Raw genomic sequence first — 288,358 nt, 5'->3', positions numbered from 1 at the left:
TCAGCTGGGCAGACCTCTTACCGCTGGGCTGCAAACCAGTGCTGCCTCTGCCTCTACAAGACAGATAAATACGGCGTCAGACTCTTTTTTTTTTTTTTTTGAGAAGAGTCTCACCCAGTCGCCCAGGCTGGAGTGCAGTGGCGTGATCTCGGCTGACTGCGACCTCCGCCTCCCGGGTTCAAGCGATTCTCCTGCTTCAGCCTCCCGAGAAGCTGGGATTACAGGCGCCCGGCACCACGCCCACCTAATTTTTTGTATTTTTAGTAGAGACGGGGTTTCACCATCTTGGTCAGGCTGGTCTCGAACTCCTGACCTCGTGATCCACCCACCTCGGCCTCCCAAAGCGCTGGGATTACAGGCGTGAGTCACCGCGTCTGGTCCAGACTCTTTTGATTAGGAATGTCAACTTAACCTTTTCTGGATGGCAGTTGTTTTTAAGCTAGGATAAGGAAAAGAAAGGCAAGAGAGCTGATAGCTAGGGCTCCTGGGTAAGCACAAGCCCTTTGGAGGTCTCAGGAGGTGGGTGTGAATTAAGGCCCACCACTTAAGGCCCACCACTTAAGGCCCTGTGACCTTAGGCGGGCCTTGAAACTTGTGTTTCCTTCTCTCTAAAATGAAGCTAATAATTTCGACTTTGAAGGATTGTTATGAAGGTTAAATAAAACTATATAGGAAAATTCCTAACAATGTGCTCCATACTTATTAATAGTTGAGCTAAAAAAGTTCTTGCCTTCCATTTTCCACTGAAATAGCATTCCCAGCTAAAACTTACTGTGAAACTAAAGGCAAAGCCAACAGCCGCTATAAAACAGAATTTTAGTGTGTGTGTGGGAAGCACAGGGCCTAGTACAGAAGCAAGGTTGGATGAGGATGAATGCAATGACAGCCTGCAGCTGCCTGATTTGGAAGGAGTAAGGTTAGCTGCTCCAGTCAGCCACACATTTCATGGTCTGGCTTTCATAGTTCTCCAGGAGGGGAAGAGGAGGCCTTGTCTCTAAAAGTAATAGCTAATATTTATTGAGCAGTTATTATATACCAGGCATTCTGCCAAGTGCTTTACACACAGCATCTCATTTAATCCACACAATAATCTTACCAGGTGAGTCTTACTGATATCTTTTTAAAAACTTTTATTGTAGAAAATATCTGCTGGGCACAGTGGCTCAAGCTTATAATCCCAGCACTTTGGGAAGCCAAGGCAGGGCAGATCCCTTGAGCCCAGGAGTTTGAGACCAGCCTAGGCAACATGGTAAAACCCTGTCTCTATAAAAAAATACAAAAATTAGCTGAGCATGGTTGTGTGTGCCTATGGTCCCAGCTACTGGGGAGGCTGACATGGGAGAATAGATTGAGCCTGGGAGGTCGAAGCTGCAGTGAGCCTTGATTGCGCCGCTGCACTCCAGACTGGGAGACAGAGCAAGATCCTGTCTGAAAATTGGAAAAAAAAAATCAAGTATTTATTTAGAAATAGACAGAATATTTTAATAAACCCCTCTATCTCCATCACCCAGTATCAACAGTTGTCAGCTCATGGCCAAACTTGTTTCATCTCTATCCCATCCATTTCCCTCTTCCTTATTTTGAGGCAAATCTCAGATATTATATTACTTTATTTGTAAATATTACGGTATGTATCAAAATGTCAAAAAATAACACCAAAAATCCTCCAATACCATGTTACTCTATAATTATATCTAAACATATTTAAAATGATTCCTTAATATTATTAGATATCTAATCAATGTTCAAGTCTCCCCAGTTGTGTCAAAAATGATTTTTTTAGTTTTTTTTTCAAATCAGATCTAAACATGCACACATTGCATTTAGTTAATATACCTCCCAAGTGTCTTTTAATCTATAGGTTCCTCTCTCTCTTTTCCTTTCCTTGCAATTTATTTGTTGAAGTCAGTCAGTCATTTGTTATGATATCCCCCTCCCCCCAACCCCCCACCCTGTTTTTTTAACAGACAGGGTCCCACTACGTTTTCCAGGCCAGACTCCAGTTGCTATTCACAGGTGGGATCATAACGCACTATAGGCTCAAACTCCTGGTCCCAAGGGACCCTCCTACCTCAGCCTCTCCAGTAGCTGGGACTACAGATGCACACCACAGCCCTCAGCTGATATTCTTTTATATTTAAAGTTTTAATTAATTAATTAATTAATTTAGAGACAAGGTCTCACTCTGTCACCCAGGCTGGAGAACAGTGGTGCAATCATGGCTCACTGCACCCTGACCTTCCAGGCTCAATGGATCCTCCTATCTCAGCCTCCCAGGTGGCTGGTACTACAGGAACATGCCACCATGCCCAGCAATTTATTTATTTGTTTACTTTTAGTAGAGACAGGGTTTCACCATGTTGCTCAGGCTGGTCTCAAACTCCTGGGCTCAAGTGATCCACCCGCCTCGGCATCCCAAAGTGTTGAGATTACAGGAGTAAGCCACTTTGCCTGGACTTATTCTTTTTAAAAATAAAGAAACTCAGAGAGGTTAAAGGAATTTAGTAAGGGATAGAAAAGGAATTTAGTCCAAGATATGACTGATTCCAGAATCCAAGCAATTAATGGCTTTATTATATTCACTTTAAATCAAGTGATGAAAAGCAAGGCACAGAAAAAACACAATCACTCATAAAAGATTTCAGAACATGCATGACTCCCCTAAGTAACCATTTCCTTTACCAAATACCCAATGGAAAACTGTTCACTTAAAACCCAGGCAAGGCTTGAAATGCGGGAAGAGAAATTGAAAACAGAATAACCCAGTATCCTCCTTATGTTTTGAATCTGACTAAATAAATCCTGCATGCAAATGTATCCATAATGTAAAAGAATTTTTACTTCCAACAAATATTTAGCAAGGCAAAAACATTTCTTAACAGATCTATCAGTTTTTTTCTCCCTTTTTCTTCTTTTCTTCCTGATCTCCCTTTCCCTCTTTTCTGTATAGCTAAGATAAGGAGAAAACATCTCTTTCAAGCAATTATTTTAAAATACCAGTCAAATTAATAATTTGGTAGTTTGATATGTGATATCTGGCTTTTGTTATGGTAGTTTTGAAACCACAGTTACCCTAGCAACTGAATACATTTTTTCTTTAAAAAAATTTTAGCTGTCTGAAGGAGAAAAAAAAAAAAAAAGAAAACTTCTTGCCAGAATTTTCCCATAATAGCTTCCATTAACTGCAGTGACTTCTATTGGAGAGGCCAGCACTGCTGTCTCCTGCTGTCACCAGTCATTCACTGATCTAGCAGATGTTTTGTTTGATAAGGCCAATTTGACCTTTATAAAACATTTATTTTTTTCACCTCCAAGGAGCAAATACCAGTAAGGATGGATTCAACGTCTATCACTGGATACCATACAAGGTCCTCAACCTGCCAGTGGAGCTTGTAGGTGAGAAGAAAAACTAAAACAAATCTAAAGGCTTCATTTATTTTAAAAAGGGGAAAAAAGAAAAAAAGAGGAGGGATGGTTAAAGGGTATTAGAACAGTCCCTAAAAACTTAGCAAAAGGCCGGGTGCGTGGCTCACGCCTGTAATCCGAGCACTTTGGGAGGCCAAGGCTGGCGGATCACCTGAGGTCAGGAGTTCGAGACCAACCTGGCCAACGTGGTGAAACCTCATCTCTACTAAAAATACAGAAATTAGCCAGGTGTGGTGGCGCACGCCTGTAATTCCAGCTACTCGGGAGGCTGAGGTGGGCGAATTGCTTGAACCTGGGAGACAGAGGCTGCAGTGAGCCGAGATCATGCCACTGCACTCCAGCCTGGGCAACAGACCGAGACTCCAACTCAAAAAAAAAAAAAAAAAACTTAGCAGGAGGAAAAAGTGAGCAGAAGAGCCAATAGTCTATTATAGAATCTTTCTGGCAATACCTAGTAACTGTGCAGTTGCCAAAGAGGGCAATGATGCTAGTTAATGAGAAAAAGGAAGAAGAAAGGGGGTGATGCACATCGCATTGAGTTTTGTAGATTTGATAAACCATGGGTTGGCTTTTTTTTTTTTTTTTTTTTTTGAGACAAAGTCTTTCTCTTTGGCCCAGGCTGGAGCACTGGAGTACAATGGTGCGATCTTGGCTCATTGCAACCTCTGCCTCCCGGGTTCAAGCGATTCTCCTGCCTCAGCCTCCTGAGTAGCTGGGATTACAGGCACGTGCCACCACGCCCAGCTAATTTTTGTATTTTTAGTAGAGACGGGGTTTCACCATGTTGGTCAGGCTGGTCTCGAACTCCTGACTTCGTGATCTGCCTGCCTTGGTCTCCCAAAGTGCTGGGATTACAGGCATGAGCCAATGCACCCAGCTCATGGGTTGGCATTTTAAGGAGGTGAAGTAGGTAAGACTCAGCAAGGAAAAAAAGATATACATTAGGACTTCTGGGAGCAACTAGACTCTGAATGTTGGCGAAAATATTTACTTCCCTCTGAACAAAATCCCCTTCACAGTCAGGCTTGTAATGCAGATAGCTCTAGGTTTCTTTTCTTAAAAACACACACACAAACTGATTTTATAAAAATATCCATATCCTTTCTCTTGAATAGAAGGTTTTAAGACCTGGAGCTATAGTGTGGGTAAGTCAATAGATGGCAAAAGAAGTATGGGGTGGTTCTGCCCCTGTTAGTAAGAGACTGCCTTTCATGGGCCTTCTGGGGCTCATTTACTTAGTCATTCTGCAGAGGACCAAAAGAAGCCAAAATCCAAAACAGGAGGTTATTCTTTCAATATAACAGTTCAACAAAGTTTGAAAGAATGAAGGTTCTCATCCTTGGGATTTTATTTTAGATTGCCCTACCTACGTAAGTATAATATTTTGACTTGAGGAATTATATTTTGACCAAGGCAAGAACTAAAAAAACAGAAAGAGAATCAACTCTTTTTGCAGAAAATGTAATTTTTCTATACTAAACTCACCCCGCACTAACTCTCTCTCCCTGTCTCTGTGTTTATGTGTGTGTGTATACACACACACACATATATATATACATGTACATATATATTATATAAAGTCCTAATAAGCACATTTTTTAAAGCAAAATGTAAAAGAGAGCAAAACCAGCAAGATCTGTTAGGACTTTTTCTTAACTACTTAAACTTTATTAAAGGAACTTGCTCCTCTTTTGTTGACCATCTGCAAGATGCTATACCTGGGTTACATTTTCATTCTTGAATCCCACCCTTATGTAAGATCTAAAACTGGAGAAGAATGGCTCTCCAGAGGAAAATCTTGACACTTTTAGCATAAGAAGGGGTGCTGGGTTTTGGGAAGAGAGAAATAGAAATATTAACTACAGATAGCAAAAAAGAAAGACAAATTAATATTGATTAATTAGAAGAGCTGAGGAAATCTGGAATGAAAGATTACTCTGAAGTATTTAACCACCAGTAACAACAGACATTACTACCAGAATTAGAGAGCTGTGTAGTAAATTCAGTTCTTGTTTCCAGTCCTTATCCCTTTTCTTTTCTGTTTTAACATGCTCCTTATTTTGAAATATAATTAGAAGCTTACAGAAAAGTTGCTAGAATCTTACAAAGAAACACTCCTGTTTATCTTTTAGGAGATTTGCCAGGTTTTAACATTTTGCATCATTTGCTTTGTTACTCTCTCAGAAGATTCAGATTTTCAAAGAAGACATGGGTTTGGTTTGAGACCAACTAAGTTTGAGAAAATGGTGGAATGTCTAAGCAGAAAAGCTCGGCCGGGTGTGGTGGCTCACGCCTGTAATCCCAGCACTTTGGGAGGCCAAGGCAGGTGGATCACCTGAGGTCAGGGGTTCAAAACCAGTCTGGCCAACATGGTGAAACCCTGTCTCTACTAAAAATACAAAAATTAGCCAGATATGGTGGTGCGCCCCTGTAATCCCAGCTCCTCAGGAGGCTGAGGTGGGAAAATTTCTTGAACCTGGGAGGCAGAGGCTTCAGTGAGCCAAGATCATGCCACTGCACTCCAGCCTGGGCAACAGAGCAACACTCCATCTCAAAAAAAAAAAAAAAAAGCTCAGCAGACTGAGAGTCAAGGATCTAGAACTCAAGAAAGAGACTACTTAGAAAGATAACAATTTGAAGAAAAAACTAAGTGGGACTAATTTGTTTGAGGACATGGATTTTGAGGAAAAGGCTAATTCTGAAAGGCAAAAGGTCTTAATTCTGGCCAATGAAAAGGCATGTGATTCTATTAATATATGAATTGTAACTTTTTCTTATCTTGGTTCCCTTTAGGGTCATTTGCTATTATTCTTCTTTCACATTTGAAAACTACTTTGAAAATACGTGAGGCTTATTGTATGGTTTTATCCAGGGGAAATTTATAAGAAATTGAGAGTATTGTCATTAATATGGCTTGTAGGTAACATATATGTCCCAGTTACCATTATTGTGTAACAAATTACCTGAAAACTTAGTGGCATAAAATGACCATTTTATTATGCTCACAGATTCTCTGGGTCAGGAATTCAGATTGGGTACAGTGGGTATGGATGATTGTCTTCACTCCACCATATCTGAAGCCTCAGTCATGAAGACTCAAAGGCTGTGGGTAATGCAACGATTGGGGGCTGGAATCACCTGGATATGACTTCACTCACTTATCTGGCAGATGATGCCGGCTTTTTTTTTTTTAGATGGAATTTCACTCTTATTGCCCAAGCTGGTGTACAATGGCACAATCTCGGCTCACTGCAACCTCCACCTCCCATGTTCAAGTGAGTCTCCTGCCTCAGCCTCCCGAATAGTTGGGGTTACAGGCTTGCACCATCATGCCCGGCTAATTTTGTATTTTTAGTAGAAACAAGGTTTCACCATGTTAGCCAGGCTGGTCTCAAACTCCTACCATCAGGTAATCTGCCCCGCCTTGGCCTCCCAAAGTGCTGGGATTACAGGCGTGAGCCGCTGCACCCAGCAGCATGCTGGGTTTTAACCAGGACACCTATCATGTGGTCTCTGCAGGGGTGAGTGCGGGCTTCCTTACAGCATACAGCTGAATTCCTGTATTGAGTGTCCTAAGACAGCAAGATGAAACATGGCATTTTTGTGATCTAGCCTCAAAATTTATGTAACATCACTCTCCAGTACTCTTTTATTGAGACAGTCGCAAGTGTTTGCCCAAGTTTAAGGGGAAAAGACATAAACTCCACTTATCCATAAGACAAATGTTAAGGTCACATTATAAAAAGAGCACTTGGAATAGCAGATACTGTTTCAGCCACTTTGGGAAAATACAGTCTGCAATAAAACATATATGAACACATAAAGGGAGCATCTAACAGAGTGCAAAGAATAGGCATCTGAGAGTTATTTTTCACTGTCTATGGTGGTTGAAATTTAAAGTATTTCCTCAAAGACTAAGATATAAAGAAGAATTTTACATATCCCCTATGCCTTCTTTATTAGGAATTATTTTCCATAAATGTCTTGAAAGTGTAAGATTTGCAGTTTTTTTGTTTTTTATTTTTATTTTATTATTATTATTATTTTTGAGACAGAGTCTCACTCCATCACCCAGGTTGGAGTGCAGTGGCTTGATCTTGGCTCACTGCAACCTCCACATCCCACGTTCAAGCAATTCTCATGCCTTAGCCTCCCGAGTAGCTGGGATTACAGGTGCACACCACCACACCAGGCTAATTTTTCTACTTTTAGTAGAGGCAGGGTTTCATCATGTTGGCCAGGCTGGTCTCGAACTCCTGACCTCAAGTGATCCACCTGCCTCGGCCTCCCAAAGTGCTGGGATTACAGGTGTAAGCCACCATATCTGGCCGCAGTGTTTTGGTTAACATTTTGGTCTTACATGTACAACTTAGTGCATTGCAATTCTTTAAACATCTCATCAGCAAATGAACAGCAGCTCACGAGGTGTCCAGAATTACAAAATCTACAGGAGTTTCTCATTTGGCCCAAAATTGAGGGTGCTGATCTAATAACTCGATCACTCACATCTCTTTAAAATAAAAGTTAATAGATTGCTTTAATAGAGAATTATTAATCATAGAAAAAATATTCAATCTGTCAGGTGTGCATTCTTTTTTATTAGCTCCCATTTCATTACGTAATTCAAAGGTTTGGAATATTGGAAATCAGCCTGCATCTTTGAAAGAAACCTTAAGACTTTTCTTTGTTACCACAAGTATTTTTCTCTTTTCCTTTTTTTAAATATGAAAAGAGACTGAGGAAATGTCCTAATGTTTGGTTAATAAATTAAAAACCTATGTTTAAATGCTTTAATATCCTGGTCCTATTTCACTGTGTCATCAGGGGTTGCTTTATCAGCTGTAAAATTACATAAGAAACCTTTTAAATGTAGACCTGTTAACAATATTTGAACTTCTGTGCATATACTGTGATCTTCTAATAATGACTACATCAATGGTGACAGCTCACTGTAGCTCACCAGCAACAGCTCTGCAATTGCTGATGTATTTTCAGAGATCAGAGAAGGTAACAAGGCTGGGCTTTTTCCGGCATTCAGTGATTGTTACTCATTCAGTATTTCAGATCTTTTCTAGCCTTCTCCAAATCCTTTTTTGCAAACCATATGAACAAAACATTACTCTTTTTTTTTTTTTGAGACAAGGTCTCATCCTGTCACTCAGACTGGAGTGCAGTGGCGTGATCACAGCCCACTGTAGCCTCAACCTCCCCAGGCTCAAGTGACCCTCCCACCTTAGCCTCCCAAGTAGCTGGGACTACAGGCACATACCACCATGCCCGGCTAATTTTTGTAATTTTTTTTAGAGTCGGGGTTTTGCCATGTTGCCCAGGCTGATCTCGAACTCCTGGGCTCAAGTGATCAGCCTCGGCCTTCTAAAGTGCTAGGATTACAGGCGTGAGCTACAGCACCTGGCCAGAACACTACTTTTAAAAACCAAGAAACTGCTATATTTGAGTAGCCAATCAATTAAGAAGGCAGAGGAGATGTTGATTATATAGCAAGGACAGACCTAAGGGAAAGGAGTTTTGAAAGTTGAACATTTTTCATTTTAAAACATTAAGTTTGGCTGGGTGCTATGGCTTATGTCTGTAATCCCAGCAAATCACAAGAGAATCATTTGAGGCCAGGAGTTCACGACCAGCTTGGGCTATGTAGTGAGATCCCATCTCCACCAAAAAAAAAAAGAATTTTTTTTAAATTAGGGTGATATGGTGGTGTGCGCCTGTAGTCCCAGCTACTCAGGAGGCTGAGGTGGGAGGATCACTTGAGCCTGGGAATTTCAGAGTACAGTGAGCTGTGATAGCCCCACTGCACTCCAGCCTGAGTGATAGAGCAAGACCTTGTCTCTAAAACAAAACCCAAAAACAAAAAAAATTAAGTTTAATGGAATACATCTCAGTTAACAGTTATGTTAGATGAGGAGGCCTTAGCTCAGAGCAAATCCAGTTTTCTCTGTGTCTAGTCCTACCGTAATTGAGCGATGGGGAAAGAAGTATAGAGCAATGTGTATAAGTTAGGGTTTGTTTGGCTACAGGTTTGAAAGCAATCAGAAACCAAAATACAGAACATTGGCTTGAAGTGCAGAAAAAAGTTTACTTCCAAACTGATATGGTGACTCCGTGGATCATCAGGGATCTGAGTGTTTTTCTCTCCCTCTTTTTTCTCATTTCTTGTGTCATCTATGATTTTTAAAAATCATTTTTTATTTCAATAGGTTTTGGGGGAACAGGTGGTGTTTGGTTACATAGATAAGTTCTTTAGTGGTGATTTCTGAGATTTTGGTGCACCCATCACCCAAGCGGTGTACACTGTACCCAACATGTAGTCTTTTATTTCTCACCCCCCTTCCACTCTTTCCCCTGAGTCTCCAAAGTGCATTGTATTATTTTTATGCCTTAGCATCCTCATTGAGTGCTTCTCTCTTAATGTCTTACCTATTCTTCTTAGTACACAGCCTCATAGGTCAAGATGCTTCAGGTCCAGCTACTGTTTCTCTATTCTAGTGAGCAGGAAGGAGAAAGGGCAAAGAAAACATGCCGTCTACCCTTACAAACACTTCCCAGAAACTCAACTCAACAATTCAGTTAACATCTCATGGACTAGAATTTCCTCAGAAGCCATATCCAGCAGCAAGGAAGGTTGGGAAATACAGTTTTTTTTTTCCTGTGGCTGTGTTTCTAGCTAAAAATTCTATAACCAAATACTATGGTTTGAATGTTTTTGTTCCCCTCAAATTTATGTGCTGGAACCTTAATCCTCATTGCAACAGTGTTGAGAGGTGGGGCTGAATGGGAGGCATTTCAGTCATGAGGGCTCTACCCTTGTGTGTGGATTAATGCTGCTTTAAAAAAAGAGCTTGCAGGAGTGGGCTCTCTCTCTTCTGCTCTTCTGCTACGTGAGGAACAGTGTTCCCCCTCCTCTGGAGGATGCAGAGTTCAAGGCACCATCTTGGAGGCAGAGACCGGACCCTCACTAGATGCCAAAACTGCTGGCACCTTGATCTCAGACTTCTCAGCCTCCAGAACTGTGAACAATAAATATCTGTTTGTTATAAGTTCCCCAGTCTCAGGTATTCTGTTATAGCAGCACAAATGGACTAAGGCACTAAGGAAAAAGGGGAGCTAACATATAATATTCCCTGACACATAATAAGTCTTTTAGGAAAGGAGGGATGATCTAGGAACCAATAAACTGTTGTGAAACAAATTTATATGATCCTTGGTTAGTCAGTGTGTGACCAAATAGCAAAATGATTTTAAACTTTATTCTACCCAAATGAACATCAAGAATTCAAGAATTAGATTTAAATGAGACAAAACATTATTTTTGATGTTATTAAGGGTGAAAGTGGCATTGTGGTGGTGTTAGAAAAATGCCCTTACTTTTTAAAGATTTATATTGAGGATAAAGGGGTGAAATGACATGATCTTTGGCATTTTCTTAAAATACATCTACAGGCCAAGTGCAATGGCTCATGCCTGTAATCCCAGCACTTTGGAAGGCTGAGGCAGGAGATTCTCTTGAGCCCTGGAGTTCGAGACCAGCCTGAGCAACATAGTGGGACACTGTCTCCACAAAAAATTTAAAAATTAACCAGGCGTGGTGGCACACCTGTAGTCAGTCCAAGCTACTGGGGAGGCTGAGGTGGAAGGATTGCTTGAGCCCTGGAGGTTGAGACTGCAGTGAGCTGTGTTCAAGCCACTATATTCCAGCCTGAGTGAAAGAGCAAGACCTTCTCTCAAACAAACAAACAACCCCAAACAAAACAGAAACAAAAAACTTCTACAAAGAAAAAAGGGAGAAGATGAAAAAAATATAGTCAAAATCTTGATAATTGCTAATTTGGGGTTGGGGGCAGTGGCTCACACCTGTAATCCCAGCACTTTCAGAGGTCGAGATGGGCAGATCCCTCGAGTCCAAGAGTTCGAGACCAACCTGGGCAACATGGCAAAAATCTCATCTCTATAAAAAATACAAAAATTAGCTGGGCATGGTGGTGCATGCCTGTGTTCCCAGCTACTTGGGAGGCTGGGGTGGGAGGATCAGCTAAGCCCGGGAGGTCGAGGCTGCAGTGAGCTGTGGGATCATGCCACTGCACCCCATCCTGGGTGACAGAATGAGATCTGGTCTCAAAAAAAAATTTTTTTTTTTAATTGGGGGTATGAGTACATGGGATTTACTGTACTATTATTTTTTGTATGTTTGAAATGTTTCTTTTTCTTTTTTTTCTTTTTGAGACGGAGTCTCGCTCTGTCGCCCAGGCTGGAGTGCAGTGGTACGATCTTGGCTCACTGCAAGCATCACCTCCCGGGTTCACGCCATTCTCCTGCTTCAGCCTCCCAAGTAGCTGGGACTACAGGCGCCTGCCACCACGCCCGGGTAATTTTTTTATAGTTTTAGTAGAGATGGGGTTTCACCATGTTAGCCAGGATGGTTTTGATCTCCTGACTTCATGCTCTGCCTGCCTCAGCCTCCTAAAGTGTTGGGAGTACAGGCGTGAGCCACTGCTCCCAGCCTGAAATGTTTCATTGAACAAACTTTTTTGAAAATAATCAGGATCAAAATGTCTACATCTTAGTTGGTGATATCAGTACCATGTAACCTTGGCCAATTTAATGTTTCTGTGTTTGAGTTTCTTCATATGTAAAATACAAATAATAATACCTGGCCTATCCAGTTAACAGTGCTGTACTGAAGGCCAAATATAAAAATGCCTGTAAAAGTGTTTCAGAACCTATAGTATAGTGTGATATCAGATATTATTGATAATGTTCTTGCTGTCATTTTTATTAATGTGAGGCCAGAGTCCATGTCCCATTATTCACTGCTATATCTCTAGTGACTGGTAAAATGCCTGACACGTAATAGATATAAAATAAATGTTTGATAAGTGAGAACAAAATTAAGAAACAAACTGTATATGAAATTGACATGAACTTGTAAAGATAGAAGAGACCCGGGAAGTCATCCAATAACCTCAAGTTATGTATGAGGAAACTGAGCTCAGAGCAATTAAAGGACTCACCTAACACAACACAGGTGGCAGATAGGAGATAAAGGCACAGTCATCCTCAAAATCACAAGGGAAACACCAGAGACTCCAGGAGAATGTTGCTCCCTTTTTAGCTACTTCAGGAAAATCATGCCATAATATCATGACATCACTTCTTGTTGCGGTCCCAAGGAACAGTGCATTCTCTAGCAGCACTCAGACTTCATTCCATTAACAACTGTTACCAAACAGGAGGCAGTAGGGACTCAAAAATCCTTTTGTCACCTTTTGGTTCCAATGTTCTACAGGGGTAGAGGGAGCTTCTGCTCCCTGGCCTGTGGGTCATATGGTCTTTGTTGCAACTCTCAGCTTTGTTTTTGCAGAACAAAAGCAGCCAGAGAAAATATGTAAATGAATGAGTTTGGCTGTGTGCCAACAAAACTTTATTTATAGAAATAGGTGACCAGCCAGATTTGTTGTAGAGGATTTAATAAGAAGCCAGGACTTACCTAAAATGTACTCTGTTCCAAAGGCCAGTCTGTTCTCCAACTCCTCTCAAACATTATAATAATGATATACATTATAATTCATATATGCTACTAATAAAATGTTATTTTTAAAATAAGGCAAAAGTGTGACCATCATACAAATATTTTAAAAAGTTAAAAATTTGGCCAGGCATGGTGGCTCATGCCTAGAATCCCAACACTTTGGGAGGCTGAAAGGGGTGGATCACTTGAGGTCAGGAGTTCGAGACCAGCCTGGCCAACCTGGTAAAACCTCGTCTCTACTAAAAATACAAAAATTAGCCGGGTGTGGTGGTGCAACTGTAGTCCCAGCTACTTGGGAGGCTGAGGCAGGAGAATCACTTGAACCTGGGAGGCGGAGGTTGCAGTGAGCTGAGATCCCACCGCTGCACTCCAGCCTGGATGACAGAGTGAGACTTTATCTCAAAAATAAAATAAAATAAAAATAACAAGTCAAAGATTTTATTTAACACACTAATTAGTAAGGAAAACACCAATACATTAAAACCAGTTCAAAGGGGATTAAAAGAACAAACACACATAGAGGCAATCAGGAATGCCGAAATGAATTTGTCAATAGATGAAAAACTGAGCAATATTTACAAGAAATAGAATAATGCTTGGAATCATCTTTTCCACAGAGTGGTCATCAATTTCATCTTCACCGGACACAATTTATGGCCATGTCTATGGACAAGACTCATTTGCATTACTATAAGATTTTTTTTTTTTTTTTAAAGACAGGGTCTTGCTCTGTCGTCCAGGCTGGAATGCAGTGGTGCCATATCGGCTCACTGCAACCTCCACCTCCTGGGTTCAAGTGATTCTCATGCCTCAGCCTCTCGAGTAGCTGGTGTTACAAGCATGTACCACTATGCCTGGCTAATTTTTGTATTTTTAGTAGAGACAGGGTTTTACCATGTTAGCCAGGCTGATCTTGAACTCCTGGCCTCAAGTGATCCGCCTGCCTTGACCTCCCAAAGGGCTGGGATTACAGATGTGAGCCACCTCCCCTGGTCTTGCATTACTATAAGTTTTCAACAACTTACAGAGTTGCATATAACCATCAGTCTGTGATGAAAACCACAACTCTCCATATAGTCAGATAATTCCAAAGGATCTCTTAGACAACTCCCACTGAAAAGATACCCAGTCATCACCCATTCAGAATTTTCCCTGATAATTTATTGTAATTTTTCTTTTCTTTTTGAGACAGAGTCTCGCTCTGTCACCCAGGCTGGAGTACAGTGGCACTATCTCGGCTCACCGTAACCTCCGCCTCCTGGGATCAAGCCATTCTCCTACCTCAGCCTCATGAGTAGCTGGGATTACAGGCACCCGCCATGTAATTTTTCTTAATGCTATTCTTTAATCCAAAGTTTTCCAAAAGTGATAGGCATAACACTGGTGATACTGGATTTTAGGTGGCATGGACAAATATTTTTATCTTAATAAACATATATTTATTTTATAATAGGTTATAAAATCAAAATTAGACTGTCAAACTCATAATATCACAGATACTATTTTTTAAAAACCTCTACCTAGATAGATCACTGAAATTTCAGAACATTATAAATAAGAGATGATTCTAAAATCCTGTAGAAAGAAAAAAAGTTACTTACAAAGGAGAAAGAATCATGGACGCCGCCGAAGAAGTATCGTTAAAGTTTCTCTTCTCCCTGGCGTCATGTCTAAGTCAGAGTCTCCTAAAGAGCCGGAACAGCAGAGGAAGCTCTTCATTGAAGGCTTGAGCTTTGAAACAACCAATGAGAGCCTGAGGGGCCATTTTGAGCAACACGGAATGCTCACGGGCTGTGTGGTAATGAGAGATCCAAACACCAAGCGCTCCAGGGGCTGTGGATTTGTCACATGTGCCACTGTGGAGGAGGTGGATGCAGCCATGAATGCAAGGCCACACAAGGTGGATGGAAGAGTTGTGGAGACAAAGAGAGCTGTCTCAAGAGGAGACTCTCAAAGACCAGGTGCCCACTTAATTATGAAGAAGATATTTGTTGGGGGCTTTAAAGAAGACACTGAAGAACATCACCCAGGAGATTATCCTGAACAGCGTGGAAAAAATGAAGTGATGGAAATCATGACTGACCGAGGCAGTGACAAGAAAAGGGGCTTTGCCTCTGTAACCTTTGACAACCATGACTCCGTGGAGAAGACTGTCATTCAGAAATACCATCCTGTGAATGGCCACAACTGAGAAGCTAGGAAAGCCCTGTCAAAGCAAGAGATGGTAAGTGATTCATCCAGCCACAGAGGTCGAAGTGGTTCTGGAAACTTTGGTGGCGGTCGCGGAGGTGGTTTCGGTGGGAATGACAACTTTGGTCTTGGAGGAAACTTTAGTCGTCGTGGTGGCTTTGGTGGCAGCCGTGGTGGTGGTGGATATGGTGGCAGTGGGGATGGCTATAGTGGATTTGATAATGATGGAAGCAATTTTGGAGGTGGTGGAAGCTACAACGATTTTGGCAATTACAACAATCAGTCTTCAAATTTTGGACCCATGAAGGGAGGAAACTTTGAAGACAGAAGCTCTGGCCCCTATGGTGGTAGAGGCCAATACTCTGCCAAACCACGAAACCAAGGTGGCTATGGCGGTTCCAGTAGCAGCAGTAACTATGGCAGTGGCAGAATATTTTAATTAGGACACAAAGCTTAGCAGGAGAGGAGAGCCAGAGAAGTGACAGGAAAGCCACAGGTTACAACAGATTTGTGAACTCAGCCAAGCACGGTGGTGGCAGGGGCTAGCTGCGACAAAGAATACATGTTTTAGACAAATACTCTTGTGTATGGGCAAAAAACTCGAGGACTGTATTTGTGACTAATGGTATAACAGGTTATTTTAGTTTCTGTTCTGTGGAAAGTGTAAAGCATTTCAACAAAGGGCTTTAATATAGATTTATTTTTGCACCCATGCTGTTGATTGCTAAATGTTGATTGCCTGATCATGATGCTGAATAAACAACCTTTTTTTCTTTAATATGCTGTTTAAAGTTAGTCTACTCTGAAGCCATCTTGGTAAATTTCCCCCAACAGTGTGAAGTTAGAATTCCTTCAGGGTGATGCCAGGTTATATTTGGAATTTATATACAACCTGCTTGGGTGGAGAAGCTATTGTCTTGAGAAACCTTGGTGTAGTTGAACTGATAGTTACTGTTGCGACCTGAAGTTCACCATTAAAAGGGATTACCCAAGCAAAATCATGGAATTATTGGTTATAAAAATAATTGTTGGCACATCCTATGCAATATATCTAAATTGATTAATGGTACCAGATAAAATTATAGATGGGAATGAAGCTTGTGTATCATCCATTATCATGTGTAATCAATAAACAATTTAATTCTCTTGGAAAAAAAGGAGCAAGAATCAAACAAACATCAGATTTCCTATCAACACTGGATGCTCAAAAACAGAAAATATACCTTCAAAGTTTAGAGTGAAAGTTATTTTAAGTGTAGAATTTTATTTCCATTCAAACTTTTCAATCAAGAGTGAGAGTAAAGCACACTTATTCTCAGAAATGTAATAACTCAAGAAGATTTAACAGCCATATAAATTCCAGGTAAATTAAAAACAAGTGCGGTACAGATTTGTTTCCAGCCTAGATGGAGTCACAGAGACCAGATTTACCTTTCTGCCTGAAATCACTGAAAAAATCAGACAAAATCTATGAAACAATGGTTTTTAAGGCACTGGACACGAGACAATGAAGTAGAGTGATCCCTGAGAGATGGGAAGCTAGTCAAGTGAGCCCAGTGATTGTCCAGGCTTAGTGCCTGAGGAGAGTTTCCAGGCTGCAGTGCACGGGGAGTTAAGGCGAAGCCAGGCAAGATGCAGTGACCTCCCGGACTTAAGGAGAATAGCTGAGAGTTGAAGAGCTGATGCTGGGGAAGATCAAAAAACCAAAGCTGTTGGAGTTTGCAGAATAAAATACCGGAGAGAAGAAAGGGTCTCAGAGAAAGAGAGAATCACCAAAACGTTGAGAGGTTCTCCCTCACGTACTCAGCTGACTGCTTATCAGCACATGCACGGGAGAAAACAACACATGAAAAGAACTACTCATAAGAAGCTCGTGTGGGGCCAGGAATAGTGCCATTTCCCCCATCCAGACTTGAAAATCTCGTAATTCATGGGGTATCAGGGGAGAGTACTCAGAAGGGTCTTGCCTCCATAGTGGAGGAAAGTTAGCCCTAGATTAAATGCTATTCTGATCTCACCTAATGAGGCTTAAAAGCAAGAACCAAAAGGATCAAACTTTTTCCAGGTTAACTTAGTTGCGTCTCAAAAGCTCAAGGATGTTTACAGGTATATAAAAATATCCAGCACCCAACAAAGTAAAATTTACAATGTCTGACATTTAATTAAAAAAAGACAACTGTAAGGCATGCAAAGAAGCAGAAAAATTATAATGAGAAAAAATCAATTAATCAAAACTGCTTAAAATGGACATAGATGATAACAGTAGACAAGGGCCGGACGCGGTGGCTCACGCCTATAACGCTAGTACTTTGGGAGGGTAAGGCGGGCAGATCCTTTGAGCCCAGGAGTTTGAGACCAGCCTGGGCAACATGGCGAAACCCCATCTCTACAAAAAATGCAAAAATTAGCCAAGTGTTATGGCACATGCCTGTAGTCCCTGAGGTGAGAGAATCACCTGAGCCTGGGGAGGTTGAGGCTGCAGTGAGCCAAGATCGCACCACTACACTCTATCATGGGTAAGACCCTGTCTAAAAAAAAAAAGTAGGCAAGGAGATTAAAACAGCAATTATAAATGTATTCCTTATATCTCAAAATCTAGAGTAATAGTTTTCAGTAGAGGCATGATTCCCCATCCCTGGTGACATTTGGCAATGTCTGGAGGCAGTTTGGTTGCCACAATTTGGGGGTAGTGGTGACACTGGCATGATGTAGGTAGAATCCAGAGATGTTGCTACACATGCACAGAACAGCCCCCCACGACAAAAAATTATCTAGCCCAAATTGTCACAAGTGCTGAGGTTGAGAAACTCAGATCTAGAGGAATGATTGAATATGTTAAGTAAAGACATAGGAAATATGAAAAAGATACAAATTGAACTTTTGGATATAAAAATGACAATGACTGAGATTAAAAATACACTGGATAGAATCAATGACAGGTTAGACATTGCAGAAAAACATGAGTGAACTTTAAAACATGTCAATATAAGCTATGCAAAATAAAACTCAAAATATAAGTCTGGGGTATAAGAAAAAAGAAACAAATCATCAGTAAGCTGTGGGACAACATCAAGTGGCCTAACATATATGTTGTTGGAGTCCTGAGGAAAAGGGGTGACAGAAAGAATATCTCAAAAGAAATAAAAGCCATGACATTTCCAAATTTGATAAAAGCTATAAACCAACAGATCCAAGAAGCTCAACAAACCAAAGCACAAGAAATGTGAAGAAAACTACACTAAAGCAAAATCATAATCAAGTCGCTTAAAATAAATTATAAATAAAAAATATTAAAAGCAGCCAGCGGGCCGGGCGCGGTGGCTCACACCTGTAATCCCAGCACTTTGGGAGGCTGAGGTGGGCAGATGACCTGAGGTAAGGAGTTCAAGACCAACCTGACCAACTGGGTGAAACCTTGTCTCTACTAAAAATATAAAAATTAGCCAGGTATGATGGTGGGCGCCTGTAATCCCAGCTCCTCGGGAAGCTGAGGCAGGAGAATTGCTTGAACCCGGGAGGTGGAGGTTGCAGTGAGCCGAGATCGCGCCACTGCACTCCAGCCTGGGTGACAGAGCGAGACTCCATCTCAAAAAAAAAAAAAAGCAGCCAGAGGAGAAAGAAGATATGATATGTACAGAAGCACAGAGATAATGATGACAGAACATTTCTTGTTAGAGACAAGGTAAACAAAAGAAAATAGTGGAACAACATCTTTAAAGTACTTAAAAAGAAAAAGCTGTCAACCTAAAATTGTATATTAAGATATCTTTTAAGCCAGGGATGGTGGTGCCTGCCTGTAGTCCCAGCTATTCAGCAGGCTGAGGTAGGAGGATCACTTGAGCCCAGGAGTTTGAGTTCAGCCTGGGCAACATATTTAGACCCCATCTCTAAATAAATAAATATATCTTAAAAATGAAGACAAAATAGAGACATTTTTAGACATTAAAAAGCTGAAAGGACTTATCACCTGAATATCCACATTACAGAAAATATTAAAGGAAATCTTTTAGGCAGAAAGAACAGTTGGAAATATAAGTCTACCTAAAGGAATAAAGAGCATTGGAAATGGTAACTATGTAGGTAAATAAATAAAATTTTTAACATTATTTCAATATTTTAAAAAAGATAAGCTGGGCACAGTGGCTCACGCCTGTAATCCCAGCACTTTGGGAGGCTGAGGCGGGCAGATCACGATGTCAGGAGTTCGAGACCATCCTGGCTAACACGGTGAAACCCTGTCTCTGCTAAAAATACAAAAAATTAGCCAGGCCTGTGGCATGCACCTGTAGTCCCAGCTACTCAGGAGGCTGAGGCAGGAGAATCACTTGAACCCGGAAGGTGGAGGTTGCAGTGAACCGAGATTGTGCCATTGCACTCCAGCCTGAGCAACAGAGCAAGACTCCATCTCAAAAAAAAAAAAAAAAAAAAAAAGATGATTGCCTAGCCAGAGAAAGAAATGAAGGGCATCCAAGTTGGGAAGGAGAAAGTCAAAGTCAAATTGCCCCTGTTTGCAAACAACATGATCTTATATATAGAAAACCCTAAAAGTGCCACCAAAAACTCTTAGAACTAATAAAAAAAAATTTAGTAACATTGCAGGATACAAAATCAACATACAAAAATCAGTAGCATTTTTATACATCAACAGTGAGCAAGCAGAAGAAGGAATCAAGAAAGAAATCCAACTTTCAATAGCTACCAAAAAAAATTCATGGGAATAAATTTAACAAAGAAGGTGAAAGCTAAAGATCTTTCTCTATAAACTACAGGAAAACTATAAAACACTGATGAAATAAATTGAAGAGGACACACTCAAAAATGGAAAGACATCCCATGTTCATGTTTCCAATATTCTTGGAAGAATATTGTGAAAATGACCATACTATTAAAAGTGATCTACAGATTAAATACCATCCCTATCAAAATATTAATGACTCTCTTCACAGAAATAGAAAAAAAACCTTAAAATTTCTATGGAACCACAAGAAGCCATGAATGGCCAAAGCAATCTTGAGCAAAAAGAACAAAATTGGAGGCATCACACTACTGGAATTCAAAATATACTACAAGAGCTATAGTAACAAAACAACATGGCACTGGCACAAAAGCAGGCACACAGATGAATGGGACAGAATAGAGAGCCCAAAAATAAATCCACATATTTGCAGTTAGCTTATTTTCAACAAAGATGCCAAGAACATTTACTGGGGAAGGGGCAGTCTTTTCAATAAATGGTGCTGGAAAACTGAATATTTGTATGTGAAAAAATAAAACTAGACCCCTGTCTCTCACCATATTAAAAAAAAAAAAGCCAGGCACGGTGGCTCATGCCTATAATTCCAGCACTTTGGGAGGCCGAGGTGGGTGGATCACCTGAGGTCGGGAGTTCAAGACCAGCTTGACCAACATGGAGAAACCCCATCTCTACTAAAAATACAAAATTAGCCAGGTGTGGTGGCACCTGCCTGTAATCCCAGCTACTCAGGAGGCTGAGGCAGGAGAATCACTTGAAGCCCGGAGGCAGAGGTTGCAGTGAGCCGAGATCACGCCATTGCACTCCAGCCTGGGCAAAAATAACGAAACTCCATCACAAAAAAATGCAAACAAACAAACCTCAAAATGGATTAAAGATTTAAATGTAGGCTGGGCACAGTGGCTCACACTTGTAATCCCAGAACTTCGGGAGGCCAAGGCAGGTGGATCACTTGAGGACAGGAGTTCAAGACCAGCCTGATCAACATGGTGAAACCATGTTTCTACTAAAAATACAAAAAAATTAGCCGGGCGTGGTGGTGGGCGCTACTCAGGAGGCTGAGGCAGGAGAATCGCTCAAACTCAGGAGGCAGAGGTTGCAGTGAGCCGAGATCATGCCATTGCAATCCAGCCTGGGCAACAAGAGTGAAACTCTTTGAAACTCCATCTCAAAAAAAAGAAAAAAAATCAAAAAACAAAAAAAGATTTAAATGTAAGACCAAAAACTATAAAGACAGGAGAAATGCTTCAGGACATTGGCCTGGTCAAAGATTTTTATGGAAAAGACCTCATAAGTATAGGCAATAAAGGCAAAAACAGACAAATGGAATTCTGTCAAATGAAAAAGCTTCTGCACAGCAAAGAAAACAATCAACAGAGTGAAGAGACGACTTACAGAATATTAGAAAATATTTGCAAGCTATTTATCCAGCCAGGGATTAATATCCAGAGTATACAAGGAACTCAAGGAATGCAAACAACTCAACAGAAAAAAATAAATAAATGAAAAATAGGCAAATGAGCTGAACTGATATCTCTCATTCAAGAAGATATACAAATGGCCCACAGGTATATGAAAAGATGTTCAACATTACTAATCATCAGAGAAATACAAATCAAAACCACAATAAATTCTCTTACCCCAGTTGGAAAGGCTATTATTAAAAACAAAAAACAAAAACAAAAAAATACCCAACAAATGCTTATAGGGAGGTGGAGAAAGGAGAACTCTTTTTTTTTTTGAGATGGAGTCTCTCTCTGTTGCCCAGGCTGGAGTGCAGTGGTCCGATCTCGGCTCACTGCAAGCTCCGCCTCCCAGGTCACGCCATCCTCCTGCCTCAGCCTCCTGAGTAGCTGGGACTATAGGCGCCCGCCACCGTGCCCGGCTAATTTTTTTGTATTTTTAGTAGGGACGGGTTTTCACCGTGTTAGCCAGGATGGTCTCGATCTCCTGACCTCGTGATCCACCCACCTTGGCCTCCCAAAGTGCTGCGATTATAGGTGTGAGCCACCGCGCCCGGGGAGAAAGGAGAACTCTTATGCCCTGTTAGTAGCCATATAAATTAGCAGTCATTATGGAAAACAGTGTGGACGTTCCTCGAGAAACTAAAAATAGGCCAGGCACAGTGGCTCATGCCTGTAATCCCAGCACTTTGGGAGGCCTAGGCAGGTGGGTCACTTGAGATCAGGAGTTCCAGACCAGCCTGGCCAAAATGGTGAAACCCCATCTCTACTAAAAATACAAAAAATTAGCCGGGTGTGGTGGCGGATGCCTGTGATTCCAGCTACTCAGGGGGCTGAGGCAGGAGAATAGCTTGAACCTAGGAGACAGAGGTTGCAGTGCACCAAGATCGCGCCACTGCACTCCAGCCTGGGCAACAGAGCGAGACTCCCTCTCAAAAAGCAAACAAACAAAACAAAACAAAACAAACCCAAAAACCCCTAAAAACAGAACTACCATATGATCCAGCAATCCCACATCTAGGTATATATCCAAAGGAAAGGACATCAATATGTCAGAGAGATATCTGCACTCTCATGTTTATTGTGGCACTGTTCACAATAGTTAAGACATGGAATCCACCTAGATATGCATCAACAAATGAATGGATAAAGAAAGCATGGTACAGGCTGGGCACAGTGGCTCACATCTGTAATCCCAGCACTTTGGGAGGCTGAGGCGGGCAGATCACCTGAGGTCAGGAATTCGAGACCAGCTAATACAAAATTAGCTGGGCATGGTGGCGGGCGCCTGTAATCCCAGCTACTCAGGAGGCTGAGACAGGAGAATCGCTTGAACCCAGGAGGTGGAGGTTGCGGTGAGCTGAGATTGTGCCATTGCACTCCAGCCTGGGCAACAAGAGTGAAACATCATCTCAAAAAAAAAAAAAAAAAAAAAAAAAAGCATAGCACAGCTACTCGGGAGGCTGAGGCAGGAGAATCACTTGAACCCGGGAGGCGGAGATTGCAGGGGGCCGAGATTGGGCCACTGCACTCCAGCCTGGTGACAGAGCGAAACTCCGTCTCAAATAAAAATAAAAATATATAAAGAAAGCATGGTATAGGGCCGGGTGCAGTGGCTCAAGTCTGTAATCCTAGCATTTTGGGAGGCCGAGGCAGGTGGATCACCTGAGGTCAGGAGTTCGAGACCAGCCTGGCCAACATGGTGAAAACCCATCTCTACTAAAAATACAAAAAATTAGCCTGGCGTGGTGGCGGATGCCTGTAATCCCAGCTACTCAGGAGTCTGAGGCAGGAGAATCACTTGAATCTGAGAGGCGAAGGTTTCAGTGAACCGAGATCAGACCACTGCACTCCAGCCTGGGCAAAAAGAGCAAAACTCCGTCTCAAAAAAAAAAGAAAGAAAGCATGGTGTATATGCACAACAGAATACTGCCATAAGAAATGAAAAAATTCTGTCATTCACAGCAACCTGAATGAACTTGGAGGACGTTAGGTTAAGTGAAATAATCCAGACAGAGAAAGATAAATACTGTGTGTTCTTCCTCATACGTGGAAGCTACAAAGTTGATCTCTTAGAGATAGAAAGTAGAATAGTGGTTACTAGAGGCAGAGATGGGTTGGTGGGGAGGGGAAGATAGGCAAAAGTTGGTTGACAGAAATAAAAGTACAACTAGGTAGGAGGAATAATTCCTGGTGTTCTGTAACACTACAGGGAGACTATAATTAACAACGATTTATTGTATATTTTCAAATAGCTAGAAAAGCAGATTTTGAATGCTCCCAAAACAAAGAAATGATAGATATTTGAGGTGATGGATATGCTAATTACCCGGATTTGGTCATTATACATTGTACACATGTATCTAAATATCACACTGTACCTCATAAATATGTACAATTACTATGTGTCCATTTAAAATAATAATAAAAGCAAAGAAAACCCAAAATAAAAAAAGATGGTTGTTTAAACAGAAGTAATAACAGAGTATGAGGTTTACAGCATATGTGGAAGTAAAATGTGAGACAACAATAGGACAAAGCATTGGTTTGTTTGGAGGGGAGGCTAAGGGGTTCAGCATTGCCCGGGATCTCTACCTGTGACGGAATAGTATGCTAAACTCAGTAGAAGTATTATAACACCTGTCTGGCCCAGAGGCCAAGCCAATTTTCCAATTTGGTAGTTATAAAACCAAGCCATTGTTTTTTTTTTTTTCTTAAGGAAAACAAAAACAGCCAGGCACAGTGGTCCACACCTATAATCCCAGTGCTTTGGGAGGCCAAGGTGGGAGGAGTGCTTGAGGGCAGGAGTTGGAGACTCACTTTGTGCCAATGTTGCATCGAACAGCTGAATTGCCTAACATTTTTCATTGATTTGATGAATTGTTTGGATATTGTACAGATACAGGATTTAAAATAAATTCTTTCTTTAAAAATTGAGTGGTCAGGTGCAGTGGCTCACACCCATAATCCCAGTGCTTTGTGAGGCCAAGGCAGGAGGATAACATGAGGCCAGGAGTTTGAGACTGCAGTGAACTGTGATCGCACCACTGTACTCCAGCCTAGGTGACAGAGCAAGATCCTGTCTCTAAAAAAGAAAGAAGAGAGGAGGGAACCGAGGCCCTCATTCTGGTGATGTTGGTATTGGCTGGGCTGAAGACAGTCCAGAACTCCAGGGCGCTAGCCTTTCAGCCACAAAAAATCCCGTCTCACCCAAGGACCAGAACCCGCCGAAAAGATCCGCATTCCCCACGGGTAATTTCGTGCTCCCAAAATGGGATACAAAGTGGTCATATTTGACATTTCTGTTGTCAGAGCCTTGTGGGAAACTTGTGTCAAGAAGCACAAGTTTGGCAGAAGAAGGAGGCAGAAAGTCTTGAGAAGAGTGCATCAGAAAAGACAAAGGAGGAGTGGCCCCTTGAGGTCAAGTGCGGGAGGAAAGGCATCTCCCGGGCTGAGTACTGGCTGGGATAGTGGCTTCATAGACATTCATAGCATGCAGCTTCTGGAAAAGATAGAAAGGAAAGCTCTCACAAGGCAGAGTTCACTTCCCAAGGACAGAGGCAAATGGAGCAGTGTGTTTGTGTTTGGACTTTCTGGGGAGCACTGGACGGAGCTGCCAGATTTGTTAAAGGAGCAGACGCACCTGAGAGAATGGCATGTATGTGACACCCTGATTCAAATTACTCCTACATATATTGAGCTGTTTCAAGCGATGAGAATTCAGGATCTGCCAAAGAAACAAATCTCACATTTTCCAGCTAAACTCAGTTGTTTGAAGAACCTGAAATAACTCAATGTGAGTTTCAACTATCTGAAGAGCATTCCTCCAGAGCTGGGAGATTGTGAAATCTAGAGGGACTGGATTGTTCTGGAAATCTGGAATTCACAGAGCTGCCTTTTGAATTAAGTAATTGGAAGCCAGTTGCATTCGTAGATATCTCAGCAAACAAGTTTTCCAGTGTCCCAGTCTGTGTCCTGAGGATGTCTATTTGCAGTGGTTGGATATCAGCAACAATAACCTGACTGCCTTGCGGCAAGATACAGGCTGGAAGAGCCGCATGGCTTTCTCTTGTATAGAAGCAAGTTGACCTACCTTCCTTACCCCATGCTTAACCTGAAGAAGTGCACCTTGTTAGTCGTCAATGGGGACCACTTGGTGGAGCTTTCAGCTGCTCTTTGTGACTCCTCCACACCTTTAAAATTTGTAAGCCTTATGAACAATCCCCTCCTTTTTTTTGACAGAGTCTTGCTCTGTCACCCAGGCTTGAGTGCAGTGGCACGATCTCAGCTCACTGCAACCTCCACCTCCTGAGTTCAAGCGATTCCTCCACCTCAGCCTCCTGAGTAGTTGGGACCAGAGCTGTGCACCACCACACCTGCCTAATTTTTGTATTTTTAGTAGAGATGGGGTTTTGCCATGTTGGCCAGGCTAGTCTCGAACTCCTGGGCTCAAGTTTTCTGCCCGCCTTGGCCTCCCAAAGTGTTAGAAATATAGGCATGAGCCTTGATAAAGAATTTATGAGGCTGGGTGCGGTGGCTCATGCCCGTAATCCCAGCACTTTGGGAAGCCAAGGTAGGTGGATCGGTTGAGGTCAGGAGTTTGAGACCAGCTTGGCCAACATGGTGAGACCCTGTCTCTACTAAAAATACAAAAATTAGTGGGGTGTGGTGGCACGTGCCTGTAATCCCAGCTACTCTGGAGGCTGAGGCAGGAGAATCACTTGAACCCAGAAGGCAAAGGTTGTAGGGAGCCAAGATTGTGCCACCACACTCCAGTCTGGGTGACAGAGTGAGGTTCTGTCTCAAAAAAACAAGAATGTATGAAAGCCTATATTGAAGATCTTAAGGAAAGAGAATCTGTCCCAAGCTACACCACCAAAGGGTCTTTTAGCCTTCAACTTTGATATCATCCATCAGAAGACAGCAAAGTCTCACTATTCTGTGGAGCTTTAAGTTTTTGTGTTATGGGTCATGTCATGTAGGAAGAATGGCTTGTGCTTAAGGACAAAGTCTAGAAACCACTATCATAGTTGTTAAGAAAAGTGATTTTCAAATGTCAAATATATGAATACCTCCCTCCAAAAAATTTTTTAAAAAGAGTAAAAATAAATGAGGCTACATTATTTGGCCTTAAAAGATATCAAGCCTAGAAATTGTAAAAACTTCTTAGGCTTTTATGATAAAATACTGAGAGAGGAACTAATTATGGTCTGGAGTTTCATTGGCTGTTAAAACCTATGGAATGTTGCCTGGCTCCTAGTGCTTTTGTGTTGTATTCTAATGTATGATTTTGCTTTTGAAACTGTTGGGAAGGTTGGAGGTCAATTGAATTGTTTATTCAAAGTTGTAAATGCAAATTGTTTTCTCACCGCTGGAATTAGGAATCTTTGAATGAAAGTGAGGATTTCCTTAAAAGTTAGCAGAAAAAGTTGGCTTTTAGTTTGGAGACATGTTAGGTTAATTACAGTCTTAATTTGATGGAGTACAATGGAGGTCTTTTTAATGAACATGCAGAAGCTGGAAATATTATACTCTATAACCTGTTATCGACCTACCAAATAGGTGAAGAAAAGTTCTAGGTAGAAAATTAAGATTAATATCAATTACATTTCTTTGTGAGGCATGTTTTTATCTTAGCTATTTGGACTCTAGCACTTCATTTGGAATATGTAATTGCATACTTGATAACTGCGGTCAGTGGATAGCTCCCGTGCTAATTTGTAAGATTATTGCATTAATGAGCTCTTGCTAGTTTATGTGGCAATAAGAAACACCCCCAAATCTCAGTGGTTTATGACAACAAAGGTTTATTTCTCCCTCTTGGTACATGTCAGCTGCAGCTTGGCTCAATGGGTATTCATTTCAGAATCCAGGTTGATGGAGTAACACAGATGAAAGACATTCGTTACTGTGACAGAGGGAAAAGAGTACAATGGCTAAGCCATGCAATGTCTCTTTAATTCCTGTTTAGATGGTACACATGGCTTATGCCTCACATTTCATTGGCTGAAGGAAATCACATGGGTTAACCTAACCTTAATAGAGTGGGGAAGTCTGCACCTGTAGGAAGGCACTGCAAGTCACATGGAAATATGTAGGATATAAAATTCTCTTACGGGAAGTGTGGGGAATAATCGAGAACAAAAATGCAGTCTTCCACAGTTATTAAAAGAAATATGACAAATGAAGAAATAATTCAACAGACTGTTCTGGTCTCAGCATTCAAATAAGACCAACCTGGTGGTCTATGTAATATCCTTTCAGGTTTTATCACCACACTTTCAATTTCAGAATCATGCATCTTATAGTGAAATACAAACCCTTGCTACTCAGTGCTATGGTGTTTTTTAGGTGGAAAGATAGGGGAGAAAAACCTTCTTAACAGGACCAATCACTAGTTCTGCCAAAGAAATGACCATTCTCTCTAACAGCAATGCCCAAAGCATTTCTTCCCGCATATGGCTCACATGTTCTTTTTAAATGTATAGCAGTCACCACCCTTCACAGTCCTTATTACTATTTGTAACTTTGTCCCTTAAAATGTATCCTCTACTCAAAATCTTTTCTCAGGAAGCACTGTCACTGATGTTTTTCCAGTATTCTATTGAGATGCCACATTGAAGCAGAATGTCAGTGTATATCCTTATAGCAATTATTCTGACGGTAATCATCCTGCACCCCCACCTTAGCTTATCAGAGCTAACTGTTACCCTGATGCCACACATATCCACATCTCATGTCTTGGGCAGGGAACTGTTTTTTGTTTGGTTGGTTGTCTTTTTTTTTTTTTTTGAGACAGAGTTTTGCTCTGTTGCCCAAGCTGCAGTGTTGTGGTGTGTTCTCGGCTCACTGCAGCCTCTGCATCCCGGGTTTGAGTGATTCTCTTGCCTCAGCCTCCCCAGTAGCTGGGACTACAGGTGTGCACCCCCACACCTAGCTAATTTTTTCTTTTTTGTATTTTTAGTAGAGATGGGGTTTCACCATGTTGGCCAGGCTGGTCTCGAACTCCTGACCTCAAGTGATCCACCCACCTCAGCCTCCCAAAGTGCTGGGATTACAGGCTTGAGCCACTGTGGCCGGCTGTTTGGTGGTTGTTGTTGTTGTTGTTTTGAGATGGAGTCTCGCTCTGTTGCCCAGGCTGGAGTGCAATGGTGCGATCTCAGTTCACTGCAACCTCTGCCTCCCAGTTCAAGTGATTCTCCTGCCTCACCCTCCTGAGGAGCTGGGATTACAGGTACACACCACCACGCCTGGCTAATTTTTGTGTTTTTAGTTAGAGATGGGGTTTCACCATGTTGGCCAGGCTGGTCTCGAACTCCTGACCTCAAGTGATCCACCTGCCTTGGCCTCCCAAAGTGTTGGGATTACAGGCGTGAGCTGCCACACTCAGCCTGTTTGGTTTTCTTTTGAGACAGGGTCTTGCTCTGTTGCTCAGGCTGGAGGGCAGTGGCACCATCGTGGCTCACTACAGCTGCAACCTCCCAGGCTCAGGCAATCCTCCCACCTCAACCTCCTGAGTGGCTGGGACTACAGGCGCACACCACCACACCTGGCTAATTTTCAATTTTTTTGTAGAGATGGAGTCTTCCTGTGTTTCCCAGGCTGGTCCCAAACGCCTAGGCTCAAGCAATCCTCCCACCACAGCCTCCCAAAGATTATAGGCATGAGCCATTGTGCCCAGCTGGAACTGTTTTTGATAAGCTCAGCTACCACACAGATTTTTTGTATGTTTGCTTTTTGAGACTGAGTCTCGCTCTGTTGCCCAGGCTGGTGTGCAGTGGCACTGTCTTGGCTCACTGCAACCTCTGCCTCCCAGGTTCAAGCAATTCTCCTGCCTGAGCCTCCCGAGTAACTGGGATTGCAGGTGCCCACCACCACGCCTGGCTAATTTTTGTATTTTTAGTAGAAACGGGATTTCACCATGTTGGCCAGGCTGGTCTCGAACTCCTGACCTCAAGTGATCCGCCCACCTCGGCCTCCCAAAGTGCTGGCATTACAGGTGTGAGCCATTGTGCCCGGCCACCACACAGATTGTCTAAGTCTTCATTTGTGCTTCAAGAATTTTGGTATGATATCAGATTTTATATGTTTTTGAAAGAGATTGAGCCCCACTGTAGTTTTAAATACCTTAATTTTCATCTGTTGCTTGATGCCACCCTGTTTTTCAGTTTCCATTGTGATATGATGAACTTTCTGATACTGTTGCTTAATTTTGCTTTTTAGTGCATATGGGAGAATCACTCCCTAAACTCTCACGTTATCTTTAGAGAGAAAAGTGTCAATCAGTATTATTGGGTGAGATGAGTCATCAAAGAGATTCTGGGTAATAGGTAGACCTGATACAGTAGGTAAAGGTGAGTTTGTTCTTTGGGCTTAAGAACTTGCCTGTGATCTTTCCCAGGCACATGAGTGAAGAGTTTGAGGTTTCTGAGAGATAAAAATGAGCAACTGAGTGGATGATCCAACAGAGAGGCATAAACTTTGAACTTGAAGGGTCATAAATTCTTCTGCTTGCCCTGGTGGGATGCTGACATAAGATGGAACACTCACTATGGAAACTTGGATGAATGACATTGCTGAGGAAGCAAATGTTCCTTAAAAGCCTTCACAATACACCAGCAAAAGGGCTTCAGAAACCCGAAAAGGGATGGAGAAAGACGGTCAAATGACAAAAGTACAGCCCATCTTCATCAATGTGAAAGGACTGACTAGCCAGTCAACACAGGATTCCTCCAAGGAATTTTTAAAAATCACTTTATGGAGGTATGATTGAGACACAAAAACTGTATGTATTAAATGTATATAATGATTAATTTGGAAATATGTATACGCTCCTGAAACCATCATCACAATCCAGGCCATAAACATACATATCTATCACCTCCAAAAGTTTTCTTCCTCTCCCTTTATTTATTTATTATTATTTTTTGTGCTAAGAACAGTTAACATAAGACCTACACTCCTAGCAAATATATAAGTGTACGTTACAGTACTGTTAACTATAGGCGCTATGCTGTGTAGTAGATCTTCAGAACTTATCCATGTTGTGTAACTGAAAATTTGTACCCTTTGACCAACAACTTCACATTTCCCCTTCTACCAGTTTCTGTAAACCACCATGCTGCTCTCTGCTCCTATGAGTGTTACTATCCAAGATTCCTCATATAAGTGGGATCAGGCAGTTACTCATTTTTCCATGTCTGGCTTACTTCACTTAGCATAATATCCCCCAGGTTCATCCATATTATTGCAAGTGGCAGAGTTTCTTTATTTTTTAAGGCTGAATAATATCCTATTTTATGCATATACCATACTTGCTTTATCCATTTATCCACTGATGGATATTTAGGTTACTTCCATATATATATTTTGGATATGTGGCAATATATACATATTTGCAGATTTTTTTGACATGCTGATTTCAGCTCCTCTACAAATATATACTCAGAAGTGGGATTGTTGGATCATATGGTAGTTCTCTTTTTAATTTTTTGAGGAGTTTCCATACTGTCTTCCATAGTGGCTGTACCAATTTACATTCCCACTAACAATGTATTGGGGTTTTCTTTTCTCTCTATTTCACCAACACTTTTGTTTTTTTGTTTTGTTTTGTTTATAATGGTCATTCTAATGTGTGTGAGTAATAGCTCCTTGTGGTTTTGATTTGCATTTCCCTGATGGTTACTTATGTTAAGCGCCTTTCATATACATGATGGCCATTTGTATGTCTTCTTTGGAGAAATAGCTATTCAGATCTTTTGCCTATTTTAAAGATGGATTGTTTTTAGTTTTTGTTTTTGCTGTTAAGTTGTAGGTGTTCCTTATATATTTTAAATATTAACCCCTTATCAGATATACGGTTTGCAAATACATTTTTTCTTTTTGTAGGTTGCCTTGTCATTTTGTTGATTGTTTCCTTTGTTGTGAAAAAGCTTTTTAGTTTGGTGTAATTCCACTTGTCTGTTTTGGCTTTTGTTGCCTGTGCTTTCGGTGTCATATCCAAGAAAACATTGCCAAGAACAATGTCAAAAAGCTTTTTTCCCTATGCTTTCTTCTAGAAGTGTTATTGTTTCAGATGCCCACTCTCACCATAGTGGGAGAGTACTGGAATAGTACTATTAATAGAAGAGTTAGGGTTAAGGTTACTAGTACTAAAAGGCTGAGTCACAGCAATTAGGCAAGAAAAAGAAAAAGAAATAAAAGGCATCCAAATTGGAAATGAAGAAGTAAAACAAGTTCTGTTTGCAGATGACATGATCTTATATATAGTAGACACTAAAGACCTAAAGACTGCAAAAAAATCTGTTAAAACTAATAAATGAATTTGGGAAAGTTACAAGATGCAAAATCAACATGCAAAAATCAGTTGCATTTCTATACACTAACAATGAACTATTCATAAAGGAAATTAAGAGAATAATCCCATTTACAATAGCATCAAAAGAATAAAATACTTGGAAATAAACTTAGCTAAGGAGATGAAATCTTGTACACCAAAACCTATAAAACATTGATGAAAGAAATTAAAGAAAACACAAATAAATGAAAAGATATCTTGTGTTTAGAGACTGGAAGAATTAATGTTATTAAAATGTCAATGCTAGTCAAAGCAATCTATAAATTAATTGAAATCCCTATCAAAATCCCAATGGCAGCTGGGCATGGTGGCTTACAACTGTAATCCCAGCACTTTGGCAGACCAAGGCGGGTGGATCACCTGAGGTCAGGAGTTCGGGACCAGCCTGGCCAACAGGGTGAAACCCCATCTCTACTAAAAATACAAAAATTAGCCAGGCATGGTGGCACATGCCTGTAATGATAGCTACTCGGGAGGCTGAGGCAGAAGAATCGTTTGAACCTGGGAGGTGAAGGTTGCAGTGAGCCAAGATCATCCCACGGCACTTCAGCTGGGCAACAGAGTGAAACTCCATCTCAGAAAAAAAAAAAAAGATCCCAATGGCTTTTTTTTTACAAAAATAGGAAAAACAATCCTAAAATTCATATGGAACCACAAAAGACTCTGAATAACCAAGCAGTCTTGGGTGAGAAAAACAAAGCCAGAGGCCTCACATTTTCTGATTTCAAAATATATTACAAAACTACAGTAATCAAAACAGTATGGTACTGGCCTAAAGCCAGACATAGACCAATGGAACAGAATAGAGTCAAGAAATAAACTCATACATAAAAAGTCAATCAACTTTATATGTATGAACTTATTTCATTCATATAAACTTTATAAATTTACATGTATTTCATAGATATAAATTTTTTCTGTTCAACTTTATATGTACGATTTTTGACAAGAGTGCCAAGGATACACAATGAGGAAAGGATAGTCTCTTCAATACATGGTATTGAGAAAACTGGATGTCCATGTGCAAAATTATGAAGTTGGATCCTTATCAAATGCCATACACAAAAATCAACTCAAACAAGAAATTTTTAAACCAGAGAAGGAATTCTCTCCCTTCCTTTTCTAGGGGTTAGCAAAAGGCAGCACTCAAGAGACAAGGTGCCTGGTGAAACTGGCTAGGGCCTTGGGCCTACACCCTGTGATAAGAACTAGCAGGTAATTTCTGGAAGAGACAGAAAATTCTGTCGGTTCTAGTATTGGTACCTGGCCAGATCTTGCTCTGGCTAGCTGTCTGAGCAGTTTCACCAAGTGTCTAACTAAGACTGGGCAGGAGCAAAGCATGGAAGAAGGGCTGTGTTAGTCAAAGCCAACCTGGGTTGAAAGCTAGTCTTTTTGATAAGGAATTTGTGTTTTGTAAACTTTTTTTTTTTTGAGACAGAATCTCACTTTGTGGCCCAGGCCAGGCTGGAATGCAGTGCTGGGATCTCAGCTCACTATAACCTCTGCCTCCTGGGCTCAAATGATTATCTTGTCTCAGCCTCCCAAGTAGCTGGGATTACAGGCACACACCACCACACCCGGCTTTGTGTGTGTGTATGTGTGTGTGTATGTGTGTTTAGTAGAGACAGGGTTTCTCCATGTTGGCCATGCTGGCCTCGAACCGCTGGCCTCAAGTGGTCGGGCTACCTCAGCTTCCCAAAGTGCTGGGATTACAGGTATGAGCCACCACTCCTGGCCTCTGTTCTCTTTTTTAAAATTATTATTATTATACTTTAAGTTCTAGGGTACATGTGCACAACATGCAGGTTTGTTACATATATATACATGTGCCATGTTGGTGTGCTACACCCATTAACTCATCATTTACATTAGGTATTTCTCCTAATGCTATCCCTCACCCCTCCCACAACCCCACGACAGGCACCAGTGTGTGATGTTCCCCTTCCTATGTCCAAGTGTTCTCATTGTTCAATTCCCACCTATGAGTGAGAACATGCGGTGTTTGGTTTTTTGTCCTTGCGATAGTTTGCTGAGAATGATGGCTTCCAGCTTCATTCATGTCCCTACAAAGGACATGAACTCATTCTTTTTCATGGCTACATAGTATTCCACGGTGTATATGTGCCACATTTTCTTAATCCAGTCTATCATTGATGGACATTTGGGTTGGTTCCAAGTCTTTGCTATTGTGAATAGTGCCACAATAACACACATGTGCATGTGTCTTTATAGTAGCATAATTTATAATCCTTTGGGTATATACCCAGTAATGGGATGGCTAGGTCAAATGGTACTTCTAGTTCTAGATCCTTGAGGAATTGCCACACTGTCTTCCACAATGGTTGAACTAGTTTACAGTCCCACCAACAGTGTAAAAGTGTTCCTATTTCTCCACATCCTCTCTAGCACCTGTCGTTTCCTGACTTTTTAATGATTACCATTCTAACTGGTATGAGATGGTATCTCATTGTGGTTTTGATTTGCATTTCTCTGATAGCCAGTGATGATGAGCATTTTTTCATATGTCTGTTGGCTGTATAAATGTCTTCTTCTGAGAAGTGTCTGTTCATATCCTTCACCCACTTTTTGATGGGGTTGTTTGTTTTTTCTTGTAAATTTGTTTGAGTTCTTTGTAGATTCTGGATATTAGCCCTTTGTCAGATGAATAGATTGCAAAAAATTTTTTCCCATTCTGTAGGTTGCCTGTTCACTCTGATGGTAGTTTCTTTTGCTGTGCAGAAGCTCTTTAGTTTAATTAGATCTCATTTGTCAATTTTGACTGTTGTTGTCATTGCTTTTGGTGTTTTAGACATGAAGTTCTTGCCCATGCCTATGTCTTAAATGGTATTGCTTAGGTTTTCTTCTAGGGTTTTTGTGGCTTTAGGTCTAACACTTAAGTCTTTAATCCATCTTGAATTAATTTTTGTATAAGGTATAAGGAAGGGATCCAGTTTCAGCTTTCTACATATGGCTAGCCCGTTTTCCCAGCACCATTTATTAAATAGGGAATCCTTTCCCCATTGCTTGTTTTTGTCAGGTTTGTCAAAGATCAGATGGTTATAGATGTGTGGTATTATTTCTGAGGGCTCTGTTCTGTTCCATTGGTCTATATCTCTGTTTTGGTACCAGTACCATGCTGTTTTGGTTACTGTAGCCTTGTAGTATAGTTTGAAGTCAGGTAGTGTGATGCCTCCAGCTTTGTTCTTTTGGCTTAGGATTGTCTTGGCAATGGGGGCTCTTTTTTTGTTTCATGTGAACTTTAAAGTAGTTTTTTCCACTTCTGTGAAGAAAGTCATTAGCAGCTTGATGGAGATGGCATTGAATCTATAAATTACCTTGGGCAGTATGGCCATTTTCATGATATTGATTCTTCCTATCCATGAGCATGGAATGTTCTTCCATTTGTTTGTGTCCTCTTTTATTTCCTTGAGCAGTGGTTTGTAGTTCTCCTTGAAGAGGTCCTTCACATCCCTTGTAAGTTGGATTCCTAGCTATTTTATTCTCTTTGAAGCAGTTTGTGAATGGGAGTTCACTCATGATTTGGCTCTCTGTCTGTTATTGGTGTATAAGCATGCTTGTGATTTTTGCACATTGATTTGTATCCTGAGACTTTGCTGAAGTTGCTTATCAGCTTAAGGAGATTTTGGGCTGAGACGATGGGGTTTTCTAAATATACAGTCATGTCATCTGCAAACAGGGACAATTTGACTTCCTCTTTTCCTCATTGAATACCCTTTATTTCTTTCTCCTGCCTAATTGCCCTGGCCAGAACTTCCAACACTATGTTGAATAGAAGTGGTGAGAGAGGGCATCCCTGTCTTGTGCCAGTTTTCAAAGGGAATGCTTCCAGTTTTTGCCCATTCAGGATGATATTGGCTGTGGGTTTGTCATAAATAGCTCTTATTATTTTGAGATATGTCCCATCAATACCTAATTTGTTGAGAGTTTTTAGCATGAAGGGCTGTTGAATTTTGGTGAAGGCCTTTTCTGCATCTATTGAGATAATCACTTGGTTTTTTCTTTGGTTCTGTTTATATGCTGGATTATGTTTATTGATTTGCGTATGTTGAACCAGCCTTGCATCCCAGGGATGAAGCCCACTTGATCACGGTGGATAAGCTTTTTGATGTGTTGCTGGATTTGGTTTGCCAGTATTTTATTGAGGATTTTTGCTTCAATGTTCATCAGGGATAGTGGTCTAAAATTCTCTTTTTTTGTTGTGTCTCTGCCAGGCTTTGGTATCAGGATGATGCTGGCCTTACAAAATGAGTCAGGGTAGATTCCCTCTTTTTCTATTGATTGGAATAGTTTCAGAAGGAATGGTACCAGTTCCTCCTTGTACCTCTGGTAGAATTCAGCTGTGAGTCCGTCTGGTCCTGGACTTTTTTTGGTTGGTAGGCTATTAATTATTGCCTCAATTTCAGAGCTTGTTATTGGCCTATTCAGTGATTCAACTTCTTCCTGGTTTAGTCTTGGGAGGGTGTGTGTGTCCAGGAATTTATCCATTTCTTCTAGATTTTCTAGTTTATTTGCATAGAGGTGTTTATAGTATTCTCTGATGGTAGTTTTGATTTCTGTGGGATTGGTGGTGATATCCCCTTTATCATTTTTTATTGCGTCTATTTGATTCTTCTCTCTTTTCTTCTTTATTAGTCTTGCTAGCAGTCTATCAATTTTGTTGATCTTTTCAGAAAACCAGCTCCTGGATTCATTGATTTTTTGAAGGGTTTTTTGTGTCTCTATCTCCTTTAGTTCTTCTCTGATCTTAGTTATTTCTTGCCTTCTGCTAGACTTTGAATGTGTTTGCTCTTGCTTCTCTAGTTCTTTTAATTGTGATGTTAGGGTGTCAATTTTAGATCTTTCCTGCTTTCTCTTGTGGGCATTTAGTGCTATAAATTTCCCTCTACACACTGCTTTAAATGTGTCCCAGAGATTCTGGTATATTGTGTCTTTTTTCTCTTTGGTTTCAAAGAACATCTTTATTTCTGCCTTCATTTCGTTATGTACCCAGTAGTCATTCAGGAGCAGGTTGTTCAGTTTCCATGTTGTTGAGCGGTTTTGAGTGAGTTCTTAATCCTGAGTTCTAGTTTGAGTGCACTGTGGTCTGAGAGACAGTTTGTTACAATTTCTGTTCTTTTACATTTGCTGAGGAGAGCTTTACTTCCAACTATGTGGTCAATTTTGGAATAAGTGTGATGTGGTGCTGAGAAGAATGTATACTCTGTTGATTTGGGGTGGAGAGTTCTGTACCTGTCTATTAGGTCCACTTGGTGCAGAGCTGAGTTCAATTCCTGGATATCCTTTTTAACTTTCTGTCTCATTGATCTGTCTAATGTTGACAGTGGGGTGTTAAAGTCTCCCATTATTATTGTGTGGGAGTCTAAGTCTCTTTGTAGGTCTCTAAGGACTTGCTTTATGAATCTGGGTGCTTCTGTATTGGGTTCATATATATTTAGGATGGTTAGCTCTTCTTGTTGAATTGATCCCCTTACCATTATGTAATGGCCTTCTTTGTCTCTTTTGATCTTTGTTGGTTTAAAGTCTGTTTTATCAGAGACTAGGATTGCAACCCCTGCCTTTTTTTGTTTTCCATTTGCTTGGTAGATCTTCCTCCATCCCTTTGTTTTGAGCCTATGTGCGTCTCTGCACATGAGATGGGTCTCCTGAATACAGCACACTGATGGGTCTTGACTCTTTATCCAATTTGCCAGTCTCTGTCTTTTAATTGGAGCTTGTAGCCTATTTACATTTAAGGTTAATATTGTTATGTGTGAATTTGATCATGTCATTATGTTGTAAGCTAGTTATTTTGCTCGTTAGTTGATGCAGTTTCTTCCTAGCATCAATAGTCTTTACAATTTGGCATAATCTGTTCTTAAAACTCTTAAAAGAGCCAGGGAAATCTCCTGCCCCTTTCTCCAGGGAGAAGGAGTTGATACTTTAGCCAGACTTGGAGAAACTTACTAGATCACAATATTTTGTGGGCAGGTGTCACTGTGATTAAATACATGAAATTTTTTATTTTCCTTGCTTTTGTACCATGATAGGACCTTCTGCTCCAAGTAGACGTTTTGCTTTTTTGGGGTACTTTCTCTTCACTTGTGCAGCAGAAGGCATAAATGAGCTCAGGTCTGCCTCCTTGGGGAAGGCTGGGTCATCTTTCTCTCTATCCTTTTTCATTAGATACTTTAGTTTCTGGATTAAGTACTCTTGCTTGGTCCAGGTAAAATTACTTATATGTTTAAGTAGTTTAAAAAGTCTTTCTTAGGTGGACGCAGTGGCTCATGCCTGTAATCCTAGCACTTTGGGAGGCTAAAGCAGATGAATCACCTGAGCTCAGGAATTCAAGACCAGCCTGGGAAACATGGCAAAACCCCATCTAAACCAAAAATACAAAACATTAACCAGGTGTGGTGATGTGCACCTGTGGTCCCAAATACTCAAGAGGCTGAGGTGGGAGGATTGCTTAAGCCTGGGAGATGGAGGTTGCAGTGAGCCGAGATCATGTCACTGCACTCCAGCCTGGGTGACAGAATGAGACCCCATTAAAAAAAAAATTCTTGTGCCCTGGAAATCTCTATGAACTAGGATACACCAACCTGAACCTGTTCCCAATCTGACTTCATTCTATTGTTTGGGGAGAATTAATTCACTCTCACATAGGCAACATCAAAGAATAAAAGGCAATATTTTCAGAGCTAACAAATCTTTCCAGTGGTGGCCAGATTCCAGGTCTACAGATGGTAGGCTTTCATATGCTATAAGTGTTTGCTCAGACTCATGATGGGATAAACAATATATCAGGTAGTGGATCTATAATAAACATATTAGATGATCCTTGCTCTGCAGGTGTTTTACATATAGAATTCTTTTATGTGTAAAACTGGGGAGAAAACAGCTGTTCCACAGTCCTTCCTATTCCAGCAGGCCTTTTCTTTTAAAGGATAATGAGTATATATTGCTCCCTGCACGTTCTTCTATTTCTGCTGTCACAAAGATAATATCCAGGAGGCATTTGATTCCAGAAGATCCATTTGAAGATTGGTGAATACTACAAATTAATTTGGATGAATTTCTGGAAGTTGCACCCAACTATCCTGTCTCCTTTGAAGTGCCACACAGGACTCCAATTTGTCTGCTGCTGGCCTTCTGCAGCCTATTTTGTGGTAGATGAAAGGATCAGCATCACGTAAATCACTTTACTGTTCAGACCCTCCCCATACATTGCTCCCTTAAGGAGCAAATCTGCATTGGTGGTAAGGTGACACTTAAGTCATAATGGTGAAAAAAAGGGTGGTAAAGTTAAGAGTATAATATGAGACCCACTTTCAGGCCTTTAGACTTGGCGGTGGACTATAGTAACGGAGGCTGCCATAGTGAGGAGCTGTTAGGATCATTGGAGGTATCTCCACCAGGAATCTGTCACCTTGTGCCAAGAGCCAGGAGCCCAGATGGTAGCCCTAGAATTCAGCTGCTCACCAGAAGTTGTTCTGCTAATTTGATGGCCTTGTCTGTTGGGAGCAGGAAGAAAGGAATGTAGCCCTGAATTGAGAGCATTCCTGGGAACTTCAAAGGAGGACTGTGAACTGAGAGTATTCACCACTTTCTGATTCCTTACATCTGATTTATCACATAATTAGGAATTCTCAAAAAAGTTATTAATATGCTTACTTCAAGTAAAAGTTCAAGGTACAAGCTTTTGTGTGAAGATATGTTTTAATTCTCTTAGGTATATACCTAAAAGTGAAATTGCTGGCTTCTATGGTAGTTCTGTTTAACTGTTTGAAATTGCCAGTGTTTTTCAAAGCAGTTGTATTATTTTACATTGCCACCATCAATGTATGAAAGATCCAATTTCTTCACATCCTTGTCAGCACTTGTTATTGTCCATCTTTTTTATTATAGCCATCCTTGTAGTTGTGAAGTGGTGTCTCCTTGTGATTTTGATTTGAGGTTCCCTAACGATTAATGTTAAACACCATTTATGTGCTTTTTGGCCTTTTGTATATTTTCTTTGGAGAAATGTTTATTGATTCCTCTGTCCATTTAAAAATTGGGCTGTCGGCCGGGTGTGGTGGCTCATGACTGTAATCCTAACACTTTGGGAGGCCAAGGTGGGCAGATCACCTGAGGTCGGGAGTTCAAGACCAGCCTGACCAACATGGAGATACCCCATCTCTACTAAAAATACAAAATTAGCCGGGCGTGGTGGTGCAAGCCTATAATTCTAGCTACTCGGGAGCCTGTGGCAGGAGAATCGCTTGAACCTGGGAGGTGGAGGTTGCAGTGAGCCAAGATCGCGCTGTTGCACTCCAGCCTGGGCAACAAGAGAGCGAAATTCCATCTCAAGAAAAAAAAAAAATTGGGTTGTCTTTTATTACTGAGCCATGAGAGTTCTTTATATATTCTAGATCCTAGACCTTTATCACGTATATGGTTTGTAAATACTTTCTTCTATTTTTTGGTTTGTCTTTTCACTTTCTTGATGATGTCCTTTGAAACACAATTGTTTTTAATTTTGTTAAGGTCCAATTTATCTACTTTTTCTTGTTTCTGGTACTTTATGTGTCACAGCTAAGAAGTCACTGCCTAACCCAAGATCATGAAGATGTACTTTTATGTTTTCTTCTAAGACTTTTATAGTGTCAGCTCCGAGAGTTAGGTCTTTGATTCATTTTGAATTAATTTTTTTGTATCTTGTAAGACAAGGATCCAACTTCATCATTTTGCATTTGAATATCTATTTGTTTTCAAGGCATTTTTGCTGCTTCTTTTTTTTTTTTTTTTAAGACAGTCTTGCACTGTCACCCAGGCTGGAGTGCAGTGGTGCGATCTCGGCTCACTGCAACCTTTGCCTCCTGGGTTCATGCAATTCTCCTGCCTCAGCCTCCCAAGTAGCTGGGACTACAGGTGTGCACCACCACGCCTGGCTAATTTTTTCTATTTTTGCTTCTATTTAAAACATGGAAAGTATTGATAAAAGAACTAATATAATTATAATGAAATACAGTATTAACAATAAAACTGAAGATTCAGAATTTTCTGGTTTCTAGGTTCGAGTCCAAGTTACATTGGTTTTCATCTAAGGGAAACCACTAAATATTTTTAACTTAATTTTGTAAACACTTGAGCATCGTAGATTTGTGTAACTCTCTGAATGACCTGCTGGCTATAGGTTTTTATAGTTTAAATAGGGCATTTTCAAAGAGCAAACTGCTTGAGCTGACTCTGAATTCTTCACTTGGTAATTGGTATTCTGAACATGAAGCAAGCATATATAACCAATGGTGAAAAGTGTATTTTACATGTCTTATTTTAGTATTACTTTCTCTTCTTATTTTTATAGCGATGATTGGACAGCCAATACTTGAGCTTTACCCTCTTATTTCATTGCATTTATTGACTTGGATTTAGTCAATAGTAGTTGTTAGATCTAAATCCTGTTCTTCTATCCCTTGCCTCTTTGTAACTGAAGGTATGGAGTTATTTTATTCAGAAGTGGTCAATGAAATTAATTGACCCAACAGACAAAATATCTCAAATTAGGAAAGTTTGACTTCATCTACCTCATTTTTTGAAATTAGTGCAATTGCCAGTTTAGCATTCTTGATCAAAGAAATATTGGCTACCTTTGAAAATGTTATAGAAAGAAAAGCAGAGATAGCGTTGTACCAATTTTCCTCAGAGACTTTCAGACCTAAGGCTAATCTCCAATCTGGCTGCCGTGGAACTGGCATTCTAACAAGCAGATGCTGTAAGCAAGAACGTGAATTATTAATGCACCATAGCATTGTCACCAACAGACCACAAAATCTATCTTAAAAATTCTTTTACATACATGGTAGATTCTAATGTGGCACTGTGTGCTCTCAAAGCTGCAGATATATTTTAGAAAACACTGATGCAGCCATTACTGCTCTGTCCGTTTGTTCATGTATATATCACTACTCAAGAAATTTAAGAACTATAATGATGGAAAATCACACAGAAAGAAAAGAAAAGGAACATGGACTCTGTCAGAAACAAGGGCTACATTTTTATTCAAGAGGTCCCTAATGATGGAAAATCACCGTGAAAGGCAGAGACGAAACCGGGATTCCATAAAGGACCTGACACACATCAGTAGTACAAGTAGGAGAACAGTCATAGCAGACGCATAAAAATAAAGAAAAACAAAATTTAACGAGAGACAAGCTGTACTGGGGCTGACGCACAAAACAGCAACAAATCACAGCAAATTCTGAAGATTAATTTAAAAGAATCTTCTGAAATAAGCAAGGAGACAGACAGCATCAATATTAATGAAGCTGAAATGGAACTCCAAAAGAGCCACCGCATAAAATGGCACATGAAATGTTTTGTTTTTAAATGGATTGTAGATTGGATCACAGGACCATCAGGAAAATGAAGGGACATTCACAAGAACATCATAACAGGGCCAGCTGTGTGATAAGCAATTACAACATCAGTGCTAAAATCTCCCATGTAAAAGAAAAACATCAGTGTTGAAATAAAAGAAAATGTCAACAGTCTGCAGATGAGGTAGAAGAAAGCGAATAATAGATTTTATTGAGACTCAATAGCCTGCACTGTCAATATCGAATGTCTTTGATAAAACGGACAATAGGCATTCGAAGAAAGATCAGAATTTGATTCCATCTTGTACTGCACTCAATTTCCCTTCAGATTGTCAGCTAAGGCAGCCCTGGAATCAGCCCAATGCTTTCACTACTTAAACTACTTGCTGCTTATAAACTAGATGCTTTAGGAAGCTGTATAACTTTGATAGGCTCCTAGAGCTCTGCCGATGTATCTCTCATGTATCCCTATAAATCAAATTTTAAAATAAATAGTTTAAATGTGCTAATTGTCTTGGCTACTTAAAGGGATGCCACAGTCCAAAGTTTTATAAAATGAAGGTGTTTTTATTAAAACGCGAATGCTCATATGTCCATTGGCTATGGGGCTATGGAGTGCTGGCCTCTGGTTGGACAGTTCCTGGAACCATGCAGCAATGTCTTGTGGTAATTCCACTTGGCATTTCCATCGCTATGTATACCACAGAGGGAGAAAATAATACCCACTTCAAGCTTTTTCTCTCTTCCTATAGCTCTACAACATTTATGATTGCAGGTTGTTGAGCTATTTTAACCACTAGCTGAGCCACAGCCTGCTTGGAGGGGAAGGAGGAGCATAGTGAGGATTACTTCCCATTCACAATTAGAAAAGCAAGTCATGTCTGGCACAAAACAGCCCCTGTAAGGCCGGTTTCTTCACCATGTTCCCCAAAAAAGATGGGTGGGAAGTTATGGGCATTTCTGAGGAACTTAAACTAGAAAGTCCTTTTTCTTCTTTTTTTTTTTTTTTTTTTTGAGACAGAGTTTCACTCTTTGTTGCCCAGGCTGGAGTGCAGTGGCACTATCTCAGCTCACTGCAACCTTTGCCTCCAGGGTTCAAGCAATTCTTCTGTCTCAGCCTCCTGAGTAGCTGGGATTACAGGTGCCTGCCACCACGCCCGGCTAATTTTTGTATTTTTAGTGGAGACAGGGCTTCACCATTTTGGCCAGGCTGGTCTCAAACTCCTGAACTCAGGTGATCCGCCCACCTCGGCCTCCCAAAGTGCTGGGATTACAGGCATGAGCCACCGCGCCCGGCCACTAGGAAGTCCTTTTACAAAGCTTTGCTCTCTGCATTACCATAAGGAAATAATATTAGCTCTGTGGTGATTTTAAAATATCTTCACAGATTCTTTGGAACTCTTCCCTTCAGGAGGTGGCATTTAATTCCCCTCTCCTTGATAGCTGGCTGGACTTAATGACAAATAGCATGTGATGAAAATGATGAGTCCTGCCTATAGAGACTGGGTCATAAAAGTCACTGTGTCTTCATCCTTGCTCTCCCTTGAAACACTGACTCTGGGGAAAGCAGTTGCCATCTCATGAGGACACTCAAGCAGTCCTATGGAGAGGCCCTCCTGGGTGAGGAACTGAAGCCTCCCACCAACAGCCCACAGGAGTAAGTGAGGCCTTCTGTCAAGAACCGTGTGAATGAGCTGTCCTCTAGTTCCAGGCAACCTTCATATGACTGTAGCTCTGACCAACATCTTGGCAAAGGTTTGGGATAGTGGTGGGGAGAAGAAAACAGAATAATTCTGTAGTCTAAACATAAACCTCTCACTAATAGACAGTGTAGAATATGATGCTATTTTTCTCCACTGGACTCTCCCTGCACAACTTTCCTGTTCTCCTGCCTTACCACCCCATTCCTCATTCTCAGAGAAAGGAGGTGCCATTAGTCTGGGTCTCTCAATGTCTTGGCAACACACCTACAGCCTACACTGCATCTATAACCCACATTCCTCCAACTTCACCCCCTTCCCGTGTAATGCCAACCCCTCCATCTGCACCCTGGATTCCATTCTCCTCTGTTTTCTCAGAGAACTTGAACTGTTACTGCTTTTTCCTTTTATTAACTTTAATCCCTCTCTACTGGCTCCTTTCCATCGACATTTAAGCATTTTCAAGTGTCTCTCATTTTAAAGGTTCTTTGAAATACCAAGTAGTGAGTACAACTAAATTGTGTGAAGTGATGAAACCCAGGCAGAGCTTTGATAAAAGAACGTGACTCCTCCAACTGCAGAAAGCATCTTCCCAGAGAGCCTTTGCACTTCATGTTTTAATGATGCATTCCTTCAAAACAAATATTTGTTAAGCACCTTCCAGGATTGGGATGGAAAGATGGAAATGTTTTTATTCGATGGAAATGTTTTTATTCAACAGAAAAATAGAAAATAGAAGTTGGCTCCAAAATTCCCACTGAAATTATATATATATATATATATATATATATATATATATATATATATATATTTCATGAGTTTCTTAGTTAGAAAAAGAAAGAAGGCCAGGTGCAGTGGTGGCACACACCTATAATCCTAGTACTTTGGGAGGCCAAGATGGGAGGATCATTTGAGTCCAGGAAGTCGAGACCAGCCTAAGCAACATAAGGAGACCTTTTTCTTCTTAGACAGGCATGGTGGTGTGCCTGTAGTCCCAGCTACTTTAGAGGATAAGGCAAGAGGGTAACTTGAGCTCACGAGTTATCAGCTGCTGTGAAATATGATCATGCCACTGTACTCCAGCCTGGGTGACAGAGCAAGGCTCTGTCTCAAAAAAAAAAAAAAAGAGAGAGAGAGAGACAGCAAAGAGAAGTAAGTTTTCTTTGTAGTGGGAAGGTATAACTGTAAATAAGGACTGAAATGTTTAACCATTTGGATGAAGCCTTTCCACCAAAACCATTTATTCTACTTGTTAGCCCTAACAAACAAAACTAGGCTGGGTATGGTGGCTCACGTCTCTAATCCCAGCACTTTGGGAGGCCAAGGCGGGCGGATTGCTGGAGCTCAGGAGTTCAAAACCAGTCTGGGCAACATGGTGAAACCCCATCTTCACACACACACACACACACACACACACACACACAAAATACACACACAAAAAAAATACACATACACACACACAAAACACACACACACACACACACACACACACGCAATTAGCCAGGCATGGTGGTGTGTGCCTATAGCCCCCAGCTACTCAGAAGGCTCAGAAGGGAGGAGGATCGCTTGAGCCTAGGAGGCAGAGGTTGCAGTGAGCCTTGATTGCACCACTGCACTCCAGCCTGGGCGGCAGAGCCAGACCCTGTCTTGAAAAAGAAAAAAAAAGAACCAGAAGTATGGAAACTTTTACAGATTCTTGACATTAAAACCCATAACACATCTACACCCAAAACATACAGCCATATTCTTTTCTTTTTTTTCTGTTTTTCGTGTGTGTGTGTGTGTGTGTGTGTGTGTGTGTGTGTGTGATGGAGTCTCACTCTGTCACCCAGGCTGGAGTGCAGTGGCACAATCTCAGCTCACTGCAACCTCTGCCTCCCGGGTTCAAGTGATTCTCCCACCTCAGCTTCCTGAGTAGCTGGGATTACAGGCATGCACCATGATGCCTGGCTAATTTTTGTAGTTTTAGTAGAGATGGGGTTTCACCATGTTGGCCAGGCTGGTCTCGAACTCTTGACCTCAAGTGATCCACCTGCCTTGGCCTCCCAAAGTACTGGGATTACAGGTGTGAGCCACCATGCCCGGCCACAGCCATATTCTTATATACTCAAATATTCTACAGTTAAAGATGAATTAATACAATTTAAAGATTTGACTTTTTAAGAAAAAGAAGCATTTATAATAGCATCAAAACTATGTTTTTGTCTAAAGACCCACAAAACAATTACACTAAAAATGATGTAATACTGCTGAAAGAAGTTAAAGAAGATCTAAATAAAGAAAAGTTATACTTTGTTCATGGAGTTGAAAATGCAACATTGCTAAGATGTCAGTTCTTCCCAAATTGATCTATAGATTCAATGCAATCAAAATAAAAAAACTCTGCAGGCTGTTTTGTAGAAATTGACAAACTGATACTAAATTTTGCATGAAAATGCAAAAGATCTAGAATAGCCAAAACAACCAAAAAAGAACAAAGTTGAAAGACTTATGCTATCTGATTTCAAGGCTTTATAAAGCTTCAGTAACCAAGACAATTACTTGAGTGTATTTTGAGGTATACGTTCAGGTATATTGGCACAAATATAGACAAATGAAATAGAAAAGAGTTAAGATATATAGGCCCATACTATATGGACAACAGATTTTTTGACAAAGGTATGAAGGAAATTCAAGATAATCTTTCCAACAAATGATGCTGGAACTCTTATATATCCACATGCAAAACAATGAATGTGTGTATACTTACCAAGTTGCACATTTTAAATATAGTTCATTGTATGTCATTTATACTTCAACATAAAGATCTGCTGGACACGGTGGCTCTTGCCTGTAATCCCAGCACTTTGGGAGGCCAAGGCGGATGGATCACCTAAGGTCAGGAGTTCGAGACCAGCCTGGCCAACATGGTGAAACCCCGTCTCTACCGAAATTACAAAAAATTAGCTGGGCGTGGTGGTGCATACTTGTAGTCCCAGCTACTCTGGAGGCTGAGGCAGGAGAATCACTTGAACCTGGGAAGTGGAGGTTACAGTGAGCTGAGATGGCGCCACTGCACTCCAGCCAGGGTGATAGAGTGAAACTTGATCTCAAAATAAATAAATAAATAAATAAATAAATATCCAATTTCTGAAGATCAAACACGTAATTGCCAGATGACATTGTCAGAAGTCTTCAAAATCATAATTGGAATGCATCAGGGTTAGGATTTCCTGTGGATGGATAAACACGAGAGGTCAGAATTTGGTCAAGATCACCCTCCCCCTTGGTAAGTTTCCATTAGGCTAAATTCCGATGTTACCATTAGATTATCTGTTTTTGAACATGAAACATTTTCTTATTGTATACAATTAGAATTGGTGATCAGAGGAGGTCAGGAGATCAAGACTATGCCGGCTAACATGGTGAAACCCCATCTCTACTAAAAATACAAAAAATTAGCCTGGCGTGGTGGCGGACACCTGTAGTCCCAGCTACTCGGGAGGCTGGGGCAGGAGAATGGTGGGAACCCGGGAGGTGGAGCTTGCAGTGAGCCGAGATCGCACCACCGCAGTCTAGCCTGGGTGACAGAGTGAGACTCTGTCTCAAAAAAAAAAAAAAAAAGAATTGGTGATTGGCACCAATTGCCAATATGCTAATAGATTTTAACTTTGAAATAAGAAAAGTAATTCTCCAAAATAAACTCTGATTTTAGAATGATACAGTTCTGCCAGGTATTCTTTTCCTACTGTCCTTGATAATCTGAGTTCACATTATAATATTAGACTAGAAATCCTATTTTATTCTTTCATTCATTTGTTAGAGATGAGGTCTTGCTCTGTCCCTCAGGTTGCAGTGGAGTGTTGCAATCATAGCTCACTGCAGCCTCAAACTCCTGGCTCAAGTGATCCTCCTGCCTCAGCCTCCTGAGTAGCTAGGACTATGGGTGCACACCACCACGCTTGGCCCCCATTAAATTTAATGTCCAACCATGCTAAGGAGATTAAATGATTCCCAGAATCACCCAGAGTAAAATTCTGAGGGCACCAGTTTAGCTTTAATCTGTCAGCATAATAGCAATTAGAATAACAATTAGGCTTGGTTTAGTGGCTAAGAGGTTTGTCATTCAAAAGACTTGGGCTAAATGTCCATCAAGGGATAACTAGATAAACAAAATATGGTATATACATTCAATGATATATTATTCAGCCTTAAAAAAGAATGAAATTCTGATGCTACAACACAGATGAACCTTGAAAACATGCTAAGTGAAATAAGCCAGACACAAAAGGGCATGTATTATGTGATGGTACTTACATGAGATACACAGAATAGTCAAATTCCTAGAGACAGAAAGTAGACAGAAAGTAGGACAGTTGTTACCGGGGGGTAGGGAAAAGGGAAAATGAGGAGTTATTGCTTAAAATGTATAGAGTTTCAATTTGGGATCACGGAAAAGTTCTGGAGATGGACAGTGGTGATGGTTGCATAATATGAACATGTGTAATGCCACTAAATTGTACACTTACAAATGGCTAAAATGGTAAATTTTATGTTATGCATATATTACCACAATTTTTAAAAAAGGACTAGTTGAGAACCATTTCTGCCATTTAAAAGTTAGGAGATCTTGGGTTATATAGGAGCCACAGGTTCCTCGTATGCAAATAGGAATAATACCCATCCACGGAGTTTTTGTGAGAATTAAATAAAATAAATTATGTAAAGTATTTATACAGTTTTTTGCACAAAGTAAAAGTGAAGAAATGGTAGCTATTATTATAAAACATATTTATTTACCTCTGTATCTCTAAAGTCAACAATATGTTGATGAATAAATGAATGTGTGAAGAAACAAATGAATTGTAGGGCACTGTTTCCAGTGTATCTGACATGTTAGACAATAAAAATGACTACTAATATTAGTTTTTTTTGAGAAAGGGTCTTGCTCTGTCATCCAGGCTGGAGCGCAGTGGAGCAATCACAGCTCACTGTAACCTCGAACTCCTGCCTCAGCTTCCCGTGTCTGGCTAATTCTTGTATTTTTTGTAGAGACAAGGTCTTACTATGTTACCAGGGCTGGGCTCCAGCTCCTGGGCTCAAGTGATCTACTCTCCTCCGCCTTCCAAAGCACTGGGATTACAGGTGTGAGCCACCGTACGTGGCCTAATATTTGTATAACAAGTGAGTTTATACAGAGCTTTCAATACATCACTTTGTTTGAAGGTCACAATAACAAAATGAGTTATTGCCTATGAGACCATGCAACACACAGCAGGGCAGCAATTGGGACAGTTAGGAGGATGAAGAGTGCAGGCCAACACATTTAAACTTTTTTTTTTTTTTTTTTTTTTTTGAGATGGAGTCTCACTCTGTTGCCCAGGCAGGAGTGCAGTGGCACAATCTCGGCTCACTGCAACCTCTGCCTCCCGGGTTTAAGCCATTCTCCTGCTTCAGCCTCCTGAGTAGCTGGGATTACAAGCAAGTGCCACCACACCTGGCACACCAACAGGGTTTCACCATGTTGGCCAGGCTGGTCTCGAACTCCTGACCTCAGGTGATCTGCCCACCTCGCTTCCCAAAGTGCTGGGATTACAGGTGTGAGCCACCGCGCCCAGCCTAAATTTAAACTTTAAATCCAGATTCTGAGTCCAGGGTGTTTTCCACAGATATAACATAAAGTTACCAACAGGATGGAAAAATGTACAGAACATATGATCACGTAAAGGGTTGGTAGGGAGTACTGCAGTTTGGTTACTTTGCCCCAGATATCCTTTTCTTCACACCTAAAAATTTTAACTTTATTTTTATTTATTTGTTTTTTCACTCTGCCACCCAGGCTGGAGTGCAGTGACACGATCTCGGCTCGTAAATGAGAGGAAAAGAGGACAAGAAAGAGAGAAATCTGACATTGATTACCACAAAGGAAGAAGAAGCATGGCCCCTAATCTCATTTCCATTGCTGTATTAAAGCCCTGGAGAACAAAGGGCAGCTGTCCCATTACGTCAACCATGACTTTTCCAATTGCTTAAGTCACTCTCCTCTTCCACACTAATAAGATACTGCAATTTATATAGGATGGAAGATGGATAATGCAAAGTCAGAAACAGACAAGGTAACAGAGTTAGCACAAAATCCAGATTGGATTTAGACTGATTTTTTGCTAGAAACAGTAGGACAGTGACTTACACAATAAGTGAGGAAGTTTTTGCTGGAAACTGAAGAGGACAGTGACTCAAGCAATAAGTGAGGAAGGTATAGGCCAAGAAATGGGACTGTCTTCCTTTACTGCTCCAGAGTATTTTGTAGCAATGAAAATGACGCTCTATAGTCTCCCATGTATTATTTTCTGTGGCAACTCTTCCTCCATAATTCCCTGAGCTGTCTTTTGTTTGTTTGTTTTTTAAAGACTAGATTTTTGTGGGGGGAGTGGGGAGGGATAGCATTAGGAGATATACCTAATGTTAAATGACAAGTTAATGGTTGCAGCACACCAACATGGCACATGTATACGTATGTAACAAACCTGCACGTCGTGCACATGTACCCTAAAACTTAAAGTATAATAAAAAAAAGACTAGATTTTTTGGAGGTGTTATCTTCTACTTGCAAAATGGAATTTCTGCCTTTAAATTCTACAGTTGAAGTGTGTACCGAATTTTTCATTTCCTTTAAAATGTAAGAATCGAGTCACAAGAAAGCTGGATAGCCATACAATCATCCTGAAAAGTGCTTGAAGCAAAGCTTTAGTGAGATGATTTCAACCTCAAACTGTATAGCAAGCACACGGTTCTCCCAATGCCTTCATCATGATAGAGATGATCTTCCTGTAGTCTCTTTTGTTGTATGTCTGCCTAGGATGCTCTTTCCGGCTCTAATGAGTGAGGCTACAGACACATGTCACCGCTCCTTTCTCTTTACTCCTCTGACCTCAGATAGCATGCAGCCAGATTCTGTCTCCATCGTTACTGCAGAAAGTGCTATCTTTAAAGGAAGATGCCTTTTGCAATCTTGTAAGAACTCCAGCTGGTCCAGCAAAGGTTGTAACTCTTTACTTTGGGGTGTCTTTATAAAAGCAACACTCTATAACCACCTGTTTTCTTATGTAAAATTCCCCCCAAGTCCTTAATCACTAGGCTCAACAATGCACTCAGGAGGTGTAAAGGCTACAAGTAAGATCTGAAAAGCTCAGTTTAAGAATTATAAACATGTTATTAATTATACATGGTAAATTATACATGGTAAATAACATACGTGTTATTAATTATACCTTAACCTTCAGTTAAGATCAACTGAAACTTCTTTAATGAACATTTGTATGACATAATATATTTTCAGACCACATCAAGTTGTGGGTCTAATGAAAGATACAGAGAAAATTTCTTTTTTTTTTAAATTAATTTATTTTTTATTATACTTTAAGTTTTAGGGTACATGTGCACATTGTGCAGGTTAGTTACGTATGTATACATGTGCCGTGCTGGTGCGCTGCACCCACTAACTCGTCATCTAGCTTTAGGTATATCTCCCAATGCTATCCCTCCCCCCTCCCCCCACCCCACCACAGTCCCCAGAGTGTGATATTCCCCTTCCTGTGTCCATGTGATCTCATTGTTCAATTCCCACCTATGAGTGAGAATATGCGGTGTTTCGTTTTTTGTTCTTGTGATAGTTTACTGAGAATGATGATTTCCAATTTCATCCATGTCCCTACAAAGGACGTGAACTCATCATTTTTTATGACTGCATAGTATTCCATGGTGTATATGTGCCACATTTTCTTAATCCAGTCTATCATTGTTGGACATTTGGGTTGGTTCCAAGTCTTTGCTATTGTGAATAATGCCGCAATAAACATACGTGTGCATGTGTCTTTATAGCAGCATGATTTATAGTCATTTGGGTATATACCCAGTAATGGGATGGCTGGGTCAAATGGTATTTCTAGTTCTAGATCCCTGAGGAATCGCCACACTGACTTCCACAATGGTTGAACTAGTTTACAGTCCCACCAACAGTGTAAAAGTGTTCCTGTTTCTCCACATCCTCTCCAGCACCTGTTGTTTCCTGACTTTTTAATGATTGCCATTCTAACTGGTGTGAGATGGTATCTCATAGTGGTTTTGATTTGCATTTCTCTGATGGCCAGTGATGATGAGCATTTTTTCATGTGTTTTTTGGCTGCATAAATGTCTTCTTTTGAGAAGTGTCTGTTCATGTCCTTCGCCCAATTTTTGATGGGGTTGTTTGTTTTTTTCTTGTAAATTTGTTTGAGTTCATTGTAGATTCTGGATATTAGCCCTTTGTCAGATGAGTAGGTTGTGAAAATTTTCTCCCATTTTGTAGGTTGCCTGTTCACTCTGATGGTAGTTTCTTTTGCTGTGCAGAAGCTCTTTAGTTTAATTAGATCCCATTTGTCAATTTTGTCTTTTGTTGCCATTGCTTTTGGTGTTTTGGACATGAAGTCCTTGCCCATGCCTATGTCCTGAATGGTAATGCCTAGGTTTTCTTCTAGGGTTTTTATGGTTTTAGGTCTAACGTTTAAATCTTTGATCCATCTTGAATTGATTTTTGTATAAGGTGTAAGGAAGGGATCCAGTTTCAGCTTTCTACATATGGCTAGCCAGTTTTCCCAACACCATTTATTAAATAGGGAATCCTTTCCCCATTGCTTGTTTTTCTCAGGTTTGTCAAAGATCAGATAGTTGTAGGTATGCGGCGTTATTTCTGAGGGCTCTGTTCTGTTCCATTGATCTATATCTCTGTTTTGGTACCAGTACCATGCTGTTTTGGTTACTGTAGCCTTGTAGTATAGTTTGAAGTCAGGTAGTGTGATGCCTCCAGCTTTGTTCTTTTGGCTTAGGATTGACTTGGCGATGCGGGCTCTTTTTTGGTTCCATATGAACTTTAAAGTAGTTTTTTCCAATTCTGTGAAGAAAGTCATTGGTAGCTTGATGGGGATGGCATTGAATCTGTAAATTACCTTGGGCAGTATGGCCATTTTCACGATATTGATTCTTCCTACCCATGAGCATGGAATGTTCTTCCATTTCTTTGTATCCTCTTTTATTTCTTTGAGCAGTGGTTTGTAGTTCTCCTTGAAGAGGTCCTTCACATCCCTTGTAAGTTGGATTCCTAGGTATTTTATTCTCTTTGAAGCAATTGTGAATGGGAGTTCACTCATGATTTGGCTCTCTCTTTGTCTGTTGTTGGTGTATAAGAATGCTTGTGATTTTTGCACATTGATTTTGTATCCTGAGACTTTGCTGAAGTTGCTTATCAGCTTAAGGAGATTTTGGGCTGAGACAATGGGGTTTTCCAGATATACAATCATGTCGTCTGCAAACAGGGACAATTTGACTTCCTCTTTTCCTAATTGAATACCCTTTATTTCCTTCTCCTGCCTAATTGCCCTGGCCAGAACTTCCAACACTATGTTGAATAGGAGTGGTGAGAGAGGGCATCCCTGTCTTGTGCCAGTTTTCAAAGGGAATGCTTCCAGTTTTTGCCCATTCAGTATGATATTGGCTGTGGGTTTGTCATAGATAGCTCTTATCATTTTGAAATACGTCCCATCAATACCTAATTTATTGAGAGTTTTTAGCATGAAGGGTTGTTGAATTTTGTCAAAGGCTTTTTCTGCATCTATTGAGATAATCATGTGGTTTTTGTCTTTGGCTCTGTTTATATGCTGGATTACATTTATTGATTTGCGTATATTGAACCAGCCTTGCATCCCAGGGATGAAGCCCACTTGATCATGGTGGATAAGCTTTTTGATGTGCTGCTGGATTCGGTTTGCCAGTATTTTATTGAGTATTTTTGCATCAATGTTCATCAAGGATATTGGTCTAAAATTCTCTTTTTTGGTTGTGTCTCTGCCCGGCTTTGGTATCAGAATGATACTGGCCTCATAAAATGAGTTAGGGAGGATTCCCTCTTTTTCTATTGATTGGAATAATTTCAGAAGGAATGGTACCAGTTCCTCCTTGTACCTCTGGTAGAATTCGGCTGTGAATCCATCTGGTCCTGGACTCTTTTTGGTTGGTAAACTATTGATTATTGCCACAATTTCAGCTCCTGTTATTGGTCTATTCAGAGATTCAACTTCTTCCTGGTTTAGTCTTGGGAGAGTGTATGTGTTGAGGAATTTATCCATTTCTTCTAGATTTTCTAGTTTATTTGCATAGAGGTGTTTGTAGTATTCTCTGATGGTAGTTTGTATTTCTGTGGGATCGGTGGTGATATCCCCTTTATCATTTTTTATTGCGTCTATTTGATTCTTCTCTCTTTTTTTCTTTATTAGTCTTGCTAGAGGTCTATCAATTTTGTTGATCCTTTCAAAAAACCAGCTCCTGGATTCATTTATTTTTGGAATGGTTTTTTGTGTCTCTATTTCCTTCAGTTCTGCTCTGATTTTAGTTATTTCTTGCCTTCTGCTAGCTTTTGAATGTGTTTGCTCTTGCTTTTCTAGTTCTTTTAATTGTGATGTTAGGGTGTCGATTTTGGATCTTTCCTGCTTTCTCTTGTGGGCATTTAGTGCTATAAATTTCCCTCTACACACTGCTTTGAATGCTTCCCAGAGATTCTGGTATGTCATGTCTTTGTTCTCATTGGTTTCAAAGAACATCTTTATTTCTGCCTTCATTTCGTTATGTACCCAGTAGTCATTCAGGAGCAGGTTGTTCAGTTTCCATGTCATTGAGCGGCTTTGAGTGAGATTCTTAATCCTGAGTTCTAGTTTGATTGCACTGTGGTCTGAGAGATAGTTTTTTATAATTTCTGTTCTTTTACATTTGCTGAGGAGAGCTTTACTTCCAACTATGTGGTCAATTTTGGAATAGGTGTGGTGTAGTGCTGAAAAAAATGTATATTCTGTTGATTTGGGGTGGAGAGTTCTGTAGATGTCTATTAGGTCCGCTTGGTGCAGAGCTGAGTTCAATTCCTGGGTATCCTTGTTGACTTTCTGTCTCGTTGATCTGTCTAATGTTGACAGTGGGGTGTTAAAGTCTCCCATTATTAATGTGTGGGAGTCTAAGTCTCTTTGTAGGTCACTCAGGACTTGCTTTATGAATCTGGGTGCTCCTGTATTGGGTGCATATATATTTAGGATAGTTAGCTCTTCTTGTTGAATTGATCCCTTTACCATTATGTAATGGCCTTCTTTGTCTCTTTTGATCTTTGTTGGTTTAAAGTCTGTTTTATCAGAGACTAGGATTGCAACCCCTGCCTTTTTTTGTTTTCCATTTGCTTGGTAGATCTTCCTCCATCCCTTTATTTTGAGCCTATGTGTGTCTCTGCACGTGAGATGGGTTTCCTGAATACAGCACACTGATGGGTCTTGACTCTTTATCCAATTTGCCAATCTGTGTCTTTTAATTGGAGCATTTAGTCCATTTACATTTAAAGTTAATATTGTTACGTGTGAATTTGATCCTGTCATTATGATGTTAGCTGGTGATTTTGGTCGTTAGTTGATGCAGTTTCTTCCTAGTCTCGATGGTCTTTACATTTTGGCATGATTTTGCAGCAGCTGGTACCGGTTGTTCCTTTCCATGTTTAGCACTTCCTTCAGGAGCTCTTGTAGGGCAGGCCTGGTGGTGACAAAATCTCTCAGCATTTGCTTGTCTATAAAGGATTTAATTTCTCCTTCACTTATGAAGCTTAGTTTGGCTGGATATGAAATTCTGGGTTGAAAATTCTTTTCTTTAAGAATGTTGAATATTGGCCCCCACTCTCTTCTGGCTTGTAGGGTTTCTGCCAAGAGATCCGCTGTTAGTCTGATGGGCTTCCCTTTGAGGGTAACCCGACCTTTCTCTCTGGCTGCCCTTAACATTTTTTCCTTCATTTCAACTTTGGTGAATCTGACAATTATGTGTCTTGGAGTTGCTCTTCTCAAGGAGTATCTTTGTGGCGTTCTCTGTATTTCCTGAATCTGAACGTTGGCCTGCCTTGCTAGATTGGGGAAGTTCTCCTGGATAATATCCTGCAGAGTGTTTTCCAACTTGGTTCCATTCTCCCCATCACTTTCAGGTACACCAATCAGACGTAGATTTGGTCTTTTCACAAAGTCCCATATTTCTTGGAGGCTTTGCTCATTTCTTTTTATTCTTTTTTCTCTAAACTTCCCTTCTCGCTTCATTTCATTCATTTCATTTTTCATTGCTGATACCCTTTCTTCCAGTTGATCGCATCGGCTCCTGAGGCTTCTGCATTCTTCACGTAGTTCTCGAGCCTTGGTTTTCAGCTCCATCAGCTCCTTTAAGCACTTCTCTGTATTGGTTATTCTAGTTATACATTCTTCTAAATTTTTTTCAAAGTTTTCAACTTCTTTGCCTTTGGTTTGAATGTCCTCCCGTAGCTCAGAGTAATTTGATCATCTGAAGCCTTCTTCTGAGAAAATTTCATATGGATGTGAATGAAATTTTGATAGTTTCTAAGGCTACTGGTGTCTCTATCAGAAAAAGAAATATATGGTCCTAGATAGTCAGTGTCCAGAGAAAAAGTCTGATTATAACAGTAATACATTTACTGCCTTTAGCTGCTTCTGGATTAAAAATCAACTGAGGCATACAGAACACTGATGACAGATTATGGTGATATGTAATGGTGCCTATTGGTCATGCAGGACCCCTGGAAAAATGCAGCTCCAGATAGGAGGGCCATGTGTTAGCAGGCCCTTCACAAAGTTTGAAGGAAGGAGTAGGTGGCCTATATAATAGGTATTTAAAAGAAGATTCTGGAGGAGTGCACAGGGAATATATTTGTTTGCTAGAGGTGCAATAACAAAGTGCCACAGACTGGGTGGCTTAAACAACAGAAATTTATTTCCTTACAGTTCTGGAAGTTACGAGTCTAAGACCCAGGTGACAACAGGTTTGGTTTCTTCTGAGGCCTGTGTCCTTGGCTTGTAGATGGCCAGCTTCTCCTTCTGTCTTCACATTGTCATCCTTTTTTGTTTGTGTCCTAACCTCCTCTTCTTATAAGGACACCTGTCATATTGGCTTGAACAACCTGTATAACCTCATTTTACCTTAATTATGTCTTAGCCCTGTCTCCAAATACAGCCACATTATAAGGTATGGGGGTTGGGAGGCTAGGATTTCAACATATGAATTTTGAACACAATTCAACTTAATTCAGCCCATAACAGAACATTGTAGGCAGGGGCATGAAGACATGAAAGCACGTCATGATCACTGAGTGTTTGCTATGGTAGAAACATAATGCGCCCCTGGAAGAGGGAGGAGAGATGGGGCTGGATAGGTAGATGGGGCTCATAGGATTAAGGGTCTTACCTGCCAAGCTAAGGAGTTTAGACTTTATCCTGAAGACTATGAGGAGCCATAGAAAAATTTAAATTATGGAAATAACACAACCAAATTTTGAATGCTCTGTCTGCATTGTAGGGACTGGATTGTAGAAAGGAAAAGTGTTTGAAGGCAGAGAAACTAAGAAGTTAAAGGTGAATCTGGAGAGGCCGGGTAAGCTAGAGGGAGAGGGTTTTTAGGATGGCATGCAGACACTGTAGGGGAGGAAATGGTGTGGAAGTACCTGAGACTATAAATGAGGAAGTTGACAGAATAAGGTCCTGAAGGAAAAGAAAGGGGCACAAAAGGCACAGAGAAAGAGATCAATGAAGAAAGGAGAAAAAAAAGTGGGGAAAAGGGTCAAATCCGTTTGTAAATGGGTGAAAATCTTAAAATGCCAGCCTGACGGCCTCTATTTTGTTGCTTTTGCTTCTACCACGAGAATGGTGGATAATCTGGGATTGAAGAGAGTAGCAAATGTTTGGATAGTCACTGTAAGTAGAAAGGGAAAATAAGCATTTCTGAGCCACACTGAAACCCCAGCAGAGGTAAGATTCTCTTAAGGGCGCTAAGAGGCCAGAGGACAGCAGTCCTGGACCCAATAAATTGAACTGGGTTGATTTCTGTTTGCACGGCTGACAGGATCGAGGGGGCCAAAACCCTGGGCTGAGGGAATTGAGGGGGCTGGGGAGAGGGTGGCTGATGATTCGGGATCCTGGCATGAGGGGAAGGAAAGGAAGCAGGAGGGGCTAGAAGTCTGAACATCTAAGATACTAGGGGTAGAGATGAGGCTGAAGAGCAGGTTTTATGACAGGATAGACATGGAATGAAGATGCCTAGGCGGTGGTGGTGAAAAAGTGAGGAGTCTGCTGAAAGATTTCAGAGGAAAAGCAGTTTCACACAGTCACAAGGTCTTAAAGTCAGTATTAAATGAGAGGAGCTGTGTGCAGAGATTACATAAGAGACATTTCTATTAGACCTAAAGGAAACATTCCATAAAAGTTCTATCAACATAGCTCTGTTGTTTGGTCCTTTTTAACTTTAGGCTTAAGGAAATATTGGAAACCTCTGTTCCCTAAGGAAGATGAAAGTGAGAAGATAAAGCTCTGAAAAGCAAGTACATCTGGGGACCGTTAATTACATGTAAAAACAAAACACTCTCAGAACAAGAAACAGGACGGGGAGGCAAGCACTCTGTCTGTTGCTATGTTAAATAACTAGTTGGAAAAGAATTCTTTGCCCAAATCTTCATAACAAGGCAATTTTATTTGGTTTATACTTCCTATAAATCTTGAAACAAGAGAACTTTTATTTAAGTTTTGTTGTATAAATCCCCCCCAACCTCTGAAAAACAGCTTGAATTCTCTTTTATGTTCTTGTCATCCTCCTGGGGTTATGAGTTTGATTAGTAGAGTGGACCTGTAATTTCTAACTTCACACTCTACACTTCATCTAAGCATTCATTATAGCCCCAATTTCTCCCTCCAGAAATCGGTTTTTCTTTAGACAGCTTTCTTTTTTAAAATATTGTCTACGATCTTAAAGTAAACCCCCCCCAAAAAAAAGAAAGAAAAAAGAAACTAAACTAAAAACAGAAACAAATATTAACCTTACTTAAAATATTCTGTAGGAATCCTTATTTTAAAGTAAATAAAACTATAAATTAGTGTTTATAGCATTATTCTTATAGCCAAAAAGTGAAAACAACCCAATTGTCTATCAACTGATGAGTGAATAAACAAAATGTGGTATATCCATATAATTGAAAATCACTTGGCAATAAAAAGAAGTAAAGTACTGATACATGCTAAAACATGGATGAGTCTTGAAAACACGCTCAGTGTGATGGTTAGTTTTATAGGTCAACTTGACCAGTACATAGGGTGCGCAGATTAAGCACTATTTCTGTATGTGTCTGTGAAGGTGTTGCTGGATGAGATTAGCATTTAAATTGGGAGACTGAGCAAAAAAGACTGCCCTCCCCATTGTGGGTGAGCATCAGCCAATCCAGTGGGGCCCTAAATAGAACAAAAAGGTGGAGGAAGGGGAGATTCCTTCTCTCTGCCTGAATGCTTGAGCTGGGACATATCTCCTCCTGCCCTCGACTGGATTTATACCATCTCCAGGGCTCCAGATTGCAGAGGGCAGATCGTGGGATGTCTCAGTCTCCATAATTGCATAAGCCAATGCCTTATGATAAATATCTTCCATCTATTGATCTTTTTTTTTTCATTTGACGCCTACGGTATGAATCATCTGCCTATCAATCAATCATCTCATTGATGAGCACTGCCTAACCCACATAATAGTGGTTTTCTAAGTCTATCATTCCTTTTACATTTATTAACTGGATTTCTCTTTTCATTTTTTTTTTTTTTTTTTTTTTTTTGAGATGGAGTCTCACTTTGTCACCCAGGCTGGTGTGCAATGGCGCAATCTCAGCTCACTGCAACATTTGCCTCCCGGGTTCAAGCCATTCTCGCCCCTCACCCTCCCGAGTAGCTGGGATTACAGACACATGCCACATGCCCGGCTAATTTTTGTATTTTTAGTAGAGACAGAGTTCGCCATGTGGGCCTGGCTGATCTCGAACTCTGGACCTCAGGTGATCCGCCCACCTTGGCCTCCCAAAGTGCTGGGATTACAGGCATAAGCCACCACACCTGGCCCTTCTCTTTTCAATTAGGGCTATTTAGTGATTTTAAAATACAGTTTGTACAGGAGAGGCAGGATAAATTCTTTCTTCTTCTCCTTTAATTTTAAATTTTCAAAGTATACACTTCGTGCCTGCCCTTACTACATTGTGTCCCCTGAAATTCATATGTTGAAGTCCTAACCTTCCATTCCTGTTTTTATAGACAGGTTTTTAAAGAGGTAACTAAGTTAAAATGAGGTCATCAGGGTGGGCTCTAATCCAATATAAATGCTATCCTTATAAGAAGAGGAAATTTGGGTACAGACGGTACAGAGGGAAGACCATATGAAGACACAAGAGAAGACGGCAATCTACAAGTCAAGGACAGAGGCCTCAGAAGAAACCAACCCTGTCAATGCCTTGATCTCAAATTTCTAGCTTCCAGAGTTGTGAGAAAATAAATTTCTGTTGTTTTAAGCCACCCAGTCAGTGGTCCTTCATTATAGTAGCCAGCTACTTCTAATGATGACCAGTGACTTTTTGTTTAACTGATTAATTAGCTTTCTTTTTCTTTTTCATATCACTGTGAATTCGTGGATTTTATACAATCAGTGTGTTTCAATTGGTCGCAGTTATTTTTTGTTTTGAATGTTTAAATATTTCCATATTTGGCCAGAGGAAGCCCCAGAGGAAGTTAACTTTCGGGTCGTTTTGATATAACCCCGGTAGTCTTTGATAACTCTCTTGCTTTCAGGTACATTTTCTGTCCTAGACCTGGAAGCAACTATCTTAAAAATGGTACAGTAGTCCCTCCTTATCCATGGGGGATACATTCCAAGACTTGCAGTGGATGCCGGAAACCAGAGATAGTACCAAATCCTATGTATAAGAAGTTTTTCCTACATATACCTGTGATAAAGTTTAATTTATAGGCTTGTCCAAGTGCAGTGGTGTTTACAACTAATTTGATCACAACCAGTTATATGTTCCTTTTGTTCCTTCTTCACTCCCACTTCTTTACTTGACTAGCCTAAAAAAAGTTTAATTCATAAATTAAAACAGGCAAATATTAGCAAAATTAACTAATAATAAAACAGAACAAATACAAAAATATAGTGTAATAAATGTTATGTGAGGCCGGGCGTGGTGGCTCACGCCTGTAAGCCCAGCAATTTGGGAGGCCAAGGCAGGCGGATCACAAGGTCAGGAGATCAAGATCATCCTGGCTAACACAGTGAAACCCTGTCTCTACTAAAAATAAAATATAAAAAAAAATTAGCCAGGCGTGGTGGTGGGTGCCTGTAGTCCCAGCTACTTGGGAGGCTGAGGCAGGAGAATGGCGTGAACCCGGGAGGTGGAGCTTGCAGTGAGCCGAGATCGCGCCACTGCACTCCAGCCTGGGTGACAGAGCGAGACTCCGTCTCAGACAAAAAAAAAAAAAAAAGTTATGTGAATATGGTCTCTCTCAAAATATCTTACTGTACTGTACAATACTTCTTGTGGTGATGTGAGATGATAAAATCCCTATGTGATTAAATGAAGTGAGTTGAATGACATAGGCATTGTAACTTAGTGTTAGACTACAATTAACCTGAAAATACATCAAAAGAAAGAGGATTTGCTTTGGGTGATCCTGGATCACCCAGCCCTGACAGTGGCAATGGTTGGCTGTCAGGAACAGATGATGTCGGTGACTAATGGGCAGGTAGCATACAGGGCATGGATACACTGGACAAAGGGATGATTCACATCCTGGGTACAGAGAGGGACGGCTCAAGATTTCATCATGCTACTCAGAACATTGCACAGTTTAAAGCTTATGAATTGTTTATTTCTGGAATTTTCCATTTAATATTTTTTGGAGCATGGGTAACTGAAACCTTGAAAATTGAAACCATGGTTAAGGGGGATCATTGTATAATCTGGGCATATGACTGTTCATTGCTACTAGGTTGCCACTGCATCTAAGCTTTTTTCAGGAAATAAAAGATTATAGGGCTTTTACTTCTTCGTTTTTCTATTTGTATCTTTCATCTCTCACATGGAAAGTTTTAGACCTAACACATTAACATAATCATTTTTACTATAATAGCTACAAAAGTTTCAAAATGATACATACACATATATATATTTGCTAACCATTAGACTATTAAATGAAGTTTTTAAAATTTTATTTATTTATTTAAGATGGGGTCTTGCTCTGTCACCCAGGCTGGAGTGCAGTGGTGTGATCTTGGCTCACTGCAACCTCTCTCTCCTGGGTTCAAGCCATTCTCCTGCCTGAGCCTCCCAAGTAGCTGGGATGTACAGGTGAATGCCACCTCGCCCGGCTAGTTTTTGTATTTTTAGTAGAAACAGGGCTTCACCACGTTGGCCAGGCTGGTCTGGAACTCCCGACCTCAAGTGATCCACCCACCTTGGCCTCCCTAAGTGCTGGGATTACAGGCGTGAGCCACTGCACCTGGCCTAAATGAAGTTTAAAATTAGCCTTTTTGAGTTTGAGACCAGCCTGGCTAACATGGTGAAACCCTATCTCTAATAAAAATACAAAAATTAGCCGGGTGTGGTGGTGCATGCCTATAATCCCAGTTACTCAGGAGGCTGAGGCAGGAGAATCACTTGAACTCAGGAGGCGGAGGTTGCAGTGAGCCAAGATCATGCCACTGCACTCCAGCCTGGGTGACAGAGTGAGACTTTGTCTCAAAAAAAAAAAAAAAATTCACCTTTTTGACCGTAGAATACGTATTTCTAAGAATACATAGTCAAAGTCTTATGTTCTAAAATAATTGTAAATAGTTCTTTCCTTTATGGTTATGTCAACTCGATACACAGTTAAATTCATTTGTTTTAGAACAGTTTTTTTTTTATTATGTCAACTTGATATACAGTTAAGTTTATTTATTTTAGAACAGTTTTTTTTTTTTGGTACTTTTTCAGGCAATGTTCTTTGTTCTATTTTATAAGCATCATTAGAAAATAGTTGTCTTCAAGCTGCAATGAGAACTGAGGTTAAAAGACAGAAGAAATGGGACAAAACCGTCTGGGACCTCATCTTCCTACTTATATGCATCATTTAATAGTTCACCATTGATTTCACGGCAATTCATCCAGGATTCCCTGAATAAACTACTCCCTGACAAAACATTTTAATCATTGCCTCAATTTAGATAATCCTGGTCACATCATGAACATTGAAGCCTTAATGTTTCCAGGCTCTTGTTTCTCTTTGAATACCGAAGTCTACTGATATATGGAATATGTCTTCCAACACTGTTAATAGTCATATTTACAGAACTGAAATAGTCATGATTAAAAACAGAAATCCTAGCCAGAAATTCCCTTTGCGGTCAATTCTTTTTTTTATATAAAATATTTGAATTAATATTTTGCTTCAGTAAAAAGAACACACACCCACACCCACACCCACACACGTTCCTTCTTTTTTTTTTTTTTTTTTTTTTTTGAGACAGGGTCTCAGTCAGTCACCTAGGCTAAAGTGCAGTGGCATGATCACAGCTCATTGCAGTGTCGACCTCCCTGGGCTCAGGTGATTCTCCCACCTCAGCCTGCAGGTAGCTGAGACTACATGTGCACATCACCATGCTCAACTAAATTTTTGTATTTTTTATAGAGACAGGGTTTCACTATATTGCCCAGGCTGGTCTCAAACTCCTGGGTTCAAGCAATCTGCGTTCCTTGGCCTCCCACAGTGTTGGGATAACAGGTGTGAGCCACCATGCCCAGCTGTCTTCTCTTTTAAAAAACAGACTGGCCAGGTGCGGTGGCTCACGCCTGTAATCCTAGCACTTTGGGAGGCGGAGGCGGGTGGATCACGAGGTCAGCAGCTTAAGACCAGCCTGGCCAAGATGGTGAAACCTTGTCTTTACTAAAAATACAAAAATTAGCTGGGCATGGTGCAGCTATAATCCCAGCTACTCGGGAGGCTGAGGCAGAGAATTGCTTGAACCTGGGAGGTGAGGGTTGCAGTGAGCCAAGATCACACCATTGTGCTCCAGCCTGGGCGACAGAGCAAGACTCTCTAAAACAAACAAACAGACTTTATTTTTTCACAGTGGTTTTAGGTTCACAGCAGAATTGAGAGGAAGGTATAGAGATTTCCCATATACTCCTGCCCCACTCATGCATAACCTCCCTATTATCAACGTCCTCACCAGAGTGGTGCATTTGTTACAACTGATGAACCTACACACTGACACATCAATATCACCCAAAGTCCGTAGTTTACATTAGGATTCACTCTTGGTGTTGTACATTCTGTGGGTTGGAACAGATGCATAATGACAAATATTCACCATTATAGTATCATACAGAGTAATTTCACTGCCATAAAAATCCTCCGTACTCTGCTTATTCATTCCTCCCTTCCCCCTAACCCTAGCAACCACTGATCCTTTCACTGACTCCATTGTTTTTGCCTTCCACAGAATGTCATATTGTTGGAATCATACAATATGTAGCCTTTTTAGATGTGTTTCTTTCACTTAGTAATATGCTTTTTGAGTTTTCTCCATGTCTTTTTATGGCTTGATGACTCATTTCTTTTCAGCACTGAATAATATTCCATAGTCTAGATGTAACACTATTTATCCAGAATTCTTACTGAAGGGCATATTGATTTCTTCCAGGTTTTGGCAATTATGAATACAGCTGCTATCCATGTGCAGGTTTTTGTGTTAATGTAAGTTTTCAACTACTTTGGGTCAATACCAAGAAGTGCAATTTGCTAGATTGTATGGCAAAAGTATGTTTAATTTTGTAAGAAACTGTCAAACCGTCTTCCAAAGGGGCTGTGCCATTTTGCACTCGCATCAGCAATAAGTGAGAGTTCCTGTTGCTCCATGTGATTGCCATCATTCAGTGTTTTCAGTGTTCTGGAGTTTGGCCATTCTAATAGGTGTGTAGTCACTTTTTTATCATCTATACTGTTAGTCAGATTGCATTGTTTACTATACTATGTAACATCATTTGGCTACTGTTGGAAAAACTGTTTAAATAGAAAGTACAAGAACTCTGAAGTCAGATGGAACTGGTTTTATGCAACATAACAGTTGTTAAAAGTTGACAAAAAACAGTGGCCGGGCACAGTGGCTCACGCCTGTAATCCCAGCACTTTGGGAGGCCAAGGCAGGCGGATCATCTGAGGTCAGGAGTTCAAGACCAGCCTGGCCTACATGGTGAAACCCCGTCTCTATTAAAAATACAAAAATTAGCTGGGCATGGTAGCACATGCCTGTAATCCTAGTTACTCTGGAGGCTGAGGCAGGAGAATTGCTTGAACCCGGGAGGCGGAGGTTGCAGTGATCCGAGATCGCGCCACTACACTCCAGGCGGGGGCGACAGAGCGAGACTCTGACCACTAAATAAATAAATAAATAAAACTAATACAATTTCCTAACTTTTTACAGACTTGGTGTCCTTAGCTGTAAATGGGTTGTAATAATACATACTCATAGAAAGTTATCTTGAGCAGTAAATTAGGTCCCAAATGAAAAGTGGCTAGCACAGTATTTCATAAAATAGGGATTTAATCATTATCTTTCTCTCAACCTAAAAACCTCTTAAGGCAAACATAAACAGAAAAAATGGCTTGATCCTGAGAATGATTGTTAGTACCGTCCTCCCTTGATTTTTAGGTCATTTGTGTAATCCAGCTGTAATTTAAAAGAAGTACCAAACTGAGCCCTTATTTATTACTTCAGCTGGGCAGGAAGCCAACGTATTAAGCAATCTTTTTAGTCTTGCTAGCTCATACAGGGCACAGAAATGTATTAAAAAGTGGCTATTCTAATCAGGGGTTCTTGTACTGGCTGTCAGACAGGACATCCTAAAGATAGTTTCTAGAGAGAGATCCCTAATTTGACAAGGTCATTTAAGAAAAGCTACAAATTTCATCCTACTCTTTGGAGATCTTTTACTCCACTTGAAAACACATTTTCTCATCCAGAATGGAATATAGTTCAAGACTCTTAATTCTCTTTTTTTTTTTTTTTTTGAGATGGAGTCTCGCTCTATTGGCAGGCTGGAGTGCAGTGGCGCTATCTTGGCTCACTGCAACCTCCACCTCCTGGATTCAAGCAATTCTCCTGCCTCAGGCTCCTGAGTAGATGGGACTACAGGTGCACGCCACCACGCCCAGCTAATTTTTGTATTTTTAGTAGAGACGAGGTTTCACCATGTTGGCCAGGATGGTCTCGATCTCTTGACCTCATGATCTGCCCGCCTTGGCCTCCCAAAGTGCTGGGATTACAGGCGTGAGCCACTGCGCCCGGCCAGACTCTTAATTCTAATTTTAAACTTTTTCTTGATAGACACCTTGTGGGAGCATTGTTTTCCTTAGGATTGAAACTCACTTTTCTTTTTCCTTGTTAAGTAATCATTTTGTTTGTTAGTTGTTAAAAGGCAAGGGAAGAGAGCACTCTTCAATATTTTTTTCTGCAACAAGAGTTCTCCTAAATCACTATAGTAGCAACCTTCAAAGAGTTGCTCTCCAGAGAGTATGTGTTCCAAGAGATTTTAGTGCTCATTATATCAAGAAGGCTATACACATTTGGTAATTCTGGGTTAAGGGGTGTTAACAGATCTTTTTTTCCTGCAGAATTTCTCAAAACTTTAAATATACTAATATATATTATCAGTCTCCCAAAGGGGCTTTACAGCACTTCCTAAAGTTATCTGATCCTGGATCTCTTATTTCACAGAGCAACATGGAGTGTCATTGTTCCACAGAATACACTGTGGGAAATAATGTCTTATAACCTAAAACTACAGGTAAGAGGGGCCAGGTGTGGTGGCTCACACCTGTAATCCCAATACTAATGTGGGAGGCTTGAGGTGGGAGGCTTGAGGCCAGGAGTTCAAATCCAGCCTGGGCAACATGGCAAGACTCTTTCTACAAAAAACAAACCAAAAGAAAAAACTACAGCTAAGAGGAACATTGGACCAATATGCCCCAAAACATATTAACAGTTTTCAGGAGAGTATACATTCTTGTTTGCTTTGGCCATTGCAACCATTGTCTGGCTATAAGAAACAGAAACCACTGCAAATGTATTTAAATTGAAAATGGAAATGCTTGGTAGAACACAGTGCTATCTCACAGAGTCCAAGGCCAGAAAATACACAAGGCTTTAGGAGAACTAGACTCTGGAACTGGAAACTCAGAACTTGTGATGACTCTCTCCTCTCTCAGTTTCCCCAGGACCATACAGATGGTTGATTAAGTACCCTTCTTCCTCCCTGCATATTTTATTTTTCTCTTTCTTTAGAGTATCCACCTGTCAAGAAATTGTCTGACATGACCTGATCCTATGTTCCCTTTTAAGCAGCAGATATTATTTGTTGCTATGTTCTAAGTCCAGCTTCTATAGAGAAAGAGAATCTCAATTTGCACAGCTTGTGTCAGGTTTTCATCTATCCCTAGTCCAATCTACTGTAACTGGAGGGTTCATGTGCTATAAGCAGAAAAGCTTGGTCTCAGTTTGATGAGGAAAATGAACTCTTCTTAGATTGAAGGGGTTATGGGATGATAGGCACCACCAATGTCATGACTTCTAAGAATCATCTTAGGGCCGGGCGCAGTGGCTCACGCCTGTAATCCCAGCACTTTGGGAGGCTGAGGTGGGTGGATCACCTGAGGTCATAAGTTTGAGACCAGTCTGGCCAACATGGTGAAATCCTGTCTCTACTAAAAATACAAAATTAGCTGGGTGTGGTGGCACATGCCTGTCATCCCAGGTACTTCGGAGGTTCAGGCAGGAGAATGGCTTGAACCTGGGAGGCGGAGGCTGTAGTGAGTCGAGACTGTGCTATTGGCTCTAGCCTGGGCAACAAGAGCAAAACTCCAACTCAAAAAAAAAAAAAACAAAAAAAAACAAGACTCATCTTAGAAGGCTAGCCTTGATTATAGTATTTCATATATAGGTTAAGCATCCTAATCTGAAAACCTAAAATATTTCCAAATCTGAAACTTTAAAAAATTGACATACAATAATTCTGCATATTTGGCTGGGCACGGTGACTCATGCCTGTAATCCCAGCACTTTGGGAGGCTGAAGTGGGCGGATCACCTGAGGTCAGGAGTTTGAGACCAGCCTGGCCAACACGGTGAAACTCCATCTCTACTAAAAATATAAAAATTAGTCGAGCGTGGTGGCACGTATCTGTAATCCCAGTTTACTTGGGAGGCTGAGGCAGGAGAATCACTTGAACCTCGGAGGTGGAGGTTTCAGTGAGCCAAAATTGTGCCATTGCACTCTAGCCTGGGTGACAGAGTGAGATTCCATCTCAAAAAAATAATAATAATTCTGCATATTTATGGGATACACACATTGATACATGTATACAATGTCTAAGGATCAAATTAGGGTAAGTGGGATGTCCATTACCCCAAATATTTATCATTTCTTTGTGTTGTGGACTTGCTTTTTTTCGAGATAGGATCTCGCTGTGTCGCCCAGGCTTGAGTGCAGTGATGCAATCACAATTCACTGCAGCCTCGAACTCCTGGGCTCAAGTGAGCCTCCTGCCTCAGCCTCCAGAGTAGCTGGTACTACAGGCATGCACCACCATGCCTGGCTAATTTTTAAATTTTCTTTCTTTCTTTTTTTTTTTTGAGACAGAATCTCACTCTGTCACCCAGGCTGGAGTGCAGTGGCGCGATCTTGGCTCACTGCAAGCTCTGCCTCCCAGGTTCATGCCATTCTCCTGCCTCAGCCTCCTGAGTAGCTGGGACTACAGGCACCCGCCACCATGCCTGGCTAATTTTTTTTTTTTATTTTTAGTAGAGACGGGGTTTCACCATGTTAGCCAGGATGGTCTTGATCTCCTGACCTCGTGATCCCCCCGTCTCAGCCTCCCAAAGTGCTGGGATTACAGGCGTGAGCCACCGCGCCCAGCCTAATTTTTAAATTTTTTTGTAGAGATGGGTTCTTGCTATGTAGCTCAGGCTGATCTCAAACTCCTGGCCTCATGTGATGCTCCTAACTCAGACTTCTGAGTTGCTGGGATTACAAGTGTGAGCCAACGCCCCCAGCCTGAAACATACATTTTGTGTTTAGAGTTGGGTCCCCTCCCCAAGATATCTCATTACATATACGCAAATATTGCAAAATTTAAAGACATTTAAAATCTGAAACACTTCCGGTCCCAAGCATTTTGGATAAGGGATACCCAATGTGCATTACAATACCAAATTCATTCAGAAAGAATGTCCTTCACGAATCTATTTCTGAATGAATAGTGGGTTAGGCATTATCACTATTTATCAATACCTAATTTTCCTCTACTTCTGGGTACAAGGAGGATTCCAAGTCCCTTGAGATTAGATGTGGCCATGTGATTTAACTTGGCCAATGACATGTTACATTTGGGTAACAGCACCTTGATATGGAAGGGTTTTGAGATGGAAGCATCCTGAAAAGTAATGGGCCAACTCATGGACAGCTGGCAGATCTCCAGTGGACTTAATGGAAGAAAAGAATTTTATTCTGTTAAGCCCCTCAAATTCTGGAGTTGTTTGCTATTATATTATTATATAGCCTATTCTGAGTAGTACAAGTATTCTTTGAAATGAACAACACAGGTTCAAACCTGCAATGAAAATGATACATTAAGCTGAGCTGATGTTGAGGCCATGAATTGGGTGACCTAGGCCCATGCACAAGATTCCCCAATTTCCAGCTCAACCGATGTGACCATTGTGACACCTTTTGGTAAGCAACCTTCCACTTCCATGATGGGAATTTCTAGTATCTTGTAAAGGTTAGTAGACATATTGTTTTCACATGCTGTCATTTTATAACACCATTAAGTGTTGTTAGAAGATGATCAGTTTTCTTCAATGTTTTCTCAGTGAACTAGGTGTGCCAACGTTTATCATATTACAATTTGTATATATCATATCAGATGACCACCGATGCCACTGATATTTTCCAGAATTACCATACTCTGCTCAATGTGTTATCTTGAAAAAATGGTTCAGGAAGTGAATATTGCTGGTGTCCTTTTCTTATACAACCCTGCTTTTGCTCAGATATCTATCCATACTTCACACAGCCATGTGCCTCAGAGGAAGTTGACTTCTCCTCTAGTCCCAAGGATGGACTAAATGGTCTAAGGGTAAGTTCATTTTCCCTGCCAGTGTCTGGTTCAGGCACAGGCATGAGACCCAATTTTGCCCAGTGAAATAGAAGAAGTTATCTGGAGAGATCTGAAACATGTTTCCCTTTTTACTAAAAGAGAGCTACTGAAAGAGATGGTCCCACTCTACCCCAATATTGTCATTCTGGTTATGCTGCCTAGAACTGCTATCATAGCTTGCTGTTAGCTTAAGAATAAAACCAGGGAAGCCCAAGGAAGACAGGGACATTATATGGAAAGAACTAGTCTCCTTGAAAATAGTGTTGAGCTATTGAATCTGTCACCCTTGTTCTCCCGCTCTGTACTTTCTGTTATATATGATACATTTTCATTGAATAAAAACTTCTGTTATTTATATCTCAAAGTATTAGCTAGCTAATACAATGATAATATATTTACTTTCCTGGATTAGGATATGTCTTTTTTATGTTGCCTCTGAGAAAATAATATATATAGTTTTCTTTTAAGAATTCCTAAATTGAGGCTGGTCATGGTGGCTCATGCCTGTAATTCCAGCACTTTGGGAGGCTGAGGAGGGAGGATTGCCTGAGCCCTAGTACTTTGAATGTAGACTGAGCAACATACTGAGACCCTGTCTCTACCAAAGAAAAATAAATTCGCTGGGTGTGGTGTTATGCACCTGTAGTCCCAGCTACTTGGGAGGCTGAGGTGGAAGGATCTCTTAAGCCCAGGAGTTCAAGGCTGCAGTGTGCTATGAACAGCCCTTGGTGAATAGCCACTGCACTTCTGTGAATAGCCACTCCATTCCAGCCTGGGCAACATAGGGAGACTTTGTATCTTAACAACAAGAACAAAATGATTCCTAAATTTTAAACCATGAATTACAATAGATATTACAAAACTCCAGCAGTTTCTAGGATACATGGCTCTTTTAATCAGCATTCTTTCAAATACTATGAGAAATTCTAGAATAGAAGAAATTGATTACTTGTGTTTTACTTCACTGGTAACTTATGGTCCAACTTCAATAACTCAAGAAACAGACTCTTCAAGCATAAGAATGACAATGGAAAATCTGGGCCGGGCACGGTGGCTCATGCCTGTAATCCCAGCACTTTGGGAGGCTTAGGAGGGTGGCTCAATTGACTCCAGGAGTTCGAGACTAGCCTGGGCAACATGGGGAAAACTTGCCTCTACAAAAAATACAAAAAAAAAAAAAAAAAAAAAAAAGGCCTGTCATGATGGGGCACACCTGTAGTCCCAGCTACTTGGGAGGCTGAGATAGGAGGATCGCTTGAGTCCAGGAGGTCGAGACCACAGTGAGCTGTGATCTGGCCACTGCACTCCAGCCTGGGCAACAGAGCAAGACCCTGTCTCAAAAAAAAAAAAAAGAAAGAAAATGGAAAATCTGTTTCTTTGCTGATGCCTAAGAGGGTCTGAGTATTGCTGGTGATGGAAAAGGAAAGGGGATGATGATTAGGCACTGCCTCGTACATAATATCAGAAGTTGTGAAGGTAAGTGAAAACCAAGATGGTTTATTTTAAACTTTCAAACTGTAGTTATTTAGGTATCCTTCTATATATTTTATCAGCTTCTTATATAATTATTTGTGTAGTCACTTATTTGTCTACTCCACTAGATTGCTAGCTCCTTCAGGGCAAGGATTATATATATATATATATTACAAAACAAACAAACAAAACATATATATTATATATTATGTAATATATTATATTATATAATATATATTACATAATATATAATATATAATATATTTTATAAAATATATTATATAATATATATTATAATATATTATAAAATATATTATATATTATAAAATATATTATAAAATATATTATATAATATATTATAATATATTATAAAATATATTATATATAAATATATATTTATACATATATAAATAAATATAAATATATAATATATAATATATTATAAAATATATTATATTATATATAATATATTATAAAATATATTATATTATATATAATATATTATATATATTTTGTTTGTTTGTTTGTTTTGTTTTTTGCTTTTTTGAGATGGAGTCTCACTCTGTCGCCCAGGCTGGAGTGCAGTAGCGTAATCTCGGCTCACTGCAAGCTCTGCCTCCTGGGGTCACACCATTCTCCTGCCTCAGCCTCCCAAGTAGCTGGGACTACAGGTGCCCGCCACCACGCCTGGCTAATTTTTTGTATTTGTAGTAGATATGGGGTTTCATCGTGTTAGCCAGGGTGGTCTGGATCTCCTGACCTCGTGATCCACCCACCTCGGCCTCCCAAAGTGCTGGGATTACAGGAGTGAGCCACCGCACCCGGCCAATCATATTTATCTTATTCTTCACTACTCCAAGGCCTACAGCAATGCCTGGGATGGAGTAGGTGTTCAAGAACATAATTTTATATAAAAGACAATAACAAAAATGTTCAGAGTAGGATATTCTAAGCATATGGGACTATCCCAGTCCTTCATCTGAATTCTGGATATGATAGTAAGCTTAGTGTAGAGAGAGAAAAACATCTGATACAGGTAATAAAAGAAAAGTGCAATTTAAGTTAACTACCTATATAGGGTAGTTATTTTTGTGCACTTGTCCCCTTCCCCTCCTAAAGTTATTATCAGGACTCAATTTCCCTTTTAGTGTAGTTATTACTATTATTCTGTTTTCTGTTATGCCCCTCACAGATGTGGACGGGGCTGGCCAACAGGTGTAGTCAGGCCGTGCTAGCACATAGTGAATACGTTGCTGCTATTTTCCTCTTTTCCTTCTCATCCTCTCTCTTTGTGTACTCTTTCTGTCTCCTGTTGCTTAGCTTTCTGCACAGGATCAATAAATCTCTGAATTTCCAGCAGAGCTACTCTGTATTTGGGGATAAATTACTGACCCCAAGCCATTCTCTAGATCCTTTGTGACCTTAGGTCAACTCACTTGATCCCTGGTCATTGGCTGAGCCTGGTAAGGAAAGAAAAATCCAGAGAGGCTAACGATAGCAAAGAGTGAAACCATGGGCTCTACTTTTTTTCATTCCATTGATCTTTCCTTAGTAGCAACCTTCTGTTGACCTGACCTGATGGTCTGTTCTCATTCCCCCTCTGACTGAAATCTTTTGTTCAATTTTCATTCTAGACCACATCTGATTCTTTCCTCCAGGTTTAACTTAATCATTGAGCCCAATGGGTACTAAATAGACTTCTCTTTGTGCAAAGGCTCAAAAACATGCTTTCCTCTATTCAAAGTCCCTTTTTTAGGCTTGGCATTAGTGTTAACTATTTTTTTGTGTGTTTGTTTGTTTTTGTTTTCTTTTGAGACAGAGTTTTGCTCTTGTTGCCCAGGCTGGAGTGCAAAGGTGCAATCTTGGCTAACCGCAACCTCCGCCTCCCAGGTTCAAGCGATTCTCCTGCCTCAGCCTTCCCGAGTAGGTGGGATTACAGGCATGCGCCACCATGCCCGGCTAATTTTGTATTTTTAGTAGAGACGGGGTTTCTCCATGTTGGTCAGGCTGGTCTTGAACTCCCAACCTCCGATGATCCGCCCACCTTAGCCTCTCAAAGTGCTGGGATTACACGCATGAGCCACCGTGGCGGGGGCCAGTGTTAACTACTAATATCCTGTTTGTTTCACTGAGTCTTCCTTTAGCATTGTAGAATAGTAGATACCCACTAGGGTCTTTTCTGAGAACTATGTGTTTCGTTGGTAGGCAGGGAGAGGTCACTCATACAGCTTTTTGACTATGTGACCCTTACCCACGTAGCCATTGCTGATGGGACCCTTGTTAGAACTTTACCAGAACTGGGCCAATCAGATCTTCTTTCTTGTGAATACAAATTTACCCCCAGTGACAGTGAGTTGGAAATGGAGTCCTATTATCAGGCAAGTGTTGGCAGCACCAGCTGGCCACTCCTGAATACTGCCTGAGATTTGTGTAACCTGTTTTGGCAAGGCGCTTTAAAGGTGGTTAAAAGTGCAGGTAAGAAAGATGTAGTTATAGAGAAACAAGTGATTAAGAACTTGATAGTGTAGATTTAAGGAAATGGGTAGATCTGAGAGATTCTGATATTGAAGAAGTATCTAGATTTGGCCAAAAGACAGTGATAAGTTGAAGATGATTCTAGTACTCCATGACCGGGGAACATTTTCAATCAGTATTGGAGTGGCTGGTTGCTGGGCAGAGAGGGCTCTCTGGGATTCTTGAGTGTTTTTTTTTTTTTTTTTTTTTTTTTGAGATGGAGTCTTGCTCTATTGCTCGGGCTGGGGTGCAGTGGTGTGATCTTGGCTCACTACAGCCCCCGCCTCCCACGTTCAAGCGATTCTCCTGTCTCAGCCTCCCGAGTAGCTGAGATTACAGGTACCCGCCATCACACTCAGCTCATTTTTGTATTTTAAGTTGAGACGGGGTTTCATCATATTGGCCAGGCTGGTTTTGAACTCCTGGCCTCAGGTGATCTGCCTGCCTTGGCCTCCCAGAGTGCTGGAATTACAGGTGTGAGCCACCAGACCTGGCCTCTTGAGCTTTTTTTTTTTTTTTTTTTTTTTTTTTTGAGACGGTGTCTTGCTCTGTTGCCCAGGCTGGAGTGCAGTGGCGCAATCTCGGCTCACTGCAAGCTGCGCCTCCCGGGTTCATGCCATTCTCCTGCCTCAGTTTCTCCGAGTAGCTGGAACTACAGCTGCCCGCCACCACGCCCGGCTAATTTTTTGTATTTTTAGTAGAGACGGGGTTTCCCCGGGGTCTCGATCTCCTGACCTCGTGATCCGCCCGCCTCGGCCTCCCAAAGTGCTGGGATTACAGGCGTGAGCCACCGCACCCGGCAAGCTTTTTAAGTAATGGTTCCTCTCTATTTCCACAAGCAGCAGTGTGAATCCACTATAGAGCTTCATTACTAAAATATCAGTACATGATTCAGGAATCACTTTGAAGGGCTGTTCCTGAGAGTTATTTTCACAGTGGCCACAAAATTTGGGCTAGTTAGCCCTCTTTTTCATAGTTAAAGTGCACCAAGATAGCTGTTTTATACATATATAGTTTTGGTGACAAGGGTACTAGACCAAGAATATAAATAGGGCACATTAATATATAATATTAAGAAAAAGTAATACAAAACCAAATCAAGTTGCCTGTGTCCTTGAGAATTTCCAAAATTGTAGAGAAAGCTCTTTAACTCACCTCACTAGAGCACTGTTACAGGGCTAAGGAAAAGCCTTAATGCAATTTTATTATGAATACTGGCTCAGAGCTTATAGGGAGTCTCTATTTGAATGAATTCTCGTCTGGGTGCGGTGGCTCACGCCTGTAATCACAGCACTTTGGGAGGCCGAGGTGGGTGGATCACAAGGTCGGGAATTCGAGACCAGCCTGACCAACATGGTGAAACCCCGTCTCTACTAAAAATACAAAAATTAGCTGGGTGTGGTGGTGTGCACCTGTAATTCCAGCTACTTAGGAGGCTAAGGCAGGAGAATTGCTTGAACTCGGGAGGCGGAGGTTGCCGTGAGCCCAGATCACGCCACTGCACTCCAGCCTGGGCGACAGAGTGAGACTCCATCTCAAAAAATAAAAATGAATTCTCGCTGAAAGGAAACAGATTTTTCAGATAGTTTTAGTTTTACTTTTTATTTGTATTTATTTTGTTAGAGATAAGGTCTTGCTCTACACCCAGGCTAGAGTGCTGCGGCAGTGATCATAGCTCACTGCAACCTTGAGCTCTCAGGCTCAAGCCATCCTCTCACCTCAGCCTCCTGAGTAGCTGGGACTACAGGTATGTGCCACTACACCCAGCTAATTTTTGTTTTTTGGTAGAGATGGGGTCTCACCACGTTGTCCAGGCTGTTCTCCAACTCCTAGGCTCAACTGATCCCCCTATCTTGGCCTCCCAAAGTGCTGGGATTACGGCCAGATTTTCAGTTAGATTGTGGTTTGAAATATGCTGCTGCCATTTACTAGTTGTGTGACTTCATCCAAATTAATCAACCTTTCTGATATTGTTTCCTCACTTGTAAAATGGGGATGGCGACCTATTTACATCCTTTAATATTAATAGCAACTAATCCCTTTAAAAGGAGCTTCTAGTGTCACAATTTTTGGACAGGTATCATATTCATTACAACAAATACCTGAATGACATCTGAAGGCCAGGACCTAAATGAAAGAATTCCTTCTCCAGTGGCGCTCATGGTATTGATATGATGTGGGTGAGATGGGATGAAATCCTAATATTAACAACAGCAACTACTCACAAGCCTTTTCTGTATGTGCTGAGTACTGTTGTTACGAGCTCAACACGCATTGTCTCATTTTATTCTCACACGAATAACCTCATAAGGTGGTTTCAATAGCCTCATTTTATCCAGAACGAAATTGAAGTCCAGAGAAGTTAATTTGTCTAGGGTCATACAGTCAATGAGTGGCGGAATCCAGATTGGAAATTCCCAAATTTCAAAGGCCCCTGCTCTCAACTACCAAGAGGAAAAGGGGGGAAATTGGCTCAATTAAACGCATTCTGTGATCCAGTACCTGTGTGCGACGCTTTAACTATAAGGCGAGGAAGAAATCCCTAGACCAAAGTTTCCCTTAGCCCCTTTTCCTTCAAGAACTTTTAGTTAACAGCTTCTCTCCGCACAGACTGAGCGAATAAAGTTATAGGAAAAGGGAGATGGGCTAGCGGCCACGCGGTCCTCGGGGCTGGTGTGGCTGTTTGCCTGACTTCAGACACCCCGGATCTCCCGGAGGGAAGTCAGGGCCCAAGGCGCTCCGCAGTCCAGCTGGGGAAGCTTGGGGCTGTAGGCCCGCGAGTGAACGTGAGCAGGTAACCCAGGCCGCGCAGCCAGACGGAAGCGGAGACCTAGAACCGAGAAGCCCACGTGCCGAAGCGGAAGACTAGAGCTCCCGGGAATGGCCTAGCCAGCGCCTTCCCCTCTCCAGCTCCCTGCTGCCGCGCGGCTCCTCCCACCCTGGGCTCCTCCCGCCCTACTCCCGCCTCCCCGGCCGGTTAGGCCAATGGGCGGGACGCGCGGGCAAGGCGAGGGGGGCGGGGCCCATGGTCTGCGCGCAGGTGCCGCTCGGCGCCCGGCCCGCCCGTTCCGCCGCTGTCGCCGCCGTCGTGCGTGCCGCTCGGCGGAGGGGACGGGCCTGCGTTCTCTCCTCCTTCCTCCCCGCCTCCGGCTGCCGGCAGGACCTTTCTCTCGCTGCCGCTGGGACCCCGTGTCATCGCCCAGGCCGAGCACGGTGAGGCCCTCAGGGAGCCCGGGGGCGCGATCTCCGCCAGGTCTTCGGCGCCTGGGCTCATTGCCCTGAGGCTGGCGCGGGGCCCGGGCCCAGTGGCCAAGATGGGGCCAGGGCAGCGGGTGGCTTGGGGGTGTGTGGATGAATGAGGCGCTGTCGGACTAGGCCGCGAGTCGGGAGATCGGCCTACGCCTCACGCGGGAAAGCCCTGGGGAAAGCCTTCTCCCGACGCCAGGACGCCCGGTGGCCCAGTCCGGAGAGGAGGATGGGGGGTGGGGCCCACTTTGGGTGGGCTGCCGGCCACCTCTCGGTAGGCCAGAGGATCCGACAGGCGCTGTTCATGTATCTGTTCTTTGGAGGCCTGGGGGTTGGCCAGGAACAGGTGTCAGGACGCTGAGAAGGGAAATTCCTGGCCCTCGGGGTCAGGGATCAGAGGCTGGAATACTACTGCAAGGGCAGGGCCCCAGCGTGGTCCTAGGAGGTACAACTCTCAGCCAGAAGACTGGGACAGTTTTAGTTCCCAGCTTCTGAGACGTGAGCTTAGCGGTCTTTGTGATTTCACTTTGCAGTCCAAGAGTGGGACTAATTCTGCACGCATGATTTGGAGACAGAACTAGTAAGGGACAGAGAAAGTTTCGACTTGTAAATAAAAAGGTTCCGTCGATTAATTTACCATTAGAAATAGTAACCATAATGTAGATTTTGGAGGTTGCTTATGAGGACTGATGAGCCATACCTTCAGTGCCAAAGGTGGGAGGGACTTGGGGGAAGGACCCCAGTACCTGGTGGGTGTTCATCTATGTGAAAAATGGGGGTTGTGGGCGAATGGGAAAGATAAGATTCCAGATTATAGAGGAATGGTTTGGTGTGAAGGGTGACTTGGCTGCTGGTGGTTCCACAATGGAATTTTCTTTGACTGTCTTCTGTGTACTTGCTTCCAAATGCTTTCTTTCATATAACCATATATCAGGTTAAGATATAAAGTGTTTTGTGAGCAGTCTGGATGGAAGATTGGTAGCTAAACTCTAAGTTTATCTTTGATTCCTGGTGCCACAAATATTTTATTTATTTATTTATTTATTTATTTATTTATTTATTTAAGACAGAGCCTAGCTTTGTCGCTCAGGCAGAGCCCAGTGGCGTGATCTTGGCGCACCGCAACCTTCGCCTCCCGGGTTCAAGCAGTTCTCGAGCCTCAGCCTCCCGCGTAGCTGGAATTACAGGCTGCGCGCCTGATGGCCGGCTAATTTTTTGTATTTGTTTTTCTTTTTAGTAGAGACGGGGTTTCTCCGTGTTGGCCAGGCTGGTCTCGACTCCTGGTCTCAAGCAGTCTGCCCACCTCGGCCTCCCCCTCCCAAAGTGCTGGGATTACAGGCCTGAGCCACCGTGCCCGGCCCAACAAATATTGATTTTAGATCAGTCTTTCTGGGACTTCTCAGCAATGACTCTTTTGACAACGGATATGTTTACAGAACTTTTTAAACATTTTTGCTTAAAAAAAAGTGGATTTAGCTCTGTGTTAGTTTTGGATCGCTATATGCAGTATGTTTTGTTCTTAATCTTAATTCAATAATATATTTTATGTGATGAAATGTGTTTTGGGTCCATGTGGATAGTAAAAAGTTTTGTTCATATGTTTGCTTTGGTATTTCAGATGCCCCCTAAAAAGGGAGGTGATGGAATTAAACCACCCCCAATCATTGGAAGATTTGGAACCTCACTGAAAATTGGTATTGTTGGATTGCCAAATGTTGGGTAGGTGAACGTTGGGGCTTTTGTGATTTTCATTTTGTAAATATTTTGGGTCCTATTGTAGAAATGGGAACCGTGAGGTAATTAAACTTTAAGTTGAAGAAAAGAGGCCAGGAAGCTGGACTATTAATATTGCAAAATTAGGCTTTAGTTTAGATGTATTTTATTGATTTCAGTGCTGGTTGGCTATGTGTGGTACCTACATAGGCTGGCTACCAGAGGCCATGCAGTAGGATACTTTAGGAAATTGATTTGAAAGCTCCACCATAATAAGCTTGATGGAGAAGGAGGTGACAGTTTTGAATTTCGTAGTGGAAATCGTAAAAGGTTTGCTGTTATAAAGAGTCTAAATCTGAAAGTTCTGAGAGCAGAAATTTGAGTTTTGTAATATTTTCTTTTCTTTTTTTTTTTTTTTTTTTTTTGAGATGGAGTCTCACTCTGTCGCCCAGGCTGGAATGCAGTGGCATGATCTTGACTCACTGCAACCTCTGCCTCCCGGGTTCAAGTGATTCTCCTGTCTCAGCTTCCTGAGTAGCTGGGATTACAGGCGCGCACCACCACGCCCAGCTAATTTTTGTATTTTTAGTAGAGACGGGGTTTCACCATGTTGGCCAGGCTGGTCTTGAACCCCTGACCTCATATGATCCGCCTGCCTCAGCCTCTTATAGTGCTGGGATTACAGGCATGAGCCACTGAGCCCAGCTGTAATGTTTTCAAAGTTACGGTGAATTGAATATATGCAAATAAGAGAGTGATAGGAAATATATGTAGGGTTTATCATAACTCTATACACACGCAACTTAAGTGTTCAAAGTCTTCTTTTTTTTTTTTTTTTTTTGAGATGGAGTCTTGCTCTTTTGCCCAGGCTGGAGTGCAGTGACGTGATCTCAGCTCACTGCAGCCTCTGCCTCCCAGGTTCCAGCAATTATCCTGCCTCTGCCTCCCGGGTAGCTGGGATTACAGGCATGTGCCACCACGCCCGGCTAATTTTTCTATTTTTAGTAGAGACGGGGTTTTACCATGTTGGCCAGGCTGGTGTTGAACTCCTGACCTCAGGTGATCTGCCTGCCTTGGCTTCCCAAAGTGCTGGGATTACAGGTGTGAGCCACTGCACTGGGTCCAAGTGTTCCTTTTTCATTATTTAACCTTTCACTAACCTTAAAATATAAAACATCTCAAAAGTGATTAGGGTGTACTAATAGGTAACAGATTCAGTGTGGATTTGTGAAAGTGATCAAGGGTGGCCTTTTAGATTGGTGGCAAGTAGGACAATCATGTTCTTAGGTATTCCGAGGAGCTCCTGTCATAGAGATTCCTCAATGAATAGAGCATGGCGTGACCAAGTGAGGCATGTCTTAAATTCATGTAATGTAAAACATGAGCAAGTGTGGCTGTCCTGATTTCAGTCTTTCCTGGAGCTTGAAGAGGTTTTCATTTTGAAGGGGTTTCCTGCTGTGATATAGTCTGCTTGCAGAGTAAGACTAAGTAGAGAGTTGAAATGTAAGCAAAACAAATAATTAATCAAAATACTGTAGGGTGCTATCAATAAACGTGAAAGCAAGCTATGATCATTATTTATGTTGTGAGCTTTATTGCACTAGTAAGGAAGTTAAGTTTTGAGATATCGACATACTTCTCATTCTAGAATTGTTGCAGTTACTACAACTTGATTTTAAATGGGACTATATTAAAATGGGCCATATTAAGTGTTTTCTGTACATATAGGCAACCCTCTGTATCTGTGGTTTCACATCCTTGGATTCAACCAATCTCAAATCAAAAATATTTTTTAAAAAAATTGGCTGGGCATGGTGATTCATGCCTGTAATCTCAGCACTTTGGGAGGCCGAGGTGGGTGGATCACTTGAGGTCAGGAGCTTGAAACCAGCCTGGCCAACATGGCGAAACCCCGTCTCTACTTTAAAAAAACACAACAAAAATTAGCCGGGCATGGTGGCAGGAGCCTGTAATTCCAGATACTTGGGAGGCTGGGGCAGGAGAAATAGCTTGAGCCCGGGGGGTGGAGGTTGCAGTGAGCCAAGGTCCCGCCACTGCACCCCAGCCTGGGTGACAGAGCGAGACTCCGTCTCAAAAAAAAAAAAAATTTTTTTTAATTAAATAAAAAATGACAATATAACAGTAAAAAAAAAGTAAACAACTATTTACCTATCATTTACATTGCATTAGGTATTATACTACACCATTGTATATAAGGGACTCAATCTGCTGGAATCTTAGAACCAATCCCCTGCAGCTATGGAGGGACGACCATATAAGCTTTTTAGTCATAGAGCATAATGAAATTAATGTACGTGGAAGTAACCTAAAAATATTTTATTATTCAGAATAAGTGTGTGTGCTGTTTACACTTTTAAATAAAATGCTTTCCCCTCCCAGTGTCGTTGAGGTATACTTCACAAATAGTAAAATTCACTCATTTTAAAGGTACAGTTTAATGAGTTTCGGCAATTGTATTTGGTTGTAAACACTACTTTTTGTAGAATGATCTTACTTCACACAACTGTATCAGGTAGAATTCTTTGTAAGCAACACAATTCTGGCTGTTTTCAGCAGGAAAGAGAGGTTTATTGGAATAAGTGAATTAGGATCTGAACAGCCAGGCCTCAAGAGGGATAAGAGCCAAGTGGTGCTGGCAGAAATGGGTCCATGTGGAGCTCAGCCATGTGAATCCCTGGACTTCTGGGTGTTTCTCATTTCCTGTCTCTCCTGTAATTCCAATTCCTGAGTAAGGAAATCCGACCGGACTTGTGTGCTTCTGTATAGATCTACAAGATATAGATTGTGGGAGGGAGACGGTTCTCTAAAGGATGGCCTGCTGATCAAAAGTAAGGACATTCAGTACAAAACCATCTAGAGAATCTCTTGGTTTTTAGCTGGGTGAATAGGAAGGCTTACTTTTTAGTCTGCATAAGGCTGATGACCCAGAAACTTAGAGGTAATATTTATAGCTAATCAGATATTGAACATTTACTATATGCCAATCGCTATTTTGAGTACTTTATATATATTATCTAATTTAATAAGTGGTTTGACATTCCCCTCCATTGCAATTTAAATTCTGTGAAGCTAGGAAGGTACCGATTGTCTTGTTCTTGCTTATTGGTGTATTTCTAGTGCCTAGACTGGTGTTAGAAACATAGTAGATATTTAGTAATTATTTGTTAACGGGACACGATGGTGTTAGAAACATAGTAGATATTTAGTAATTATTTGTTAATGGGATACATATTTCCCCTTTGAAGGCTGGATGTAGATTTAGTGATAAGGAGACATGTTTTTGTTTTTTGAACAAGATTTTATTCTCTTGCCCAGGCTGGAGTGCAGTGGCATGATCATGGCTCACTGCAGCCTAAACCTCCCGGGCTCAAGCAGTCCCCACTCCTCAGCCTCCTGAATAGCTGGAACTGCAGGCGCACAAAACACCGTGCCTGGTTAATTTTTGTATTGTTTGTAGATGGAGTTTCACCATGCTGCCCTGAGGCTGGTTTCACAGCCTGACCAACATGGTGAAACCCCATCTCTACTAAAAATACAAAAATTAGCCAGGTGTGGTGGCACGCCCCTGTAATCCCAGCTACTCAGGAGGCTGAGGCAGGAGAATTGCTTCAACCTGGGAGGCGGAGGTTTCAGTGAGCTGAGATCGCGCCACTGCACTCTAGCCTGGGTGACAGAGCGAGACTCCATCTGAAAAAAAAACAACAAAAAAACAAAAAAGCCTGTCTCCTTGCCCCGTGTGGTGGCTCACGCCTGCTGGAATTACAGGTGTGAGCCACCGTGCTGGGCAATTAAATGACCTCTTTTAATGAAGTAGAAAGAATATGGGGATTTGGTTTCTAGTTCTGTACTGCTTTTTCTTACCTGAGTGACCCTTTATAAATGACCTCCTGTTGGAGCAGTGTATTATTGTGGTTGTGAGGCTTAGAGAATATTGGGGGCAAAAGTACGTTTTGATACAATGTTCCAAACTTCTTTATTTCTGTGAGGGATAGCTCTTCTTGTTGCTATCCACTGCATCAGATGGGATTAGATTCAATTAAGAGCATCAGAAAACCCCAGATAACCAGTTTTTTTTCTTCATGTAAAAATGTACATTTTGCAGTCATAGATTGGTATAGTGGACCTGCTTTGTGAAGTCCTCAGGAACCCATGCTCCTTTCACTTCACAGCTTGGCAATCCCTAGGATGTGGCCTCATCCTCATGGTCTAGAGCTAGGGTTCCCGAACCTCATGCTGGGGACTGGTACCGATCTGTGGCGTGTGAAGAACCAGGCTGCATGGCAGGAGGCGAGCAGCAGGCGAGTGAGCATTCCCACCTTAGCTCCACCTCCGGTCAGGTCAGCAGCAGCATTCGATTCTCAGAGGAGCGCCGGCCCTGTTGTGAACTGCGCATGCAAGAGATCTAGGTTGCACGCTCCTTATGAGAATCGAACTAATGCCTGATGATCTAAAATGGGGCAGTTTCATCCTGAAACCATCCCCCACACCCTTGGTCCGTGGAAAAATTGGCTTCCATCAGCCAATTCACGGTCCAGTCCCTGGTGCCAAAAAGGTTGGCGGCTGCTGGTCTAAGGTGTTGTGAATTCCAGGCAGCTGGTTATCCGGAGGGTCAGGGGGCCAAACTTGACTAGCAGCCTTTTTCCTGTAAACTGCCATACCATACTTCTGCCAACATCCCTTTGTCCAGAATTTAGTCACAAGAATTTAGTTGCAAGGAAGGCAAGGAAATGTAGTCTTTATTTTGACAGCCACATGTTTGGTTAAAAATTCTGTTACTCTTGGCTGGGTGCAGAGGCTCACGCCTGTAATCCCAGCACTTTGGGAGGCTGAGGCAAGCGGATCACTTGAGGTCAGGAGTTTGAGACCAGGCTGGCCAACATGGTGAAACCCCATGTCTACTAAAAATACAAAAATTAGCTGGGTGTGGTGGCGCACGCCTCTAATCCCAGCTACTCGGGAGGCCGAGGCAGGAGAATGGCTTGAACCTGGGAGGCAGAGGTTGCAGTGAGCCAAGATTGTGCCACTGCACTCCAACCTGGGCCACAGAGTGCGACTCTGTCTTAAAAAGAAAAAACAAAAAACGATTACTCTGAAAGAAGGGGAAAATGGATATTATGGGCAACTAGTATACTGCGTTCAAACACTCACAAACTGCCCCAGGAGAGTAATTGTCTTGTTTAGCTGATCCTTCTGGGAATGCATTTTGGTGTCCCTGCAAATTGCCTTCTCCCAAATTTCTGCAGACCAATCACAGCGTCTGTGAAAGCCATTTACTATTGCTGAGGGAAAAGGTTGTAGAAAATGCTAAAAAAAAGAAAAAATCACAAGAGAATTATCACCATTGTTTAGTTATCTGTTGTTGTGTAGCAAACCATTCCAAAAGTTCATGGTTTAAAATAGTAACAATTTTTGTTCTTCGGGAATGTAGTGAGTTAGATAGGTCTTCTGCCAGTCTCATTGGGATCCCTCATGTGACTGCATTCAGCTGGTGGCTAGTTGAGACTGGAAGATCCAAGATGGCCATTTTAACAGATCTGGGGCCTTAGCTGGATTGGCTGGAAGTCTGGGGCACTTCTCTTATACTTGGCCTCATTCTCTTTCTAAGTGGTCTCTAGACCAAGCTTCCTTATATCTTGGCGTCTGGCTCTCGAGAGAATGGAGGTGTGGCAGTGGCATAGCAAACTTACACAGAAATCTTTTGGTCAACACAAGTCATGACACCAGCCCAGAGACATGGGGAGAGGGGAAATAGACTCTACCTCTTGATGGGAGGAGTGACAAAAAATGTGTGGCCATCTTCAATCCACTGCAGTCCACTATTTTCCTAATACAAAATATGTGATGTCTATGTGTTCCTAGAAGTCTGCCTAGTTGATTCTTAGCTCACTTGTGTTTTAGAAGCTCCATTCTTGATTGCTCAAAGGAACTCACAGGAGGAAAATTATTCTCTAGGCTGCAAATACTGATGATCTGAGTATTTTCATTCTAAAGAGCTGATAAAGTTAAGCTAAGAGTCAGATTCCCATGTCTACCGAGAAGACAGGTATCTATGGATATCAGAGATATCTCTTGATGGCTTGTGATTTTGAGCATCTTTCCATATGTTATTGGATATCTTATGTAAAAAGTCTTTTTTTTCTTAATGATTAGTTTTTTATTCTGGATATGAGTTCTTTGTTGGATATGTATTACAATGATCTCTTGCCAGTTTGCTTGACTTTTCACTTAAGATTAAATTAAAAAAAAATTTGAGCTGGTCTCAGTGGTGCCCACATGTAGTCTCAGCTACTCAGGAGGTTGAGGTAGGAGGATCCCTTGAGCCCAGGAGTTCTGGGCTGTGTTGTGCTATGCTGATTGGGTGTCTGCAACGCCACCCACAGTGGCGATCCAGTGTCAGCACTAAGTTCAGCATCAATATGGTGACCTATCAGGAGTGGAGGATCACTAGGTTGTCTAAGGAGGGTGAACTGGTCCAGGTCAAAAACAGAGCAGATCAAAACTCCTGTCCTGATGGGTAGTGAGATCTCTGAATAGCCACTACACTCTAGCCTGGACAATATAGTAAGACCCATATGGAAAAAAAATTTCTTTTGAAATAATTTCATGCTTAAAAAGACTCACAGTTGCAAAAATAGTTTTAAAAATTCCTATTTAACCTCTGCTTGGATCCCCTAAGTGTTAAAATCTTTATAACTATAATACAATGATCAAAATCAGGAAATAAACATTGATTTACTAATTGTCCCTCTAATGTCCTTTTTTTGGTCCAAGATTCAATTCATAATTGTATGTTGCATTTAATTGTTTTTTGTTTTTTTTTGAGATAGAGTCTCGCTCTGTCACCCAGGCTGGAGTACCTTGGCCTGATCATAGCCCACTGTAGCCTCAAATTCCTGGGCTCAAGTGATGCTTCCACCTCAGCCACCTGAATAGCTGGGACTGCAGGCATATTTTATTATGTCAGGCTAATTTTTAACTTTTTTTTTTTTTTGTAGAGATGGGTTCTCACTATGTTGCCCAGGCTGGTCTCAAACTCCTGGCCTCAAGTGATCCTCCCACCTCGTCCTTCCAAGTGCTGGGATTATATGCATGAGCCACTGTGCCCAGCTGCATTTAAGTGTTTTGTTTCCTTAGTTTCCTTTAACCTGGAACACATTCTCAGTCTCTTTTTGTGTTTGATATCCTTGACACTTTTGAAGAGTACTGGCCAGTTATTATGTACAGCTCTCATTTGGGGTTTGTCTGATGTTTCCTCATAATTAATTTCAAGTTATGTACTTTTGAGCATATAAGTGACATATGCTTTTCAATACAGTGTATTAGAAAGCACATGATGTTGATTTGTCCATTTTTGGTGATATTAACTTTGATTGCTCGTTGGTATCTGACAGATTTCTTCACTGAAAGGGTTATTATTTTTCCCATTGCAATTAATAAGCATCTTGTAGGGGGTCCTTTGAAATTTTGTACATATATTGTTTCTCATACTTTTGCCCCCTAATTTTGGCATGTGTTATTGATTCTTACTGAAACAGTTATTATTGTGGTGTTTGCCAAATGGTGATTAAAAAATATCCCTTATTTCTTCTACATTTAGAAGAAACAATTTATAGAAGGAACAATGGAAATTCTATTGTGTAAAATCCTATTGTACAAAAGAGTTTCCCATTTATTCATGTATTTGATTATAATTTATTTATATCAGTATAGATTCTTAATTTATTCTTTTGGTTATAATCCGTTACTGTTGTTATTTTGTCACTCTAATTGCCCATATTTGGTGATTAGGAGCCTTTATGTTCACTTATATTCCTTTTGACATGTCCTCTTTATTTTTTGAGTGCTTTCTACTTTCTGACACCACAGTATCTTTCAGTTATATACAACATATTTTATATTTCAGTACAATATGTTATTTGTACTCTGTCTGCTTCAGCCTTAGGATACATAAATTTTTATTTAGATATATGATTTTATTTCTCTTAGGTATATATTTAGAAGTAGAATTTCTGGGTCACATGTGACTGTATATTTAACTATTGAGGACTGCCAAACTGTTTTCCAAAGTGGCTGCACCATTTTATGTGCGCACAGGCGGTGTATGTGGGTTCCAATATTTCACATCCTTGTCAACATTTGTTGTTATCTTTTTGATTATAGCCAAGTTGTGAAGTTTTTGATTGGTGTTTTTTCTCTTGTTTTTTTTTGGACATAGAGTCTCACTCTGTTGCCCAGGCTGGAGTTCTGTGGCACAGTCTTGGCTCACTGCAGCCTCCACCTCCTGGGTTCAAGTGATTCTCCTGCCTCAGCCTCCTAAGTAACAGGGATTATAGGCATGCGCCACCACCAGGTAATTTTTGTATTTTTAATAGAGCCAGGATTTCACCATGTTGACCCAGGCTGGTCTCAAACTCCTGACCTCAGGTGATCCGCCTGCCTCCACCTCCCAAAGTGCTGGGATTATAGGTATGAGCCACCGTGGCTGGCCAATTGGTGTTTTCTTGATGGCTAAGAATATTGACATCTTTTCATGTGCTTATCACTTCTTCATTTTGAAAGATATTTTCACTGGGTAGAATTCTAGGTTAACAGTTATTCTTCTAGTGCTTTGAAGATAATCTTCTACTTTATTCCCTTTCTGGGATGCCTATTGACAGACAAGTGCTGCATAATGATGTTGGTCAATGACTGACTGCATATATGACGGAGGTCCCATGAGATGATAATGGAGGTGAAAATTTTCTATCACCTGGTGATATTGTAGCTGTGGTAATTTCATAGTGCAAGGCATTACTCACGTTTGTGGTGATGCTAGTGTAAACAAGCCTGTGCTGCCAGTCATATAAAAGTATAGCATATACAATTATGTACAGTACGTAATACTTGATAATAAATGACAGTTACTGGCTTATGTATTTACTATAGTTAATTTTTGTTTGTTTGTTTTTTGAGACAGAGTCTTGCTGCATTGCCCAGGCTGGAGTGTAGTTGCCTGATCATAGCTTACTGCAGCCTAGAGCTCCTGGGCTCAAGCAATCCTCCTGCCTCAGCCACCTGAGTATAGCTGTGACTACAGGCACACGCCACCCCACCTGGGTAATTAAAAAGATATATTTTTGTAGAGATGGGGACTTCCTGTGTTGCCTAGGCTGGTCTTGAACTCCTGGCTTCAAGCGATCTCTTTGCCTCAGCCTCTTTGTGCTGGGATTACAGGCATTAGCCTCCATGCCCAGCCTATACTGTAATTTTTATGGTTACTTTAGAGTGTACTCTTTCTACTTATAAAAAAAAAAAAAAGTAACTGTAAAACAGCCGTTGGCAGTTCCTTCAGGAGGCATTCCAGAAGTTAGCATTGTTATCATAGGAGATGACAGCTCCATGTGTGTTATTGCCCCTGAAAACCTTCCTGTGGGACAAAATGTGTAGGTGGAAGACAGTGATATTCATGATCTGACTCCGTGTAGGCCTGGGTTAATGTACGTGTTTATGTCTCGGTGTTTAACAAAAAAGTTTTTAAAAAAAGCACACATTTTAAAGATATAAAAAAGCATATGGAATAAGGATATAAAGAAAAAATATTTTTGTACAGCTATACAGTGTATTTGTATTTTAAGCTAAGTGTTATTACAAAAGAGTCAGTAAGTTAAAATTAAAGTTGATAAAGTAAAAAGTATTGGCAAGCTAAGGCTAATTTATTGAAGAAAGAAAAATACTAAAAAATAATTTTAGTGTATCCTGAATGTACAGTGTTCATAAAGTCTACAGTAGTGTGCAGTAATGTCCTAGGCCCTCACATTCACTCACCATCACTCGTTGACTCACCCAGAGCACCTTCCAGGCCTGCAAGCTCCACTCATGGTAAGCGTCCTATTTCACTTTTATGTGTATTTTTACTGTTCCTTTTCTATGTTTAGATATATAGTACCTGCCATTGTGTTACATTTGTCTACAGTGTTCAGTACAGTAACATGCTGTACAGGTTTAGCCTAGAAGCAATAGGCTATCCCATATAGCCTAGGTGTGTAGTAGGCTGTACCATCTAGGTTTGTGTAAATATACTCTATAATGTTCGCACGATGATGAAATTGCCTAGGGACCCATTTCTCAGAATGTATCTCCATCATTAAGCGATGTATGACTGTAAATGCATGTTCTTCCCTAGATAGTATCCTGCTGAAGCTCTGGTTATTTCTTTCTCCAGTCTTTTTCTCTCTTTGTGCTTCATTTGGATACTTTTATTGCTGTCTTCAAGGTCTTTTGCTTGCAGTGTCCAATCTTCTGTTAATCATGTCCAGTGTGTTTTTCATTTCAATTTCATTTTATTTCAAATATTGTATCTTTTTAACAATAATTTTATTTGGATATTATGTGTTTCATTTTCTTCCTCACTGTCTTTATATTAGCTTTTATATCCTTAAGAAAAATTTTAAAAGATTTGTAACATTTATTTTAAGGTCCTTTTATGCTACTTCATCTCTCATTACTATATTTGTATTTACTGACTTTTATCCTGATTTTGGTATATATATTTCTGCTTTTTTGCATGTCTTATAATTTTTATTGGATTCTATACACTGTGGATTTTATGTTAAATGCTAAATATTGTTGTTTTCCTTTAAAGAGTGTTGGACCTCGGTATGGCATTTAGTTATTTATGTATCAGATTAATTGTTTTGAGTCTTCTTATGATGGATTAATATGATTTTGTGCTCTGGTGCTACTTAAGCCCTAGTACTAAGACTTGACCCTTTTGAGGACTCTATCCAAATTCCCTTGTATTACAGGATCTCTCCACTGTGGCTCATAGGAATGTGAACTGTTCCAATCTCCATGTGAGCCCTGAGAATTGTTCATCCTACTCTGTTTGGGTGGTTCTTTCCCTGGACTTGTAGTGATTGAATTTACTCATGCGCAAATCATTACTTAGCTGCGTTCTTGAGGGGACCCTCTGCAGCTCTTCAGAGCGTTTTCTCTGTGCAGCTCCCACCTTTCTAGTATACTCTCCCATAAATTCTAGCTGCCTTGGCCTCCTAACTCTCATCTTAGTCTCTTCAACTTGGTGTGACTACTGGGTTCTGTTGGTTTCCCCTCTTGGAATGGTGACTTTGAAAGCATCAGTAGGCAGTAAGCTGGAGCAATTGTAGAGCTTAGTTTATTTGTTGTTCTTCTCTCAGGGAACACAGTCCTGTGATGCATATTGTCCTTTGTGTGAAAACTATTATTTCATAGATTTTGTCTGGTTTTCTAGCTCTTTGTAGCAGGAGGGCAGTTCTTGTAGCAGAGGGGAAGCAAAACTCCCCAATACCATTTTAAATGAATTTAAATCTCACTGTCTGCTTGTCAATATTCCAGAATGCCTGTTCTTTCATAGAAATCTATGATTTGGGACTTATTTACTTTCTCTTTTTAATATGTTCTGAATGATCTTTTTGAATAACAGATCTGTTTTCCTAATCACTCTTTCCTAGTATTCAGCAGTAACTGTGTGCCTTAGAGGTACTTCATAGATTAATGGGTTTTACGTTTTATTTATTTATTTATTTTTTTCCCAAGACAAAGTCTCGCTCTGTTGCCCGGGCTGGAGTGCAGTGGTGCGATCTCCACTCACTGCAACCTCTGCCTCCTGGGTTCAAGCAATTCTCCTACCTCAGCCTCCCACGTAGCTGCGATTACAGGCATGTGCCACCATGCCTGGCTAATTTTTGTATTTTTAGTAGAGATGGGCTTTCATCATACTGACCAGGTTGGTCTCAAACTCCTGACCTCAAGTGATCTGCCCGCCTCTGCCTTCCAAAGTGCTGGGATTACAGGCTTGGGCTACCATGCCCCGCCTAGTTTTAAAATTTTAAATGAGTTTCTTTTTCAGAATTCTAATCTAGTCTGTATTGCTGTATCACCACATAATTTCAAATAATTTTTTTTTTTTCTCCTTAAGGTACAGTTGAGGGCTGGGCATGGTGACTCATACCCATAATCCCAGCACTTTAAGAGGCTGAAGCTGGCAGATTGCTTGAGTTTAGGAGATCAAGACCAGCCTGTGCAACAGGGTGAAACCCTGTCTCTACAAAAAATACAGATATTAGCCAGGGGTGGTGGTACGCACGTGTAGTCCCAGCTGCTTGAGAGGCTGAAGCGGGAGGATCTCTTGATCCTGGGAGGTCAAGGCTGCAGTGAGCCATGTTCGTGCCACTGCTCTCCAGCCTGGGCAATAAAGTGAGACCCTATCTCCAAAAAATAAGAAAGTTAAAAAAGAAATTACAGTTGACCCTTGAACAGCTCGGGGATTAGGAGCACTGACCCCTGGCCCAGTCAAAGATTTGTGTGTAATTTTTGATTCCCCCAAAACTTAACTACTATTAACCAACTATTGACTGGAAGCCTTACCAATAACATAAACAGTTGATTAAGCTATATTTTGTATGTTGTATTATTCTATACTGTATTCTTACAATAAACTAAGCTAGAGAAAATAATGTTATTAAGAAAATCGTAAGGAAGAGAAAACGTAGCTACTATTCACTAAGTGAAAGTGGATCATCATAAAGGTCTTTGTTGTCTTCATGTTGAGTGGGTTGAGGAGGAGAAGGAGGTGGAGGGTTTGGTCTTGCTGTCTCAGGTGGCAGAGGCAGAAGATAGAGAGGAAGTGGAAGGAGAGGAAGGAGGGGCAGGCACATTCAGTGTAAATTTTATTGAAAATAATAGGTGTATAAGTGGACACATGCACTTTGAACATGCATTTCAAACCAGTGTTGTTCAAGGGTTAACTGTATTTGCTTTACTAAACCACAGACTTTATTTGGATTTCACCAGTTTTCCCACTAATGTCCTTTGTCTTTTCCAGTGTTGAATACCATGTTGTGTTTTAGTCTTCATGTCTTCTATCTCCTCCAATCTTTGACAGTTTCTGAATGTTTTATTTTTCATCACCTTCAAAGATTTATTTTTGAAGAGTACTGGTTAGGTATTTTGTATATATTTATCCACTTGAGTTTGATACTTTTTAAAGAAATTATGGTAATAAACACATAATATATGGCCACGCACAGTGGCTCACGCCTATAATCCTAGCACTTTGGGAGGCCGAGGCAGGAGGATCACTTGAGTTCAGGAGTTCAAGGCTAACCTGGCCAACATGGCAAAACCCCATCTCTACTAAAAGTACAAAAAATTAGCTGGCCGTGGTGTCATGCACCTGTAGTCCCAGCTACTCTGGAGGCTGAGGCATGAGAATCGCTTGAACCCAGGAGGCGGAGGTTGCAGTAAGCCGAGATCGTGACACTGCACTCTAGCCGGGTGACAGAGTGAGATTCTGTCTTAAAATAAAAAATGTAATATATTATACAATTTACCATCTTAATCGTTTTTTAATGTGCAGTTCAATTGTGTTAACTGTATTCATTGTTGTATAACAGATCTCTAGAACTTTTTCATCTTGCGTAACTGAAACTCTATACCCATTGAACAACTTCCCATTTCTCTTTCCCCCCAGCCCCTGGAAACCACCATTCTACTGTTTCCATGATTTTGACTACTCTAGATATCTCATATAAGTATATTCATATTTGAGTATATGAATATAAGTGGAATCATAAAGTGTTTATACTTTTGCGACTAGCTTATTTTACTCAGCATAGTGTCCTTAAAGTTTATTCATGTTGTAGCATGTGACAGGATTTCCTTCTTTTTAAGGGCTGAGTAATGTTCTATCATATGTAGATAACATTTTCTTTATCCATTCATCTGTTGATGGACATTTGGTTCTACCTCTTGGCTATTATGAATAATGCATCAATGAACATGGGTTTGTAAATATCTCTTTGAGATCCTGCTTTCAACTCTTTTGGATATATACCCAGAAGTGAGATTGCTGGATCGTATGGTAATTCTATTTTTACTTTTTTGAGGAACCTCAAACTGTTTTCCGTAGCATCTATACCACTTTACATTCCTACCAGCAGTGCACGGAGTTCTAATTTCTCTGTACTCTTGCCAACACTTATTATCTTGTTTTTTTGATAGTGGCCATCCTAATAATTGTAAGGTTATATCTCATTGTGGTTTTGATTTGCATTTCTCTAGTGATTAGTGGTTGAGCATCTTTTCATATTTTTTTAGCCATTTGTGTCTCTTTGGAGAAATAATCTGTTGAGAACAGACATTTCTCTAGGTGTGATCATTGCTGCTGAAGTGTTGCTGTTTTTAGGCCTTCTTCTCTGATGGAATTAGAAAATATGTAATTATACTCACCCATGTATACATGGATTGGCATTTATTTCTGTCATCTTACGTATTTGTGTATCTATCAGATAGATGCTTTTAACAGTTTAGTTATATCTAAATTGAAAACATTTTGAAAGAACTTTCTACTTCTTTTCCCATGTTTTGGATGGATATTATATATAAATAGTTAATTCAGAATGCTGTGGGAATTTGCACTGGTATCCCTACTTCCCATTACATGCTGCAATTTTGTGTAAAGTTTTACATAAAACATCTATTCAGTCAGATTGACTTAACAGAGTAAAATAGTAATTTCCAAAATAAAGTATGTAGGTCCTAAGTCTAGGGGGCATACATTTAGTCTAGTCACTGTGTTTTTTTTCTTTTAATGCTATCATTGCTGAAATAAGTTATGTAAACCCATTCTTGCATGAGAGAAATTCCTACAACTTTGAATCTTTCTCCTGCTTTTAAGCTTTAATATTAACCTCAAGGGATCTAGGGGTGCGTGTGTGTGTGTTTAAAAAGTTCTCATTTTACAAAAAGCATATGGGCTTTAACACTTCAGGCATAGGCCAAAACTTTCAAATTCTTTGCTTTCGCGAGGCTTTTCTTAATAGATTTGAATAGATCAAAATGTCTTTAGTTGCCACTGAAGCCTATAGTAATGATCTTTAGAAATTTTTCTTTTTCCTTCTTCCTTATTTCTTTTTACTTTTTTATACCTGCAAAGCTGTTAGAAGCTACAGATGACTTGGGTTTCACGACATTTAATATTCATCTAAAATGAGACAGTCTGTGAAAATGGATATTTGTCTTCTAAGTTTAGTTTGAATGTATGTAAGAATTTTTTCTGCCTAAGGAATTTTCTTTTGCTATGTTTTACCATATAATATGTTTTAAGGGATACATTTTAAAAAATCACAAAACATACTTATTTTTGTCCAAGTAGATGATATAAAATACTGTACACAGTAATCGCCATAAATTTGAAAAAAACTCCATAAACAACCTGTGGCCTTTTTAGAATTGCAGCTGACTGTGGTAATAGTAATGAGCAGTTTTTAAACTACAGTATACGAAAATGCAATAGCATTTTATTTTGTCTTCATAACGTTAGGCCCAAGTGTCCTATAAATGTTTAAATTAATAGATTTAAATTTTGTCTTAAGTACTTTTATTACAACATTATTCTGCAATATTTCCATTGTAGGTATACAATATTTTCATTACATTTTAGATAAATAAGGATTCCTGGACTGTTCTGGCAACTTAACTATCACTCTTTATTTTAAATTTTTTCATGGAGAGGGGAAGAAGGTATGGAGAGTGGGCCAGTCTGTGTTACCAATTACTTGAGTAGGCTTTTATAGTTTTCTCTTGAGGAAAATATCCCCAGCGGGAAAACTGGTGGTGTGCCTGAGGTTCTCCAAGTTTCCTCCAAATGTTTTGCTGGTTTCTTTCTCCTTCAGCATCAGCTTTCTATGTGTATAAAGTCTGGATCCTTGCATCCTTCTTTTGCCCAGAATGGGCACAGGTCCCCAGGGTAAAAGTGGCTGTAGAGGTCAAATCACTTCTTCCAAATTTTTTGTTTTCATTTTCAGAATCCCAGACCCTTCAAACAGATGCCTTCTGTATCCTGCATTTTAGATGGCTTTTCTAGTTCTGGTTGGGATTGTTGGACTGCTGTTAGCTTCTACATCTCATCCAGAAGGAGATGTTTCTCACTTACTTCCAGCCCCCAGATGACCTGTTGAAGAAATCTGGTTTTTAGTCTTATAAAATTTTCCAGAGTCTGGATTTTATTGACTTTATCCCCGTGGTATCATTTAATATGTTCTTCTGTCCTCTATATTTCCTGTAAACTAGCAGTAACATGTAAAGTGTTGGTCAGATTAAGATGACAGATGATGTATATACTTCTTTCGGGAGGTACTATTTTTTTCTCCTGTTTTTGCAGCACTAACTGTCATTGGTAATTATTACCAAGATCCATTAATTTGTTAGGGGATGCAGAATGGTGCTATTCTAAGTTTTTATTCTTTCCTCATTTATTGGCTGGAATATGTCTATAAAGTAATTTTCTTTTCATAACTATTGGTTATTCTGAAAGTACAGTTTCTGTAGGAAAGACACGGTAACCACTTTAACAGTCTTCAAAGAGTTAATCACCTAGCATTCTTAAAAGATGGCCACTGTGAGTTTAAAATTTTGTTTTGGATTTTACTCTGTATGATATTTGGCACCGTATTATCATATTTTATTTTTTATTTTTAAAATTTTATTTCTTTTTTCATTTTTTAAGACATGAATGATAAAGTATTATCACATTTTAAAAAAATGTTAACGTGAGTGGGCTTTCTCTGAGCACGTATTACTTGATAGCAGTCAAATGATTAGAAAAGTAGTGACTAGTTTATTCCATATTAATAGATATTATATTTTCTTGATTTAAGTCATACCTTGAATAAAATTCACATTTTGACTTTCATAATTCACCATTCTAGACTTACCAGTAATCCTTACATACTAATGATTAGAAGGCAGTTCTGAGTGCCAACCTCCCATTTCCTATCAGATACCAGACATTTAGCATCTCTTTCCCAATTCAGAGTTTTTGGAAAGTCATTGACTTAACTAGAGACATGACTTCTACATTTCATGCTAGAGAAGGTTTTGTTAGGTATGGATGAAGTGATGCTGGTACGATCAGGTATATTATGGAAAAAAAATAGATTTTGTAGTATGACATGAAACTCTAACTTATAACAAAGATTCTTTGAGAACATGCTTTTCAAGTTTCAAATAGACTGTGATGGGGAAATAAGCTAATTATAAGTCATGAGCTGCTGCTTTACTGTTGTAAATTTCATTCACTTCTGTTAGTAAAAAATGTATTGTTCCTTTTTCCCTCTCTTTGTAGATTGGTTTTATATTCCTCATGGATCTTATTTGAGCATTGAAATTAGAGTGAGATAAATTTTTCTTGGTGTTAACCTAAGAATTGATTGAAATTGCTTTTATTCGTTTTAGGAAATCTACTTTCTTCAATGTGTTAACCAATAGTCAGGCTTCAGCAGAAAACTTCCCGTTCTGCACTATTGATCCTAATGAGAGCAGAGTACCTGTGCCAGATGAAAGGTTTGACTTTCTTTGTCAATACCACAAACCAGCAAGGTAAGAGATATTTTATGCTATTTATTTGGTGATTTTGTGTAGATTGGGCAGACGTTTAAAGTCATATAGAAGAGTTTTTCTTTTAAAATTAATGTAGCATTATTGTTTTGGGTGATTATAAAAGTAATGCAGAGGGCTGGGCGCGGTGGCTCACACCTGTAATCTCAGCACTTTGGGAGGCCCAGGAGGGCAGATCACAAGGTTAGGAGTTTGAGACCAGCCTGGCCAACATGGTGAAACCACTGTCTACTAAAAATACAAAATTTAGCTGGGTGTGATGGCAGGTGCCTGTAATCCCAGCTACTTGGGAGGCTGAGGCAGGAGAATTGCTTGAACCTAGGAGGTGGAGGTTGCAGTGAGCCAAGTTACGCCACTGCACTTCAGCCTGGGCAACAGAGCAAGACTCCATCTCAAAAAGAAAAAAAGTAATGCAGAGTATGGAGAAGGGTGTAGAAGGGTATACCCAGTTGTTAACATTGCAATTATTTTTTTCTGGGGAGTATGAAATGGAGTAATTAGTCTGTATTATGTGATCTCGTTCATGTAAAACTAAATGTGTTTGTTTATATGCATTAAAATGTATGAAATGATCATAGACTAACTGATGATTATCTCTGGGTAGTAGAATTTTTAGGTGATTTTTACTTTATTCTTATATTCCTCTATGTTTGAATTTTTTTACAATAAGCATGTATTATATCTTCAATTAAAAAAATTAGTAAAACTGTTTTATTAGGAAAAAGTGAGATAGTTTAAGTTCATTGTAGGAAGTTCAGACAGTAGGGAAATGTATAATGAGAGGGGTGAAAACCACCTCTACTTCCTCTACCTTGATATAACAGTTGTAAATACTTTGGGGATATATCCTTCCATAATTTCCTGACTTTGTGCACACTTACTTACAGAAATAGAATACTTGTTTTACTTGGGATATTATTAATATCTTTCTGGATTAAGCAATACAGACTTAAGTAATAATTTCTAATATAATACTTATATTTATTGCTATATTATATGAATGTAGCACAGTTTACCATTTGCTTATTATTGATAATTTAATTTGTTTTTAATATTTTACTATTTTTAATGTCCTGATAAATCCCAGGTTTCTGTCTGGTGTCCTGAACTCTGCAGAGCTCCAGATTTCTATATCTAACTGCCTCCTTGATATTGACACTTGGAGGTCTGAATAGGTGCCTTAGACTTGATATGTCCAAAATGACCTCTTGATTTCACCTTCTTGCACCAAATTCTTCTTTAGGACTGCCATAACTCAATAAATAGCACTGTCATTTCCTCAGTTGCTTAAATCAGTGCCCACCATTTATCTTTGATTCTTCTCTCCCCTCACCCCGTATCCAGTCTTATCAGCAATTTTGTGAGTTCTAATTACAAAGTATATACTGAACTCATTCACTTTTTTCACTTTCACTTACTAGTTGTAGCATCCATTGATTTTTTTTGATGAATTAATTTTTACTATGAGGATTCTCACATGGTGATTTTGTAATTCTATCATTCCTCCTTCATTTGTTACTATTGTACTGTAAGGAAAAGCTTTCTCATCTTCATCTGTTCATTCATGTATTTATTCAGATGAGTGTTATTTTATTGGTTTTAATCTGTCACAAACATTGATTTGATGCTCAAATTATATCCCTCAGATTGGCTCTTCAGGCTGACTTCAGTGTCCTTTCTAAAACCTTTTTATTTTTAAATGATTTTAAATTTATATAAAAGCTGCAAAAGTACACAAGTGCTTATATACCCTTGCATACCCAGATTCTTAGAACTTTTGAGAATAAGTTGTAGACATGATGCCATATTATACTTCGGTTCTTTAGTTTGTATTTACTAAATACAAAGATATCCTCCCACACAACCATAGTAAAACATCAAAATCAGGGTAGTTTACTATGGGATTAACACTGACCCCATATTACCATCTAATTCATAGACTTTATTTAGATTTTTTCAGTTGTTCCAATAATATGCTTTGTTGCATCTAAACCAGGATCATGTGTTTGTTCAGTTGTTTTATCTCATTTTTTCCTTTTCTTTTCTTTTTAAAATAGAGATGGGGTCTTGCTGTGTTGCCCCAGGGTGGTCTTGAACTGTCGGCCTCAAGCATTCCTCCTGCCTCATCCTCCCAAAATGGTGGGATTACAGGCATGAACTACTGTGCCTGGCCTTTCTTTTCTTTCTTTCTTTTTTTTTTAAAGACAGAATCTTACTGTGTTGCCCAGGCTGGAGTGCAGTGGTGTGATCACAGCTCACTGTAGCCTCAAACTCCTGGGCACGGTCAAATGATTCTCTCACCTCAGCCTCCTGAGTAGCTGGGACTACAGGCACATGCCACTGTGCCTGGCTAATTTTTAAATTTTTTGTAGAGATGAGGTCTTGCCATGTTGCCTAGGCTGGCTTGAACTCCTGGGCTCAAGTAATCCTCCTGTCTTGGCCTCCCAAATTTGTGCTGAGCCCCACCAGCCTGTTTCTATTGAAGAACATTAATAAGGCTGGGTGCAGTGGCTCACGCCTGTGATCCCAGCACTTTGGGAGGCCGAGGTGGGCGGATCACCTGAGGTCAAGAGTTCAAGACCAGCCTGACTAACATGGAGAAACCCCATTTCTACTAAAAATACAAAAGTAGCCAGGCGTGGTGGCCCATGGCTGTAATCCCAGCTACTCAGGAGGCTGAGGCAGGAGAATCGCTTGAACTTGGCAGGCAGAGGTTGCAGTGAGCCGAGATGGCGCCATTACACTCCAGCCTGGGCAATAAGAGCAAAACTCTGTCTCAAAAAAAGAACAAAAGAAATTCCTGCCAAAAAAAAAAAAAAAAAAAGAACATTAATAAATGTTTTTGGTAGTCTGTGTTCATTACAGTATAGCGATTAAAAATATTTTTAACATCATTTTAGTCTCGAGAGTTCTAAAGTAGTATTTTATTCTAGAAGTATTTTGTTCAAGTAGTCATGAGATCATTAGTGTAATACATCAGAAATTCCTGAATTAAATCTCAAGTTTTAATTTTTTGAGATATTGTATTAATAGTTTAAACCTTATCCTAGCCATAAATCACAAATCAGAATTGAGAAGCTCATTTTCAATAGAAAATAGAATCTCAGAGCTGAATATCTTCCTGTCTAGTTTCCTCATAAAAAGAAACTTGAAGCCTAGAAAGATGAAATAATTTGTTCATGGTCACACTTATAGTTATGTCAACCAGAAATAGAACTCAAAGCTTCTCACTTCAAATTTAGGCCATTCTACCCAAATGCATGCTACTTACTGTACTTCTGCATTAGTCCATTTTGTATTGCTGTAAAGGGTTACCTGAGGCTGGGTAATTTATAAAGAAAATAGGTTTATTTGGCTCATGGTTCTGCAGGCCATATAAACACAGCACCAGCATCTGTTTGGCTTCTGGCGAGGCCTCAGAAAGCTTTTTTTTTTGAGAGGGAGTTTCGCCATTGTTGCCCAGGCTGGAGTGCAATGGCGCGATCTCAGCTCACTGCAACCTCCGCCTCCTGGGTTCAAGTGATTTCCTGCCCCAGCCTCCTGAGTAGCTGGGATTACAGGCATGTGCTACCACACCCTTCTAATTTTGTATTTTTAGTAGAGATGGGGTTTCTCCATGTTGGTCAGGCTGGTCTCAAACTCCCGACCTTAGGTGATCCACCCACCTTGGCCTTCCAAAGTGCTGAGATTACAGGCGTGAGCTACTGCACCCGGACGAGGCAGCTTTAACTCATGGCCAGAAGATGAAAAGGGGAGTGGGTGTGTCACATGGAGACAGGGGGAGCAAGAGAGAGTGGAGAGAGGCACCAGACCATTTTAAACAACCTGCTCTCCAGTGAACTAACAGAGCGAGAACTCACTCATTACTATGGAGAGGGCACCAAGCCATTCATGAGGGATCCACCCCTGTGACCCAAACGCCTCCCATCAGGCCCCACCTCCACCATTATGCATCACATTTCAACATAAGTTTTGGAGGTGACAGAACATCCAAACTATATCAACTTCATATTTATCATATGAGTGGTTTTAGTTGTTAGAAATATCATTTAGGATGAATTTAGTTGCCCTTAACACAGTGACTTAAAGAGCTGATTTATTGAGTTAGTAACAGGTAGCACAGTGTTTAGCTCAGTGATATCATCAAAGGCCTGGCTTCTTTCCCCTCTTAAATTTACTTTATCAACTTGACCATAAGGTTGTCTTCCCCTTGTGGTCACAGGATAGATCTGTGTACTTTCTCATCCATGTTCAGAGTGAAACGGGATTGCTTCTAGAAGTTCTCCCAGAAGACTGATGAGCTTCTATTTAACAGCCTCCTACACCCCCTCCAGTAAACCTCTTCTTAAGTCTTTTCATGTCTTTTTTGTTTTTTAAGAGGTGGAGTCTCACCATGTTGCCCAGGCTGAACTTGAACTCCTGGGCTCAAGCCATCCTCCCTCCTGCCTCAGCCTCCCAAATACTTGGGACTACAGATGTATGCCACCATGCCTGGCTTCTTAAGTTCTTTGAGGCAATTAGGGCAAGGTGAAGGTCCTAGAATTTTTTTACTTTCCCTAGGAATGCGATTAAACTGCTTAGTGAAGGCCGGAGCTACATGCCCCACTTCTAGAGTTAGGGGTAGAGCAAGCTTCTCCAAAGCGCTGGGCTCTGCTGGAGAGGAATGGCTACCAAAATGAAAATCAGTATAGGTACCGAGAGGGGGCAGTGGATGCTGGGGAGGCAGTCACTGTGTCCAACAACAAAAAACTAACCACATTTATGTGGTTTTAGTGGATTTGGTGGTAACAATAATCAAGTAATTTCAATCTGTAATACTTCATAGAATAATTATTTTGAAAGGACTCATTTTCCATGCCAATAATAGGGAAGTCTTTTGTGGAACTTTTATGTTGTATTTTATCGGGTAGTGAAATTGACATTCTGAAAAATGAATGCTCTTGAAAATTGACAAAGGATACACAATTACATTATATATACCTTTGTCATATGACATTAAAAGTAGCTTTTATTTATTGATATACTTAAATCTCCATTTTTACATGGCAAACTGATTTTCCTAACTTGGTTTTTAACTGGTGTTAAATGTGCCTTTATTTAGCAAAGCAAAGGTTATTTTGTATATAGCCTAATTTGGTTGCTGTTATCAACAGCTAGGTTATTACTATGCTGATAACTGGTTCTCAGCATTACACGCTTTTTTTTTTTTTTTTTTTGTCTATGTAACATGTGGGTGATCAAATGCAAACCCAGACAGCCTGTGTTTGAATCCCAGTTTTGTCACTGCTGGCTGAGTGATCTTGAATACAATAGATTTCGTAACTCCTTTAAGGCATAATTTCCTTATCTGTAAAGTGGGCTTAATAAATAGCATCCATCTTATAGAGTTAATTTGAACTTCGAAGTGAGATAATACATGTAGAATACTTAATTTAGTGTCTGGCACAAAGTTAGTTGGCTCATTTTATGATGATTACCTCAGCATACTCTAAACATTCTTCACCGCTTTTGAGTGTGTATGCATGTGCCAATAGAACTTTATAGTAAAATTAATGATAAGAGTTTTAATTTCAGAAACACGATAAATACATTTATTCTGTTTTAGTTTTCTCACTTATTATCCTAGGTAAGAAAGTCCAAATGTATTACAAGGCCATTTCTAATTTTTTTTGGGGGGGAGGGGTGGATATTCATTTATCAAATCATTATTGTTCCATTGTTCTAGAAAGGAAAGAATTTATGTGAAATGTTTGGAGAATTCATTTGGTTGATAGATAAGTTTTTAGTACTGTTTTATAATAAAGCCATCTTTTGTTTTTCAGCAAAATTCCTGCCTTTCTAAATGTGGTGGATATTGCTGGCCTTGTGAAAGGAGCTCACAATGGGCAGGGCCTGGGGAATGCTTTTTTATCTCATATTAGTGCCTGTGATGGCATCTTTCATCTAACACGTAAGTACAGTTGTTTATTTAATCATTGATTTCATTCAGATCAGTGTTTTCTTTCCATTAGTGCACAAATAAAATTAGAAATGACTAATGGAAGATTGCTTTGCTTTACCAGATGAATCTTGGGTTTGTCTGTAAATCTGTGACTTTAATGTTACTTAGTATCATCTCCGTATCTGAAGGCTTATTCCATAGCAAGTATATGCTGCATTGAGATTATATTCTAATTGAACTTTATTCCCTGTTCTGGATTAGAGCAATCAAGAAGTGTTTCTATATGGAACTTTGTTCATTGTAAAGGCATTCTGAAATTGTCTTAAATTGTGGAACTTTATTGCTTTTCTGTGTGTTAAGGAGGCAGAATTGTTAGAGAAGGGGATTCTGATTATTTAACAACAGAGAAAGGCTTCTGGGTTATCTATTAGAGATGAAAGGATTAAAGAGAAACTATAGATCAGCTAGTCCTTATGGAGAGAGGAATAAAAAGGAAAGAGAAAAAATAGAACTGTGGCTTAGTTTGGGCTCTGTTGACTGACTATAAAAGTGAGCCAATCACATAGTAATTTTCTGACAAAATAGAGTTTAGGTTAAGGCTTAGGTCAAGGCTGTACTTTGTGTTAATAGTATTATAATGAGCAAATTAATAGAAACAAGAAAACACAAGTTAGAGGTGAGAGGGCCAGCTGTGGTCTGGTTAAGTGCATTTGTTTCTGGTCCTCAACTAGATAACTATAGTAATTGAGAGTGAGCATTTAGAAAATATAGCAATTTGACTAATTTTTTGGTCATTTGAATAAAGTAATAATAAAATTCTGCCGGTACTTTTTGTGTGCCTTTTATAAAACACCATTTACCTCTGTGGTTTGCATAAGCTGGCTAGAAAAAAGATTTGTTTGCCTAGTATTAGGTTGGTGCAAAAGTAATTGCAATTTTTCCAACATAATGCCCAAAACTGCAATTACTTTTGTACCAACCATATAATTCATTTGTATTGTATTACAAAACCCCATGACAGACAATTTGAGAAGCATTGATCTAGGTAGTTTAAATTTGAGTGAAGGTATGGTGAGACCTCTGGAAAGTCTAGATAAAAGAATGAGGCTGTGATGGGGAAGTGATCCAGTTTTGTAGAGAAGTTTTAACTAAAGCCTGTACATTGGCAGAACGTCTGTTTTCCTGACTGGTTTTCTTCTGGTTTTGATGACTGATGTGAGGATTTCATAGAGAAGGTGGAGTGAAGTGTGACTCCTGGATTTCTGGACCAGGTCACTTGAATGAATTGTGATACCATTTGTTGAAACGTTAAACACAGAAAAAGCAGCAAGTATTGAGAGAGATGATGATGAGTTCAGTTTGGGACAATTTAAAAAATTTTGTAGTTGGGGCATCCTGATAGGTGTCTGTCAGAAAGTAGAATTGATAGGACGCACGTGACAGAAGGATCAGGGCAAGAGAACTGAAGATTTGGGTATGAGAAAGTGAGTTGATGGGTGGAAAAGAACTTAAAATAGAGTGGGAGTGAAAATAGGAGAGCACTGAAAAATGGAAGGCTTATGGATCTGATTCCCTGATAAGGTTTCATAACAGGTAGGTTGAGTGTAAGGCTGTCATGTGGTTAGGGAGGGATATTTGACTTAAAATTTTCCAAGCTGGAGCAATTTAGGATGATGGTAAGGTCCTGATGATGTTGGTAATAAAAACATCTCTGGTTTTGTTTTTTCTTACATAATATTCATTTGATGTGGTTTTCTAACCCTTGTGGGGGGGAAATGAATTTGGTGAGGAGCATACATACTATATTGTATTTAAGTCAGGCTAAAGATACCATCATTAAGGAAGGAAAGAAAATCCAATTAAAGTAGATACTATGCTCTCTTAGAATGATTGATCTCAGAATGTGAAAGTGCCAAAATATGCATCTTAGAATTGATGAAATACAGTGTATATATCATTGTATAGTACATAGAGCACTGAATGATACATTTATAATCAGAATTTTTAAAAAATCCTTAGATTTATAGTCAGAAAAAAAGACTTGTAGAGATTAGAAAGATTATGGATTACTTTGAGGCTATGAAAATTGATAATTCTTTAATTTCAACAGTCAGATATATGTTAGTGTTTAGAGTACTTTTCAGCTTTCTATTAGAACATCCAAAAGTTAGGGGACAGAAAAAATTGTTAATGAGAAGTTTTAGTTTATCACTGAATTTTAATTTATTAATATCATGTTTCTCTCCATTAATTTGATTAATTTTTAAAAATTAACTTTTGCCTCACCTTGTTTACTTCCCTTGGCTATTAGAAATACGTAAAATATATACATTGTTGCAAACACATATACTTGTTTAAAATGCAAATACTCATCTTGGTGGATTTGCTTTGGCTTTAAATCTTTAAATCACTCTATCTTATTCATTTGACTGATTTGACTCTTATAAGTGTGCTAGATGCTGAGGGATGTATTGGTAAGTAAAAACAGATGTGACCATTTTTCTCATGAGCTTATAATACAGTGGAGGATACAGACATTGAATAAAATGGTCACATAAATATTAGATGTCTTTCTAGTTGTGTACAAGGAGAAAGGAATATGTGTGTGAGTATGCAGTGTTACCTTGAGGAGGTGACAGTGATGCTGAGAGGTAAAAGCTGAATGGGAACTAAGTTAGCAAAAGGAGGAAAGGAAAGATTATTATTCAGAGTAAATGGTTTGTTTCAAGGCCCTATGGTAGAAAGGAGCCTGCTGCCTTAAGAACTGCCATGGTGGTTAGAATGAATGATGAGGAGTAGGAGCGATGGAAAAGAGCCCAGGGATATAGTTAGGGATGTGATTAAGTTCACCATATTAAAGATATCCATCTCAAATGGCTTAAATCTAAAGGATTTTATTTATTTATTTGAGACGGAGTCTTGCTCTGTCCCCCAGGCTGGAGTGCAGTGGCATCATCTCAGCTCACTGAAACCTCCACCTCCCAGGTTCTAGCAATTCTCGTGCCTCAACCTCTCCAATACCTGGGATTACAGAGGCACACCACCACACCAGGCTACTTTTTGTATTTTTAGTAGAGACGGGATTTCACCATGTTGGCCAGGCTGGTCCTGAACTCCTCACCTCAAGTGATATGCCCACCTCAGCCTCCCAAAGTGCTGAGATTACAGGTGTGAGCCAATGTGCCCAGCCTAAATATAAAGGATTTTAAATGGACAGTTGAGGTGGGGATGGAGGCAGATGAAATTGTTCCAGTAGCTTATTTTGCAATTACAGTATTCAGTTGAGTTGCACTTTTAATGTTTTAACCAATCAAAATGGGCTGAGCACGGTGGCTCATGCCTGTAACCCCAGCATTTTGGGAGACTGGGGCAGGCAGATTGCTTGAGTTCAAGACCAGTCTGGGCAACATGGTTAGACTCCTGTCTCTACCAAAAATACAAAAAATTACCTGGGTATGGTGGCATGTGCCTGTGGTCTCAGCTACTCGAGGCTGGATTGGGAGGGCTGCTTGAGCCTGTGAGGCAGAAGTTGCAGTGAGCCAACATTGCGCCACTGCACTCCAACCTGGGTGGCAGAGTGAGACCCATCGCAAAAAAAAAAAAAAAAAAAAAAAAAGGGAAATAAAAATGGAGTAAGTTGCCAATAGTTTGAATTTTCATTTTGTATAAAACTATATTTCCAAGATACTGATAATGATTTCCCTAGATGATGTATGAGCATAAACAATATAGAATACTTAGAATACTTTTTTTTTTTTTTTTTTTAAAAGAGTCAGGGTCTTGCTATGTTATCCGGGCTGGTCTTGAACTCCTGGACTCAAGCAGTCCTCCGCCTTGGCCTGCCAAAGTGCTGGGATGACAGTCATGAGCCACCATGTCTGGCCAGTAATGTGTAAAGCTTCTTTCACACACAACATGTATTTGCCCAGGTGTGGTGGCTCATGCCTATAATCCTAGCACTTTGGGAGACCTACGCAGATCACTTGAGCTTAGGAGTTCAAGATTGGCCCGGGAAGCACAGGGAGACCACATTGCTACAAAAAAAAAAAAAAAAAAAAAAAAAAAAATTAGCCGGCCTTGGTGGCCTGTGCCTTGTAGTTCCAGCTACTTGCAAGGCTGAGGCAGGAGAATCACTTGAGCTCAAGAGTTCGAGGCTGCAATGACCCGTGATTGCACCACTGTACTCCAGCTTGGATGACAACAAGATCCTCTCTCTAAAAAAGTAAAAAAGATTAAAAGAATCTATACATGTTACTTAGTTTGTTTACCCCCAAATAATGTCCCTTCCCACCCCTGGGGTTTGCTGCCTAATGTAAAGGTATTTCAGATCCTTACCCCCATTAGTCATTTAGAGTTTTCGCTGAAGTTTTATTTTCAGTAGGTTTGTTTGCAAAGTGTACTAATGAGGACATGCAAGATAGTAGAAATAATGAAAGATTATTTTCTTGTTTGAATATGTGCAGATCTGGAGTTACTGTAGTTTTTTAAAGTATATTTTTGAAGTTACTGTATGCTAACTCGTAACTATGGATTCAGCTATATAAACGGGAGTTTATCTTTCACTAAACAAGTGCTGCTGAGGTGAAAGTTAGGTCTTATTTTGACACTTAATAAATATAACAACTGTCACAATTTGCATGAGGAATTACAAGCGCTCATCTTTTAATTCTGGTGGTTTTTTTTTCATCAGGAAAGCTTTGTGAGAAGTGTTTTTACAGTACAAATGAATGTCTGCTTATTAAATTTAATTTGAAAACAGAATCAGTCTTCATTTATCGGAGGGTCACTTATTTTTCTTGCCCTAGTTTAAATCCTTGGAATACTTTTCCAAAAAAATATTGGTTCTTCATTGATAGTAAGGAGCTGAAAAAAAAAATTCAAAGCCAGTTGCAGTGGCACATGCTGGTAATCCTAGCTACTCAGAAGGCTGAGGCCCGAGGGTTGTTTGAGCCCAGTAGTTGAGGTTGTAATGTGTTATGATTGTGTCTGTGACTAGCCACTGCACTGTAGCCTGGGCAACACAGGGAGACTTTGCTTCTTTAAAAAAAAAAGAAAGAGAATACTAATTCAAGAATGACCTAATAATCTGCTGTCTAGGTGAAGCTTCACGTATAGTTAATTGAAGATTCTCATCTTGTGTGTAAGCCCAGTTTGCAGCAAATGTGGACTAATTTTATATAGCAGGTAGATGCAGCATTAAAAATTTTTCTATACACAATAATATGGATGGATCTCAAAATAATTATGCTGAGTGGAAGAAGGCAGTCCAAAAAAAGAGCGTATACTATGATTCCATTTATATAAGATTCTAGAAAATGCATACTAATTAGAAAGCAGATCACGGTAGCCTGGGGGAGGGGCAGAGAGAGGGATTATAAAGGGCTGTGAGGAAACTCTTGGGGGTGGTGGATATGCTCATAATCTTGTTTGTAGCGATGGTTTCACAGTTGTATGCATATGTCAAGACATGTATACATCTGACTGTACACTTTTTGCACATTTTGTTGTATGTCACTTTCACCTCATTAAAGCAAAAAAAGTGGGAAAGAAAACTTTTCTTATACTTTTCCTTTTAGGGGAGCTTTGCTTGTACTCTGTTTACTTTGTTTCAGCACTGTAAGCATTGGAAATAATGTCATATTTTTAGATAATAATTAGCAGGTTGGTGCAGCTATTTGTATTGATTTAAAAATGAAAATAGGGCTGGGTATAGTGGCTCATACCTGTAATCCTAGCACTTTGGGAGGCTGAGGCGAGTGGATTAGTTGAGCCCAGGAGTGCGAGAGCAGCCTGGGCAACATAGTGAGATCTCATCTCTAGAAAAAAAAATTGAAAGGAAAAATAAAACCTGATTATTTTTGAGCCTTAACATTTTATGAGGAACTTTGGGTTTTGGTGCAATTGTAGTGAAATTATTTCTCTCTGATACATCAGTCTTGGAAGTACAAAATATTTTCAGTTACAGAATTTGTTAAACTTGATTCCAAAATACAGTTGACCCTTGAACATATTGGGGTTAGGGGAGCTGACCCTTGCACAGTTGAAATTTGGATATAACTTTTAACTCCCCAAAAACTTAACTACAAATAGCCTACTGCTGACTGGAAGCCTTACAAATAATATAAACTATTAACACATATCTTGTATGTTATATATTTATATTCTATATTCTTACAATAAAGTAAGCTAGAGAAAAGAAAATGTTTTCAAGAAAATCATGGCCAGGTGCGGTGGCTCAGGCTTGTAATCCCAGCATTTGGAGGCTGAGGGAGGAGGATTGCTTGAGTCTAGGAGTTTGAGACCAGCCTGGTCAACATAGAGAGATGCACATCTACAAAAGATAACATTAGCCAACATTGTGGCGTGCACCTGTAGTCCTAGCTACTCAAGAGGCTGAGGCAGGAGGATTGCTTGAGCCCAAGAGTTTGAGGCTGTGGTGAGCTATGATTGTGCCACTGTACTCCAGCCTGGGTGACAGAGTGAGACCCTGTCTTAAAAATAAAAAGGAAGAGAATATGCATTTACAGTACTATACTGTATTTTATTGATACTGTCATCTATTCACAAGATGAATTGTTTGTCTGAAATGGCAGTAACCCCAGGTGCAGACCTCAGTCTATAGTCCATATCAAGCAGTTCACCTTTTTCTTGTATTGTCAATGACTTTTCTCTGCTTCTTGGGAGCATTTCCAGCATCACTAATAGCACTTTGTATAGGTCCCATAATGTTATTTTTTATTTTATTATTATTGTTTTAGAGATAGGGTTTAGCTCTGTTGCTCAGGCTGGAGTGCAGTGGTACAATCATAGCTCATTGCAGCCTGGAACTCCTTGGCTCAAGTTATCCTCCTGCCTCAGCCCCTCAAGTAGCTAGGACTACAGGTGTGCACCACGATACCCAGCTAATTATATATATATGTTTTTTTTTGTAGATACAGGGTCTTGCTGTGTTGCCAGGCTGGTCTCAAACTCCTGGGCTCAAGCAGTCCTCCTGCCTTGGCCTCCCAAAGTGCTGGGATTACAGGTGTGAGCCACTTGCCTGGCTTATGTTATTCAACATTTATAGTATTGCGACCGTGATGAAAAATATTAATATGCAGGAACCTCAAGGGATTACTTTTTACAGCAATACACGATTTACTGGAGAAATGAACTGCTCATGTGATGATGATTAATGTCTCACAGTGTTTTAAGATAAGGATACTCGCAACACTCAAGCTTATCCCAATAGCAACCGGAGGTGGCTGTGAAATAATTGTGGTAGTACAATATGGACTACAGTTAACTTTATGCAGTTATGATTTTATATGGCATTTTTAGTTTATTTACATTTCCCTTAAATGTGAATGGTTCCATGTATGGTCTGTAAGTGTGTCTAAGTTTTGATAAATTTTAACTTTTTATAATAGAGTTGTATATGTTTTACAGTAGTAAGTGATAAAATTGACAAGTATCTATGTATATTTTATGCATGCATGGCATACCTAGTTTTTTCTTATTTTTTTCCATATTTCTAGGCTACATGTTTCATCTACAAGTTTTTTCAAATTGTTGCAAATCTTCAAAAATTTTTCCATTATAGTTATTGAAAAAAAGTCTGTGTGTAAGTGAATCCTTGAAATTCAAACCCTTGAAATTCAAACCTAAGTTCAAGGATGAACTGAAGTATTTATTGACGAGTTTATTAGTAAATTTGTTATGTGAAGCATTTAAAAATATTTGTAAAGTTCAGGAGTTTACATATTTTATTTTACAAATTGTCATACAGTAACGTAACATTCTGGGTTTACAGTTCTATGAATTTAACATGCTTATAGATTCATAAAACCACCACAAGAGTATGGCTACAGAACACTTTCATCACCCCAAAAGCTCCCTTATTCTTTTATGGATCTTTTAGGTGTCTTTAAATACCAGAATGTTCTTTTCATTCTTGTTGTTTTGGAAATATTGCTCTTATTTTCTTCCCAAGTTTGCTTTTTAAAAATTCTTTTTTTTTTTTTTTGAGACAGTCTCACTCTGTCGCCCAGGCTGGATTGTAATGGCGTGATCTTGACTCACTGCAACCTCCACCTCCTGGGTTCAAGCAATTCTCTTGCCTCAGCCTCCCGAGTAGCTGGAATTCCAGTCACCTGCCACCATGCCTAGATAATTTTTGTATTTTTAGTAGAGACGGGGTTTCACCATGTTGGCCAGGCTGGTCTCGAACTCCTGACCTCAGGTGATCCACCCACCTCGGCCTCCCAAAGTGCTGGGATTACAGGCATGAGCCACCACACCCAGCCCCTTTTTAAAATGCTTAACAAAATTTTGTGTTAAACCAAACTAAATTTTGAACTAACGGGCAGAGCTGCCTATTTCTGAAACATATAAAATGTCTGGAAAATACAGGATAATATGAAAATGGCAAGACTCTTGTGTTTGTTAAATTTTTCCACCCAAGGGCCCTAACCACAAAGGATAAGGAACATGATGACTTTTGGTACGTGGTGTAGTGCCACACACTTTACTTCAAGGAAAAGTTTTTAGAATCTCATGGTTTTTTGTTTTCTGTACTTCCAGCAGTCCCCAGTTTGAGAGGCAGGATCTTAGGTTAAGATATAACCCTAGGGCAACCAAGAGGCCTACCTGACCAAACTACTAAGTGCAACTTACAATTATAATAATGAATATTTTTATAGCACTTTGCTTAGTTAGTACTGTTTATTTATTTATTTTTTTGAGGCGGAGTCTCTCTCTGTTGCCCAGGCTGGAGTGCAGTGGCACAGTCTTGGCTCACTGCAACCTCTGCCTCCTGGGTTCAAGCTATTCTCATGCCTTAGCCCTCTGAGTAGCTGGGACTACAGGCGTGCACCACCACGCCTGGCCAATTTTTGAATTTTTAGTAGAGACGGAGTTTTACCATGTTGGCCAGGCTAGTCTCCAACTCCTGACCTCAAATGATCTGCCTGCCTCGGCCTCCCAAAGTGCTGGGATTACAGGCGTGAGGTACTGCGCCTGGCCTTGCTTTATTGTTTTTAATGATGCATTGTTGGGTTTTTTTTTTTGGTGAAAGTAGGTTTTAAATTTCAACACTTTTTTCATTTTTTATATTTAAAAAAATTATGGTTAACATAAAATTTGCTACTTAATAATTTTTAAGTATAGAGTTCAGTGGCATTAAGTACATTCACATGTACTTTTAAAAAATTTCAAATGACATTGCTAATGAATACCCTTTTTAAAAAAACTTTTATGATAGATTTTTCTCTTTCATCTTCAGTAAACAGAATCATGCTCAGATAAAACGGCCTGCCAAAGATTAAATACAGGAGAAGGAAACAGCAATCATTTTATAGGAAGCAAATTCTTTTTAAATTCATACATACAGTAACTTATCTGAAAGCAGGGTGCGTTATTTGGAAAAACCACTAACTTTTTCTCTAGGGCTCATTGAGCCAATATGACTTCGCCAGTTTTTGGAAGCAGTATAACTTACTATTGCTGGATTTTTAAATATTTGAATATGATGAAGCTATTGATTTCACCAAATCCATAGCCTTTTTTTTTCTTTTGACACATAAAGATCACTGAGTAAAGATTCTTAACTTTTTAAAGCTGTCGTTAGAAGTTTTGAAGTTACATTTCAACAGGAATCTAAGACATTTGTGTGTTATTTGAAGCATAGCACCTTTGGCAGTATCACTATACCTACTGTCAGGCTATTCACAGATAAAACTTGTTAAGGTTTCTCAATAGGTACTTAGAGATATGACCTTGGAGACTAGAAGCAAGAGTGTTGCTTTCTGAGCTATGGGACAGTTTTCTTCCCGGTTTAGAAACGTATAGTAGGAGGGTCTCATATATGGGACTGGTATATAATTAGTTATAGTTGTGGAAAACAAAATTTCAAATATAATTTATTTTCAGCTAAGTTTGCGTGTGCATGTATGTGTGTATGTGTGTTTGACGGTGATGGTGGGAGTAGGGAATATATTGCCCTATTCTTTCCTGAGTTCTGGTCACCAATTGTTGTAGTTAAATTTTCTGCCTGTGGATTTATTTTGAACTTTTTGTGTGAATTTCAGTCACTATACTTTTTCTCGTTAGAGTGTACTCTTTCTAGTTATTAAAAAGAACAGTTAACTGTAAAACAGCCTCAGGCAGGTCCTTCAGGAGCTATCCAGAAGAAGCCATTGTTATCATAGGAGATGACAGCTCCATGGGTGTTATTGCCCCTGAAGACCTTCCAGTGGGACAAGGTGTGGAGGTGGAAGACAGTGACACTGATGATCCTCACCCTGTGTAAGCTTAGGCTACTGTGTGTATTTGTGTCTTAGTTTTTAACAAAAAGGTTTAAAAATAAAAATAAAATTTAAAAAATGGAAAAAAGCTTATAGATAATATAAAGAAAATATTTTTATACAGTTGTACAATGTGTTTGTGATTTAAGCTAATTGTTATTACAAGAGTCCGAACGTTAAAAAAATTAAAAAGTTTATAAAGTAAAAAGTTATGGTAAGCTAAGGTTAATTGATTATTGAAGAAAAAAATTAACATAAATTTAGAATAGCCTAAATGTACATGGTTTATAAAGTCTACACTTGTCTATGGCAATGTTCCAGTCATTCACATTCACTCACCACTCAATCACTGACTTAGCCAGAGCAACTTCTAGTCTGTAAGTTTCATTCATGGCAAGTGCCCTATACAGATGTATGATTTTTTTTGTCTTTTATACTGCATTTTTACTGTACTTTATATTTAAATATGTTTAGATACACAAATACTTACCATTGTGTTACAAGTGCTTTCAGTATTCAGTATAGTAACATGCTATACAGGTTTGTAGCCTAGGAGCAATAGGCTATACCATTTAGCCTAGGTGTGTAGTAGGTTATACCATCTAGGTTTGTGTAAGTACCCTCTATGATGTTCACATAATGATGAAATTGCCTGAAGATGCATTTCTCACATGTGTCCCCATTATTAAGCAACTCATGTCTGTAGTTGGGAGTAGTACTCAATAAGGCAAGTCTGACTCTAAAAACAGCACTGTTTGCCTTTGTACCAGTGCTGACCAATGGAAATATAATAAAAGCCATAAATGTGAGCTACATATGTAATTTAAAATTTTTCTGATAGCCACATTAAAAAAGTTAAAAAGAAACAGGTGAAATCAATTTTAATAATATTTAATGTAACCAAAAATATTATTTCAATATGTCAGTATGTCAGTATGGACTAGCCATATTTCAAGTACTTCTTAATAACTTAATGGTACTTAATATCTTGTGGCTACTTGCTACAGTATTGGACAGCCAAGTCCTGTACTATAAGCATAGAAAAAAATTTGAAAAAGATACATTATACTACTGATAGATTTCTGAAAAATAGAACTGGGGTGGAGGGAGAAATGGGTAATTTTTATTTTTCATTTTAGACCCTTTGCTTTTAAAAAAGTGAATATGTATTATTCTGATTTTTAAATATGAGGAATTTTTCATTTTAAATACCAGTTTTGGATATGATATGTACAAATGATTCAAATATAATTTTCTAGAGTTCTGCATTAAAACAATGATAGGATGATTTTGGCTTAGAATGATGTGATGTATGGAGTTATCAATAATGTATTTCTAAAATGTTTGTTTTTTAAGCTGGGCTAATCATGGTGGTTCTACCAGGATGATTTAGGTAAGGGGTTTACCCTCAGATAATGAACTTAGTGGGTTCTGTTGTTAGAGAACTTACTTCCTCGATTGTTCTCATAGTGTTATGTTTGTACACTCTGTTCTACCATAAAGTGATATTCTAAGAAACTTTAGTGTAGTGAGAGAAAGAGAGAGGGAGTGTGTGTGTGTATGTGTTGTGGGGAGGAGGAAGGGAGGCTAAGGGAAGGGACGGCTGCCCTTACCTCTTTGTCCTAATAACAAATGAATTTCTTTGCACGCAACTGCCTTTTCCCTATTCTGTGTATTCTTGGTGAGGGAATATTATCTAGCTTCCTCCTTCCACCTCAGGAGTGTGAAGGGGCCTTGTCTATCCTCTGCCAGGTAGAGCCAGGAAGTGGCCACTTAACTTAAGCTGGACTTAGAAGGATGCAAAGCTGGAGGGAACATCATTGAGAATTCAGTATTGCATTTCATATGGCCTTTTCTTTTTCAAAGGTAAGAATGATGATAGAGGAAGAAGCACAGCCTTTTAAGTAGATTTCAGCAATCTTATTGTCTTTATACCAGTTGTTTTAATATATGCAGTGCAGAATCACCTAAACAAAATTCTTTTCTTGATTTGTCAAAGCAAAGGAAAACCTATGCTAGTTATGCCAGCCACTGTTGTTTGATATAATCAGTAGTCATCTACTTGCTAGCAAAAAGCATTCCCTTATAGTAGATTTAACTGTATGCAATTTAGGTACAAAAACTTGTGTTTTAGAAAAAATGAGGGTCATTCTATAGCACATATAAAGTTATGACTTAATTATGTGTTTACACCCCTTTCCCTTATACCTTATGAGTAGACAGTTTTGGTTTTATCAGTTTTGCACTCCTTTTGATTATAAATGACCAAACAAATGCTATTACTTAAAAAAATTAATTGTAACTTTGTAATACATGTTAAAAAATGTATATGTAATATATAAAAATTCTAAATGATGTATGCCTATTTTAAACAAAATAGGAAATAATTAAGGTTCAAAATAAAATTTCATGTTTGCCCCTGTTCCCAGTCTCCAGAAGTAACTGCTTTTCCTTGTTTTTAAAATCAGAAAGGACATATGCTTTTCTTCTCCTGATTATATGTGTAGCACATGTATGTTGTACAGTATTCGTTTTCAGTAATTAAAATATGATAGATATAATGTAGAAAGTGAAATCCTATGACATCTACTGTCAGTTTTGGAGCATATGCCTCCAAGTTTGTTTTTATTCTTGAATATATCTTAATGTAAATTGTTGTTAATTTTTTCCCACATGTAGAATAATTCTGTATATACTTCCTTGATGATTTAATTTGATCTTTGATATAATTTTTTCATCTTTCCTTGTCAATATTGATACTTTATTTTTTAGCAGCTATACAGATTTCATTATATGGATATATCATTGGTTAATAGTTCCTTATAATATTGTTATAAACAATTCTGAAGTGAACATTGTTACACAGAACATTCACGTTATTCTTTTGCAAACTTATGTGAATAGTTCTGAAGGATAGATCCCAAGTGAAATTACTATTCTAAAAATATATCAATTTATAATTACATCAATTTATTTCTTCATTTAGGAAAATTCTAAGATCTTCACCTTTACAGTCTTATTAGGCCACCTGGGAGGGGACAGTGAACCAACATTATGATTATTTTTTCTTTAGAGCCCAAGATTCTACTGTATGCAGCTACCAATAGAGTCTCTTTTGCCCCTACTTCTTGAATCTCCTTATCTTAAATTGTTCACCTCTGCTTCAGCCCGAGTTTTTAATCTCTCCCTGCTCCTTTGGAGTTGATGTTTCTTGCTGACCCTTGATTTGGCAGCTAGCCCAATGTGCCCACTCTGTGTGCTCAGGAAACCTAGCCTGGCCCAGGATTCTTGGGCCCTTTCATTTGCTTAGAAAAAAAATTGGAAATTATGTATACTTGGGATATGAAAAACAGCATGTGATAAGTGGCCAGATGAATGGTATATAAAATTAGTCATATATCAGAGAGAGATAGAAGCTCTAGAGATAGTTTGGGTCAGGTTATATAGATATCAGGATGAAAATACAGAATTATTTTTATGAGTAGTAGAATGTATTGATGATTTTTATGCTGGCAAGTGTATAGCTTCGTAAGTGTTTCAGGAAATGTATTAGATTTGAAGAAGACTATAAGATGGGTGATTAGTGAAAACATTGTTTTGTTTATTTATTTATTTAGAAGCTGGATCTCATGATGTTTGTTGCCCAGGGTGGTCTCAAATTTCTAAGCTCAAGCAGTCCTACTGTCTCAGTCTCACAAGCAATAGCTGAAACTACAGTCATGCGCCACCATGCCCAGAGAATGCATTGTTTTAACAGTCCATGTTAGAGGCCTCAAAATAGAAAGGAAGGGACAGACTTGAAAGACGTAGACATGAGTATAGAGTTGATGGTAGTGTTTTTACTAACTTTACGCAGTTTTTGTATATTGTCCATTTATTTGATGCTCTGATACATTAAAGCTATTGTCCTTTCTGCCAAAGTTCTGAGAAGAGAACCTGGCTAAGGGAATAGATAAGAAGTTGTGTGTGTGGAAGTTGGTGATGGATATGCATGGAGGAGGGAGTACAGATATATAGAGTAAACAGAGCACGCCTTATGCTGATAGTACCACTGGTGAGCATCAGGTTTGGTGGGAGAGCTTTGAATAAGAGGGAAATGTATAATCTACTTTCAGCTTTTAAAATTTTCAATTTGACTCCTGGTACTGCTTTGCTCCCATCACATGGTAAATTGATATTGGTGACCATAAAAAAGCTTTAACACCGAATTCGATTTTGAAACATCTTGGACAGACTAAGCCCTATATTCTTCTGAGGTGAGAGGAAGAGAGTCATGAATAGCAAAGATGATTGCTACGTGGTATGTTGTATAGCTGATTAGAGAGGCGCATTTTCAGAGGTGCATTTTTCAGAGGGAGGAAAATTCATACTACCCCTTTTTGGGGCAAAGAAGTTGAGGGAAAGTAGAAATATAGGCATTATAGTAGACCCTTGACCTTTTCTAATTTAATAATAATGGTTTGGACTATTTTTAAGCGATTCTGAAGATACAGGACATGATATTTACTTGTAATTTTGCTGACCCATTAATTTGAATGGCTAGAGCTCAGAGGCTGATCAGCCAAGTGATTATAGCAGATCATTTTGTTGTTTTCTACGCATCCTTCTCCCAGCAGTAACATCAATTTTTTTGCTGTATTTATAAAGTCGTGGATGATAAAGGTTATAGGTGAACTGTATTTATGAGCCTTAATGTCCTTTGCAAATCTAAATAAAGTGTGCAAATTTTGTAACATAGAAATGCATTACAGTCGTCCCTCGCTATATGTAGGGAGATCAGTTCCACGAGTGCCTATATTTTGCATTGGGCCAATACTGTATTTTCTGTCCACATTTGGTTGAAAAGGTCTGTGTTTAAGTGAATCTGTGCAGTTCAAACCTGTGTTGTTCAAGAGTCAACTTTACTTATTTTCTCTCATAATGATATTTGCAATGTTAGACTTAAGTTTTTTTAGCCAATAATTTAATTTCTGTTTGATTTTACTTTTCAATCTGTATTTTCCTTAAAAGAGTCTATTTTAGTAAGTAGAGCATATCAATTTTTTTGAATAACTGCTAGCTGTACTGGTTTTGATGTCACTCTTTATTTTGAAAGATCTATACAGTTTTATAGTTATTAGAAAAATAATTCCATCTCTTGCCCCCATCTCCCCAAATGTGATATTCACCATTGACTGATTTCACTTCTCCCTTGGCCTTCACCACTCATAGGCTGGTCAGACAAGTTCTTAAGGAAATAGAACTAACATCAATCGATGTAGGTGATTTTTGTGCAAATGGTTAGAATTTTTGGCTAGGAAAAATAAAAGCCCTTATCCTTTTTCCTTTGTTATTAATGACAGATGTGACTTCATTCTGTTTTATATCACTGTTCCTCTGTATCTGTTTGAATTTCATATGTTTAAATTGCTCAGGGCTTTAAAAATAAGATTCCAGAGAGCTACTTTAGTTTTGTTGTGGGTGTTTGGTTAAAAAGAGGTGAAGGTGGCACTGATGAAAAAATAGTTTCTAAGTTGCCTTTTTAGTTTATATGGAATTGTAGCCCTTAAGGCATTACAGCTTTATTGAACTGCTAAATGAGAAGGTAAAAATGCCTTCATTTAATTGCTCCCCCCCGCAACTTAGGTTAAGTTAGGTGTTGTTTATATGTCTTGTAAATCACCTTTAGTAACCATGAACATAAATTACTATTTTCAAGAGCCCACCTTCCTCCGCCATAAGCACATCATTTAAAAGTTTTAAATGAGTCACACATTTTTGCCTAGACACAAATTGCCAATATAAAGCTGTCTTTGATTGTATCCTAAAATAATGGAGTTTTTTCCTTGGGTCCTGTAATTTTCTTTTTCAGCAGTATTTATTAAATTACTCTAGTATTGGATTGCAGTAAACAATCTGACCAAAAACCATATGTTTTCTTTGTTTCTTCAGTACAAATTCAATGGGTTAAGTAATTATGCAGTGGTTCTCATCTACATATACAATGCATTCTAATAACCAACTTCTGTTTACTGTGGAAAATATTGCAGCAGTAGGAAGCAGTTCCTTCTACTTTGCATTGTAATATTGTATGAAGCTATTTAATCTACTGGCTATTTACAATTTAATTGCATGAATATATCCTTATATTCATTCATGGTGGTCTGATATCTAAGTGATTGGTGATTGAGGCGTTTGTATTTTTTTCTGGAATATCTTTTCTGACATGTTTTTAAAGGTCTTCTTTCCTGTCCTCTCTGCCCAAAATAGCTGACTGGGTTCTGATACAGAAACTCTGGTATCTTGAAATTCCTCAGGGATGTGAGGGCAACTTCTAAGGTACTGGAGAGTCTCTTGATCTTTAATGATCAGTTTTTGTTTGTTTGTTTGTTTGTTTTTTTAAGAGATAAGGTCTCACCATGTTGCCTAGGCTGTCTTCAAATTTCTGGGCACTAACAATCTTCCTGCCTCAGCCTCCTGAGTAGCTGGGACTGCAGGCTTGCACCACTGTGCCCAACTTAGCATCAAGTTTGAACCTCATTTTTCTTGTCAGAATGCTGTCATTATAACTTAAAAATGTAAGTATTGAGACTGATTTGGTTTTGAAAATGAAGGCATTCGTTGTTGTATGTAACTTGGATGAATGAAATCAGTTGAGCATTTGTGTTTTATTAAAGTGAATCTTCATTTCCTTATAACTGTCCTTTTTCAAATTTTACATTGATGCCTTTACACCACTCATTGCATGCCAGATACAGTTTTCCTACGTCAGTGACTTATAATTTTGAGCTTATGGCTTGGTAGTGCCGTTTGCTAGCCCTGGCAGTTGAAGGAAAGGCAGGGCTATAGGGCTCTAAGGCTCTATGGGCTGTAGGCTGTGTTGCAGGACTGGTCAAAATAATCACAAGTTTTCTGTCTCTACATTGGCGATGTCAGGGCTTCCCCTCAGAATCCCCAGACTGTCCATGTGCCTGGAATTTGTTTATTCAGGGCCATGGTGTCCCCTTGACTGGTCCATCTTCTCCTCCCACTCCAACTCTGTCTTTGCTGTCCTTGCTCACTCTGTGGCAGGAAGGAACATTACCTGACTGTCCTGGATTTGACTGACTCAGCTCTTGCCATAGTACCTAAGGAAGACCCCATTGAACCAGCAGAGATTTAGATATTTTGTTTGTATTTCTCACAGGTAAGGGGTTAGGTCAGGGGAGATGGTCTTGTTCCTCTTCCCTAGTTCCAGAGGTGAAAAGGACAACTGTATCCACCTTCTGTTCAGTTCAGCTATGAAGGTCTTCTCTTGCATTTCAGGTTGCCAGATGAGTAGAATCAAAAACTAGGGATTACTTTATAGATTTCTGGGAATAGTGTTCTTTATCTTCCAATTAACTCAATGTTCAAGTATATTTTTAAAAAGTATTAGGTGTGAAGGTGCAGGGCAGGTGTCTTGAAATCTTCTCCGCCCATTTTCCTAACTTGTTTTTTTTCCCCATTTTTGTATATATAGGCTGAATTCTGATTTGTGTATTGTAGGTAACAATTTCATTTGGGAAAGAACTCTAAATTGAAATTATTTTGAATATGATTTTTAAAAAATTGAAGCAGTGTTATATTCAGGGTAACAGCTATACCAGGGGTTGATGACTTTTAAAGAACTGAGGAAGATATACCAATAAGGAAGTTTACTATATGCGATAATTTAAATGTAGAACCACAATCTTAACACTTTAACACCGTTTTAGATATGACCTGCTGTTTATATACTTATGGTGCTGTAATGGGAAGGGAGTCAACTGAGTAACAGGGAAGGGAATTTATTGATGTTAGGGGGCCAGAAACTTTATGGTGATATAATTTGATTCTCCTAGGAACCTATAAATTTCATATTATTACCGCATTTTAGAGATGGGGAAACTGATTCTCGGAGAATTTAAAAATTTGTCAAAAAATCACACAGCTGCTAAGTGGCGGAATCAAGATTTTTAGCAAAACTTCTATCTTTCCTCTACTGTATATCTATTTCTTAAAGTTTTTTTATGAATATTATATCTTAAAACATTTTTCTTGTTTTGGAATAGCTTTATTATTAATAATAGCTTTAGTGAAGGAATAATATTTCGTTGTCTCAATGGTGTACGATTTATCATTCTCTAATTTTTAGACAGCTGGATGTTTTCAGTTATTTTGCTATTATAGGTAGCTCTTTAGTGAGTGACTTTATCCATTTATATTTTTATCTTTATTGAATTTTTCCTTACAAAGTATTTATTGGAGATAAATTAATGAATCAAAGATTATATTTCTCTTCTAGTGGCTCTTGTTATACAATACCATGTTGATTTCCAAAAGGATTTATTAAATTTGCTTTTCTTTTTTTGAGACAGAGTCTCGCTCTGTCGCCCAGGCTGGAGAGCAGTGGTGCCATCTCGGCTCACTGCAAGCTTTGCCTCCTGCGTTCATGCCATTCTCCTGCGTCTCCCGAGTAGCTGGGACTACATGCGCCCGCCACCACACCCGGCTAATTTTTTGTAATTTTAGTGGAGACGGGGTTTCACCATGTTAGCCAGGATGGTCTCGATCTCCTGATCTTGTGATCCGCCCGCCTCGGCCTCCCAAAGTGCTGGGATTACAGGCGTGAGCCACTGCGCCTGGCCTAAATTTGCTTTTTAAAAATAATTACTGGCTGGGCACAGTGGCTCACACCTGTAATCCCAGCACTTTGGGAGGCCAAGGCGGGTGGATCACGAGGTCAGGAGTTCAAGACCAGCCTGGCCAAGATGGTGAGACCTCGTCTCTACTAAAAATATAAAAATTAGCTGGGCGCAGTGGTGCACACCTGTAATCCCAGTTACTCGGGAGGCTGAGGCAGGAGAATCACTTGAACCCGGGCAGCAGAGGTTGCAGTGAGCCGAGATCGTGCTGTTGCACTCCAGCCTGGGCGACGGAGTGAGACTCTGTCAAAAAAAAAAAAAAATCCTACTCCGTTTAACCAACTGTAAATATAAAATTGTACAGTACACATAGGGAATAACTTAAAGTGTATGTATTTCAGTAAAATAAAATAACAAAGCATCTATTTACCCTATCTAGAGTGAAATGGAGGAGCTGGGGAACCATCATGTGGAAACAGCTGGAGAAGTCCCAAGAATAGAACTGTTTCTAAAGCTGATAGAGCCCAGGCACAGTGGCTTCTGCCTGTAATCCCAGCATTTTGGGAGGCTGAGGCAAGAGGATCACTTGAAGCCAGGAGTTCGAGATCAGCCTGGGTAATAAAGCAAGACCCCATCTCTTAAAAAAAAAAAAAAAAAAAAAAAGCTGCTAGCTAGACAGTAGTTAGGAGTGAGTGCACTTGAATTTGTTAGGGTGATGGTTTGTACCTGGTTTGCTGTAATTGGCAGGGTGTTGCAGTTAATCTTTATGAATTGAATTTGATGTAAATAAAGATCAGGCTATAATTTAAATTTGAATTTTAATCCCTCTTTGTTATAATCCCTTTCTGTTCTTCTCATCACCCTTTCTTTGCTAACGTTGTAATTTATGGTGAGAGAATTTTAGTTTGCTTCATTTGATTTGAGAAGCCTTAGGAGACTGGCCTATTTTACTTGCAAATAGAAGGTTTATACTGAATATTTACATAGAAGGATCATTATGTTTTAAATGTCACTTTTTTTTTTCAGTAAATGACATGTTCGATAATATTTTATGAAATCTAGAAAAGGAGACAAAGTTGATGTCATTTCAGATAGTATAGTTACAGATGGTTTCTGTGAAAATGTGTGCACATTTATGTACAGTTGACCCTTGAACAACACAGGGGTTAAGGATGCTGACCTCCCACTCAGTTGAACTGTGTGTAACTGAGTTCTGGGGAGATTCTGACTCCCCAAAATCTCTACTGTTGAGCAGAAGCCTTACCAATGACATAAACAGTTGATTGACACATATTTTGTATACGTGTTATATACCGTATTTTTGAAGTAAGCTAGAGGAAAGACTATTATTAAGAAAATCATAAGGAAAATAATTTACAGTACTGTACTTCTGATACCGTAAGTTCATATTATCTGTTTACAAGATGAGTCTTCTGAAATGGTAGCAACCACAGCTGTAGATCTCAATCTACAGTCCCTATTAAGTGGACCTTCTAATCTGTGGTCCAATTCAACGTTTCGTTGTCAAGTCATGACATTTCTCTGCTTCTTGGGAGCACTGCCAGCATCACTAGTGGCACTTGGTATGGCTCCCATGGTGTTATTCAAGGTTTACAATATAGCATTAAACACAATGAAAAAAAACACAAGAACTGCAAGAGATCACTTTTTACTGTAATACACAATTTTCTGGAGAGATGAACTGCTCACAGGAAGATGATTAATGTCTCACAGTGTCTTAAGCGGATACTCGCAACACTCAAGCTCATCCCAATAGCAACAGGAGGTGGCGGTGAAATTATTATGGTAGTACAGTATGGAGTACAGTTAATTTTATGCAGTTATGATTTCATACTGCATCTTTGTTTGTTTACATTTCTTTCAACTGTGAATGGTGTCATATAACAATCTAAGTGCACATGTGTACATTTTGATAAATTCTTAAGTTGTTATAATTTATATATATTTTATGTTAGTAGATGATAGACTAGTGTCTGCATATTTTTATGCATTCATGGCATACCTAACTGTGAACATTTTTCAGTATTTCTAGGTTACCCGGTTTATCTGTGAGTTTTTTTCAAACTTGCAAATCTTCAAAAATTTAAAAATATGTTTATTGAAAAAAATCCACAGGCAAGTGAACCCTCTCAGTTCAAAGCCATGTTGTTCAGGGTCAATTCTATTATATTTCCATGTCATTTTTATAACTACCCATACTGGCTAAAGGCAAAATGGTAGCTTACCTTTATTGGACTGATAATGATATCCCTTGATAGTTGGTAAAAGGAGCTGTTTTACCCAGCGTTTTCCCATCATCTTCTTTCTTTCCCATTACATGATACGAATGGTAACAATGTACTTTTATGAGAGGCTTTATTTATTGAGGATTAATGTGTTATAAGCAGTATAATAAAGGCTTTATTATTACATCTATTAACTCTCTCAAGATTTGCGTGAAGTACGCACTACTATTCCCATTTTGCATACTAAAGAAACAATTCTAGTACTTTGAGAGGGCTGTGGCAGGAAGATCGCTTGAGTCTAGAAGTTCAAGTCCAGCCAGGACAACATAGTGAGACCCCCCTTCTCTACTAAACAATAAAATCAGCCGGGCATGGTGGCGTGTGCCTGTAGTCTCAGTTACTCAGGTGGCTGAGGATCTACTGAGGTGGGAGGATCACTCAAGCTCAGGAATTTGAGGCTGCAGTGAGCCATGATTGTGCCACTGCACTCCAGCCTGGGCATTAAAGGAAGACCCAGACACTGTCTCTTAAAAAAAGAGAGATGAAGTGACTTGCTTAAGTTAGTAAATGGAAGAATTGAGAGTTTAATCTAGGATCTGTGACCTGAAACCCATCATTTTAACTTCTCTCATATTGTATGTTGTGTGCATTTTTAGTTAATTGACTATAACACTCATGGTTACATGCTTTAAGCCTTTAGTCTCCTCTACCTTACAACCCATTTACTTAAGAAAATCTTCGCATTCTCTTTTTGAACCTAAAATACTCGTGATGATACTTTGATGCCGACAAGCATTTCTAGGAATAGAGTGGAGAGGGCAAGAGAGATCATCTTTAGTCAGACAAGTTGTAATTTTGTTTGGTTCTTAAAGGTAGGTGTTTGGTGTAGGTTTCTTTGAAGGCAATTTATGTATGGTAAGGGAAATATAGTTTACTTTAGAAAGTAGATGCTTACTATTGATTAGTATCAATGAATCAGTATTTTCTGCAGAATTTAAACAATTGTATTTAAGGGTTACAAGATCTTATTTTTACCAAATGAGGATTCCATTGAAATGCTTTACTGTCTTAAGCCTCCTCCCCTTACTCCTTGGAGATGTGGATGGGATTAAAAAAAGAAAGAATTATATTGATGTTTTCTTTGGATAAAGTTGTTAAAATAATGAGTTGGTTCATTAGGCTCCTCCAAAGGTAGATAATGATGCCTATGATTTCTTTAAACCTCCTGGGTTTAAACATTTGTTATGTTTCCGTCCATTGCAGTTATCCATATTGATATTCCAGTTGTTCCAGGGGAATCTCTTCAAGTTGGTTCCTGAGCACTTTTGATGCCACATTAGTGGTCTTTGATAGCTTTCTTGCTGTCTGGTATGATCTCAAGGGTGTTCCAGGCCTATCTTTTTATATCTTCCCCAGTTCTGGAAATAGCCAAGTGTCCAAGGAGCCTTGGTTTCTTTTTCTAACTGCTACAGTCTTTCTCACTCAACTATCCTTTGTAGCTCCTAGAAAAACGTATTTTTATAAAAAAGAATGTAACTCTTCATCCACCTGTCTTCCTATGGAAAGACAGAAATATATCTTGGAAGGAATTGGTATTAATAGCCTCCAAAGTAATGGTTCTCAAAATTTTTTATCTCAAGACTCTAAAACTTTTAAAATTATTAAGGGCTCTCAAAACCTTGTGCTTTTGTAGGTAAATGTCAATCAGTATTTACCGTATTAAAAATTAAAACTAAGATTTTTAAAATGACTTAATAATTCATTTTAAAACCACGGTAAACCCATTATATGTGTACATAATATATTTTTTGAGAAAGGATTACATTTTCTAAAACAAAAATATTTAATGAGACCAAGAGGGATTGCTTTTTTTTTTAAATAAATTTCTTTAATGTCCAGCATAAGAGAGGACAGCTGGATTCTTATATCTGCTTGTACATTTAATCTAACACTGTATGTTGTTTTGGCTGAGGTATATAAAGAAAACCTGGCCTCAGATATGTGGTTAGAAAAGGGAAGAGTATTTTAATAACCTTTCAGATAATTCTGAATATTCTTCTTTGATACTACATCAAAACTTGACAAATAGTATCTTAAAAGTTAATCGGAATGTGGAATCTGCAACTATAACAATGAACATTCTGTACTCATATTAAAGTCCCTTAGTCTATCTTGTACTTTGAGTGACTCTTTTACCCATTTGGTTGTTTGGAAAATGCTGATTCTTGGTGAGTGATACAGATATTCCAAATCTTGAGACCTTATGTGATACAGTATCAAAAAAATCAAATCTGTTGATATCACCACAGATCTCATCAGAAAAATCTTTAAATATTGGGAAGTTGTCAGGGTTACAGTGGCAAATGCACATTTTCAAAAATTATAATTTTTACTTGAAAGTCTGAATCCTGCCACCTCCCAACCCCCCACTATCTTGCCAGGTCTTATTAACACTTGACAAGGAATGGAGCATTGGCTGTGTTTGAGCAGCTGCCCCCTGCTAGTGTGTAATTCAGGGAATTGGGAACATGGGAATGTTTTTGGGTGGTGTGGTCTGTGTCTGCCCCATCCTGAGCTTTCCCCCGGTGGCTGAGAGCCTGAATTTTATAATTTACAAGAAAATGGCTGCCAGATACAAAAGATTAAATAACCATAGTTTGAATGTCAGTTATTTTTTCACATAGAAATGGGGTTCTACAAAAAAGTGGCCAGTTCAGCTTGCAACCCAAATGCTTTCCTTTAACAACCATTATTTTGGTATGTAGCAGAAACATTTTATGCATACTTCTGTTTCCTCACCCAGCACATTAGAGATGTATACCCAAGGGTTGAGATACAATAAAATTAATAGCCCTTACTGATTCATCAAGGACTGCCTTAGGTGAAACTGGGTTGTTTATTTTTAATTGTGATGAATACATTGACCAAGTACAATATGACCTTGATTCATGCTAAGATACTAGCAGTTTTTCCCACAATTACTTTTGTACCATGACTGCTGATGTCAATACAGTGAAAAAGGCATATAACATGTTAATATTATTATGAAATTACATATATGTAAAACTATATATATATAGACAGAGAGAGAGAAATTTTGAGACAGAGGCTCACTCCATCACCCAGGCTGGAGTGTAGTGGTGTGATCTTGGCTCACTGCAACGTCTGCCTCCCAGGTTCAAGCAATTCTTGTGCCTCAGCTTCCTGAGTAGCTGGGATTACAGGTGCCCACTGCCATACCCGGCTAATTTTTGTATTTTTAGTAGAGACAGGGTTTTGCCATCTTGGCCAGGCTGGTCTCGGAACTCTTGACCTCAAGTGATTTGCCTGCCTTGGCCTCCCAAAGTGCTAGGATTACAGGCATGAGCTACTGTGCCTGGCCTAAAATAATATTTTGACCTTGAAGACTCCCAGGGGTTTATGGACCATACTTTAAGAACCCCTGCTTTAAGTTATTTGAAAATATCCAGAAGCCTATATTAGTCTTTATTAATCTGCCCACTTTCTTGTTTTTAACTTGGATTTCTTCAGTTCCTACAAGTGCATGTAAATGACATTAATTTAGAACTCAGTTTTACCATTTTTGCTTTGCAAGCATTGCATATAAAATTTTATTGCAGGCTGGGCACGGTGGCTCATGCCTGTAATCCCAGCACTTTGGGAGGCCAAGGCAGGCGGATCACAAGGTCAGGAGATCGAGATCATCCTGGCCAACATGGTGAAGCCCCGTCTCTACTAAAAATATAAAAATTAGCCGGACGTGGTGGCATGCCTGTAATCCCAGCTACTAGGGGGTGCTGAGGCAGGAGAATCGCTTGAACCTGAGAGGCAGAGATTGCAGTGAGCCGAGATCATGCCACTGCACTCCAGTCTGGCGACAGAGCAAGACTCCATCTCAAAACAAAACAAAACAAACCTTTATTGCAAATGTGCAGAGCTTTCAGCTACGTGATCATTTGAAAAGACTGAATAGCTATTGTATGTTTTGAACCCCTTGCTTACAAATTAATATTTGGCTATACTGTGTCAATAAATTGGATGTTAAACCTACACTCCAGAATTAAACAGTTTTAATGTGGGTTTGAGGTATTCCTTGCTTATATTAATGTGACTGTAAGAGAAGTTGTAGATCACATTTGCCTGCTTATTTTTTCTTCATTTCTTAGTAGCTTAATTCCATCCCTCTTCACCCTTTAAACTACAGCAATTGTCACCCTTTGAACTAGAACAGCTAAAATCACTTAAGAGAAATAAGGATCCTTTGTGTACAGGAACATTTAGAGGTAGGGAAGTGGGAAGAATCCTTCACAGTGTAATTCATTCCTAATCAAAAATTTTCCCCCCTGGGCTTCATTGGAGTTGGGGGTGGGAGAGCGAGTACCTATGTTTCAGACTTTTGAAGTTTAATTTCATTCTGACTTGGAATTATTCTCATAAAAAAAAAAAAAAACAAACCAACAACATCAAAACAACATACCTTCTAGCGCTTTATTAAAAGGTTAAATCCTTAGGTGGTGGTAGTAGGGGGGAATGCTAATCATTCTGGACACTGCCATCTGTTTCAATTTTTGCCATCAGTGAGAAACTGCCTCCAACACTGCAGTTAATTAGGCCTTTAGAGCTTGGGTGTTTGTTGTTTTGTTTAGCTTCTATGGGAAGGTTTTCTCCAGCACTGAGTAACAGTAGCCAGATATCAATTAACCTATTTATGCCTAAGTGTTCCATTATTGGAACACTAAGCTTGTGGGAGTTATTTATATCTTACTGCACAAGGTCTTCTCCATGGTCTGATTTTTCACACAAAAAAACAACTTGCCACCTCTGGTGTAAATGGGTTAATAGGACAAATGTTAAAAAATATTTGAAAATATTGTAACATAAATTATTAACCTATAGAATACACTGGCAACATATTACTACATTGGTAATATATCAATACATTGTCTTATATAAACATTTTTAGCCCAGCATTAATTCTAGTTTGTCTGATTCAGCTTCTTTTTTAGGTTGAGAATATTATATTTCCCTATTTAAGAGTTCTTTTAGTTATTCAAAGATTATAGCAGATATTCTGACAGGGCATATTATAAAAACATTGATTGTGAACATGTTAAAAGCTTCTCTTCACTATTTTCTTTTTATAAACCACCTGTTGTCTTATGTGCATAGCATATACATTTGAACAAAGTGCTCATCACTTGTCAGCCATCAGTGGCAGCATAGAAATTACTTGTGGTACTTGCTTTGCAAGAAATTCTTTTGTATTTGTGACATCAGCTTTGTTTTATACAATTAAAGTATTACACGCTAGAATAATCTAAATTACAACCACCAAATGGTGATGAAGTTCTTCCCTTGAACTGAATTTGTTTACTTAATGTGTGCAGCTATTGACTATTATTTAAAATGACAGTTTCATAAAAATCTCTCCCTTATTTTGGTAGCAAATAAGAAGGTGTTGTAATATTAAAGGTATTTCTCAATTTTAAAATGTACTTTGAATAAATATTACATTAAGAGATAAAGTGTGGAAAATCCCATGTGTGTGAAAATCCTTCAATTATACAATTTGATTTTCAAATGAAATTTAATGCTCTTAATATGATACATTCATGATCACTTTAATAGTATTTTTCTAATTTTTAAATTCCCAGTTAAAAGCATTTTGCACTCATTTTAATTCATTTTCTTCTGTTAAAAAGGAACAAAATATAACTGATTAAAACTTAAGATTGATATTGGAATAAATATTTAGACTGTTAGATAACTTCTTTTATATTCGCATGAGCATTAACTCTACACAGCAATCTAGATGCTTAGAGAACCATACCAATGCATTCTAAGTAATTGAGTTTTTTTCCTTTAATGTTTTGTTAAATAATCCTGGTTATAATTTATTTGAGTAAGTTAACAGTACTAGTATATTGACATTATTTGGGTTGACAAGTATTTTTAGATAATTATTTCAGTGAACATGTTTTGGGACTAATGGAATAAAATTACTCATTTAAAGTAAGTTTATTATCTTGTACTTTGTAAAAAGCTTTAAGAATGTCACTGTTATTTAATAATAGGTAAAAGGTATATTTAGTTTTAATTTTAATAACAGGTAAAAGGTATAGTATAAGGATGTTTTCTAAAGTAGCCAGTGGTATGCCTCTGCAATATAATTGGCTTGCTAAACCTCAATAATAGTTGGCATACAGAAACTCTACATGAATTCAGTGATTAAAAGCAGGAAAACTACTTAAAATAAGACCTTTTTGTTCTTTTTAGAAACAATCTAAATGAGAACTTTATATTTGCAGGAACAAGATTTGGCATTTGTTTTTCACTGCTTGGTTGCTTTGATGTGAGCAGTATAATGTAGTGGACATTAGTATATAAGTAAATGATTAAATGAGTCATAAGATGGAACATCTGCCTGAGAAGGCCTTTCAGACAGCATGAGTTATGTTGTTGAAGTCTCTAATCAGTGCATCTGTCCCTGAGACTTCAGTTGGTACAAGGATAGTTTTCTATTTTGGATTAGTTACTATATGAAGACAGCATATTTAAAAAAATTTTTTTCATGCATGCAACTGGAAAATTTGTGCCTGTGATATTGGAATAAAAAAATTACAGCAGTGATTTTTTTTGAGCATAGTAATAAAGGATAGCAATAAGTGTATAAAATTTAACTTTTATATGCCTTAAAATGGTTATTTATGGTAGGATTTTACATTACAGACCCATAAGTCTTAATGTCTTACCTGAGGAAATATTCTTAGAAATAATGTTATTACAACAGGACATAAATTCAGATGAAGGCTGAAGCACAGCAGGATTCAGATAGGATGTTTAACTGAAACTGCAGACCATATCGTGGGTCCCTTCCGATCTGGAATATTACCATAGTTTCAAAATTGCAGAAAGAGAGAGAAAATATGAATATGCACGTTTGTATGTTGTATACAAGATAAAAACTCCTAACCAAGAGCACATTGTAGAATACCAGAGGATGATGACATAGAGTTGTGGTAAATGTATGTATGTTTTATTCTTTATAATCAACAAGCCACAGGAGACAAATTCTTGTGATCATAGTTAATTTTCACTAAAGGGTGCAATCGAAAGAAGAAATTGGCTCTTCTTTCCTTCAAAAATTTATACTAGCTGTTCAATTAAACTTTTTTACAAGAAAATAATGAATGTAATTAAAGGAGAATATGGGGGTTTGAATAAGAATTGGGCACATGTTAATTTACGTATTGGGATTTTTAAATCTTTGAAATATAGACCAGTCATCGGGAAATATTTTTATTTTAAAAAGGGGTTTTAAAAAGTTGTGAGGCCCTCTAGTTTTTGCCCTGGGGTGTAGAGAGCCGGAAGGAGTATCACTCCCACCCTTGCAATGAAAAAGAGCCTGACTAACTTTAAAATGTAAGGATATACAGTGCCTATGGGGATGGAGGAGACATGAACCCACACTCAACTTGGATAGACACAACGGGACACCAGTGAGAAGAGTTCAGCTAGAATTGGGACAGATTAGTGAAGGTTGAGTCCAGGCCAGCAAGAATTTGTGATGTCCGTGAAGGCTGCAGAAATTGGGGAACCTGGTACCCTCTTGTATATTCTTTCTTCACTAGTGGATGGGGTAGGAATCCCAGGAGATGGGAAATGGGAAAGAGTCCCCAAAAGTATGCGATGTGGCACACACCCTGGGGACGAGAACAGCGGTGACACGTGGCTTCTTCCTTCTCTCCACTATACAACAAAAGCCATCATCTGGGAACAGTGGAGTGGAAAGGAGGTAGTAAGCACAGCAAGCCTTAGGGCCTTGATGAAATTCTGAAGTTCATTGCAGTTGGGGAGAGGAAAGTGCGTGCACGTGTGTGTGTCTACTTTGTCAGGAATATGCGGGGCCCACACTGTAGTTTAGGGCAGGAGGTTAGATAACTGATACAGCTATATCTTCAAGACCCAGGCTGACATGTGACTAAGGCTGAGCCTTGCTCAGAACAAGAGAGGATTGATCTGGGCCCCCAACCATTTCTCACCATCAAACTAACAGGTTTCTAATAATAATTAACAGCTGCTGGGTTAGAGACAGGAGAGGAAAAAAGAATAGACAGCGATTCCTGGTGTAAAAGAAAGAGCTGAACTCACAATAGAATAGACATTACTCTGATAAATTAAGCCCCATCATAAAAACAAGATATTTCTACAGGAGTTTAAAGCCTGTAGTATATTGAGGGTAACAATAGTGCTAACTTCAAACCCAGCCCAGTGCCTAACTAGATAAACTCTAACCCTTCAGTAAAGGCCTAGGAGAAGAAAAGTCTTGCCCCGTTTTAGGCATAAAAACTATTTAGTTTCTACTGTTGCACACAAGAGGATCAGCTTCCAATAACAACAACAACAAAAAACCATGAGATGTATTTAAAAAGCAAGAAAAAAAAGCACTCAGGGATAAAGCAATCATTGAAACTAGCCTTAGACAGCTGGGTGCAGTGGCTCACGCCTGTAATCCCAGCCCTTTGGGAGGCCGAGGTGGGTGGATCACCTGAGGTCAGGAGTTTAAGACCAGCCTGGCCAACATGGTGAAACCTCATCTCTACTAAAAATACAGAAATTAGCTGGGCATGATGGTGCATACCTATAATCCCAGCTACTCGGGAAGCTGAGGCACGAGAATCGCTTGAATCCAGAGGGTGGAAGTTGCAGTGAGCTGAGATTGTGCCACTGCACTCCAGCCTAGGCAACAGAGCGAGACCCCCATCTCAAAAAAAAAAGAAAGAAAGAAATATTTTAAGAAATAATGACCAAGAATTTTCCAAAATTAATGAGACACAAAACCATAGGTCCAAAAAGCTCAGAGAATAACAAGCAGGATAAATACCACACACATATGCTTACACACATGGACATGTAGTATTCAAGCTGCTTAAAATGAAAGTTAAAAAGAAAATCTCGAAGGCACCCAGAGAAAAAGGTAACATTATGTATAGAGAACAATGAGAGGAAGTTTGTGTGATGGCTGACTTTTCGAAACTATGGAAGCTAGGAGACAGTGGAATGACACTTTGGAAGTGCTGAAAGAAAAAAACTCAGCCCAGAAATCTATGCCTAATGAGAATGTTTTTCAAAAATGAAACAGAAGTAGTCTTTCATAGGCAAACAAAGACTAGGAATTCATTGCCAGTAGACCTACTCTACAAGAAATGTTAAAGCAAGTTCTTCAGGCAGATGGAATAAATGAAGGAAAAAATTGATATTTTATTGCTAATTCTTCTGAAATAAGAATCAGCAAACTTTTTATATAAAGATTAGATAATAAATATTATAGGCTTTGAGGGTCATATGGTTTTTGAAACTACTCAACTTTGCAGTTGTCGTGTGAAATATGAATGAATGAATGAGCACGTACCAAATATGAAGTGGTGTGTAGGCTGAGTATCTCTAATCTAAAAATTCAAAATTAAAATGCTTCAAAATCTGAAACTTTTTGAGGGCTGACATGACGCTCAAAGGAAATGCTTGTAGGAGCATTTTAGATTTTGGATTTTTAGATTATGGATGCTTAACTGATAAGTATAATGCACATATTCCAAAATCCAAAATAAATCCAAAATCTGAAACACTTCTGGTCTCAGGCATTTTGGATAAGGGATACTTATAATATCACTTAAAGGTGGACTCAGATTAATGAAAAATGTATATTGTAAACCTTTGGACAACTACTGAAAGTTTTGAAATAGAGTCATAATAATAAATCTATAGAAGAGACAAAATGGAATTATAAAAAAATCCTTAGCACAAGTCAGAGAAAGAGGAAGAAAGAAATAATAGCTGGAGTAAGTAGAAAATTGCTAGCAAGATGGTAGATTTTAGTCCAGTCATATCAATAATATTAAATGTGAATATTCTAAATCAGGGATTGGCAAACTGCTGCCGGCTAGTTTCATTTGTTTGTACATATGTGCTGTGATCGAGAGAATTCCTGGACTTAGAGTGCATCTAGAATTTAGACAGCCATAAACATGTGCATGAGGAAGAATTTAGATAATGCACGGTGTGATCCACCAGTTTACTGGTAATTTTTTTTTCAAGAAACAATTTTTGGTTGGATGTGGTGGCTCATGCCTATAATCCCAACACTGTGGGAGGCCAAGCTGAGAGGATTGCTTGAGGTCAGGAGTTTGAGACCAGCCTGGGCAACACAGTGAGACCCCCATATCTACACAAATTTTAAAAAATAATAAATTAGCTGAGTATGGTGACGGGTGCCTCTAGTCCCAGCTACTCAGTGGGCTGAGGCGGGAAGATCACTTCAGCCCAGTAGTTCAAGGCTGCAGTGAGCTGTGATTGCACCTCTGCACTCCAGCCTGAGCGACAGAGCCAGAGCCAGGACCCTGTCTTCACAAAAGAAAAAAAAAAAGAAAAGAATTTTCATTTTAGAGGAAAAAATTGACTTGGGTGAATGTGGGTAAAGATAAAAGGGGACATTGTGTTTTAGACTTTAGGAAGACTTTTCTGAAATAAAGGAGAAAGTGTTATTGTAAACATACGCTGAAGCTGTTCTGTCTTGTCAGTTTCCTAAATGACATTGGATCAGGAATTATTTTTCTGTATATACATATATTTTTAAGTATAAATTGTATATTTATGTTGTACAACATGATGTTTTCGTATATGTATACATTGTGGATTGGCTAAATCAAGGTGTTTAATGTATACATTACCTCACATACTTGTCATTTTTTTGGTTGGGGGAACACTTGAAATCTACTCTTAGCAATTTTCAAGGATACAAATATAGTATTAACTATACTCACTGTTATGTACAATAGAGCTCTTGAATGGATTCTTCTTGTCTAAGTGAAATTTTATTTTATATCCTTTGACCCAGAGTTACTTTCCTTTTTTTTTTTTTTTTTTTTTTTTTGAGACGAAGTCTTGCTCTGTTGCCCGGGCTGAAGTACAGTGGCGCAATCTCGGCTCACTGCAAGCTCTGCCTCCCGGGTTCAAGCCATTTGACCCAGAGTTACTTTCTAATGTAAGAAGTTTTCAGAATTGATTTGTGAAACATAACCTTTTATTAGGTACACACCCATTATTCCTAGAGCTAAGGTATATTTTTGTCCTTTGGAATACTGCTGAATGTACTAAAATAGGAATGCTTCCACATTACTCTTTGATAATTACTAATGTGTGGTTGATCAAAATCTGTTCTTAATATTGTGCTTGTAACTTTCAGGTAAATCATTTGAAGCAGTACTTACTGCCTTTGAAGATAGAATTTCATATATCCAACATAGAATTTCATTCTATGAAATTCTATAAAATATATAAATATAGAATATATTTCGTATATTCCAGATAACCCAATATTTGGAAATAGGTCTGTGTATTTTAGTCCCAGCTTTGTAACTTACTAGTTTTGTGCAAGGAGTAATATTTAAGCTTCGTGAGTCTCAGTTTCCTCATATGTGAAATGGAGATGATTTTCATATTCGGTTTATAGTCATAATTAAATGAGATATATGTCAAATATTAATTACCGAGAAATACTAAACAAATTTAAATCCAAAAGTAATTGTTTTGAACATGTAATTACGTATGTGGCACAAAAGTAAAACAGACATAAAGGTATATGCCGAGAAGGTTTACTCCTTGTCTGTATCTACCATGTCCCTCCTCACGCCCACAGCATTTATTTTTACTAGTCCCTTATTTATTTTTCTGTAATTTCTTTATACAAATATAAACAAATGCAATTCAGTATTTTTTTCCTCTTTCTTAAATGAAAAATAGCCTACCAGGTACACTGAAGTACCTTACTTTTGGCATTTACAGTCTCCTGGAGGGCCTCCACAGCAGCGCACAGTTATTGTTTTCATTTTTCTTCTCAGATGTATTTTATTTCATTTTATGGCTGTAATGTTGTTTATTCAGATCATTCAGTATTGGTGGGTACTTGAGTGTTTTCCAGTTGTGTGTGTGTGGTTTTTTTTTTTTTGCTCTGATTATATTATAATGCCACAAGGCCAAATTCATAATTCAGTATATATGTCATTTCCTACTTGTATACTGAATGGGAGATAGATTTACAAAAATGGGATTGTTGGGTCAAAGAGAAAATGCATCAGTAATTATGGTAGATATTCAAGTTTCCCATTTAGGAGTTATACCATTTTGTACTGCTACCAACAGTGTATGCAAATGCCTATTTCTCTATGACCTTGCCAGCAGAATGTGTTAAACCTGCATATTTTTGCACTTTGCTAGGAGAGAATTGATATGTTGGTATAGTTTTACTTTGCTTTTCTCATTATGAGTGAGTGAGACTGAACATCTCTTCATATTTAAGAGCTATTTTTTTAATGGATTGCCTGTTCAAGTTGCTTGTCCCTTATTGTATTGTTCTTTCTTTCATTTTTAAATTTCTTAACACCTAAGACTTCTTTATAGATATCAGCCCTATGTTGTATGAGTTGCAGATTTTTTTTCCATGTTTGTCATTTGTGCTTTAACTTTCTTTGTGATGTCTTGTGCTATTCAAAGTTTTTTTTAGTTGAACTGAGTTATCAGAAAGGTTTTCCTCAACCCATGGTTACAAAATAATTCACTTATATTTTCTTTCAGTACTTTTATTATTTCATTTTTTTCTTTGTAAATCTCTAATCCACTTACAGTTTATATGCACTGAGACCTAGATCCTACCTTTTTATGTTTTTTGAAAACAGCTCTTTGGTTATTCAATAATATGTATTAAAAAGTCTATATTTATGGATTTGAGCTGCTTTTATCATATGCTAGATTCCTATGAGTATTTAGGCCATTTCAGATCTTCCTATTCTGTTTCATCAATATGCCAATGTATTTTTCTTAATGCCATACCTTTTATATAATTAAGATATAGTAATATAAGGTGAATATCTCTTATCTGAAGTGCTTGGGGCCAGAAGTGTTTTGGATTTTGGATTTTCTCAGATTTTGGAACATTTGCATATACATAATGAGATATCTTGGGTATGGGACCCAAGTCTAAACATGAAATTTATTTATGTTTCATATACACCTTATACACATAGCTGAAAGTAATTTTATACAATATTTTTTAATAATTTTGTGCATGAAACAAAAGTTTGTATATGTCAAACCATCAGAAAGCAAAGGTGTCAGTATCTCAGCCACCCATGGGGACAATCTGTAGTTGTTTTGCATCACCATCCTTCCTGACTCTGAATTTAAATGCTGCTGATAAGCAGCCATTTTCTTACACTTATTTACATCTAAGTACTTAACAGTAAATATAACATGTCATTAATATGTGAAAAGATAATGTGTTCAGGGTAACTCAGCAGCACAGTAGCATCACCAGAATACCCGTGTCAGCTGTTAGACAACAACATCCAACAGCAGCAGGCTTTCAGTCTCCATCTATGATGCTGTGTTTTGATAAAAAGTTTACTGTATACGGTATTTTTTATTATTATTATTATTATTATTATTATTATTATTAGGAGAAAAGAAACATTAGAGGCAATTGAAGGACCAGAAAGTGGGTTTTGTAGGTGTGAGGAGACATTCTGCTCGATGGCTTTTTAAAATGTTTGCTCCAGATCATCTGCCTCATTAACAACATTTTTGTGTCTTAACAACCTCTCTGATTTTATAAACTGACATGATTCCTTGTTCTGTTATGAACGCATGCTGTTCTAGTCCTTCTATAAGCCCATCACACATTTTCACCATGTGGTCCATATGTACTTCTGCAGAATTAATGTCCTCTCCATCATTGGTTTTATCATGATCACCTTGATTCAGAACCATTTTGGCCGTTTAACCACTGGTCAATGAATGAACAACTGGAGCCTCATTCCAGCTTGCTGACAGACTCTGAAGGTATATATTTTGCATATATAAGGAGGTCAGGCATCATTTTTTCTCACTGGACATACAGAATCCTTCACAGTCACCACCTTGTTCATCATCACTCAGCATAGTCACAGGACAGAGGTTGTGTCTTTAGTTACTGTGTTCCAAACATTGGCAACAACATATGTGGCTTCCTTCATGCTAAACTCCTTTTGAAAACCTTCCATACCCATGCCTCTGTTCACTGCTACTAGCATGCTATTCAAGAAAGTGTTTTTCTATTTACTCTTCGTTGATCTAAGGATACCCTGATCACATGACTTAGTTAAAGAAGTCACATCGGAGGAAAGTACATGGCATAAATATTACTTTTGATGAGAATTTCAGCTGGAGGATGAGCAAAACAATTTCCAAGGAATAACAAAATCTTGCAGTGTCATCCAATCCAGCTTCCCTACAGTGAGCATGAGCTGCTGGTACAAAATGTTTGTGAAACCAATTAGAAATGGTGTCTGTGGTGATCCATGCCTTTTTGTTAGCATAATGGACTGGTAAGAAGTTCACTCCTTGAAAATAGCAAGGATGCAAGCTTTTGGCTCTCACAGCAAATGTGCCTGCTGTATTAGCACATCCTAGCACAGGTATTCTGTTGTTGGCATCCTTAATTCCTTAGGAACTGTCTTATTACCTGTAGTCAGTATCTTTCTGGGGCAATAACACCAAAACAGTAGTGATTTTTCTCGAGCAATATAGGCTTGTTCTGGCATCACATTTTCATCAGTGATGACCTTGGCAAATGTGTCAGTGTATTTTTCATTGATTTGTTATCAGCAGATGCTTTATTACCACAAAATTTTAAAAATTGAATAGAGTGTCTTAAATTTCTGCAACCAGACCGTTGAATATTCACAATTCCCTTTAATTTTTAGTTCTTCATGTGAATCTTTGTTTGTTTTTTGATCATATTATTAAGTGGCATGTGTTCACTGTGATACTGATGGATCCACTTTTTCAATACATGATGGAGATCTTCATTTTTAGCTTTATTTGGTATTTTTCTGTTTTTCATTAACTTCTGTTCATCACTTTTGGTATAGAGTGTCAACAGTTTGCCCTTGTTTCTTCATGTCTTATATGGTGGACATTCGTTTCACACTTACACCGCTGTCCAGTTTCTCCAGGTCTTTCTGTGCTATAGATAAACATAAGCATTTCCTTTTTTTCTTATCACTGTTACCTATAGGGGCATCTGCAGGCCTTTTTTCCAACATTTTCGAGAATTTTTTACACCACAGAGCACAGAATAAGCGAAAAAAAATAGCGAGTAATGCACATAGGTCTTGGCCTTAGGTAGGAACATCAGCAGGGAACCTGTGTGTCCAGCCTGCACAACACGTGCCATTTTACTACCCTTTGTGGATGTGCTTGCCTGGGGGAATCTGGGTATGATCGGAAAAGATATGCCAGCTCAAGAGGACTAAGAGGGTCTTTTTTTCTCTTGGGGATGCTGAATAAACTGTGTGCTGTGCACTTGCATTTTGACTGTGAGCTGTCACAGAAGTCAGGTTTGAAATTTTCCACCTGTGGTGTCATGTTGGAGTTCATAAAGTTTTGGATATTGGAGCATTTTGGGTTTCAGATTTTTGGGTTATGGAGTTCAACCTTATCTTGTCAAGCTTATTTCCTTTCATATTCAGAGTGTTTGGTCTTACTTGTTTATTTTTTCCATACAAACTTAAGAATCGGCTTTCTTCATCCTACAAGCAGAAATCTTGTTGGAATTATTATTGTGAAGACAATAAATTTATATGTTAACTTACTTGCATGTTTTGAATCTTCCCATTCAAAAACATGATATGTTCTTTTACTTGTTGAAGTCTACTATTAGAGCATTTAGAAATGTGTTAAAGGTCTCTCATGTTGGTTTTGTACATTTCTTGTAAAGTTTATTTCTAGATGTCTTGTCTCTTTTTTGTTGGTATTGTAAATGTGTTATTCTCTTATGTAATGTTTTCTGATTGCTGTTTATATGTGAAAAATACTTTATTTATTTATTTATTTGAGTTGGAGTCTTGCTTTGTCATCTAGGCTGGAGTGCAATGGCACGATCTTGGTTCACTGCAACCTCTACCTCCTGGAGGTAGTGATTCTCCTGTCTCAGCCTCCCAAGTAGCTAGGACTACAGGCACGTGCTACCACACCTGGCTAATTTTTGTATTTTTAGTAGAAACGAGGTTTTGCCATGTTGGCCAGGCTGGTCTTGAACTCCTGACCTCAGATGATCCACTCACTTCAGCCTCCCAATGTGCTGGGATTACAGGTGTGAGCCACCGTGCCCAGCCTGAAAAATACTTTAAAAGATCAGTTTGTTTGCGTAATTCTTTATTAAGTACTGTAGAGATTACCTAAGGAAAATGTGAAAAATATTCTTTCTTCCTTAGTGACTAATATATAGGTTGAATATTAAAAAAAAATGCTCATAGGAAAAAAGTCTCAAAAAATAAGTATTCGAATGTTGACAGTGGTTATTTATAGATTTCTAGATGATTTCTTCTTTTGCCTACCTATTTTAGTGGTGATTACTAGTTGTCAACCATAATCCATGCTCTCCTTCTTCTTGGCACATGGCTGCTCATCTTTACTACATTTTATTTTATTTTATTTTTTACTACACTTCCCAGTTAACCTTGAGAATATGTGTTTGTGTTTTCTGTAATGGGTTGTGAAAGGAATTGGTATGTGATACTTTTTGGCCTGGATCTCAAGACATTGTGCCTTTCCTAGTAGTTGCTCTTTTCCTTTTATGCTATTTTAATTGGAAGTACTCAGACCATTCAGATGATGACAGTGCCTTAGTGAAGAGCAGAGCCATGACTTGGAAAGTACCTGAATCTGTGAATGACTACAAGGAACGGGGATCTGCTCCACCAAGCTGGACCATTTAAGATTGAAATTAAAGAGAAATAAACTTTTCTGTTTGTTAAGCCATAGTATTTTGGAATCCCTTTCACTTCCATAGCCTTATTTATCCTAGCTAATATACCTGCATTTTCTTCACATATTATATACATACATATTACTTTATAATTTTAAAAAAAGCTATTTTTCAAACAACTTGAGAACATATTATGCATATGATGCTTAAACTTGTTTTTCTTGTTTAACATAGTCTGAATATCTTGCCCATTTTGTTGAAATAAATGTTTTATTTTGGAACAGTGTTAGATTTACAGAAAAGTTTCACAGATGATACATCGAGTTCTCATATACCCCTCACTCAGTTTCAATTCCCTCTTATGTTATCATTTTACTATGGTACATTTGTCAAAACTAAGGAACCAACATTGGTATATTGCTGTTAACTAAACTCTAGACTTCATTTAGATTTCACCAGTTTCACTAATGTCATTTTTCCGTTCCAGGATTCAATCCAGGATATCACATTACATTTACTTGTCATGTTTCCTTAGTCTTCTCTGTTCTCCTGATAGTTTCTTAGTCTTTCTTTATTTTTCATAACCTTGACATACTTCACTGTTCAGATATTTTATAGTCTATTCCTTATATTGGGCTCATCTGGTATCTTCCTCATCATTAAACTGGAGTTGTGGGTTTTTGGAAAGAATATTATAGAGGTAAAGTATACTTCACATCATATCCTGGAGTACATGATAACTACATGCCATTAGTGATCTTCCTTGCTTGGTTAAGGTAATGTTGGTCAGGTTTCTCCCCTGCAAAGTTACTGTTCTTTCCTTTCCATATTTTTCTTTTGGAAGCAGGATAAACTTAGGCCACTCTTAAAGCAGAGGAGGAAACACTCATTCTTAAATGCTAAATTTAATTTGATAGATGTTAGTTTTCATGTTCACCAGACCAACTTTGGATACTTGGATTTTTATAAAAAATTTTCATCCTATAGACAGCTGAGCAGCCAGCATGGAATCAGGCTGGAATTTCCTTCTTTAGTTGCATGGAGTATAGCCTGCTGGTTGAGAACAGGAGAGGAAGAAATGAAATCAAAGAATATACCTGTGTCTCAACCCCAAAGCCCCAGTTTTTCTATTGGTCATCTTGATTTGGAAATCAAAGCTAAATTCCTGTCTTTAGAGACCTGAACATTTCTGGTAGTATTAATGAGAAGAGATATCGAGTACTGTTTATTGAGTTCCACTTGAGGTCAGGACTCTGCAAGGCCTTCTACATGAATCATCTCATTTAATCCTAAGAGGAAAGTACTACTATTATCTACATTTTACAAGTGAGGAAACTGAGACTTAGATTTTGACTTGCTTAACACTTTCAACATGCAGTGGTAGCCTCCAGATCAAAATCGTTGTTTGCTTGCTTTTGTCCTCTTACACATCACAGTACCACTAGTTCTATATCAATGAGAACAATCTAGTTATCAGAGGAGTATGGTATTCGATAGAGGGATAAGGTAGCTATTTGGGAGTACTGAACAGATAGCATGGAGAGATAAAGGCCACTAATGCTAAGTGGTGAATTCAGATTTTCCAGCTAGGGTTCTCTCTTCTCCAACCTGGATCTTGTGCACTCTGTTTTCCACCTGTTTTCTCTGCCCTAGTGCATACTTCCTGAAATATCTGAAGAAACCCATGAGAGACTGAACTCTTCTGGTCTTAGTTTGGCTCATCATTGCACAGCTGGTGGCTAGATTATCAAGTCTGACTTTGCTATTGGCCAGCTCATTCTGATGCCAGTGGCCTACTTTCTGCTAACTTCGGGTCTTGGTATGCCAACACACTGTAACTAATCCCTCCCTCAGAACTGCACTTGTTGTGTTTTTTTTCTGGGAGTAAGTTATGTGCAGATACAGTAGTTACATTAGCCAAGATTGACCATTTTTTTTGCTGAAGTAGTGTCCCATTTTATTAAAGATGTGATACTGGACTTTTTAAAAAAATGACATTTTTAGAGATCGTATGGAGCCACTTAAGGGTGAAACTGTCTTTAACATTTTATTAGCTGAGGCAGTACACACCTACTTTTCAGTGAACTAAATTCTTTGACAAACAGTGAGATTCTGGCATTTATGGAAAACTTTTAGTTTAACTCCCGCAATTAGATGAGGTAATTGGGGATGGAGTAACTGGCAGTTTTGTTGTCACCATCAAATCAACTCAAAACATCTTGCATATTGCATGGCATCTTATAAAAACAGGATAAAAAGACATAGCCCTAACCTGGAGAGACCTGCTTGGGAAGGTTGTTGAAAAGATGGTGAATTGAGGGATGAAAACAGTGGGTTTTTTTATTTGGGAGAAACAAAAATTATTTTCTGTCTAATTATGACCACAGTAATACATTTATATTGTAGGTGAAGTGGCCCATTGCTGTCATATGTGTGCACCTTCCTCAACACCCATTTATACCTCACAGAAATTGAAAGAGATTTTTTAATTTCATTTTTATTTTTATTTTTATTTTTTTGAGACGGAGTTTTGCTCTTGTTGCCCAGGCTGGAGTTGCAATGGCACGATCTCGGCTCACCACAACCTACACCTCCTGGGTTCAAGCGATTCTTCTGCCTCAGCCTCCCGAGTAAGTGGAATTACAGGCATGTGCCACCACGCCTGGCTAATTTTTTGTATTTTTAGTAGAGACAGGGGTTCTTCATGTTGGTCAGGCTGATCTCGAACTCCCGACCTCAGGTGTTCCGCCCACCTCGGCCTCCCAAAGTGCTGGGATTACAGGCGTGAGCCACCGTGCCCGGCCGAAAGAGATTTTTAAAAAGAAATTAAATTGCATATAATACATGTAGATCACTCTTACTCTTTTTAATGGTTATGTAGCATTCTGTCATAGGAACATACTACAGTTTACTTAAATGATGGATATTTAGGTCATTTCAGATTTTTAGTTCTTCAGATATTTAACTCTTTCTTCCCTCTTTCAGTTCCTTATTTTATTGAGAAAACAGAAGCAGTCAGAAAAGAATTACCTCCCTCTTTTCCCACAATTTATTCACTCAAGGATATGATAGTGAACAAATGAAACAAAAATCTGTGCCCTCAAAGTGCTTATATACTAAAGGAGGGAGATAGACAATAAACAAGGTGTTTCAAAAGTAAAGTATGTTGTATATTAGATGGCAATAAATACTGAGGAGAAAAAGTAGGGAAGGAGCATAGTATAGTAAGTGTTGGGGTGGAGTTTGCGGTTTTAAAGGCAAGGAGAGAGACTCACTGAAGTTGACAGTTGAGTAAATAACTGAAGGAGGTAAGGGAACAAATCACGTAAATATTTGTAAACAGAGGCAACAGCAAATGCGAGTGCCGTGAAGCTGAGTGAGGCCTGCTCTTTCTGAGTTCTGTCACCCTACATCCACTTGCATCATATACTCTACCTTTCCCTCTGATCATAACAAGTGAGTTGTCCCTGCCCAGGCCAACCCCATCCACTTGCACGTGAAATCTGCTTCCCTCTGTCATATAGGACTATGATCCTGCTGCCATGCCCTCTCTTACCTATTTCACATTTTCTCTCTAGTTGGTTCCCCTGAGCTTGCAAACATGCAGTAATATCACCCATCTTTAAAAAATGAACATAAAAGAAAAACACCAAAACAACAGAGTCCCTTGGCCCTCATTCCCTCCTCTCCCCAGCTACTGTTTCATTTCTTTGTTTGCCTTCACAACAAAGCTAAAAAGAGGTCATCTCCACTTCTTCACATTCGATTCCTTTTAAAAACCTACTCCAGTGAAGTTTTGCTCCCAAAAGAGCATTTTAAAATGCCCCCTTGTTTATGTCACCAGTGACCTCTATGTTGCCAGATGCTCCTTTTCCATAGTTTTCTCTGATTAAGTATTAGCAAATCATGTTTTTTTTTATTATTTGTTTTGCCATACTAGAATGTAAGATCCAAGACCATAGGTACGTGGGTGCTCTTCAATATTTGTTGAATGAGTGAGTGAATGATGCTACCAGCCTCCTTGTACGTTCCTTGTATGTGCCGTTGTCCTCTTGCCTGATTTGTTTTCCTTTGAGATAAATACCTAAAGGTACTAAAATGATAATTTCCTAAAAGTACTGAGTCAAAGGGTGTGTGCATTTTTAAGGGCTTTTATTACTTGCTAGTAAGCAACCTCCTTAACCAAAACATGCAGTTAGGATTTGTTTGTTTTTAAAACTATGGCATTTATCATGGACACTTCTTAAAACAGATTATTTTACTACTTTTGATTTCTATCTTTTCCCAGACTGCCAGGACCAAATGATATATGCAGTATTTCCAGTGTAACTTGTATTTTCATACTTGAATATTCGGTTAGGGCCAAGTAGGCCAGTAGAAAAGGGTTCTCCTCAAGTTTTGTGTCCACAGGACAGTGGATACTTAGAATGTCATTGAAGCAGCATGACTGTCTTTAGGAAAAAAGGTTTTAGCCATTATACTGCATCCTGCTGTCTTATCTGAGGAATAACACATTTGCTAGAGGTGCTTTCCTTTAGATTGCTGCCCCAGTCAGAGGTCAAGTACTGTGGTAACTACACTTTTGCTATATTGATTGAAGAAACAGAGCACTAACACACATACAACAAATTTGTACTCAGATTATATGGCTGGATTTCTGGTGCTGTACTTAAAGCTGAGTAGTCTGGTTTTACTTATCTGATCCCAGCATTTTGTAGTCAAAATGCAGATAAAGCTATTGATAAGAATAGAAATGGATACATTTGTTTTATAATTGTCTCAGTATTAGACTGAAGGTAAAATATTAATAGTTTTCCACATAAATATAATATTTATAACAAACTGTATTTTATTATGGAATCTTTAGATTTTTTTAACCTTCATTGAGAAAAATGTTTCTGCTAATGTTAATTAGCTAGTAACTGCTGTTTTCAGTGTGCTTCAATTACAGTATGTTGCTTGATTATATGTTATAAAATAAACTTAAGGTTGCCCTAGTCTGTTAGACTCAGTAGTTTTATGTTAGCTTATAACCTAGAAACAGATTTCTTATAAATTTGTGAGGAAAGGAGAAGATAAAAATAAAAAACAAAGCTCTATCAAGATATTTTTCTATTTTATTATGCTTTTTCATTAAATTAATCTGTTTTTATTTCTGGTTCTAATTATGTGACTTGCAAGTGAAAAGTTGCCAGTCCAGAATGTTTCAGAAACAAGGAGTGTTTCAATTATAGCTTCACTACTGTCTAATAATTGATAGCAAATATTTATTAAGTGCTTACAGTGTCAGATGTAAAACCCTAAGGTCTGGGTTAGTAAAATTCATAATATATCTGTCCTTAAGAAGTTCAAAGCCCAGTGGAACCATTAAGACAAATGATGAACTTCTTTACAATTCAGATTTAGTCAGTATGTAAATGTTAGTAAATCTGCTTTGTAAGGAGCATGTAGTTTTAGGAAATTTATTATAATATTGTTATCCAGTAGATATGTCTAAAAACCTTTATATGTTTATCCCACATGAGTCTTTTTCTGTTTTTCAGATAATTCAGCAAAAATATTTACAGGTTCCGTAACTGTTGATATTGAAGAGTTTTTAAAAGAAGTATTCCTAAGTTAATATAAGGTTCCCATAAATAAGCCTTTAGTCTAACAAATATATATATATATTTAAATATCTAGCACATGGACATGAAGTTTTGAATATTTAATAAACTGCAGTCAGTGTATTATACTGAGTACTCATGCATAACTATTTTGAGACGTTTCTATTTATTTAAACTTTGATGTGTTGTACTAATAGCCAGTCATTTCTCACAGTTTATCAAACTGTAACCATAAAATTGTACTTTAGGAATTTCGTTAGCACGTTTTTTTTTTTTTTCATGGTTATGTTTTATCCTGGATATGTGTAAAATAAACTACTTACAGTTAAAAGATACGTGCATGCATATGCATATAATTTTCTGCTCATTCATTATCCTTTTAACTTAAGCATTATCTTTGGTTAAAATCTCTACTCGCATTTGCTCTTTAAAATATCTAATATAGTTTTAATATAAGTTATATAGCTCAGATCATAAACTAAACCAATACAAAATAAGGCAGGTAAGAAATGGATAAGATATGGCATCTTTCTTGCTGTACTCATTCCTTTCTGGTGGAAGTAGAACTTTTGCAAATAAAAGGTAATGCTGTTTAGGAGCAAAGTTTTAATTTTGCTCTTACTGAAATAATTGATAAATTGCTTATTTCTTTGCAAATTTGTACTTAGTTTCAGAAGTCAGGAATTTATCAAGTTTGTACAAGTTTTTTGGAACTAGTTTTACAACATAAAATAATTTTGCTATCTTCTCATTTTGTGATTAGACATTTAAACCAAGTATAAAGCTTAGGTTAAAGATGTTGAATAGAAAATAGCATATATACTATATTTGATTTGAAATGCACTTTGTTCATAGGCCCATATAAAGACAGTTTAAGTTAGCTGACATAATGCATGCAGAAAGTAGTAACAATTTGATCATATCAAGTGTATGTTTGTCTTAAGGAAGTAGAGTAAGTTTACTATATTTTTTCTTGCTCATGAATTAATTAAATTTTGATCTCACTTTTCCAAATCACTGAGGCTTTGGAACTGGTGATTATTTGTAATGTTCCTTTGTGGAAGGAGTGGATTTATAAACTAAAATTGTCTTGTTTTACCAGTGTTTATTTTGATTTAGTTTATTCGTAAAATTAGTTTAGTTCTTCCCAGAGAGCTGTGTTTTGATTTAATTAATAAATAGAAAATAGGTGTTTTTAACTTTTGCGTAGGCTTATGCCATCAAACATCTATAATAAATACTGAAATAAATGCCTGTATTTGGCTAATACCTATAATAAATACTGAACATTAATGAAATTATTACATAGCATTTATTTATATCTTTTTATACCTAAAAGCATTTATACTTTAGGTATAAAAAGAGTTTGGATAAATTAACTGTTGTTCAGTAGCAATTTGAAATGTACAGCTTTTTTATGTGGTTTAATTCAATGTTTTAAAAATAGGGCTAGTATATTTTGAAATCACTAGAGAATTAGTTGAATTGGGGAAAAGTCAACAACTTTTTGTAAATTAAGTTTTTTTTGAGATCTATTCTTTCCTTTTAATTGATATTAATTTCCTGAGGAGTTGATATTAATTTTCTGATTAATCATTTTAGGTTGTATCTGAAAAAAATTTAAGAAATCCAAATGTATTTGATTTTATTAAGCTGGCTGACTTTGTCAAAAGTCTGGAAAAACTTTAAGAAATCCAGATGTACTTGATTTTATTAAGCTGGCTGACTTTGTCAAAAGTCTGAAAAAAATTTAAGAAATCCAAATGTACTTGATTTTATTAAGCTAGCTGACTTTGTCAAAAGTCCATTGCTATTTGCTTAAGGTTTCTAGCTTTTGCAGCAGTGAATAATAGTGCTCTTAAATTGGATTTATGGTAACTTTTAAGAAACATATTTGTTCCAAGCAGTCTAAGAAGTGCAGAGATGCATGTCAATATTCAGAATTCATATTTTCCTTGAACAGAAGGTTGTGATAAAATGGCACATGGTATGTTTTCATTGCCTGTTGAAAGACTTTCATGCAGTTAAAATAAGCATTTTGATGGTGGTTGAATTAAGAGTTTTTGTCAGTCTCTTCTCATCATGGATGATTAGACTAAAACGTCTGCTTGTCTTGACTTGAGATCACCACAGCTTCAGATAACATGCTTTGTGATTGAAGGTCGAAATATTTTGAATTCTAATAGGCTGCCAGATGAATTGCTTGAAATAGACTGTAAAATTTCAAGGCTTCCTTTTCCATCTGCTGTGAAAAGAACCATTGGGAATGGTTGAGCTTGATGATCATAGAATTACTGGATGGTGATTCTAAAACCCTCAAAGGGAAGTTGCTATGGAGATCTAGTTCCAAACTGTGAAATGATTCACCTTTGAAAGGCTGCAGGGTCTGAGAAGCTGAACACATCATTGTTCAGGTGGTCATTGGTTAGGAAATTGCTGGTGCCTGTGTAATCAGCACTCCTGTGGTAGTTAACGATCTAAAAAGGTTTGTTCTGAATGATGTGGGACAACAGCAATGTGCATAAGATGGCTTCTCTCAATCATGGTTTGCTCAGTCTGGTGCTTGTAAAAATACAGCAAACTAAATAGCACAGAAATGAATTGCTTTATTGAGGGAATCTTTTGAAAACAAAATTTTGAATTGATGAGTTTAGCATCTAAAATAAAATGGTTCTTTTTGAAAATAAAGTTTTCGCAGAAACATGCATTGTTTACTTTATTTTAATTCATCCCCATACCTCCCACTTTTTTGTGGTAAAAAGCTCTTTGTCTCTCTAGGTGTAAGACCTTACCACGGTGAAATGTTTAGCTTTTAATATCCTAGAGTACTATTTCAAGAGCCTTCTTGCATAAGCACAGGGGCACCTGAGAAGGAGTTTAGAAAAGCCCCTGGTCATTGAGAATGAGTCTAGGAAAATCCCCAAATCATTAGAAGTAGAAAGTAATTAATCCCCTATAGCAAATTGGTTCCCCTCAAATTGTTTTTTATTATGCATATTTGTGACATGTATTTTAAATTGATATTTTTTCCAATTTTTGTTTTTATTAAATCAACTTTTGTTTTTATTTCCAGAAACCTGAGGCCAAAATAATTTTTGAAATTCATTTAACAGCAAATTATTATAAACTGCTATTCTCCCATATTAAGATTTCAGAATAGGTAAAATTCAATCTTAGTTAATTTCATATCGGCCTATAATGTTGAACTTTAGTAATCAAGTATGAAACCTTATCAAAGATAATGTATGTATATCAAGTTTGTCTGTATGGTGTCTTCTCCAGACATCATTAAGGTAAAATATACATGTAACAAAAATCATATATTCTTAGTGTACAGTTTGATGAAGTTTATTGTACACAGTCGTAGATCTACTGTCACAGTCAAAATACACAATGTTTCAATCATCCTAAAATGTTTATTTGTGTCCTTTTGCAGTTGATCCTCTCCCCTAACCCTTATGCTTAAGTACTCACTGATCTGCTTTCTATTGTTGCATTTTTATCATATTTAGAATTTCATGTAGTATCATATAGTATGTAGTTTTTTCTGTTTGACTTTTTTTAGATCTAGCATAATGTTTTTGATATTCATTCATATTGTGTACGTTAATACTTTCTTATTACTATGTAGCCTTTAATATTATCACTTTGCTTATCCATTCATTAACTGGTGGACATTTGAATTGTTTCCAGTTTTTATTGTTACGAATTATTTGTGTAGAAATGTTTGTATGGATATATGTTTCTATTTCTTTTGGGTAAATATCTAGAAATGGGATAGCTGAAGTGTATGGTAACTGTATGTTTAGCTTTATAAAATACTGCCATACTGTTTTCCAAAGTGACTGTAACATTTTGATTTCACACCAGCAATATGAGTTCCAGTTCCTCCACATCCTTTCTAACACTTGATATTGTCAATTGTTTCTAGTTTAGGCATTATAGAGAATATTGTGGCTTTCATTTCTATTTTCCAGCCTATTAGTGATGACCATCTTTTCATTTGCTTACTTCCAAACTGTATATCTTCTTTGGTGAAGTATCTGTCTAAATCTTTTGTCCATTTTTAATTGGATTGTTTGTCTTATTTTGATCCAGTATCAAAGAACTGGATACAAGTTCTTTGTCAAGTATATGTTATATGAAATTTTCTCCTAGTCTGTGGCTGGCTTTTTTTTTTTTAATTCTGTCTTTAAAAGAACAAAATTTTTCATTAGGATGTTCATTTTATCAGTTGATTTTCTCTGATATTTGTGTTTTTTGTGTCCGGTTCAGAAATCTTTACCCAACGCTGTGTTACAGATATTTTCTTCTGTTAAAGTTTAATTTTAAATAACTTTAGCTCTTACATTCGGGCCTGTCATCTTTCTAGTTAATTTTGCATATGGCATGAGGTAAGGTGTTAATTTTCTTCCATACAGATGCATAGTTTTTCCAGAATTATTTGTTGAATATCTTTTCTCTCACTGAATTAACCTGGCACCGTGTCAAAAATCAAATCACTGTTTAGGAGGTCAAGTGCAGGTCAGTTTACACACTCTATTCTGTTCCATTGATCTATTTGTTTTGGCAATACCATACTGTCTTGATTATTATAGCTTTAGAGTAAGTCTTAAAATTAGATAGTGTAGGTCTTCTGACCCTTTTCCTATTTTTTAAGATTGCTTTAGCTTTTCTAGTTCCTTTGCATTTCTGTATAAATTTAAGAACCTGAAAAAAAAGCTTGCTGGAATTTCATTGATTTTTGACTTTGTATTGAAACTGTCAGTGGAGACTACCAATCCATGAAGGCGATTAAATTTTTAGATTTATTTAGGTCTCTTCTCAACAGTATTTTATAGGTTACAGAATACAAATCTTACACATATTTTGTTAATTTTATCCATAGGTATTTAATATTTTGCTGCTATTATAAGTGATATTATAGGTTATTTTTAGAAGCCCTTAATCAGGTTGAAGTAGTTACTCGTTATTCCTAGTTTGCTGAGAGTTTTTATCCTGAATAGGTGTTGAATTTTGTCAAATGAATTTCTTTTATCTATTGGAATGATCTGGTTTTTCTTTTTTATTCTATTAATATGGTAAATTACATAGACTGATTTTTGATTGGTAAGCTTTTGTTATTCCCAAGATAAACTCACTCCATCATTATAAATAAACCTGTGTGCTTTTGAATTTGATTTGCTAAAAATGTTTTAAAGGATTTTTACATCTGTATTAATGAGGGATTATTGTTTCTGTGGTTTTCTTTTCTTGTAATTTTTGTCTGAATTTGATAGCAGGGTAATATGAACCTTGTAAAATCACTTGTAAAGTATTTTATCTTTGATTTCCTCGAAGAGTTTATGGAGGATTCATGTTATTTCTCCCCTAAATGCTTGATAAAATTTACCAGTAAAGCCATCTAGGTGTGGAGTTTTGTGTGTGTGTGTGTGTGTGTGTGTGTGTGTGTGTATGGGAAGGTTTTTATTTCAGATTCAATTTCTTGAACTGATGTAGGACTATTCGTGTTTTCTATTTCTTCTTAGTTCAGTTTTGGTAATTTTTGTCTTTCTAGCATTTTGATTACTTCATTTAAGCTGTCAAATTTATTGGGCATAAAGTTATTAATATTCTCATATGTTTAATGACTTAGGACCTATAATGTCTCCTCTTTCCTTTGTGATGTTAGAATGAAGTGTAATTTTTGTCTTTCTTTTTGATTAGTCTATCTAGAGGCTTATCAATTTTATTGAGCTTTTTAAAGGACTATGGGTTTCACTGATTTTTTTTTCTTTGTTCATTTCCTATTTCACCAGTTTGTTCTCATATCTTTTATTATTTCCTTCTTTCTACCTATTTGGGTATTTTCAAATTATTTAAGACCTTTTTTAACAGGTGCTTGCAGTTTTTTTTATTTATAAAAAAAATGAAGTTGTAAACTTTTATCACAGATTTAAAATGAAGTTCTTAAAAATCTTAACTTGAACAAATACAAAACAATTTTAAAACCTTTCTTTCAAGTCAGATTGAGAAAAAAAGGCTTAAAAATATGTTTGTTATTAACAGAAAGAAACATATTTAGGTAAAAGTAATAAAAACCTCACGCTGTATAGGTAATGAAAATAGTTCTAGTTATCTGACCATTCGACGAAAAGCAAGTACTTAAGGTCTTCAGCTCCAATATTTTGTTCATTTCTTATTGCTGGAATTTTATAATCATTTCTTCTTGTTAGATGACTAAACAGGATGATGGTAGAGAGTCTTGAGAGCCTTATCTGCTGGTGGATCTGATGTTTTTCGCCACTTTGCTGTCTTGTGGTTTAGAGTTGTGTTAGTCCATTTTTGCATTGCTATAAAGAAACACCTGAAGCTGGGTAATTTATAAACAAAATAAGTTTATTTTGGCTCATGGTTCTGCAGGTTGTACAGGAAGCATGCCACCAGCATCTGCTTCTGGTGAGGCCCCAGGAGCTTAGAGTCATGGCAGAAGGCAAAGGGGGAGGCGGCATATCACATGGCTAGAGAGGGAACAAGTGAGATGGAGCTAGAGAGAGTGCCAGTCTCTTTTAAACAACCAGATCGCACTGAACTCAGAGCAAGAACTCCTTATGGTGAGGACAGCACCAAGTCTTTCATGAGGGATCTGCCACCATGACCCAAGCATGTCCCACCAGACCCCACCTCCAACACTGGGGATTACATTTCAACATGAGATTTGGAGGAGACAAAACAGGCAAACCATATCAAGAGTTTTCAGGTGTCTGCACTGGTACTTGAAGTTGTAGTGGCACTGTTGCTGAGGTGGCTGCTGACCTTGGATATCATCGCCTTGATTTTTCCCTATCCTCTTCATTTCTGTCCTCTCTAGACTACCTTTGGCAGAGGGTCCCTGCAGAATCATGGTCTGTATCCCCGATACCTACTCCGCCCCACTGGTCTGCCTTGTTCCCTTGCCCACTGGTTGTGGGTACCCTCCAGCACTTCTCCCCGCATATAGGGTCTCCGCATGTAGGATGGTGGGAACTTTTCCTTGTCAGGAGGTAGGAAGGTGGGAGCTTTTCCTTGCCCACATATAGGAAGGTGGGAACTTTTCCTTCCGTAGGCCCTGCGTGTTGGGCCTGGCCTTCGGGAGCACTCTTTTCCCTGGTTCTTTTCGCCACTCTCACTATTACGGTAATTCTGCTGGCAGTTGCCTGGAGGACCCCTAGGAGGTAGATAGGAGCTCATAAAGGTACAGTTGGCTGCATATTTACTGCCTTGAACTGGAACTCCACCACGGCCTGCAGTACTGGCTGCCTCCGCATTCTTTTCTCCTTGAACATCAAACGCCACATCTCTCCAGCTCCTCCACTGCCAAGGTACTTCTTGGGGTTATTCTTTACGGCAGTCTGGTGTACAAATACATCTCACTTGGTGTCATTCCTGTTGATGAATCCATATCCTTTTCTTACATTGAACCGTTTTACTGTTCCCAAAACTTTCATAGTGATGACCTTCTTGTCCCTGCTGGTCTATGTTGTCCCAGCTGGAGACCGCCGGGGCCCCGCTCCCTGTGCCGCTGCCCGTGGTGCTGGGCTGGCTGTTGGCAGCGCTGAGGGCGGGGGCGCGGCGGCTGCTGGGTCTCCCCAGTGGTTGCGGAGGTGGTGAGTGGGCCTGCTGCACCAGCTGCGGCTCCTCCCGTGTGAGGCCCCGAAGGCAGTAGTGGTTGGGGGCTGCTCAGGGCTCTCTGGAGTCCACTCTCCTCTCCTGCTGCCCATCAAACGCCTGTTCGGTTTTAATTTACTTTTTCTTTCTCTAATTTCTTAGGGTGAGAACTCAGATTATTAATTTTGGAGGTTGTTTTCTAATATGATTATTTAAAGTTACAAACCTCTCTAAGCACTGCTTTAGCTGCATCCCACATACGTTGATAGGTTATATTTTTATTATCCCTTAATTTAAAATATTTCCTTATTTCTCTTGTGACTTCTTTGATCTGTTGATTCTTAAAACGTTTGTGTATTTCCAAGTATTTGGAGCTTTTCTAGCATTCTTACTGTTATTGATTTCTAATTTAATTTTTTTAATAGATAGGGATCATCCTCTGTGTGATTTCAGTCCTTTTAAATTTGAAACTTGTTTTTTGGCTATGCGTTGTCTAGGCCAAATGAACTACATGCTCTTGAAAAGCATATGTTTTGTTATTATTGAATGTAATGTTCTATAAATATTTCGTTCAAGATGATTAATAGCATTGTTCATATCTTCTGCATTTTTACTGATTTTTTTGTCTAGTTCCATTAATTTAGTTAAGAGAAGGGTGTTAAGATCTCCAGTTCTGATTGTAGAATTGTTCATTTCATCTTTACTTCTGTTGATTTTGGCTCCCTGTAATTTGAAGCTGTTATTAGGCACATACACATTATGTGTATATTATGCCTTATGTGAATATTATGCCTTTTGGATGAATTTACTTTTTTCTCATTTAAAAATATGCAGTACTTTTTATTTTGAAATCAATTTAATCTGATATTAATACAGCTACTATAGCCGTCTTATACTTACTGTTTTCCATCCATTTACTTTCAACCTATCCGTGTTTGTTTGTTTGCTTGGAGACAGAGTCTTGTGCTGTTACACAGGCTAGGGTGCAGTGCCACAATCAGGGTTCACTGCAGCCTCAAACTTCTGGGCTCAGGCAATCCTCCCACTTCAGCCTCTTGAGTAAGTAGGACTACAGGCTCATGTCACCATGCCTGGCTAATTTTTTAGTGTTAAGTTTTTGTAGAAATGGGATCTTGCTATGTTGCCTCGGCTGATCTTGAACTCCTGGCCTCAAGCAATCCTTCTGTCTCAGCCTCCCAAAAGTGTTGGGATTACTAGTGTGAGCCACTGGGCTTGCCATGTCTTTATATTAAAATGTATCTCTTATACAGAACATATGATTGTGTTCTATTTTATTATCAATTCTGATAGTCAACACCTTTTAAAGTGCTTATTTCATTGTCTAATGGACTTGATAGGTTTGGATTTGTATCTTTTTATTTGTGTTTTATTTGTTGCTTCTGTGGTTTGTTCCTCTGTCTCTCTACATTTTTTTGATTATTTGAATATCTGTTAGGATTTTATTTTAATATTCATCTTGGATTCCAACTAGATTTCACTTTTTTTAAGTGATTGCTCTAGTGATTACAATATACCTCCTTAACGTTTCAGTTTGTTTACAGGTGCCCTTTATTTTTATTTTGTTGTTGTTGTTGTTTTTGTATTTTTTTTCTTTCTTTTTGAGACAGAGTCTCGCTCTGTAGCCCAGGCTGGAGTGCAGTGGCATGATCTCGGCTCACTGCAAGTTCCGCCTCCTGGGTTCACGCCATTCTCCTGCCTCAGCCTCTGGAGTAGCTGGGACTACAGGCGCCCGCCACCACGCCCGGCTAATTTTATGTATTTTCAGTAGTGACGGGGTTTCACCGTGTTAGTTTACAGTTTATATTGTATCACTTCATGTAAAATATAGAAAACTTGAAAGTATATAATCCCATATTCCCTCCCTGTCTTTTATGCCATAGTTGTATGTAATACTCTACACATTTTGTAAATCCCACAATTTAAAAAATTGAGATAAAATTTACATTACCTAAAATTAACCATTTAAAAATGTACATTTCAGTGGCATTTAGTACATCATAAATGACTTTTGTTTAAACATATATTTGTATTATGAGGAAACCATGAAAAGAAAAAACAAAAAGCCTTTTGCACTTACTAAGATATCTGCCATTTTTGATGCTTTTCTTTGCTTTCTGAGAATCTGAGGTTCTACTTATCATTTCTTTTAACTTTGAAGACCGTTCTATAGCATTAATTATAGCGCAGGGCTGTTGGCAATAAATTCTCTTAGTTTTCTTTCATCTGAAAATGTTTTTATTACAAGATTCATTCTTTAAGAATATTTTTGCTGGGTATAAAATTCTTGGTTGACAGGTCTGTTTAATTTTTTTTCTGCACTTTAAAAATATTGTTGCACTCTCTTCTGTCCTTAATTTCTAATGAAAAAATCAATGATTAATTGAAACTTTTTTTGCTTCTTTCAAGAATTGCTCTTTACCTTCGACATTTGTGTCATACCTCTGCTATTGTATGTCTTAGCATTGCACTTCAATTTGTAAATTGCTTTCAATAAATTGTGTAAATTTTTATTCATTAATGCTTCAAGTTTTTTTTTTCTCCCCATCTCTTTCCCCTCTCCTTTTAGGACTTTAATTATATGCATGTTGGGGCTGGGTGCAGTGGCTCATGCCTGCAATCCCAGCACTTTGGGAGGCCAAGGCAGGCAGATCATGAGGTCAGGAGTTTGAGACCAGCCTGGCCAACATGGCGAAACCCTGTCTCTACTAAAGATACAAAAAATTAGCTGGGCATGGTGGTGCGTGCCTGTAATCCCAGCTACTTGGGAGACTCGCTTGAACCTGGGAGGCTGAGGTTGCAGTGAGCTGAGATTGCGCCATTGCACTCCAGCCTGGGCAACAGGGCGAGACTCCGTCTCAAAACAAAAGAAAAATTATATGCATGTTGAACCATTTTATATTATCTAGTAGGTCCCTGAGGCTCTGTTCGTTTTTATTCTGTCTTCTGTGTGTTCAGATTAGTTTCTGTTGATTTATCTTTGACATATTCTTTTCCTCAGTCATCTTAATTTGGCTGTTATGTCCATATATCTATATAGATAGATAGATAGATAGATAGATAGATAGATAGATAGATAGACATATTGTGTTTATCAGTTCTAAATTTGTCTCCCTTCCTCCCTGCCCTCCTTTCTTCTTCTCTTCTTCCTTCTCTCCCACCATTTCTATTTCTCTGCTGGGAGTGCCTGTCTCCCAGTTCATTGTGTGCATAATTTACTTTTATTTATTGAAGGTAGTTTTAATAGACACTTAAAATTTTTTTCAGCTACTTTCAGCATCTGGATAATCTCAAATTCAATCTCACTTGTTTTCTGATAGCATTATGCTTGATTTTTTTAGGTAATTTTAGATTGTATCCTGGACATTATGAATGTTACATTATGGTGATTCTAGGTTCCAGTTTTTCTCTCATATGTGTAGCGGGTTTGTTTTGTTTTTTTTTTGGTTTTGTATTAGTAGACAGTTGGACTTGAACTGCAACCTCGATTTCTTAGATGGCAGCTCCAGTCTCACTTCAGTTTGTCATTAGCTGGTCTGCTTTGAGTCTCCCCTCCCTATGCATGGTTCTGGTATCAATCAAAGAGGTGGGATTTCTTCTATTTTTCCTGTCTCTTTCTCTTCCCTTTGCATTCTTCCATCGCTACAGTTTCCCTAGCTTTGGTTTTCTGCTTCTCTAGGACAGAAAGACCATGATTTATCTGTAGCTTGCCCTGTGTTGGCAACACTTGGTTGCGAGCTAAAAGCTTTGAAAAGATGAATTTCCTTCATATAATTCCCCTTCTTTGAGCATGTACTCCTAAGCAGTCTTTCTGATTTCCTTTGCTCTCCAGTGCAGCTTAGGTAGCTGCTTTTTGTATCTTGTCTGTGTTTTATAGTGTTTTTCCCCACCAGGGTGGTCAGTGGTAGTTTTCCAGTGAGATCTTACTATGCCATTATTGAAAATGAAAGCCCTTGGTTGGAATTTTAGGCTACGTAATAAGTCAGTAGTACTTCTTATCAGTTTTATGTACCAGTACTTTACTTCCTATAGTGATAGCATGCATACTAAGACAGTGGGTTTTGAACCTTAAGGAAAAAATATTTGTGATTTATAGTTAATTTTAACTTACTACCAAGTATAATCATATTCTTATATTGATTATTACGTACTATTTAATCTTTAGTATTAATTTATTACCATCATACCTTAATTACTATGTAATACATTTTATCAAGTGAATAACTGATAATTATAAGGATTATATATGTATATTTTGGATGAAGTTTTGCTCTTGTTGCCCAGGCTGGAGTGCAGTGGTGCAATTTCTGCTCACTGCAACCTCCGCCTCACAGGTTCAAGCGATTCTGCTTCCTCAGCCTCCCAAGTAGCTGGGATTACAGGCATGCACCACCATGCCCAGCTAATTTTTGCATTTTTAGTAGAGACAGGGTTTCACCATGTTGGTCAGCCTGGTCTTGAACTCCTGACCTCAAGTGATCCACCCACCTTGGCCTCCCAAAGTGTTGGGATTACAGGCGTGAGCCACTGCGCCTGGGCTAAGGATTGTATTTCTATAAATTCTGAATTTACTTGTGCCAGAGTCCTATCTCTCATGTAGTCTTTGAGGATGAATTGAAGAAGATGTAAAAGATTCAGTCCAGTATGATAGTGACTAAATTGTAACTAGTTTATATTTACTGATGTCTAATGGGGCACTTTTTTTTTTGCTGGGGGTAGGCTAAATGTTGTGTTGACTTGTGGGTTCTTTCCCTCTCTTCTTTTTCAGTTTACTCAAAATTTCTTTAAGACATAATTGTTGACTCCTTTTAATGTTAGTTAATCTTTATCTTGCATAACAATTATTATGACACTATTACAAAAGAAGACATTAAGTGAATTCTTAACTAAACGGGGGTTATAGGAGAAAGAAGGGGAACTTAAAAATATTTTTCCCATAAAGAAGGCCCCTTATTAAATTACCCTAAAGAAGTTAATACAATCTTTTAGCAGGGTAATTTGGGGACATAAGGTGGAGTAGTAGTTGGGTAAATCAACAGTACAAGAAATACAATCTGCTGCATTTTTGTGCCCCCATACTTTAAAGATAATAGTTATGATTTTCACTTAGATAAATTTTGTAGACATCTGTGTTATTACAGAACAGAATTTTGTAGATATTTAAAATCATATAAATGGCAATACTTAGCAAAATGACAAAAAGCACTATTGCACGGTGCTATAGTAGTAATAGAAATGACTTTCTTCTAGGAAATCAGAGACCCATTCAAGTAAACATTTACCTAGATCTGTGACACACAGAAGGAATTTGAATTGGCTGCCAATCTTTGTTGTTATTGCTGTTGAGAGTTCATGTTCAGATCATGTTTCCCAAGTATGTGAACCAGTACTGCGACTCCCACAGTTGGGTTTCTAAGGAGAGCTTCCTTGTCTTCTTGTATCTGCTTGCTCAAATCTGGTATCTATTCTGTCTAAGAAACTCAATCTGTCTAAGAAACTGCTTCTCAGAGGCTCTATCATATTTTCTTCCTCTGCAGGTGGTAAATTTTGGTCCCACTTGTAAATACTTTGGCTTATTTTTAGTATGTGAATTGAAATGTTCTGAATTAGGTCAAAAATTAAATGTTCATCAATTAGTTACAAATTTATCAGATACTATCTTCTAATAAGTAATAGGAGGTGACATTTGAGGTTTTTGTTTTTTTTTTAATGGAGTCTCACTCTGTTGCCCAGGCTGGAGTGCAGTGGCACAATCTCTGCTCACGTGACCTCTGCCTCCCGGGTTCAAGCGATTCTCCTGCCTCAGCCTCCCAAGTAGCTGGGGACTACAGGCACATGCCACCATGCCCGGCTACTTTTTTTGTATTTTTTGGTGGAGATGGGGTTTCACCACGTTGCCCAGACTGGTCTCAAACTCCTGACCTCAAGTGATCAGCCTGCCTCAGCCTCTCAGAGTGTTGGGATTACAGGCGTGAGCCACTGCGCCCAGCCTGACATTTGAGTTATGAATGGTAAATCAGTTGCTAGACAATGAATAGAGGAACAGCATTCTCATTCTTATAAAGTGTGTTTCTTTTTGTCTCTGTTACTGAAATTATTTAATTTGATAAGCTAATCCGGTCCTTTGATAGGTGATACTCTTGCATATGATAAGCGCTTAAACATTATTTAAACAAATTATTTTACATTTAAGAAAGAAAACTTTAACTGGAAAGACTTTGGTTAGATGAAAGGGAACAAGAATTTCTTTGGCGTGGACTCTCCAGCAAAGGCAGGAATAGGATCAACATTCGTTCTATACCATCTTTGTGTCAGAAATTTCGCTTCACAGTTTTTTTCAGTACATATTATCAGTGTTTGGAAACGAAGAAACCTTTGAAAAAGATTGTTAGCTATATGACCTTGGGCAAGTTAATGGCAGAACTCACAATTTCTGAAGACAGGACTGTTGTTGGCCTGAACATACCCTTTCTTTCACCTCTTATGTCAGTTGGATGTATTTTCCTTAAACATATTTGTTTTCTGAATATACCTTATGCATTCCACCCTTATTTTTGCTGTATCCCATTTTAAATATGGGACAGTAGATACTCATTATTACAATGTTTTATTTAGGAAGGAAGCGTAATATATGAGTTGTAATACTTTCAGTTACAGTAGAATTCCAGTTCAAAATGGCTTAGAAAATAAAGATAGTCTATATATTGGCTTGCAGTTACTGAGAAGATAAGATACATGGTTTCATGCAATACATGATCAGTGCACTGACTCAGAACTTTCCCTAAGGTCTTAATTTCTTTCTGTCTCTACTCTACCTTTTGGCCAGCTTTACTCGTCTTTTGGCTGATTCCTCTCATGGTTGTAACATGGCTTCCTGCATTTCACTGGCCATGTGGTTTTTAGTTCACATCTGTCAGAGGAAAAAGACTGACTTTGTTCAAGTCTTGCAATAAATTTTGAAATTTCCTCCCTTGGGCCAGCTTAAGTCACATGCCCAATCAATCCTTCAGTAGTCACTGTGAGCAGATAAAATAATCTTACCTGAAGTTACATAAATTCCTAAGCAGCAGTTGGGGAGCTAGAAGAGAGTATAGATAAATGCCTGAACAACAAATCTCTACCTATCAGTGATAAACTTGAAATTGTTATTGATAATTCTGTGAATTTGGAGAGGGGAGAAAATACCTGTGAAATTTTACACTTAAAAAATTTTAAGAACCTATTTGCTTTGATTCTTGACTGGAAAATACATTTATCTCATCTTGGTAATACCTCATAATACTGGTTTAAAACATCACACTATTATGAGAGTTAGAGCAGTATAATTCTGATGAAATTTCATTACCAGAATTGTAATAAAAATGTTTCCTCTTCATTAAATATATGGTGAAGCTTATTGTTTGTGAAAATTAAACCGTTTCGTGGGATCACCAAACATAAAACAGAATGGTATCCATTCTGCACTATGCAGAATGGTATTGCATAGTGCCAACTCTAACCTTCTAACCTTGTCCATATGGGAGAAAGTCAGAGCATAGGATAAATTGAAACTTTATTAAATGCTGTGTGTATTAGTCTATTCTCATGCTGCTATGAAGAAAATACCCGAGACTGGGTAATTTATAAAGAAAATAGGTTTAATTGACTTACAGTTCTGCATGAGGCTGAGGAGGCCTCAGGAGACTTACAAGCATGGTGGAAGGCACCTCTTCACAGGGCGGCAGGAGACAGAATGAGTAAAGGGAAAAGCCCCTTATAAAACCATCACATCTTGTGTGAACTCACTATCACAAGAACAGAATGGGGGTAACCACTCCCATGATTCAATTACCTCCCACCAGGTCCCTCCCACCACACATGAGGATTGTGGGTACTACAATTCAAGATGAGATTTGGTTGGGGACACAGCCAAATTGTACCACCACTTTTTAAAAGTTTCATTTCTGTTTCTTTTTAAACAGTCTATTTGGTTAAATAAAGTAGTTTTGTACTCTAAATGAAAAAACTTTTTTTTTTTGGATCAGCTTTCTAAGCAGGCACCCAAACATTTATATATATATATTTATTTATTTTATTTTTGAGACAAGGTCTCGTTCTTCTCCCCCAGGCTGGAGTGCAATGGCGCGATCTCAGCTCATTGCAACCTCTGCCTCCCGGGTTCAAGCAATTCTCCTGCCTCAGCCTCCCGAGTAGCTGGGATTTATAGGCGCCTGCCACCATGCCCGGCTAATTTTCGTAGTTTTAGTAGAGACGGGGGTTTCACCATGTTGGCCAGGCTGGTCTCTAACTCCTGACCTCAGGTGATCCGCCTGCCTTGGCCTCCCAAAGTTCTGGGATTACAGGCGTGAGCCACCACACCTGGCCTATTTATTTTTAATTAATAAAATTGATTTGCCTTATATTATTGCTATTATCTGTCATCAAGTTCTATCAGTCTTTTCTGGAAGTACTTCTCTTCTTTTTTTGCCTTATTCTATTTTCACTACCACTTAACTGCCCTTACTAATAAATTGTTGCTGGGGCTCTCTTTTTCTGATCAGTGTGACCCTGTAATCACTTGTCTCAGACATATGTTTGCTTTAAAATGCAGAATCTCAGGCTTCTCTCTAGTAATCCAGAATCAAGGAGAGGGCTGGGAATCATCTGCACACTAGAAGATTTTTGAGAATAACTGTTACAGTCTTCTTCCAGTTTCTTCCTTTAAGAGCAGTGGTTCTTTTCTTTGTTTGAGACAGTCTCACTCTGTTGCCCAGGCTGGAGTGCAGTGGCACTATCAAGGCTTACTGGACCCTCCATCTCTCGGGTTCAATCGATTCTCCACCTCAGCCTCCTGAGTAGCTGGGACTACAGACACATTCCACCACACCCAGTTAATTTTTGTATTTTTTGCAGAGACAGGAGTTTCGCCACATTGCCCAGGCTGATCTCAAACTCCTGTACTCAAGCGATCCGCCCGCCTCGGCCTCCCAAAGGGCTGGGATTATAGGAGCAGTGATTCTTAACCACAATTATATCACTTAGTGATCTGCCCCAGTACTTGGTTTCCTATACCATAGAGGGGTTAAAAGTCTATTTTTCACAAAACAGAAAATAATTATGTGTATTTTGTTAAATTTCTAACTTAAGTTTTATCAGCATCATAGTATTATTTAGACGTATATATTATTGCCATGGTTTGAAAATACACACAAATAAAAATCTACCAGTAGCTGAACATTGCAGTGAATATTCAATTTTGTACTATACTAACTATAAAACAAAAAGATAACACATAAGCATACAGTTATTAAATAGGAAGCAATAATACCTTCGTAGCCTGGTATGGGGCAAGGACTTAAGGTCCATGAGTATTGCTGTTATTCCATAGGACCACATATTTGGCATATCACCTTTAGTTGTGATATGGCCTTTGAGAAATTAGATGTATCATTGCTTGAGGGTCATTGCATTTGATTATGTTACTGCCTCTTGTAAAACATTCGTGCCTTCCTGGGAATTCCATTTTCTGCCTGGTACTCAATACTCTTCATTGTTAAACATTAGTATGTTTTCCAGTGCTTTCTTTTCTGTTCTAAATTTTCCTCAGACATATTTACTCTGTGTCCTGAATGTACCTTATGTATTCTACCCTTGCCTTTGCTGTACCTCTAGCTAAGTTTTGTCCTTTAAGGTCCATATCCTCTGTGAACTTCGTCTGTCCCCCTTTTGCTCACTTTTCCTGCCTTTAAGATGAGGAGCCTTCTACATGTAGGATCATTTTTTGATGCCATGGTTTAGTTACATATTCTTGTCTTATTTCTCCTACTAGACTGTAAACTCCTTGACGGTATGGGCCATGTCATTTAATTTCATCTCTCCCTAGATACCTAAAATACGCTTTTTACATAGCAGTCAATAAAAGAAGGAAGGATATCAGTTTCATTGCTAGAAATTTTTTCTTACTTCAGTGTAAGCTTATCTAGATGTGGTCTAGTACATTTTTTCGACTACTTTGTTTGGTTACCTAAGAGAATATGCAGGGTGCAAATGTATGTATGTGTGTCTATCTATCTATGTGTGTGTGTGTGTGTGTGTGTATGTGTGTGTATTTTTTTTTTTTTTAAAGAAACAAAGTCTTAGTCTGTCACCCAGGCTGGAGTGCAGTGGTGCCATCATAGCTCACTGCAGCCTCGAACACTTGGGCTAAAGCAGTCCTCCCATCTCAGTTTCCCAGGTAGCCAGGACCACAGGTGTGTGCTGCCATACCTGGCTAATTATAGGCGTGAACCACTGCTCCTGGTCAATATATGTTTTTATTGTCTTTATCCAAATCTGTTAGTCAAGCAATAAGATTTTAGATAAATGAAAATAAAGTTCTTATATTTTACTGTTTTACATTTATTTCTAGGCCACTGTGTATTTTTCTTTATGCTAGTCACATGCATATTTATATACAGCATGTGTATAAGTAGGCCTATATAAGTTATAGGCATATAATACATTTATGTTTACATTGTTAGTTTGCTTTTGTTACTATAACTTATGTTGTCTCATATTATACTTTTATTCAGGATTAAAACTTAGCTAGCAAAATATTATATGGCATTGTATTAACTATGTATGTGATATAGTTGGATGCATTCTTATAGGTAAAAATTTATATGAAGAAATGGAAATCTTATTTAAAAAATGAACTGCACTATTTAAAATAGAAACTCATGATCTTTTTAACGTTGCAGCTGAGTTAAACAAATAATCTTTCCACCATTACCAAGAGGTGCTGTAGTTAAAAATACATTTATACATATTATTTTTAAAAACCTAGTTAACTTTAAAATATGTAAGTTTTCTTGTCGTTTAGGGTTCTGTGAAGCTGATCATCAAGAGGGTTGCAAATCATTGGTGGTTTCTATTTTCAGATTTCCACATCCCGGAGTAATTTGCTTTAATTTCACCCAATTTAACCTATACTTCACACCATCACCATTCAGCTTTAATAGCTATGTTCTATGCATAAGAAAAGCAGATAAATGTCCACAATTAGGCTGCAAATGATTACAACTAGTTAGGGCTTTATGAAGACAAAACTTAAAGGACCATGGCGCCAAACAAAGCCACAAAGACGGCTTGAAAATGCTGTCTCGAGAAGTCAAGTCTACCATGGCATTTGATTTATTACTTTTGTAGTTGATTTTACTTATTTTTAATATATTGGCAGGTGTGCCTACTCTGGGAAGTATTCATCTTTAAAGAATATTAGTTCTCTGTTCATTTATTTTGGTTTTTAATTTATTTGCTTTTTTGAATCTCAGCATAACCAGGTTGAATCTTTTTTCAAAAATATTATTAAAAGGTAGCAATTTTTAAAAATTGAGAATAATTTGTTTGAAATGTACTGGCATTTATATGCCTTGTTAATGCATTTCTGAAATCAAGACTTTGCTGAAATGTTTATAAGTTGAATAACCGTGTCAGACATTTAGTGGAAGTATAGTTTTACAATTTTGTATAGAATTTCATTTCCAGATAGGTTTTAGTATGCAAAATATAAGCCTATGGAGGATTACTTCTATGAAATGTTACTTCTATGTGCATATGTATAAAAAATTCAGAAATTGTTTTAATCCTATATGTATGTTGTATTTTCTAAGATGTATGTTCTTGTTGATGATTAATGTATATTGTTATTTCAAGGTACAAAGAATTTATTTATGGTTTAAGGTTTTAAAAAGTTAAATTATTTTAATATAATAGCATTTTATAAATTTATTTTCTCCTATGAAGTAGAACTTGTTAGTTTGGTTAATATATCGCTGTATTTAATGAAGTAAATAAATCTCAGTCTCAAGACTGGATCTCATCTCTTTTCAAAATTTTCTGAAGATTTTAATCAAGGTGTGACATATAAAAACATTTTCTTTAAATACTTTGTAATAAATATATACATAACATAAATATAACTCAAGGCTTTAGTCTGGTGTTCCAACATTAGTCATTTTGTTGGATGTTCTCTCAGACATTCTATATAGATAGGAATAGCAATACTGATGGATAATAACTTTATAGTTTATGGCACCCACAATTATTCTTATAATTGTAATACTCCCCATTTTAGAAGTAATGTTAATCATTTTATTTATTATATAAGCGGTAACATGTATTTATTTTAAACATTTAGATAAGTCTTATTTTCTTAAATAATAATTCTGTCCTTAGTTTATTATTGCTTAAATCCAAAATAAATGTAGGTGAAAAACCAAAGCAGTTGTGGGTTTTTTTGTACACATGTAACACACACATGTGTATGGTGTTGCATGCAGGTGCTAACTTTAAAAACAATACTGGGGAATGAATAGCTGTGTACCTTTGTTTATAAAATCAGTGTATGTGGGAAAGTACACTAAAACTTATTATTTTAAAATATCCTTATTTTAAAGAAAGTAGTCACTTATTTATCCTACAAAGTAGACCAATATAGCCGTGGCAAGACAATACAGCTACACAGCTTCACAGTTGTATTAAACTAGTTTCATATGCTATATCATAAAACTTTCAGTCCAATCAGCAACTAAATTTAAATACTGCAAATTGTAGCAGCAAAACAATAATTCTGCTGATTAGCCCCTTTCCATTTCTTGTAAGTGAACTGTTTATGCTGTTGAGTACCTTTTGAAAAAAGAAAAAGCCAAAACAGCCTTGATTAGTCAAGGAGTAATTGGATGACTTGATTTTAGCAAGAGAATGAATTGGTTGATGATAGCCTGTAACTAAGTGTAGTGGTTCTGTTCAGATGAATACATAACATACAGTCATCAGATCTTGACAGGTATAACATATTAGCAGTGCTAAAATCCCATGGTGGGGGGATTAGATGGAAATGGAGGGGAATAAGTTTGCCATGAAGCCTTTTACTGTAAAATTTGAGGTGATTCTTAGAGGACTTTAGATAAATATTCATAGTTTTTTCGTTCTGATTTTACATTGGAGGGGTAAATAGGTGGAGAGATTTCTCTACTTTATTACAATAGTCCCCCTGTTTTTTGCTCTAAAGACAAAATAGTTCTGTAGACAAAAGAGCTAATGAGATCACTGAACTTTTTGCAGGAGGATCGCTGATAATATCCTTTCACTTTTGTGGAAAATCATGGCGTAAAGATCATGGCTCCTTAGTAAGAGCCTTGATGCATTAAATGTATTCATATTTAACTAAAGTCTTGATGATGTCAGAACTTTTTGTACACTGCATTCTTATTTATGATTTTCTGATTACTTTCAAGACTGTATCTGAGTTTATATTAATGAAATATGGCATAAAGCAGGAAAGAAATTTTTTTAATGTATTCATTTGTAACTAGTCTTAAAACAGCCCGGTTGTACTGCCTGTCGCCCACCAAGAATATAATACAATAACCACCCCTTCTGTACCATAACGTGCTGTGTGGGTCCAAAAGTTTCATTTGCATAAAATATGCGATCACTGTATTTCTAGGTGAATGAAATGACAGGATGAACCTGCACAGCTGACCACAGGGGAATAAGGGGTGTCACAAGGTCCTGGCCCATCCAAATCCATTCTGATACTGGCTTTGATTTGGCACCACCTGGTGGTGATAGCTCTAGCTTAACTGTTGAGGACTAGATCTTGTAGACTGACTAGGACGTTATAAGATTGCAGTAGAAATTCTAGAAAGATCTCAGGGAGATCATACCCATTTTGTTGGGCCAGTTGAGGTGGGTTACATCAGAAAAGTATTGAGGATGCAGTGGCCTCCCTTACACAGTCTGCTCCCAAAGGATGTGGTTGCTTGCTTGTCCTTCATCTCCCTAGGTCTTATCCTTTCTTACATGTTTCTACTCTCATTTTAGAACTGTGTGTTAATGCATTTAATGGTGTATTTTGTGAGGTATATTATCTGGTTTCAGGGCATCTACCATCACAGTACTTTTCATTTGGACCCAAGAATGTGATCTCTATTGTGTAATGTGGATTTAGTCAAACCATCATCTTCCTATTATAACACTAGGTGTTCTTGGTGAGTCATCCCTCTTACATTTCTGTATTTCCCCTTCTATATCTTAGAAAAATTAGATAGAAGTCAAAATCCATTGACATTATGAATAAAGGTTATAAAATAGTTTTTTTAAACAGCCAGGCATTTACTTGACTGATTAATACCTGTCCCATGTTTACATTTTCCAAGCATTTAAACACTAGTTTCAAATTCCAGCAGAGACAGTATTTTCTCTCTTCTCACAGCATCAAAATACACTTAAATATGGGATTAAAAATAGTTTATACTTCATCAAAACCTGTACATGACTCTTAGTATAACTTTTAAATGGCATCTACATAACACCAGTGCTCCAATTTGAAACCTTGAAGGCTGTCTTTTTCCATCAACTTGTGTGAATACTGACTCCTTCCCTGTTCCCCTTCATCTTGGGTTTACTTTCTTGTTTTTATTATATTCTGATCTGTCTCCCCTGTTAGGCTGTAATCACTTTTGAAAGCAGAAACTAGTTGTGTTCCGCTTTTTCTTATCTCAGAAATTTGCCTTCCAGCTCCTGGCACCATTCTCTTTGTGATTAACATCCAGTAAACATTTGTTAAATATGTCTCTTAAAATGTGTATCTTTTTAACTATTTATACACCTCCAAGTGGATGACATGCCACATTTTATTTCTTCTCAGTTTGTTATCATTCTTTTTGCCCACTAGACCAAAAAACTTTGTAAATTCTACTTTTTCTTTCTTTTTTTTTTTTTTTAGATTTGACCATTTTGATGTCATTTCTGTTACTACTACCCAACAGTCAACTACTTTGTGACCATCAGTCTCTCTCCAAGCTATTAGATCTTCAACATAATTGACAGAATCATTTAAAGAGTGTGGTAGCAGGCTGGGCATGGTGGCTCATGCCTGTAATCCCAGCACTTTGGAGGGCTGAGGTGGGTGGATCATCTGACATTAGGAGTTCGACACCAGCCTGGCTAACATGGTGAAACCCTGTCTCTACTAAAAATACAAAAATCAGCTGGGTGTGGTGGTGGGCACCTGTAATCCCAGCTACTCCGGAGGCTGAGGCAGGAGAATGGCTTGAACACGGTAGGTGGGGGTTGCAGTGAGCCAAGATGGCGCCACTGCACTCCAGCCTGGGCAACAATAGCAAAACTCCATCTCAAAAAAAAAAAAAAAAAAAAAAAGAGTGTGGGAGCAAACAAGCCAGCACGAGCAAGATCACAAGAATACGTCTCTGAAAATCTCCATAGAATTTTCTCATCTAAGAAATTAAATTTCAACTCCTCAGCTCAGTGTTAGAGCCTTTCCATCGATTGACATCTACACATTTGAACCTATGGTAATATCTTTTGGTTACTACATAGCACAATTTTTGTCTTTCAGTATGTACTAATGCATTTCAACTGTAGGTTGGCAATGTCTGGAGATTTTTTATCTTTATAGCTGGGGTGCTTGTGTGCGTGTGTGTTACTGGCATCTAGTTTATAGAGGCCAGGGGGTGCCATTAAACATCCTACAATGCACAGGTCAGCCCTTCACGACAAATAATTATCTGTCCCAAAATGTTTGTAGTGCCAAGGTTGAGGAACCCTGGTATACCTTGTCTTTAGCTTTTCATTTATAAATATATTTAATAGTTAAATACATTGAGGGCCTGCTCTGTATGAGGTCCTGTCCTAAGCTGTTTACATACATTATCACTCTAAATCTTCAGGACAGTCTTAGGAGGTAGGTACTGTTATTGTGTACATTTTACAGAGGAAACTAAGGCATAGAGAAATTCATCCAACAACTGATCAGTCAGTCTGAAATCCAGATTTGAATCCAGATGTTCTGATTCCAGAGTATGTGCCCTTAATCACTTCTGTTGTACTTCCATCCTGCTGGAATTTCTTCTTTACTCTCTGCGTCCCTTTGCAAATATCTGTCCCTGAAAGTCCTCGTCTTTATGCTGACCTTCCCTCCTTAATCCTGATTCATGCTGATCTATCCCTGCTCTCTCGGTCTGTCTTTTTTCTCTTTTTTTTATTGCTACATTCATTGGTCTTAGTTATAGTATGTAGGTATGTGTTCCCGCTCCTTAGTTTGACTTATACATTTAAACAATTGTTTGTATTTACTAAAATATGTAATCTAATGCAAACACCCAAGAAGTCTTCAGAAGGTAATTGTCTGTCCTTCACTAATAGTTAAGCAATTCAGGGATGAAGAGATAACAAGAAATTTCTTGTGTCTTCTATTGCAGTCTGTAGTTTGCCATGTTTTATGCTTTGCTTCTCTAGTAATTTTTGTGATTGATATGCTTAGCACTAGTTTCTTTGAAATGCTCACTAAATGTCTTATTGTATGCTGTGAAATTGATCTTTTTCTGTTGTGCTGCATGTTTAGCTTCATCTAGAATCTGTAGTTTCCCTCTAACAGTTTTTCATTCTAAGTGCCAATAACTGCTTGAGGCGTTCTTTCATTCATTGATTCCTTCTTCAGTCATGTCTTCACTTGTATTTTTGCTCACCCCTTTTTTGGGCCTGTTGTGCATCAGCTCTGATCAGGGCCCTTGTGGGAACTAGAAAGACACTTAAGATACACATAATCCCCAAGCTTAGGTAACTAGGCATAGAATCAGATATTCTAACACTAGATGTACATGCTATAGGTCAGATGAATAGAATGGATAGATTATTGTGGCAGTTCAAATAGAGGGTATGGTTAGAGAAGGCATATTGCTATGGAGATACCATTTCAGTGACATTTCATTAAGGCCATGAAAGATATGTAAGGTTTTTTTGAAAGGCAGAAGTAAGAAGGAAGAATATTCCAAGCAGAGGGATGAGTAACAGCATGGAAGATGAGAAATGAAAGCATTGATAGTAATTCAGTTTGATTGAAAATGGATATTGTGGGTGCCAATGTTAGAAAAATTAAAGCTCTGATTTGCTGTTTAGTTTATTTCTTGAATAATGAATGGTTCACATGTCCCCTTTATCCATATCTTACAGTATTGCTAATAAAGACAGAATTCTAGTTTTTGTTAATTTCTGTGTTTGCATTTTTTTCGGTGTAAAAATGGATTTTCTCAGAAGCCATATTTAAGGTAAAATATGTAACCACCAGTTTTACTGTACTTTATTCCAGACAAGTCTCTACAACTCCTCTATGACTCAAGTATGGTAGAGATCTCTTAGACCTGAATTCCTCTAGAATTGCCTTGTAAATGAGGGGAAACTAAACTATACATTTTAAGGACGGATGTAATTTGTAATGGAAAGAAAGGATTTTTTTTATCTTTGAGGCCCAAAAAAGGCAGTGGGAAAAAAATACAGTGACAGTTGAACATGAGGAACTTTCTGGCCTTTATGAGTCAGCACAAGAGTTTGGCTTGAGCTGAGGATTTCTGGAGAGTGGTGATGGTAAGGTTTGAAGGGTGAGGGCAAGGTCAGTTTATACAGGGCTATTTCTACAGGCAGAAGGCTAAGTGATGTTTTTTAAGTTAAGAAAATAGCGAGATGGCTATTGCAAAGGGTAAATACAACAGAAACAGTCAGCTCAATATTGGAAGTAGGGCAGAATCTCAATATTAATTCAAAATAACATTGATTGGCTGAGTGCAGCAGCTCACGTGTAATCCCAGCACTTTGGGCAGCTGAGGCGGGAGGATTGCTTCCACCCAGCAGTTCAAGATCAGCCTGGGCGAGATAACAAGACCTCATGTCTACTGAAAACAAACAAAAAAATTAGCCAGACTCAGTGGCAGGCACTCGTAGTTCCACCTACTCAGGAGGCTGAGGCAGTAGAATCGCTTAAGACCAGGAGATCAAGGCTGCAATGAGTCGTGATTGTGCCACTGCACTCCAGCCTGGGCAACAGAACAAGACCCCACCTCAAAACAAAAACAAAATAACATTGGTTAATTTTGCCTTTTACACATTTAAAGTATCTGTTATATAATAAGGAATAAGAAGTGAAAAATCTTGTTGAAAGCCGAATGCTAGTTCTCATTAAGATACTTCTTTTTTGCCTACTTCTTTGAAAAGAGTTGCTATGTTGCAGCAACTAAAAATTTAAAACCCTTGAGCAATTGAATATAATTAAGTACAGGCGTTGACTCTGGGTTATAATTCATAACTTTTAAGTGACTTTAAGGATTCTTTAATGGTGCGGATGTCTAATTTACAAGTATAATACCAGTAACTGTTAGGCAGAATTTTCTGGTGTTCTGTACATTTAGAAGAATTACACTGTATAATATTGTAATGTGTTGCTTCTTGTCAGTTAAGTGGTGTCAGTGATAACCAGAAGGCTTTTTTGATTGCTACTATACTAAATATAAGCTCCAATTTTAATGTTTTTCATGTCTTTCTACGTGCTTTATCTTTATCTCATCTTACTATTCAATATTGTTTTTCACTGCTTTAAAGTATATTATTTTTAATTTAAGAGAACTCTTAAAATTAGAAGAAAATAACAATTTTTAAGGTTTCTCAGAACTGAATTGACCCACTTTATTATTCTCTCCTATACTAAATATCTGTTTATCTCAAGGTTTGGAATTATTTTTACTTACAGCCTTGCTTGATTGCTCCCATGTAAGTTTACTTTGCGTGAAAGTCCTGTAGGAATCATTTATAATTTCTTTAATTTTAGACTAGTCCCTCAAAGTCAGCTACATATGTCTTTTATTTTACTAAGCTTTTTGAAAACTTAATCAACTTTTGAATGTGTCAAAGGGATGGTAGTTTTATTCCTCTTGGTCTAGATTCAGTTTTAGAGCTGTTTCCTGTAATGAGAGAGGAGGAAGGAAGAGGAGAGGGGAGAGAAGCAAAGCAAAAGCACATTCTTCTGGCTACTTGTAGTTCTGTTTTCTATTCCAGCATTAAACAATTAGACTAGCACAGACTGGATTATTTTATGGCCTTTGTTATATCTATTTTAATAGACTTTTCCCTGGAAAACAAATATTAAAGACTTAAGAGTTACTTTTGATTGATATCTTATTGTAAATCAGTACAACCCACCAATTCCAGTTATACTATTCCATTATGCTTTTGCATCAAGTAATTAACAGTTTACATTACTAGACCAATTATTTCCATTTTTATATATTTACAAAATATTTTGTTTCTCCAGAGATCTAAATATATATTCACTGATTAATACGACTCTTTTCATTTGTTTCAAACTCTGAAGGCTAGAAACGTAAACCTACATCTTTTTGAGTGGAATCTTGTTAGCAGAATGTGCTATTAGTTATTTTGTGTATTCCAAAATTTGCCTTGTTTTAAGAAAGGCAAATTGATTTTTGAAGTGAATATAATAAATTGAGATGCTCTTCTCCCACTTTTTAACTTTTTTTTATTTTTATTTTTTGAGACGGAGTCTTATTCTGTCACCCAGGCTGGAGTGCAGTGGCCCAATCTCCACCCACTACAACCTCCACCTCCCCAGGTTCAAACAATTCTCCTGCCTCAGCCTCCTGAGTAGCTGGTACTACAGGCACCACCATGCCCGGCTAATTTTGTATTTTTAGTAAAGACAGGGTTTCACTATGTTGGCCAGGCTGGTCTCGAACTCCTGACCTTAGGTGATCTGCCCACCTAGGCCTCCCAAAGTGCTGGGATTACAGGCGTGAGCCACTGCACTGGGCCCTACTTTCTAACTTAAGGAAAGTAATTAAAACTACACATCTTACTTAATGCAAAGATACATATTACAAGCTTTAGGTTAAATTAGATTATGGTTTTGCTCAAATTGCTCAAATTGCTTTTGTTGCCAAGATGGTAAGGAGCTTTAGCTAGATTAAGACTAGAGTTTTAAAGTGTTTCTGTAAACCAGGGCTTAAACTATATTTTCAAATCAGAGCTTTTGGAGTGTGCAATAACTAGTTTTATACCTCGTCCCTCGTCCCGTTCACATCCCCACTCGCACCCCAATGCAATAAAGAATTTTTGTCATGTCATTTATGGAAAATAAATAGGAGTTTGTATTTTCCAGTGTTTATTAATAAAACTATAGATATTAAATGAATTGCCAATGCATGTTTAGCTCTCTCCCTTCTCTTGAAATATTAATGAGCTAGAGAACTATAAGGAAGTTGGGAACCAGAGTTCTGACATAAGGTAATATTTTGTTTTGAAGAATGGATTGGAAATTTGAAAACATAAAGTTTTTTTTTAGCAGTATATTCTTGTCTTGATTTCTAACATTGTATTTAATAATTGATCTTCTATTGGTTTAGGAATCTGGCCCCTAACCTCTGAATGATTGTGGTGGGACTCTGGATTAGAATATAAATACTCAAAACATTTACTGTTAACGCGTAGGACAAACTGGAAAGCAATGTAAAATAATGTAGCATATAGTTTGTTTTGGTGCTGTGATTTGATATGACCATATATTTGTGTAATAATTTTATTTCTCTTTTTCTGAAGTTTGCATTTTAGAAAAGTGGTTATCTGGTTGACATCGTTTTCTTGAGTTAATTTGCACTGTTCATCCTGTTTTCATGTGTCCCATCAGAATTCTAATGCCGTTCTTCTGATCGTATGTGGAGAACAGCGATTCCCTTTTAGCTGGTTCTTTACTTCTGGTTAGTCTTTCTAAAATGCTGCTTTCTGTATTACTCATTCATGTAAGACTCATGATTGGCTCCCTATTGACTAGAAGATGAGCTCCAGACTTACCCTGATATTTGGACTTCCGTATCCTCCATGCCCACCTTTTATCATCTTTTACTCTTCAACACAATTTCTCACTGTGATCAACTCTCCAGTAAGCTTTGTTCATTTCAAATTTTATTTTTTATCTGATGCTTTCTCCTGTTGCTTGTCATGCCTTTCTTCTTCTTCTTAACCTATTCTAATTTTTTCTATTTTTAAAGGCCTTGCTGCTACCTGTTATTAATTATGCTTAGATTTAAAGTCTTTGCTAGTGAATATTGCTCTCCCTTTTTAATAGGTTAAATTTGTTTCCTAACCAGATTGTCCAGTTACTGAGATCAAGATCCTTTTATTTTGACTTTTGATTTTAATTCTCACAGACTTAGCACATTGTTGGGTATATAAGGAGGCTTTCTCCAATTGGAAAACTTATATTTAACAAGGCATATTGTAGTTTGCATATGTGTTGAGAGGGTGGCAGTTTATGCATTGGTTTATATACCAAGGAATTCTGTGTCTCTGTATTGTATAGTGGTAGAATATGGAAAAAGCATAAGTCAGATAGGTCTATTTTGATTACATACCCTCTTATTCCCAAGAAAACTCTAGACATGCTATGTGGAATATCAAGGTATCTTAATCTGTTTTCTCTTGCTGTAACTGAATACCTGAGACTGAGTAATTTATAAAGAAAAGAAACTTATTTCTTACAATCATGGAGCCTGGAAAGTACAAGGTCAGCGGGCTGCAGCTGGTGAGGGTCTTCTTGCTAGTGGGGACTTTCTGTAGAGTCCCAAGGCAGCACAGCACAGGCCATCATATGGTGGTGGAGCTCATAAGAGATGGCCGAACTTTTTATAACAAACCCACTCTGGTGATAAGTAGCCCACCCCCTTGATAACCCAAAAATCCATGAATGGCTTAATCCATTGTGGGGGCAGAGCCCTCATGACCCAGTCACTTCCCAGAGATCCCACTTCTCAACACTGCTGCATTGGAGACCAAGTTTCCAACACATGAACTTTCGTGGAACACATTGAAACTATAGCCCAGGTTTTCTATGACAGATGGTTTATAAGTATTGCTGTGAATGAAGCCTCTACTCTTCAATACATCATGTATTTCTATGTCTATCTAGGGATTCTTTACTCTAGAAACTGAATACAACCCAAGTTTATGTAGTAATATAGGAAAGTGGTTCACTGAAGTCCTGAATTTCCAAAGTATATTTTTGTTTCTGAAGTCCTTCAGGTTAGATTCAGCATCCTAAACAGAGTGTAGATTTATCCTTTTTACTCACATCTTTATGGAGTAAGAACAGGCCTTGAGTGAATGAGCAAACTGATTAATCTTCAGTCCATTTATAATCATTGAAAAGAGCCAACTCATCATTTCTGCCAAATCATACCAATAAATAAGTAGCATGCAGAATGTCCAGTACCACAGAAATAGTCAAATGTATCTCACCACGTAAATATCTGTTTTGAATGGACCTCAGTAAGGGAGGTACAGAAATTAGAAAAGTCATAATTTTAGAGTAAGCATTGACATTTTGCGTTTATTCACTTAGTGAATAGATTTTATATTAGAAACGGTTTATATAACTAACTAAAAATATTTTTTGGTTTATTTCATTTGATACTGCCTCAGAGTATATTGGAGCCACTCAGGGGAGTTCTGAGTTGGAGATTCTGTTAGTGAAAGTGTAATAGAGGGGTAAGAGAAGAGAGCTAAGAAAGACATCAACATTTATGGGGAAGTTATAACAAGAAAAGAAATGACCAGAGAAAATAAAAGAAAATCAGGAGAATGCAGTTAGAAAGAAGCAATGAAAGAGACTACTATTTCAGTGCTCTGAAGTTAGGTGCTACTGAGTGGTCATTCAAGATTCCTATAGAATGGCTGTTAGATTTAAAATCATTAAGGCAAATCACTGATGTCCTTTCTAAGATCAGTTTGTTAGCTTGGTGCTGGCATATGTCAGACTATAGTGGGTTGAGTTGTAAATAGGTGGAAAAAGTGGAGAGAGCACATGTAGACAGCTCCTTCAAGAAGCTTGGCTCTGAACTGGAGGAATGAAAGCAATAACTAGAGGGGAAATTAATGTCCAGGGTGAATGACATGATTGATTTAATGCAGAATCTTAAGCATGCTTAAATGTTGATGAGAAAGTGTTAGTGGAAATGGAGGAGATACAAATACAGGAGAGAGGTGTAATAGATTGAGGTCTGAGGAAATAGAAGCAACAATCTATGGTGCAAACTTCCTTGGGAGGGGCTAATATCCAGCACAGAGATGGGAGGGAGACTAACCAGAAATAGCAGAAGGGGTGATGTTGTCTATTTTACTGCTGGGAAGAAGGAAAAGTTAGTTAGGTAACAACAAAAAGGGGGTTGGCTCTCCAGAAATGACATGCATTTCCCTGTGAAGTGGGGAAGGTTAAGGTAGCAGGGGAGAACTAGAAAGCACTAGAAATGTGAGAGAAGTCAAGAAGGTTTGAAAAGAGTACTTTGTTGTGAAAGGAAACACTGTTGGATTGCTGGGTAAGAAATCTCTGTGATAGAATCCAGCTTAAGCCTATTATGGTTAATTTTTTTCGATAACAAATAGTTTTTTAAATGAGAGTTTACCATAGTTAACATTTTAGTTACGCATTATGTGAGTATTTCTCCTTGTGCAAATTAAACTTGTTTATTGTGTTTTTTGTTTTGTTTTGTTTATTTGAGATGTAGTCTCACTCTTGTCGCTCCGGCTGGAGTACAGTGGCACCATCTTGGCTCACTGCAACCTCCACCTCCCAGGTTCAAGCAGTGCTCCTGCCTCAGCCCCCCCAAGTAGCTGGGACCACAGGCGCATGCCACCAAGCCTGGCTAATTATTTATATTTTTAGTAGAGATGGGGTTTCACCACGTTGGCCAAGCTGGTCTAGAACTCCTGACCTCAGGTTATCTGCCCGCCTCGGCCTCCCAAAGTGCTGGGGTTACAGGCGTGAGCCACGAGCCACCACGCCCGGCCTATTTTGTTTTTTTAAAAAGTGACTTAAAAAGGCCAGGCAGGCAGACCACTTGAGGCCAGGATTCAAGACCAGCCTGGCCAACATGGCAAAACCCCGTCTACTGAAAGTACAGAAAAGCCACACATGGTGGCACGCACCTGAAATCCCAGCTATTCAGGAGGCTGAGGCACTAGAATTGCTTGAACCTGGGAGGTGGAGATTGCAGTGAGCTGAGATCCCACCACTACACTCCAGCCTGAGCGACAGAGCAAGACTCTGTCTCAAAAATAAATAAATAAACAAACAAACAATAAAAAAAGACTTGTTTTTCTATAAACAATGCATGTTTATTATAAAAAGTTTAAATGAGACAAAACTGATGAAGAAGTTTTTAAAACATTACTCAGTAGCTCACTTCCCAGAAATTCTCATTAGCATTTGGTCGGTGTCATTAAGAGAGAGAAGTGACTTTATACAAATGTGATCATGTAGTGTATGTGCTATTTCAAATAGACTACTAAATTTTATTTTGAGTTTGAAAGAAAAAGAAATAATACAGAAGAAATTACTGAACCTCAAGTATGGTTTTTTTATGTTTTTATTTTTACAAAAGATAGGTTCTTAAATGATCCTTTAGGCCATAAGAGAGAATTCTGAAGCCTTAGGTGGACTTGATTTTTTTTCTTTTTCTTTTTTTTGAGACGGAGTTTTGCTCTTGTTGCCCAGGCTGGAGTGCAGTGGCACAATCTCGGCTCACCGCAACCTCTGCCTCCCGGGTTCAAGCAATTCTCCTGCCTCAGTCTCCTGAGTAGCTGGGGATTACAGGCATGCACCACCATGCCCGGCTAGTTTTGTATTTTTAGTAGAGATGTGTTTTCTCCATGTCGGTCAGGCTGGTCTCGAACTCCTGACCTCAGGTGATCTGCCCACCTCGGCCTCCCAAAGTGCTGGGATTACAGGCGTGAGCCACCGCACCCGGCCTTTTTTGTTGTTGCTGTTCAGTCACCCAACTTGAAAATGTGTGACTTGATTTTAATGCTTGTATGAGTGTAGTTTTCTTCTGCTGCTCTTGATGGTATGTGTGGTGTCAGTTGGTTGACCATCCTGCAGTTGGTCAAGTATACTTTTTATTTTGGTGTTTATTTATGCCATTTTATTTGGAATGTGAGCCTTTGAAAGTGGCTATGATTTCTAAGTAGGCCACCTTCTTGACTGATAGGATCACTTTCACAGACTGTAGGAAATCTTAGGGTTTCTTACTTTATATAATTAGTGCGCTTATAGAAAGAGGAAATGTTCTCAAAATTCAGTGAATTTAGAAAAGCTAAAATTTAGCTCTTTTGGACTCTTGAGTTATAAGAAATTTTATCTGTCTTTATCTCTAAATAGTATCTGATGGTTGAATACACCTTCCTTCTTGAAACATTTTTTTCCCTCGCTCTCATAAGAGCATACTCCTAGTTTTTCTCTGACTTTAGGTCAGTCCTTCTCAGTCTCTTGCCAAGTTCTTCTCCTCCCTCAGACATCTGAGTGTTGGAGTGCTCTCTCTAGGTGATGTCACTCAGATTTGTTACTTTAAACACATTTGATAACTGTCAATTTTATATCTTCATTCATGATCTTACATCCTACATCTAGCCTATCTCTAAAATATAGTCCTAGTACAAACGCTCCTCTTGTTCTCCACAGTCTTGAGTACCACTTATCTGGTTATCACTCATTGGCACCACTAAAGCCACCTCCTAACTTTGTCTGCAGTCATTTTTGCCTCCTCTCTTGGAATCTGTTCTTTTTAAAGTAGCTAAAGTGTCCTCTTTAAATCATAAGTCTTATCTTATCACCCTGCCTTCCCTTTGTTTAAAACTATCCAGTCAATATCCAGACTTCCCATTACAGCTAGAATAAATCCAAACTCTCATGGTTTACAAATGTATGTGAACTGCTTTACCTCTCCACCTTAAACTCTTATCTTCCATCCCCTGCCATGGTTCACCTATACTGACCATATTTCTTTCTGAAGCACTTCAAATTTATTGCTATTTTTAGGCTTTTATACTTAGAAGAACCCTCTTCCCTCAGATCCTCACATTACTGCCTCCCTCTGGCCGTTTGGCTCAGATGTCATCTCAGAGAGGTCTTCCTGCCTATCCTAGCTGAAGTATTGCACAACTCCTCACTCTTCTCAGCACACACATACGTGCTCTATCATATTACCCTATTTTATGTAGACTGGCACCAAAAATAAATTTCACGAAAACTGTATCATATCCTATCATCATCAATGTGATTATAGTTAGTATTTTCAGGCATTTCTCTTGATAGGAGTTATTTTACCAGAATATATGATTGTTACTTTATACATAATTACTCACATTTTTGGCTAAATTTATTTAAACAGGGAACTTTGTCACTAATGTAAGTGGAAAATTAGTATCACATGTCAAAATTGAAGCTAATAAAAATAAATACAATGAAAATTGCAGTTTTTAATTTTTTTTACTCTTTAGAAGCTCTGAGACTAAGGCTTGCTCTGTTGAGAAAAAGATAAACATTAAAGACCAACAGCATTAAACTGAGACCTTCTTGACATAGACAAATTGAAAGAGAATTGTAATGAAAGTAACTTTCTCATCGAGCATTGCAGTGTAATGTAGTGTAGTCTGTCCTCTGAATTTACCAGTGCACTAAAACTAAATGCTATTTTAGTTCATGTGAAGTTGAAATAACTTAGGCCATGGACTAGGGTAAAAGTGTGCTAGTGAACTAGTGAGAATTTCTGGGGGAAAAAAAACCCTAGAAACTCTGTTTATTTTAATTCTTTCCAAGGTGAATTGAATAGCATGAAACTATATTACTCAAAATTAATGTTTTGAGTATATTGCTGAGGAATTCTTCTAAATTAGTAATTCCTACATTATAAAAAATAGTATATTCCCCAATCACTGAAAGAATTTTGTGTGTTGGGCTCTCTGCTGAACACTTGACATATATTATCTGATTTAATCATATCCATTCTCTGAGAGGTAGAAGCATCCTCATTTTAAAGATGCGAAGATAAGATCTATAGAGGTTAGGTAATTTGTCTAAGATTCTGTGATCAGCAAACCTTTCTGAGTTCACGGAATATATATATTCCGTGATTTTATATGTATATATATATATATATATATATATATATATATATATTTTTTTTTTTTTTTTTAAACAGGGTCTTACTCTGTCGCCCAGCGTGATCACAGCTCACTGCAGCCTCAACCTCCCGGGTTCAAGCAGTCTCCCACCTCAGATCCCCAAGTAGCTGAGACCACAGGCGTGCACCACCATGCGTGGCTAATTTTTTTATTTAGGGACAAGGTCTCACAATGTTGCCTAGGCTGATCTCAAACTCCTGAGCTCAGGCGATCCTCCTGCCTCAGCCTCCCAAAGTGTTAGGATTACGGGTGTGAGCCACCATGCCGGGCCTCAAAGACTATATTCTTAAGCATTAAATCTTGTACTAAAGAAGGCAAGATGCAAAAAAAATGCTATGACATAAGTGTATGATGAAGTTCGTTGACCCAGAAGCATGTCTTTGGAAAAGAATCTCCAATTTTTCAGCTCTAAGAAATGAGAAGTTACCCAAATGGCCACCAAATTTTATGGAAGCTTTTAGTTTATGGGTGTTCTAGGCCTGTTCTAGGGTATTCCATTTGACAGGATAGCCTTAGTGTTCCCATTACTTAATTTTTATCTTAATATTTGACAATTTTTTTTCAGAAATAAATTTAAATTGTACTTATGGTATGTTACCACCTCACAATACAAATGAATATAACAATAATACTAACCTTGGGGCAGGGAGCAACAGTGCCACCAGCATATGTAAGGTCTGTGGCTTGAGTTTTTTTCTTATAGTAGGGGGAATAGATTAGTGATGATACAGTCATAACTCCTTTCCTAGGCTAGTCCTTGGCAGAGTCTAGGTAAGGTACAATCTAGAAAATAATTTGTTTTTTTTTTGGTAGGTTTTTGTTTTTGCTTGACAAGGTCTTGCTCGACAAGGTCTTGCTCTGTTGCCCAGGCTAGAGTGTAGTGGCATGATCATGGCTTATTACAGCTCACTCCTGACCTGAAACAGTCCTCCTACCTTAGCCTCCCCAGTAGCCAAGAGTATAAGCGCATACCACCATGCCCGACTATATTTTTTAAAAATTTCTTGTAGAGACAGGATCTTGCCTTGTTGCCCAGGTCTTAGACTCCTGGGCTCAAGTGATCCTCCCACCTTGGCCACCCAAAGTGCTGGGATTACAGGTGTGAGCCACCACACCCAACCTAAAAGATAATTTGAAGGTTGCAAGATAGACACATGATTTCTTCCCCTTCCTCCTTTATTCTGTTTTTTTCTTTGGATTCTTTTAGATCATCAGAGGGCTTTGTTTTCTTTGCTTTCAGAAGAATTGCAGTTACTAAGTTTCTCTCTATTATCCACTTGGTTAAAATTGGGGATTGTAATTAAGAATTGCCATTTAAAACCTGCTAATGCATTTACTGTAGGGATGTTGTTGAGGACATCACTATGGTTAGTCATTGGACCCTACATAGAGACAACTATATAGGATATTTTTCATTCTGAGTGTCACAGAAAGCTTAGTCACTCCTGTAAGTTACAGTGTTATTTGTGTTGCTTGACTGCCAGGAAGCTTCCATTTTTATTTTCCTATTTTATCATGCTATTTGCATAAGATGCCTCAAATCTTGACAAGAAGTAAATAATATTGTGCTTTCAGGGAGATTTCCTTCATATTTTCAAAGATTCAAAAAATTTACCTAAACCACTGTCTATTGTGTTTGTTAGTAAAACGTAATGTAGCTCCTCATTTCTGCTAATTTTGCTCATATGAATTTGACATTAAATAGTATATTATTTGTATGCAAAAAACTTAAATATTGCTTTACATACCTATACTTTAATTGTAATAGTATATTTATGTTTTATTATTATTACTGAATAATCCACATTTAGATACAACTTAATTATTTTTAATTCTGGGAAATTATATTTAAAAACAATTTATAACTTGTATCAAGAGTATCTTGGTTTTTGGTATTTAAGAATGAGCTGTGTTCACTGTTTCTCTTACCAAACTCAATCAAACTCTCATGATTTTTTTGATACCTCTGTCTAAAATAATTGATACTTTATGTTTGAAAACATCTCATTTTGGGACTATAATCTAATTGGTAGTTTTAATGAAATTAATTTGTTTATAAATGTGTGTATTGTTTGGTGGATATATCATTGCTTTCTGTTTGTAATATTTCTTAGTATTTGTTCATTTTTTATGATACTATTCTTTATCTGGTAATTTGAGTAAATCCCAGTTGAATTATGTTGCCACATTATGTCTTCAAAAGGGCATAAAGTCAGTACACATGCTTCAGTAATATCTGGTTGTTTTACCCTTATGTTTCCAGTTGGCAATTTGAAATTATGGCTTCAACTGCACTTTAAATATGTGATAATAGCATGTGTTTCTAATAAGGGCCAGCATCATTTTGTTCAGATAGTGTGAATGGTTGTCACTCATATATGACAAATGCACCTTCATCTGCTTCTTTGATAGCCCCCTAAAAACCATACCCTCAAATCAGGCCGATGAAATTAGCTGCTGTGTAAATTGTGTGTCTGAGTGGTTCATTATCTAATCACCGTCAGAACCACAGTGATAAAGTAGATTGAAGCAGGGAAGAGGTCTGCCAGATGATTTCAGACCCCCCCTCCCTAAATCTGGTTTCCCTTGGAAACCCTAATAGTGCAGTTTAGAACTTCAATCTTTCATGCTTGGAATTCAGTATCTTTTAATTTACCAAACTTGGAAATGCCAGTAGTTCTAGAACATAATTTTGTTTTTGTAAAGACCATAATTTTATTTATTTAAATCAATTTTTGAAATATGGAGGCTCTTGAGGCTTTTATTGCCAGTAGCCTCAGTATTACTAAATGGGGGAAAAATGCTATATCCTACTTGCCAAGAAGCCAGAGTAATTTATTTATTATATTTATTTGTTAACCTTCTAGGAATCTTTCACTCTAATCATAATGAACACGCTGTATTATTTGTTTATTGAATTGCTTCCCTTTAATTCATTTTAGGTGCTTTTGAAGATGATGATATCACGCACGTTGAAGGAAGTGTAGATCCTATTCGAGATATAGAAATAATACATGAAGAGCTTCAGCTTAAAGATGAGGAAATGATTGGGCCCATTATAGATAAACTAGAAAAGGTGGCTGTGAGAGGAGGAGATAAAAAACTAAAACCTGAATATGTAAGTAAAAATTTACAGCTTCTTTAGATACTCAAGAGTTTATTTTTCTTGATTAAATTTTTTAAATAATGCATATGATACATCTAATATTGTTATGGAATTTTAGAAGCCAAGGGTTATTTCTGTTAAAAAAAAATTGTTAAGGAACTTTATTTTTAAACAACCAAGGGCCATGGTGATAGGCTATTTAGGCGGTTCTAAGCAAGCAGTAGTTAGCAGTAATAGTGAGTGTTTACATGATTACTATGTAGGCCTTCAAGTTTTAGTGTTAATAAAGTGTGGTTTATGATGAAAAACTTACTGGATTTGGTGAAATGACTCATACAGTTTTCATAGATTTGAAGAAGTGATTTATACAAAGACCTGGTTCTCCATAGGGGTGGACTAAATGAATACACTCTTAAAGTAGACAGATCATTTTAATATTTTATGGAATGAAAACATGCCTCATTGTTCTTAATATTCAAATGTGTTTTCTATCACATTATAATGAATGATTATTAGTAACATTGTAATAAATGTTTCAAAATGTATTTTGAAGCTTTTAGTTTACATATGATTGAATTGTCTTTAACATTTAAGAAACGGTGCCCTGGCCAGGCGTGGTGGCTCACGCCTATAATCCCAGCACTTTGGGAAGCTGAGGCGGGTGGATCACCTGAGATCAGAAGTTCGAGACCAGCCTAGCCAACATGGCGAAACCCTGTCCCTACTAAAAATACAAAAATTAGCTGGGTGTGGTGGTAGGTGCTTGTAATCCCAGCTACTTGGGAGGCTGAGGCAGGAGAATTGCTTGAACCTGGGAGGCGGAGGTTGCAGTGAGCCAAGATCGTGCCATTGCACTCCAGCCTGGTGATAGAGTGAGACTCTGTCTCAAATAAATAAATAAATAAAATATTTTTAAAAATAAAATAAAATGAAACTAGTAAGAGAAAGTAACCAACACACAGTATGTAAATGAGCAGGTTACCCCCATTGGCAAGAGTAAAGAAGCTGGGGTAATTATCAACCAATTTATATCAGTTACTGGCTATGGGCTACTCCTAGGAGTGTTAACTCCTTGGTGCCTGATGTCTTTGTGGTTTGAGCATAGAATTTAGTCAGACTAACAGATGCTTACCTTGAGCCATCACCATGTACTAGACCCATGATGGCAAAGGGGATTTTGGGCAGGGTAATCCTGTAATTCCAGCACTTTGGGAGGCCAAGGCAGGTGGATCTCCTGAGATCAGGAGATTGAGACCAGCATGGCTAACATTGTGAAACCCCATCTCGACTAAAAATACAAAAATTAGCCAGGCATGGTGGTGCGTGCCTGTAATCTCACCTACTGAGGAGGCTGAGGCAGGAGAATCACTGGAACCTGGGAGGTGGAGGCTGCAGTGAGCCCAGATCAAGCCACTGCACTCCAGGCTGGGCGACAGAGTGAGACTCGGTCTCAATTAAAAAAAAAAAAGAAAGAAAAAGAAAAGAAAAGGGATAACTATATGATTATGATATCAACTAGTTACTGTAGGGAAGTTTCTTTTAGAAATATATTTCTTAAGTTCTCTAGCAAATGGTCTAAAGGTACAAAAATGTGATGGATATAAAAGAGATAGCTATTTGAAATTTATGAGAAAGATAGGCAGGTCATTTTGTTTACCAGGTATTTACCTATTATTCTTTAATGTTGTTGATTCTTCCTGTTCATTTAAATGTATCTTTATTTTCTGGGTAATCTTTCAGAAATTCAACATTCAAACCTCTTTTCCTATTAAGTTTCCAGTTTCTAGATTTGGATGCCATTTGTATTTTTATGTCAATAAGCGTGAAAGACTTAGGTTAAATATACTCTAGCATGAAACATGAGCTGACTTTTTAATGTTAAAGCAGAGTTTTTCCTGAGAGCAAGGTAGATATACTCTGACATAAGATATACCTTTTTTTTTTCTTTCTTTCTTTTTCTTTTTTTTTTTTTTTGAGACTGAGTCTCACTCTGTTGCCCAGGCTGGAGTTCAGTGGCACTATCTTGGCTCACTGCAACCTCCGCCTCCCTGGTTGAAGTGATTCTTCTGCCTCAGCCTCCTGAGTAGCTGGGACTACAGGTGCATGCCACCACACCCGGCTAATTTTTGTATTTTTAGTAGAGACGGGGTTTCATTGTATTGGCCAGGCTGGTGTCAAACCCCTGACCTCGTGATCCACCCACCTCGGCCTCCCAAAGTGCTGGAATTACAGGCGTGAGCCACTGTGCCCGGCCAAGATACATCTTTTATAGTGAGTCTTGCTGTCTGAAGTAAAACCCAGGCACTAAATAAAGAAGGCAGGAGTGGGATAAGCATTTTCTCTTGGTATCAGCCAAGTGTGTTCGTTTCCTAGGGTTGCTGTAACAAGCACCATGAACAGGATGACTTTAAACAACAATGTCTTCTTTCCCGGTTCTGGAGGATAAGAAGTCTGAAGTCAGGGTGTTGGCAGGGCCATGCTCTCTCTGAAGCCTCTCTGGGGGAGAAGTTCTAGCTTCTGGTAGCTCCAGGTGTCCCTTGCCTTGTGACAGCAGAACTCCAATCTCTGCCTTAGTCTTCACATGGCCACCTTTCCTGTGTGTCTCTGTCCAAATTTCTCTCTTCTTATAAGGACACAAGTAATATTGGCTTAAAGGCCCACCTTCCTCTAAGTATGGCTTCATCTTAATTAATTCCCAAATAAGTTCACTTTCTGAGTATCAGGGATGGGATTCAATCTATAATACCAAGTCATCAAGATCAAGGTTAATTTTAAATCTATTTAAGTGTATGTACATCCCATTTGGAAAAATGAAATTTGAAAAATGAAGTTAGGAGGGCTTAAGGAACAATTTATTTTGTATCAATTATTTGGAAAGCATTATACTTAGAAAATATTCATAGAACTAATAATTAGCTAATTGAAGAACTAAAGACTACCAGAAATTATAATTAATGAGTCTTTTTTTCTGAAAACATCTGAGTAAAAAATTAATGTCCTCAGTAATATGTAGCTGTTAGCAGATTTCTTATTATATTCTTAAGGCAATTTTTAAAACTGGTATTAACATAACTTTTGAAATATTTAAGGTATTTGTTTTTAACGCACATTGAAAGATTCAGAGTAGCATACAGGCATACTTCATTTTATTGACCTTCACTTAATTCGGTTCCACAGATATTGTGGGTTTTGGGGATTTTTGTTGTTGTTTTACAAATCGAAGGTTTGTGGCAACGCTGTGTTGAGAAACTCAATGCCATTTTTCCAACAGCATGTGCTCCCTTTGTGTCTCTGTGTCACATTTTGGTAACTCTTACAAGGTTTCAAACCTTTTTGTTATTATTGTATCTGTTAAAGTGGTCTTCGACTGGTGATCTTTGATGTTCCTGTTATAACTGCTTTAGGGAGCCATGAACGATGCACATAGAAGACAGCAAACTTAGTCGATAAATGTTGGGTGTGCTCTGATTGCTCCACCTACTGGCCATTTCCCATCTCTCTCCCTCTCCCGGGTTGTCTGTGTTCCCTGAGACACAACATTGAAATTGGGCCAAATATTAATAATACCCCTACGATGGCTTCTAAGTGTTCAAGTGAAAGGAAGAGTCACATCTCTCATTTTAAATCAAAAGCTAGAAATGATTAAGCTTAGTGAGGAAGGCATGTTGACAGCTAAGATAGGCTGAAAGCCAGGTCTTTTGCACCACGTTAGCCAAGTTGTGAATGCAAAGGAAAAGTTCTTGAAGGAAATTAAAAGTGCTCCTCCAGAGAACACACGAATGAGAAGAAAGCAAAACAGCTTTATTGCTGATAGGGAGAAAGGGATTTTTTGTTTTGTTTTGTTTTGACATGGTGTCTCACTTTGTTGCCCAGGCTGGTTCCAAACTCCTGGGCTTAAGTGATCCTCTTGCCTCAGCCTCCCAAGTAGCTGGGATTATAGGTGTGTACCACCATGCCTGACTAATATGGAGAAAGTTTTAGCGTTCTTGATAGCAGATCAAACTATCCACAATATTCCCTTAAGCGAAGGACTATTCCAGAGCAAGGTCCTAACTCTCTTTAATTCTAGAGTTAGAAAACTGAGAGAGGTGAGGAAGCTGCAGAAGAAAAGTTGGAAGCTTACAGAGGTTGTTTCATGTGGTTTAAGAAAAGAAGCCATAGCCCTAACATAAAACTGCAAGGTGAAGCAGCAAGTGCTAATGTAGAAGCTGCAGCAAGTTCTCCAGAAGGTCTAACTAAGATCATTGATGAAGACAATGAAAACAACAGATGTTCAATGTCAACAAAACAGCCTTGGAAGAACAGGCCATCTAGGACTTTAATTGCTTGAGAAGAGAAGTCAATGCCTGGCTTCAAAGGATATGCTGACTCCCTTGTTAAGGGCTAATGCGGTTGGTGACTTTAAGTTGAAACCAATGCTTATTACCATTCTGAAAATCCTAGAGCCTTTGCGAGTTATACTAAATCTATTCTGCCTGTGCTATATAAGTGGAACAACAAAACCTGGATGACAGCACATCTGTTTACAGCATGGTTCACTGAATATTTTAAGCCCACTCTTGAGACCTACTGCTCAGAAAAAATAATTCCTTTCATTGAGACCTACTGCTCATTGACAAAGTACCTGATCATTCCAGAGCTCTGATGGAGATGTGCTAGGAGGTTAATGTTGTTTTCATGCCTGCTAAGACAACATCCATTCTGCAACCCATAGATCAAGGAATAATTTTGATGTTCCTATCTTATTATTTAAGAAATACATTTCATAAGACTGTAGCTATCATAGGTAGTGATTTATCTGATGGATCTGGGCAAAATAAATTGAAAACCTTTTGGAAGGGATTCACCATTCTAGATGAATTTTCATGGCCGGGCGTGGTGGCTCACGCCTATAATCCCAGCACTTTGGGAGGCCAAGGAGGGTAGATCACGAGGTCAGGAGTTCAAGACCAGCCTGGCCAACATGGTGAAACCCTGTCTCTACTGAAAATACAAAAAAAAATTAACCAGGCATGGCAGCATGTGCCTGTAATCCTAGCTACTCGAGAGGCTGAGGCAGGAGAATTGCTTGAACCTGGGAGGCTGAGGTTGCAGTGAACCAAGATCACACCACTGCACTACAGCCTGGGTTACAGACCAAGACTCGTCTCAGGAAAAAAAAAAAAAAAAGAATATTCATGATTCATGAGAGGTCAAAACATCAACATTAATAGGGGTTTGGGATGAGTTGATTCCAAACCCACATGGATGACTTTGAGAGGCTCAAGACTTCAGTGGAGGAAGTAACTGCAGATGTGGTGGAAACAGCAAGAGAACTAGATGTAGATGTGGAACCTGAAGACATGATGGAACTGCTGTAATCTCATGATAAAACTTGAATGGATGAGAAGTTGCCTGTTATGGGTGAGCAAAGAAAGTGGTTTCTTGAGATGGAATCTGCTGCTGGTGAAGATGCTGTGAATATTGTTGAAATGACCACAAAGGATTTAGAATATCACATACACTTAGTTGGTAAGGCAGTGGCGGGGTTTGAGAGGATTGGCTTCAGTTTTGAGAGAAGTTGAAATGTGGGTAAAATGCTATGAAATAGCACTGCATGTCACAGGGAAATTTTTTTGTGAAAGGAAGAGTTGATTGATATGGCAAACTTCGTTGTTTTCATATTTTAAGAAATTGTCACAGCCACCCAACCTTCAGCAACCACTACCCTGATTAGCAGCCATCAACATTGAGGCAAGACCCTCCACCAGCAAAAAGATTACAACTCACTGAAAGCAGAGATGATCATTAGCATTTTTTAGTAAAAATATTTTTAAATTAAGGTTTGTACATTGTTTTTGTAGACATGCTATTGCACGCCTAATAGACTACAATATAGTTTAAGCATAACTCATGCTTACTAGGAAACAAAAATTTGTGTGACTTGCTTTATAGCGATACTCACTTTATTGCACTTACTTTTACTTGCTTTATAGCGATACTCACTTTATTGGAACTAAACCTGCAGTATCTCTGAGGTATGGTTGTACTGTAAAAATATATTCTTCCTCCTTTTATCTTCACATTTACCTCTTTCTTCTCTTTAGACTGTTGTGTGTCCTTTCAGGTCTATTCATATATGACTTAAAGAGATCATTTCTAAAAGAACGTGATACTAATTTTTGGTAAGGCTGAACTCTCAGTCCTCATAATCTCTAGTTAGTGGAACCAAATTGTTTAACAGAAAAGCTGTATCTGTGACTCCTTCCTCTTTTGCACCATCTACATCTCATCCTGTTGATTTTATCTCTTGAATATTCCCCATACCTCTTTCTTCCTCCTGCTTTTATTACTACTTCTTTGGTTTGAGCCTCACTTATGCTTAATTTATTTTTGCAGTTTAACTGATCTTTTTGTCTGTAGCTTGCTCTTGTTTTCCACAAATACAAAATGAAGAACTAATCATGTTATTCCCTTGATTAAATTACCTATTTCCTATGGGATAGTGCCAACATAAAGGCCATGGCTCACAAAGTTCTTTGTGATTTGCGTTTGCCTGGCTTACCATTACTTTTTTCTCAACTCTCCTGACAGTGAACGTAGGACTTTAAACGTACTGATTTTACATGAGGTCATTTACCAGAACTTTACCTGTTTGGTGCTTTTCCATTCCCATTTCTTTTTTTTTTTTTTTTTTTGAGGCGGAGTCTTGCTCTGTCGCCCAGGCTGGAGTGCAGTGGCATGATCTTGGCTCACTGCTAACTCCACCTCCCGGGTTCATGCCAGTCTCCTGCCTCAGCCTCCTGAGTAGCTGGGACTACAGGCGCCCACCACCACGCCCGGCTAATTTTTGTATTTTTAGTAGAGTAGGGGTTTCACCATGTTAGCCAGGATGGTCTCCATCTCCTGACCTTGTGATCCGCCAGCCTCAGCCTCCCAAAGGGCTGGGATTACAGGCATGAGCCACCACGCCCGGCCCCATTCCCATGTCTTAGGCATTCTTCAAGACATAGCCTAAAGCAAAAGTTTCTTGTTCCTTAAAAACAACTTTTTTATTGTGGTAAACTATACATAACATAAAATATACCATTAACCATTTTAAGTGTACAATTCACTAGCATTAAGTACATTTATAATATTGTACAACCATTACCCCTATATGTTTTCAGAACTTTTTCATCATTTCATACTGGAACTTTGTGCCTTTGTTATTCTTACAGCTTATCTGTAAGTTTAAAATGTTTTCAAAATAAAAAGTAAAAACAAAACAATAATGATAACATGTTTTAATGTATAGAGTTCAGTTAAAATACACGACAATAATACAGAAAGGGCAAGAGAGGGTAGTGGAGTAAAAATGTTATAATACTGCAATAAAAGACAAAGATTATATTTCAAAATAACTAGAAGAATGTTCTTACTACAAAGTAATGATAAATGTATGAGGTGATGAATATGCTTAATACCCAGATTTATAATTACACAAAGTGTACGTGTATCAAAACATCACATTGTGTCCCATAAACGTATACAGTTATTATGTGTCAGTTAAAAATAAAACTTCAAAGAAATTTACTTTCTCTGGGGAAAGAAAAAAAATGAGTTTGACAGTTTCTCTAAAAGTTAATTATAGACTTACCATATGAACTAGCAATTCTACTTCTGTGTATATACCCAACACAGTTACTCAAACAATATATGTGCATGTATGTTCATAGTGGCAATATTCATAATAGCCAAAAAGGAATGAAGTACTGATACTACAATGTGCATGAGCCTCAAAAACATTATGCCATGTGAAAGAAGCCAGGCACAAAAGGTCACATCGTGAATGATTCCATATATATGAAGTGTTCAGAATAGGCAAATCCATAGAGACAGAACTGCATATTGGTGGTTGTCAGAGACTAGGGGGAGGAATAATGGGTAGAAACTGCTTAATGAATACATTGCTTTATTTTGGAGTGATGGAAATGTTTTGGATCTAGATAGAGGTGGTTTGCATAACATTGTGAGTGCATGAAATGCTTTAGTACTAGATTATGTTCAGATGGCTAATTTTATGTAAATTTTTCAAAAATTAAAAAAGACAAAGAATGTCAGATTGGATTTGAAAAGTCCACCTCTCTGCTGCTTACAAGAAACACACCTTAAATACAGATGCTCCTGGACTTACGTTGGGGTTACACCATAAGTTGAAAGTATTGTATGTCAGCCTGGTGCAGTGGCTCACGCCTGTAATCCCAGTACTTTGGGAGGCTGAGGGGGTGGATTGCTTGAGGCCAAGAAAACAACATGGCATAACCCTGTCTCTACTAAAAATACAACAATCAGTTGGGCATTCTGGCACATGCCTGTAATCCCAGCTACTTGGAAGGCCGAAGCACGAGAATGGCTTGAACCTGAGAGGCGGAGGTTGCAGTGAGTCGAGGTTGCGCCACTGCACTCCAGCCTGGGTGAGAGAGTGAGTCTGTGTCTCAAAAAGAAAAGAAAATATTGTATGTCAAAACAAAAAGCACTAATAACCCAGTAAACCCATCATAAAACCCAGAAGTCATAAGCTAAACCATCATAGGTCCAAATTCTCCTTGACTTACAATGTGGTTATGTCCCAGTAACGTAAAAAATCTTAAATCGAACGAACCATTGTAAGTTGAAGATGCAGAAAAGTTGAAAGCAAAGAATGGAGAAATATACACTGTGCAAGCCCTAACAACAACAAAAAAGTTAGTGTAGTATACGATATCAAAGTAGACTTTAAAGGAGTTAAAAGTGGCATTTCATAATGCCAAATGTTCAGTATACTAGGAGGCACAATAACTTAAGTTTGTATATGCATAATAATATAACCTCAAAACACATAGTGCAAAAAGTGGCAGGATTGAAAGACAAAACAAAACAAAAACTGTAGTACTAAAAGAAAATCTTAATACTTTTAGTAATTGATAGAATAAGCAGACAGAATTTTAGTAAAGAATATAGAAGAGTTAAACAACTCAAGGAATTTGACCTAATTGACATATATAGGATACCACACCCAACAACAGTAGAATGTACATTCTTTTCAAGTACAAATGGAACATTTACCAAAATTGACCATTTCATTAGCCATAAAACAATTAAACAAATTTCAAATTATTGAAGTCATAAAGAATATATTACCTGAACACTATGGAATTAAACTTAGCAGTCAATAATGGGAAGATTACTAGAAATTGTCTAAATGTCTGGAAGTTAAGCAGTATAATTCTAAAAGATGTCATGTTTCAAAGAAGAAATCACTATGGAAAGAAAATAGTTTATGATAATAAACATGCAATATACCAAATTTGTTGTTTTCTAATGTATAAACTCAAGTTCTATACATTTAGTCATAAATGTATATGTCTCAAAATAAGGAAAGGTGAAATCGGTGATCTGAAAGTATTCTTATGAAGGAGTTAGAAAAAGAACAATAAAAGGAACCCAGAGAAATTAGATAAAGGGAAACAATTAAGATGAAAGTAAACATTAATGAAATAGGAAAGAAGCATGTAATAAAAAGGATCAAAAAGGCCAAAAGTTCGTCATTTGAAAACACTAGTAAAATAGAAATTCTTAGCAAGACTAGTGAATGGGGAAAAAGAAAAGCGAAACTAGCATTATGAACGAAAATGTGTTACTGTAGATTCTGTAGACATCAATAGGCTACTAAGAGGATATTATAAGCAACTTATGGCAATGAATTTGAAAAATATATGAGATGGGCAAATTTAAAAGACTGCTTAAGAAAATGAGTGTAAAAAGAAATAAAAAATGTAAATAGTCTTATATCTATTGAAGAAATCGAACTCATAATTTTAAACCTTACTATAAAGAAATGTCCTGACCCAGATGACTTTACTATACATGTAAAGTCTCAATCACACTCTTCCATACAGTAGAAAAAGAGGAAAAACTTGTGTGAGGTCAGAATAGTCCTGATACCAAAATCTTACAATGTAAGAGAGAAAAATTATAGGTGAATCTCTTTCATGAACATAAAAGACCATTCCTCAGAGAAAGAAGATATTTGCAGCATCTAACAAAGAATTCCTACAAATAAATAAGAAAAAGACAGCCTGATAGAAAAATATGCAGAGACTTCTCAAGTACTTCACAAAAGAAGAAATTCCTCATTAATCACCACAGAAATGCAAATTCAGACTATGGTGAGATACCATACACTTGCCATAAATTAATAAGACTGACAATACCAAGTGTTGGGAAGAATGTGAAGCAAATGAAATTGTCATACAGTGCTGATGGGAGTATAAATTAGTACATCTGCTTTTGAAAATTTATTAGCAATATGTATGAAGTTTGGATAAATGCCTGACCTACAACCAAGCAATTCCAGTCTTAGGTATATACTCAAGAGAAATGCATGCACAAATTTACCAAAATATATGTACAAGAATGTTTATAGCAACTTTATTCCTAATAGCCTTAAAGTGTAAACAGCCTAGATGTCCATTAACAGTAGAATGTATAAATTGTGCACTATTCCTACAGTGAAATATTATACCACAGAGAAAAACACAATACTGCTACATGGAATGACATGGATGAATTCACAAATAATATTGAGCAGAAGAAGCCAGACGCAAAGTAATATATATTGTGTGATTATTTCTATAAGTTTCAATAACAGGCTAATTTGTGATGCAAAGAAGCCAGAAGTAGTGATTATCTCTGAAGAGGAGTGGAACATTGTAACTGTACTACTAATAATCTTCTATATGTTGATCAGGGTGGTAATTACAGACGTGTTCATTCTCTGGTAGTTCATTTGGGCACTTAGATATGTTATACTGAATGTATTTATTTTCCTACTTTGATTTTGGTTTCATTAAAAATATTTGTACTTTTATCAGCTCTCTAGATATATCTCATCCATTTTTTTCTAACCTCACTGTTCTCTTTTTGTGACCTCGAGTGCATTGTTGGCTGTCTTTGTTAAAGCTTCCTAACCAGCATAAGTCAGTTCATCTGCTCCTATTGTGTAGATGCTCTTATCTTTTTGCATTCTACTAAGTATGACAAATAATTCATTGAGGTTTTTTTGTTTCTCAGTCACTTTTAAAGATGTGTTTTTTCTATGACTCTACTTTCCATAAATTATCAGTATTCCTTTTATTAAAATCAGATTTGTGGGCTTCCCCACAACCTCCAGACCCTTCCTCAAACATGGTAAAATGCATTCAAACTTATTTTCAGGAATCATAGGGACAGTTGCCTTCTTCTCTTTACTAATGGCCAGATCCTTTGCTGAGATCTATGCCTCAGAAGTAAATTGGTGTCCATTTTGGTTGCCACTTTATTGCAGACAGGGGCCAGGAACATTATATTCTGGGGGTGGTCTTACTATCTACTTCAGTGAATCATATAACTGAAAGCCTACAATTGGCAGCATGTATTCTACCAAGGTTATTGCTAGAATTAGCCTATTGTGTTAATTCTTGGGGGGTTCCCCTCACCCCCATACACGCATAGTCATGTAGAGCATTACTGCTAGTTCCATTCATTATTGCCCAGTCCTTTTCTGGGAGTTTCAGTCGTTCAGGTATATAGAAAGATGTTGTCCAGGGATCAGTACTCCTGCCTCCATAAATAGCAGCATTTATCTAGTAGAGCAACAAATGCTTAATACTGTGATTCAGAGAGATCCCAAACATCATTAGTAGAATACACAGTGGAGGTCTATTTTATAAGAGAAAGCTTAGTTTGATTTTTTTTCTTCAATTTCGGGTGTTTAAAGGGAATAGTTGGAGGATGCTGTATTAGTGGACTTCTAGCGACTGTTTTGAACCGGAAGCCTTGCCCTAATTCTTGTAGTCTGAGTGCATTGTTGGCTGTCTTTGTTAAAGCTACCTAACCAGCATAAGTCAGTTCATCTGGATATCAGCATTAGAATTGTGGTGACAGGTTTTCCTGAAGGTAAGTATAACTTGGAAGTTATAACTATTACAGAATAAGAGTGAGTCACCCTGATAAACCACCAAGTCTATCCATTTAGCCATCAAATTTTAGGATTACAGATGGTGGACAGAGAATAGATGAAGTTTCCCCTCTCCCCTTACCCTGTGAATATACCTTTATTTTTTTCCTATTATAACAGTGATATTTGTTGGTTAAAATTTTTTTAAATGTTGTAGTTTTAAAAAGAAGGCAGAAAGGGAAAAGCTGTCTGGCATCTAACCTTCTAGAGATTTCTATTGCTAATTATTTAGTGTGTTATCTAACCAGTTTCATTATTTGAGTATGTCTATTTATATATATTATATATAGTTTCAAAACCATAAATGGAATCACATTATGCATTCTGCCATAAATATTATTTATTTATTTATTGAGACGGAGTCTCGCTGTGTTGCCCAGCCTGGAGTGCAGTGGCACCATCTTGGCTCACTGCAAGCTCCGCCTCCCAGGTTCACACCATTCTCCTGCCTCAGCCTCCCGAGTAGCTGGGACTACAGGCACCTGCCACCACACCTGGCTAATTTTTTGTATTTTTAGTAGAGATGGGGTTTCACTGTGTTAGCCAGGATGGTATCGATCTCCTGACCTCGTGATCCGCCTGCCTCGGCCTCCCAAAGTGCTGGGATTACAGGCGTGAGCCACTGCGCCCAGCTCCATAAATATTATTATTTATTGAGTATTTACTGTGTGCCTAGAACTTGCCAGTTGTTTTACATGTATTTTCTTGTTTTATTTTCACAATCACCATATTTTATTGGAGTTATACAGTTTCACAGAAACAAGCTGAGAGAGGTTAGGTAACTTCCCCAAAATTACTCAGCCAGAAAGTGTTAGAACCAGGACTTGAACTCAGATCTTGAGGAATATGGCCAAAATCCATATTCTTAACCATATTCCATTGTTCTAAACCTGCTGTTCTCACTTAGCAGTATATTTTGGACATTTTCCCATGCAAATGTACATATAGATATATCTCATCTTAATGACTACAAAGTGTTCTGTTGTATCAGTGCCCCATAACTTAATTAGCAAATCTCCAATTAATGGCTTTTTAGATTTTCTTTGTTTTTTTTTATTTTATTTTATTTTATTTTATTTTATTTTATTTTATTTTATTTTATTTTGAGACAAGTTTTGCTCTTGTCCCCCAGGCTGGAATGCAGTGGTGCAATCTCGGCTCACTGCAACCTCCACCTCCCGGGTTCAAGTGATTCTACTGCCTCAGCCTCCTGAGTAGATGGGATTACAGGTGCCTGTCACCACATCTAGCTAATTTATTTATTTATTTATTTTAGTAGAGATGGGGTTTCACTATGTTGGCCAAGCTGGTCTCAAACTCCTGACCTCAGGTGATCCACCTGCCTTGGCTTCCCAAAGTGCTAGGATTATAGGCATGAGCCACTGTGCCCAGCCTAGATTTTATTTAAAAAAAAAAAAAAATGTTTATTTCTTTCATTTTTTTTTGGAGACAGGGTCTCGCTCTGTCACCCAGGCTGGAGTGCATGGCGTGATCGTAGTTTGCTGCAGCCTCATACTGGACTCAAGCAATAACCCCCTCAACCTTAGCCTCTTGAGTAGCTGGAACTACAGACACACACCACCACGCCCAGTTAATTTTTTATTTTTTTATTTTTTGTAGAGATGGGGTCTCACTATGTTGCCCAAGACGGTCTCAAACTCCTAGCCTCAAGCCAGCCTCCTGCCTCAGCCTCCCAAAATGCTGGGATTACAAACATGAGCCACCATGCCTGGCTTTTTAGATTGTTTCTAATCTATATCTGTCTTCTTGTGCCAGTGTCATACTATTCTAATTACTATAGTTTTATGGTTTATTTTAATATCTAGTAGGACAAGTCCTATATTTTTCTCCCTAAACATTTTTTTTACCCTCGAGCAAGTAGTTCTTTTAGAATAATGATATATTTAATATATAATATTCTCCAACATCCCTATTATGATTTTAACTGGAATTTGTTAGATAAACATTACAAAAGGTGGAATTTTTATCAGTACAGTATTGGACAGGATAGAGAAATTTTCAGTGCAGGGTCTGGCTAAAGCATGTTTTGGGTCAGTGTCTCAACCTCTGGTCTGGGAGTCCCTGGACCTAGAACATTTACTTAATTAACTGTTGTTGGGACATTTGAGTATTGCCATCAGAGTCACTAACAGCCATGGTTCTTGGATTTTTGGATTATGGATTCCTTTGAAAAGCATTTGAAAGTTATGTGCCATCTTCCCTCAAAGGCACATAAACGGAACTTTATGTACAGTTTCAGGGTGGTAAGGAACCCCTGCAATCTATTTATGGATCATAGGTTAATAATTCCTGCTATGGGAACTGAAGATACCAAGATAGAGAAGTCTAGTATTTTAGGAATGTATAATAAATGACTGGATTATTATATAATTGTCTGCAAAGAAAAATTACTATTTTTGTGATACATGGATTAATGATCAGCTATTGTACCCAAATAATTAAAATAAGAATATTGAATTTCTCTGATAGCCTGAATGAGAATGAGGATTTTGGGTAACAACCTTGGGGGATATCTAGGCTAAACAAGGAACAGTTATAAAAGCAGTAAGGAAGACAAATATGCCAGGGTATGGAAGAGAACATGAACCTTCAAGTCACTTAGACCTGAATTTGAATCTCATCTCTGCCACTTACTAGCTATGGGAATTTAGGCAAGTCACACATGAAGCTGTGAGTCTAAATACATTACAGTTGCTGTTAACAATAACAATAATAAAATATATCAAGAAAATAGAGCATTTCTAATTTTAAATGTGAAGCTCTGAGTAAGAAGAGTCAAAGCAGAAGAGTGAGGTATTCAAGGTGAGTTTGGGTTAAGTTTCTTTGCAGTTAAAAGATAGTCATTTAGCAAAAGCTAGTTCTTGCAGAATGTTAAGATTAGAAGCCTGACTTGAGATTTCATGAAAAAAGCCAGTATTTTTAGAAACTCAGAAATTTGAAGAAAAGGACTAGTGAACAATTATACAGATGAAAAAGTATACATATGCTTTAAAGGAGCACCCAAGAGAACATATTGCCATTTTGTAGATCACTGGGATTTAATCTTTCAGCAATCATAACAACAATGGCAACTACTCACATTTATTGAGAATTCATTCTTTGCCAAGAACTGTGCTAAACACTATATGCATTATCTCTTTTAATCTTCACAACACTCCCTAGGAGGTAGATCTCATCCTCTGCATTTTATCAATGAAGTAGGTCACAGACCTGGTAAGTGGCTAGGATTTATTCCCATGCTTAAGCATTATACTGTTACCTCTTGAATTAGTCCACTCATGTAACTGCAGTCTAACCGAAAAGTTCAAATGACCAGGAATTTTTATGTATCTTTATAATGTACAGAATTTATTTTGAAAATGAGGGATTTGTTAAAGTTATCAAAACAGCCCAATTTAGTACCCCTACATCTGCATTTCTATATAATGATAGTAAAGAAATATGGAACCTAAGGCAACTTCTGAATGCATTGGGTATTCAATTTTTTTTTCCAGTTAACCAAGCTCAGTTAACTGGAACCTTTTATTGTTCTAATCATCGTTATTTATATATGTATTTATATATATGAACATAAGGAAATAAATTCAATCAACCAATAAGTATTATATCCAAACAAGCCCAAATGTTTTCTTTCATCTGTTTAGAAGTTTTTCCGATAAAGAATATAACATCTTTTAATTTTTTGCTAAAATTAGAATTAATTTTTACTTTATGTAAGAAAAAGAGCACATTGAAACTATACCATATACTGATCATTTATATAAGATAGTCTTATCTGAAAAGCAATCTATTTTTGATTTGTCTTAAATAAAACTGACATCTTTTAGTAAATCTAAGTTGTCTTTTCTTGGCTGTTAAATCTTTTGTGGGAATAATTAAGAGAGCACTGAGTACAAAATGTTTTTATTTCAACTGTCCAAAAACTAGGTTATAATATATAAATTTCTCTAAAAATATTTGAATGTGGCTTTAAGGAATACTGTGCTGTTCAAGAACTTTGATTATAAGTGAATTCTATTTAATTAAAACTTGACTGCAAAAAATTTTTTGAGTGCTTCTAATTTGTAATGTAATTTGTAATGTGAGAAAAAGCAAATGCCAAAATGCTTTTGTGATAAGATTTCTATATCTGAAGTAATGGTCCAGTTAATTTAAAATGAAAGAGAAATACTGAAATTCCTTCACTGGTGATCAGCACTTATTGAGGCTCTGAGGTTTTGTAAAAATGTTTGTAGTTACAGAAGTATTTTATACTTTTTATATGATTAAAATTTAATTTTTTCCCCTATTTTTTGTTTGGCTTTCTTTTGTCTGTTTTCTTTCTTTAATTGAAAAAACTAATGGAACCAAATATAAGATGGTACGACTGTTTTTTCTTTCTTTTGTATAATCTTGCTGCGTGTCTCTACATAAGCTGTTCTGGCCACTCATCATAGTAACCAGCTGGGCCATTTCACCTGCTGGAGCCATTAAAGAGGACTCTCTCCCCCTAGATTAATCCCCTCCGACATTAGTTTTTTGCACTGACAACTAGAGCAGGCATTCAGAATTTGCAGGTGGCCAGTGTGACGCACATAATTGCCTACAATTTTAGGCAATGAATAAAAATGGTCTACATTACTTGTCAAAGGTTGTATATGCAGTGCCAAGTGAGATCTATGGGAAGCCTTTTAGGGTTTAAAGAACAGTTAATAGCAAGGCTGCACAGGGCTTTTTTAATCATAATGCATTTGTAATATAGCACTTTGATCTTCTCCTTGTAGGAAATGGTGTTACATTAGCCACTTTTAAACATTTATGAGTGAAATTCAGTTATAGAAGAGTAAAAGTGATTATTCTTAAGCCGAACATGTTAGATTTCATTAAAAGTTTTCAGCTTGCCCCTTCCTTGTTAAAATCTGTGGGAAGTCCTTTGCCTGGAGGGTTTCAAATCAGGATCTAAGGATATAAGGCTTTTTCCTTATTTTTCCTGTTGGTAACAGCAAAATTTGGAAGGAAGGTTTACTAAATATTGAGATAATTTATACAAATGGATATTTAAAGAAGAATAACTGATTATGGTAAAGTAAAATACATTGATAAAAATCCAGGAAATTGATTACTAATAATTGTGTTACAATAAATTCTGAGAAATGCATATTTAAAACATATCCATAAATTATCTTTAGTAACAACAACAACAGACACCCAGATGACTCTCAAATGCACTTCTTCTGGAAGAGCTAAATTTGACCTTTCAGACCCCAGAGCCTTTTATTAACACCTGCCTGTAAGGAGAACCTTGCCACACGCAGCTTTTAGATTCAGAACCACAAAACTGATGAGGAAAGGCTTGAAGGGTTCAGTTTGTGTCACTTGCTGTTTGCCGTTTCCATTTCACAGATGATTAATCTTTCTGTGAAGAAAGGCCAGAGAAACAAAGCACATTGGGCTCTTCCTGCAGTTACTCCTTCTGAATGCACACTAGCTTGCTAACTAAAAGGCCTTTAGATTTCCAGCAGAGAGAGATGTTCTGAAAGTGAATGCAGCTGGTTGGAGGTCACCAGTGCAGGGCTCTTGCCATTGTGTAATGGAGGCTTTGGCAGGTTGAGGGGGTGGGGGAGTTGGGGGTATTGGGGGTGCGGCTGCGGGAGAAGTGGGCAGGGAGAAGGTGTTGGCAAAAAATTAATCTAAAATAAAAAGGGATTTGGTCAGTTGATTTAATATTTTGGAGGCTGGATCATCGATAATAGGCTCAATTTTGTCTTGTTTGTTTTTCTTCTTAGGGGAAAAATATAATTTAGTCTTTCTTCAGCATATCCCCTCACTCCATTTTCTAATAGCATGTTTGTCTTCTATATGGCATCACTAGGTAATATTGAAATGGTAGTAACTCTTGTATTAGTCTTTGATGTAATTGAATTGTCTTGACATTTTTCAGGCTGTTACTAATTTTTGCTAATATTGTCCATTTTATACATTAAAAATTTAATGCCACAATGTTTTATTAGTATTTGGTTTTTAAATGAGATATTGAAAATAATTATTTGTGTGACCTAGCCCCCTTTCATTAAAACAATCTATTTTTATTTTGAAAATTTGAAAACTTTTTAATATTTAGTATCTAAATGTTTAGTTATTCATATGTATTTACCTTTTTCTCAATCATGTGTAGGATATAATGTGCAAAGTAAAATCCTGGGTTATAGATCAAAAGAAACCTGTTCGCTTCTATCATGATTGGAATGACAAAGAGGTAAGTTGTAAATATCATGCCATCTATTACTGCCTTTGCTTTCATTTGCTAGGGAACAAATTAGAGTTGTCGTTATTTTACACTTACCATTATATCTAAATTTTTATTTCTGTCAGTGATTGCTTATTCCTGGGCTTGTTATTTTTTTCTTTTCCCCCACTCATGATATTTCATAACCACTAATCTTTTGGAAAGAAGAATTATAAAAATGAAAATGCCTACTTGTTTTCAGGAATGTTTACTTTAAAATTCTTCAGTGATTTACTCCATATTTACTAAACTTTTAAAAGGGATTCTTTCTCCATCTCCCACTTTAGATTGAAGTGTTGAATAAACACTTATTTTTGACTTCAAAACCAATGGTCTACTTGGTTAATCTTTCTGAAAAAGACTACATTAGAAAGAAAAACAAATGGTAAGTTTTTCCTCACCAGATATACCCAGATGCATCATCTCTGTACACACACAAACACACACCCACATATATGTACTTAACGGCAATGTTTAATTTTAATATTTTTCTCCTTATTATTAAAAAGTTTAAAATGGATGAGAAAGCTGTGCTTGGTATTTACCTTCACAGATGAGTCTTCTAATTGACTTAGAGAACTTAAGAAAAACTGAATTAAATGAGCAATATTGAATTATATATATTTACTTATCAAATGTAAGTTTATTAGACATTATTGTTTATTTCCATTGCAAAATGAGAATAAATGTAGTCACAACAATAAAACTTCTTACACTAGGAATTTCTAGCTGTGTTGATATTATAAGTGACTTTAAAATACCCACCTGGGGTTGTAGCTGGGCATGAATTTTAAAATCCAGATTGAATGCTTTAAAAAAAAAAAAAAAGACTGTGTGTGGGGAAAGACCAGTACCTGTTTCAAATGCTTTAAAAGTACATCGAGGTAAAAACTATGCATTCATGTATTGATTGTCGTTTTTGGCATGTAACCAAAATGTACAAGATTTGTTACTATCACTGATAACTTCAGAAAATTATATGTTCATGTACCTGTGGGCATGTCCACATTTGGCATACCACTCACTTTGACTTGCCTCACTGGACTCTTAAGTATTTTATACTATTGAGTCATACAAACAAATCAAAACTATCCAAAGCAAAATATCTGAATTCTCCTAAACTATATATATTGTCTGTTTCTCCCTGTACTTCATTAAGTACTTAGATGCACATGGTTTCAATTTTCCATTAAAAATTCTCATTTCCATATGATATCAAAGAGTGAGAAGGCTTTAAACTGAAAAATAAACATTCATAGACTGGAAGCCAAAACAATAATTAATGTCAGATGGTTAACTCCAATAAATCATTAGAATAAATTCTGTGAAATTACTGCAACTAAAAATGCCCTGTTGATATTACTATAAGACATTTTGTGTTCCTGATAGGAAGATGAATTTAGCCTCTTTATTGGTAATGTTCTAAAAAGCATAAATTTAACATAAAGATTTCATTCAGCTGGTCAGTATCCTCCATCAGGTAATTAACTTTAAAATAATCAGTTCTGTCGCCTTTCAAATTCTTATAAATTTGATGATTAATGTGTTAAAAATTGTTACCTTTAGGAATGAATTTTAAAATTTATTACTTGACCTCAGTTAATAAATCTTCTCATTGTGGTATGAATGGTAAGGTTTCCTGAGGCTCTGTGAAACAATACAGACATCAAAGTTTACATGAAAAGGGATGAGTCAGTTTCCTTGCCCAAAGGGACTTCTCACACCTGTATTTGGATGATTACAGGTAGAACTCCCTGGCTCTAATTGTATAGTAAATACCATTTCCCAGACCCTAATGGTAGACAGACTGCTTAGGAGACGCCAGTCTGTGATTTAGCTGTCGCCAGACACCCCATGTTTTTTGTGAGACCAGTTGTGATGATGACATGGTTATAGCCAATTGAAAGTAAACTCTTGTCTAAATAGCAAATTTTAATTTATAATAATGTAGACGTATGAATGATCCTATTTTATAAAACCAAATCTTAATAGGTTTTATGTATAACTAATGATCTGGCTTGGGGTTGGTGTGTGTATGTCTTGGGGGGAGGGTTGGGAGGGATCCAGATCTTGTGGAAGTTAGTGTAATTGTAGCTGAAAGATCAAAGACTGGGTAACTGAGTGATGTTCCAGAAGAGAATTTACCACATAGCCATTTTCTGTACAGTTTCTGCCGCCTGCTGTTCCTATTTTCCCTCAAGCTAGCCATTGACTACCCCCTGTGCATCCCTGCTCGTAAAAAATGATTGAGGAAGTATTTGTCATATATTTATGAGTGGGAAATATTGTGTGATAGGGAATGGCATCTACTGGAGCCAGAAAGATTGCCATTTTCCTTTCATTCAGCCACTCTGCTACAGCTTTAAATCCTCTCTGTTTATGCAACATAGCCTTTGTATTAAAGTGCAGAATAAATTTTTATTATGAGGGATATGAACACTAGGTTTTCATCATTTATAACACTGAAAGCAGATGTAAATAGTTAAAATCCATTTTAACTACTAAATCCTTTTAATTGTGTTAGCATCTTGTTTTTTGGTAATGTTTACATCTAAGCTCCATTTGCATTATTAGTTGCTTCTTTAGCAAAAGAAAAAGTTTTTGTTTTTTAAGATTAACATGTAATGTTACTATAGCAAATAAGACTGATGCAGGAAACAGTAATAAATACTTTCATGGGTCTTTTAGATCTGGAAAACTATTTTAAACCATCAAGAAAGAGGAGAGGAGAGGTTTGTGACTTTGGCCACAAGAGGAGACTAAAACTGTTGTTATTTTAGCAGGTCACCATTTCAGAAGTATTGAACACTTTAGTTACTGAAGTTCACCCTAAATGTAAATGGTAATGTGTTATTTTTCAACCCTAGAAAAGAAGGAAGCATTTTGAAAGATAAGTCTATTGTGTTATTGAGTAGCTATATTGACCTTTTGTGAGATGCAAAAACTGGAATGGCTGCAAGCATTAGTCATTGAATTAGTTATTTCATTGATTTATGACTAAAGACCTAGCCCCTGAAGAGAAGCTGACATGGCAGCCGGGTTGGTTGCAGTTGTGTTATGATCAAATGACAGTAATCAAGATGTTGTAAGTGAATCCACAAACCATTTTTTATTATTACAAATTGCTGTTTCTTGAATGAGTAAAACTATATAGAAGTTTTTGTTGTTTTTGGTGAGCACAAGCATTTTTGAACACTTGAGGTTTTCATTTTCTAAACACGATCAGCTGTTACTTATAACTAAGATTATACTATAGACGGTATTAATTTTCATTTGAGATTGCTTACTGAGTCATGGTGTCAAGCAGGTACAGGACATTAGAACTGTCAAACTACTGCTTAATTAGGGGTTTAAATTTCAATCTTTGCACCCTTGCTGCTCTGTTAGTAGAATATGCCATCCAATTATGAAATCAGTAGAACAAACTAATTTTACATATTTTTTACACCTACCAGCCATCAATTATGTTTCATTTTTGTGATCCTACCTTTCTTGAAACTGTTAATAAAGGATAATTATATTTTATTATTTATTATACTACATATTTATGTTCAACTGGAAAATATAACTAAACTTTTAGATACGCAGACTGTGTGTGTGTGTGTGTGTGTGTGTGTGTGTGTGTGTGTGTGTGTGTGTGTGTGTTATACACACATTTTCATATGCCCTGGTGGGCTTGTAGTCATTTAACATTACCTTTTGGGTAATATTATATGAGTCAATTAATCTGAGTGATGAAATTGATTCAAGATAGGTAGACAAATACTTGGAAAGTCTTTTAAGTTGTTTAATAATGAAGGGCAATGTGTCAAGTTCACTAAATGCATTTTAAATAGAAAAATGTTTTATTATTCTTATTATACCATGATTCAGCTCCTTCCCCTTTCCCATCTTTATGTGTTCATTAGTTTTCCACATAATTTGTACATAACAACTAAAAATAGTTTGGGGATACTACACATTATGTGCTTGGTTTGGGGGGAATCATGGAATAAATATATTTTCTTGATTTCTTGAGCTGCCTATAAAAATTACAGCTACTATATCTCAGCAAGTGTATATGTAGGTGGAAGTGTGTATATTTTTGACACACAATTTTCTATTTCTGTATGTGCGCATATATATACAAACACATATATGCATATAAATATAAAAAACTATTTCTATAGAACTATTGTAGGAGGTCATCAGTTTCTGACAAGATCATTTAAGCTAGAAATATAACACAGACATTCTGCTTTGGAAAGATTACTTTGTATTATGATAAAGCTTATTGTTAACAGTATTATTTATACTATGAATTAGGATTTCAAATAATTTTTTTGGTGAATGAATTTTGTGGAATTATTTCTTTCTCTGATCAGAATCTTTAGAATTAAAAAGAATATGATAAAGAAAAATGATCTTTTTATTACAGGAGATGGAAGGCTGAAAGAAGTGGGGATGGGGAAAAACCTTTGCCCATTCAGGAATCTTTTTTTTTTCTTTTTTGGTCAAATGTACTTTTGCATTTGAATATATTTTTACATGTAATAATATTTGTGAATTCCTATTTGGTTTTCATTAAATGGGTTTTGAATATTCTTTCGACAATTTCATATTCTTATCGAGAGATAACAATGCAGTAGTGCACTTCTGGTTTCTTATGAAAGAGATAATTATATACGAAAGCACTTTTTTTATATGAACATAATGCTACTGACCCTATGCATATTAGGAATTTCCCTTGGCCTGTTTGTATTTTTTGCAATACTATTTATAGCCAATGATTTCTATTTGCCAGATGGTTCACTGAATTTAAGAAAGTGATACATTTGGGAGTGCCCGTTGTAATCTTCATTAGCACCATCTGCTGACTTACTGATTTGTGAGTGATGTAATTTATCAAATATGTCAGGACTTTCATCTTTTTCAAACTAGCTGAAGAATTTCACTCCACATTAACAGGAAAAGTTTTATAAAATTTTTTCTAGCTTCCACAGATTAAAAGGTTTATAAGTACTTTTTAAAAAATAAGTGTTCCTTAGGATTCTGTCATGTGAAATTAAAATATATATTCTCTATACATGTACACACATCTATGATCTAGGAAATGAAATATAAAGTTTGGTTTATAGCTGTACAGTGTTCTTCAAATTACAAATGATTCATCTACACAAAGAATTTCTTTGCTTCCCTACCCTACTCACTTTGTTGAATAATTCAGAAACAATCCCCTTAAAAATCTGCACTAGAGGTTAAGGATCTCTGAGTCATATTTTGTTACCAAAACACTGAGTTGGGATGAGCTACACTTTTACAACTGGAGTTGATATGGTTTGGATTTGTGTCCCTGCCCGAATCTCATGTTGAATTATAATCCCCAGTGTTGGAGGAGGGGCCTGGTATGAGACGATTGGACCGCAGGGGTGAATTTCCTTCTTACTGTTCTCGTGATAATGAGTGAGTTCTCAGGAGATCTGGTTGTTTAAAAGTGTGTGGCACCTACACCTTTGCTCTCTTCCTCCTTCTCCGGCTGTGCCTGCTTCCTGTTTACCTTTGCCATGATTGGAAGTTTCCTGAGGCCTCCCCAGCCGTGCCTCACAGCCTGCAGAACTGTGAGCCAGTTAGACCTCTCTTCTTTATAAATTACCCAGTCTCAGGTATTTCTTTATAGCAATGTGAGAATGGACTAATACAGGAGTTTAGTAGTTGGTGAAGAGGGTAGTGGAGAATTTTGAAGCTCAGAAATCTCAGGACTGTTGGGAGTGGGAAATATAGGGCAGGACCTCGGGAAGGATTTAGAATGGAGGTTCAAGATAGTTTGTAGGATTTGAATAACAGGTTTTCCTGGGAGAAGGGTGGAGAAAAGGAAAGGTGAACAATGTCAGTGTTTTACAGCCTAATGTGTCCTGCTTGTGTGGGATAGGAGGAAGAGCATTATTTGTCTCTACCGTTCTTTCCTGTGCAGCATGTTCCCCAGACACAGCATCTACCTTTGGATTTAATGTTGTAGTTTAACTATTTGATGAGTTAAATAGACTTGAAGCCTAGCCCAAAATGTTAGGTACCATTAATAATATTGTTTCTATAAAGAAAACGAATCCTAAAAAACTGGAGAATATGGTCTATTTGTAACCTAGGGAGTAGATACTATCAAGGAGTTGGGTGTGTTAAGAAGAATACTACTTTAGAATTTGAAATACAAGTGCTATGGTCTTTATTTGCTACTATAAGTAGCTCTTTGAACTTGGCCATTTAAATTACTTAGCCTTTCATGTAGAAGATAATTCATTGAGATTGTTCATATAAAATGTGTTCTGTATAAATAATGTTTCCCAAATTTACTTATAGCTCAAAAAGTATTCAATAATGGAAAAAGAACTTGTTTTGGCCTTGTGAATGCATCTTTTGGATACATTACCTTGGTTTTTATTTCTGTTATTGGATTAAGGAACAAAATTTATTACATGTATAAATATAACAGTGAGACTCCCATGATATCACTGCCATGTTCTCTACAACCCCATCCCCTCTTTCAGGTTGGGCCCTATAACTTCACCATTCGCAGCTTAGAGGATTTTATTGTCACCCTTGGCTTCCATTAGAGTAAATCATTCTTTGTTTACATTGTTACAATATGTACAGTCTTTATGTAAAATCATGTTACAGTAGCATGATTTTTTAAAGAAAATTGTTTATTCTTTTAAAAACCTTTTAAAACAGTTTCATTGTGATTTCATATATCTCAGTCTCTCTGAGTATGAATGTATGTATGTATGTGTTGGGGGTGAGGCAGTGCAAGTTAGTAAAGAATTAAAGATCATCTCTAAGGTTCCCTTCCAGGGCTAGAATTTTATGATTTTAATGAAGTGTAATGAATTCATAAAGAAAAGATACCCATGCAAATATCTGGGTTTGCCGTGGTAACTTTTCCTAATTGCGACAGAGCATTCCTGAGGTTGCAGCCCAATTTAAGAGCAACTTTTCTGGGCTGGATTACAGATAAGACCTGATCTTTTTTCCTACTCTCATTCCCTCTTCCATATCTCAGGCCCTTGAAAATAAGCCTTTTCTGCATCTCACCATGTTTCTTCCCATCTTTTATCTTAGTGGGCAGCTGTTGCTTTGGCTAGAATAAGAGCAAAGTGAATTGGCATATCTATATTTGAGATCAGTAACATTACTTAAACTATTACATTCCTTTATTCTAAATTGACCTAGAAAGCATGTCCCATCAAAAACATTAGAATGTGAGACTCACCCTCAAAAGCCTATTTAATTCACAATGTAGTAGAAATAGAACAATTTGAGAAATATTTTTGTATCTGTGACCATTTTTACGACCAGTTTTAAAATTCTGCTTTTTAAAAATGTGTTTTAAAATAACCGACTTATGAACTTTGCATATACTCCTGTTTATAAGGCTGGGACTGCACATTGCTGTGCAATCTGTCTTTTTAATGCTTTACATCAAGAAAAGCAAAACTTGATAAAAAACTGTCATTATAAATGCAAATTTCAAATTTATGTTCCTTTTGAAGACTGTGAGTGAGCTCATTGAGGAGGTGGGTACTGTTTTCTTTTTCCTTTTTAAGCAAATAATTATTAAGAATTATTAAGCCCTTCTGTGTGTCATGTATTATCTTAGGTGGTGAACAGAAAAAGCCCTTTCTCCTGGAGGACTTACAGTCTCATGGAGTAATAGACATCCAACAAACAGACATTTAATATAATGCAGGGAATGATTAGGACCGTGAATAAAAACAAAGCAGAGTAAGAGGAAACTGTTTTAGTTAGGGCGGCTGGGGAAGACCTTATGAAATAAGGATACATGCCATGAGAGAATCCATGGAAAGCTCAGTCCAGGGAGAGGAAACTGCAAGTACAAAGGCTCTGAGGTAGCTAGATGGAATAAAACAGAATACGAGTTATAGGAATTGAAGTTGGAGAAGGAAACAGGAGTCAGTTGATGTAGAGCATAATGGGCCATCAAAAAGGAATAAAATGTGAAGACAACCACTTGAAAAAACGTATATGTTTTTATTTAAGTACATACCATTGAAACATTTTAAACATGTTCTAAATGTGTTCTAAAATTTTATTTGGGTTTTAAGAATAACCATCATGTATTTTCTAGTTTGCTTTCATTGATTTCTTATAGTTCAGAAATATTTTTGATTGCTAAGTGTTTTAAACAGCCTTTAAAGTAATAATTGCAATTTATTTCAAATTTCATCTTTCCTTTTCCATGCTTGTCTAGTGACTTGTTGATTCATGCTACCAATTATGAAGCACTTTTTAAAAGCCCCTCGATGTACAACTTCAAAGAAATAGATTGAACTTTATTAAGAAATAACAGCAGCCAACATTTGTCTAGAGCCTTACGGTGTTTCAGCTTTTTTATTTCATTTGATCCTCAAATTCTGAGATGGCCCTCATTACACTATTACATTGGCCTTGAATTGAATGTTTACTAAAATGAAGCATTTTTTTCCTTTTCTTTTTTTTTCAGAGACAGGGTCTCACTCTCTTGACCAGGCTGGAGTGCAGTGGTGCAATCACAGCTCATTGCAGTCTGGACCTCCCTGACGGGCGCAGGCCACCACACCTGGCTAATTTTTGTATTTTTTGTAAGAGTCAGGGTTTCCCATGTTGCCCAGGCTGGTCTAGAACTCCTTGGCTCAAGCGATCCACGTGCCTTGGCCTCTCAAAGTGCTGAGATTAGAGGTGTGAACCACTATAACTGGCCGAAATGAAGCATTTGCATCATTGGAATAAGAGTTCTGCATATTAGTTTAGGAATGGGTTACTCCAACAGAGAGAGAAATAAGCTTTGTCTTTCCATTAGCAAAGATTTAGCAGTGCCTTTTCAGTACTTTAAATATTTGTCATTGAAATCAAGGGGTAGTCATCAGTATTCCTGGGTGATAATCAGCATTTTCCTTAGAGATTCTTTTAAAAGAATGTATTATGGGGCTGTGGGAAATGTTGTTGGATTTAATCCATTTTGAAATTTAAAAGGAAAAGATCAAATAGCATCTGTTCATTGGTAATCATTTTTAGCCTTTTTAAATGAAATTTTAAAAGATTTTTCCCCAGGAATGTATATGGATGTCCAACATGAAGGTCACTAGCAGTTTTCAAACATGACTTTTAAGTTTTGTCATTTTTCTTTTGTATGTCCTGCTTCCCCGCTTCCTCCATTTAATATAATTGATTTAGCTTTTTTTTTTTTTTTTTTTTTTTTGAGGCGGAGTCTTGCTCTGTCGCCCAGGCTGGAGTGCAGTGGCGCGATCTCTGCTCACTGCAAGCTCCTCCTCCCGGGTTCACGCCATTCTCCTGTCTCAGCCTTCCGAGTAGCTGGGACTTACAGGCGCCCGCCACCAGGCTGGCTAATTTTTTTTTTTTTGTATTTTTAGTAGAGACAGGGTTTCACCATGTTAGCCAGGATGGTCTTGATCTCCTGAACTCGTGATCCGCCCGTCTCGGCCTCCCAAAGTGCTGGGATTACAGGCATGAGCCACCGCGCCCGGCCGATTTAGCTTTTCTTATACCAAACTAAAAGACATACATAGCAAACCATTATTTATTGTTGAGTTCCTGCTATGTGATGGGCATTCTGAGCTTGGAAATTGCTGAGATGTATGATATTATACTTATCAAGCAGATATTATCATGCCCATTTTACAGATAGGGCAGGCGGTTGGAAAGATTATAAAACATGCCCAAGTTCTTGGAGCAGGTAAGTGGTAGAAATAGATCCATTTGACCTGAATGCGACTGTTCCACACAGGATGACTGACAGCTAAGTGACAGTAAAAGATATGTTTGTGAATCTCCAGAAATCTTTGAAAATATCACGTCAGCAACTTTAGCATTTTGCTTTGTTTTATCTCAGAAAGTTTAATCTCCATCCAATTGTTTAGTTAATAAACTAAATTAGGATTTTAGTTAAAAAGAACAATTCTCAAGACAACATTTGTGGGTTTTTTTTAGGATAATAAGCATTTGCTGCTGCTGTTTTTGCCTTGTCTCGTAATTTTATTAACTATTTAATAACATTGTTAAGAGGCAACAGCAATATATTTTAGGACCCACCTTAGCTTGCATTTTTACACAATATCATGTATAAAAATTTGGTGGATAAAATACAATGGCTCTTATTGAAACCGAAATTAAAAATTATATGAAATTGCCAAGTCTAAAATAGTGGTACAGAATAAACCCCCCAAAAACATACCTGTAACCACAGATTGGTTTATATATATTGATATGATAAACAGGATTTAACTTTTTCTGTTATAGCAAACCATAATTTGTTAAAAATAATTCTTTGGGCACAGTGGCTTAAGCCTGTAATCCCAGCACTTTGGGAGGTTGAGAAGGGTGGATTACCTGAGGTCAGGAGTTTGAGATCAACCTGACCGACATGGTGAAACCCCATCTCTACTTAAAAAATACAAAAAATTAGCTGGGCTTGGTGGCGGGCACCTGTAATCCCAGCTACTCGGGAGGCTGAGGCAGGAGAATCGCTTGAGCCTGGGAGATGGAGGTTGCAGTGAGTCAAGATCATGCCATTGCACTCCAGCCTGGGCAACAAGAGTGAATCTCCATCTCAAAAATAGTAATAATAATAATTCTTCAGTGATGGGGTGAGGGAGTTGATGTTATAGAAATAGGGAAATGAGAGAATATCACGTGTTAGTTTGTTTTCTGCTGCTGTAACAGATACCACAGACTAGGTAATTTATAAAGAAGAGAAATTTATTTGGTTCATGGTTCTGGAGCCCAGGAAGCCTGAGAGTATGTCACTGGCATCTTCTGGGGGTCATCCCATGGCAGAAGAGCAGAAGGCAGAAACAAGTGGGAGACAGAGAGCAAAGTGGGTCAAACTCATTCTCTTTATCAGGAGTCCACTCCTGAAATAACTAACCTACTCCCATGATTACAGCATTAATTGCTTCATAAGGGGTGAGCCCTCATGACCTAGCCACCTCTTAAAGGTCCCACTTCCCAATCCCATTGCACTGGGGGCTTAGGATTCCTAACACACGAACCTTGGGGGGCACATTCAAACCACAGCACTATGAGGTAGAGCAATGGCCGATAATTTGTATGCCTAATGTTTTATTTGTAGTAGTCGTCATTCAGTCAACACTTCACACTTGACCTTATGCCAGTTATATTTAAGATTCCCAACAAGCTTGTAAAGTAGGTGCCATTATTACCCACATTTTAAGGAAATAAAAAGCAAGTGTGGAGAGATTAAGGAACTTGGCCAAAGTTACATAACCAGTCAGTGGTGCCGACATCCAATTGTAAGCAGTTCATCTGCAGAGCTCATGTTCCTCACTAACTGCTAAGCCATAGTATCTCAGCACTGGGGCACTGGTGATGCTGGAAAGGTAGACAAGGCCTGAGAAATGTGTCATATACCAGTCACATTTCCTATTACTATGAATTTCATTTAGGTAAGGTTTTGTTGTTAGACAGTTCATGCACTGTAAAATTTGAGACTAAAAATTCATTATAACCTAATTAGAAAATGCCAACTGAGAGTGGTATTTTTTAAAAAATTGTACCTAAAATTGTATCTTTAATTGTATGGACTTATCTCTAAAAACTATTTTCCAATTTAATAGCCATTGTAGGGACAGTACATAAAAGAGTTTATATATTTTTATATTGAAAATACATATTATTGCTACTTTTCTCAAGAAAACTACTTTCTTCAACCACTTGTTTTATTTGCGTATTTGTTTTTAACCATGTACTGACTTATTCTGTTTCCTTGCATTTTCACTAACTTGGATTTGTTTTTGAGAACTACTTTGGGAGTAGGGAAGTGTGTGAGACTGTGTGTGTTTGTACATATCTCCTTTATTAGCTGAAATACAAATGGATGATTTGTATAATGTTCTGGTTTAGTACTATATTAGTGCATAGCAATATAATGAACATTGTATATGTATATGTATATGTATATGTACATGTACATGTACATCCAGGTCGGGCAAAACTAATGACTACCATTTGTTGAGCATCTATTATATGCTGCACTTTGGGGTGTTTACATATGTTCTATCATTTCGTTTAATCCCCATAACAACCTTGGAAGGCAAATTTCTATCCATTTACTAATGAGAACCTAAGGCTCAGAGAAGTGAAGTAAGAAATCTAGTTAAATATTTTGGAAACTTCTTTTAGCTCAAATTCATGAGAGAAAGTATAAAACATTTTATGCATTTATAGCATGCTTTTCATGCAACAAAAGTAGACAAGGAGTTTTTTATGTTGTTTGTATCCTAGTGAAAATTACACAGAAACTTATACCTATCGGAGAGCAAACATAATTGCAATATTTTGTGTAAGCATGACTCAAGATTGTTTGGTTGGTTGCCTTATAGCCCTTGGTTTCCTCACCTGTCAGAGAGAGTAATGATTTTCTTATAGAATTATGAGAATTAAATAAAATATGTTACATATATTAAATGAAATTATCCTGTGGCAGAAATTATTCTGTGTCAGATCTGTTTGACTTGAAATATAATTTATTTAATTATCATAATTCTAAGAGAAAAGCATATGTATGTGTATGAACATAGATAGATTGACAGTTAATTGGCTAGTTCCTGGCAGTTGTAATTACATAATAAACTCTCTTAACTAACTTGAGTCCTGCTTATATAAAACGTTGCGATTAGGCCAAGTGCAGTGGCTCACTCCTGTAATCTTAGTGCTTTGGGAGACCGAGGCAGGAGGATCATTTGAGGCCAGGATTTCGAGACCAGCCTAAGCAATATAGGTACATCCTACGTCTACAAAAAATAAAAACATTAGCCAGACACAGTGGCATGCGCCTATAGTCCCAGCTACTCAGGAGGCTGAGGCGGGAAGATCACTTGAGCCCAGGAATTCAAGACCAGCCTGAGCAATATAGTGGGACCCTGCCTCTACAGAAATTAAAAAGAAATTAGCCTCTTGTGATGGCCTGCACCTGTAGTCCCAGATATGTGGGAGGCTGAGGTGGAAGGATTGCTTGAGCCCAGGAATTCGAGGCTGCAGTAAGCTTTGATTGTGCCAGTGTACTCCAGCCTGGGTGACAGAGTGACACCCTGTCTCAAAAAAAAATTGGCCGGGCACGGTGTCTCACATCTGTAATACCAGCATTTTGGGAGGCCGAGGTGGGCACATCACTTGAGACCAGGAATTCAAGACCAGCCTGAGCAACATGTTGAAAACTCGTCTCTACTAAAAATACAACAACAACAAAAAAAATCCAAGCATGGTGGCACATGCCTGTAATCCCAGCTACTTGGGAGGCTGAAACATAAGAGAATCATTTGAACTCGGGAGGTGGAGGTTGCAGTGAGCGGAGATTGAACCCAAAAGGCAGAGATTGCAGTGAGCCAAGATCATGCCACACCACTGCACTCCAGACTGGGCGACAGAACAAGACTTTGTCTCAAAAAAAAAAAAAAAAAAATCCTTAGCAAACTAACACAGGGTTAGAAAACTGAATACCAGATGTTCTCACTTATAAGCGGGAGCTAAATGATGAGAACTTATGAACACAAAGAAGGAAACAATAGACACTGGGGTCTACTTGAGGAAAGAGGGTGGGAAGAGAGAGAGGAGCAGAAAGGATAACTATTGGTTACTGAGCTTAATACCTGGGTGATAGGTACAAAAAAAGCCTGTGATGTGTTTATGTAACGAACCTTCACATGTAGCCCCAAACCCAAAATAAAAATTTTGTTAACTCTCATCATATTTTAGGACTGGAAGAGAAAAATGTGTGATAATGCTTTTATTATTTAAAAGTGTTTTTTTTCCTGAGTCTTATTTTGAAAAATTATACAGAATAGTTTGCATGGCATATTCCTTGCATCATAGAACTTGCTCTGCTTCAGGCCAAATTGAAATAGAGACAGAAAAGAAAGAGACCAAGAAAGAGGATATGGAGAATATCAACCATTTGTTTCCTTTCCTGTATTCAAAGACAAACATCTCAGTTGCCTGGATCTCTTGAAATTAGTACTTGTAAAAGCTTTTAAGTGTTACTGGAATACATTGTTAAAGCCATATCTGGTTGAAATTTTCTGATTAAGCACAATTAAATAATTGTTTCAGCAATTGCACAGTTCATGATTACGGTATGTGATGGGACATTATTTTTTTTTAAATCTGTTATTAAGTAAAATATGTATTGGTGGCCAAGTGTAAGTTTTAGTACAACTTGCTATATCTTGGACATTTTGCATATATAGCTTAAAGACCAGTGGGGTAGATTGGGAAGTTTTGTCAGCTTCATAATTTTGGAAAACAGAAAAAAAGAAAAAACAATGCTGATTAAACATTCTTAGCCATAAGAAGATATGTGAGTGTGGCTTAGCTAATAATACCTACTTTCTTACTATGTATCACTTAATAGACTTTTTTTGCTATGAAATATTCAATAGTTACACATTTGCTATTTTATAGTTATTTCCCTGCCCTATTAACATCAAGGGTTACTGATTGTTGCATTAGTAGTTCCTGACAAATAGAAATTATTTGATATTCTAAGCCATTTCTGACAGAAGATACAAAGTTTTGACAAACACGTGTGGCACAGCAAGTGTCCCATTCTAAAGAGCAAAATAAATGCAAACCACCATTATGGTGAACACAAACAGCCTGAAAGCAAGTTATCAGTAAGCAAATAATTGTTGAACTGTTATGAATGGAATAGGATGTTGAAATAGGGCATGATTGGCTGATGTTACATATGTCCTTGATTACCTTCCTTGTGCTTTTATCCTAATAAGTGACATTCTTTGTATTCCCTTGGATGGCTAGACAGTCTGACACTGAAGAAGAATAAATATTGCATGTGGTACACATTAAGCTGTCATCCAAGACAGCATTTATAAAAAGTAACTGGAGAAATTCATAAGAAATTCTGCACTGCTCCAGTTTCCTGGCTCCAGTCATAATTGTCAAAGTTCTTGACACATTCAGGTCTTCAGAAATGATTTAGGTTTACAGTGGTTTGGTGTATGAATAATTATTATGGATTTGAGTTCTCATATTGCCTTTGGATGTTAATGTTAGTTACCAAAATGTTATATTTTATGATAATTTTTATTTTAAGAAATGTCTCTATATTGATAATTGTGACATATCTTCTATCTTACAGACTTTCATCAAAGGCTTTTAGACAATTCATGTAATTGAAAGGAAGAACAGGAGTTTTTAAATGCTTACATTATCTTTAATCTGTTGGAAAATATTGCTTGCTTGTGTTTAGTGCTAGCAAACGATTTTGAAAATAAGTATTTTTATTTTTCTTCCCTAGCAACATTGGAAAGCCTTCAAACAGTCTAAATGAATACCATTTTAAAACTATTTCCAAAAAAACCAAATCACTGATGTTTCATTTTAAAATATTATACGCTTTTATTCACATACTTTTGTTATTTTAACATAGTTCTTTGAGGCAAGGCAGTATTTTATTTGTTGCAGTCACTATTTTCTCTTAAAATTTCCTTTCAAAGGATGATAGGTAGAAATTTTGAAAAGAGATAATATTGTACTACAATAAGCATACCTAAATAAAGGGGTAAATTATGAATGTAAATTTAGAGAGCATATTTTAAGCCCCTCTATCTTTCTTTAAAACACCTCCCTTTTTTATCCTATCTATATGGTGTATAATATCTGAAGGATGCCCCGTCCAAATTATTTTTATATTTTTGTAATCTGACACAATTATCCTAAACCATTTGAAATTAAGCAATTCATATTCTCATTCTATAATCTAATCGAGAATATAGTATATTCTATCAGCTGATGACTTCCAAAATGTGATTAAATATCAGAATGATTTAGGATCCAATACAAATATGAAAATAGTGAAGTTCCAAATTCTCAGCCCCTGTTTTAGGGGAACAAGAGGTCAGTCAGGGTTTCTGTGACAACTGTATTTTATGTTGGTTTTAAAATTTATACTATTAATTTGGGGAAATGTTTTTAGGATACTGTCTTTGCTTTGAAATCTAAACCATCCATTTAGATTGAAGAAACTTTTCTCCAAGTATAACACTACTCGAATGTTACCTATAGCTTTTAACTCTCTAGGCCACTACAGAGCACAAAATATTTGCCCAACTGGTAAATTGAACTGTAAGTCCCACTGTGGGAAATTGCTTTGCTGTGCTCCAAACAGCAGTTATCTTAGTAATTGTATCTGAATTCTTTGTGGCTAATAGAGCGTGGATGTCCATTTTACAAACAGAAAATTATTTCTCTTAAATACTTTTAATTATAAAGTACCCAAATAAAATGTGAGTCAGTAGACAAGAGTGAGACATTAAACCACATCATTTTTAATTGTTAATGCAGAAAAGTGAAATCCTTTTTTCCTTTTAATGTAAAACTGTACATAACCGACATTTCACATTCTAAACTGGAGCTCCCAACAAGGAGCTTATCAGAGCAAATTGTCTAGTCCATCCCCTTCCTCACTCAAAACCTAATGACCCTTTATCATCATGGTTTAGATTGCTGGACACAGATGTGAGAAAATACAAGTAATCTACAGGTAACTACAGTAGCTGCACTGATGTTCTCAGAGAACTGACTGCTGGGAAGATAAAGAGCCTCCCACAGAGTCTGTGACTTTCCAGCAGCAAAGCACATCATGAGCTGATACATGAAGTTTTATTTGCTGAAGATTCACAATAAGATGCATTAGAACATTCAGCAGGGACTCTTTTTAGATGAGCACAGAAATTCTGGAGGGTGATTAGTTGATGCACCAGTGCATAGCATCACACTAAAATAAGAATAGTTTAACAATAATTCTGTCTGTGGACACCAAAGATTATGGCCACAATGCAGCATTATTATTGACTTCTTTTCTTGATATTTATGTAATCTACTAGGCTCTAATCACTTTCTCTTCACAAACGGCTGAACTTCTTGCTGAAAACGGTTTGGTTATGATTTTTAATATGAAAACACAACAGCAGTTTCTCAAACTTTAATACTAAATTGCATTTCAAAAGACTTGTTTGTGGCCAGGTGCTCTGCTTTTGTTAGCTGCTTAGATTGTGATCAGTGAGGTAAACTCATTTATCTATTTGCATGCAATTGAGTAATTTACCATGAAAAGAATGATCGGGTTTTGGATAAAGGTACTGCACCTGTAGCTTAAGTTTTATAATTGTTGGTTTGACTATTATTTGCAACGATCGTAGTTTCATACTGCTTTAGAAAACGACAATACAAAATATATTTACTTATTTATATATGAGATGTTTTGTTTTTAGTTAATGAATTTGGTTTAAGTTTACCAGATTGGGATGAATCAGTATGAATTAGATTGTCTGAACTTCAGGTGTGTATTTCTTTTTAAAAACAATTTGCTTGTCATATTTTTAAAAAGCAAATTAATTTTGTTTGTGTAAAACACTATAACTACTAGATTAGGAATAGTGATATTACTTTCATATGTCCTCAAATGATTTTTAGAAATTACCATTTTAATAGCTGAAAGATAAAGATAATTTTCAACAACAAGTATTGGTTAAGCAGTTGACAGCCAACAAAAAGAGATACTGAGATATTTGATTCATTCTTGTATAGTTGTGTGTGTATGTACCTAGCTTAATTGTTGCCGTTTACGGAAAATATTGAAATGCTCAGAAAGTTAGAGAAGATACTCGTTAAGTCTTTTTGGCTAGGTTCATACTCATTTTTGCTTCAAGAATATTGTAACGTACTTTTAAAAACAGTCCTTTGCAATTGGAGCACCAAAATTATATCAAATACACCTGCAATCTTAAAGAATTAATTTAATATTAAGCTTCTAGTATAGAATAACCAGTGAGAAAAGTAAACTTATCAGCAAACAGATTATCTGTAAGTACTGCTGTTCATTAGAATCCTTATTATTCTTCTGATAGCAGTTAGGGTCACTCTTTTTGGAGACTTTCTGTCAGTGAAGATTTTCAGTTTACCCTGACATATTTGAAATATTCATAGTTGTATGGCATAGATTAATCTAGAAAACAGAACATTGAAGAATTGTTTGAGGTGGTGTTATACATTAATTCTGTTTTTAGTTTGCTATAAGATCTAAAGAAAAAACTATATTTGTTTTCATTTAGCAGCAAATAGAAAACACAGAACTCAAAATTCTACAAAGTACATTTTCTTGCCATCTTCGTATTTAAAAGGAAAGAAACCAGAGGATGATGTGCAGTATAAGATTGTTTTGCATTTCTGTTTTTACATCACCAGATTAAGTATAATGAAACCCATCTGCAAATTGTAGGAACTACTCATTGATTTTTCTCAAGGACTATAGTGTAGTTTTTCCCTTCTTTTTCTTCTACCTTTTTTTTCTATTTCAACAAGATATACATAAAATTAAAAACCTTGTCTGTTACAAAGTTTTGTTTGAGCTTTTTAAACTGAGTGATTAGCAGAAATAATGACCCTGTCAGCCTTAATCACATTAAAATGTGGTTAACATCATTTAATTTTTTCCACTTAATATGCAAAAATTTCCAGTAGATTTGCAGTGAAGGCCATTGAAATTCCATTAGAACAAGAATAAAAATTTCAGGCATCATTTATTCAGAGAAGGAATAAAGGTCTCGATTGAGAACTGCTGAATCTTTCTATTAGAGACACTATGAATCATTACATTGAATTGTACCTATGTTTCAATAGACCTGTGTGTCTGGCTTTTCAAGTGGTTGAAAATCATGTGTTTTTATCATTTTTCATCAGGAGAAATAAACCGGAATTGCATAATTATTTTATAAATATTTAAAAGACTACTGAACAGTTTTTGTGCTGCTTCAAACTGCTTAAATTTTAAGTAGAAAGTTGGTTTTACTCTAGAAACAGGTTAATTTAAGATTTATTTTAAAACATGGAAAAAACTGCATAACCATCCCACAAAATGGACAGATTGTATTTTAAGTAGTTATGCTGGTATATGCCAAGAAAGAAATTAAGAACCAAGTGACGCTAGCTCTTTCCCAAAGTTCATAGCTTATCGTTTGTCAAGCTTCAACTGCTATGTTATGCTGCATTAGCTATGTATGAATTACAACCAAAGAATATTCTACTCTTTCTAGTATTTATTCTTTTATGATCATTTTGATATTTAATTGTTGTAATGTGTTCTTAGAATTAAAAAGTAGGAAAAGTTTAATGTTATTTTAAGCAGTGCCTACCATTTATACTTTCTTTGGTATGTGCACATTTGCCAGCATCGTGAAAACTTACATTGTGTGGAATGCTTTTCCCCCATTTTAAAAAAGACAAAAGTGTTACTGTATATACCTGATAAGCAGAAATGGCTCTCTGGAACCATTCTTGTCCTTTGGGTAATTAAGTAATTATATAGTGTTGTGTTTTTTTTTTTTAATTTGTATTTTGTTCCTGAACCATTTGGACCCATTATATAATTACACTGTGTGTACTTTGTAGTAAAAATACCATTGGAAAATTCATCAGGGAAAGTAGTCTCTGCATATGCTCTTCACAATGTATAAATTTCTCCGTCCTCCTGTTTCTATGTCTACGGAAATCTCAGAGTATTTAATGGTCTGCTTTACCCATACCACTTCCCCCTACCATGGATGATTCTGTGCTTCCACAGAAACACCTTGTGTGACTGCCTTGTCTAGAATAACACCCCCAGACTCCCTTTTGTTCTCTATCATAGCATCATGTTTATTTCCTTCAGAGCACTTATCACAAGCTGTATCATCTTGGTTACTTGTCTCTTGTTTTTGTTTTGTTTTTTGTCTTGTAAGAATTTAAATTCCATGAGAATAAGGACCATGCATGTTTTGTTCATTTTGTATTTCCAATGCTTGGCACTGGACTCAGTAAATATTGTTGATTGATCAAATAGCTGGCTGGATGAAATCCATTGAATGTATCCCTTTTGTTCAACACTGACTTTTAGTCTTCATTAATAAACTATTTGGATGATTTGAAGTCAATCTATTCTGGTTAGATACATCTACAGTTTAGAGCACAGGTGGATAGGCTGTGTATGCCAGGGTTAGCACATACTGTCTATAATAGATCAGGATATTTTTGTCTAGGACCACACAGTCTCTGTTGTAGCTACTCAACTTTGTCATTGTAATGCAAAAGCAGCCATAGACAATAGTGTAAACAGATGGGCATGGGCATGTCGTTGTTCAAACAGAATTTTATTTATGGACACTGAAATTTGAGTTTTATGTAATTTCACTGTCACAAAATATTTTTCTTTTTTTTAAGTCATTTAAAAACATACAGGCCATTCACTGCACAAAAATATGTGCAGTGATTTGCTTAACCCCCAGTTATGCTATTAGCCAAATATACATGATACACATGTACACATGATTATATATCTCCATTCATCTCCTGAAGTAGTTCATCTCTCTCTCCTGCATCATCAGTTCTTCCTCCCTCAGTGGATGTTCCCCAGTAGCATATAAGCATGATGTTATTTCTCCAATCTTAGAACAACAGCATATTTTGACCCTGCTTGCCTTTCACACTACTGCTCATTTCTCTCCTTCCTCCTTGAAAGTGGCATATTACTCATTGTCACTTGGGCCTCCATAAAAAGCTCAGCAGTCTTCTGTGTACAAATGAAGGAAAAAATATCATTTGAAAAGTATAGCTCTCAATTTACAAATTGAGTTTTTGAAAATAAACAGGCAACTTGATACAATAGGAAGATCAGGAACTTTGAAGTTAGATGGGCTTGAATCCTGCATTTACCACTGTAGACAAATGATACCAATCTCAAATCATTAAGTAGTAAATGAAATGGCATATGTAAAATGCCTGTCAGTTTCTGCTTTCCCTTTCAAAAACATGTGGCTGTGTAGCAGTATATGTTTTATTGTTACTCTGCAGATTTCCCTTATTCGAAGGAAAGCTAGTCTGGAAAGTAGATCATGATTAATGTTCTTCCTCAAAACTATATGACCTTCATTTTGGGGGTGGGGGTCTTGAATGGAGAAAGAGCACTTTCATTCTATGTGCTTTTCTCTTTCTGTCTCTTTCTCTCTCAGAATAAACCAAACTTAGAAACTTCATGACACCCTCTTCTGCTTGGCTTTTGGGTGACAGGCTTATTAGCCTTTCATTTCTAATCTCGTCTCTACTGAGTTTTCTCTGTCGGCCATGACTCTTCCCTAGGGATTAGTAATTGTGGAATTGTTAACTTTTTTCACTTGCCTTTTGTGCTTATGCCTCAGCTGTAGCTTGTGTGCTGTTGGTTCTCACACTTTAGTGTGCATTAGAATCATCTGGAGGCTTTATTAAAACAGACTGCAGGACCTCACCTTCCAAGTTTCTGATTCAGATGGGGCCTGACAGTTGTCCAGCGTGCTCCCAGGTGATATTGATGTTGCTGACACTTGGATGACACTTTGAGAAGGATTGCTCTCTGCTAATGACTTATAAACCTAGCCTTAGTTTCTCCTCTTTGCCCTTTTCAAGTTTCATTATTCCTGATTGTCAACAAGAAATCTTCATTTGAATATTCTCTTATCATACTAAATGTAAGATATATAAAACTAAACTGCCTATTTTTTCTATAGTAATATCCACAATGGAATCTACTTTCGGACTTTCCTGTCTTTGTTAGTATTGGCACCCTCTGAGTCATTTAGGCTTGGGCTCTTCAAATCATTTTAACATATCTTCTTTTATATATGATATTCAGTTAATCAAGTTTCATGTTTTTTTCTTCTAAATCTCACCTTTATTCATCTCTTCCTCTTCAGTTACACTGCTTGTCAAGCAAGACTAAAACTGCATCACTTCATTTTGAAATTAGGTAACTGCCTCCTAACTTACTGTCCTTGACTCTGTTGCTTCTTTTCCTATGCAGGGCATTCTGATTAGCTTCAAACACTTCCACTCTGCCATTTTCTCATGTCACAATCCTTCACTGAAACATAGAAGAATATCTTCACAACCCAGGATAGGCAAAGATCTCTTGGATAAGTCACAAAAAGCACTAACCATAAAAGGAAAAATAAATGGACCTCATTATGTTGAAAAACTTCTGTTCATCAAAAAACACCATTAAGTAGAGTAGCCACCAGCTACAAAAAATATATTCACAACACAAATATCTGACAAAGGACTTGTTTTCAGAATGTATATTTTTAAATTTTCTGCAAATGAACAATATAAAGACCAATGACCCAGCTTTTAAAATCAGCAAGACTTGAACATATACTTTATAAAAGAAGATAAATGAATAAACATGGAAAAGTACTCAGCATCTTTAAGTGATCATGGAAAGGCAGATTATAACCATAATTGAATATGATTTCATACTTAATAGAATGGCTAAAATGAAAATAACACCACCAAGTGTGGATAAGGAAGGGGAACAAAAGGAACTGTCATGCATTGCTGGTGGGAATATAAAGTGGTACAACTGCTTTGGAAAATTGGCGTTTTCATTTAAGTTAAGCATATATCTACACTGTGATCCAGTAATTCCAACTTTCAGTATTTACTCAAAAGAAATAGAAACATGTTCATATCTTATACATGGATTTACTACACAGAGTAGCAGCCTTATTCATGATAGTTCAAAACTGGAAACAGCTCACATGTCCATCAATAGGAAAATGGATAAGTTGTGGTCTATTTTTGCTGTGGAAATCATACACCTCACCAAGAAAATACACAGAGCAACTTGGAAAGAAGGTGAGGATTCATGGAAGGGAGCATAGGGGAACTTTCTGTGGAAATGTTCCATATCTTTGTGGGGGGATAGTTATATGTGCATATAAAATTTTCAAAACTCATTCAACAGAACATCTAAGATCTGTACATTTTAATTATTTGTTAATTCTACCTCAATAGAAAATATTTTTTTCTGGAGGCTGAGGCGGGGATCATTTGAAGCCAGGAGTTCAAGACCAGCATAGGTAGCACAGTGAGACTCTGTCTCTTAAAAAATTGATTTAAAAATTAGCTACGTGTGGTGGTGAATGCCTGTAGTCCCAGCTACTCAGAAGGCTGAGCGTGGGAGGATTGGTAAGCCCAGGAATTTGAGGCTGCAGTGAACCATGATTGTGCCACTGCACTCCAGCCTGGGCAACAGAGTGAGACCCTGTTTCCAAAAAAAAAGTTATTAATGTCTCCTTGTTTCCTACTAGGTATATATAAATATACATACAAAATACCTAGAGAGGTCAATCAACAGCAGACTTGGTCATCTCTGTGAAGACAAGGACAATGTCGGTCTTACTTATTCCTACCAACCCATTACCCAGCTAGCACAGTATCTGACACATAGTAAATATTTAATAAATACTTCTTGTGTGAATAAATATTCTCAATTTACCATGAATGTTTTTCCACATATTTTCATTGCTGTGTGACATACTATTATTTTGATGTACTACATATTATTGATCCAGGTCCCCCAGTGTTTCTTGCTTTGGTTATTTACTTTTTTAAAAAATAAAATACATTAAACACTTATGCAGCCATTCTAGGAAATACATTTGTCTTAACCCCAGCCAACACTGGGTTGTTATTATTGTTTTAATATGTACCAATTTGATAGACAAATAGTGATATATTGTTTTCATTTTATTTCTTTGATTACAATGGAAAGATAAGATGCATTTAATAACTGTTAGACTAATTATTAGAAGATGGAAACCTACTCTGTGTCTCCACTGGGAACAAAATTTAAAATGGACTTAAGTCAATTACATAGCATTTGATTTCTCATTTATGATTATTATTTTGATACTAAGAGCAGAAATCTTAAAGTATGAGAAACCACTCAAGAATATTTATTATATGTCATTAATAAAATTATTTTGGCAATTTATTTTCAAGTGAATTAATTTATATGTAAACAGTAGGTAAACATAAAGGCAATGTGTCTGGATGATGGAAAGAACTTTGCAATGGGGATAGTAGCAAAGGAATAAATGTTTCATCGGTGTTTGTCTTCCCTAATATGGCCAGAGAATGGAGTATATGAAACAGCTTTTCATACACAGGGCCAAGTAACAAATAGTTCCTTCACTGGCTACTTAGAGTGGTATTGATTTAGAAAATACAACAAAGTCGGCCAGGCGCAGTGGCTCACGCCTGTAACCCCAGCACTTCAGGAGGCCAAGGCGGGCGGATCATAAGTTCAAGAGATCGAGACCATCCTGGCCAACATGGTGAAGCCCTGTGTCTACTAAAAATGCAAAAATTAGCTGGGCGTGGTGGCATGCACCTGTAGTCCCAGCTACTCGGGAGGCTGAGGCAGGGGAATCGCTTGAACCCAGGAGGCGGAGTTTGCAGTGAGCCGAGATCGCACCACTGCACTCCAGCCTGGTGACAGAGCGAGACTCCGTCTCAAAAATAATAATAATAATAAAATAACAAAGTCAAACTCAAATACGCTTTCTACTGGTTTACCTCAAATCTATTTCTTGTATGATATTTGCAACTCTACATAGTTTTTTGCCCCTTCTTAGAAACTGCAGGATTATCACTCAGCAGTGATTTTTAATGAATAGCAAAACTTGCTTTGTCTATACAACGGACAGAATAATTTAAGGAGGAAAAGAAAAAAAAAATGCCTTTGAAGTGATTAGTGCTTAGACCTGCCTTCTCAGATAAAACTGATTAATAGCCACATCACAGGTAAATACAACAGAATTCTGTTTAGGAAAATGTGACCTGAACATTGTGGAAGCCATTCTTCACTTTATAAATAATAATAATAGCTAATACATGTTGAGCATTTACCTTGTATCAGATACCATGCTAAGCATTTTCTGTGTACGTCCTCATTTAATCTTCATCATAACCCTCTGAAGTAGCTACTATTATTACCTCCATTTATAGGTGAGAAAACTGAGACTTTAGAAAGTTCCATGGCATGGCCCATATCCCCCTTGTCTGGCCCCAGTGTTCTATAACCATATTCCATACTACCTCCTTTGCAAACAGGTTGCTTGTGGGAGTTCTTTAATTATAGAATTTCTTTAATGAAATTAAATTAACTTTTGTATTTTATTTACAAAAATTATTTTTGTAAAATTCTTTTTGTAAAACTATAAGCTATGAAGCCAACTACAAATTTTGGTGGATATGATTCTACTCACACATTTCCCGATTCTTCCTTTTCTCATGTCAGAATATTCCATTAAGCCAGTGGCACTTTGTATAAGACCGTAAACACCAAATTATGTTAAAATAAACATTTCTTTAAGAAAGAATAAGTCTTTCAGAAGCAGCTGAAAGTTTTGCCACAGGTTGCATGCATACTGCTCGTAGGGAAAAGTATATAGAGTAAATGTTTTTCCCAAAATATTTTATTTCTCATGTAACATGGTTCCACTGAAAATATATGTCAATAGGAATTGTTTCACGTGCCTATTTGTAACTAAACTATTGAAACTTTGTAACTATTAAAGCTTGAATAAGAGCCACCAGTCCTTTTTTAGTGCTTCTTGTTTCTCCCCTGCGCTCAAATTCCTTTTCTCTAAAGATCCAGAAACAGTGACTTTCCCTTTTTTACAATGACTGTTTGCCTTGGCTTTGTATCCTTCAGTGTCTACTCCTTTATGAAACTACATATACCCCACATGGTAAATAGTGAGACGATTTGGATAAATGGGATCATGGAATGGACTCTTTTATTAGAATAAGGAAGCATCCTCCAGAGGATGAATTAAGAACAACTTCAGGAAGAAAGATCCACTTGGGAAGGGATGTCTGTGCAAGTGGGTTCTGTCATACGCATCCACATTTATCTTTCCCTTGCAAGTGTCTTACTTTCTTTTCTTTTTTTTTTTTTTTTTGAGACAGTCTCACTCTGTCGCCCAGGCTGGAGTGCAATGGCGTGATCTCGGCTCTGTGCAACCTCCACCACCCAGGTTCTATGCCTCAGCCTCCCAAGTAGCTGGGATTACAGGCTGGTCTCAGACTCCTGGCCCCAAGTGATCCACCCACCTCGGCCTCCCAAAGTGCTAGGATTACAAGCATGAGCCACTGGACCCAGCCAGGAGTTCCTTACTTTCTTACTGGCCCCACAGAATCCCAGCTCTGTTATGAACAAAAACCTTTCCTTTTCTGTTTTTCTTGTTCTAACTGAATTTAACCTAAAAAAGTTTTATGTATGTCACTGAAAAGACTATTAAATATATTGCTTTCCTTTCCCATCCCCTACACTCCTTTTTCAAAGTTGCATCCTCAAGATCCAGCATAATGCTTATTAATACACATAGTTGCTTAAATGTATTTTTCCAGTCATTGTGCTTGAATTCTTTCCCTTCCAGTTACCTCCCTATCTATAAATATTCAGTTAGGCAAGACTTCTCAGAAATAAAGACCTGATTTTTATTTTTTAAAATTAATTTATTTATTTTGAGACGGAGTTTTGCTCTTTCGCCCAGGCTGGAGTGTAGTGGTGCGATCTCGGCTCACTGCAACCTTCGCTTTCCGGTTTCAACCGATTCTCCTGCCTCAGCCTCCCAAGTAGCTGGGATTACAGGCACCCGCCACCACGCCCGGCCAATTTTTGTATTTTTAGTAGAGACGGGGTTTCGCCATGTTGGCCAGGCTGGTCTCGAACTCCTGACCTCGTGATCTGCCCGCCTTGGCTTCCCAAAGTGCTGGGATTACAGGCGTGAGCCACCACTCCCAACCAAGACCTGATTTTTCAAAAGAGCTCCCATTCTTTATTCATAGGCAATATAACAGTATTTTTAACTCTACAGTAACTATTGAGAATGACCCACTCACTGACAGCAGACAGTTAAAATTGGGGGCTACTGTGTGCAGGCCTCCTATATTCGAGGGATTTTAATCCTAACATCCACCTGTGAGGGTAGGTGTTATTTTAGTTACATGTGATTAAACTGAGGCTGGGGAGGCTTAAATGGCTTCCCCAGGATCTTATAGCTAGTATGTAATTGAGCTGTAATTTGAATTGATACTCACCTTACTCCAAAATCTCTGCTTTTTCTATTGGCCCATACTATTTCCAAAGGAAGGTCAGACGTCATATGATCATAATGTGGGGAATATTAGCATTTCTGTTTTGTAATCTTTAGATTAGCTCTCAGTTTACTTTTGGGGTTTTATTTTTTAGATATAATTCACATACACAAAATTCTCCCTTTTAAAGCACACAATTCAGTGGTTTTTAGTATATTCACATTGTTGTGTCCCTATCACTAATTCCAGAACATTTTCATCACCCCAAAAATGAAACCCATGCCTATTAACAAGCATTTCCCATTGCCTCTCCAACCTAATCCCTGGTAACCACTAACCTACTTTCAGTCTCTTTGGATTTGCCTATTGAGGCTATTTCACATAAATTGAATCACACAATATGTGGCCTTTTGTGTCTAGCATAGTGTTTTCAACGTTCACCCATGTTGTAGTGTGTATCAGTACCTCATTTCTTTTTATTGCTGAATAATATTCTGTTGTATGGATATACTACTTATTGTCTGTCTTCTTAATTATAATCATCCTAGTAGATGTGAAGTGGTATCTCACTGTGGTTTTGATTTACATTCTTGTAATGACTAATGATGAACATCTTTTTATTATGTTTATTGCTATATTATTATATTTTTATGTTTATTGCTATATAATATTGTTGTTGTTATTATATATTCTCCAGGGAGACCTGTCTATTCAAATTATTTGCCTATTTTTAAACTTAATTTCTGTCTTTTTATCGTTGAGTTATAAGAGTTCTTTATATATTCTGGATACTGGACCTCTGTCATATGTATGACTTCCAAATATTTTATCCCATTCTGTGGACTGCCTTTTCACTTTCTTGATAGTATCTTTTGTTACATAAACTTTTTACTTTTTAACTCTTACATTTAGATCTTTGGTCCATTTTAATTTTTGTATGTGGATATCCAGTTGTCTAAGCACCATTTGTTGACTCTTCTTTACCCATTGCTTTGTTTTGGTACCTTTGTCAAAAATCAATTAACCACAAATAAACTTTACAACAAACAACCCATCCAATTAAAAACATGAGCGGAGGACTTGAGTAGACATTTCTCCAAAGAAGATATACAAGTGGCCAACAAGCATGAAAAGATGCACAACGTCAGTAATCATAAGAGAAATGCAAATCAAAACCACAATGAGACATCATCCCACACCCATTGGGAAGCCACTATAAAAACAACAACAACAACAACAAAAAAAAAAAAACAGGAAATAACAAGTGCTGGCAAAGATGTGGAGAAATTAGAACCCTTGTGCAGTACTGGTAGGAATGTAAAAGGTGATGCAGCCACTATGGAAAACAGTTTGATGGTTCCTCAAAACGCTAAGCATAGAATTACTATGTGATCCAGCAAGCCCACTTCTGGGTAAATATCCTAAAGAATTGAAAGCAGGGGCTTGAAGAGATATTTGCACACCCATGTTCATTACAGCATTATTTACAACAGCTAGCGATAGAAGCAACCCAAATATCCATCAATAAGTGAATGGATAAAGAAAATGTAGTATAGACATACAAACAATAGAATATTTTTCAGCTTTAAAATTAAGAAAATCATGTCACATGGTAAAACATGAATGAACCTTGAGGACATTATGCTAACTGAAATAAGCCAGTCACAAAAAGACAAATACTATATGATTCCACTTATGTGCAGTTTCTAAAGTAGTCAAACTCATAAAAACAGAAAGAGAATAGTGGTTGCCAGGGGAACAGGAAGGTGTTATTCAATGGCTATAGAGTTTTAGATCTACAAGATGAAAAAGTTCTGGAGAGCCATTGCACAACAATGTAAATAGAGTTAGCACTGTTGAACTGTACACTTGGTAAATTTACAAGTGTTAAGATAGTAAATGCAAGTGTTCTTTACCCCAATTTTTTAAAAAATCAGTTGACCATAAGTGTATGGATTTATTTCTGGACTCCCAATTCTCTTCCACGGATCTTTACGTCTAGTCTCGTGCCAGTGCTGCCGAGTCTTGAGTACTGTAGTTATATAGTCAGTTTTAAAAGAGGGGAGGTTAAGCCCTGCGACTTTGTTCTTTTTCAGGATTGTTTTGGCTATTCTTGGCCCTTGCATTTTCATATGAATTTTAGGATTGACTTGTCAGTTTCTGGGGGAAAAAATCCGGGATTTTGAAAAGAATTGCATTGAATCTGTAGATCTGTTTGAGGAATGTTGCCATGTTAATATTAAGTCAGTTTACTCACATGGATGTCTTTCCATTTAGTTAGCTCTCTAATCTCTTTCAGTGATGCTTTGTCTTTTTCCATGTAAGAGTCTTACACTTCTTTTGTTAAATATATTTCTGTCTCAGTTTAGTTTGTGTCATTTGTAGACCCTGCAGTTTCAGCCAGTCTCAGAAAGACTCTACTGACGTTTTTGTCTTCTTTATGGTAGTGTTTCTTCCTTATGTACCACTGGGCCACACATGCTGTGATGCAGGCCCTCTCTAGTCTCAGCATCCTCTCCTCATCTATCCCGGTATATCAGAGGGATTCTTTTGACTTTCTTCCATCTTCATAAATAGTTTGGATATGGAAGTTCCATCTCTGATCACATTCTAAGAAAATGATATGTAGTGGTAGTTAAATCAAGATTTGTGGCTCTCCCTATAAACTTATATTTTGATTATAAACTACATCAGCCTATTGTTGTTGTCCTCTTTGAACAAAAATGGAAAAGAGAGATAGTTTATCCTGCGGCCTCATGGCCAGATATAATTTTATCTTGTATATAGGAACATAATATAGGGTTGGGAAATTTTCTTGTAGCTAACTGAGTTTCACAGTCTCTAGATACAAATATTGGCTTCATATCTCATGACAACTATAATTACAGAATGTTTCCATGTGCGATGTTTACAACCAGAATATAAAATTACAAGGAATAGATACAGATTAAAAAATAGTGATTTTCAGACGTCCGAGTACAAAGTGTTGTAAGAGTTAAATGCATATTCCTTGCTTCTAGAGATCGTAAATTTAGTTGTTTTTTTGTTGGTGGTGGTGGTGTTTGATTGGTTGGTTGGTTGGTGGTTTGTTTGGTTTTTTTTTTGAGAAGAGGTCTTCTTCTGTCACCCAGGCTGTAGTGCAGTGCAGCGGTGCAATCATGGGTCACTGCAGCCTCTCCTGGGTTCAAGTGATCCTCCCACCTCAGCCTCCTGGGTGGCTTGACTATAGGTGCTCACCACCATGCCTGGCTAATTTTTTTATTATTTTATTTTATTTTATTTTTTATTCATAGAGATGGGGTCTCACTATGTTGCTCAGGCTATTCTTGAATTCCTGGGCCCAAGCCATCTTCCCACCAAATCCCCAAAATGCTGGGATTACAGGCGTGAGCCATTGCACCCAGCCAATTTAGCTTTTTTTGTAAAGCCTGGATTCACAGGTTGTTCACAAACGAAATTTTGAGAAACACTGCTTTAAAGTTTCAAAAATGTAACCTGCTGGAGGCCACTTAGTCTGAACACAAGTCTTAGTAGCCTTGAAGCAGAGTAAGAAGCCGGAGATTCGGGAATGATCTAAAAGTTTGAGGTGCTTGTTTTGTACATTCACAGTGAACCTTGAGGTGGTTAGTAGCTTGACGGTTCAGACTTGAATTGTAGTAGGTCAAGCAACAGATATAACCTGGGAATGAAAATAACCCCACTGTACTATGATTTTTTTATATATAGCCTTATAGCAATCAGATATGCCTCCCCAGGTCCTGTTGTGATTTTCACTTCACAGTTCCAGCTAAAAAACAAGCATACTAATTTCTAAACTAAACAAGCATATTAATTTCTGAAGGTTGACTCTGGTAGAAGACAAGTAGATAAGGTATGTAAGAATAATACATGCTTCTCTGAATGTTCTTTTTGAGACAGAGTCTAACTCTGTCACCCAGGCTGGAGTGCAGTGGTGCGATCACAGCTCACCACAACCTCGAACTCCTGGGCTCAGGTGATCCTCCCACCTCAGCCTCCCTAGTAGCTGGGACTACAGGCGCATGCCACCACACCTAATTTTTGTATTTTTTTATAGAGACGGGGTTTCACCATGTTGCCCAGGCTGGTCTCAAACTCCTGGCCTCAAATGATCCACCTGCCTCTGCCTCCCAAAGTGCTGGGATTACAGGCGTGAGCCACCACCCAGACACCTGGCCCTAAATGTTCTTTTACCTAGTCTTTTTTAGATTAAGTTTCAACTCAATTCATTCATATTCACTGATCCAACATTTATTGAGCATCTGCTTATGCCAAGCACTATTATAAGTGGTGCTGGAGATTTACTGCAGTGTACAAAATAATCGAAAAGTTCCTTGGCTCAATAACTGGTCAATAACCCCTCCCCTCCTCTCTCCTCTCCTCTCCTTTTTTCTTTTCTTTTCTTTTTTTTTTTTTGAGATGGAGTTTTGCTCTTGTTGCCTAGGCTGGAGTGCAGAGGCGTGATCTTGGCTCACTGCAACCTCCGCCTCCCAGGTTCAAGCGATTCTCTATTTATCTATCCACTAATGCCAGGTGGAAGACAGTTAACATTAAGTACATAATATAATAAGTGCCATGAATAAAAATAAGTCAATGTAAGGGAGTAGAGATTGGCAGAAAATGAGAAGGGAGAGGCTTTTTTTTTTTTTTTTTTGAGGCAGAGTCTCGCTGTCTCCCAGGCTGGAGTGCAGTGGCATGATCTCCGCTCACTGCAACTCCACCTCCCAGGTTTAAGCGATTCTCCTGCCTCAGCCTCTGAGTAGCTGGGACTACAGGTGCCCGCCACCATACCCGGCTCATAGTAGAGATGGTGTTTCACCATGTTAGCCAGGCTGGTCTCAAACTCCTGACCTCAGGTGTTCTGCCCACCTCAGCCTCCCAAAGTGCTGGGATTACAGGCATGAGCCACCGTACCCAGCTGCTATTTTTAAAAAAATGTTGAAAAGTAACATTTAAGCAGAAATCTGAATGAAGTACCTGAAGATTTCAGCACTTGTACTTGTTTAATTTCTGGCATATGCCATAAAGTTACAGAATTTTCCATCTGAAAGAGATAATTTAACCAGTGAACTTTAGAGTCATTAAAAACAACAGATAAAACGGATGATGACAGATAAAATCTTCAGATAAAATCTTATGCAGAAACCCATCATATAAAAATGAAGCATTTCTGGTTGAAATGCAAGAGTGGAAAATCCAAAACCTCACTGTCCCTTCTTCCCTTGTTCTCCGTACCCTTTCTCTTCCTTCCACATTGGGAAATCCTTTTACAGAACTCAGAAGAGGTTGAAAACTACTTATCTAGACCAGTTTGCAGATGAGTATATTAAAGCTAAGAGATGTTAAATAACCACCTGGAGTCACTCAGCTAGGTATTAGCTGAAACTCTTTCCCCCTTATTATCTATTTAGAAAATATTTGAGCACCCACTATGTGCCAGGCATTGTGCTAGGAGATTTCTGTGGATACAATAGGGAGTAAAGCCACAGTCTCCGACCTCAAGAAATTGTTTTCTATAGTGTGAAGAGATAAACAGAAAACTATGGGCAATATTATAGTATACAGTGGAATGTGGTGATAGCTCTGGCCCACATGGGAGTTCAGGGAAGGCTCTCAAGGAGATTCTTATCTTAAAGAACAAATTAGAGTTAGACCAGTTAAGAGGAGCTACAGTTATATACTTACTTGAAAATAACCCTAAATGTCATCATTATCAGTATCGGGATGCCTTCAGCTACAAATATTATAATCCCAGTACCTAAGACCCGAGGTAGTTTGTCTCCTGGGTTGGTTAATTAAGTGTTCCTATGATTTCAAGAACAAGGGTTTTCCCATCTTTCCCCACTTCCCTTCTTACGGTCACAAAATGGCCACTAGAGTTCCAAGGATGAAATCCGAAATAGTCTCCACCAGAGAGCCTCTTCTGTTCTCTTTTTAAGAGCCAGAGGAGCCTTTTGGTTCTTTTTCCTAAAGTCTCTTAGCAGGCCTTCCCACAAACTCCATTGGCTCCTTTGATTAGAACTGGTTCACATGCCCCCTCAAACCGTTTGCCAGCTGGAGAATGGGGAACTATGATTAACTCAAACTAATTAGAATTTACCCTAATGTTTTCTTTCCACCTGTTTATTCATTCATTGTAAAGAACTTTTTTTAAGTGGAGCCTTTTTGCTAAACATTCTAATTTGCTTTTAAGGTTGCCTGCCTGTTGTAACACTCGTCATTTCAATTTTGTGGTAGCCTTCCAGTTATCACTGGAATCAGAAAGTGTGTTAATCCTCAAAACAGAAAGTCTGAAATCCAATTTTTATATGCTGCAAAAGAAATGGCCATTTCTCTAGAATTTATTTTCTTACACATACACACACACATGCTGTCTTATTATAGTCACTAAAATGAATGGGGTTTTTCAGCCAGTAGTTCTGTGAGGTTCTCATAGGGAACAATTTGTGGTAATGTATCTTTCACTTGATATAAATTTAGATTTCACAGTCCTCTGTGCTGGAATCACTTCTTATATTCTGAATCTAGACTCCAAAGCTAACTTACTACAGATGTTTCTCCAGGTATTGAGGTTATTAGGATAAGAAAAGCATAATTATGTCCTTTTTTTTTTTTTTTTTTTTGAGACAGGGTCTCGCCCTGTCGCAAAGGCTAGAGTGCGGTAGCATGATCTCGACTCCCTGCAACCTTCTCCTCCTGGGCTAAAGCGATCCTCCCACCTCAGCCTTCCAAGTAGCTGGGACTACAGGCGTGGGCTACCATGCCTGGATAATTTTTGTATTTTTTGTAGAAACGTCATTTCACCATGTTGCCCAGGCTGGTCTCGAACTCATGAGCTCAAGCAATCCCCCCGCCTCGGCCTCCCAAAGTCCTGGGATTACAGGCATGAGCCACTGCACCCAGCCAATAATTATGTCTTATAAAGTAAGACACTGTTGACCATAGTAATGTGAATCTGAGACTTCTTTGACATTGCAGAGGATTCAGAGCAAACATTTTCCTTATACTTCCTGAAATTTTGGTGACATTTTCCTTTTCTGGTTTTGAACCTGGGAAATATAAGCAGGAATTTTCCTATCCTTACTGTTCTCCGCTATTAGCAGTATAGGTAGTCAATATCTGCCTCTAGTTTATCAGTTGGTCTGCATAGTTATCTCAGACATTTTCGTACTTTCAGTTCATGTGCGTTTATTTTCAAAGTCCTTTAGTTCAGTGCTTCTGAAAGTTTAACATGCATATGAATCACCCAGGGAGCTTGTTAAAGTGCAGATTCTGATCTGAGGTGGGGTTCAAGATTCTGCATTTCCTTTTATTCTTTTTTCTTTTCTTTTTGATGAGGTCTCACTCATTTGGCCAGGCAGGATCATAGCTCACTGTAGCCTCCAACTCCTGGGCTCAAGGGATCCTCCTGCCTCAGCCTCCCAAGTAGCTAGGACTACATGTGTGAACCACCATGACCAGCTAAGATTCCTGCATTTCTATCACACACTCAAGTGATATGATCACACTTTGCGTAGCAAAGTTGCAATTATGTTATTCTGTACAACTCCGTGAAGTCAGACAAGAACATTGAAACTTGAAGTCTCTTACATGTATGGAAGATGGAGCTTTATTTATTTATTTATTTATTTATTTATTTATTTTTGAGACAGGGTTTCACTCTGTCATCCAGGCTGGAGTATGATTGTGCTCTTATAGCTCACTGTAGCCTTGAACTCCTGGGCTCAAGCAGTTCTCCCGCCTCAGCCTCCCAAAGTGCTGGGATTATAGGCATGAACCACCAAGCCCGGCCTTAGCTCTCTTTTAGAAGAGGGATTAGACTTTCAAACATTCGTTAAACTAGAATTTACTTTTTTGGTATTTCTTCTTTCTCCTTATTTTCACCACAGACTTCCTTAATAACCTCCATTCAGAAAATGGTTATAAGCAGAAGTAAAATAAAAGTAAAGATGTATTGAATTTTAATAATTTTATTCAAAGAATTTTGAAGAGTTGAGAATTTTGGAATTTTGACTTTGAAAGAATATTATTTATGACATATTTTAGTTTGTATATTGTTTGTGGTATTGATTTTAGTGCAGGTTATAAACCTGCTATAACAGGTTTACAGGTTAATACTATAAACTGACATTAATTTATAGTAATCTTATTTGGAAAGTGGTAAAGAGGACTCTGATATCTTGAAGTCATGCTTTGGGACTCTGAGCAGTTGTAATAGAAATGAGTGTAAACCTTCAAGGGAGAAAAGTAGAAATGACATCAGTGTTTAACAGAACCCCCTGGATTAATGGTACATCCATACCATGGACAACATGAGGGGAGCTAGCTTAGTAAAAGCCAAGTCCTTAATGACTGAATGATGCTACGTTACTTAATTAACCAGCCCTGGAGCCTCTTTTATGTAAGTTGCATCATTTTGTGTATATTGAGATGTGGTTCTTGACACCAGTTATATACAATTAGAGAAGCAAGATATCACTGTTGATTTATTTTTAAAGTGAAGATGTAAGTTCAAACAGGTAACTATATAAGGTGTTTGTAAATGTCTAATAATACCATATGTAACATTTAAAAAAATATTTTAAGTATACTTTGATATTAAAAAAATCAGATTTGAGAATGTCCTAATGTATATCAACAAAGATGCCATAAATGGTAATATAACTTGGCTTTATTGTTGGATTGACCCATCTTTAAAGGATTTTCAGAAATTATAATGAGAATTTGAGTGGCTAGAGGTAGTTGAAAGGTTAGAAAGGCATGAGGTGGGGAAAATAATACAATAAGTTTCTTATTAACGTATGCTTGAGAAAACTATTTCAGGGTTGTGTTTTAAGTTGCAAGAATTTGGTTTTGGATTTTATGCAAAATATCAAATAGCACTACTGGGATTTCTCTGTTCCCTTTATAATGTGTGTGAAAATAATATGTCTGTATACCATATGTTTGAGTCAAAGTGTAAAATCTATTTTTTACTAGGGGGGTGTGGTCAAAAAAAGTTTGAAAGATATTGTATTAGAACATTATAGAATGGACATTTAACTGTAGTATGAAGTGCTTCCTGTTAAGATGGTGAACTGGGCCAATACAGGAAGCTTCCTTCCTTCTTGTTCCTAATACGTAGAAACACCAGAAACAATAATCAGAAAAAATTGGTATTGATGATGGTGTGGTAGTTTTGGAATATACAATAGGGGCCGAGTGCAGTGGCTCATGCCTGCAATCCCAGCACTTTGGGAGGCCGAGGCGGGTGGATCACCTGAGGTCAAGAGACCGAGACCCTCTTGGCCAACATGGTGAAACCCCATCTCTACTAAAATACAAAAATTGTCTGGGTGTGGTGGCGGGCACCTGTAATCCAGCTACTCGGGAGGCTGAGGTAGGAGAATCACTTGAACCTGGGAGGCAGAGGTTGCAGTGAGCCGAGATCACACCACTGCACTCCAGCCTGGCGACAGAGTGAGACTTTGTCTCAAAAAAAAAAAGAAAAAAGAAAAAAAGAAAGAATATACAATAGGACTTGAAAGCAAGAAAAGGACTCTCTAGGTGCCAAAAACAAGAACGAAACTCAGTAACAGTAGAGAATGAAGTTGATGGTGCATGGCCTTCAGAGAAAACGGAACTAATATAGCAGCTCCCCCTTATCTGCAGTTTTGCTTTCTGCCGTTTCAGTTCCCGCTGTCAACCGCAGTCTGAAAATACTAAATGGGCAAAAATAAACAATTTCTAAGTGTTAAATTACACACCGCTCTGAGTAGTTTGATGAAATCCTGAACCACCACCCCCGAATGTGAACTGTACCTTTGTCCAGCGTATCCACTGTGGATGCGACCTGCCCATTAGTCACTTAGTAGCCGTCTTGGTTATCCAGACTGTCAAGGTATCATGGTGCTTGTGTTCAAGCGTCCCTTAATTTACTTAATAATGGCCCCAAAGGCATTATTAAGTATATGATGCTGGCAATTTGGATTTGCCAAAGAGAAGCCATATAGTGCTTCCTTTAAGTGAAAAGGTGGAAAGTTTTCAGCTTCAGGAAAAAACATAGTATATATAGGGTTTGGTACTGTCCGAGGGTTTAGCCATCCACTGAGGATCTTGAAACATATCCCCATCGGAAAAATGGGGGCTACCGTATGTGATTTAGAGGCTTTAGTGTCCATACAGGAATAAGAGTCAAGGAACAGTTTCCAGGCTGTAGATAACTAGAGCGAGGCCCACTCATAAAGCCCAGAAGAAGCTGTCATTTCCATGACCAGATACTAGAAAAATACCCCTCCCTGCTTCCAAACAAGGGAGGAAACTGTTATTCTCAGGAAATTAGAAACTGAGACTGCACTGTAAGAAGCATTACCCATAACCTAGTGCAGAAACACTAAGCCTAAAAACATTAATAAAACTTCCCTGGATCCCAGGACCCTCCGTAGATCTCTCCCTAGAAGTAACCACAAGACTACCCCATAGATACATCTCAATCCTGGGGACCACCAGACTCCCTTAGAACATATCTGCAGCTGCCAAAATGACCACACATACACAAATATAGCCCATATGCAGGAACCAACTGTCCTGAAAGATCATTAGCAGATGACAAATGGGGACAGGGGGATTTGAGAGGGGAGTTATACTCAAGAAACTATAAGTCAAAGCAGTCTGAAAAGAACTTGCAAATTAATGTTGAAAGGGACAAAGAACTTATTAAACAAGTTTAAAATATTACCCAATTAAAGCAAGTAGATTTGGAAGAAACAAATAGAATGTTTAGTAATAAAATTCATATCTGGGAAAAGAAATATAAACAATGTAAACTAACCCTGGGAAAATCAAATTTTGGCATCTGGAATTTTAAGGCTGGCTAAGAAAGTCAGATTACAAGGCTAAAAGTAAATTTGAGACATGATCTTTTGGAAATTTGATATTAATTTAATAGTAATGGTCTCATTCTGCCGAAGAATCTGTAGACAAGCGGTCCCCGACCTTGTTGGCACCAGGGACTGGTTTCATGGAAGACAATTTTTCCATGGGTGGGTGATGGGGGTGTGGTTTCAGGATGAAACTGTTCCACCTCAGATCATCAGGCATTAGATTCTCGTAAGGAGTGCACAACCTGGATCCCTTGCACGTGCAATTCACAATAGGGTTTGGGCTTCTATGAGAATCTAATGCTGCCGCTGATCTGACAGGAGGCAGGGCTCAAGTGGTGATGCTCGTTCCCCACTCACCTCCTGCTGTGCAGCCTGATTCCTAACAGGCCATGGCCTGGTACCAGTCCACAGTCCAGGGGTTGAGGACTCCTATTGTAGACCACAACCTGCCAGTGTGTCTCAAAGTATCATCCTTTTTGTCTTAAAACTAGTTGTCCTTTCTTTGTCCCCTTGCTGTGGAATCACTACCGGGAAGAAAAATACAACTAATGGCACTTCCACTTTCCATTTGTTACTCCTAAGACTGAGGAAATCAAATGTGTCTTTGGCTGCTTATGAGGAAGGATGGATCCCTTTGCAGTAATCTGCTCAGACAGATTTGCAAAATGAAGTCTATGAAAGGCTTTACAGTTTAACTCTTTAGGGGTCTACTGTCTTTACTGTTCCTTCTCCTCCCACCCACCATATAATTTGATATTCTTTGACAATATCATTATTATTTTGATCACTAGCAACTGGATGACTTTCTTTAGACATTTGCTAACATTTGTACATAGAGATTATTATTCAGGCACTTCGACAGAATGGCTTGGAATTGTTTTTCTAGTAGTGGTACTGAGCTCAACTTTAATTTTCTATATCCCTCGTGCCAATAGCACACATTTTTGAGATGACTAGCTATAGTTTGGGGTATGGTTTGTAGAAAGAGAATAGACATTTTTCTGCAAAAGGTAACTGGTCCCCATGGGGTTCAGACTTGTGATCTTGGCCTCATTATCACACTTTTGTAACCATCAGGCCTAATAGATACACCACATATATTTCAGTCTATAATCTTGAAATCAAATAATATTTTTAATTACCCTAGGTTTATTTCATAGATGTAATTAAAAATCACTTTGGGACATTTCCCACTTTTGTTTGATAGTAAAAGTCACAAAAGTAAAGCAGACAGCCAAAGAACCTCACTCACTTTTCATCTTCCCTGTGTTTTCTATGACAGTGAAAGTCACAAAAGTGAAGCTGGCAGGCAAAGAGCCTAACTCACTTTACGGGAGAGTGCTACGGTACCTTTTTCTTTTAGTGAGGCTATAGCAGGTCTGATGTCAGTCACTTTAGAGACCTTTAGACCTCAGTGCTCATTTACTGCTAAAATGTACCAGCTCTGCTTCTGCATTATGAAGATCATCTGTCAACACTTTGAGATATTCTCCTTTGTTATTAAGCTTGTGATGCTCTACACTGTCAGGTTTTTTGCCAATTATAGTTAAGGTACAATAGTGTATTCACCAGATCAAAGTCTCACATTGGCGGTAGAGGAATGATTTGTAAGTCTTTATTCATTTGAATTGTACAATAGAACACCTGAGGAATGCAAATAATCCCTCTGAGAACTCTGCAGGAAAGGCTGTTAAAATGACAGGGTAGGACTATTGTTATTCTGAATTGATGTGTTAGCTAAAGTAATTATTTCTTATCTTGTTGTTTCATAACAGTTCTAGTTTTATTAGTTCTGTTGACCATATTTATGAAATAAAATGTGTATGATATTTTTATATTCTCCTTTTACATGGGCTTGTTTTATTTCACTTTCATTGAATCTATTTGGTATGTGATCTGCTTTTTTAAAATTACATATTTGATTTTAACTTGTATAATAAAAGTATGTTACTAAACCATTGATGATAACATTTGAATATAGACTTTTGTTTGAATAGTGTAAGTCTGTGAAGTAACTTAGAATACCATAACGTTAACGGAGACAGAAGCACCAATTTCAGTCCCCCCACCTTTTTTTTAACCTGTCCTTCTTAATTTTGGTTAAGAAAACATCTAGTTTGAATTTTATGTTAAAGGCAACATAAATCGTAGGACTTGGTCCATTTTTTGGGATATGAACAAAAGAAAAAATACTATTATGAAGATTGAAAACCACAAATAACATATTAAATAAGTAGTTACCTTTGTATAACAAACATATACAAACTCTTGTGTGATTGTTTTTCATTCCTTTCTCCCATCCTAAATCCTGCTCAATGGGCCATAGTCTTAATTTTCTAATAACTCGGCTCCCCTGCCATTGATGGATTTGTGACTTAGTTCTTGTTTTTCTTTTCCTCTCAAGTGGCATTTACATTAATTATTTAAAGGACTTCTGCCACAGCATTTTGCCATAATAACTATTAAAACCTTTGTCTAAATATAGCAGGCTAGTGGAATTATGTAAGCCTATAGCATAATTTTATAAAAATTTTAATGGAATGTATAGTCTCACACTAAACTCAGTTCCAGATTCATAGGAATGTATGCTATGATTATCTGAGAAGGAAAATTAATAATAGTAACTGCTGTTAATTCTTTACTATTTGCAGGCTTTTCTAGGTTCCTTACAATATAATATGTACTATTATTATCTCTATTTTTACAAGTGAGGAAACTGAGGCTTAGAAACGTTCAGTAACCTGCCCAGTAATAAAAAGCTAGGAAAGTGTTAGGCTCTGAACCTAATTAATATATTCACTACACTTATTTCATTTATGTTCTAATTACTACTTTGCCAAATACTCCATGCTTTGGAAGGAAAAAAAATGACTCAATAATGTCTTTTCAGGTAACAACTAGGATCAGTTTCCTAACTGATTTGGCTTTCCAAATCCTTTGTGATTAAAGGAATTTCTTTCCTCTGCAGTTCTATTATTCTTGTTCTCACAAAAGTCAGGTTCATAGAGCTGCGTACGTGATCAACTATATTTGTAAATCTGTATTTCTGCACGTGCTTGTTCTGGCTAGGAAAAATCTTCCTCAAAACCAGTGACCACTGTGAGTTCTGTTAGTCCGTGAAGGAACTAAACCAGGCATATAGATATCTGGGTGGAACAAATTATTTATTTGTGAAGGGCTCTTCAGAATTAGCTGGTATTTTTAGGTATGATTCCTGTACAAACAGAACTTTATGTCTTCTCCTTTTAAAAATTTACTTTGTAAAGTAAGGAAAACAAAAAATTGTAAAACGGAAGCTTTATTCAAGGGTACAGGTGTTAATGCTGAACAATTTTAGTGTAACTAAAAAAAGTTTTTAAATATTTGTATAATAGTTTCCATAGATAATGTGCTAAAGTAAAACTAGGTTACAGTAAAATACTATGGCGTATACCTGAAGCAGTTGCTGCCTGTTAATGCCTTGACCTTGGAAAGCTATACACAAAAAGATGGCATCATAAAACCGTGCAATTCTTATGAATATGTATGTGCTACTTGATAATAATGAATGTGGTACAGTCATGCATGCACTACAAGATAATGTTGTGCCCTTTTTTGTCTACAGGTTGATAAAAATTAAAGAGTGGGTGGACAAGTATGACCCAGGTGCTTTGGTCATTCCTTTTAGTGGGGCCTTGGAACTCAAGTTGCAAGAATTGAGTGCTGAGGAGAGACAGAAGTATCTGGAAGCGAACATGACACAAAGGTTAATTAGCATTCATTTTCCCTACACTTTATTATCAACTATTTCCTTGCAGTAATTTAATTGCTTGCGCTGATAGAATAATAAATGACAGAGTAATTACCATTATAAAGAGGGAATCTTCTCCTTTCTTTACCATGAGACAGAGTGAAAAGATTTATTTTAAATTAAGTTTTTAACTGTCATCTGTCATCTCCGTACAGTGTTTTAATTATAACATAGGTATTAGTTATGTATATTTTTGAGAAGGAATGATCGCCAAAACTCTTTCGTCATGTTCAGTGGGGGAGGGGAAAGGGTGAATCAGTTGCCATAATTTTTTCTGAGTAACAGTAATATATTGTTTAAATATCAGATTTCAATCAAATAATTTTGCTTTTATGGCCCAGGTCCTGGAAATAATTAATTTTGGATGAAAATAGTCATAATTTTTCTTTTTTTAAATAGCAAACAATTCAAAATAATATCTTCAGGCTAATACAATTAAAACCAATTTTAGAAGAGAGGTTTTTAAAAACAGTTACTTGCTTTCCGAACCCTTCAAGTGTATTCTGAAAGATGAATGGTCATTTACTACTATCTTTAACATTTTCTGCTTGAAATGAATAATTTTAGCTCTATACCAATTTCTGGCACAATCAACTTATGTGTTGGGTGAATTTGTTTCATTTGATTTCAGTGCTTTGCCAAAGATCATTAAGGCTGGGTTTGCAGCACTCCAACTAGAATACTTTTTCACTGCAGGCCCAGATGAAGTGCGTGCATGGACCATCAGGGTAAGATTCATACTTATTCATCAGCTATATCCAGTTCCACACTATTGAATTCAGATTGATATCACTGACTTTGAAGTTTGTCATGGTGGCGGTTAGCTAGTCATTACAGATGAGGTTTTTGTCCAGGATAACTTTAATTATTTGTGAGCTGCTGAACAGTGAAAGTGGAGCGGCATTGATTGAGGCAGGTAACAATTGATTCTGCCTATTACATAGTCTGAATTTCTTCATCCTGTAGAATCTGTCTACCCTCCTCCTGTGGTCAGAGATAAGACGCACCAGTATTGTGCTTGCTTAATCTGTGTGACTGGGTTTGTCTGCAGTGAAATTGATGTTGCTTTTCATTTTGTATTCGCTAAGTTTGTTTGGGTTGCGGGTGGTTCTTTCCTCCTTTGCTTTGCTCGGATTACATTTTCAGCAATAAAAGCAATATGACATCATTATGCTCTTCATAGATACACAGTTGGGCTCAAAAAGCTAAACTCAACGTGTAATAATTCATGCCTTTTTAAATTTGAATTCATAGAAGTAATGTTTATTTTCAGTGTTATATGTTCAGTCTTACTTCTTTAAAAATGTGATATGTATTTTAAAAATTGATGTATACTGAATACAACAGAGAGAATGACTAATTTATTCCCAGAGGACAATAGAAACTGAACTGTAATGGTTTGCTTTTAAATTTAAATATATTGTAACATAGTAGTTACTATTGAAAAATATTTTGAAATATATGTGATCCTAAATAGTATGTTACAGAATATAAAAATAATACCAGAACTTTTAGAAATAGTGTCTTATTCAGTCTTTTATTATGCTTTTTAAATATATGCTACACGATAAATTTTAGTGGTGCTTTGATTCCTGTTTTCAGTGACTACTGTAATTTATTGTTACATGTATTTTGATTTAATATGGATAGAAACATGGAGGCAGTTAACATAATGTTAAATGCCTTGTGTGAATGTGAGATTTACTTTTCTTTTATCTCCTCTCCCCTTTGTAAAAACATGTTTGATTGACTTCTAACCAAGGTCCTTTTATATAGATTTTAAAAATAATGTCAAAGCAAATCCAAGTTGGTAAACAAATTGCCAGGATTTATTTTTACTATATATTTTAAAGATGTATTTTAGCCTTAAAACTTTCTAACTTAAGTATGTGGAGGTAGGAAAGATAGCATGTTCTGGGCTTGAAAATGTGAAAGCTGGTTTATCTTAAGACTGATTGTAAGTATCCATGATTTAATGTGCTAAGATATTTAGTCAGGTAAGCATCAGTGAGTAGCTATATTAACCCAATACATCTTTTATTGTAAAAACTGTGCTTTCTAGTGTCAGACTCCTTATCACTTTAACATGCTTTATTAAGCAGCCTTTAGGTCACCGTTATTTCTCAAATTTCTTTCCATGGTTATGTGTGTGTGGAATATATATCCTTGTAATATAACATATGGGGTAATTATAAGACATTTCTCTCCCTATATCAACTTGAATTTCCTTCATGATGGTTAGAGGCAGGGAATATTATGCAAAATGTTCAAAAATTTTATTATCGAAATTTTTTGAGAGTTTCACAATTATTTGCTGAATGTAGATTTCCAACATGATTTGTTGGAAATGCCTTTAAAATGTCCCTTTGTATATTGATTTTTATATGTTCTTTAGATGAGCTGAAATTTTGAGAGCTTTTTATCTTTTTAAAACCTTTGATAATTCAGCTTGAAAGTTACTTAAAAATCTATTTTTTTTCCACTGTGAAGAATAGAAAATCGAAATGAAACCTACACCAAAACCAGACCACTGCTTCTAAATCAATAAAACAGTGGATGACTGTTAGGAAAAACAAAGCTACGCTTCTTTAATATCTACTGATCTATGCTAAATCTGCTGCACAGATACTACCCAGTGTTGAAAATGTACTAATTATATACCTGACATCTTAACAGATATTAAACTAAGTTCTAGTTGAGCCCAACTGCAGATCAGAGAAAAGAAACTCTATGCTTACAATCAATCATCTTAAATGCAATTAGTTTTCTCTGGTCTTTCTTTTCAAAGAAAGGGACTAAGGCTCCTCAGGCTGCAGGAAAGATTCACACAGATTTTGAAAAGGGATTCATTATGGCTGAAGTAATGAAATACGAAGATTTTAAAGAGGAAGGTTCTGAAAATGCAGTCAAGGTAAAGAATTGTTTTTATTTTTGTATTTCACAATGTTTCCACTGATGCGAAGTTAGTCATGATAAAAATGAATGATAATTATCTTTTAAACTGAGTGTAGTCTAAAATAAAGTAATAAGATGATCAGCGTTTAGTGTTACTATCAACTGACTTAAGAGCTATAGATGTTTACATACTTTTAGATCATTTTTAAAATGTGTGAATTGTCAGTAGTTTTGTGGAGGTTTTTTTCTATAATTGAAAATAAAATAAATTAGGTTTAAGTAATTGTAAATAATTTCGAAGAATTTGTTCACTCATGGCCAATGAAAAATTGTACTTATTACATTTGAATAGCTGAAGTATAATATATATGCTTATAATTACTTCAAGAATAGAGATAGAAAGTTAGTTAAATAAAAGCTGTTCTTTCTAAAACTTCATGGTTTTACTTGTTTGTTGTTCAAAGATACTTGGGGATTTGATTTGCTTTCTCAACACTAGAGGGCAGGTCCAAAATTGTGCTTTATTTTAGCTAATAAGGATAATTTGGTTTGCAGACACTAATAGTGAAGCAGTTTTATACATGAGTAGTAGATGACTTGTTAAATGTAAATTCTGTTGCAAAATTAATTTTGTTTGATTTATTAGATGTTACTTAGAGAAATCTAGCAATCTCTAACATAGATAGATTAGCTGGTTAAACTGACATTGTAGGAAGGTTATTTAATTTAATTTAATATTTGAAGACTACTATAGTAAATGTTATAGAATTTAAAGAAGATTCTTGTGTTTACTATTTCATAAGTTGAAAGGAATACAAAAAAGTTTATTTCAGGTTTACTTTATTTTCACTGGTATCATTGGAAAGGTCATACCGAACAGCAGGACTTTAATAGAACTGTTGGAACACCAGGAAGAGGAGGGGGAAAATCTTGGTATAATTGGTTCAATGTTGAATGAGAACCATTTTGTTTTTTTGAAAGAGTGGAAGGAATAACAGTTTACAAGTAAACACAGTTGTTAATTTTTTGATGGTGGCATCTGTATAGATATAGGTAGGTGTGCAAAAATACTGAGATTGAACTTTGTCAGGAATACTAATTAGATGAACAAAAATCTCAGATTATTTGTCAACATGCTACATCATGTTGGCATATCTATTTTTCATAAGGAAGATAAAAATGAGGATGTTTTCTATTACTAGAATTCAGAGATCAGATGCTTCTTTTTTTATACTCTTAAAATGGTAAGCCTGTTTACCAATCCTTAGTAGATCTATGTTGTAATAAACTTGATAGATGAATTGTAAATATTTCCTTTAACAATTGAGAGAAACTTTATAATATCCAATAAAATAATATTTCCTGCTTGTAAGACTATTTACCACTAACTGGCAGCTTTTATACTATAAATTAGAAAAGGTTGACTCTGACATTTTCACCTAGGATACCATTAAATATTTTACATTGTTTTAACCTCCAAAACTAATATTTCAAAATTTGAAGTCCAAGTAAAATGAAGCATTTAGGAATTGCTCTCTGCTCCTTTATTCAACAAATGTTTACTTGCAGGTTATCAAGTAGGTTTTAGATTTGAGAGCAAAATTGTGTATATGTGTATGTATATATGTATGTATGTATGTATGTATGTATATGTATTTCTAACACCAGTGCAGCATAACTAATTTAATGCCAGTGCTGTGAACTATATACTGAATAGCTCTGTGTGGGCTTTGTAGTCTACAGGGATATCACATTATTAGCAATCATATCTGCTTAGGCAAAGCTGGCTTCTACAGATGGCTGCTTTCAAGTGCAAATGAACTGGTTAGACGTGTCTTGTTTAATACATACTCAAGATTCACAAATGGGTATTGATTTTTTTTTTCAACCAGTGTTTCTGATAGCAGTGGAAATGGATTAAATGGTCTCTAGAGAATTTAAAGGAACACTGTCACTTTTAATTAATAGTAAACTTGAGTGGTAACAAAGTATATAAAGTTACATTAATATGTCATGTCAATATGTACTTGATTTATATTGTCTATATAGTTTTATAACAGTGGGCTATAGATTCTAGAAATAAGTAGCTTATGGCCTTCAATACATTGCATGTCTTTATAAAAACATGTGAAAATATGTATTTTTATATATATACACACACATATATGTGTCATATATATGAAATATATATATAAATATAAATATATATATATACACACACATATGCCTTTAATTGTAGGGTACGTTACGTTGGCTTTTTAGAAATAAGCTTTATATATTCTTCATATATTTATATTCTGTTAAAATCAGGACAGTTTTATATGTGGTCTAGATAATTGAAAATATGCTTACTAGGGCTCTGCAATCTGGTTTGTTGATTTTACCCTCAGATGTATGATCTTTATTAGTGTTTTTGTTACAGATTAGTATAATTTCACTTGGCTTTGAACATTCTTATCAATATCTTCAAAGAGAAGCACTAATCCTGTTGGGCAAAGGTTTCTTCTCAATACATTCTAACAGAAGGGAAAAACTTTTGAGAATTTCCCCCAAAAGATCCTCAAGTCCTTATTGTTGAGGAGTCGATGGTGGGGTCATGTGGGACCATGTCAGCTGTGTGCAGTGTTAAGTGTGGGTGCTGCAGAGCCTGTTTTACTTATGGTAAAGTAAAGTTCATGCCATGGACTAAACCTGGTTTTCTGGAACTGCTGCTTGCTTCTATTAAAATTACCAGCAGATTGCATGTCTGGATCTGCATACCAGCAGGTGGAATCAGTTGCTTTGCTGACTAATTTACAAGTGGAAGAAATATCTGTCTTTGCAACTGCAACCTGTTAGAGTCTCCTTGTAACTAGGGCCATTAGTCAGGAAACCGTATGATGAATTCTAGTACATACTTCTATGTATACACATTGTCAAGACTAAATTTTAAAAACTACAAGGAAGTAGTTCAGAATCTTACACAACAACTGATCATAATTTTCCTTATACCAACTATATTTTTGGTATCACCAGTGTCACCAAAGGATTTCTTTAAGCAAATAAAGCAGCTTTTAACTAGTTATATAGTCTTTTTCTTTCTGCCTGGTTTGATCTGTTTTGTTACAGTGACTTGCTGGATGTTTGCAGACACATCAGAAATGTACCATAAACAGCGTGTAATGAAACTTAATGATATTGGTATAATTACATTTATGTACCAACAATTTAGTGGAGAATACATTATGATTATGTATATATGGAAAATCTAGTTCTGCCCAAATCAAGAATACTTTGCTTCTCTCCAAGTCTAGTTTTGAACTTGTATGCCTTCCTATATTTCATTTTTCCTTTTTTTATATCACCCAAGTAGTATAATACTTTTTATATCTGCTGCCACCATTTACCCCATGTATTTAGTTGTAAACTAATAACCCATTTCCTCTATATTTTCTGTTTGCAGGCTGCTGGAAAGTACAGACAACAAGGCAGAAATTATATTGTTGAAGATGGAGATATTATCTTCTTCAAATTTAACACACCTCAACAACCGAAGAAGAAATAAAATTTAGTTATTGCTCAGATAAACATACAACTTCCAAAAGGCATCTGATTTTTAAAAAATTAAAATTTCTGAAAACCAATGCGACAAATAAAGTTGGGGAGATGGGAATCTTTGACAAATTATTTTTATTTGTTTTAAAATTAAAATACTGTGTACCCCCCCCCCGCCATGAAATGCAAGTTCACTAAATGTGAACAGCTTTGCTTTTCACGTGATTAAGACCCTACTCCAAATTGTAGAAGCTTTTCAGGAACCATATTACTCTCATGATACTTCATTAATCTCCATCATGTATGCCAAGCCTGACACATTTGACAGTGAGGACAATGTGGCTTGCTCCTTTTTGAATCTACAGATAATGCATGTTTTACAGTACTCCAGATGTCTACACTCAATAAAACATTTGACAAAACCAGCCTTGGTGTGTTTGGGGATGTCTGTATTGACTGACTGTGGTGTGCTGAATGCGATACGGCACCTGGTGGTTGCTGATTACAGAATTTTAAGGCGTGTGTATGACACAGTAACTGGCAGTGTGGGGCAGCTGCAATTGTATCTTAAAAGTGAGTCTTTCATGGGAATCAGAAGAATAGTATACCAGGGATTTGTCTCAAAAAAGTTAATTAATTTATAGATCAACATTTATTGAAAGATGATAGCAATGATATTATGAGGGATATGAGATAGGTGACTGACCACAAAGAAGAAAATTCTGTCTCAAAAATTAAAGAATTTTGTTTGTTATTGTTGTTCTGACCATATTGAAAAGAGGTTCACTTTTAATCTTTCCTTTGAAATTATTAAATTGTAAAAACTGACCCATTGATGTCTGGTGGGTTATGTTTTGCTTCAATTCAGCAATGTGTATAAAAGTTCCTACACTGATTTTGAAATACTAAGATCAGACTTTGAAAATTTTAAAAATTCTTTCATTCTTACTTTTCAGATATTTGAGAGCAGTCGAAGTGGTAGTATGGGTAAGTTAAGCACTTCTTAACATTGTAGCAGAAAATTCCAAAAGAAAGACTAGAACAAATTGGTAATTTGGAGACCCTTTGCCACTTAGCCTTCTCTTGTGATGATGGCCTGAAAGCTCTCTCGGCCCTGAGCCTCCCTTTCTCTCCCATGTTTCCATTCCTGTGAGACCTCCCTTCCTTGTCCTTGTCCTCTGCCCTTTTGTGCTCTTCTGTGATCACAGGACCATTTCCATGGAATGCAGATTCATACCCAGCCAGCCTTTGCCTCTACTGTATCGCTTTGGGACTTTAAAGATGCAGAAGTATTAGAACACACACAAACTTAAAATGGAAAGTTACCAAATGTAGCACTAGAGGCAAGAAAAGGGGTGATTTTTTAAAGATTTGGCTATACTTAAGATATTTAAAGAGGATGAGGTTGAGTCGTGAGTATAATTTAGAAGCTCTCCAGTGAGTATTTTTTTAGTATCAAATAGTGATCTTCTTTTGCAAACATAAAAATGAGTAAACTACAGCAGAGAAATAAGAATAAAACTAATGAAGGGTTTTTTAAAAGAACTAAGTAAAACAAATAAAACTAGGCTACAGGTATAGCTGACCAAGTTTGCTGTGAAAAATCCTTGTTATATCTATTTCTGTATTGGAGTAATGTGTAGATTAGTGGATTGTTAGGGATTTCAGCAGTATAAGAAAGAATCAAATATCTTGCTTTTGGGTCTTCTCCAAAGTAAATTGCATGGACTTCTTAAAGAAGTTTGAAATCAGTAAAAAGACATTAGGATCATGTAATTTTACTTTGTCTAGCTTCTAATGTGGTAAATTGCACATTGTGCAACAGAACCATTAATAAAAGAAAGGAGTTAGTTTTGAGGTAACTGCATTCATTAGGGGCTGAAAATAAATGTTAAAAATGTTTAATTTGGTTAGAAGTTCTACAACATTGTATGTACATATATAAAATTTCATTTTCTCTGAAAGTCGAGAATTCCAAGAACTGTTACATATAATCATATATATGCCTATATCTAAACGTTTTCCCTCCTTTAATATTGATAAAGTTAATATATTTTAGGATGTTATGTAAATATTTTTGCATGTATCTGTAGCTCCATCTTAATCAAATTTATGGTTAAAAGAGATTTGAGGCCAGGCGTGGAGGCTCACACCTGTAATCCCAACACTTTGGGAGGCCGAGGTGGGAGGATCACTTGAGCACAGGAGTTTGAGACCAGCCTGTGCAACATCATGAAACATCATCTCTACATAAAAAAATACATATATACAAAAATTAGCTGGGCATCATGGCACACACCTGTAGTCCCAGCTACTTAGGAGGCTGAGATGGGAGGATTGATCGATCGCTTGAGCCTGGGAGGTGGAGGCTACTGTGAGCCATGATCATGCCACTGCACTCCAGCCTGGGCAACAGAGTGAGACCCTGTCTCCAAAGAGAGAGAGAAACTTGAGAAGGCTTGTGCCTAAAGCTTGAAGAAAGTTTGTGATAGCATTTAGTTGTGTTTTATCATGTTATCTTCATAACATGCATTTTGCATATGGCTCAGAGCAGAGCCGGATCTCCCAAGGAAGCACAAATAGTTTTTGTCGCTAACTTAGTTATGAGTGAAGCCTCTGTTCACTTATAACTTGCCAGTTTCATTGGTGGAATAAGTCCCCTTACTCATGATTCATCAATATTCCTACATTAGAATTCCAGTTTGATGTTTGTCTCTAGTTGTCTGTGTATAATATTTCCAAAGCTCCTTTGTAAACCCCGTCTCCTTTCATTCAGAGAGTCAGAGACGGTATCTCCTCCTCCTGCCTCTTCTATTGTTCTGATTAGTCTACTTAAATTCACTTGATGCTCTTTTTATTTTACAAGAGACTTGAGAAATGTTGGTTGTTCCTAATGGCAAACTACTTTAGCTGGGAAAATTCATTTCAACTTATTTTAAGCTTGTAAAATACACTGTGGTGATAAAATAAAAGAGCTGGGTTTGACTTTTGAGTGACTTTTTTGTCTCCTAACTGGTTTTGGGCCCCTTATAAAAACTGACCGTTCTTGAATCACCTTCATGGTCTATGAATTTCCCAAACCACTTGTAAATTAGTGCTTCAGTGAAAAGCCTTGAGTTGCAATTAGGAAATACAAAAAAGGGACTCACGTGACCACCCAGGCAGCAAGCACTTCACAGAGTTCTCAAACCACACATCTAATCTGCTCTTTGGCCCTGCAGGTCTAGGAACTGATTTTCTTCAGCTCAGCAATGCTGTGTTATAACACTTTCCAAACATCTAAGAGCCTAATTTATAAATTAGAATGGCAAGTTCTTCACTTACAGTAGATGTTCCTGATATATCAGTAACAGATGCTGGTTAAGGCCCATCCTCAGGAGTCAGGAGGCCAGGCTCTGTACCTGACTGTACCACTTCCTAGTTGTATGACCTTAGTTATACAAGCTACTTAACCACTCAGAATCTGTTTCCTCGCCTGTAAAATGGGGATAATAGGACCACCCTCATGGGGTTTTTGTGAGGGTTAAATTAACTTATGTATACATGGAAAAGGCTAAAGCTGCTTAGTACCTAGTAAGTGCTCAACAAATGTTAGCAATTCTTTTAACTTGTTTGAGGTGCTTGCTTCTTGTGTCCACTCGAGAGACAAAACTATAGAATGTTGCTTTGTAAAATTAGAAGAGAGCAACATAAATGTTCTTTAGGAAATCACTTCCAGGATCTCTCTCTAAATGGATCTAAAGTATCCCCGATTGAGGATACTTCTGTCTACTTAATCAACAAGTCAGTTTATTATTCTTTCTCTGTAAGGTCACAATGAAAACATGAGCACAAATACTAAATTATGGGTATTTCTTCTAAAGAAACATGAGAATAGGAGATAACGATTTGCCTAATCAGCATCACAGACTTCCACCAGCTCTAGAATGACCAACAGACTTCTTAGTGAAACCTTAGAGGAACTGGCCAGGCACATTACCTCACGCCTGTAATCCCATCACTTTGGAAGGCCAAGGCAGGCCCAGTAGTTTGAGACCAACCTGGGCGACATAGCAATACCCTGTCTCTACAAAAAATAAAAAAAGGAAAGGAACTCAGTCATATGAGTTGGGATTCTCCAATCCATTTCTTTCTTTCATTCTAAATGTATGCTGCTTGTATCAGAGAATGGCTTATTCAATGCCATTCCAGGGGAACATTTCTGTATCTTCTTTCTTACTATGGATTATAGAGTTGCTTTCACACTTTGGCAAGCAACTAAGTAGGAAGCAGTCTTCATAAGGTGCCCGTGTATGTGGCCTGTGTTTGAAGCTCCACGGAGCTCATCAGTGAATCAGTGCGTTCTGTTTCCACAGAACCTGGGAAAGATGGACAAACAGTGAGATGTCCTATTCTTTGACTCTTCTTCCTCTGGTCTTATAAATTGCCCTTTTTTTTTTTTTTTCTGGTGAGATAACGCATTTTGGTTGCCATAGGGTACAAGGAATAGGTCACATCTTCATTTAGTTACTTGATAGCATATTTCCCTGGTCCTCTTGATACAGTTTTATAAAACACTGTGTTTGGGATCGTAATAAACTCCTATCTGTTTGAAGGGGGTTATTTGCAGATTGTTTCATCCTGTCTATGTTGATTTAACACTGAGGAAAGGATATTGGAGGAGGTCTGAGGGGGTGCTAGTTGTCTGCCAGAACGCGTTCCTCTTTCTAATTTGAGTAGAGTACAGAGGGGTGCGTGGCTGTCCTGCTGTAGACTGTTTCCCGGCTTCCTTGCAGCCAGATGAAGGCCACATGACTAAGTTCTCATCAGTGGAATATGAACAAAGTGATGCAGGCTGATTCCAGAGATAGGTCTTACACACCTGGATGCATGCTCCCCTCACATGCTCTGGAAGAGCACATGTCATTAATAATGCATACGGGGACAACACCCAGGGGACAGTGGAGCAGCATGGCAGCAACTTGGGTCCCTGAATGACTGTGGGGAGCAGAGCTACCCAGTAACTTGGCTGCTTACCTTGGGGCTGGTACATGGAAGAAAAAGAAAAATGAATTTGAGTGTTCTTTAAGCTACTGTATTTGAGCTACCATATTTCCATCGTAACAGCTTAGCTTTTTACCCTAGCAAATACGTAGACACGTTTTCTGTACTCGTTTCCGTTATAGTATATTTGGAGTTTATAACTCCTGTTGTGTTATGAACACAGCTTTATAGAGTGGAAAGAGCTTTTGATCAGATCTGGAATCAGATTCCACTTCCGCCACTTAGATGTCATCTTGTGTGAGTTAACTCTTCCGGCCTTATATTCTTCCTATGTATAATGAAGATAACGCTAATGTGTGGATTAAATGGCCTAGTATCAAAGGACTGAGGAGAATTCCAGATATAAGCCGCTCAAGAAATGCCAATTCCTGTACAGTTCTTTTTAACATCACGTAAAAGGAAGCACCATTAACAGGCCCAATCTTTATATATAACACACAAGGAAATTACGGAGCATGTTTTTCTGTTACTTTACCTACCCTGAGGAAGAAATGTTAATCTTTTAATGTTGCTAAAGAATACTCTGAAAGGAAATTTGGGTATTGAGTGGTAAGTGTTGACATCTTGCTAATAACACGTCAGGATTTCAGGTAAATCGCTGAATTTTCAGACTGAAAATGTCGTTTGAGAGTATCTTGCTTAACTCATCTACTATGAAAGAAGTTACTGAGAAGGCGGAAGATTAAGTGGCTTACCTGAAGTCACATAGCTAGATTAAATAATACTAACCACAATGACCAGTAGTGAAATAATAAACTGCCAAAAATTAATTTATAAATTAGTTATTTGTAAGTTGGAATTAATTTTCTCACAGAAAATTGTGATTAGACTTTCAGAGTAGCCACAAAATTCTATTGAACACAGTGTTACTGAAGTGCTTTAGGGGGTCTTGGACAACCAAGAAAAAAAAGAAAAAGAGTCAGGAAGTCCAAACATCTCAGCTTAACAGCTGATGATCTGGCTACGGCGTACGTCTCTGGTTTTCTCTGCCATTATTCATTTTCTTGTACAGATACAGATAAATTACCTAACCAAAATTGCAGAGCTAATTATTTCCTCTGTAAAAAAAAAAAGATTGATTGTCCATAATTTTAAAACCAGTACAGTATAGCATTCTTTGCATTGAATGATTCATATTGGCCTTAATGAATAAAACAAGGTTGGGTGAGTACAATGAAGATTCCATCAGTTTTGATCAAATAAGCTTGAAAATTTTCAGCAATTCATGATTTTCCCATTGAATCCTGCCTAGTACACTTAGAAGCAGTTTCTTTTTAAAAAAAAGTAAATGATTAAGGGTAAGTAGAGATGAGAAAACAAACATCCTTGTGGTTCTCTCTTTTTTTTTTTGACCTTACTCTCCTCCAAATTATTAGTACCAGAAAAATCATAAAGAAATACTCATCCTAAAGAAATGAGAATATTGAGGCTTCATAAACTGCATATGTTCAGTAAAATTTTAAAGATGTTGACTAGAAATTATATCAACATATAAAGTGCACACAAAAAAATTGTTCATGCTTAGAATGACCACATTTCACAATTGAACAGGGTATATTATTTCATACTATAATATTATTTCAAACTATAATAAAGAACTGGCTCCTGTAGAAGAGAAGGTAAATTATTTTCTATGATCCAAAGAATTGAAATACATATCAGTTATAGTAAGATTCAATTGTAGTAGCAAAAACAATTGGAAACTATTTAAATGTGCATCAATACAGGAAAATGGTGACATGAACTGTAATACATCCATACAAAAGAATACTGTCGGCCATTAAAAGAATAAAGTACATCCTTGGCTGGGTGTGGTGGCTAACACCTGTAATCCCAGCGCTTTGGGAGGCTGAGGTGGGTGGATCACTTGAAGTCAGGAGTTCAAGACCAGCCTGACCAATATGGTGAAACCCTGTCTCTACTAAAAATACAAAAATTAGCCAGGTGTGGTGGTGCATGCCTGTCATCCCAGCTACTCGGGAAGCTGTGGCAGAAGAATTGCATGAATCCAGGAGATGGAGGTTCCAGTGAGCCGAGATCACGCCACTGCACTCCAACCTGGGTGACAAAGCAAGACTCCATCTCAAAAAAAAAAAAAAAAAAAAGAATAAAGTACATCTTATATGAGCTGGCATAGAGAGATTTCTTAATCACACTGCTTTGTGAAAAACTACCTTGTAGAACAACAGAGTGTGACCCCAGAGGTAACCTCAGGTAACTGGTATGTATCCTTCTAAATAGTTATCAATATATTTACAAATATGTATACATCTACATATTAATTGGATCATCCTATACATCTTGTTATGTAATTTTCTCTTAAAGAACTGAAGATTTGAAAGCAATGTAAAAATACATCTAGAATTATTACATCATATTTGATAACATTTAAGTTAAATGATAATTCATTTAAGCCAAGACTTAAGTGGAAATGATCCAGCCGTCAAAGCAAGTGTCGTGGGAGCCTCCCAGGCAGGAGGACCAGCAAACGTAGAGGCTGTGAGACAGGAAAGAGCCTGAAGCACAATGAGAGAGGGGGATCAGGCAGGACCTTGCATGTATGATAAAGAACTGGGATTTTACTCTAACTGAAATAGCCATTAGAGGGTTTTGAACATGAGAGCTAGACTTTGAAAAATAACCTGGCTTCCGAACCCCTCTGCCATCTTACCAAGTCTTTCCAGCCGTGAGAGTCCCCTGTGAGGACGAAGCTGAGGTGCTGGCTGACGTACAGAGGAGAGGAGGAGGAGAGGCTGGGGGAGCGGGAAGCAGGGAGGTCAGGGGCCAGAGAACTGCAGCCTACAGCCATGACTGTCCAGGGCAGCATGGCCTGATAGACCCTTAACGGGGCACATACATGTAATTTAAACGTTCCTAGCAACCACATTTTTGGCTTTGGCTTTTTTTTTTTTTTTTTTTTGTGACGGAGTCTCGCTGCGTCGCCCAGGCTGGAGTCCAGTGGTGCCACCTGGGCTCACTGCAAGCTCCGCCTCCCGGGTTCACGCCATTCTCCTGCCTCAGCCTCCCCGGTAGCTGGGACTACAGGCATAAGCCACCATGCCCAGCAAAACCACATTTTTGAAAAGAAACAAAATTCATATTAATGATTTATTTAACTCAATATGTCCAAAACTTTGTCATTTTAACATGTAATCAACCTAAAATTATTAATAAGATATTTTAGAATACTTACTTTCATACAAAGTTTTTAAAACCTAGAGTATATTTTATTCTTACAACACATCTGGATTCAAACTAGCCACGTTTCCAGTGCTCAGTGACGTCATATGGCTTGAGGCTACTGAATTGGACAGTGCAGGGCTTTACTTTTCTCCTAAGAGATTTACACTGAAGCTTCATCCCCATCTGATTTCAACATGTCATAAAAAACCCACTCGGGCTGAGTGTGGTCACTCACGCCTGTTCCATTGTAGAGGACAAAAGGTACAACAGTTACAGTAGTACCAACGAGATTCACTCTCGAACTTAGTAGAAACAGAAAGATGCAACCTGATTTGCACTGTTCGCTGGAGGAAGGATTGAGAAGACATATTGATGGGCTGGATGCAAGTTGGGAAGGAAAGAATCAAGAATGATTTGTAGGTTTTTAGCCTAAGCACGTGGATGCATGGTGGTGCCATTGACTGAGATGGGAAAGACTTGGGAGTCGAACAGGTGTGAGAGTGTGTGCGGAGGCGGGAATCAACAATCTGTTTTGAATGTAGATGACACTACCTGACTTCAAGACCTACCATAAAGCAGCCAGGGGCTGTGTCTCACGCCTATAATCCCAGCACTTTGGGAGGCCAAGGTGGGTGGATCACTTGAGACCAGGAGTTTGAGACCAGCCTGGCCAACATGGTGAAACCCCATCTCTACTAAAAATATAAAATTTAGCCGGGTGTGGTGGTGAGTGCCTGTAATCCCAGCTACTCTGGAGGCTGAGGTAGGAGGATTGCTTGAACCCAGGAGGCAGAGGTTGCAGTGAGCACAGATTGTACGACGGCACTCCAGCCTGGGCAACAGAGTGAGACTGTGTCTCAAAAAAAAAAAAAGGCTGAGTGCAGTGGCTCACACCTGTAATCGCCTGTAATCCCAGCACTTTGGGAGGTCGAGGTGGATGGATCACCTGAGGTCAAGAGTTCCAGACCAGCCTGACCAACATGGAGAAACCCCGCCTCTGCTAAAAATACAAAATCAGATGGGCATGGTGGCGCATGCCTGTAATCCCAGCTACTCAGGAGGCTGAGACAGGAGAATCACTTGAACCTGGGAGGCAGAGGTTGCAGTGAGCTGAGATCATGCCATTACACTCCAGCCTGGGCAATAAGAGTGAAACTCAGTCTCAAAAAAAAAGAAAAAAAAAAAAACTTACTATAAAGCTACAGTAATCCAAGAAAGTGTGGTGCTGGTGAAAAAATAGATTAAAAAAAAAAATCAATAGAACAAAATGGAGAGCCCAGAAAAAGACCCACATAAATGTAGTCAACTGATTTTTGACAAAGGAGCAAAGGCAATAAAATGGAGCAGAGATAGCCTTTTCAACAAATAGTGCTGGAACAACTGGACATTCACATGCAAAAAACTAAATCTTGACATACAGACCTTACTCTTTTTACAAAAATTAACTCAAAATGAATCATAGACCTAAAGGTAAAACCCAAAACTATAAAACTCCTAGAAGATAACACAGGAGAAAACCTAGATGAGCTTGGGTTTGGCGATGACTTTTTTTAGATACAACACCAAAGACATGATCCACAAAAGAAAGAATTGATAAGCTGGCCTGCATTAGAATTAAAAACTTCTCTGTGAAAAACTGTCAAGAGAATGAGAAGACAAGCTACAGACTGGGAGAAAATATTTGCAAAGGACATATCTGATAAAGAACACTTCTGGACTGTTATCCAAAATATGCAAAGAACTTAAAACTCAAAAATAAGAAAACGAACAACCCAATTCAATGTCTTGAGGATAGGTTGGAGATGGCCATTAAACACTCTTGGGTAGATATCAGACTGGGTAGATACCAAGACCAATTGTTGTGTCTCAATTGGAAGCTCAGAGGAAAGTTTGAGGAAGCAGGTATATAAATTTAGAATCATTACTATATGGATATTACTTAAAACCTGAGGGCCAGAATAGCTCACCTAGACAGGCGAGAACAGAAAGAGGAGAAGGCCCAGAAATGAGCCTGATGCAAAAGGTCTCTGGAAAGAGGAGGGGCCAGCAAATCGCAGCAAAAAAAACTGCCGAGGCCGGGCGCAGTGGCCCATGCCTGTAATCCCAGCACTTTGGGAGGCTGAGGCAGGCAGATCACTTGAGGCCAGGAGTTCAAGACCAGCCTGGCCAACATGGTGAAACCCCATTTCTACTAAAAGTACAAAAATTAGCCAGGCATGCTGGTGCACAGCTGTAATCCCAGCTACTCAGGAGGCTGAGGTGGGAGGATCCCTTGAACTCAAGAGGCAGAGGTTGCAGTGAGCAGAAATGGTGCCACTGCACTGCAGCCTGGGCAACAGAGCGAGATCTTGTCTAAAAAAAAAAAAAAAGAAGAAGAAGAAGCCAATGAGAGAGGAGCAAACCAAGAGAGGCTAGTGTCAGAGCAGCTGGGAGACAGAAACGGTTTCAAGAAGACAGCAAATGTTGCTGAGCAGTTGAAAAAAATGAAGATGAAAGATGTTCTGCTTGAGGGTGGGGCACGGTGGCTCACGCCTATAATCCCAGCACTTTGGGAGGCTGAGGCGGGCGGATCACCTGAGGTCAGGAGTTTGAGACCAGACTGGCCAACATGGTGAAACACCATCTCCACTAAAAATACAAAAATGAGCCAGGTGAGGTGGCAGGCGCCTGTAGTCCCAGCTACTCGGGAGGCTGAGGCAGGAGAATGGCGTGAAGCCGGGAGGCGGAGCTTGCAGTGAGCCGAGATCGCGCCACCGCACTCCAGCCTGGACGACAGAGCAACACTCCATCTCAACCAAAAAAAAAAAAAAAAAAAGAAAAAGAAAACAAGAAAAAAAAAATCCAGCACGTTGAGAGGCCAAGGTGGGAGTATCACTTGAGGCCAGGAGTTCAAGATCAGCCTGGGTAACATTGCAAGACTGTCTCTATCAAAAAATAAAAAATAAAAATTAGCTGGATGTGATGATTGTGCCACTGCTTTTCAGCCCGAGTGACAGAGCAAGACCCTGACTCTTAAAAAAAAAAAAAAAAAAAAAAAAAAAAAGCTGCTGCTGGACAAGTTCTGTTTAATTTGAAAGCAAGTTCAGATTACTCTTTTGAGAAGTTTTGCCAGAAAGGGGACAAGAGAAATGGAAATGGGGGAGATGGGAAGCAAAGAGGTTTTTTTGTTGGTTGGTTGGTTGGTTGGTTGGTTGGCTGTAGATTTTTTAGCAACGGAGCGTGCCGGGGCATGTCTGGATGTTGAGGGGAATGTTCCCGAGAGGAGGAGAGCTGGAGGCTGATGAAGCAAGAGGGAGAGGGGTGACAAAAGAGACCCAGTCCTTAAGAAGCTACAGGGGATGAGAACTGGAGCATAGGTGGAGGGACTGGCAGTTGGTAGAAGCAGGAATGCTTCCAGTAAATAGGAGGGAAGGCAGGGCTAGATGTGTAGCTTCCATTTTCTCAATGAAATTGGAGTGAACGCCATCAGCAGAGTGGGTGTGGAAGGCGTGGGTGTGAAGGGAAAGGAGAAATTTTGACACAGCCCTCTTCAACGTGCCCTGTTGTTTTTTGTTTTTTGAACCTAGATTCCAAGAGCTAACACAGAACCCTGCAGGGCCCCCCGTTCATGAACGCTTTAGTTACTGGATTGTGTTGCTTTCACAGGGTGACAACATTTTATCAACCTGGGCGGTCTACAGCGCTTCCCAGTGGGGGTCAGTCCTAGGAGAACCAGGCCCTCTGACTCCTCTATGCCTGTTCTCTACTTTGCTCCAGGGAATAAAAAATACGAGGGTTTCAGTGATCTCTCATTAGGCTCTGCCTTTTATCTTCCCATTTTTGTGATAAGATTCCTCAGTTCTTGCTCTCAAGAGGCCCGCCAAATCTGAGCAGTCTCTATTTGGGGCAACTACACTTCTTCGAGAAAGTTCCATCCCTTTCGTAGAATAGAGCAGTCCTGGCTGCTGATATCAATGATATAAATGGGACAGCGGCTGCGGAGAGTGACGTGTTTGGTTCACGGCCTCTCACTGCAATCCTTTGAAATCCCATGGAAGTGCAGGCAACAGACCACCCCTTGAACTTTTGAGGCTCTTGTCTGAGTGGATTAACTAACCCTGTTTACTAATATCTCTCTTCTCCCCCTGAGGATCCTTGTCTTTAGAATTCAGTGTTCTTTTTGCTTCAAACAAAGCCTCCAGTTTGCTGCTCTTCTGATCACAGCATGAGAGCAAGCTGATTTGCTTTGGTCAAATGTTGTGTGTAAGTGATTTCAGCCATTTGGCTTATTGTATTTGCGTCATTTTGGGGTGAATTCCAAGGACCTTGGGGCATCATTACTTTAAACTTGAAAATAGATTTAATGAAGAACTGTATTTCTAGGGAAGAGACTTGGTCAAGTTTTATTCCCAAGGAAGGAGCCTATTCTGTGACTTAACTCCTACAAAGCCACGTAGGATATCTGGTTTGACTGAGGGCTTTATCCAATTTGACAATATAGCAAATGGAAGATGTATTTCCTTATTATGCACTCATTGAATAGTAATGATGAACTCAGGCATTGGGACCAGGGTCCCACCTTTCACCTGTTAATGCCTCTAGACATCACAAACACTATTGATTGTTTAACCATCGCCATCTCACAAACCCACCACACCCCCCTTTTCCTTGCCAACAAAATCTCATTTTGCTCCATAGACAGCGAGTGTGCTCAGCTTCAGGAAATGAATCATTATGGCTCTAAATTCATCATGATATCTCACTTCTCCTTTGCCAGTGATAGGGCTAGGCAGGTGGGCCAGCTCTGGCCTGGAAAGTATGAGGGTCTGGGGAGCAGGCTTGGCAAAGCTTTGCCAGGGAAATTTTTCCTCCCTGATACAAAAAGGGAGACAAGAAAAGCTATCCATTTTGTCTCTTTTTTAAAATGTTTTGAGACAAGGTCTTGCTCTGTTGCCCTGGCTGGAGTGCAGGGGTTGCTCACTGCAACTTTTGCCTCCTGGGCTCAAGGGATCCACCCGCCTCAGCCTCCCAAAGTGCTGGGATTACAGGAGTGAGCCACGGTGCCTGGCCAAGCTATCCATTCACTCTCCTCCTGCTGCGAGGGCTTGGGGTGAATTCCAGGGCCCGCTGGACATCATTCCTTTTTTTTATTTGAAAATAGATTTGATGAAGAACTGTATTTGGAGCTATGGAAAGGAAAACCGAGAGGCAGAGAAGCAGCCCCTAGACTGTTAGCCAATCCGGGTTGGAGCAGCCGCCCACAGACGTCATCTTTTGTGTAAGAATTAAATGCCCTCATGATTTCAGTCACTTGTAGTTGAATATTCTGTAACTTGCGGCTAAAAGCCTCCAGATACATCTGAGTTCACAGAACTTGCTATGCTCAAGAGCATATATAACTAACACCTTCATCCTGGCTTAGCAAAAACAATTCCCCATCCCCCACTTGGCTGTAAAGCCATGGTTCCTTACTAGCTTGTTAAGTACTATTAAATACCGAAGAGTATTACAAAAGCAAAGTGTTTTCTAGAACTAGATTCTTCTGGTTTTCTAGTGCAGTTTGGCTAAGTGGGATATTAAAAATAAAATAATGTTTTAATAACTCATCTATAGAGAAGAGAATGTCAGTATTTCTAAACAACCATTTTATTTTATTAAAAAAATTTTTTAGAGACAAAGTCATGGTCTGTCACCCAGGCTGGAGTACAGTGGTACAATCATGGCTCACTGCAGCCTCAAACACTTGGTCTCAAGTGATCCTACTGCATCAGCCTCCCAAGTAGCTAGGACTACAGGCGCATACCACCACCATGCCCAACTATTTTTTTATTTTTTTGTAGAGATGGGGGTCTTGCTATGTTACCCAGGCCGGTCTCAAACTCCTGACCTCAAGTGATCCTCCCACCTCGACCTCCCAAAAGTGCTAGGATTATAGGCATCAGCCACTATGCCCAGCCTAAATAGCTATTTTAAGGTTTTCTTCTTTAAAATGTTTTTTAAACTTTCTGGTTCAGAATTTGAGTTCTTAACTGGATCAAACTTTGAGAATTATTGGAAACCCACCATAAACAGTTACTCTTGCCTGAGGCAGTAACTTTTTTTTCTGTAAAAGCTCGCCTGTATTATTAAAACCCAAAATATTCCTCATCCTTTATGGCTTGGCCTTTGTTAACCTTATTCGTCTATCACTTCAGCACTTTACCCATATTTATCACTGGAGGCTTAAATTTGTTGACATTTTTTCACACTTTTTGTCCTTTCCAGTTCCTTCATATCTTTACACCTTGTGTCCCTGAAAATGTGGGAATATGGCCAGACCTCATCGTGGGGACTGCTAAGTCAGTTTCACAGATGACAACAATGTGGAGAGTTACAGAATCAACTATCAAATGTACATCTTTAGTTTATCAGGTTTTCTGTTTTCATATCTTTTCCTGAGAGTACAATTAAGGCATTTATATTAAAATCAGTTCCAGAAATCCCCTGATAGTAACAAGCAAAAACAATAATAAAATAGCACTTACTCAGAGCCTAAAGTAAACCATGCAACAAGCCCAAATGAAAGAAGCATAACTTTCTTTTTCATTCTGGGTTTTAGCTTCTAAGGTGATCCAGGCAGATTTAGTTATTGGCAGTGGATACAGGTTATTTGCTTAACTAAATGAATTAGGGGCAGGGTGTGGGGAAGAAGGAGGAGGAGAAAGGAGGGTGATAAAAGAACACTGAACAAGTTAGGATGGGACTTTTACAGTGCAGATATGTAGGCTGATGAGCATTTCTGAAAGTAGCTTAACATATTTTCAGATTCCACATCAAGTACTGATTGCATTAAGCAAGATGAATAATTGATCTCCTGCATCACTAGAGCAAAAACTGATAGTGTAAAATTTATTAGATTTTTTTTTTTTTTTGAGACAGGGTCTTGCTGTGTCACCCAGGCTGAAGTGCAGTGGCCCCATCACAGCTCACCTCCTGGGCTCAAGCGATCCTCCTGTGTCAGCCTTCTGAGTAGCTGGGACTACTGGCGCATGCCACCATGCCTGAGTAATTTTCGTATTTTTGGTAGAGATGGGGTTTTGCCATGTGTCCCAGTCTGGTCTCAAACTCCTGGGCTCAAGCAAACTGTCTTCCCTGGTCTCCCACAGTGCTGGGATTACAGGCATGAGTCACTGCACCCAGACTGTTCATTAGATTTAACAAGTATGCATGAGCCCAGGCCTGCACCAGGCAGTAAGGACTATTGACCTACTGAAACCTAGGCCTGTAGATCAGAGATTTAAAAGCTGTTTCAATTTTACTGGAGATTCTAATTCAGGGAGGGGATTGAGTGATGACATGGAGAGGCCATGTCATTGGAAGAAGGATTTATGAGTTGTATTTGCCAAGGGATGAGGGCACATCATGCATGCAGGGCTACATGGGGAAGCACCAGGTTAGGTCAGGAAGGAGAAGTGGTGAGAAGAAAGCCCAGGCCACAGCGTTTATTGCGGTTTCCTTGGGAAAAACAAGGTGGGGCAGGAGAAACAGTGTAGGATTGGCTATTTCAAATAATTTGGGCAGGCTCTGGGCTATAGTAGTGGTCTGTAGATTTCTGGTACCTGGCCCTGGGTGATTTCGGGCAGAGGAAATATTGGCTGGTGTGTAAGAGTGAGATAAGGAAGTGTTTGGGAGTATGGACTCAAATGATTGGTTAGAGGGTTTGTAATATGATTTTTGTGCATCTGGGAAAGCTGGATTGCAGAGGAAATAGAAATAATCATGGCCATTAATTTGGCCTTGTGACTAATGAATACCAAACAGACAAATACAGAATCTAAGAAAACACAAAACAAAAGTCCACATGATCAGAGCGTCTCAGTGAAGATGATCATCTTACATAAACGCACAGCTTAGAAACTGGCCCATGCACCAGGCAGCACGTGGAAAAACAATTAGCCACATGGCTATTCCATGTCTTCATTCTAACAATGTGTAGTGAAGCATTTGGTCTTGCCCAGAGGGTGATCTGGCCTTTGCCCTCAGCTTCTGGGATTAACCTCAGTCATAACTTATAAGAGTATCTTGGTTTAGGGGATGAGATAACCACACTGGATCCTAGGGTACATACCGGCCATGCCAGAAAGACCCAGCAGTGTGATTTAGGGTGAGAATTTGGGTCATGTAGTGTCAGTTGACTTTCAGAATGAGATCAGCCATGTGGGCAATCAATAAACCCATCAGGCCTACAGAATGAAGCTCCAATAAAAACTCTGGACACTGAAATTTGCTTGTACCTCTTTGGTTGACAGTACTCAAGGTGTATCCTCACACATAGATGCCAGGAAGGTAATGTGTTCTAACTCCACAGGAGAGGACAATGGAAGCTTCATGTTTGATAAGCCTCCCAGACTGCCCTGTGTGTCTCTTTCTTTGGCTAATTCTAATCTGTATCTTTTCTCTATGATAAATCAAAACCATGAGTATAATAGCTTTCAATAAATTCAGCGGGTCCTCCTAGTGAATTATCCAATCTGAGAGTAGTTTGGGGAATCCCCCAAAGATGAGGTTAGTGTCAAAAATGAAAGCAGGGTTAGGAATTGTAACCTCAGCCTTTGCAGTTTGGCTGACTCTGGGCTTTATTTTTTAAAAATAAAACCAAAAAGAAAGATATTAGGTAAAATATGGAGGGTTCTCCTCCCTTCCCTGGCTTTCTCCAGAGGATTTCTCTGTTAACTGTTTCCTTCTGGTTTATCTTTCCAGACATTTTCTGTATAAATATAAACATGTATGCACAGTCTATTTTTAAATCATAAATGAGATTGTGCTCCATAGCTTTCCCTGAAACTTCCTTTTATCACTTCCATGTCATGAGTATTTTTTGTGTCAGCACATCTGGACCTATTCCTGAGTTTTTGATGGCTGAGTGATATTTGTTTGTAAGGCTGAACTCTCCTAAGACAGGAACCAAGTCTATGGGATCTTGAGAGATCACGTGACTTCATGTGCATAGAGCTCCTAGAAGAATGCTGGCACAGAATTAGCAGGCACCACGTGTTTGTTCTCATTTATTTGTTTATGTAGCCAGCCCTCTCTTGTGTACATTGAGATTTCTAATTTTTCCATTATTCCCAAAAGGCTGCAGTGAATATGCTTGAGCTTCTACATATACTTTCACATTTAGGATAAATTCCTGGGAATGGAATTGCTGGATCAAAGGGTATGCATTGCTGGGTGGTGTCAAATTGCTGTCTGAAACGGTTGTACCATGGCCGGGCACAGTGGCTTATGTCTGTAATCCCAGCACTTTGGGAGGCCAATACAGGCAGATCACTTGGGGTCAGGAGTTAGAGATCAGCCTGGCCAACATGGCAAAATCCCATCTCTACTAAAAATACAGAAATTAGTCGGGCATGGTTGTGCGCACCTGTAGTCCCAACTACTTGCAAAGCTGAGGCAGGAGAATTGCTTGAACCTGGGAGGCAGAGGTAGCAATGAGCCAAGATCATGCCACTGCACTCCAGCCTGGGAGCCAGAGGGAGATTCTGTCTTAAAAATACATACATACATACATACATACATACATACATACATCAAAATAAAATAAAATAAAATAAAATGGTTGTACCAGTTAACGTTCCCACCTCACCCCATGGTGTGCTCGATTCCCAGACCCCCAACTACTGAGCATTATCAACCTTTTTAGTCTTTACCAATCCAATCGATTTTTAACATTTCAATCTCCTTGTGGTTTAGTTTGCATTTCTTTACTGGTGAAGTTGGCTATCTGTTTTATATATTTGTTCATTTACTTTATTGAACTTTTTTTTTCAGGCTGCTTGTTCGTGTACTTTAATATTCTATTTGGTTTACACAGATTTCCCCATTCCATTGGAAACTGATATCTTGAGCGAGATTCAGGCAACATGAAAAGGTACCGGGATGCTTTCCCAGCCATCATTTCCATGCCATCGTGACTTCCACTATGTTTTAAATTTCCTTAAGGAAACAAAGCAAAGCAAAATGAAAAACAGTGAAGACTGGAAAGAGGGATTAATTTTTTCTGGTTGGTTGAGCTTTTATTTGTTTGTTTCCTCCTCTCATCTAAATAGATATCCTTTATTTTACCTTTATTTTAGGAGTCTCTCCATTGCTCCAGTGTGGAAACCAACCCACCAGGAACTGAGTTATTTTATTCTTTAATTTAAATCAATCTGACAAATAAATATCCTTTAATTTCTCAACCCAGCATAGATGATGGTATGTCACAGACTGGTAAACCACTTTTGTGTTTTGGTAAATTTTTTGCACTTTTATAAGGCTGAATTACCTTACCAAAAGTAGTTTGTTTGACTTACATGTTGTTTTAAAGATATATCTATTTTTTTATTTTTAGGGTTTTTTTTTTTTCAGAGATGGGGTCTTGCTGTGTTGCCTAGTTGGGGTCTTGCTGTGTTGGCTAGTCTCCATCTCCTGTGCTCAAGCAATCTTCCCACCTCAGTCTCCTGAGTAGCTGGGACTATAGGTGTGTGCCACTGTGCCCAGCTAAAGATGTATTCTTGATTTTCAAGTGCATTTCACATTTTGCAAAGAATATTTGCATAAACTCCTCAAGAATTTGGTTTCTTCAAAAAGGAAATGGCCGGGCACGGTGGCTTATGCCTGTAATTCCAGCACTTTGGGAGGCCAAGGCGGGCGGATCAGGAGGTCAGGAGTTTGAGACTAGCCTGACCAACATGGTGAAACCCTGTCTCTACTAAAAATACAAAAAGAATTGCCAGGCATGGTGGTTTGCACCTGTCGTCCCAGCTGCTAGGGAGGCTGAGGTGGGAGGATCACTTGAGCCCGGGAGCAGAGGCTGCAGTGAGCCAAGATCATGCCACTGCACTCCAGCCTAGGTAACAGAGCAAGACTGTCTCAAAAAAATAAACAAAATACAAAAAATGGAGAGAACCCAAGATGTGGTCATGCCTTTCTTCGAACCTCCTTTTCTTCTAATATTGACCTCCTAATTGGGGGTCCTTGTTTGTCAACTGTACAGCCTCCTTCTTTCCTCCTCTCATTTCTCAGAACTTGTGACAGTTGGTATATGGTTCATACATACTGGTTTATTTCACAGTTTTACATATTCAGATCCATCTTTTCTCCCCTGTGAAGTTATAAAGCTCTTATAGATTAGGTGCTGTATTAGTTATACAGTGCTGCATAACAAATCACCCCAGATTTAACATCTTCAAACAACAATAACATTTATGACCTAGCAGTTTTTGCAAGCCAGAAGTCGGTGGAAGCAGCTCATCTGTGCACAGCGATCCAAGGGCTGGGCTGGAGCTGCAGACAGTACTCCCCAGGTAGCTCACTCTCGTGACCGCAAAACTGGAGCTACTCAGTTTCTCACCATGTGGACTGTTTGGTGGAGCTACTTCCCAGAGCCACTCAGGAGCCCTCATAACATGGCATCTGGCTTTCTCCAGAGTGAGTGACTCAAGCAAGAGCAAGGCAAAAGCCATAGGTCTTTTATGGCCCAGGCTCAGGAGTCAAACACTGTCATTTCCAAAATATCCTATTGGGTACCTACATCAGTTCTCCACAGGGTCATGAATGCCAGGAAGCAGGAATCATTTGGGGCCATCTTAGAGGCTGGTTACCACAGGGACCCTGTCTTTTATTCCTTCTGTATGTTATGCCATATAGATCAGATTCTGGCATAGCATAATCAACCCGAACTATGCAGAAATATCATAATGAATCAAGAAGCAAATTCTGCCGGGCGCGGTGGCTCATGCTTGTAATCCCAGCACTTTGGGAGGCCGAGGTAGGCGGATCACCTGAGGTCGGGGGTTCAAGACCAGCCTGACCAACATGGAGAAACCCCATCTCTATTAAAAATACAAAAAGTTAGCCGGGCATGATGGCACATGCCTGTAATCCCAGCTACTCAGGAGGCTGAGTCAGGAGAATCACTTGAACCCAGGAGGTGGATGTTGCGGTGAGCAGAGATCGCGTGATTGCATTCCAGCCTGGGCAACAAGAGCAAAACTCAATCGCAAAAAAAAAAAAAAAAAGGAAGCAAATTCTTTTTATAACTCATGACTGTGAGTAAAAGGACCAGTCTTGGGTCAAGTTGCCTGGGAGACATCTCCAAGGCAGACACTAGCATGCAAGAAGTTTATTGTGGAAAAGAACCCTCTGGATCACCACTGCTTGTTGGGGAGGGAAGGAACTAGTATTGGGATCAGGGAATTGTGGAGCAACAAAGGCCTCAGCCAATCCCAAGGAAAGCTCTGGCGCTAGGATGGCCCATCACAGTATTTACACCATGAAAATTGGCAGTGCTACAAATCAGTTGTTGTTATTTTTAGACACAGGGTCTTGCTCTGTCACACGGCTAGAGTGCAGTGGCACTATCATATTAATAGATCACTGCAGCCTGAAACTCCTGGGCTCAAGCAATCCTCCCACCTCAGCCTCCTGAGTAGCTGAGACTACAAGTACAGGCCACTGCGCCTGACTAACCTACTTTTTCTAGAGATGGCTGTCTCACTATGTTAACCAGGCTGGTCTCAAACTTCTGGCCTCATGCCATCCTCGTACTTCGACCTCCCAAGGCACTGGGACTACGGGCATGAGCTGCTGCACTCAGTCAAATTAGGATTTTTGAAATCCCTGATTTAAACCTTGAGTTGGTTATTAATAATTTACCAGCACACTAGTGATCTTTTGAATCCCTTTTCCTGAGATCCTGAATGTAGTATCTTATCATGTTAAAATTTCTGAGAAGTCCCGCGATAAGGAAATTTGTTTAACTGTGTGAAATAAACATTTCCCAAACATAGGACGTTGGTATAAATTTTGGTGCACAGACCCAAGTGTCTAAGAAGCTATTTAATTTCTGATTTTGACTCCCTTTTCTTCCAGATTGATGAGGGGAAAAAACAACCACCACCACCTGGTTCTCACTTGTTGATCCACTCAGGCACTGCTCAGACGCCCAGAATCCCTGTTCACAGGATCTGCCAGGTCTGAGGACTGAGCTCAGTTTCTGGGAGATGCTTGATGGAAAGGGATCCTCATCCTCTGGGTGGGGGTGCATGCTTCCCTCCCTGTGATTCAGCCTCTCCTACTTCCCACTGCCTCTCAGGCCTGTTTCACCCGTTCTGCCTGACTCCTGAAAGCATTTGCGTTTGCAAGCCCAGTCTAGGTGCACTTCCTGACCACTTTGTCTCTGCCACCTCCCTGGTGCTCTGCTTGCAGGCTGGGCCTTGGGCTCTCCTGAGCCACAAACCCTGGCTTCCTCCCTCTCCCCTCTTCCTTCCCCGCCCCCTACTTCTCTTCCAGACTCCTGTTTCCCTACCGCATTCCTCCTCCCCTTCCCTTTTCTCCTTTTCTTCCTGTCTCCCTTCCCCTTTTCTTCTTTCCTCAAAAACCCTTTCCAGGCTGGAGTAAGTCTCTCTCCCTTCATCCAGCCTTTGCTTGAGAGTCAGCTGAATTCTCCCAAGGACTTTGGCTTTGTTTCCCGTCCGATCAGCAGCCTCCAGAAGGTAATGAGCACTGTGCCCCGCCTGCTTCAATGGGGGAGGAACGGTATGGAATTGCGAGGGACGAGAAAAAGTTCCTGTCTAAAACCCCCTTTCCCTCCACCCCACTGATTTGACTTTGGAACAGTTTTGTGGAGCACAGTTCAGGGAAACTCTGCAAGTGCTTCCCATGGTCTCTTGCAAAACCAGCGGGTGCCAAGGAGGTGCCAGAGTGACCTCTGGGCTCACAATCTGTGACAGACAGTAAGACAGTCTGGAAATACTTTCATCTCAGCCCTTCAAGGGATTAGGTACTAAAGGGGAGGGAGGGTAGAGCCTGGGAATCCCAGGTGATCTGGAGTCACTGAGTCCCGGGGGGCCGAGGGCCGATGGGAGAGGAGTTGCTGTTCTTGGCGGCTGTTTGAAAACTTTCATACAAGATCGCATCATTCTTCATCCCGTTCACTTGTGTTTCCACAGGTACTGCTTTCTGAGGGTCTGGGTAGCTCCTTGGAAAAGGGGTCTGGGTGGCTCCTTGGAAAAGGAGTCTGGTCCCCACTGTGATAGTATTAAATACAAGTCTCTGAAAACGTCTTAAAATCCCTCCCAAAATTAATGCATTGATTTAGAAGTGAGACCAAAATGTGAAGACTTCACCAGTCTAAAATAAATTCAAAACAAGTTAAATGAGCATGACTGAATAGCCAGCCATTTCTAAATTGTTCATTTCACATAGTGTAGCCTTTACAGTGGTGGCAACTATGATAACAGATCCTATGACTTAGATAAGATCAACAAATTACCAAGTGCTAATTGTTTCTGCTGGGTGTAGGTGAGGAGATAAATAGCTTGTAAATTAAACAGCAGTGCCTAAGGGTGCCATTCCCGTACTCACACAGGCTGCTCCGTGTTCTCCAGCAAATAATTTCCTCTTATCTCATAATTAAACATTTTTACCTTTAAAAACCACAATCATTAGTGAATATGTTATCCTCCTAGTGCCAAATTTAAAAGAGGAGAAAGGAGATAAGAAGCAGTAATCTAATAAACTGAATGACAATGTCATTTCATCCTTTTGCAAATCATCGAAATATAGGCTTTCTGTCTTGGGTGGTTATTGGGCCATCTATGCAGCTTTTCCATAAGCAGCTCCTGCCCCAGTGCTGAAGTGTGGCAGTCGTCAAATCCAGAGCCTGTGTGGCCTGGAGCCTGTCAGTAAGTGCTCATGTGCCGCAGCTGTTCTCTGTTGTTTAGGATCTTGCCTCAGATTCACTTATAAATGGCATTTATAACATCAAACTTATTCAGTGCCCGTTAAGATGTTTTAGCTTTACCATGAATGTCAATCGTTCCTTTTCCAGCTTCCCATCTCAAGGGAAGACCATGAGAGCTGAATATCACTACCACATTATTTTACTCCAAGTGCAGACATACAGTGCAGTGCAGTGTAAAGAGCTGTTTTCTTTCCTTCCCTTTGTTTTCAAAGTTCAGTCTCTGAACATCTGGTTAGAAGAGTGTTATCTGGATAATGTTTTTCACTCTGCGCTAGTTATGGTATGTCCATGTGTTAGAAATTCTAAAGACAAAAATGTGTCCATTCCTTCTTTGTTCATCCATCCATCCTTTCATCCATGCATTTATTTCATCGTTTATTCTTCTCATGTTTATGAAGTTCTTTTGGTTCAAACCCTGTGCAGGGCGCTAGATGAAAGGCAAATGTGCGTGGGGCACATTTCTTTCTGCTGAGCTCAGAGGGAGAGGCCAAAATTGTAAATACTGATTACAGTAGAAAGCACTGTGGAGAGGCCCCACCCAGCTTGGGCCAGGCAGGAAGATTCCAATGAGGCAATGATAAAACCAAGAGGAGCAGCAGAGAACAGCGGCTTGCAGCCCCCTGGCTGAGCTAGCTTCAGACGCAGATAAATAAGTGCCTGCCAAGTCTCGGGTATCAAGTACAGGCTTGGCCAGGGGTAGCCTGCCAAGATGAAGCCTTTGACCTGGGCTATCTCATTTTATTCTCCTGGTAACCTGTGATATAGGCTCTTCCCTAGCTACTCTGCAGTGGGGAATAAGAGAAACAGGGGAAGAAGTCCTGGCTGCTCCTGCCTATTGTGACTTTGAGAAGGAATTACCCTCCCAGGGCTTCAATTCCCTAATATGTTAAATGGGGATCATAACAGTTTCTACCTCTCAGGTTTGTTGTGAAGATTACATGAATTTACACATGTGAAGCATTTAGAATAATGCATGAATTCAATAAATAGTAACTATCATTACTAATCTTACTAATTAGGCTTAGTGAGCATAATTAAGTGACCCGAATTATCCAGCTGAAAAGAGGCAGAGCTAGGGGTCAAACCCCTTCCTTACTTACAGTATTGTGTGCAGCATACCACGGGACCACACAGGATGACCACTTAATTAAGACTGATGCAACTAGGGAGGGCTTCCTGCAGGAGGTAGCATCTGAGCTGAGTTTGGAAGAAGGGCCTAGAGTTTGCCAGGGAAAGAAGTGGGAAAAGCATTTTAAGGAGACTAGCAGAACGTGTAAAGGCCTGGAGGCATGAGCAGCCCTGGTATATAGCAGGACCGTGGTATGGCCAGAGGGTGGAGGAGTTTAGATTGGACCCTGAAGGCAAAGCAGATTCTTTGTTTTGTTTTTGGTGCTAGTAATTAGTGTGTTTATTTGAAGAGTGGGAAAAAGTAAAAGAGAAACTTAAAAATACAGGTAATTTGTATTTACAATTTATTTACTGTTTTTCTTTAAGTGACTTGCTCTTTTTACTTAAATTTAGTTATTGATTTTCATTTTTGTTTTTTAATAAATAGAGATGGGGTCTTGCTTTGTTGCCCAGGCTGATCTCCAACTCCTAGATTCAAGTGATCCTCCTGCTTCAGCCTCCCAAAGTGTTGGAATTACAGGTGCAAGCCACCACTCCTGGCGTAAATTTACGTTTGAACTATATCACAACCATAAAATGGAAAACTATAGTGCCAGATATGTTTTGAAATTCAGATTTTTTTCTGATTTAGAAAGGAGATATAGAGCATATGCCCTGCAGTAGTTAACACCCCCAGAAGCCAAAGAATCAATAAATATTTCTCAGAGAAATGTATGACTATTTACACCAAGTAGGACAGAAGCTATATATAGCTTGCCTCAAGGAGCTTTGGCTCCAGCATTGCAAAAAAAGCTTTCATTTTTCAGAGATTTGTAGATTTTAGAATGTGGATGAGTAGTCTCACTTGCTGGAACTAGAAGGTAACAGAAAATATATTTGTTGCATACAAAGCTTTGTTCTTAGAGTCCAGCTCAGCCTCCCAGCTGTGGCTACAGAGGTGCATCCTTGTTGAAAGGAGATTCACTGGCATCAGGGAGGTGTTCAAAGCTTCCACTAGCAATGTTAACAATGAGGAAACTGGGTGTTGGGTATTTAGGAACTGTATGTAATGTTCTTGCAATTTTTCTGTAAATCTTCAACTATTCTGAAATTTAAAGTTTATTAAAAAAAAAAAAAAAGCTGACTCACACCAAACCAGACTTTCTCCATAACAGAATCACTGATATGGTTAGGCTTTGTGTCCCCACCCAAATCTTATCTTGAATTGTAATCCCAGGTGTTGAGGGAGGGACCTGGTGGGAAGTGATTGGATCATGGAGGCGGTTTCCTCCATGCTGTTCTCGTGATAGTGAGGGACTTCTCATGATATCTGTTGGTTTTATAAATGGCAGTCCCCCTGGGCTTTTTCTGTCTCTCCTGTCGCCTTGTGAAGAAGATGCCTGCTTCTCCTTCCTCCATGATTGTAAGTTTCCTGAGGCCTCCCCAGCCATGTGAAACTGTAAGTCAATTAAACCTCTTTTCGTTATCAACTACGCAGTCTTGGGTAGTATCTTTATAGTAGTGTGAAATTGAACCAATACAATCACTTTCTCATTCAGTGACTCCATTCTTAATGCCCCCACCTCATCCCCACAAAATGATTCCATGGACATCCCCTGACCCCAAGGTAGGCTCCCAGGCTTTGGGAAACCCTGGCTGGGCTGGGCTGGGCTAGGCTATGTTGTCTCTGGACACTAAGCCAAAGATAGGGCTTTTTCTGTGGCAATGAGATTTCATTAAAGGTGTTTAAGTGGGTTGGGGTTGCCGTTGAGAGTACCGTTTGTGGATGGGGTGAGAAGTTTGGCCAGAGAGGAAAGAGACCGGGGAGCAAGAGGGAAAGGCTAGTGATCAGGCTGGCAGGCTGATGGCCAGGAAGGCACAGATGTGGGTGAACGGGAGGGTTCAGAGAGGCAGGAATGCAGACCCCCTGGAGGTGTGTGCAGGAGAGCGTGTTAGGGGCTGGCTGGGGCAGGATGCTGGCTTTGTGAGGGGCCAAGGGCATCTCATGAAAATGTTCTGCAATGTTCTAGGTCATTCCCTGAAAAGTAAAAAATATATTTAAAAAAATTTTTTTGAAAGAAAAGAAAATGTCCTGCAAGGGCCTGGAAGGGCAGGTTGCCCAGAGCAGCGTCAGAGACTCAGGTTTGATGCCATCCTTTCACAGACAGTAAGAGGCTCCTAGAGCTGTTGGACGTCTCCAGGAGACAGAAAAGGAACATTGCCCTTCCCCAGCCCCTCACAGCTTCACCCCCCTGCCCCAGCCACAGGGTAAACAACAACAAGGTTGGGACAAAGGAGGGGTTAGAAGAGAAGACAAACCGGCCCTCATTCTACTCATTCTGGGTGGAACAGGAAGCTCGGCTCCTGGTTGTTAAGCTTGAAGGTTGCTGATTGGAATCTGTGGGGATGGGTGGAGATCCTCCCTTACAGGACCCGATGCCCAGGGCTGACTAAACAGGGAGTTGTTCTACCAAAGGCGTAGGAACCACTACAGAAAAAAGTGAAAGATACACAGGGTAGACGTCCTCTAGAAAGCAAGGAAACTTGAGCATCCAGCACGCAGAGGACACCCACTCTGCCCGTGTGCCTATTTTTGCCCCCAAATCCTCACCTGGGCATCAGTACCTCACCTGAGCCACCAACAGCCAGGATCCTGTGCCAAGCCAGTGCCATTCAGCTGCTACAAGCCAGAAAGAAACTGGGGACTCCAGGGCCAGTTCCTGAGCCTGCATGCCAGCCGGAGGGAGAGCGCCCAGCAGAGGCCGCGGGTTGCGCCCTGGGCGCGTCCCCTCCGCTGCCCTTCGTGGGCGCGAGTGGCAGCCGGCTGAGGGCCTGGCGGGGAGCCGGTCAGCCTGACATCCCCAGCAGATGTCAGTCTGGGAACAGGAAGCAGCGTGTTTGGGGTTTCTAAAAATAAATAAATAAATAACCACAACCACAAGAACAGTCTTTTATTGCAAAGTAAAAAAATGCTTTAATGACTAGAGCATTTAGCACATTGGGGGTTTTCATTGTTTTCAATTATGTGCCATTCTGAAAGGAGAGCACAAATTCTGAGCCTGAATGGAGAATTGTGGGGCTTCGGATTTGTGCTGTTTTAAACATTTGCTTTACTACTTTAAGAAGAGAACTGTAAAATAGAAATAATGATATATTATTACAAGTAAATTACACTGTGGAGTAGCATTAATATTGCAGTTGAAACCTAGAATTTGAAATAAAGATGGAAATATTCATTTGTACATAGTTTTTGTTCTTAGAAAAATGATTTAGCATGAGTCAAGAAGCTTCCTTCTGCGCGTGCACATCCGGCGGGGGCTGAGGCTCCCTGGCCGGGGCACCCCAGGGCCGCTCTGCCAGGATCCCAGTGGTGAGCCCTGGGGTCCCCGCAGGGACTGGGAACCTGGAGTTCTCAGCACCAGGGCTGGCACAGGCTGGGGTCCTCCATGTGTCCCCCAGCAAGAGCTTGAAGCCAGGCCACTGTGATGCCCCCTCCTCTCTCTTACTTTCTGGCAATCTAGAAATGGAGAAAGGAGCAGAGGAGACTCAACAATGGCAGGGATTATAGGGGGACTGATGTGGGAGGAAGCAGCTCTTTCAAGAATATCAGTCTAGATTAGTATGGGAATTGGACGTTTAGGGTTTCTCTCTCTCTCTGGTCATTTTTTTTCAGATTACAAAAGTAATACACATTTCCGGCAAAAAGAAAATTAATGTATTACAGAAACATGTGATTTAGAAAGTGGTAGTCCCTGCAATCTAGTCTAGGGTGGTGGTAAGGGCATTAGGTGCTTGTGGACAGAGGCTGCATAAGGAGATGGTGACAACAGGTGACAGAAGAGCTTTATTCTGCAATCAATACCTCCCTTCTCTCTTTATTTTTTTCTTTGTGTGCCTCTATCTGAAAAATGTCACCCTTCTCAAAGGCAGGCCCTATTTTGTCAGGCCTAATCCCCTAGCCAGGCTTCTTCTTCCCCTTCTGGGAAGAAGGTGGTGAGAAAGGCCACAGAAAAATTTAGGGTCCATAGCTTCCTTCTATTTATCCATTCAAGTGTTGTTGTTTTTTTAAACCAGTATAATACAGCTGAGCTCCACCTACTGCATTTTGTGAACCAAACATCAAAGCTTGTCATGGTCAGTACTAAGCGATCTTTGGAAATGCATTTTTTAGGGGCACCCTGTCATTCTAGACAAGGCCCTACACTGCTCACGTGGGGCCCAACCCATTTCCTAACCTGGCCCTGCCCACTTCGCCAAACGCCCCCAGTCCAGCCACCCTCCTGACACCTGAACTACCCACTACTTTTGCCTCTGAGAGCCCTCATTGCAGGTTAGGCTCCTCTTCCATCACCTGTGCAGGCCACCAAGCTCATGATCCTAGATTCTGCCCGACAGCCCAGCCTCTATGAAGTCTTCTGGGGCAACTCCTCACTCCTTAACACCCAATGCTTATCTTTTGTTAGTAAAGAGTAACTTGACTCGGATTTGTACCCCTTGCCCATTGTAAGGAATAACAATAAATAGTTAATGAATGAATAAATTGGTGATTTGGGAGGTGGTACAAGGAAAGGAATATGAGGGAAGTACTATTTATTTAGCACATTTGAACAACCCTGCTGAGTAGGCATGATCTCTCTCACTTCACAATTGAGGAAACTGAGGGTCAGAGAGGATTAATAACTTATCCAAAGTCACACAGCCAGGAAGGGGCAGAGCAAGGTTTAGAATCCAGGTCTGCTTTGACTCCCTATGGTTCGAATGTTTGTCTACTAAATTCATGTTGAAATGTGATTGCTAACGATGGGAACTAATGACTGATGCAGTTATAAAAGGGCCAGTTTGGCCCCTTTTGCCTTTTGCCCTTCTGCTGTCCACCATGTGATGCTGCAGCACGAAGGTGCTCACTGGCTGGTGCCTCGAAGTTGGACTTCCCAGCCCCCAGAACTGTGAGCCAATAAGGTTCTGCTCATTACCAATCACTCAGTCTCAGGTATTCTGTTATAGCACAAACAGACTAAGACGTTGCCTTTTCACCTCTCAACATGGAGTGAGCACTGGCTCAGAGAATCCCCAACACATACACTGGGCACCACCAAGAGACCATCTGTGGGTTCCCTGGAATCCCCAGGGCAGCCCAACACATACCAAGGGTCTTTCCCATAAATATTTGATTAAATTCCTAAAATTCCTAATATCCACTCCCACCTTCCACCTCAGCAACCTTTTATTCGGAAAACTTTAAACTTAGAAAAATTGAAAGAGCAGGACAATGAACGTGAGTATATCCTTCACATTTCCAAACATATATACACACTTGTATATGTATTTATACATTAGAGGCTTTTTGTTTTGGTTTTGCTTTCCTGAACTATTTGAAAACGACTTGCAGAGATTGTACACTTGACGTGTAAATATTTCAGCATGTTTCTCTTAGAAGAAAGGGATTCTCTTCCACAATCATAATACCATTATCACACCCAACACATTTAACATATACTTAATAGTTCAATATGTAGTCTATATTCAAATTGGTTCAAAAATGTCTTTTATAGCTCTTTTTGTTTTTTGATCCTGAATCTTTTTTTATTTTTTCTTTTTGAGACAGAGTTTTGCTCTTATCATCCAGGCTGGAGTGCAATGGCACAATCTTGGCTCAGTGCAACCTCTGCCTCCCTGGTTCAAGCAATTCTCCTGCTTCAGTCTCCCAGATAGCTGGGATTACAGGCACCCACCACCACACCCAGCTAATTTTTTTTATTTTTTAGTAGAGATGGGGTTTCACCATGTCGGCCAGGCTGGTCTTGAACTCCTGACCTCAGGTGATCCACCCACCTCAGCCTCCCAAAGTGCTAGGATTACAGGTGTGAGCCACCACGCCCGTCTGATCCTGAATCTTTTTAAGGATCACAAATCTCACTGATTTGTCATGTCTCTTTAGTCTTCTGTAACTCATAGCAATTATTTTATCTTTTTGATGATATTGACACTTTTTAAGAATTCAAACTGGTTCTCTCATAGAGTGTCCCACATTCTGGATTTGTCTGTTTGTTTCTTCCTTCCTTTTCCCCCAAGAATACTATATCTGTATCATGCATTGTGGTGTATCAGGAGGCACATAATGTCACTTTGTTCCATTACTGATGATGTGGTTACCCTTGATTACTTGGTGTGGGTGCCCTCTAAGATGGCCCCCATTGGTCCTTACCTCCTGGTGTCCACATCCTTGGGTTCCCCCTCCCCTTAGGTATGTGTTGGACTTAGTGACTTACTTCTAAAGAACAGAATAAGTGAGAAGTTATAGACTGTCACTTCTGAGATGAGGTTATAAAAACACTACGGTTTTCATTTTGGGAACTGTCACACGGCTTGTTCTAGGGGAAGCCAGCTGCCGTGCTGTCAAGAAGCCCTATGGAAGGGCCCCCAGGATCTTGAGGCGAATCTTCTGAGGTCTGCATTACAATCTACTACAATAACTTATTTTTGATGTCAGATTGTCCCAAATTTGGTTAGTGGAAGTTCCTCCAAGCTGATGTCAGTGTCCTTTTGACATAACCCCATCAGTCTTTGAGCACTTCCTTACTTTGTGGCTCACTTCATATTTTCCCTGCTTCAGGTCTGGAATCAGCCATTTCTCCAAGGTTTCTTTTAGTGGAAAATGGCATTGGGAAACCAAGCTCTGGCCACTAGGTTTGCTCATTGCTACTGGGATACCATTGTTTATAAACCCTTTCGGTGGACAGAGCTAGGAAATGCATACTTTTAGAAAACTAGTATTTTTTTTTAATTTCTTCCAATTAAAACCCAGCTCCACAGGAGTCCTCCTCATCTTCCCAATCCGTATTTGTATCTTTGCTTCCTCCACAATGGGAACTCTGACTTCCAGCACCATCAATACATTCATTTATTTAGTTTATTTTAGCACACCTATTAGCAAAAAGGAAACATCAATATATTTAATCATTTGCTCTGTTCTACAATACACCCCAAATACTTTCAGAATGACTGACTGCTCCAATACCATTTCCTTTTTTTTTTTTTTTGAGACGGAGTTTCACTCTTGCTGCCCAGGCTGGAGTGCAATTGCACAATCTCGACCCACCGCAACCTCCTTCTCCTGGGTTCAAGTGATTCTTCTGCCTCAGCCTCCCGAGTAGCTTTGATTACAGGCATGCGCCACAATGTCCAGCTAATTTTGTATTTTTAGTAGAGATGGGTTTCTCCATGTTGGTCAGGCTGGTCTTGAACCCCAACCTCAGGTGATCCACCTGCCTCAGCCTCCCAAAGTGCTGGGATTTCAGGTGTGAGCCACGGCGCCCGGCCTACCATTTCCTTTTTAAAATAAATTGGTGTTTATTTCTGTCAGCCTTCTTTTCATGGTGCTTAAAAGCCTGTGGATAAACAGCTTAAGCCCATTCAGTGGTTGCTCCTACACGTTTTGTGGCTGAGCAGTGGGAGCTGCAGACTAGTCTTCCGTGGCAAGCAGAGTGCTCCAGTCTTCAGTAGGGAGCTGCTGAATAGGCACAGAGGGCACCTGCCACCTTTAGACCAAACTGCGCCCTCAGGCTGAGTAGCAGTGGACTCAGGAGCTGCAGCAGTCCATTCATCCTGAAATTCCTCTTGGTCACAGCCTTTCCAGCGGCAGCCTGCTCTTCTTTACAATCTCTTCAGGATCTCTGTGGAAGCAGAGATCAGACATGACCTCCCATTCACAGATGGTGCCAGGCATGTACAAGACTTTCCAGGCTAGCATCTACCATGTCAAACCCCCTGAGTGAGCTCCCTTGTTGTTGCATTGGATGGCAAGGTCCACATAGTGCAGAGGAGAATCTGTGTGACACAGAGCAATGGTAGGTAGGTTAATGTAAGATGCCTCTGTGAGGGGCTGGTGGTCAGCCCTGGGATCAGTAACCACCACAAGCTGTGGCTCCCGGAAGGCTGCTGAGATCTGGTTAGTGAATGTTCTAGGAGTAAAGCAGCCAGCAACAAGAGTGGCTCCAGTGACAGCAGCAAACAACGGCGTGGCTTTCTGGCCAGTTTTCCTGGAGGATATGACACTGACATCAGCAGGGTTTTCAATGCAACAATGGCACAAGCTGCCAGCAGCAACTTCTCCCAGGTCTTCTTTTGATTTAGGATGTAGATGCCATCACTTTGCATTTTATAGATGTACTGTTCCATTTGGAAGTCAAAATTAGTGTCACCTAAGTGGGTTCCTGCTGCAAGGAACTTGAGGACATCCTCCTCCTTCATTGGCAGGACATCAAGGGCTCTGGACATTGCGAACGTTTCCCTTTAAATTAAGACAGGAATCCAGAACAAGCCAGAATGGACCCCTCTCTGGGTAGTGCAGAAGCCCATTTCCAACATCAGGCCTAAGAAAAGTTCAAGACTTCTTTGTAGTACTATTTGTTCTTAGAATACATCCGGTTAAGGGTAGATAGTCAGAATACTGTATTCACAGGTCATTTCAACCTTTTTTTTCCTGTATGGTTCTATTATTAATTTTATATGCAGTTAAGCTCATTTGTTTATATTTGCATTTAATTTTAAGCTTTTCTTTTTGACAAATCTCTCAAAATTTAAAAAATTTTAAATATGGGCCAGGCGTGGTGGCTCACACTTGTATTCCTAGCATTTTGGGAGGCCGAGGTGGGTGGATCACCTGAGGTCAAGAGTTCGAGACCAGCTTGGCCAACATGGCAAAACGCCATCTCTACTAAAAATACAAAAATTAGCCAGGTATGATGGCACATGTCTGTAATCCCAGCTACTCAGGAGGCTGAGACAGGAGACTCACTTGAACCCGGGAGTTGGAGGTTGCAGTGAGCTGAGATCATGCCACTGCACTCCAGCCTGGGTGACAGAGTGAGACTCCATCAAAAAAAAAAAAAAATTAAATATGTAAAACTTTTACAAGGTTCAAAAGTCAAAACTATATATATATGTATATATAAAATTATATATGTAGTTATATATAACTATATATCAAAAACTATACTCAGAATTTGATATGGTTTGGCTGTGTCCTCACCCAAATCTCATCTCGAACTGTAGTTCGCGTAATCCCTGTGAGTTGTAGGAGGGACCTGATGGGAGGTAATTGAATCATGGCGGTGGTTACCCCCATGCTGCTGTTCTCGTGATAGTGAGTGAGTCCTCACGAGATTGATGGTTTTATAAGGGGCTTTTCCCCCTTCTGCTTGGCACTTCTTCCTGCCACCATGTGAAGAAGGACGTGTTTTCTTCCCCTCCCACCATGATTGTAAGTTTCCTGAGGCATCCCCAGCCATGCTGAATTATGAATCAACTAACCCGCTTTCCTTTACAAATTACTCAGTCTCGGGTATGTCTTTTATTAGCAGCGTGAGAACAGACTAATACGAAAGGGTAAACTCACATCCTTATTACTTCCACTCCATTCCTGCCAATCCCCTATAGGCAACTACTTGTTTTTGGCTTATTCTTCCTGTATCTCTCTTTCTTAGACAAAAAACGTAGCGTAATATATCCATTATTTAGTACTTTAATTTTTTTCACTTAACATATCCTGGAAATTACTACATGTTAATTCAGAGAAATATTCCTCAACACTTGTCAGCTGTGTAGTACTCCATTGTGTGAATGCATCACAAGTTTATTCAATTACTATCCTAATTGAATGAAATGGTTTCTAATATTTTGCTATTTAAGTAATGTGTCCGTGAACAACCTTATAAATACGTTGTTTTATATTTGTAGAAGTGTACTTTCAGGATAAATTCCTGGAGTTAGTATTACTGAGTCAAAGGGTAAATTGCATATATAGTTTTGCTAGATATTTCCAAATTCCCTCCACAGGGGTGTATCATTTTGCATTCCCACCAATGATTATGAGAATCATTACAGCCTTGCCAATGGAGTGCATGGTCAAACTTCTGAAATTCTGTCAATTTTATAAAGATTGGTATCTCAATGTAGTTCTAATATATATTTATAACATAATGAGTGAAGTTGAACATCTTTCTGTATTTTAAGGTCCATCTACATATTTTTGTATCTGTGTGTATGAACTGTTTGTTCACGCCTTTTGCCTAATTTTCTATCAAGTTTTGGCCTTTTCCCCTCAATATTTAAATGTTCATTACATTCCTAATATTACAGATTAACCTGTTTCTGTGAAAATGTTGCAAATATTTCTCACAATGTGCCAATTTTCTTGCCATGCAGCAGGTTTTTTTAAAGTTGTTGAATTTATTAATACTTTATTCTATGCCATAGGAGTATTTTATTTTTCATTAGAAAAGCATTCATTTTGGTGTCAGGCTGAGCTTGGACTGGGTTTCCATGCCTCTCTTAAAATTTTTATTTGAAAAAAAAAAAACTACTTTTTAATTTAATTTTATTTTTTGAGACAAGGTCTTCCACTCTGGCCCAGGCTGGAGTGCAGTGGTGTGATCTTGGCTCACTGCAGCCTCGACCTCCTGGCTCAAATGATTCTCCTGCCTCAGCCTTCAGAGTTGCTGAGACTACAGGGATGCAGTGCTGCACCTGGCTAATTTTTAATTATTTTATTTTACTTTTTGTAGAGACAGGGTCTCAATATTTTGCCCAGGCGGGTCTCAAACTCCTGGACTCAAAGGATCCTCCTGCCTGTCCTTCCAAAGTGCTGGGATTGCAGGTGGGAGCCACTGTGCCCAGCTCCATGCCCCTTGATATCTTAAGTGTCTTCCTTTTTGTGAGGCACAGCATTGAGACCTCTTTTCCTGTCTGCCAAGAAGGCAAAGGGGGCAGTGGGCCCAGTCAGTTTAATTGTTTTTTATCTGTTTCCCTCCGCTTGATCCCAGGAGCCCAGGTTGGGGACAGTCACTTAGCTCTAATGGGGTAGGGCAGATGCCACATGGAGGTGAAGATTGCACACACATCCCCTTTCCCCCCCAACTCCTGTCTCAGCTGGGGAGCAAGCACCCAGAGGCCCTTTGGTTTGCATCTGGGATTTGAATCATAGACAGACTTCCCACACCCAGGGTATAAAGAAGTCCACCGATGTGTCTTCTAATACTTGTTTGTGTTCATTTTTTACGTTTGAATTTCTGATCCATTTGAGATTATCTTGCTGCATGGTGAGGGGTATGGGTCCAGTTTTCTAATAGGCAAGGTGGCCTATGAAGTGGGGGCGGGGTAGCAGGGGGAGAAGGAGCCACGATCTTGATGGTCTGGGCCACTAGGTGGCGATCTTCCAGGTTTCTCCTCCTTCAGGACGGTAGGAGAAAATGCTGTATGTTTTCAGAAGAAAAAGGAAATGAGTCATTAGGTTTAATTGGCCAAGAGGAAGCCCTAGTAAAAAGTTCCCCTCTGTCTACGCAACCTTGATTTCTGAAGGCAGGCCCTGTGCTTCTTTCCCTGTGTTAGAAAACATCATTTCCTCTGTGTCTCTGTTTCTCACCAGGAGGCTGATGTGGGCCAAGTGTGCGTGCACAAACACTGCCTTTGCCGTGAGCGCCTCCAGGTCCTGCGTAAGGCCATGGAGAGACTTCAAAGAGAGGTCAAGATGGCATTGCCCTGCCATGTGCCTCTTGGGGAGCCTGGGCCTCGGAGTGACAAGACCTTGGTTCCTGTCCCAGTGCTGCTGCCACCCGGCCCTGTCATTGCAGGCATGCCACCTAGCCCTCTCTTCCTCAGTGTCCTCATCTATAAAATGGGACCATGTCTTCCCTAACCATGTGCCAAGGATTTCAATGGGATAAAATGATATATGTGTGCTGCAAAGTAAAAACACTGTGTAAATATGTTTTCACCATTATTATGGTTATATTTTATATGTGGATGCAACTCTATGGAAGATCTATTCTTTTCCTTTTCTTTTTCTTTTTCTTTTTTTTTTTTTTTTCGAGACGGAGTCTCACTCTGTCGCCCAGGCTGGAGTGCAATGGCATGATCTCGGCTCACTGCAACCCCCGCCTCCTGGGTTCAAGCGATTCTCCAGCCTCAGCCTTCTCAGTAGCTGGGATTACAGGCACCCGCCACCACGCCTGGCTAATTTTTTTATTTTTAGTAGAGACGGGATTTCACCATGTTGGTTAGGCTGGTCTCAACCTCCTGACCTCGTGATCCACCCACCTCGGCCTCCCAAAGTGCTGTGATTGCAGGCGTGAGCCACCACCCCCGGCCGATCTATTCTATATCTTACAAGAATTTGTATTTATAGGCTGTATTAATAGGTTGATTTGCTGTTTATAAGGTGTTTTTTTTTTTCCACACATCCTCTCTTCTGTGAAAGGGACACAGCCTTAATGAGAAAATGGACTGGTTTGGAAAGAACTGCCAAAGTAGCGACCTTAGGAGAGGGTCTACAATGTGCTTTCTCTGAGGTTGTGTACTGAATTATGTGTGTGTGTAATTTTTCCCAGCTTGTATCAGATTGCTATAGGAGTTCATAGCTCAAAGGTGGTTAAGAACCACATTCTTGAAAAAGGGAGCCAGACTGGCCTCAGGACCCCCTCCCCATTTGGCTTCTGGGAGGACTGAACTGGTTCCAGTCCTTTCTTAAGTCCTACATGGGGTCTTAAGGCTACTGATCTCCCTCCTTGCTGTAGCTGGTCTGGAGAGAAAGAGAAAAGAGAAACGGGAAGGGCTTGTAGTGTCTAGAAACCAGAGGTGAAACTCTAAGTTAGTAAGCCTTCAACGGCAGCTCTGCAGGAGATCAGAAAACTATTTAGTCTTGCAGAATTCTTTTTGTCATGCCACAGTGGTCCTCTTTCTGCTCCTCAAATGTGCCAAGGTTGATGCTACCTTGGGGCATTTTGCAGAGGCTCTTTTATTTACCTAGAATATTGTTGCCCTGGCTTCTCCTGGACTGGCCCCTTCTTTTTATCCAGCTCCAATGTCATTTTCTCTGAAAAGTCCTCCCGATCCCACAATTCCCCGAGCCCAAATTATTTTCCAAGAGCATCTGTCACCATGGGAAATCATCTTTTTTATTTGTTTACTTTGTTGTCTGCATTGCCTGCCTTTCTCCCAACAGAATTAAAACTCCCTTTGGGTAGTAGCGACATGTCATTTCTAGAGTCTACAGCAGTATCTGCCACAAAGTAAGCACTCAGTACACTCCTATGGAATGGACACGTGTATCATGAAAGGAGCTGAGTTCTTGTTAGAAGGTGCTGCATGGCATCTGTGACTCGTCTTTCCCTTGGTGCCAACTCTATGTCACCAAATCTTCAGTGGGTTCTACTTCTGAAGAATGTCTTATACCTATCCCTCTGTCCCCTCCTATTTCCCACATTCCCAGAGCCACTGCTCTGATACCTGGGTAGTGACAGCCCTATACCTTTCTCCCTGCTGCCCACGCTTCCTAAAAGGCGAGTGGCCCTGCCCCTGCTCTACTTCACCCCTTGCTTCCATTCACGCCCCACTTCTGGGACAGCCAATCCCTCTTGGTATTCTCCTGCCATTCTTGGACTAAATCAAAGCATCTTCCCCGCAGTACCCCGAGGCCCTGCCTTCCAGCCGGCAGACCTTGCTCTTCTCAGTAGCAGAGCCCAGCATGGAATGGGAGGGAGTTCCTTAGGAATCTCTTAAGAAGACCTGAGGTCCACTGTGGGTTCATGAAGCTCCTGAAGGCAGCAGGGGGTGTGAAGAGGGGCTGGGCAATAGCCAGAGGGAGCTTTCTGAAGATGGCTCAGGAGGAAGTGGAAAAGGGCCCCGCACAGGCAGATCTGGGGTCCCAGACAGCTCATGGGGAGCGTTGGGTAAAGGATTCTGGGGCTGCCCTAACACAAAGTGGTCAAGGCCTTGGAAGAGCTGGAGTGGAGATGCTCGCAGGCAGTGAGGTAACCCTACCCCTTCTTGCCTGTTATGCAGCCATATGCCTGTCCAAGGGTGAGCTGGTGGGCTGTGTAGGAAATTAAGAGGGGATCAAGCAAACCCAGGGAGACAGAACATCTGGCATTGCTGAGGGAACTGCCCACAGCCAATGTGGCCCTTCTCTTCCCATCAAAAGCTGTTGCCAGGTGTAGGTGGGCAGGGGCTGGCAATGGCTTGTACCTTGTATACTAGAAATTTATTGTGGTCTGTTCAGGTAACAATGTTTAGAGACCTTTCTTATGAAAGGTGCTATGTTCCCTGTGAGTCATTAAGACTATTTATTTATTTTTAATACCAAATGTCTAAATTCATCTACCCTCTAGGGATCATTTCATCTTGTACTGTGTGCTATCTCAGCAGAAAAAATGCTTTCCCCAAATGTGTCAGTTCTATTTTTAAAAAGGTTCAGTGACCTATTTCTGTAATTCTCACAGACACTGGAAGAACAGCAGAGACTATTTAGGCTCAGCTTTGTCACCAAAAAGTTACCCTGGCTTCCAGGTGTTGCCTAGAGAGATGCCGTCTTGCTTTGCAATGGAGAAGCATAAATAAGAGGAGTACACCTGTCCCCCCTCATGGAGGGAATTCACCCCAAGACTCTCAGTGTTTGTCTGAAACTACAGATAGTACTGAACCCTACATAGACTATGTTTTTTCCTGTATATACATGCTTATGATAAAGCTTAATTAATAAATTAGACACAGTAAGAGATTAGCAACAATAACTAAT

At 38.5% G+C, this 288,358-nt stretch overlaps 1 protein-coding gene and 3 pseudogenes across 3 annotated transcripts; 3 read left to right on the top strand and 1 right to left on the bottom strand.

Moving 5' to 3' along the window:
* Window positions 1-14,636: 14,636 nt before the first annotated feature.
* LOC100610896 (heterogeneous nuclear ribonucleoprotein A1-like) lies at window positions 14,637-15,856 on the top strand (annotated as a pseudogene).
* Window positions 15,857-24,647: 8,791 nt separating this feature from the next.
* Window positions 24,648-26,280, top strand: LOC470582 (leucine-rich repeat-containing protein 2-like; annotated as a pseudogene).
* A 50,253-nt stretch (window positions 26,281-76,533) lies between these two features.
* On the top strand, window positions 76,534-250,132 carry OLA1 (Obg like ATPase 1). Of its 3 annotated transcripts, XM_515918.8 has the most exons (11): window positions 76,841-77,074; window positions 78,726-78,826; window positions 96,095-96,238; window positions 102,079-102,206; window positions 183,182-183,357; window positions 201,519-201,599; window positions 201,917-202,014; window positions 243,093-243,233; window positions 243,910-244,006; window positions 246,067-246,189; window positions 249,616-250,132. In XM_515918.8, the coding sequence occupies exons 1-11, from the start codon at window positions 76,847-76,849 to the stop codon at window positions 249,715-249,717; spliced, it is 1,419 nt and encodes a 472-aa protein (XP_515918.4). In that variant the 5' UTR covers window positions 76,841-76,846; the 3' UTR covers window positions 249,718-250,132. The 3 variants fall into 3 exon arrangements, with proteins under 3 accessions (XP_003949968.2, XP_515918.4, XP_054535928.1); XM_003949919.6 differs by lacking the exon at window positions 78,726-78,826 and having other exon boundaries at window positions 76,534-77,074; XM_054679953.1 differs by lacking the exons at window positions 76,841-77,074; window positions 78,726-78,826; window positions 96,095-96,238; window positions 102,079-102,206 and adding an exon at window positions 125,499-125,578.
* LOC104005335 (Y-box-binding protein 1-like) lies at window positions 152,609-155,832 on the bottom strand (annotated as a pseudogene).
* Window positions 250,133-288,358: the final 38,226 nt, after the last annotated feature.

The sequence above is a fragment of the Pan troglodytes genome, chromosome 13 (assembly GCF_028858775.2).
Source record: "Pan troglodytes isolate AG18354 chromosome 13, NHGRI_mPanTro3-v2.0_pri, whole genome shotgun sequence".
Lineage (NCBI taxonomy): Eukaryota > Metazoa > Chordata > Mammalia > Primates > Hominidae > Pan > Pan troglodytes.
This window is presented reverse-complemented; position numbering and strand designations above follow the sequence as displayed.

Excerpts from the sequence above, each read along its gene's own strand:
- OLA1 (XM_515918.8), top strand. The coding sequence starts at position 76,847 with ATGGGCGGGACGCGCGGGCAAGGCGAGGGGGGCGGGGCCCATGGTCTG. Across the intron at positions 244,007-246,066 it reads TGCGTGCATGGACCATCAGG|AAAGGGACTAAGGCTCCTCA; the intron begins GTAAGATTCATA and ends TTCTTTTCAAAG. Across the intron at positions 246,190-249,615 it reads GTTCTGAAAATGCAGTCAAG|GCTGCTGGAAAGTACAGACA; the intron begins GTAAAGAATTGT and ends TTCTGTTTGCAG.